Source organism: Pantherophis guttatus, chromosome 18, assembly GCF_059756535.1.
Source record: "Pantherophis guttatus breed Tessera chromosome 18, ASM5975653v1, whole genome shotgun sequence".
NCBI classification, from domain to species: domain Eukaryota; kingdom Metazoa; phylum Chordata; class Lepidosauria; order Squamata; family Colubridae; genus Pantherophis; species Pantherophis guttatus.
Genome location: NC_142080.1, coordinates 13,413,045 through 13,640,702, shown reverse-complemented (window position 1 = coordinate 13,640,702; position 227,658 = coordinate 13,413,045). Strand labels below are relative to the sequence as shown.

The following is a 227,658-nucleotide window of genomic DNA, read 5'->3' as shown; positions in this document are numbered from 1 at the left end:
AGAAGATTTGGTCTTTTTTCCCATCTCCAATGAGGACTAATGAATCACGACCGTGTCATTCACTTAACAATGCATTGATTCACTTAGCAACCATGGCAAGAGGACATAAAACTCACTTAACAACAGCCTGGATTAGCAACAGACATTCTGGAGCCAACTGTGGTCGTAAATCCAGGACTACCTGGAGGGTGAGACTTTCTTTCAGGAGAGCCCGCAAAGGAGCTGCTTCTCCGCTGTGAATTGCGGCCCAAAGGAAGCTGCAGCCCAGCAGCTACACTGGCCTGAAGCAGTGCCACGGCTGCTGCTGCATGGCTCTGTGGAGCGGGAGGGTTTTTGGGAAAACTGCAGGGGGCACGTTGAAGGGGGCTGCAGCTGAGGGGAGAGAACTTGTAACCATCAGGGTGACTCACCCTGGCAGAGTCTGGGAGAGGCATGCTGCTGGTCGAAGGCTCTGGGTGTGCGCATGTGTGTCTGTCTGTGTTTGCATGTGCGTATGTGTTGCCAGGGCCACCGAGTGAGTCACTCCTCTGGTGCTGGGAAACTACTCCTGGCTTTTTTCTCCATAAAGTTGTGAGGATGTTTGGTCTCCTGGAGAACCAGGCTGGCCTATCCCAGCCAGAGAAGGAGCAGGAGACACAGCCAGGGAGGAGGGGCCCCATTGCATCCCCTCCCACAGGATTTTGGAAAAAAGTTTCTGGCAAGTAAAAAGACAGAGGACAGAAGGAATCCAAGCCGACTGGCAGCTCTGCCTGCAACTCTTTTAATCTTGCCAAAAGTGGTTTATTTATTACTCATGTGTGCATTTATTAAATTTATTTGCAACTCATCTCATTTCAAAACAAAGCAATGAAATGGATGGAAACTACTCAAGGAGAAAACCAACTTAGAACTAAGGAGGAATTTCCTGACAGTGAGAAAAATTAGCCAGTGGAACAGCTTGCCACCAGAAGTTGTGAGTGCTCCAACACTGGAGGCTTTTAAGAAGAAAGCAGACAGCCACTTGTCTGTAATGTTAGGGTCTCCTGCTTGAGCAGAGGGTTGGACTAGATCTCCAAAGTCCCTTCCAAGTCTGTTGTTCTGGGTGGCTTATAGCATGAATCAGTTCGGTATTTTAATGGAATATCTGTGCATGCCTGTGTAAACACATAGGATATTAGTTTTAAATGTTCATTGTTTAAAGAGGCAGCCTCTTCACCTGCTTGCTCTGCAGGGCTTTGCATCCTGAAGTCTCTCAGTCCTCACACTTTGTGCCAGTATCAAACCACTGTTTCCAGGATTATACTGCACAAGGATTACATACTGCAGTCCTCCCCCGCCCCCCAACACCTGTGATTTGCACTGCTAAATTTGTCTCGGGGGGTTGGTGGTGTTCCAATGGTGGGTTTCAAAATTTTTTACTGCCAGTCTGTGGGTATGGCTTGGAGGGTGTGGCAGGGGAAGGATACTGTAAAATCTCCATTCCCACCCCACTCCAGGGGAAGGTTACTGCAAAATCCCCATTTCCTCCCGATCAGCTGGGACTCGGGAGACAGAGACTAGAAGGGGGCGGGGCCAGTCAGAGGTGGTATTTACCGGTTCTGCGAACTACTCAAAATTTCCGCTACCAGTTCTCCAGAACTGGTCAGAACCTGCTGGAGTGTTCCATGATTGCCTGTTGCAGCCCAAACTCTCAAGGGCCTTACAACCTTGAGCACAATCCCACCACCAGTTTACATCAAATCAAACCAATTGAATATTTATTATGGTCATAGACCAGCATAACCAGCCCATATCACTGCACTGCAAGGTATTTATTGATTGATTACATTTCTATGCTACCCCTCTCTCCTACAAGGTGACTCTGGGCAGCTTACAGCTCTAGTAAACAAGTAAAAAATAATTAAAAAATTAAACCATTAAAGCTGTACAGATTAAAACATTAAAAGCTGCACTAAAACCAGACCTATAAGAGCCAAGGGACAGGCGGGATGGAGATCAGGTCTTCTTACCCCACCAGCCCCCTCCTGGGGTGAGCACCCCGCTCGGGGCCCAGGTCAAGCCAGCAAAACCAGAAGGCCAAAGGGGAGGGGGCAGTTCTCCCCTTCAGTGGCAGAGTGTTCCACAGCAGAAAGCCTCTCCTTGATCTCCTCTGCTCTACTTCCTTAGCAGACAGGATCCTCAGCAGGCCTCCTCTTCTGTTGGCATGAGTGGGGTTGGCTTGTCCCCTCAGGGAGAGACACGTCTCCTCAGAGACCCTCAGACATTCTCAGCAGCCCCGTCTCTGACTAGGATGAGGCAAAGTGCTGGAAAGACACGGATCTCCACCCACCTCAGCCCAAAGCGCAAAGGATGCGCTTTGAGCTGCAAAAGGAGCTGCATCTCTGGGGAGGCTCATGTAGTTGCTTTAAACAGGTGCCCCGGGAGTGCCAACAGGCAGAGCGGCTGGGCACAAGGTGGGCATGGAGAACCTTCAAAGTAGCCACAATTCACTCTGGAGTCACCTCTCTTCTTTTCTCTCCCCTGCTTGAGAAGGGGGTTGGGCTAGAAGACCTCATAAGGCCCTTTGTACCCTGTCATTCTGTGTGAAGGTGGGCATCAATGGGTCCTGGTTGTGTGTTGTAAAGGCCTCCAATGAACAGTGGTAACGGAAGAACCAGAGATAAGTTTGGGGGAAATTGTCCACCCCTCTGAATGAATCTAATCCGGGAGAAATGGATCGAGAATAAGTGGATGAGGATTACAATAGAGGAAGGAAAAAGTAACACTGACATTTGGAGAGCTAAGAATGAGACGCTGCCTGCTAGATGGAATCTGAAGCAGCTCTGCCCTTTTCAAACAGGAGCTTTAACAATTTGGTTCATTTATTTTTATCCTACATTTATTATTTTATAAGTAACTCAAGGCAGCAAGCATACATAAATACTCCTTCCTATTTTCCTCAGAAAAACCATCCTGTGAGGTGGACCGGCCCGAGACAGAGGGCCCCAGCTGGCTTTCATACCAGGAGTGGGATTAGAACTCACCATCTCCTGGTGATCCGCCCAATGTCACCCAGCTGGCTTTTACGGCCAAGGCAGAACTAGAACACTGCCCCTTGGTTTCTCACCTGATGCCATCGCCACTACACCTTGTTCTTATGGCAAGGAGTGAGTGGGACTCAAGTGCAGGATTGGCCTGCTTGGTTCTAGTAATAGAAAGAATTAGAGAAGGGCGGGAGGAGATTTGAAACTGGGAAGGCTATTTTGTGATAGAGTCACAAAGGAATCGTGGGAAAAACTAGATATGGAAGGAAAGGAATGAAATTTGAATACTGCAGGGAGAAAAAGTAGGAGTTTGAAATTAAAATGTATTATAATATAAATTATTTTAGTTGTTACTGCAATTTGCTTCCCAGCCACTTCTCTAAAGCGTCTAGTCTCCCAACAGAGTTTGTGTGGAAAGTGGGTGTAAGGTCTTGCCTCTCCAAGCGTCCCTCCCTGTGGAAATATCTGGGACCTGACAGTGGGCCTTTGGGAAGAAAAGGGGGGGGCAGGGAAGCTGCTTGGGACAGAATGAAAAGAACAAGGGTGCAGAATGGATGAAAAACAAAGTGTGGGAGGGGGGTGAAGGGAAAGACCCCATAGATGAGAAAAAAGGGCATAGAATGGAATGAACAAGGCAAAGAAGGGAAATGAATGATATAGATCTTACAGAAAGAGGAAAAGAGCTGCAAAGAATGCAGGACATTGGAAAAATGCAAAGAAACAAAGAAAATCCAGGGTGATTTTCCACCAAAATTTGTAGCAAGTCATGGAACAAGACACGTTCAGCAAAGTGAAAAGGGGTAAAGAAAATGAACCCGATGAAATGATGTGGGCTGAAACCGAAGTGAGGCAAAGGCTGATGGTTGGAAGGAAGGAAGGGAGGGAGGAAGGGAGGAAGGAACGGAGGGAGCTCCTGCTGTTCCTGGGGGAAGCTCCGTCAAAAGGGACGGGGGAATGGGCTTGTGAAATGTGCCTCTAGACTCCTTGGGTGCAATTTTGGTTGAAAGGGTGGGAAAGATGTTAATTTGGACAGTGTGGTGGGGCTTTAAGTTAGGAAGATTGATACTTTTGAAATTGATATTTATTTATTGAACATTTATAAACATATATTTATGAGTAGTTTGTCCTTGAGTTATGACCACAGTTGGGACTGGTACTTCTGTTAAGCAGGTTGATCATTAAATGAGTTATGACATTTTTGCCACACTTGTTAAGCAAATCACTGTGGTCCTTAAATCAAACAGTCATTAAGTGAACCTGGATTCCCTCATTGACTGTCAGAAGCTGGCTGGGAAGGATGCAAATGGCAGCCTTGTAATTCCAGAATGTTGCAAGATCCCAAGTTCAGGCTATTCGTGACCAAATGCCCCAAATGAGCCCTTTGATGGCTGATGTCCAGCAGGGCCTGCATTCCGCAAAACCCCAAATATGCAGTGAGTGTGTGACCCCCAGATGGCCTGCCTGTCACCCCTCAGGACCCCTTGATGCACTCCTGGTAGCAAAGGAGGGAAGCTCAACTGTGACTGGCAGGCATCACTCTGAAGGGCTGTCACTCATTAGCTCCCCAGGCAGGAGAAAAGGGAGGCTGGGCAAAGACTGGGTGGCCCCAGTTCCCGTTTCCCCCTTCAAAGGGGGGGGTCTAATAGGTAAAATAGCAACCCAGCTGAGCCTTCAGGGTCCCTGGGTGCCCCAGAAGTCCCTCTACTCACCCCCCCCCAGGATCCCACCCAAGAGGGGGGGGGTCTCTGTCTTGCAGAAGAGAATTCAGGGCAACAAAGCCCCTTGATGGCACAGGAAGGGGGCTTCTCCCGGGTACGGGCAAAAAAGTCAAAATGGCAGCCAGGCAGTTGCAACTGAAGCTCGGCTGCGATAGCCTGAAAAAAGCCAGGTAGCGCTTGAAGCGCGTCTTCCCGGCCACCGGGCGATCCTCTCGCCCCGCCCGCAGACCCCCCCGGAGAAGCCAACGGTGCTTGAACCATAAACCATGGCTTATGCCGCACGGGAAGCCCGGCCTTGGGAAAGCGAAAGGGCGGCGGGCTGGGCTGCCTCGCCCCGAAAGAGCCGGGGGGGGCGGGGGGACTCGTCCTCTGGGAAAGGAGCCCGCCCAACTCAGCCTCTCAGAGCCGACCCGGCAGGCGCCGCGCAGGCAACGAAAACTCCCAGCACTCCCCTCCCTCCGCCTCTCCCGGGCCGCCCCGCTGCTCTTCCGTCGGCGGGCCGGAGCTTCGGGGGCTCGGCGGCGCCCGGTTGGGCAGCGTCCTTGGGAGGGGCGGAGCCGTCGCCGCCCAGCCCGCCCCGCGCTCCTCTCGGGGGTATTTGAGGCGGCGGCCAGGCCGGGAGTGACTCAGACGCGCCGCCGTCAGCCGGAGAGCTGCGCCAGCCCCGCCTCGCCCACCGCCGCCATGGAGACCCCCGCCGGGCAGAAGCGCGGCCCCCGCAGCGGGGCCACCTCGACGCCGCTCTCGCCCGCGCGCATCACCCGCCTGCAGGAGAAGGAGGACCTGCAGGAGCTGAACGACCGGCTGGCCGTCTACATCGACAAGGTGCGCTCGCTGGAGTCGGAGAACGCGGGGCTGCGGCTGCGCATCACCGAGTCGGAGGAGGAGGTCAGCCGCGAGGTGGTCGGCATCAAGGCGGCCTACGAGGCCGAGCTGGGCGACGCGCGCAAGACGCTCGACTCGGTGGCCAAGGAGCGCGCGCGGCTCCAGCTGGAGCTCACCAAGGTCCGCGAGGAGTTCAAGGAGCTCAAGGCCAGGTGAGACCCCCGCCCCGCCCCGCCCGCCCGCTTCCGTGGCGCAGGGCCGGCCGGCCGGCCAAGCGGCCGTAAAATGGCAGCCGCAGCGCCCGGCGCTCCTCGGCCCGAAGGCCCTTGAGGCGGCGGCCTTTGGCGGGGAGCCTTTGGGCGCGATCCTCCTTCGCGGAGGCAGCCCCGGACAGCCCCCCCCGCTCCCTGGCCGGCCGGTCCCGCGTGGGCTCCCCTCTCCGGTCGGGCGTGGCGCTGAACGTGTGTAACTCCTAGGCCGTCCGACCCCAAAGCCTGCCCACCGGGCACTGGGGGCCAGTTGCACCGCGCCCAGGATGGGGCTGCGGGTCGCTGCATTTGGGGGCGGCCGCGCGGGGGTGGCATCCCCCTCCGGCCAAGGCGGGGCCTCCCGGGACAGAGGGCGAGCCTTAAAGCGGGCTTTGGGTCCTCGGAAGGCGAGAAAAGGGGCCCCTGAAGGCCGCCAGGGCCTCTCTTGAGCGCGCTTCTGACTAACGGATTCCTTGGCTCGGAAAAGTCCAAAAGGCGCGACTGTAGTTGGTGACAGCAGCGGAAAAATTGTAGGAATGTGTGTGTGTGGTAGACGACTTAGTAGTTTAAAACTTTGGGGGGGGGGCTGTTTTTTGCAGGGGATGGGAAAATAATATTATAATGTATTAATCAGTACTTAGCTAGGTGGGTTAATGTGTGTGTTAGTTTTTTTAAATGCAATCTGTAATGTTTGTTTTGTGTTTGTTTTATTTTTGGGGGGGGTTAGGATTTTAACTGTTGGGAGAACACAACACCCTCAGACTATAATGGCGCCACACCAGCTGCCTTCTTGTGGGCCATCCCAGATTTGGTTGTGGTCTTCCTGGCATAGTGAGAGGAGGGAGTTGGGGGAGGTCTCATGTTCAGTGTGCCAAGTGGGCCCCTTAGTGCCAAGATTGGGTGGGGTAGAGCTCTTCCTTTGCACCCTCTTCATGAGGCACCGTGGGCAGGGGCTGCATCAGAACCCCCAAGGGCCTCCTGGAAAAGGGGCTTCGGAGGATGAGTGTCCTAGGTGGGCTGCCCCATCAGCAACACGCCTGATCTTGTTTAGAGGAGAGGGGCCTCCGTGGGTTGCCTGCAGAGTTCTTCCTGATGGGGTCTGATGCTTTTCAGTGGTGGAGCTACAGGGGGTGGGCAATTATGGCCTCTTTACGACCTGTGGACTTCAACTCCCAGAATCCCATAGCTGGCTCAGGAATTCTGGGAGCTGAAGTCCACAGGTTGTAAAGGGGCCAGAGCTGCCCACTCCTGAGCTGCACCAATGTGGGTCAGGAGGATGCAGCTAAATAACCCCAAATTGCTGTGTAGAACACAGAACCCCCCCAAAATGTGGAACATCCAGTTGACGACATGTGCATAAGAGATAAAATTAGATTCCAGTTTAGATTCTAACATTCCTGACCTTAAATAACCTCATGATTTGGGCTTCCCATTTGCCAATCTGATTCTTAGCAGGTTTGGCAGCTCTAGTTTTGTCTGCTTACTCACAACCGAGCTGTGACGGTTGATGTGCAGATTACTCCTGCACATGCTGTGTGTTCAGCTGAACCTTCCTGGCTTCTGCATTGATCATTTTCACATTTCTTGCAAAGGTCCCTGAGAAATGAGTGTGAAGGTCCTACAAGGACGTTGTTAGTGATAAGTGGACTAATGGGAAGTGTGCAAATAAATCCACCCCAGGAGGCAACTCTCCTTCTGCTACTCCTGGTGTTACCTGGATCTCTCTGGTGCTGGGTGTGGCTGTGTTCATTTGGCACCTGTAATTAATCATTCTGAAATGTTATAGGTGTGCCAGTACCCTGTTCCCTCCTGGCTGGGCGATGATGCATGGGCTTTGGTATGCTTCTGCCAAGGCTGACTTTGCTTTGACTCGACTACAGCTCTCACCTGGATGGCTAGAGTTCAAGGCTCAGTTAAATTTCCTTGCTGTCTGCTAAAATGGATGAATGCCTCATGTGCTCTTGTAATTTTCCATTGGGGGAAATGACTGATTTTTATTCATACAAGTAATACTCAATTTACAACTGATGGGTTAGAATCAGAATAACAGAGTTGGAAGGGACCTCGGAGGTCTTCTAGTCCAACCCCCTGCTCAGGCAGGAGTCCCAAAGTTATAATGCCTCAGAAAGGTACTTGATGGCGTGTAAAACAATTCCAGCTGTTGTAAAATGTTGATTTGCCCCTCCCCTGTGGTCACAGGACCACATTTTGGGTGCTTTGCATTTACAATCATGGTCACATGACCATGCTTTCTGCTTGGGAAAATGGTTTTGGAATTGTAGCCCTTAATTTGCTTCATGGCTGCATGGTTCACTTAATGGCCTTGTGATTTGCTTAATGACTGCTATAAAAATGGGTAAAAACCCCCCAGGTCCGGTCACGCGGTGCCTCAACAGCAATGACTTTTGACCGATCCCAAGTATGGTTGGAAGTCGAGGACTCCTGAGTTGCCTCCTGAATGAGCAGTGGCAAATACGTTTAGGGGAAAGGTCACATCCAGGTGGGGGAGGGGTCTTTCCTCAGCCATCCTGGCTTGTGCGTGTGCCAGAAGGACCTGAGCTTTGCAGGGCAGACCCAGGTTGTGGCTTTCCAGAGAGCCTGTTTGTGCTGTGTCTCCCTCTCCCCTCTGCCCATCCATGCACCCTGAGTAGATCAGCTACTGTTTCTTCTTGTTGGGTGAGTTACATTTGTGTCTTTACCTAGAGAGAGAAACTTTGAGGAATGGATTTCCCAGAACAATAAATAAATATTGCTGGGCTGCTTTCAGGAAATCCTCAGCGCAGAACTAAAAGCGCAAGTGTTTTGTGAGTTCAACAGACTAACACATTTCATTAAAAGACATGAAGTTTGGTAAGCTGAAGCTCGCTCTAAGCAATGCAAAAAAAGCTTCTTGCCTCTTAATCAAATTGGCTCGTTTGGAAAGATGCAGCCGGGGTTAGAGTTAAGTTGCCTGATTTTTGGTCATTGCACAGCTTTCCTCCTGCGAAAGATTTGCCCATGAGTCAGTAAGCGCAGTAGTAACTCCTTGACTTCAGACACGCCTGGAGGGAGAGAGAAAGGATTCCATGTCTTCATTTGGGCTGTTTATATGGGTAGAAACTCAGCTTCTCCTAAGCTTTGGGGCCGATTGGTGAATCTGAAGGACTCTTGTGACCCTCTTTCCTTTTTGGTCATCGTGGTCTTCAAAGAGCCAACCTAGAAGTGAGGAGAAATTTCCTGACCGTGAGAAACAATTCACCAGTGGAAGAGTTTCCCTCCAGAAGTTGTGGCTGCTCCATCGCTGGAGGCTTTCAAGGAGAGGGGGGGGGGCAGCCACTTGTCTGGGATGGGATAGGGCAGGGGTGTCAAACTCACATTGTCCAGGTCACGTGATGTATCACGACTCCCCCCCCTTTGCTAAACCGGGCGTGGGCAGCTCGTGATGCCTCTGGCCTTTGGCAGCCCTGGTATAGAGTCTCCTGCTTGAGCAGAAGGGCTGGACTAGAAGACCTCCAAGTTCCCTTCCAACTCTGGTATTCTGTATTCTGTGGAGCTGCTGGAGGTGCCAAATGTTTGGCCCAGAGCTGTGTCAGAGTCTCCGGATGAGAGCCTTGGCCTGGATAAGACTTCAGGGATCCTTGCTGGCTTCCCAGCGGCATTTCATTCATCTTGCTGCCTAGTGACTTTTATCTCGGTTCCCCGGACTGGGTCCAGAGACCTACAGAGTGATAATCTGGCCCAGTGGCAGCTTCCTTCTTTTGTGACACCCGCTCCCTTCTTTGGAGGTCTTCAAATACTGAAGTCCAGAAAAAGAAGACGGCTGCTCTGATGCGCTCCTCAGAAGCCAGCAGGTTTGGCTGAGGCTGGAGCATGTGCTGTGTTTCTAGTCCTTAGTGTTTGTTTTTGTGATCCATAGGCATTAGGGGCATATTCCATAATCTGGAATAATTAATCAAGTTAGGGTATAAATCAGTCTTTTTGGACCTTGACCACTGTAAGATGCGTCAACTTAAGCTCCCAGAATCCCTAGCCAGCTTTGCTGACAGGAATTCTGGGAATTGAAGTCCACACAACTTCAAGATTTAACAAGACTGGCATAAATACAACTTTGCTGTGAGAAATTTAAATCCCAAATTCTTGATCTGTTATTCCAAGTCAGTGGGAGGAAAAGCTAGCTTCTTGCAAGTGTCTTTTCAGCTTGGTGCCTCTCTCTGTCTCTGATAGTTTTCCTCCCGCTTCCTGCCATTTGCTCTTTCTTAAATCCATCCCCTGCAACCGTTAAAAACTGCTCTGTCCCCGACTGAGTGGCTGCCACCTCGCTCTCCATGTTTTCTGAGTGAGTTTCTTCCTTGGCCACTTTTAGAAGTGACAGCTGCAGGCCGAGGCTTTGGGGAGGAGCTGCCGGAGAGGGTTGCTCCCCTTTTATCTTCCTAAGCCATTTGTGGCTGGCATCCTGGATTGCCTCTGCTAGGTCACAGGCCCAGCATTCATGCAGACGGAAGAAAAGAGGGCTGGGCAGTGCCTGACAGGAGCCGTGTAGGACAAAAGTGGAGCTTGATGGAGAGGTATTGGTTTGGGTGGTGAGAAGCCAGAAACATTGAGCAGAGCAACGATTGGACTAGAAGATCTCTGAGGTGCCTTCCAGCCCTATGATTCCATGTTCTATCAACACTCTTCCAAGTCGGGGGACTCTGCATTCCTCAGTGAGGAGAGAACTTGCTTTGCTTAGGCCCCAAAAATAGTCTTTCTAAGCTTACGTATTGCTGCTCAAAAGAGAGTCTGAGCTTGCATCAATGGCTATAACCGTCCGCTTCATTCTTGAGTCCTTTCCAGAATTGCTTCCAGCCCAGTGCCCTGTTTCTGGGGGTCACTAAGAAGATGCTTCCCAAAGCCATTAGCAGGGCAGGAAGGGATCCCATTCCACGACTAGGAGTCAAACGTGACCTGGGTGTTGTGTTTTGGGATGATTCAAATGTTCAAAGGTCCTTAATTTTCCACATGCGTTCAAACAGCCTTCAACCTCTAGAAAGTGCCCTCTCAGCTGCAGCTCCCCGCTTCTCTACTCTTGGGGGAACCCTAGAAAGATTCCTGAAGTTGCTGCTTGGCCCTCCCTTTGTGCCAACTGTGCCAAGGCAGGAGCTGGCCTCTGAGAGCGGGGCAGGCTGTGAGTAGCAAGGCTCGCCCACGTGCCAGGCGAGCTTTGGGTTGCCAACTTGGCAGAGGCACTCTGGGCCTCCTCCATGTTGAAATGGAGGACCTTCCTCGGTCCCACCTCCCCTTGAACAGGCCAATTGGCAGCGGCGGGCTGCTCTGCATAGTCCGGATTGGCTGTCCCCATGGAAACCAGCCGTTAGTTTGGATTTGAACAGCAGAGGAAGCGCCAGGCAGGACCGTTTCTGACTCATGGCGGCCACTCCTGCAGGAGCAATTATTCCTATGATTCATGGGCCGCTGGTTCTTTCCAAGCATGGGGAGCTGCCAAGTGGGAAGGGGAAGAGCCGAGATGGGCAAGGTGCCCACTTGGAGGGAGGAGGCAGGAAGGAGGCCTCCCCAAATGCTGGGGAAGTCCCCTCTCTGCCTGCCGGAGCTGCCTGCTATTTTTTTTTTTATATATATTTGCTACTTTTAGCTGTGCTTTCCCAAAGGATCCACGCTTTCCAAGTTGTCATTTGCTTGGGCACGAAGCAGGATCCTGTAAATTTCCATGACGGGCATCCCAGGAGGATCCAGGGTGAGCTTAACATGGGCAAAATCAGTTTCCAGTCCCACTCATCTGAAAACTGATTTTCCCCACTGTAGTTCCCTCCCCTGGCTGCCCCCCCCCCAGCACTTCATGAAAGGAAAGCTTTGCATGCTGGTGGCTGCAGAACCTCCTGGTACCATCCCTGTCTACCTCCCTACGGAGACAGCAGCTGCAGTAACAGGCAGCTCTCCTGCTCTGGAAGTTTTGAAGATCATGGTGTGGTCACAGAAGTTTGCTTCACACCTATTGAGCTTTTATTCTTTTAATTATGTTTTTTTAAAGTTTTATATATATTTTAATTGTTTTTTAATATTTGTATTTCATGTTCTTAATTCTGGCTGTACACCGCCCTGAGTCCTCAGGGAGAAGGGCGGTATATAAATTGGAAATAAAATAAAATAAAAATAAATAAATACATTAAAAGAAAAAATATAAGTTTGCAATAGTGGTGAATATCTGTAGCTTGGATGTAGAATGAGGATGAAGCTTCTGGTTGATTTCTGAACATTTTGCTGCCAGGCTAGGAGTTTAGGTGGTGTCAGGGTTCCTCTGTTTTGTTGTTGTTGTTAGTTGCGAAGTTGTGTCCGACCCATCATAACCCCCTGGTTCCTCCAGGCCTTCCTGTCCTCTACCATCCTCTGGAGTCCATCTAAGCTCATGCCTACTGCTTCAGTGACTCCATCCAGCCACCTCATTCTTCTTCTTTTTTTAAAAATTTGATTTATATGCCGTCCTTCTCCGGAGACTCAGGGCGGCTTACAATGTGCTCAGCAATAGCCTTCATCCTTTTATATATTTATACAAAGTCAGCTTATTGCCCCCACAAACTGGGTCCTCAATTTACCTACCTTAGAAAGGATGGAAGGCTGAGTCAACCTTGAGCCTTGGTGAGATTCGAACCTGCAGTAATTGCAGGCAGCTGGTCTTAATAACCAGCTTAACAGGGTGCCTTAGACCACTCTACTACCAAGGCTCTTTTGCCCTCAATCTTTCCCAGCATGAGGCTCTTCTCCAGGGAGTCCTTCCTTTTCATTAGGTGGCCAAAGAATCTGAGTTTCCTTTTCAGGATCTGGCCTTCTAAAGAGCAGTCAGGGTTGATCTCCTCTAGGATTGACCGGTTGGATCGCCTTGTAGTCCAAGGGACTCGCAGGAGTCTTCTCCAGCCCCAGAGTTCAAAGGCCTCCATTCTTTGGCGCTCAGCCTTCCTTATGGTCCAACTTTCACAGCCGTCCATTGCAACTGAGAAAACCAAAGCCTTGACTATATGCACTTTTGTTGGCAGGGTGATGTCTCTGCTTATCCACCCTCAAAAATATAAATTAAAGTGCATTAAAAAAAGAACAAAAGAGAAACTTCTCCCTTCATCCAAAGCAGATATAATCAACATTAACAATTTATCACAATCTCTTAAAATGAAACCAGACTTCTTTTTATTTGCTGTCCCCTCCCAATTTCTCATTTCTAGGGTCTAGGGAGATTCTCAGTCCTCCAGGTCATGGCTGCCCCACAGGTGCTTTTCCAAAAGGCAGCTGGACTTTCTTGGGGTTTTCCTTGAAAATGTTTCATTTCCCATCCAAGAAGCTGCTTCATTTTTAACCAAGAAGTCAGAACTGAAGAGAAGCAAAATATTTTCAAGAAAAAAAAAAAAAACCCAAGAAAGTTCAGTTGCCTTTTGGAAAAGCATCTTCAGGACTGATGCCTCACCTCCCTGTTAAACAGCAGAATTCCAGGGTAAATTTTATGAGCTTTAGCTGATTTTTTGAGGTGCAAATCACAGCTGCTCCTTGCTTTAAAATGTGTGAAATGTGCACCAATAATGCAATGTGGGCTTTATCTTCTAAGAAGAACTCCTAAGTGATGGGTTTCTAATCCTCTGCTCTTCTTCCCTTCACCTTTTAAGGACGTACCTGGGATCAGGCCAGTGGTGGGTTGCTACTGGTTTGCCCCAGATTGGGCGAACTGGTAGCGGCGGTGGCAGGAGGCTCCGCCCACCTGCCCGGTCACTTCTGCACATGCCCACGAGCGAACTGGTAGTGAAGAGTTTTGAAACCTGCCCCTGGATCAGGCAGGTGCAAACGCAGCTATGGTGGGACGGAGGCAGCCTCCCTCACAAATACCTGGGACCCTGTCCTGGCAGGCTACCTTCTCCGGCAGCTGCAGCTTTGATGATAAAGCCACCGCTTTAGTGTATACGTCCTTGCCATCAAACAAATGCATACATTCGCAAAATAACAGAGGGCCTTAAAAACAAACAAACAGGAAGAAGCACTCTATGGAAATGCCAGGTCTTAAGAGCTTTCCTGGAGTCTGGGGGGGGGGGTTGCTTCAGGGAAAGAGGGGTCCAAGCTCTGGGGACAAACCCCTATAATAGTGTTTTTCAACCTTGACAACTTCAAGATGCATGGACTTCATGCTGGCCGGGGACTTCTGGGAATTGAAGTCCACCCGTCTTCAAGTAGCCAAGATTAAGAAATACTACCCTAAAGGGAACATGGATCCCAACCCACACAAATGAAATGTGTGCAAGAAAACAATTTGAAGGTGTTCACCAATCTTTGAATTGGGCCCAGAAACAAATCAATGGTCTGGGCAACTTCAGACTTCACATTCAGCAGGAAGTTGGGACAATTGTGCGAATGGGTCAGTGCCAGGGAAAGAGGGGTGCCTCAGTCCCTGCTCAGGAGGTTCCTGGTTAGCTTTGGGTGGGCTCTTTCCTTTAATTGACTCCTCCTGCCGTTTCTCCTTGGATCCCAAACCACAAGGGGGAACAACTCATTCTTTGCCAGGGTTACATTGCAACGAGAGAGAGAGAGACAGAGAGAGAGACAGAGAGAGACAGAGAGAGAGAGAGAGAGAGAGAGAGAGAGAGAGAGAGAGAGAGAGAGGGAGGGAGGGAGGGAGGGAGGGAGGGAGGGGAGGAGGAGGAGGAGGGGGTTCTGTGCTCTGCCTTGTCAGCATGCTTGTTTTAGAGTGGAAACTTCTGTCGAGGGTGGCAATGTGTTTTTGTGTGATTTGGCCTTGAATGGCCTTGAATTTAGCCCACATATGTCTTTAATTCCTTAGTTCCAGAGCCTTCATGGCAATTATCTCCCCAATCACACAACAACAACATAGATCCAGCTTTGTGTGGTTCTTCAGCGCTTCTAAAAAAATCCCCCTCTTACATTTTTGTCTTCCTCCTTGATCTTCCTTTTTTCTATATTGCTGTCCAGGAAGTTTTTCAGGCTTGGGAAACGTCTTTGTTTGTTTGTGTCTGTGTGTACATGCGCAGGCACAAACTGTATAAGCTCCTCAGAATAAAGTTTTCCCAGGTGGCATACAAAACACGTTAGAACCGCTATTAAAAACAGACTAAAAGGAGCCATTAAATTTAAGGAATGCATAAGCAAGACAAACCAGAGAGCCTGGGTTTCATTCAGAAGAGGCTTTGGAACAACAGTTGTCCGTAGCAATTGTGCTATTTTTTCAGGGCAGAGCAGCTGCCACCGCCATCCAGGATGTCTGCATGGTGCTGGCTGGGGAGGTGGTCTCTTTGATGAGTTGCAAATGGAGTGGGGGGTCTTGCTCCTTTCTTCTCACCTGAGTCCACTCTGAAGTGCTTAGCAAAAGTGCCGTTCCTGAGCTCCACTGGGGTGAGATCCCTTCATTTTGGGCAACAGGGCTGGACCTCTGGAAGCTGTGAGAAGGGCAGCCGGCACGCCCCCAATCCTGGGCAGTGTTTCTCCAGGGTTTTTAATGTTTTTAATTTTTAAATGTTTTTTATAATGATTTTAAATGCATTGTGAGGCGCCCTGAGTCTTCGGAGAGGGGCGGCATACAAATTGAATTAATAAATAATAATAATAAATAAATAAATGGTACCAATAAAGGATAATATTAGTAGCTCAGAGTTGAACTGTGGGATCCTTGGTGCTCTCTGAGTTTGGTTGTTTCCTTGCAGATGTTTTGTGACCCAACTATGTAACGTCATCAGTGCCAGACCTATAATATTTCTGCTAATCGTGCTGAGGGTGAGTGGGCTGGCTGGGAAGCAAATCCTCCTCAGCCCCCTCTTGAGCCCAGGAGGAGGAAGAGGCTTGCTTTCCTGTCTTGGAAATGAACCTCTCTGTTTTGCAAGCTGCTTTCCCTTCCCGTTACCCTGGGATTAAGGAAGAGAGCAGCTGGCCCTCCTGCTCCTTCTCCAGCTGAGCTCATCACTTCTGAATGATGTGGCTTAACCTGATTAGTGCGACCAGGCGCTTCCTCCTTGGCGCTTCCCAACTCCCCCCTTCATGAAGAGGAATGGGCTCTGCCTGCCCTTCGCTTAGGTGTCTTGGGTAGGTGTGGAGCTGACGGGCAGACCCGGAAGACCCCAGATGGGAATTGGAGGAAGAAGGCGGAGGAAGGGATGGTTCGACTCCTAAGCAAGTTACATTGCTTGTCAGTGTCTGTTCACATGAGACACTAAGCCCTACACCTGGGTAGTGGACACGGCGGCTTTTTTGTCAGGATGCGCCTGGCCTGAACCAGTCGGCCACAGGAAGGTCTTCCGGCACTTTTGCTCCTGGAGACTCTTCATCCCAGGGGCTGTTTGGGGACCAGGGGAGAAACCTGCTTGGGCCTGACAGAAACAAGCTTCCTTCTCGACTTGGGTCAGCTTGTCTGAAAGCACAGACTCTGAGCCCTTGTGTGTGTGTTTCAGTGCTGTGTTCTTCACAGCAGCTTTGCTGGGTGGGAAATTCTGGGAGTTGAAGTTAAAGTGGCTTAAAGGTTGACCAAGGCCCAAACTGCTCTGTACTGTCCATTCAAACAGCAGTTGGAGCAACACACTCTTTGTTGGGGGAGGGTGAGTGGGGGTTGGGGTGCCAGGTGGAGGTGGACGGTCCCTTTTGAAGCAATCGGAATGCTCACTGGGGGGATTCAAATAATTAAACAACCGGTTCTCTGCCCTAATGACCGGCTGGATGGGTGTGGCCATTGTGGGCGTGGCCATGGGGTATGACAGGCAGTACTCTGCCTCCTGCACCCCCCTGGGAGTAAAAATTGGCTGCTGGGGGCGGGGCATCATTCCCCCCATGCCCCATTTTGGGCCTAGGAGGCCTCCCTGCAGCGTCCCGGGAGCCAAAATGGGGTGCGTGGGGACTCCTGGAAGGGGTGGGGTGGGGCCAGCCAGCAATTGAACTACTGGTTCACTTGAACCGGCCCAAACTGGCTGAATCCCACCACTGGCCCCCTCCCCAGTGTGGCGGGGAGGGCGTCAGGCATCCTCCACAGACTTGGCACGAAGGAGGGAGCAGGACGGAGAGAGCAGAGAGGAGGTTGGGGATCAGAGGCCCCCTTGGAAAGCCCTGCAGTGGCTTGGACCCAGTGGAGGCCGTTGGAGAGAAGAGGCTGCCCGCTGGCCTCACAAGGAAGCTGGGCTGAGGCCGGGGAAGAGGGTTCTGATGTACACCCACACACCCTTCCTGGGTGCTGACAGAGGGACTTGGGTTCAGTTTCTGCTTCAGGGTGCCCCCGCCCAGCTGGTGGCACCCAGCGAGTGTGTCTGCAGCTCCCCAAAGTCTGGGCCAGGTAAAGAAATCCAACTTGTTTGTGTGGCCTGGATCACCTCATGTTTGGTGACCATCTGTGGCTGAAACAGGTTTTTCAAGCATTGGGAGACAAAATGCACCGAGCTGAGAATTTGATCAGCACAGGAAGGATAAAAAGGAGCAGGCAAACGGTGTGTTTTTCTTGCTAAATAGTTTGCAGGCCTTGTAAACACGCCCCAATACTGTGGGAGGAGAGCTGACGTTAGTCTGTGTCGCCCACCCTGGGAACCTGACAGAGTCTTTTCTGACTTAGATTTTATTATGAGGCTTTTGTGAGGGGCAACGTTTTCATCCCCTTCCTCAACTGACCCGTTGGCCTTCCTAACTGCCGCTCCAGCCCTTCCCTGCCTGCCAGCTCCTGTCTCCTGGGCTCCATTCAGGATGCGGAGGGGAGGCCGGACTGCCAACCTGAGCCTATTGACCAAGGCCTTTGGGGGGATGGGGGTCACTTCTCCATCGCTGGTGTCTGATCAACAGGATATGAGTCAAAAGAGCAAATTGTCCTCCTTGCCTGGAAGGAAGGGTGGGCGCCATTCAGCAAACTCCGGCTTATAGCATGGGAGCTCAGGGGCAAAGAAATGGGTGGCCTGAGCCGATGCCAGGGACTTAGGCTCCGTTGCGGAGGCAATATGAGATCCCCGATGCCCACCTTTGCCATCAATGCTGGAAGTTGGGTAACTGTCACTTCTTGAACAAGTTGGTTTCTGTTTGCATCCGAGGGATGTAATGCCAGTGCCCTCCATTCGATACAGTAATTCATTGAAGCCCTGAAGGCATGAAATGTCTCCATACATCAGAGAAGAGCAGGCAGAACCAGGGCCGGAGTGAAGCGAGTCAGCAACCTAGAGTCCTTACATTCCCACAAATGTCTCAGTTCAACCCTCTGGAATTCCATTGACTCTTATCTGGTACCAATTTAGCTCTGATCCTTACTAGATTAGATCCTTGAGCAATAAATCTTCTGAATTGCAATTTAACATATAGTCCTGGTGCTTACTAGTGGTAGAAGGATATTTCTCCTTTGAGTGTTTCTGGCCTATGGAAGCCAATGGCCTTTCTCCATCTGGATGGACTGACCTGGGTTTTGGGGATGGGGAGGCAACATTACCAGCATCCTATGATTGGCAGCTTGGCCCTTATCTGATATAACCCCTGGCCTATTCAGAAACCTGGCATTTGACGTTGGGTTTGCTTTATTTTATTATTCCTCCATGGAAGAAAATCTGAATGAAATGAGAAGAAGCAGAGGAGGAGGAGGAGAAGGAGAAATCCGCCAATGGGGTGGGAGCTGTAGTGGGGCCAAAGAAGAAGGAGGTTTTAAACACGTGAATCTCAAATTAGGAGGACCACCCCATCCCAAAGGCACTCCTCTAACCTACTTTCTTGTTCCCGCTCTTTTTTTGTTTTAAATAAGTATCCTGGTTCAAGATGTTGTCATCTCTTCCCTGCAACCAGGTCAGTCTGGAGCTGCAGGCCCTGGGGAAGCAGCCCACCTGTCAGCACAAGCGCTTGCTCCCCTCGGCGTATTCAGGGGGTTGCATTGTCTGGAGGGGAGCAACTGGTGCTTTGCAGTCCTTCCGTGGAGGCTGAGATGGAAGGAAACATGAAACCAAGTCTGACTTTGCCCCTGCTTGGTTCTTCAGTCGGGGCCGCTCTGGGTGGTTCCTGCAGCCCTCGTGCTAAATGGGGGCGGGGGGGGGAAGAGGGCCACCTGTTCTTCTGGGACCTTCCCTCCCTAGGTTCAGGGACAGCTGTTGTGGGTCTCCAGGATCCATCTCGGATTGTCCCCTGAAAATGGACATGGGACATGTTAGGGAAGGACAGTCCACCTGCCATTTTGCGGGCTTTGCACAGAGAGGTGTGGAGCCATTAATCTGATCAACAACCAGACTGTGGCGAAGTTAATGAAACACTCTTCTAAATTAGAGGCTTAATAGACAAAATAAGGACTAAAATGGAAATCTGGGGGATGGTGGAGTCATCCCGTGTAAATTACATGCTCTCCCACCCTTCCAAGTACAGTTGCGTGCATCTTCTGTGCTAAGTAGAAAAAAAGTAAACGGGTTTTATAGCTAAGGTGGCTAAAAAGAATTTAAAACTGGATCAAATTATTTTCCATGGAAATAATCCAAAGCCAGCAGCAAAAATTTTTTTTCTAGAGCATTGTTTCTCAACCATGGCTGCTTGAAGATGGGTGGATTTCAGCTCCCAGATTTCCCCAAACTCAGAGAACACCAAGGACCCCACAGTTCCTTATCTGTTCGTAACCTGTGGCTTGAACCTCTGGCTATTCCTTGTGCTGATTTACTCCTAGGCCAAGTAATTGTGGCTGGATAAATCCTTCCCCAAGGTTTGCCTGGACCATCAGACTCTCTTATCCTCCAAGCCACACGAGGATCTGGCTTTGTAAATCTGAGCTAACAAAATGTTTTTTTTTGTTTGTTTCCATGTTATCTAATGGTCTAGTCACTATAACTGGCAGGATTCTAGGCTGCCTTGATATTTAACAGACTAAGAGAGTGGGAAGAGATTTTGGAGGTCATCTAGTCCAATCCTTTGCTCAACAGCAGGACTGCTCTCTTCTTAAAAGCACCCACAACTTCCACTAGTTAACTAGTTCTACTGGTGAATTGTCCTCACCGCCAGGAAATTTCTCCTTAGTTTCGATTGCTTCTCTCCTTGATTAGTTTCCATCCGTTGTTTCTGGTGCTTTGGAAGATAGATTGACTCCTCCTCTTCTTTGCGGCAGCCCCTCAAATACTGGGATCCTGCTATCCTGTCTCCCCTAATCCTTCTCTCACTATACTTACCCACTTCCTACAAGTATGGTTTAGCCTCCAGACTCTTAATTAACTTTGTTGCTCTTCTCTGCACTCTTTCCAGAGTTTGAACATCTGCATTCTGGTCTGTGCAGAGGTAGCCGGGTTCTTTTAAAACCTTGTGAGATGGTAGAAGGTGAAATACGTTTGCCCTTTTCAGAAGCTGTGCAAAGCACGCAAAAGAGGCGTGTTGGCCTCTGAGTGTTAAACCGCCATCTCAGAGCCCCGTGGTGGCTTCAGGGCTGCTCTCGGCTGCCTGGCTGATCCCGTGCAGGCAACCTTGCGCCAGTCCCAGCATGTGCAGACAGCCAGGCGGAGCTTTTGAAGGAGCCGAGGGGGCTTGGCAGCAGATAGCAGCTGCCTTGGACACGGGGAGGGAGGGAGGGAGGGAGGGAGCTGCTTGCTGGAGCCAGGGCCTGGGGAGAGTTTTCCCAAGTACTTTGCACCTTCTAATAATTGACCTGTTGCTCTTTCAAGTTGGGAAAAGAATTGAGAGATTATGTTTGTTTGTAATGCTGAATAAACGGTAGTTTATTAGATGGAGCGCTTGGGTGTGACTGTTTACCCTGCAAACAGTTTTTTAACAAATAATTGGAAGATTTAATCTTTCTGCTTGAGGTGCACGACTAGGAACTCAAAATATTTAAATGGACTGTTCTTCAAAATCAGGGTTACCCAACCCTTGCAACTGTGAGACACTGCAACTCCCAGAATTCCCCACCCGGTATGAAGTCCATGCATCTTAAAGTTGCCATGCTTGGGAAACACTGTTCTAAGTGAACAGCTACTGATTGAAACAAATGAAGTGTCCATGTTTTTCTTCAGTAACAGGTGAATTTTGAATGTTGGCAATGAATTCACTTATTCGCCTTTAATGGGTTTGCCTGGCAAGGAAGCAGCTGGCTGTTTGCTGGATCTGGCTCGGTTCTTAAGCCCTTGCAAGCAACAGGCTCGGAAATGGATGATGTAAATTGGGGGGGGGGAGAGAAAGGAGCCCCTGGAGGACCTCACAGGCACCCTGTCTGGCTTGGAGGGCCAACCGAAGCCTCATGAAGAGCCAGGCCCAAAGCAGAGCAGCAGCTGCCGGCCTCCCATACCCACCCAACCGGATCTGTTTCTCCCGCCCCTTCGGCACAGGGTAGCCCTTGACGTCAGCCACGGCTGGGAAGAAAACCCTGCTTTGTTTACCATCTTCGGCAGGAGCTCTGCCCTGAATTCTTGCATGGTGGCACGATGCCCGCCATGCTCTGGCCCCTTTCCCACCCACCCAGAGAAGCGGTGTTGCATCACACACACTGCAGGGACAGAAAGCTGGGTGGGGGTCTCCCTGGGAAGTGGGGAAGGCAAGGAGAACGTGACCTTTCTCTCTTGGGAGAGAGCTGGGCTGCTGTTGGAGAACAAGGCATCGGAATCGCCTGGTGGGTTTTGGGCCGCCTCCGAGCTTTAGAAGCTGGCACGAGGTCAGTCCACGCCCAGCTTCCCTGCCAAGATTGGGGGCTGAGTCACTGGACAAAAACTGTCCAGAGGGAACACTCTCTACCTCCAACTTAGAAAGCGGACAAACCGACAAATCCTTCCTCTCTTTGTTTCTTTAAGCCTGGAAGCGCCTGGAGGATGCTCATCACGTTTTCAGAAAAGGGAGAGGAGTATAGCAGTATAACAGAGTTGGAAGGGATCTTGGAGGTCCTCTAGTCCAACCCCTGTTCAAGCAGGAACCCCCCTCTCATTCCAGCCAAAGGGCTGCCCAATCTCCTCAACCCTCCGCTTGAGACAAATCAAGCGTGCTACCCTGAACCTTCAGGTAAGATGCCCAGAGTCGCCCAAGAGTGAGTCAGGCAGCCATATAAATTTTCTTAACATAAATAAAAAAACCTCCTCTATTTTATCAGCTAAATTCCTATGACACAGGTTTTTGCATCAAGGCACTTTTTATGCTTGCCTTTTATTTTTGTTTATTTTTTTGCAGGTCTAATAGTTACAATATCCCCCTAAGATACATTATTTGGCATCTTTTCCTAGTGATGTTGCTATTTCCCCAGATAAAGGGAAGATGAATCCTGACACTGTAGCTTTTATGTTACCCTTAAAAAAAAAGGATTTCCTGGATTGGATTGAACTCTTGGGTGGAGCAGATCCTTGGTGACTCCCCCCCCTTCCCTGATCTGTATCTTTGGGATTTGGAATTCAAAGGTAGACTGCTTTAGAGTAGGAAGGTTCTGTTTTCATGCCTTAAGCCTGCATTGTTGCACTTTTAGGGTCCCAGCTTTGGAAACGGGGTCTTTAAAACATGCAGCTGCACCTTTTGATAACTTGCCATCAGATGTTCTGGGCCTTTCTGCATTCTTATTTCTGTACAGCTGGCAGTCTTGGCAGTGGGTCCTCCCTATCTCCTCCTCCCCCCCACTTCAGCTCCCACCCCGTTGGCGAATTTCTTTTTTTCTTCTTCTTCTGCTTCTTTTTCTTCTTCTTCCTCCTCCTCTTCCTCTTCTTCCTCCTCCGCCGCCACAAAAAACCAGCTGTTTCTGTCAAAAAAAATTCTCCTGGGTTTTTGTCAGTGAGCTGAAATACAGTGAGGAAAGTTCATGTGAGTTGTGAGTGATCTGTTTAAACAACAGTTCTCGCTTCTGTCTTGGAGCCAAACAGGCTTCAGCTGCGAAAGGAGTCAGTTGCAAAGCTGCTCCCAAGTGATAGACAGCAGCTGCTGCTTCCTCCCAGCTGAACGGAAGGAGCCCTGGCCCTGAGGAACACCTGGCCCAGAGCCTGGGCCTTTCCCAACACCAGGGGCTCAGGTACTTCCAGGTGGAGGGCCTGGAGGTTCTCCAGCCTGCCTGCATCGGAGACTATGGTTGTAGGCAAGGCAGACTGTGCCATGGGTCTCCTGCGTGGATCTTTTTATGGGCAGAGACCCTCGCAAGTCCACCCCAAGCCTTGAAAAGTGGGGAAAGGATGCTGGTGCCTTAGAGAGGGTCAAAAGGTTTAGGAGGAAGATGAACTCGGTGCCTGGAGAAGGTGGAATTGGGGAAAGGAACATTACCAGCTTGCCTTCCTCCACTTTCCTACATTGTTGTGACTTACTAAAGCCATGTTGTAAAAAGGCCCGTTTTGTCCGTCTGCACTGCACTCTCAATCACAAAGAGAACAGGAGTGAAAAGGCCCATTTTGGGAATGAGGGAGCTGCTTGCTGTCCGAGATTATAGGGAAATTATTTTTTTTATTAACTTTAAATGCTGCCCATCTCTCTATCAAGCAACTCTGGGTGGCTTGCAATGTCATAAATACTGTAGCCGTAGATAACAAAGTGATTTTGAAAATCACAAAACTGCTTCTCACTTATTTTGGCCATGTCCTGCAAGGGAATTCACCGGACAAACAAAATCATTATTATGGTTAGCAGTGAAAGGAAACCAGGCTGCTGAAGAACACGGTGGCTGGACACCAGCCAGAGCAGAGAAGGATTCGAAGAGGGGGAGAGTCCTGGCCCAGAGAATCGCCCGTTGAATGGAATCAGTTGAATGGATGACATTGTCATCAGCAAAACAATGTGAAGGTTAAAAACCTTAGAACACTGGGCATTAACGATTACAATTAAGTATTTTACCCAAAAGAAGCCCTCTGCTGGATCCCATTCCAGCCATCTGAAGCGGCCATGCCCCAGTGGGCTGGCTGGGGGGGGGGACAAGAAAGCTTTGCCCGCCCACTTTGGAAAGGGAGCCACTGTGTGCCCCGCTTGTTGTGGCTTCTGAGCACTGAGATTTGAACCCCAGTCCCCAGGTCTGTGCAGGGCGGGGTTTGCCACTGCAGCCCCCACCTGCTTTCCAGCAGAGACTCCCCTACCCGAGCTTTCTGCCTTCTCTTGGCTGCTTCAGCCCTGCAGTGCTTCCCATCAGCTGGAGCAGCGTCTGCCTCTCTCTCCTTGGTCATGCCACTACCTTTTGCGCCCTAGGTGGAGAAGTTGTTCGTCTCCCTGGACACTCTTGGGGGTGGGTGGGTGGGTGCAGGCAGAGCCTCTGGGAGGATGCCAGGCTTTTCCTCAGCCCAGAGGAATGCCAGTTTTGAGTTGCCTGCCAGGTGAGCAGCTTCAGGATCTCCTCCTAGCGGGGTGGGGCATCTGCAACCACCCACAGGTACGAAGGTTTTTCTTCCTAGGAGCCACCAGTGCACAAGGGATGTGTGTGTTCCCACATGCCTGTCAAATTGTCCCCGATCCTCAGCCCTTTTTCACTTCCCCAAAGTGCCACTCCATGGAGTGATGCTTAACAATTTATGACCTATAGCACGGAATCCTAGTGCAGGAAGGGACCTTGGAGATCTTCTAGTCCAGGGGTGTCAAACTCAATTTCATTGAGGGCTGCATCAGGGTTGTGGTTGACCTCCATGTGTGTGTGTGAGAGAGAGTTGGGTGGGTGTGGCCAGCTTGGCGCCACTCCCCAAACTGCTGGCATGTTTCCTCTTTGCACTGGGTAGAGCAGGCCGGCACCGTGTGGGTCAGCCCCTTCCATTTTTCAGAACGGCCCTGCGGGCCTTGTGTTCGAAACCCCTGTTCCAGTCCAACCCCCTGCTCAAGGCAAGGAGACCTTATACCTGTGGTGGCGAACCTATGGCGTGCATGCCGGAAGTGGCACACAGAGCCATCTCTCTAGGCATGCTGTTGCCTGTTGCTCTTCCGGGTTCCAGCGCATGTGCAGAAGCTCCGGAAACCGGAAGAGTAGCTCCGTGGCGGCATTCATGCACCAGGAAGCTAAGCTTCTGGTTTCCCGCACGCACGTGCGCACTGGCCAGCTGGTGTTTGCACACGCATGCGTGCCAGAAACCAGAAGACCAGGTGACTGGTCCACATGTGCACGCCGAAAACCAGAAGCTCAGTTTCCTGGCGCGCGCATGCGAAAAGGTTCGCCAACATTGCCTTATACCCTTCTGACAAATAGCTGCCCAACCTTTTCTTGAAAACGATGGAGCACCCATAAGCCCTCCAGGCAAGCTGTTCCACTGACCAGTTTTCCTGTGGGTTTGTTATTTTATGCAGTTCAAGCCAAGATAAGCAATTTCCTTGTATCCACCTTTAGAGAAATAGGAGGCAGCTTTTGAATTTTGAATATTTTTGCCTAAGTATGACCTGAAAGGGGATGTAATTCTCACACAGGTCTTAAAACTAGACAAGGAGAACCGAAATGAGTCAAAAACACTATCCTTGTTCCCAAAAACCTCCAGTGATGGAGCCCGCACAACTTCTGGAGGGAAGCTGTTCCACTGGCTAATTGTCCTGACTGTCAGGAAATTTCTCCTTAGTTCTGGGTTGGTTCTTAATGGACTTCCTTCCACCCGTTACTTCCTGCCCTGCCCTCAGGGGCTTTGGAAAATAAGTCTCAATGACAGCCCCTCAAATATTGGAGGACTGCTACCATGTCACCCTTAGTCCTTCTCTGGATTAGAATAGAATGAGCTGGAAGGGATCTTAGAGGTCTTCTAGTCCAGCCCCCTGCTCAAGCAGGAGAACCTAGACTATTTCAGACCACTGACTTGTCTAGTCTCTTCTTAAAAACCTCCAGTGATGGAACACCCATGATTTGTGGTGGCAAGCTGTTCCACTGGTTAATTGCAACCATTCATCATATGTTACCACGACAGGGACTGGCCAATGCATTGTTAAGCAGTGCAGTTGTTAAGGGAGACAGCACGTGATTACACACAGTTTTATGACTTTTGCAAAGATCGTTGAGCAAATTACCCACAGCCATTAAGACATCACTTGACTGACTTGTGACCTTTCCTACCAACTTCCCCATGGATTGTCAGAAGCTGCCTGGGAGGGTCACAAATGGCAAGCAGAGGACTGCGGGACACGGTAACCGCCATAAGTGCGAGCCAATTGCCAAGCACCTGGATCACAATCACAAGACAAGGTTGCTGCGAGGTTGTGAGTGCCAGAACTGGCTGTAAGTCCCTTTTTTCAGCACTGCCATAACTTTGAACAGTTATAAACAGATGGTCATAAGTTGAGGACTGCCAATACAGGCCCACACATTCTCAGCAGCAGCATCAAAACTCTCTATGCATAAATGCATTTTTATGTCTGTGACTAATTTTCCAGCTGACCAGATGCAGGAAACAAGATATTCAATACTGCATTAACAAGGAACAGAAACTAAAACGCAGGCCGTATCCCGCCTGACCTTCCCTCCCCATCACTGCCTCCTGATGTGCTCAAAACCCAGGCAGAGAGGCAGCTCTGGACATTTCCTCCAAGGAATAAGTGAACAAGGATAGTGTTTTTGACTCATTTCGGTTCTCCTTGTCTAGTTTTAAGACCTGTGTGAGAATTAGATCCCCTTTCAGGTCATACTTAGGCAAAAACATCCAAAATTCAAAAGCTGCCTCCTATTTCTCTAAAGGTGGATACAAGGAAATTGCTTATCTCGGCTTGAACTGCATAAAATAACAAACCCACAGGAAAACTGGTCAGTGGAACAGCTTGCCTGGAAGGCTTATGGGTGCTCCATCGTTTTCAAGAAAAGTTGGGCAGCTATTTGTCAGAAGGGTATAAGGCAATGTTGGCGAACCTTTTTGCATGCGTGCGCCAGGAAACTGAGCTTCTGGTTTTTAGCGTGTGCATGTGTGCCAGTCACCTGGTCTTCCGGTTTCTGGCATGCATGCGTGCGCAAAGACCAGTTGGTCAGTGTGCATGTGCATGCCGGAAACTGGAAGCTCAGCTTCCTGGCGCGTGCATGCGTGCCACAGAACTCTTCCGGTTTCCGGCGCTCCCGTGCATGCAAAGGCCAGCTCGCAAAGACCAGCTGGAACCCAGAAGAGCAACAGGCTGGTGTGCCCAGAGAGATGGCTCTGTATGCCACTTCTGGCACGCGTGCTATAGGTTTGCCATCAGGGGTATAAGGTATCCTGCTTTAAGGACGACTTCCAACACAGTTAATACTGTTATTCTGTCAGTTGGGGACTACCTGTAACCTGAAAGGGTAGTAAAGTTGCGTTTTGAGTACAACAATCAAGTTGGAAGCAAAAAAGCACCAGGAGGGCTGCTCAAATAGCCAGTCAGTAGTGGCCCCAACAAAGTTAATGACCAGGTGTTACTATTAACATTCAACAAATGCATAATGGTTCCCGTTCTATCTATCTCACAGGCTTTGGAAAAGCATAACTCCTTTTCGTTAACAGCAACACTGGAGTTGGCTCAACGAGGCCCAGATTGCGCATACTCGTATATGGGCTAGAACCGTGATGGTGAACCTATGGCACACGTGCCAGAGGGGGCACGTGTGCCATTGCCCCAGCTCAGCCAGCTGGTCATCAGGTTTCCGAGGCACACATGGGCACTGTCCAGCTAGTTGTTGGGTTTCTGGTGCTCTGGCATGCGTGTGCCTTCCAGTTTGGGCACATCACTGGGCTAATGCTTGAAGTTGAACAATTTGTTACCCGTTACTAAGTTTATTCAGGCTTACTTTATGGAATAAATGCTGGGCACAGTTTGTGTGTGTGTGTAAAGACCAGGTTGCATTTTGCAACTCTGAAGTTAGACAGGGCTGTTGGGTTGTGCGTGCACCCCATGTGCCACATCCATGATTTCTTGGATAGTCCCCCTTTCTGTGGGAGGATCCGGGTGGGGCCCTCAGTGCCCACAAAACTCTGTTCTGGCACTCAGGAAAAACTCTCCCTGGAAACGGAAGCCTGGCGTTTTGCTCCGACTTGCAAGGGATGGTGGGGGCAATGGGCAGGTTTTCCCCACGTTTCTTCCTGACTTTTGGGTGTGGAGCAGATGAGTCAGAGGGTGACATGCAGTGGAGCTCCCTTTCTCTTCCAGAGAACTTTGGTTTTGCTGCCGGTCCAGAAAGAGTGCAGAGAAGAGCAACAGAGATGATTAAGGGGCTGGAGGCTAAAACATATGCGGGACGGTTGCAGGAACTGGGCATGGCTAGTTTAGTGAAGAGAAGGACCAGGGGAGACAGGAGAGCAGTCTTCCAATATTTGAAGGGCTGCCCCAAAGTAGAGGGGGTCCACCTATTCCCCAAAGCACCTGAGGGCAGGGCAAGAAACAATGGATGGAAATTTAACACGGAGAGAAGCAACCTGGAATTAAGGAGAAATTTCCTGACAGAACAATTAACCACCCGGAGGCTCCAACTGGTCCAGAATGCGGCTGCGCGGGTGATTATGGGAGCGTCATGGCGCTCCCATGTAACACCTTTCCTGCGTGAGCTGCACTGGCTCCCGGTGGTCTTCTGGGTGCGATTCAAGATGTTGGTTACCATCTTTAGAGCGCTCCATGGCTTAGGACCTGGGTACTTACGGGATCGCCTCCTGCTACCGATAGCCTCCCACCGGCCAGTATGTTCCCACAGAGAGGGACTCCTCGGGATGCCGTCGGTCAAACTATGTCGACTGGCGACTCCCAGGGGAAGAGCCTTCTCTGTGGGGGCACCTGCCCTCTGGAACGAATTGCCCTGGGATTTACGGATGATCCCTGACCTACGCACCTTTCGTCGTGCCCTCAAGACGCTGTTGTTTCAACAAGCTGTGCTGGCCTGAATACCAAGATCAATTTTAAGTTATATGGATTGTCTTTGTCTTAATTGAAATGGGCCAAATTATTTAATTATTTAAATAAAAGGAATTATTTAATTCCTTTTAAACTGTTTGCCAGCCTTTTATATGTGTTTGTTTTTTATTTTTGGCTGTGCACTGCCCTGAGTCCTTCGGGAGAAGGGCGGTATAAAAATAAAATAAATAAATAAACCAGTGGAAGAAGTTGTGGGGGCTCCATCGCTGGAGGTTTTCAAGAATTGATTGGAGAGCGATTTATCTGGAATGGTCTAGGATGGTCTCCTTGTGCAGGGGTTGGACTAGAAAACCTCCAGGGTCCCTTCCAATTCTGATATTCTGGCAGTCCCAAGGCGGCCTTGTAGCAGCTCTTTCCTATAGCAGTCTTGGGGTTGTGAGAACAGGGCTTTCCTTCTGATTGTCGGCGATCAGCCCCGCCATGCTGGTTCTGTGCCAGCTTTGCAAACTCGGCAGGAAAGGAAGTTTTCCAAACCCAGAATAGAAAGTCGTTTTCCCCACCTTCTTTGAAAAGCCTCGTGACATAAAAATGAATGATTCTGAGATTCCACTTCCTGGGGGGGGAGGGGGAAATCCCAATTCTGGCCGAGGGGAACCATGGCTGTGATGTGTTGCTGTGATGTTGTTTTTGAGAAACAGCCCAAAGTCTCCTGGGCAACCTCTTTGTTGGCATCTCGAGGCAAGCAAAGAAGCTCTGTGTGAGGAGAATAAGAATAAGAATAATTTTATTTCTATACCGCCCTTCTCCCGAAGGACTCAGGGCGGTGTACAGCCTATTAAAAACACAAGACAACATCAGTTAAAATAGTTTAAAATTATTAAATAAATTCGGCTCGATTTAAAACCCCAGAAATTTAAAACCCAATTTAAAATTATTATGTTGATAGCCCTGCCTGATGGAACAACAGGGTCTTCAGTGCGCAGTGGAACACCCGGAGGTCGGAGATCTTACGTATTTCCGGGGGCAGTTCGTTCCACAGGGCTGGGGCTCCCACAGAGAAGGCCCTCCCCCTGGGTGTCGCCAGCCAACATAACTTGGCCGATGGCACCCTGAAGAGACCCTCTCTGTGGGAGCGGACTGGCCGGTGGGAGGCTATTGGTGGCAAAAGATGGTCTCGAAGGTACCCGGGTCCTATGCCATGGAGCGCTTTGAAGGTGGTAACCAACACCTTGAATCGCACCCGGAAGACCACTGGGAGCCAGTGCAGCTCGCGCAGGAGGGGTGTCACGTGGGCACAACGAGTTGCGCCCATAGCCACCCCCACGGCCGCGTTCTGGACCAGTTGGAGCCTCCGAGTACTCTTCAAGGGGAGCCCCATGTAGAGAGCATTACAATAGTCCAGGCGGGAGGTAACTAGGGCGTGAGTGACTGTGCGCAAGGCGTCCCGATCCAGAAAGGGCTGCAACTGGCGGATCAGGCGAACCTGATAAAAGGCCCCCCTGGCCACGGCCGTCATATGTTCTTCTAAAGACAGCCGTGCATCCAGGAGGACACCCAGATTGCGAGCCCTCTCTGGGGGGGGGGGCAAAGATTCACCCCCAATAGTCAGCGATGGCACCTGCTGACTATATCGGGACTCCGGCAACCACAGCCACTCGGTCTTGGAAGGGTTGAGTCTGAGCCTGTTCCTCCCCATCCAGACCCGCACGGCCTCCAGGCAGCGAGACATCACATCAAGGGCATCGTTGGGGTGGTCTGGGGTGGAGATGTACAGCTGAGTATCATCAGCGTACAGGTGACACTTCACCCCAAAACCACGGATGATCTCGCCCAGTGGCTTCACATAAATGTTGAACAGAAGGGGCGAGAGGACCGACCCCTGTGGCACTCCCCATGCGAGACGCCTCGAGGTCGACCTCTGCCCCCCTGCCAACATGAACTGCGAGCGGTTGGAGAGGAAGGAGGAGAACCACTGCAGAACAGTGCCCCCTATTCCTAACCCCCTCAACCGCTGCAGCATGATACCATGGTCGATGGTATCAAAAGCCGCTGAGAGATCTAATAGGATCAGGACAGAGGAGCAACCCCTGTCCCGGGCCCTCCAGAGATCATCCACCAACGCGACTAATGCTGTTTCTGTGCTGTACCCCTGCCTGAAGCCCGACTGGCACGGGTCCAGATAGATAGCTTCATCCAGGTGTCGGGGAAGCTGTCGTGCCACCACGCTCTCAACAACCTTCGCCACAAAACGAAGGTTGGAGACTGGACGGTAGTTGGCTAATTCAGCCGGGTCCAGGGAAGGCTTCTTGAGGAGGGGCCTCTTTCAAGGCAGCGGGAAAGGCACCCTCACTCAGAGAAGCACTTATAATCCCCTGGAGCCAGCCTCGTGTAACCTCCCGGGAGGCCAGTACCAACCAGGAGGGACACGGGTCCAATAAACACGTGGCAGCACTAATCTTACCCAGAACCCTGTCCACATCCCCGGGAGCCACAGGATCAAACTCCTCCCAGATAATATTCTCAAGACCTGCCCTCGTCTCCTCCCCTGGACTCATCCAGTTGGAGTCCAAGCCTTCCTGAATCCGAGCGACTTTATCGTGCAGAAATTGCACAAAATCCTCAGCTCGACCCTGCAAGGGATCTTCCTGCACTCCCCCCCGAAGAAGGGAGTGGGTCACCCTAAAGAGGGCGGCTGGGCAGTTCTCTGCAGATGCGATAAGAGCGGAAAAATGGTTAGATTTTGCCGCTTTTATCACCACTAGGTAGGTCTTGATATAAGACCTCACCTGTATCCGGTCGGAATCGGAATGACTAGTCCTCCAAATGCTCTCTAGGCGTTTTTTCCGACACTTCATCTCTCTCTCAGCTCCTCAGAGAACCAAGGAGCCAATTGAGATCGGCATCGGGTCAGAGGCCGCAAAGGCACGACGTGGTCCAAAGCTCCGGCGGCCGCACTCTCCCAGGCGGCCACCAGCTCCTCAGTCGAGTCGTGTGCCAGAGTCTCAGGGAACGGCCCAAGCTCCGTCAGGAACCTTTCGGGGTCCATCAGGCGCCTGGGACGGAGGAGTGGTCATGAGGACTAGAAGTGCCACTTTGCTTTTGCGACCCAAGCCCAAGATTCTCAGAGTGGGCAGAATGACTGCACAGTCCTCCCTTGAAAAATAAATACCCTAAAAGTAAAAGGAAAAAGTTGAGGCTGCATGTTATTATCTTATTCTGCTGTGTGAAAGAGTCAGAAGTCAGTGCTTTTCTTTCTTTTTCCTCTTTCATCCTACAGTTTTTCCTTCCCTGCTTTCTCACTATTTTCACTTGTATTTGTAGTTTATATTTTGATAAACGAACGAAAAAATTGGTAGAAGCATAGAAAGGAAAAATAGATACCTTCAAGGATGCCTGGTGCCCCTTGTGCCCTTCAGTGCCCGTGCCAGCAGCTGTTCCTTGCAGTTGCTTGCTTGTGGAAGAAAACTCAGCCCACGGGGAATGGGTGTGTGTGTGTTGCTTTCAGAGTCATCTTTCTAGTAATTTCTTGTGGTGAGCGTAATTTGTAACACTGAGTTTCATATTCAGTTGCATCTTACAAGGCCAATATAAAATCACAAACACACGGACACTCACACCTGTTTCAACGACTGGGCATGTGCCCGCCTGCTTAAGTCGCACCCTTAACATTTCCACCTCTTGGAAAGTGACTGGCGCACCGTCCATCCTCACCTGCCAGCTGCAGCTCAGCTGTTTTCAGCCACTGATCGGTTTCCAGAACCACAAATCCGTGCATTAAGTTGTCCTACCAGCTCCCCCTTTCCAAGTGACCGAATAGCACCCCTATCCTTCCTGTACGGTCCGTGTTGCCGAAAGCTTCCCTTGGCCCATCCCTCTGGGCTCCCTGGCATCATCCTAGGAGCTGCATGGCACCAGCCCTCCTGTTGCAGACTTTGCCAAATTCAAGTCCAAACTGAGCCCGTTCGGTCAAAATCTGTGTAGCCAAAGAGGGAAACAAGAAAGTGGTTCACGTCTGCAGGGCAATCGGTGGGGATTGAAAGAGGTAAAGGAGTTTCCAAAAAGCAGAGACCGGTTGCACATAGCCAACTCTAGATAGTCCTCAATGTACGACCACAACTGAGCTCAGAATTTCTGTTGCTAAGTGAGACAGTTGTTTTGCCACATTTGATGACCTTTCTTGCCACCGTTGTTAAGCGAATCATTGCCATTGTTACGTTAGTCAGACATTTGTTTGTCAGAAGGTCGCAAAAGGGGATCATGTGACCCTGTGATTGTGATGCTGTGATAGTCATCGTTGCCAGTTGCCAAGTGTCTGAACTTTGCTCACACAACCCTCGGGATGCTGCCACGGCCACACGTGGGAAAAACTAAGCCCCTTTTTTCAGTCACTAAATGAATGGCTGTAAGTCGAGGACTCCTTGTATTCTTTCACTCCACCTCAGCTGCCAAGTTTTGAAGCTTTGAAGCGGCTGCCGTTGTCGTTTCTTGTTGCATCTTGTCTTGTCCAAGAAGAAAAGCAGCCGAGGAATGGAAACTTGGATCTGAGCTCTGATAAACATGCCGATCTTTCTTTCCCTTGTCTCTATTTATTCCCTCTCCTTCCTAAGTTAAAGCCAAATGAAAGTTTTTAAAAAATTGAGGCCCCGTTTCCCCTGCTTTGGCTCTGTTGCTGGCATCCTGCCGCTGGGTGTAATGGAGAGAGAGGGAGGGGCTACATAGGAGTCCCCACCCTCTTCCCGGCTGGGTTCACTGGACCCCCCCCTCCCTCTGAGCCATTGGTCTCCGAGCCGGGCAACTGGATGGCCTCAGCCCAGAGGAGGAAGCAGCCTTTGGCTCACGCCACGAGGTGGACATTCCCCTCTGTTGTGCTCCGTAAAACATGGCCCGGGTCTTTTTCAGAAGCCGAGCCATGCAACAAACTCCCATCCGGCTTCACAATTTTTCTAACTCTAACCCTACCAAGCGCACGACTCCTTCCTCCGGGGCTCATCCGGGGCTGAGTTTAGCATTCTGGAGCAGGGCGCTCCAACCTCCCAGAGCAAAGCTGGCTGAGGAATTCTGGGAGTCCACAAGTCTTAAAGTTGCCAAGGTTGGAGAGGCCTCTTCTGGAGGGTTGCACTCGCTGGTCTTCATTTATCGCTGCCTTTGTGTCCTGCTTGACTTTTCACAACTCCAGACAGTTGATGTGATAAGACGTTGAGTATGTTTAATGCCACTATAAATAGACTGAGGGTTCCGCCTGGTGGTGACTGTAGCTGAAAAATGCCAGACAGGACAGACACCGCTGTTCCTTGGCAACTTGTAAGATAGGCCGACTTTAACTTCAGTGAAACATCTGCAAGGAAACAAGAAGCTCAGAGAACCCTGAGCTATAAATATTCCTAGTTGGTTATCATCACCAACTGCAGAGGTAGGAAATTGGGATACGAAGCATCGCTCTGCGACTCAACCTTCCTGCTGTCTCTGCGTCCTTTGCTTGTCCCTTCCGGGAGGTATTTATCTTTTGGCCCTCCAGCCTGAAATCCTGGTCCCCAGCTGGTCCCCAGCTCTCGGTACCCAGTTTGGAAGGAATCTCTCCAGAAGCAGCTGAGAATAGAATATCATGTTTATTCTAAATCAGGTCACTGTTTTGTGATGGGTAACTAATCACACTTCCCTTCAACGTCTTAATGAGCGCTGCAGTTCTTGGATTTTGTTCTCTGAGCAAAATTTGGTGGGGAGGTAGCAACTGAGCAAAGGTTACAGGGGCCGAATTTGCAGTTTCTTCCCCTTCCTGGTGAGGGAGCCCAAATAGCCGGTCCCACAGATGAAAGGTAGGTCCTCTGGATGGGATATCGATTGCTTTAAGTGTTTGGTCCAAACTAATTTAAAGTTCCTGCTTGTTCAAGCCCACAAGATCTTAGGCAATGATCAGCACAGCCAGATGGGGGCGCCAGATTCCCAGAAAATGCAATTCTACTGTCAGGTGCGCCTGTTGTGGTTTACTTACTGATAGCTTGCTGAAATGTGTGAATGGAGTCATTCTCTTTATTCCTGGGCCTGGGTTCAAATCTGGTTAATATTCTGGTGCTCCCGAGTCTTGTTCCCATGGGGATCTTGTGGGCTGATGCCAAAGTCCATCTTGTCTTCCGGTGGGGCTGCTGGGAGCTGGGAAGCTCTTTCCTCCTGACCAATCGCTGCCTCTTTCCCTTTCAGGAACTCCAAGAAGGAAGGAGACCTGCTCGCCGCCCAGGGCCGCCTGAAGGATGTGGAGGCCCTACTCAACTCCAAAGAGGCTGCGCTCACCACCGCCTTGGGGGAGAAGCGCAACCTGGAGACTGAAGTCCGTGACCTCAGAGGCCAGCTGGCCAAGGTAAGCCAGGCACACCTGTGAAGGTCCCCAATAGTCCCTCTGCTCTGCTCTTTTGGGACCCTTGAGACAGGAGGGGGCCTGTTTCCCCTTCTGTGCCTCCATCCCGTGTCCATCTTTGGACTACCGGACTCAAAATGTGCCAGGAGGAGTGAGTGAGTAGGCTCAGGTAGACTATGTCTGTAAATGTCTCTTGTGTGGGAGGGGAGGGGTCCTTCTGCTGGGAGACCACCAGCCTTTCACGTCCTTCATGGGCAGCTCCTGCTCCTGTAGATTGCCAACCAAGGCCAATGAAGATGGCAGAGCCAGGGTTAGGCTGGCCGACGTTGTTAGGCCTCCATAAAACTGAGGGCAGGTTGGTGGTCTTTGAGTTTTTTCCCCCCTGACAATGGGTCACTGGGCGGCTGTGGTGATTTCTATTTGGCCAGGCTTTATCTTTTTGTGAATTTTGTAATTGTGAATTTAATGTGTGCTGTGTCAGAAGGAGGCCAAAACAGCAGCAAGATTTATAACAATATTTCTCAAGCTTGGCAGCCAAATGATGGGTGGACTTTAATTCCCAGAATTCCCCAGTGAACTGCCAGCTGCCAAGCTTGAGAATCCTTGGTCAGTAAGGACCAGCAGCTGTGCTCAGCTGTGGTTCTTCAAAGGTAGACTACTCCTGGCCATCGACTGTCCTGAATTTGGCCCCTTCATCTTTGAAGTTACGTTGCTCAGACACTCCCTCGCTCAAGTGACCCCAAGCTCCGTCACTAAGGGGGACAAAGCCCCTCCTTCCCTCTGCTTTTTCCACTTATCTCTGTCCGTCCTGCACCCTCTCTGGGCTGTGCTCTAGAACAGTCTGAATGTTACGATCAGCTTAATTTTACCTTCAGTGCCCCGACCCCCTCCTGCTTTGCCCCAAACTGACTGGGGGCTGGAAAAGCTCATCTCTGCAGAAACCAGGTGAGGCCAGCAGGGGGCGATGGAGTCGACCATTTGCCAAGGCAGAAAGGAGGAATGGACTGTTGGAAAGCAAACTGATCCTTCCATTCATTGACCTTTAAGAGGATCTGGTTGTGTGGACTCTTGTTCCCATCATCCGCAGCCAGGGATCTGCCTCCCTGCCCAGGGGCTTTTGTGCATAAGGCGGGACTAGAACCCCCAGTCCCCTGGTGATTGGCCCAAAGTCACCCAGGGGCTTTTGTGCATAAGGCGGGACTAGAACCCCCAGTCCCCTGGTGATTGGCCCAAAGTCACCCAGGGGCTTTTGTGCATAAGGCGGGACTAGAACCCCCAGTCCCCTGGTGATTGGCCCAAAGTCACCCAGGGGCTTTTGTGCATAAGGCAGGACTAGAACTCCCAGTCCCCTGGTGATTGGCCCAAAGTCACCCAGGGGCTTTTGTGCATAAGGCGGGATTAGAACTCCCAGTCCCCTGGTGATTGGCCCAAAGTCACCCAGGGGCTTTTGTGCATAAGGCGGGACTAGAACTCCCAGTCCCCTGGTGATTGGCCCAAAGTCACCCAGGGGCTTTTGTGCATAAGGCGGGACTAGAACTCCCAGTCCCCTGGTGATTGGCCCAAAGTCACCCAGGGGCTTTTGTGCATAAGGCGGGACTAGAACTCCCAGTCCCCTGGTGATTGGCCCAAAGTCACCCAGGGGCTTTTGTGCATAAGGCGGGACTAGAATTCCCAGTCCCCTGGTGATTGGCCCAAAGTCACCCAGGGGCTTTTGTGCATAAAGTGGACTAGAACTCCCAGTCCCCTGGTGATTGGCCCAAAGTCACCCAGGGGCTTTTGTACATAAGGTGGACTAGAACTCCCAGTCTCCTGGTCGCTAGTCTGGTACTTTCACCACCTGATGAAACTGGCTTTCCTTCTCCTTCAGGCTCTCTAAGTCCAGATGTTTTTCACTCCCTACAGCCTCTAAGAGGACGGCAGGCCTTGAGGGAGAGAAGCTAAATTGGGATTGATGGCTCTTCACTAGGGGAAGGGCACCTTAAGAGGATCGGGCTCCTTTGGAGCAAGCTGATGCTACACAGGCTTCCCCTTCCGGGCATGACGGGGTCCCTCATTTGTCCCCCTGCAGTTGGAGGTGGCCTTGGCCGACGTCAAGAAGCAGCTTCAGGACGAAATGCTGCGGCGGGTGGATGCGGAGAACAGGCTGCAGACCCTGAAGGAAGAGCTGGATTTCCAGAAGAACATCTACAGCGAGGTAGGGCCCCTTAGAGGTCATCTAGGCCAACCCTGTCTAGGGCAGGAATTGTACTCCTCAGCTTGAAAAGGGGACTCTGCTGCTTCATAGCTCCCGTAGCCAGGAATTCCTCCTTACTTTGAGTTGGGGTCTCCCTCTGTAAAAGACCCACCCATTCTAAAATAAATTTTATTATTAAGTTTCATTATAAAATAAAAATAGAGAAAAAATGAAAGTTAGGAAACGAAGAGACGGAGACGGAGAGAAAAAGTGGTGACTTCAAACTTTTTCAATACAGGAAATCCTCGCCTTACAGCAGTTCATTTAGTGACCGTTCAAAGTTACAACAGCACTGAAAAAAGGGATGTGTGGCTTGACGGTTGCAGCCGCCATGGAGTCCCCTTTTGCAACCTTCGGACAAGCAAAGTCAAAGCCAGATTCACTTAACAACCCTGTTGTTAATAACTGAAGTGATTCACTTAGCAACTGTGGCAAGGAAGATCATAAAATGGGGCAAAATTCACTTAACAAATGTTTCACTTAGCAAGAGAAATTTTGGGCTCAATTGTGGCCGTAAGTAGAGGATGATCTGTACAGTGGCAAACAACCCCCCCTTCTTTACATTTCACAATAGTTCAATATTTCAGAAATAATAACTAATAAACTGATCATCTGAACCTAAACGATGGAGAATCCTTCTCCATGGGCCGGGAGACTTGAACTCGCCAGACTGCCTTGGGGCAGGCAGTCGGCCCAGTTCCTGCAGCCTTTTCTCCCCACAGAGGAACTGGGGCTGCTGGATCGTGGGGGCTGCAGGTTGGGGCTGGGGGTGGGGAAAATGGGTCACAGTTGGGGGGGTTGTGCCTCCTTGCCTGTCCTGGGATGACCTGCTTACCCGCTGCCCCCTGCAGGAGCTCCGCGAGACCAAACGCCGTCACGAGACGCGCCTGGTGGAGATTGACAACGGGCGCCAGCGGGAGTTCGAGAGCAAACTTGCCGATGCGCTGCACGACCTCCGTGGCCAGCACGAGTCCCAGGTCAAGCTCTACAAGGAGGAACTGGAGAAGACCTACGCGGCCAAGGTAGCACACCTGGGGGGTGGACTCCCGCTCCCATCATCCCCAAGGTGGCACCCTTCTGCTGCCCCCTCCCTTTCAGATGCTCTGGAATCCTCTCCCTCACTGCAGCCTTAAGAGGAGGGAGGCCTTGGGGGGGGGGGCGCTGAGGCAGGATGGGGGCCTTGCTGAGTCTAGCTCTTAGCCTTGGGGTGGGGGAGTTCCCCAGTCCTGCCCCGCAGAGCAGCCCAGGCAGCCTTGAGGACTGGCCACTTTGAAATAAGCCAACATTGGCCACCTCCATAATGCTGTTTCTGATCTTTGCAGCTGGAAAATGCCAAGCAGTCGGCCGAGAGGAACAGCAACATGGCCGGGGCGGCTCACGAGGAGCTTCAGCAGACCCGGATTCGCATTGACAGCCTGTCCGCCCAGCTCAGCCAGCTGCAGAAGCAGGTAGGGGTCTCGCGAAGGAGGTGGGGTTCCCCTACCTTTCGGTCTCCGGAAGCAGGGAGTGCCGCCCAGGTGCTTCAATTCGCTTCTGGGTCCCCCTCTGAAGATTGGGGGGGGTACAGGTGGTCCTTGACTTACAACCCTTTGTTAATGACCGTTCAGTGTTGCAGTGGCACTGAAAAAAAAGTGACTTAAGAACAGTCCTCACACTTATGACCGTTGCGGTGTCCCTACAATCACTTGATCAAAATGGGGCACTTGGCAACCGGCACGGATTTAAGATGGTTGCAGCTTCAGGTGATCCCCCTTAGGGACCTTCTTGGCCGGTTTCCAACAAGCAGAGTCAATTCACCCAATGACTACATGATTCACTTAATGACCGTGGCCATTTGCTTAACAAAAAAGCTTGGAAAATCAGGCCATGGACAGAATGGTCGTATGTGGAGGACCGACTGCCTCTTGGGTGCAGCATCCTGTCGGCCACCTTACGGGCCCCCCTTCCTCTCTGAGGCCTCCGCTCTTCCCTCCCTGAGGGAGGACCTCACAGCCTTGAAGCTAGCAAGTGGGGGGAGGCCTGACCCTCACCCTTGCCATCTCTGGGGCAGCCCTGCCGTAGGAGGAGACCCTGCTTGCCCTCCACTGTTTTGGGTTGGGGTGAAAAGGGATTGGTGGTCTGCTCGCCCGGCCCCCTGGGCAGGCCCCCACCCCTCTCTCGCCTTCCTCCCCCCCAGCTGGCGGCCAAGGAGGCGAAGCTGCGGGACCTGGAGGACTCCCTGGCCCGAGAGCGGGATACCAGCCGCCGCATCCTGGCGGAGAAAGAGCGGGAGATGGCTGAGATGCGGGCCCGCATGCAGCAGCAGCTGGACGAGTACCAGGAGCTGCTGGACATCAAGCTGGCCCTGGACATGGAGATCAACGCCTACCGCAAACTCCTAGAGGGCGAGGAGGAGAGGTGGGAGCCGGCGGCCTGGGCACACTTTGCAAACTAGGCAGACCACCTTTGCCTGGGGGGCTTCACCAAGCTGGGCAGGGCCCCCCACCACAGGCAGTCTGGGACCTTCAGGTGTGACCCCGGAGGGTCTGCTGGAAAAAGGTTGCCTCCCTCATTGAGGTTTCAGTTCAGATTTGGAGAGATCTGGGGCTTGCCCGGCTGCCCCTCCTTTGGGGGGAGCATTTTGGGGCCCTTCTAGGACGGGTTGGGCAGAAAGGTCAGCTTGGCTTGAGCGCTTCCCCCAGCACTGAGGGTGGGCACTGCAGCCCTTCTGTTTGCTGTGGGGAGCGCAGGTGCATCCCTGGGGAAGTAGCCTCTGCTCAGCCCCCTGCCTCTCTCTCTCCCCCCCCAGGTTGCGCCTCTCTCCCAGCCCCTCCTCCCAGAAGAGCGGCTCGCGCATCCGCGTCTCTTCCTCTGCGCAAAGCTCCACCAAGAAAAGGAAGCTGGAGGACGGCGAGAGCCGCACCAGCTTCTCTCAGCATGCCCGGACCAGCGGCCGCGTGGCCGTGGAGGAGGTGGACCTGGAGGGGAAGTTTGTCCGGCTGAGGAACAAGTCCAATGAGGTGGGTGCTGGTGGCTGGGGGTCCAGAACCCCTGGGCCAAGGAGGGCTGAGGAAGCCATTTGCTCCTGGGGGGGGTGTTAGGGGGCATAAACTGATCTTCGGAGCTGCAAGAGGCAGCCGTGTCTTTGTAGGGTGGACATCCCCAAGATCCTGTTGTGCAGCCTCCGCCTCTTTTTAAGCTGGCCCCCTAAATGTGGGATGGGATGGAAAAGGGAAGCGATGTAGGAGAGTGGAGGGCAGCTGTGCTAAGAACAGCAAATTCTAATCTAGTTTAAAGTTTATTTAAATGTATTGCCCACCCAACTCCAAGAGAAATGGAAGAAAGCCCAGTTTAGCTTTTGATTGCAGAGAGTCTCTACAGCTCAGTCCTTGGTGCTCTCTGAGCTGGGCTGTTTTTTGCAGACGTTTCATGACTCAACTAGGTAACATCATCAGTGCTAGAAGAAAATGGGGTTTGGTCTCTGTTGATGAACAACAGCCTGCCCTGCCAGTGATTCTGGGGCGGGGTGGGGTGGGGTTCTCCTAGGTGGTTCGTTGATTGAAATATTGTTTTCTGTTTGTTTGTCTGGGGTTAATCCCTGCTTATCTGGGTGTTGTCTGCCAGAGGGGATGTGTTTGGTCTGATGATGTTACCTAGTTGGGTCATTAAACATCTGCAAGAAAACCACCAAGCTCAGAGAGCACTGAGGGCCCCACAAATTAAGTTTTGTTGTGGCTTCATGGCTACTTTTGAGCTGAGCCCCCCTCCCTGCCAGCCATCCAGAACCTGGGAAAGGAGATGGCTTACCTCCCTCTGAGCACATTGAGAGCTTCCTTGAGTTTGCAATGGTGAGCTGTGACGGTTGGATTCTGGCTATGGCCAAAGTACCTGGCAGACTCCAGGCTGCCTTCCCTGCTTTGTGGCTGCCACCAATGGAATCTCTCTGGCTTCTGGTCAACTGGGATGCAGAACGTTTTTATATATAACTTTATTAAACTTTTGAAGAAGCAAGATAAAAGCTAACAAGAACTAATAGAGTTAAAGAGAGAAGAAAAAAGAGGACAAGAAAAAGACAAAGCCAAGAGTGGAGAAAGAAAAGAGAAAGAAAAGATAAACTTCAGATTGTCTTTTACAAGAGTTATTAAGTACAAATGTAAATTAACCGCTCACTCTCTGGTTACAGCCCTACTTAACCTGCTTCTGCCTTCTATTTCTTTTCCAATTGTCAAAGCCAGGGATGGACAACTTGTAGGAGAAGCTGGCTGCAGCTCTTTAGGGTTGGGACCAGTCTGGAGAAAATCTCTCAACTTGACTTTAATTTTTTTGGGGGGTGGGGTGGATTTTATGATTCTTTTGATGTGTTCCTGCAATTGTTTGCAGTGTTTTTAAAGGTTAGGCCCCAAATGTAGAGCTGCAGCCACTTTTCTCCTTTTCTTTCCTTTGAAAGAAAGTTTCAGTTCTGAAACTTCTTGGATGAAAAACAAGACATAGCCCAGCCCCCCCCCCCCCCGCCTGCCTGGCATCTCTTGGGCTACCCTAAGCCCCAGTAGCTACCATGGCTCCTCGTTTGTGCCCCCTTAGGACCAGTCGCTGGGAAATTGGCAGATCAAGCGCCAGAATGGAGAAGACACCCCCATTTCCTACAGATTCCCTCCCAAATTCACCTTGAAGGCCGGCCAGCTGGTCACGGTGAGCAGCAAAGGTGGGCTTGGTGGGCAGGAAGGGTGGGGTCCCGGGATGGGAGAAGCAGGAAGGGGGACGAGGTGCCAGGTGGAGCCTCCCACCCTTCTGGTGCCTGTGCCAGCCGTGGGGAGCTGCTCTGCAAGGGTGATCAACCTCTTCTCTTCCTTCTCCTGCAAGATCTGGGCTGCTGGTGCGGGGGTGTCCCACAACCCCCCCACGGACATGGTCTGGAAGAACCAAAGCTCATGGGGCTCCGGCGACAGCTTGCGCACAGCCCTGCTCACCTCCAACGGGGAGGTAAGGCGGCTGGGAATTGGGGGGTGAGAGGGCGGAAAACCCCACGGTGTCTCGTTGTGAAGACTACTGTGTGGGTGGGCAAAGGGGTAGACCTTGCCATTGGAAAGGGGACAGAGCATTATTGAATTTATTCCATTAATTAAATTAACCTACCATGTTTCCCCGAAAATAAGACAGGGTTTTATTTTCTTTTGAACCCCGAAATAATACAGCTTGGCCTTATTATTGGGGGAGGGGTGGTCTTATTTCGGGGGTGCAGGATGCCCCGGGTGGCCTGCGCATTCAGAGCCGGAAGTCCAGCAGAGAGAGACTCCCTCCATGCGCCGCCATCAAGCCCCTCCCCTCTTGCAGGGTGTGTGTGTAGAATGCGAACAGCCCAAAAACGCCAAGACGTGTGAGTGCCTGGCCCCCCCCTCGCACGCCTCCCAGGCCTCACCATGCTGATGTGGGTGAAGCTGGTGAGCACCAGGTCCTTGAGGAGCTCATAGCCAATGCCGCCGGCGCCCACCACCAGCACCCACACGGAAGCCATAGAAATATAGGCGGAGTTATAATTACAAAAAATTAAATAGACTATTATGGCTGTATAATTGTAAAATGGCCCATCCTCCCCACAATTTTGTTGTCTAAAAATGCCCCTTCCCCTTAAATAAATTCTGGAAATCACGATGGTGCCTTTTGTGACTCTTGATTCCCGTTTCATTTTGGGATTAACAAATCCGGGGGGGGGAGGGGTATCATTGGACACATCCTGGCCCTTTCCTTGGTGCCAGCATGGGTAAATCCATCCTTCCTTCCTTCCTTCCTTCCTTCCTTCCTTCCTTCCTTCCTTCCTTCCTTCCTTCCTTCCTTCCTTCCTCCCTCCCTCCCTCCCTCCCTCCCTTCCCTCCCTCCCTCCCTCCCTCCCTCCCAAATCCTGCTGTGCTGGGGTGGACCAGAATCAACCCCCTCGTTTCTCCCTCCCTGCAGGAGGTGGCCATGCGGAAGCTGGTCCGCACAGTCGTTGTCAATGATGACGATGAAGAGGATGAGGAGGATGGCATCCACGGCCACCATCACCACGTGAGTTTTTTGGGGGGTGCCCGTGGGAGGGGGCTCTGCCCGTCTTCTGAGGGCTGGGTTCAATGTGGAACAAGCTAAGACTCAGCAGCAGTTGGGGAGGGTTTCGAAAATGCCAGCGGCTTTGGTTGTGGGGCAAGGACCCCCGTGAGAGAAATTCTTCCTCTGAAGCCGTTTGGATTTTTTTACCATGTTCTGCCGAGATTTTGTTTTGTTCATTAGTCTGCAACTGAGATTAAGTCTGCCTTCAGAGGATAAAAAAAGGCTTTTAAGAACCTTCCCTCCCCACCCCTAAATGACACTGAAAGCAAGCATACATGGGAAATACTCCTCAGTTTTAACAATTATTTTAATTATTCTCAAGTGTACAAATTGAAATATTTATATACCTAGTCTTTTGAACAAAATAGCAAAGAATTTTAATAAAGCTAGTATTTATTTATTGTTTGTTTTATTAATTAAATTGACATGCCATCCATGTCACTGACTCAGTCAACTCTGGGCGCCTGTCCCTTTGGATGGAGAGTGGGTGAAAATGATGTTAGGTGATCTCAGGAATCACAGGATGGACTCTTCCCCATCCACGGCTACTTAAAAAAATACAAAACAAACATCTCTTAATCAAAACCTGAAACCAGAAGAACAGAAGTAGAATAGGAATAGGAGTAGGGTAGGGTAGGGTAGGGTAGGGTAGAGTAGAGTAGAGTAGAAATAGAAAATAAATAGAAATAGAAATAGAATTTTTATTGGCCAAGTGTGATTGGACACATAAGGAATTTGTCTTGGTGCATATGCTCTCAGTGTACATAAAAGAAAAGATACATTTGTCAAGAATCATAAAGTACAACACTTAATGATAGTCATAGGGAAACAGTCAATATAAATCTTAAGGATACCAGCAATAAGGTTACAGTCATACAGTCATAAGTGGAAGGAGGTGGGTGGTGGGAAGAATGAGAAGATTAATAGTAGTGCAGACTTAGTAACTAGTTTGATAGTGTTGAGGGAATTATTTGTTTAGCAAAGTGATGGCATTTGGGAAAAAACTGTCCTTGTGTCTAGTCGTTCTGGTGTGCAGTGCTCTATAGCGTTGTTTTGAGGGTAGGAGTTGAGTCCAGGATGCAAGGGGTCTGTAAATATTTTCACAGCCCTCTTTTTGACTTCGTGCAGTATACAGGTCCTCAATGGAAGGCAAGTTGGTAGCCATGGTTTTTTCTGCAGTTCTAATTATCCTCTGAAGTCTGTGTCTGTCTTGTTGGGTTGCAGAGCGAAACCAAGTATTGGCTTTGTGTGCATTGGACACTTCAGACCACGTTGGAAATCAAGTTTAAGATTCAGCTAGTTAACATGTTTGCATTTAACAGGGTTGTAAATTTAACAAGCATGTTAAATAGAAAAATGCGTTTAGCCTCAATTCCAGTGTAATCTTTTATTGCTGGAATAATTAAACTTAACATATATTCTACATTGGGTTGTTTTTTTTAAAAGTCATTGTAGGCTTCAGCGCCCCAGAGCAAGCCAGAATCCTTGCAAGATATGAATCTGATTTTTAACTCAGGGTTGACCTGTGGGGTCCTTGGAGCTCTCAGGGCTTGGTGGTTTTCTTACAGATGTTTCATGACCCAATTGGCATTATATAAAGCCCTAATAAGACCACACCTAGAGTCCTGCATCCAGTTTTGGTCACCACACGATAAAAAAGATGGTGAGACTCTAGAAAGAGTGCAGAGAAGAGCAACCAGGATGATGAGGGGACTGGAGGCTAAAACATACAAAGAACGGTTGCAGGAACTGGGCCTGGCTAGTCCAGTGAAGAGAAGGACCAGGGGAGACATGATAGCAGTGCTCCAATACTTGACGAGTTGCCACAGAGAGGAGGAAGGGGGTCAAGCTGTTTTCCAAAGCACCTGAAGGCCAGACAAGGAGCAATGGATGGAAAGTGATCAAGGAGAGATTCAACCTGGAAAGGAGGAGAAATTTCCTGACAGTGAGAGCAATCAACCCATGGAACAGAAGTGTTGCCTTCGGAAGTTGTGGGAGCTTCATCACTGGAGGCTTTCAAGAAGAGACTGGGCTGCCATCTGTCAGCAGTGGTGTAGGGTCGCCTGCTTGGGTGGGGGGTTGGACTAGATGACCTACCAGGTCCCTTCCAACTCTCTTAATCTGTAAGTCTGTAAATCTGTAACATCTTCAGTGCGCTGATGAAGTTACCTAGTTTGGTAATGAAACATCTGCAATGAAACCACCAAATTCACAGAGCACCAAGGACCTCACAGATACGAATCCAGTATCTCCAGCCCCAGATGGGGTCTCAGTCCGGATGGTGCCAAGCTTTGCTCCTTACCCTCTTCCTTCCTTCTCCAGAGCCACTGCAGCGGCAGTGGAGATCCGGGCGAGTACAACCTGCGTTCTCGCACAGTGTTGTGTGGCACGTGTGGGCAACCGGCAGAAAAGGCCTCCGGGGGCACGAATGTGGGCACCAGCACCATGTCTACTGGCTCCTCCTCCTCCAGCTTGACCATCACACGCAGCTACCGCAGTGGAGGCACCAACCTCGGGGAGAGCCTCCTGCCTCGCTCCTACATCCTGGGCAGCTCCACCCCACGCCAGCAGGTCAGTCCCGGGGCACCCCAGCGGGCATGTCTGATCCTGGGCCGGAAGATCCTGGGCTCTGTGGTGGGAGCCCTCCGACTATGAGTGGTCACCCCCTCCTCCCGTTGCTGGGGAGGGCATGACACATATCACTGTGGGTCGGTGCTTTAAGATGCTTCCAGGAAGGCAGAGAGTTGGCTGTGGGCACCACAGAGCTTCCTGGCACCTTCTGTGCCACACAGGGCTCCTCAGGAGGCCAAGGCCTTTTGGAAAGCCTGGGATGGTCCCCACTGAGTAGCATGTGGCGGGTGGGCTAAAAACCCTGACAGCTGCATTCTGGCTCTGCAAAGTTCACACGAGAGCAGTCGGCTCCAGTTGGCTCTGTGCCCAGGAGTGTATGCCCTGTCTGGCATGGGATGCAAGCTCCTGCTTGAACCCCTAGGGGTTGGACTGGAAGACCTCTGAGCTCCCTTGCAGCCCTGTGTGTCTGTGAAACCCTCTTGGGGGTGGTTGGGTCAAGGGAGGTACAGTTTGGCTCTCATGTCCCACATCCGGTGGAATTGCATGGCTTGGATGGGGGTCAGGCAGCTCCCGTGTCGAGGTTCAGCCTAAAGCACGAGGACAGCCGTGGGTTCGTAGGTGTGCACGTTTGTGTGTGCAGTGGGCAGAGCCAGTCTGTACAGCCAGCACCTCGCCCACAGACCCCCGTCCCTCCCCACGGCCAAGCAAACGGACTCAGTGGCCCCTCACTGGGCCTGCTCAGTGGCTGCACTGGGGGGGGGGGGCTGCCGAAGATGCCCCTGAACTGCGGGACTTTTTAGGCAGAAAATTTTGCACTTTGGAAAATTGTTCTGCTGATGGTCTCCCCTGTTCCTCCCTGGCATTCAGGAGCTGGTGCAAATGTTGGTCGTACTGATCAGTTTGGGTGCAGAAATGGGGCTGGAGAGAGGTTGGAGCACACAAAGAGAGCCTTAGCTGGGGGAGGGAGGGCCTGTTGTTCCTTTGGGGCAGGGAAGCCAATGCCTCATAAGCATTTTGGATTGGCAGCCATGTCTGGGTCTCCCACAACTCGCTTGCTGGTATTTTGAGGGAGGCCTGATTCTGGATCAGCCCTAAATCTTGAATTAAGGAGAAATTTCCTGATTGTGAGAACAATCAGTGCTTCATCGATGGAGGCTTAAGAAGAGCTCTGTCAGCCACTTGTGTGGAATGGAAGAGCGTCTCCTGCTTGAGCAGGGGGTTGGGCTAGATGTCCTCTGAGGTCCCTCCCAACTCTGCATCCTCTCTCTCTCTCTCTCTCTCTCCCCTTAGGGTCCTTCGAACTGCAGCATCATGTAATCGTCCAATGTTCCCCGACATGCACTCAAAAGCCTGCTTTATGAAGCTCTCTGTCCTTTACATGCTGAGAAAAAGAGGAAACCATTTTTAAAAAAGTTATTTTCTATGCAAGAATTTATACTTTATTATATATCTCTATATATCTCTATATATAAATACGCTAAAGATGCTTCAGGGTTTTTTAAGGGGGTTGGGGAGGTCTTTTTTCTATCACGAAAGTTTAAAAGGAGCCCTGCCAAAGAGGTTAATGTATTATTGCCAAAAAGAAAAGAAGTCCTAGAATTTTAATATTTTACTTCTAGTAAGGGGGAGCATGCAAATGGGCATGATCTGTCTCTCTCTCTCTCTCTGTGTGTGTGTGTGTGTGTGTTTGTGTTTGTCCTTGAATACCAAAGCTTTCTTTTTGAAAAACGAAAAAAATCTTACCGTTTTTCTCCTTCTGGGTCAGTGTTTGTCAACTTCATCAACTTTAAGCTGGGTGGACTTCAACTCCCAGAATTTCCCAGCCAGCCCTCTCCCCCCCCCATCTTAAAGTTGCTGAGGTTGTGAAACACTGCTCCAGTAAATTTGTTGCACTTAACATTCTCCCTGGGAGGGGTGTTGACCTCTAACTACGGTAACTCTGGTTAACTCCTGCCTTGCTTCCCAGCAACCCATGCACTTGAGCAAAAGAATCCAACTCTTTTGGAGACGCTACAAGCCAAGAGTTGACCTTTGTTTACATTTTGAAAATGGGAGGGAGACTTTCATACCGAACCCATTGTGGGTTGCAATGATACATGGGGGGTGTCTCATATTCAACCCTGGCAAGTTTAAGATGGATGAACTTCAACTCCCAGAATTCCCCAGCTAGTATGGGGGACTGCAGCATCCTGGGAGTTGAAGTCCACCCGTTTTAAAATTGCCAAGGTTGAGAAACATGAATTTAACTTCATGTCAAGTCCCCTCCAGCCCAAATCAGGTTGTTTAATGCCTGCATTAAAACACTTTAAGAGCTAGTAATTCAGGGATTCTTGAATTAAAATCCAAATTACCCTTACTTTAGAACTTCTAAAATGTCCGACCTACATTGTCCTCTGTTCAAAAACGCCAGGTGTTTCAGGGAAGCCCTTTCTGGTTCCATTCAGGATGACTTTGTACTTTTTAAACAAAATTTGACCTAACTCCCCCCCTGCAAAAAAGCTGGTCCATTGTCCAAACCTATCCACCCGACACCCCGCTTCACAGTTTGAAGGGGGAAATTAAGTTTACAGCCATTCTTTGCTTTGAGGAAGGTTTAGTAGAAAGGCCTTGTTTTGGCCTTTCCTGTCCTCTTTGTAAGAAGAGAAACTGCCTTTAGATGCCACTTGACCTGCTTTGCTTCAGCGGCAATGCTGATCTCTCTGCCCAGCCCTTTGCCCAACCCTACGAATGGCACATGGTGCCTGAACATGTCTAGAGTGCCTTGACCAAGGTGGGGGATGCAGAAGTGGGCTCCTTGTGTCTGCCAGGGGAACCCCTGGGCTTCAGATCGCCTTCCAAGGCTCCAGAACTAGAGAAAAGTGCCTTCAACTCCCTGCTGTGGAACCAGCTGGGTTTCTAGTCAGAGCATCAAGTCAAGGGGGAGATGTGGGTCTTTGGCTTCCTGCCCTGAAGCAGAGCTGGTGCCTTTTGGCCGTGGGCTGGGGGAGGGGGAGGCGCCAGCTATGCTTTCCAAAATGGGCCCCACTCTGCTCCACCAGGACAGGTCCATGTCTTCTCCTGGGCTTGGAGCAGAGATCTGCAGACCCGTGTGATGCCTTGAGGTCCAGGTTAAGTTTGAGAAACGTAGTTCTTGTATGCGGTTTGGGACTGGAAGCCTTACCTTAAACCTACGCTGGTTGGGGAGTCCTGGGAGTTGAAGTTCACACGTCTTAAAGTTGGCCAGATGGAGAAACATTGATTTAAGGTAATGTTCTTCAACCTGATGCTCCTCAGCCTTTGATGGGTAGCTGGCCCGTGGATCTTTTCCTTGGACACTTCCTGCTCCAGAGGATCCATTGATGGGATCCCATGTAAAAGGCCAGATCCCTGTCCACCCCACCCCCCAGTCCCTTTGGATGGGCTGTTTGGGGCCCTTCCCCTTTGAGAATTTGCTGGGAAATGGTAAACCGTCTTGTGGGGAGGGACTTGGCTTCTCACCAAGGGGAGGATTGATGATTTCCCCGACTCTGCACGGCTTCCCGGAAAAGAGGAAGAGCTGCAGAGCTGCTCTAGAGGCAGCCCGTGGATGTCCTCTGCCCCCCTCCAGGCAAGTCCCATGTGCCTGGAGGGGGCCAAGCCTGAACCCCCCCAACCTGCCCTGCTCAGTTGGCCCAGAGTAGACGGTTCGCTCTGCTTCCAGCTGTGATTGGAGTAGGAAGCGGCTCTGATTCTGACTTCCGTGTCCCACGGGGTCCCCCCTGCCCCCCCTTTTCTCCTGCCGTTTATCTGTTTTGCACTTGGAGAGAGAGGCCCTTTGGAAGCTCTTTGCTCAGGAACCCTGGCAGGATGGAGCACCCACGGCTGCTGTGGGGCGCCCTGCCTCCTTCGCGGGGACAGCAAGCCTGCCTTCCAATTGGGGGTGGGAGAGGAGGAGGGGGCGCCAATTACACCAGCCAACTGCTTGTTCCTGCCTGGTGCAGATGCTTGCTGATTGAGGGGGTGTGTGTCTTCTCTGCTCCAGCTGGGTCCGAGGCCTAGTCCTCCCCTTGCCAGGCTCTTTCTCTGTCCTCGGAAAGGGCACCACCTGGAGCAGCTCTGTGGAGAAGACACTCCCTTTTTCATTGTGCTGTTAATTTGGGGTGCTGTCGGGTCTGCCAAGGGCTGCTTGCTGCTCTGATGGCAATTGTGCAGTATTTGTATTTTCTTAAACCAATATAGTTATCCAAAACTACGACTGTTGTGTTTCTTTCATCGGGAATGGGGGGGGCTCTGGGGGGGGGCTGTTGGGGTTTGCTTGGCTTGAGGTTCCCACCCCACGTTTGGCTCCCCAGGGAGGCAGGGAGGGCGCTTAAAGTCATCACACTGCCTCTGCACACAAAACCTCACCTGTTGGGATGCTGTCTGAGCCTGGAGAGGCGACCCATAGAAAAATACCTTTGGGGCAGAATGAAGCTGGCGTTGTCCTCCAGAGGCTGACACAATCAGTAGGGAAGACCCAGACCTCGGCCCCCCACCCCAGCCCCACTGCTGGCAGGGCCTGCTCTCTGGGGAGGACACATCCTCCCACGCCAGGCCAAGCGGCCGCTGAACCCATCAAGGTGATATCCGCAATGCTGTGACTCACCTGGAGGAGGGGGCACCATGCTGGGCTCCAGGTGGCCTGCCTGCTTCCATGTCCACTTCAGGGGCTTTGGCTGCAGGAAACGGCAGGAGCTCCCAGCGGCCAGCAGTGTCCTTGTGGTCTCCTCCCTGCCCTTCCCACCGCAGGCTCCTCCTCCCCTCGCAAGCACAGACCCTTCGCCCTGCCCCCCCAAAGCACCCGAGGGCAGGACCAGCAACAAAGATCATGAAAGAGAGATCCAACCTGATTGTGAAAACGATCCATTCAGTAACTTGCTTGCCAGAGTTACAGGGTCTCCATCTCTGGAGGTTTTCAAGGAGACCCATTTGTCCAGAATGGTATAGATTAGCATCTCCCGCTTGAGCAGGGGGCTGGACTAGAAGACCTCCGAGGCTCCTTCCAACTCTCCTCCCTGCTCCTCCCACCACCCCTGGCCCCTGGAAGGGGAGTGCTGGCTGGAGGTGGGTGAAGGAAGAGGCCGTGGAGGGGTGGGTTGTGATGGGGGAGGCAGCAGTTCTGAAGCAACCCCTTAAAAGAAGGAAAGGCATCAGCTGAGGAAGCAGCCCTGCAATTTTGATTTTAAGAGCAACCTTGGATCCCAGGAGTGATGTTAACCAGGTGGCCCAGAGACCTTGGTTTAAAGGAAACGGCAGCCATGGGTAATTGAACCCCCGTGGTGGACTTCAAAAACAGTTTAATCAACCCACTGATGAAGGGAGCTCCTGTTCCTGGATATTAGTGGCACAATTGCAAACCATTCCAGCAAGGATAAAATACCTTGTTTATGTCATTATTTATTTTTCAAATTTAGAATCTGCCCATCTCTCACTCAGGGATTCTGAGTGAAGTGAAATATTAAAACATAAAAACTATATAAAAATTACATAAGAGGCAAAGGTAGTTTAAACCCAGCCACCCTGGCTCCCCTAAAATCTTAGGAAAGCTCTGGAAATTAAAAAGGTAAATCCAGGCAAATATGCTGGAGCTGTTGAATTGGTGTCAGAAAGCCTGACAGTGAGCACAAATGTTCAGAATTTTTTAAAAAGATTATTTAGATGTGTTCAAAAGAAAACAAAAATAATACATAGCTGCTTAATTAAGATAGCAAAATGCTGGTAGTCAATATATAAACAAAGTTATTTTACCACCTATTTTGGTCCAGTTTTACCCACAAAAAACCACCACCAAGAAATTGAAAAATGGGATTAATCTAGAAAAGCAGCTGTGAGGATGTTTCTGTGGGCCAGTCCCTCTCTTTCTGCGCAATCCACCTCACAGGGTGGTTGTGAGGAATAGAATAGGAGAAGAAAGGTATGCTGGATATGTTCACCACTTTCAGTTATTTGTAATAATAAAGTGGGTTAGAAATAATCTTGCAATGTAGACCACTTCACAGGCGACATGAATGCATCCAAGACGCAGGAGGGTCTGGCCAACTCTCTTATGGGTTACCTCGGAGAAACTGGGGGAAGAGATGAAGCACCAGGTGAAGACAGGATAGCGTCTCAGTTTTTTGATCAGCTTTGTGGGAATGTTGGAGACGCTGATGGATGAAGTGTCATTCAGAGGTTTTCTCTCTCTCTCTCTCTCTCTCTCCCACCTGGTCTCCAGTAACTTTATCAAAGAACCCCATGAATTAGCAAGTCAGTGAAGCATGGAAGGACATGCCAAAGGCTCAAAAATTGAACTCTGTACAGGTAGTTCTCAACTTAAGATGACAATTGAGCCCAAAATGCATATTACTAAGTGAAACATTTGTTAAGTGAATTTTGCCCCATTTTACAACTTTTCTTGCCACAGTTGTTAAGTGAATCATTGCAATTATTAAGTTAGTAACATGGTTGTTAAGTGAACCTGGCTTCCCCATTGAATTTGCTTGTCAGAAGGTCGCAAAAGGGGATCACGTGACTTCAGGACACCGCAACCCTCATAAATATGAACCAGTTACCAAGCATCTGAATTTTGATCATGTGACCACGGGATGCTGCAATGGTCATAGATGTGGAAAAATCCTTTGAATGGTCACTAACTGAATTGTAAGTCCAGGACTTATCAGAGGTTCCAGATGGGACGGGAGAGTCAGGGAGCATTGTGTAAAAGCAATTCAGTTCTTGGCTCTTTTCAACAACTTTAACGACTTCTGACTTTCTTTGGTGCAGTAGATTACGCAAAAAAGCCTCCCAACCTTTTGCTTTACATTTGACAACATTTCAAGCCGTTTCCATACTTACAAAATCATTCTAATTATCAAAAATAAAATCAAAGTTTCATATTTTTTTCCAACTTTGAGCAAAAAGTCCAGCGGCGATTTCCAACTTGCAGCAAAATTAGATAAATTCTTTAGTCAATTATGCCATTTCCAGAACATCACTGGACACACAACGATCAACACAAATGCATGCGATTAAGATATTGTACAAAATGTATTACGTATCAAATCAACGTTTGGATAAACGGTACAAAACGCCAGCTACTAATACGGAAACCCCAAAACCCCGGCACGTTGGAAGGCAAACTTTGGGTCAGGCAAAATGGGGCTCTATGGAAGGGCAAAAACACGCTGCTGCCCCCCCCCCGCCCATTTCAAGGGAGCCTGAATGTTCCAAGGGTCTTTTCCACAGGTGGCCACTAGAGGTCAGGAGCTGCCCGTTCTGGAATCGGAGGCTCTCCTGGAAAAAGCTGCTTTAAAGAGCGAGAAAAAAGGGGAAAGGCGCGTTGAGGCCCCCAACTCTTGAAGCTGCTGCCGGGGGAATTCTGGGAGTTGAAGTCTGAAAGGGGCGAAGGGCAGGCCAGACCCTCTCAGGGGGGCCGCTCTGACAGATGAGCAGAGTGGGAAGGGACCTTGTGGGTCATCTAGTCCAACCCCCCCCCCCGCCCAGGCCATTTGCGCTTCTCTCCCCTCCCGAGCGAGCAGCCTCGGAGCCCCCCGGGGTCCGGCCAGGGCGGGGCAGGCAGCCCCGACTCGCCCCTTCGCAAGACCACCAGGCTCCCGTCCCGCAGCGCTGCCAGAGCGCCGTCGGGGCCGGCGAGGGTCGCCTCGGGGCCGGCCGGACCTCCAGCCGGTTTTTGGGGGGGGGCAGCGCCTCCAGGGCCGCGTTCTCCGCAGGCCGCCCCCTCCCCTTCCCTCCTCCCCCCCTGGCCGGAGCGGTCACGTGGCGGCGGCGCGCGGGCTGCTGACCGACCCAGCGCCCGTCCGGAGGCGGCCAGAGCGGCGGGGCTGCCCCGGAGGGTCTCCCGGCCGGGAAGGGGCGCCAGGAGAAGGCGGGGCCGCCGCAGGGCCAACTGCAGCCGGCAACGGGGCGCGAAGGAGCGGCCGCCCAGCGGAGCCCGGAGCCGGGAGCGTCCCCAGGTCGGTGTGGCGGCGGGAGGTTGCGCGGGGCTCGAGGCGGCTGCAACGGACGCGGCGGCGGCGGCAGCAGCAGCAGCTCCCCCGGGCTGGGAGGTGGCCGGAGCGCCGCTTCCTAACTTCAGCAGGGAGCTCCCGAAAAGGCTGCCCGGCGGGCGAGCTCCGCGCCTAAAAGCCCCGCGTCCCCGGGGGAAGGGCGGCTCAGCGAAGCCTCCCGAGGCCCTTTCTTGAACCAGAAGTGCAGTTTTGGGGTGAGTTTTCCCAGAAAAGCCTCTGAAGTCAGCCCTTCTCAATTCTGGCAACCTTAACAGGGGCTGGACTTCCACTCCCAGAATCGGGGGTGTGACAAATGGTCATAAGTCTCATAACTTCGTCACTAACCGAACGGTTGGTTATAAGTCAAGGACTACCTGTATTTATTTGACCCCCCCCTTTATTATTTTATAACTAACTTAAGGTGGCAAACCTACCTGTTGCTCCTTCCTCCTCCTGTTTTGCCCATCACAACAGCCCTGTGAGGTGGGCTGGGCCGAGGGAGAGAGAGATCCAAGGTCAGCCAGCTGCCTTTCAGGGCTCACGCAGGACTAGAACTCACCACCTCCTGGTTTCTAGGCCTGCGCCTTAAGCAGCGCCAGGCAGCATCCCTTGGGCTGTTGTGTTCTTGTGGATGGTTCTCAGGAGGCTTTCTACTGTTTTGGTCTGGCCCTGACCTGACTCTGCCACCGTCCTTGTCCCAAGAAGTCGGCCCTTGTTTCTCTCCATTTGCTGGCAGAGGAAAAAAATGAGTTGGCAGAATTCTGATCCCTTCCAAGATTTGAGCAACAGCTCCCCTGCCCTCTTGCTATCATCATCATCATCATCTTTTAACGACCCCATAATCCCTGCATGGAGCTAGCAGAGTGTTTACTGGCCAGATGCCCTTCCTGTCGCCAGTGCGGGGGTCTTGTTGACAGATATATTCTCAGTGTGCCCAGAGAGAGAAATATCTGCCTCTACCTAGGATTGAACTCACAGCCTCCTGATTGTGAGGTGAGAGCTCCATCTCTAGGCACCACACCAGCCTGCCCTCTTGCTATGCTTGAGAGAAATCCAGAGTGTTAATTATGTGTAGAATTTATCTACTGCTCAGTCCTTATGGTCCCTGGGGAGTCTGTGCTGCACTCTGATTTTTAATACGGTGAAAGGGAAACATGCAGAGGAGTTATTAATTACGATTCATTAATTCAAGTTAAGTTCACATACTGAATGAATATAAGCGGTGCCCCTTGGGATCAGACCCTCAGTCCAGCTGCCTGGTTCTCATAACCAGCTGCCCACAGAAGCCCACCGCTTTCCCAGCAGTGGGGGCTCTTCCGGTGACAGTCCTGCCACCCAAGGCCAAGCCATGGATCTCCACAAAGCCATCAGGTCCGTTTTTGAAGCCATCTAGGCTTGCAGTAGCCACCATTTCCTCTCGTGCTAACAAATTCCAACATCGAATTACTTCGATATTTCCTTTTTTGTCTCCCCTGATTCTTCCAGGATTCTGTTTCATTGGGTGACCTCTGATTCTAGCATTTTGGGAAGTGGGGAATAGCTTCTCCTTGTCCCATTTGTCTATACTAAGGATAATTTTACACACCTCTCATTCCTGTCCTTTGTGGACTAAAAAGCCCCAAAGCCACAGACTTTCCTCCAAAGAAAAATGCTGAAGCTCTTGGATCATCTTAGTGAATGAAAGAAAAACTGTTTTTATCTTGAGTGGCCTAGTTCTCCACTCTAAAACTCTCATCTTGGAGCGCCCCTCCCTCCCGGAGGCTTTCTTTACCCTCAAATCAGAAGCATAGGAGTGGCCTTGGGGCAGCAAGCTGAGACTGGTCTAACCCAGAATCCTCCTTGCAATGGCGGGATAGCCGGATGCCATGATCTCGATGTCCAGAGATAGACTGCTGCTTCACTGGAAGGTTCTGCTTACATCCCCTGGCTAATAATGGCTAATAGATTGTTCTCATCAGCAGTTGCAAACCATCTTGTGGCAGGGAGTTCCATAGGTTCAATACACAGAAGAATAGCTTCTTATTAGTCCAGAGGCCATTCATCAAGGACAGCTTTGCAGTTAGCTCCAGGTTCTTCACCTTGAGCATTGCCTGGCCCTTTGCAGACCAAGAAAGTTGATCAACTGGCGGACAAGAAGAAGCAGGGATCCCCCTTCACCCCTCCAGCTCACTGGCAACCTGCTCCTTGGCCAAGGGTACTTAATGCATACGATGTATCCCTACTCACTGGATCTGAACCAAGGCCCCGGGGAGGTTCTAAATTCCCAGGTCTTGCTGCCATCAAAGCCCCAGGTGGACAGTTGCAAAGCCCTCATCTTGCAATACATAAAGTCTGGACTTACAACCAATTGCTTAGCAACCATTCAAAGTTATGACGGACCTCCCCCAAGTGTTTATGACCTGGTTCTGAAGTTCTGACAGCCATCCCCTGGGTCCCGTGTCTCAGAGAAGTTGAGCCCCCTCTTTGCCCAAATGCTGACCTACCCATCGTCCTCAACCAGGGGGCATTTCATGGTTTGCAGAAATTCTGGGGCCAAAGTGGAATCCACTTCTGGGAAGGAAGAGCTTGTGGGGGAAGTTGTAAAACACGGAGCAGAGACATCTGGGCCATGGTTCTTGCCTGGCCTGGGTTCTTGGCGGCAGCAGCCGGGTTTTCCCTCCTCCCGCTGCTTCCCCCACAACGCCCCATCTCCACATCTGCTCCCCTCTGCCCCTTCCCTCCCTCCCTCTCTCTTTTCCTCAAATAGAGCTTCAAAGCCTGCAGTCCTCCAGAGGAGGAAGGCAGAGAACATGCCCCTCCCCAGGATTCCTGCACCCCAAGGGGGCCCTGAAGGATTTGGGGTGGGGGGGGGGGCTGAAGCCTTCCATTCTTGGACTTTCCAGGAAATGGCACTTGGCAAGAAGTGACAGATTTTGCAATGTTTTCCCCTAAGCTTTGCCTATTAAATTTCAGGGATGAGTAGGAAGCAACCATTAAAATGGAAGAGGAAACAACTAAATAGTTCAGAACTGGGGGAAAAAAATTCCTGGCGTGGCATGTTATCTGCTGATTTATTTGATATAATACTGTATGCACAATGAATAATCAGAAATGTTGGACTAGAAGAAGTAGAAATTGGAATTAAAGTTGCTGGGAAATGCATCAACCATCTTGGATGTGGGAATGGTCCTGGAAATGAGGAAGTACAGAATAATAGAGTCGGAAGGGACCTTGGAGGTCCTCTAGTCTAGTCCAACCCCCTCCTCAAGCAGGAGACTGTATATCATTTCCGACAAATGGCAGTCCAGCTTCTTGAAAATCTCCAGTATTGGAGCACCCGTGATTTGTGGAGGCAAGCTGTTCCACTGCTTTTAATTGTTCTAACTGTCAGGAAATTTCTCCTTAGTTCTAGGTTGCTTCTCTCTTTGATTAGTTTCCATCAGTTACTGCTACTTCTGCCCTCAGATGCACTTAAGGAAGTCTTAAGGAAACTGGTTGAAGGTAAAAGAACTGAGATAGATACATAGATAGATAGATAGATAGAGGCAGAGCAACAGGCAATGCCAACTCAGTGCAAATAGATGGAAAGTTTGAAGCTGTTTCAGCCTAGATGGGGCCGAAGGGTGGAAGGAAGCCATATTTGCTCCTTGGGAGAAGATCTAAACTGACTGCCAGAGCAGAGACCTCACTCTGCCCTGGAGGTGCATGTAAGTTCTTCCACTTGCAATCTGTGGCTTGAAGGTTGGGCTGCAAGAAAGGCTGAAGGAAGAAGAGCAAGGAGGCTTCCAAATTGTGATGCTGAAGAACGTGGCTGAGAGGAGCCTGGGTCTCAAGAAGGGGAACTCCTCCAATAGCAGACGGAGGAGAACCAGCTGCTCTCTAGAAGTCCCAGAAGGAAGCTCTGGCTTGGGGGTTCTGGGGAGGGAGGCCAAGGCTGGAGAGGCGTGTAGAGGGCAAAGGGGCTGGACCTTCACCCAGGACGTGCCAGGAGCTCTCAGGAACTCAGGCAGTGGGACTGAGGGACCATCCAGAAAGGGATCCCCTCCAACAGGTCACAGAGAGTTGGAAAAGACCAATTTGTTTCCCATGTGCAATTAATTTGCTTGCGCAAGAGAATTAATCCATCACAGGAACCTGCCATTCAGCCCAAAGTGATGTAACTGAGACGCAGGCTAATGTTCTCCAGAATCAGCTGGGCCTAAGAATGGACAGTTCCTTTCTTTGGAATTTCTTCCTCCTTTCAGTTCAGACTCCCTCCCCCTTTCCTGCGTTTGCTCCCCAACTTCTCTGGAGGGAAAGAGAGAGAGAGAGAAAGCAGGTGGCTTCTCAGCAAAGCCAGATGGGGGTTCAGAGGCAAAGTGGAAGGCTGGACTGAACCTTCTAGGCTGAGATGCTCTTGGCAAAGAAGAAGGGCTTATGGAGGAAGCTCATCCCTGCCCCATTCTTGGGGAGGGGAGGGCGGGGAACACCCTCCTTCCTTCCAGATGGGGTAAAAGCTGCCTCTGAAGTGAAGAACCTGCCTTTGCGCATAGGAGCCAGCCAGGATGGGGAGTGTGTGTGTTTGCAGCATGGCCTCGCCCCAGAGACACCCTTGGCTTTCTCTTTGCAAAGAATCTTATTGAAGCCTTTCTTTCCTTGCTCAAGAAACGGGTGAGAAGCATGGCTTCCTTCTTTCCCTGCCCTTGGGGTCTGCCCCCAGAAAGGAGAAGCAAGAAATAAACAGACCCAGTGGGATTCTTACTTGACTCAAGCAGTTGATGTGGCTCTACTCTTTGTGCACAAAGATGTGGCTGGTGTGACATGTTGCTGAGTGAATATTTTTGGCTCAAATGCAGGTGCTCTGCAGGTTGAAGCGATAGCCTCTTCCTGCGGTTGGGGGGAATTGACCCACCGTGACTGAATTGAAAGGATTTGGCTCCACTCTTGCCCGGGGTTGTGCTTGTGGGCATTTTCCTATCTGCCATGTGAATTCAGGCCTCAGAGTTTACTAATTTGGCTTTCATCTGGCTACAACCACGCCCACATTTACCTAGATAATTGGGTTGATTATCCTTGCCCTGAAGGTTTCTGCTTTTCTCTGTTATTCACAGTTTGCTAATGAATCTCTTGTGCTGCTGTTGGGGTAGCTTTTTCCTTGTGGAAATTAGGAAATGTTTGCACAAATGTTTCCTTTTCTGTTTTTGATCTGGGGCCTGTGCTTTCTTTGCATTTCTGTTTTCTGTTCCTGTCTGAGCTCTGTGTCAGGTAGCTTTCCAGAAAGAAAGGGAAGCATATAGTGAAGATATAAGGATGCGAGAACAGCCCACAGGAGTTTGTGGTGTCCGGAGGAGCCCCCAGGATTGAAGGGAAGGCTTATTGTGCACAATGGAGACAGGTGTTTGCATGTGCACTAAACACCTCAGTTGCCTCCTCACTAGAGGCCACCCATGGAAATGTCTCTGAAATTCTCTTCTCCTTGGAAAGCCACTTTGAAAGTTTTCAAAATAATTCTTGAAAATTATTTCAAAAATAGACCGGATGCCTTCTGATTGGTATGGTATATTGTCTTGAGCAGGGGGTTGGACTAGAAGACCTCTGAGATCCCTTCCAGCCTTATGATTTTGTGTTCTAAACTAAAGTGTTCACTTTCACCAGACCAAATGAAGGTGTTAGGAAAAAAAACAATATTTTTTTCTTGTGGCACTTAATTTTGTGAAGTAATCACCAATTAGAGCTAGCCAGCACTCCATACTGTACTGCCAAGGATCACAGATTGTGATGCCATAGGGCAGTATTTCTCAAACTTGGCCACTTTAAGGTGGGCTTCAATTCCCAGAATTCCCTAGTCAGCTCCCTAATTCTCCATGCTTGCTGGGGAATTCTGGGAGTTGAAGTCCACACAACTTAAAGTGTCTGAGATTGAGAAACACTGTATTAGGGTTTGTCTAACTATGGTTAATTAAATGGTGATTAGCTGAGAGCAGAGGCTTCTTCCTGACCTCCCTGCTCTGTTCCTCCCTGATTGGCCAATCAGGCCACACTGAGTGGGCTACTTCAACCAATCACAGTTTGGGAAGCTGTCCTCTGATGTTCCCTTCATTCACTCTCTTTCTCTTCATCTCTTTTTCTTGGAGGACTGTAGAGGCAAAAAACAAAACAAAAAAAAAACCATATTTGTCCCAGGGAGCTAAATGGCTCCATTTTAACATTTTGGTCTGTTGTGGGGTTGCATTTAAGCCCTCATTCATTCTCTTGACATATGAACGTCTTCGTTGCCCCGAATTTCTTGGGGATGTAGCCTTGCTTGGGCTCTGAGCCAGGAGAGAGCTTCCTGACGCTCCAGTGGATACTGGGTATTGTAGTCCAAGGGGTCTGTTTGGAAGAAGAGATTATCCAGATTCTCATTGCAGTAATGAGACATACAGGTAATCTTCAACGTAAAACCATTCATTTGGCGACTGTTTGTAATTATATTGCTGAAATAAGTGGCTTACAACCAGTCCTCGCACTTATGACCGTTGCAGTATTCCCCGCGGTCACATGATCAAAATGTAGGCGCTCGTGACGGCCGTTTAGGACCTTCACACAAGCAACATCAATGGGGGGAGGGGCGGGAAACTGGATTTACTTAACAACCATGTGATTCACTTAACAACTGCAGTAATTTGCTTCACAACCAAGGCAAAAAAGGTTGTAAACTCAGGCACAACTCACTATGCAACCGTCTTGCTTAGCAACAGTCATTTTGGCCCTGATCGTGGTCATAATTCGAGGACTACCTATACCAGGCTTGCATTACTCTGTTCTATGAAGAATCGGGGAGCTATTTTCACCAAAAACATGGCAGAATATTAGCACGTGGGAGGGAAGCCGAGATCAGCCCTGAGACGGTTTCCTTTGCCTAAGAAAACCTGACGTTGTTTTCTGCCTTGTTCATCTCCCTCGTACAGCCCAGACTCGGGTGGAGGGAGGGCCTAGGATTCAAGGAAGATCAGTCTGGTTAGCTAAGAAACTAACATGCTTTTATCCGGGATTGATAGAAGAAACCATCGTGCCCGGATCGTGATGTGTTTGGTTCTGCTGGACCTGCAGCGTACCTAGATGGCTGGTCAGTCCCTGATTTCAGCTACGTTTCTTTTATTCCTATTTTGATGTTACTGACTTTTAAAAGGCAGATGAAATGTATTACCAAGAGGCAAAATGGGTAATTGGAATGATGGTTGCACACCCAGAATTTGAGGGTCCCTTTGTCTCTCCTCCAGATGCAAACGGTCTGTTTCGGGGGGGGGGTCCTTGTGCTCTCTGAGCTGGGTTGTTTTTCTTGTTTTCATTACCTAAACTAGGCAACATCATCGGTGCAAAACATCCCAGCTCAGAGGGCACTAAGGACCCCTCCTTTCTCTCCTGAGCTGCAAATCTCTTTATGGATCTTTATTTGATTTTAGGATCCAAAGTGGGCACATTTCCTTCCATATCAAACACAGAAAATCCCCCCCCCCCGGTCACCTTTTCCCAGGGAGCAGGGCAGGAGGTCCTTGTATCATGCCCAGCCCTGCGCGGTGGGGGCTGGAGTTTCTTCCGGGAGACACTGCCTAGAAGAACATCTGGCAGCCAGCCGATGTGGCGTGAGGCGGGCAAAGAATTAATGAGGTGCCTGCCGTGTCTTCCCAGGGGTGAGTGGCGAGGAGGCCCCTCGTGTGGAGGAGGAGAGCCCCTCTCTGTCCTTCTGCTGGATGCCACATCTGGACAGGAGCCAGGTGATCCCCAGCCGCCCGACGGATGCCTGGGATGATCTGGGAGGCAGAGGCTGGACCGCTGCTGGAGGTAAAGCGTCGCCATGGCAACCCCATGATGTTCCCTCGGCATAACTAGCAGGCGGCGGTGACAGGGATGGGCTCCTCGGACAACGGAGGGAGTTTCCTTCGCAGGGCTGTCGAGCCGGCTGGCTTCCCTGTCGCCCCGGGGAAGCGGTTGTGGCCGCCGGCCAGAAGCCTTTGCCACCCCCGCTGTCTCGTCCCCCCACCCCACCCCATCATCCCGGATCTGCATCCCTCCCAACTGCCAGGTACAGCTTCTGTCTCTGCTTTTTAAATAGTTGCAATGAACAATGGGAGGAATTTGGCTGGTTGTGTTTTTCCAGCTGCACTGGAGGCAGGCAGAAATTTATTTGGCTGCTGCTGCTGCTGTTCTGAAGGGTTTCCCCAGCCATGAGAGGTATCTTAATGTATGCGGGCTTTTTTGTTTTGCTGGGCATCTCTGGAGCTTTAGAAACGGGTTACAAAAGCCGATGAGCAGGAATTTAGACGCACGTGTTTCTCTCCCGCATCAGGGAGTTTCCCCACACATTAGTTTTAATTAAGGCTCTCGTGTCCTTTGGGGGTGGATCCTCTGTGGGGAAGCCAGAGCTGAATCTGGAGTTGGGGGGTAAAGGAAGAGGTGAGGAGCCACTAAATTTGATATAAAAATCCATGGGGTGGGGTAGGTCATTGTATGTGTGTGTGTGTGGCAGGACAGAGATGGTTAATGAAATGCAGCGATGCAACAGGCGCCTCTCCCTAAATTCAGTGACAGGTAGTTTTTTGTTTTTGTTTTTTGTTTTTGATTTATATGCCGCCCTTCTCCGGAGACTCAGGGCGGCTTACAAGTTGGTCTTCTGTCTGATCTCAGCAGCCCCCTCCTCTCTGAGAGCCGGAGGGGGGAGGGTTGTGGGGAAGGGGCATGTCCTGGCTCAGCCAGAAGCTTTGTCCGGTTGGGAATGGAGGAATCCAGCTGGGGGGGGGAGAGGGGGGAGCAGGCAGGGAAGGGCTACCTTGATGTATTGAGAAGCCACTGTGTTTTAGGTGGGAGAGGGGTCAAGGAGGCAGGGGAGGGGGCTGGCCTAGAGGCAGGCTGAAGTGGCCAATAAGATGGGGTCTGGGGTCAAGTGGTCAATATCTTCAGCCCAAGTAGTCAGATGATTAAGGGAAGGAGGAAGAAAGGAGAAATAGAAGGAAGGTAGGAAGGAAGGAGAAAGGAAGGAAGGAAAGAAGAGGAAAGAAGGGAAGAGAGGAAGGAAGGAGAAGGAGGAAGAAAGGAAGAATGGAAAGGAGAGAGGGAAGGACAAAAGGAAGGAAGGAAGGAGAAAGAGAAGGAAGGGATGAGGGAATAAGGAGGAAAGGAGGGAGGAAGGGATGAAGGAAGGAAGGAGGGAGAGAGAGAGAGAGAAAAGTGTCCGTGAGGGTCACTTGCATCCATCCTTCATGGAGCTACTGCTGGTCCCCCTTTGGCTGCCTCTGATTAGGGACTGCCCGGTGCTGCTCCATGCATTGACATGGGAGGGCTGGAGAAATGAAGTCGGTCAGCAGCCCCTCCCCCCCCCGCCCCAGGCTTCCCCTTTCCTCTGCTGTTGTGTGTGCCAGAAGGGGCAACAGCCTTTGCTTCCTCAATTTCATTTTGCAGCCCTGACTGAATTCTTCTCTGTCTCTTGTGCTGGGATCTCCTCCCTTCGCACTCTCTCGACATGCATCTATCATGAGATTTTCTTTCTACTACGATGGCCATATATTATATATAATTTATGTGTGTTACAAACAGCACATATGTCAAAATGTCAGAGACACAAGGCTCTCCACGATAGCAGCCTTTCCCAGCCAGGCATGTCCTAGAAGGGCTGGACTACAAATCCCATCACAGAATGTCAGCAGTTGTGAGTCTGCAAAATGTCACTCAGCGCTTTGCTATTTTCACTGCAATACTCAGAGTTTTCAAATAACCTTTGCAGATTTGGCTTAAATGCCAGACATATTTATTCTTGTTCCACACAATTTTGTCCTTTGCTCTCTTTCTAAATCAGTTTTGCTAGGATTGGCCCCTGCTAGTTAAAACTCTGCTGTTCAAAGTTACAGTAGTACTGGAAAAGGTGACTTATGACCAGTCCTCAGACTTACAACCACTGCAGCGTCCTCACAGTCACGTGATCAAAATTCACAATATTTATGATGGTTGCAGCGTCCTGCAGCCATGGGATCGCCATTTGTGACCTGCCCACCTGGGAATGTTGCAATCTGGTATTGCTTAACATCCAAACGATTCACTTAACGGTGGCAATAACTCATAAAATCAGGCCTGACTCACTTAACAACCACCTTACTTACCAACAGAAATTCTGGCCCCAACTTCCTCACCTGTTCAGGATGGCTTCAGCCTGTCTCCTTCAGGGGCTGAGATGGGAGGCAGCAGTGGCCTGGGGGCTGGGGGGCGGCTGGCCGGTGGGGGGTGGGAAGACACGTATTTGTGCTGCAGCTGGGAAGAAATGGGGGCACGGCTCTGGAGGAAGAGCTCTCAAAGGCCCGGCTGGGTTACCTTTTTGCAGACGCTGCTATTTTATTCGATGAATGCTTCTTTGAAAAAAATAAAAGGCTAAGTTATTTTGGGGTTTAAACTATAATTAGCAGCCCTAAATAGAAGTGAGGTTTAGAGGGGGTGTATTTCCCAGCATGCTGGCTGGGGGAATTCTGGGAGTTGAAGTCCCCACGGCTTAGAGAGGCCAAGGCTGAGAAGCTCTGCTAAAATGGGTTTGGGTTATTTGAGGTCTTGCATGAACCGTTAAGACCCTAAATCGGAAAAGGTGTGATGTCTTGGCAGGCAGCGAGGAATGTGAATATGAGGATTGTGTTTCACTAACTTGGCTTGGGGGTCTTAATGCAAGACAGTGACTTTCATTAAACCAGGTTTGGGGTCTTAATGTGAATACAACTACAGGTAGTCCTTGACTTACGGCCACAGTTGAGGCCCAATTGCTAAGCGGGACAGGTGTTAAGTGAGTTTTGCCCCATTTTACAACCTTTCTTGCCACACTTGTTAAATGAATCACCACTGCAGTTGTTAAGTTAGTAATACGGTTGTGTTGAGCAAATGTGGCTCCCCCATTGATTTTGCTTGTCAGGAGGTTCCAAAAGGAGATCACATGAAAAAAGTGTGAAAAACAATCACAAGTCACTTTTTTCAGTACTGCTGTAACTTGGAACAATCACTAAATGAACGGTTGTAAATTGAGGACTGCCTGTTTCAGTAAAGCCAGGTTTTGGAGACCAGCATGTTGTGTGAATCCAGGTCCTGTCAGCCAAGTTGCCTGGAGGGCTGGTGTTTGCAAAACATCTCCAGGATCCTGGAAAGCCGGAAGGCCGAAGCTTTGAAGAAGGGATGGTGTTCGCTAGCCAGAGAGGTAACGGGGGCTTTAATTCCCTCTGTGGTGGCAACGTTCCAAGAGGCAACAATGGCTGCCTTTGTGCAGACACCGTTTCTCAGCCAACGGCAAACAGCAGACTGTGAAATCTGCCTGGGATAACCTAGTTTCCCTGCACCGCTACAAGGAACTTTCTGTCTCTGTTCTGGGGCTCCTCAAAGCCCCCCCTGCAGGGCATGGTGTTCCCTCTTGGGACAATGCGCTCAGCCAGCCACATCCGTGCGGACGAAAGCCGAGAGAGGCTGAGCGGATGGATCCACGCCAGGGCAGAATTTCTGCTTTCCTTTTTCCCCTTTCCCCTTGTTTCTTTCCCTCTTTTTTTCTTGGATGACCGGAATCTTTCCTATAACTTTAATTATTTTTTCCCCCAAAAGGAAGATTAAAAACTAAGACCAACTAACATAAAGTAAGAAAAAGAAATGGAAAGAAATCAAAGAGAAAACTAAAAATGCAACAAACGAAAAAATACCAAGAAATAGTTTCCAATCTTCTTCACTGCAGTTATAATTACAATGAAATATTTACCACTTACTCTATGGTTATAACATACCTCTTTTCTAATTTAGCCTGTCTAGTCATCAGAACCATAAAATCATAATTTCATTTTTTTCTGTTTCTTGCTAATCAGCAATAAACATAAATATTGTCTTTTCTCTGATAAAAGAAGTCAATTTAGCCATCTCGGCAAGTCCCATAGTCTTCCTCAACCATCCCTTCATTGTGGGTCATGCTGCATCTTTCCATTTTTGTGCAAACAATAATCTTGTTTACTGTGTACAGAAACAATCTTCCACAAATCTTTTCTAGCTGACTATCCATAACTCCCAAGAACAACAAAAATCCAGGGATTGTAAATTTGAATAGAAGACTGTCCTCAACGTACGGCTATTCTTTAACAGTGGAGTTACAATGGTGACCTATCCTCAAAGTTATGACTGTCACATCACTTTCTTGGTGACACAATTTGGATGTTCGATAGTTAACTTGCCTAAGACTTTGATACTGAATTTATGCCCCAAATAAGAACAAAATATTGTTTTATAAATGTCTTATGTTTAATGGGTTTTGCTCACGAAAATTGGCATTTGATGGAGTGGAGTGATCTCCCCACAACTGAACAGAACTTCTGAGAAAAATATTAAAATCACCCAAGGCAGTTTTTTAAAAAAAGTCTTTGATTTGGTGGGCAATTTAGAACCGGTTGATACATGGAGATAAAAAAATGGCAATTCAAAAAAATATACCTCCTTTTCTGAAAGACAGAGGTCCCTTTCAAAAACAGACCTGATTTGAATTTCAAAGGCCTTGGCTACTAAGCTTTCTAAGGTAGATATATTATCCAAGATGATTTTGGATCATAGTCTTGTAACTTTGGTTCATAAAAGGAAATCTGATTCATTTAGATGGAAACTAAAAGTTGCTAGAAAAAGAGACAATAGTGTATTGTAATTTTTGAAGATAAATAAGGTAAAGGCACATTTAAGAATGGTTTGGGATGTAAGAAAAGCTTTTGTTAGATATTATTATACAACATAATAGTGAACTTAGAAGAGTCAAGAAAAGACACAAAGCAATTTTGAGAGATCAAGAGAAAAGAAGAAAAATTAAAGATGCTTCCAGAGAAGATAAATATTTCTTAACAAATTAACTTTTAACTTTTAAGAGAAATGGAAATAATCAATTATGTAAAACAAAAAAGTTTGATTTTGTAAATAAACCAGGGAAGTGGCTAGCATATAAATTACAATAAAATAAAATAAAATAATAATGAAGTTACAAGAGGGAGATACTATATTATACTAATGGCATGTTAGGCGCAAACAACCAGTTTCACGTGTGTAGAGTTCAAACTAGCTACTTTATTGTTCTATGCCTATTTCACAGGAATCTTCCCAGATTGGTAGTTTGCATCTGGGCCAGACTAGATAAGGTGCAAGATACTCAGAGAGGGTGGGACTTGCTCTCTTGCGCCTTCGTAATGATTCCAAGCTAATTCCCCACTTGACTTCTTCCCCTGGCTTAGCCAGTCTCTCCAGCAAAATGCAGACATAGAAAAAACATTTTATTGATATTCCAATTTGTATAAAGGAAATGACCTCTGTCTAGAGAAAAACAGATGAATATCTAAGAAAACAAATATTGCTGAGAATTACAGAGGAACTGAGACAGTTTATGTGGAGTAAATTTATAATAAGTTAAGGACTTCTGCAGATGACAGTGCTGGGTTTGGAAAATCCTGTTCTGGCTGGGGAATTCTGGGAATTGAAGTTTACACATCTTCAAGGGGCCAAGGCTGGGATATTCTGCTTTAAAGGGAATTGAAAGATTAATGGGCAAATCAGAAGAATAGCAGGTTTCAAGGTTAATAATCAGCAGACAAAGGTGTTAACAAAAAATATAAAATTAGAAGATCCAACAGCATTGATGAAGGACACCAGACTTAATGCTCTGCTTGAATCTTGAGCCTGAAATTTTTGTCATCGGATTTCCCCTGGAATTCTAGCAGCTTTCACTCTTCCTGCTACAGTTTTCTCTTCCGTGCAAAGGAATGGAAAGCGGCAGCAAAGCACTCTTGCCTTTAAATCTGGAATTAATTTGAGAAACCTTCTGAGTCAGATCAAGACCCTGGAATGTGGAGGGGGAGGAACAGTTGGGAAATCTGGCTGACCCCCAAGCCAGCATCACGTTCGTTCCTCCCTCTCTCCCGTTCCTCCCTTTAATGTGCATGGCACTAAGAATTGCAAGTAAACAATACCGTAATAATTTATTAAAAGTGTGTGCACACACAAATGGCTATTCCCAGATGGTGTGTATGGCAGGAGAAGGTCCAAGTCGTGCATGGACTTTCCTGAGGATCATCTGTGGTGCCAGCAGGTTTGAAAGAAATGACTTTCTCGCTTCCTGGAACTCTCTATTTACCTCCCGACCTTCCTTTGCAGTTTATTTCTTATGAGGCCTTTTTATTAGCACTTTGGAGCCTTTTTATAGAAAATAGAAATAGAATGTGCAGTTAAATTAATGGGTTGCATCTTCCCAGGGATCTCAGGTCTGTAGTTCTTGGGTAGGCAAGAAACTATGATTTCCTGCAGAAGCTCCAGAGCTGAATCCAAATTTCTTTCCGAATTCCATGCCAGGATAAAAGAAAGGGAAAAAAGTTTCCTGAGTGCTCTGGCCCAAACAGGCTGGATGTAATATGGGTGCTCAATCACTGAAGGTTTTCAATAGGAGACTGGCCAGCCCTTTGTCTGGAATGGCATTGAGCAGGAGAGGGTTGGACTAGAAGACCTCCAAACCCTCCTCAACCCTTTCAATTCTCCTCTGCCATTTCGGAATTGGTGCTGGGATCCCTGGGGCTCTCTGAGCTTGGTGGTTTTCTTTCATTACTCAAACTGGGTAACATCCTCAGTACTGGTTCATCTTCAGCACTGATGATGTTACCTTGTCAGGTCATGAAACGTCTGCAAGAAAGCCACCAAGCTCAGAGAGCACCAAGGATGCCTCATTTCAGCCCTGAGCTACAAATCATCTCCTTTGTTAGAATTGGGGTTGCTGGGTTTCCTCCCGAGGCCTCCTGCCTTTCCCCCAATGGATGAAGGGTTGCAGGCCCTACATTCGCAGAGAGAGCATGCTCTTCTGGGCCTGGCAGGGGGGGGGGGAGCTCTTTCTGGGCATGGCGAAGCAGTGGGGGTGGGGGGGATGGGGAGCTCCGATGTGCCTTGAGGCCAGCAGCTGTTACATGTTGGGGCAACGGAGAAAAGGGCCTGGAAGCTCTCAGAGTGGAGAGTGGCCTCCCTCCCTCCCTCCCTCCTCTTTTTCTTCCTTTCCAGCCGTTTTTATTTAATTTACTTATCCGCTGGGCACCAACAAAGGAGCGGCTTGCAGCGCCAGCGGCCTCAGAAACTCCCAATTGTTTGCAAAGGGAGGGGAGCTTAAGAAGCAGGAGAGGCAGAAAGGAAAGTCGCGTGACAAAAAGAATTCCAACTTTGACAAATCCCAAGACATCTGCAAGGATTGCCAGAGCTGAATTGCCACAGTGGGTGGAGGGTGTGAGTTTCAGGGTTTTTTATGCTCTCTTTATTTCCCAAAAAAATGCCCCTAGGTTGTTCCCCCCCCCAAACTTCAGTCCCAACTTAGTCTGGAAAAGTTATTTTGTGCCCCCTCCCTGAAAAGACAAGAAGAAGCTGGAAGGGCCAGCAGCACCACAAGGAAGCAGTCCCACCCGTGGTGCCCGGATAGCCCCACCAGGGCAGCTTCTCTGGAAATGGCAAGGCTGCCTGCTGGGCCTTGCTTACATGCCTGATGCCATGTAAATTTGACAGGTAGGTAGGTAGATAGAGGTAGATAGATAAATAAATAAATGAGATAGACAGACAGCTAGACAGACAGACAGACAGAGAGAGGAGAATATTTGTAGCTCCAGATTGAAATAAGGGGTCCTCAGTGCTGAGCTTGGTTGTTTTCCTGCAGATGTTTCATGACCCAACTAGGTAACATCATCAGTGCTAGGTGATGTTACCTAGTTTTAGTGGTGGGTTGCCCCCGGTTCAGACCAGTTCGCAAGAACCGGTAGTAAAACCGGTGGAAGGCTCCACCCACCGACCCCCACATGATTAGGAAGTTCCTGTGCATGCGCAGAAGCGCCAACACACGTGCGGTCCCGTTGTGAACCGGTAGTAAAGGTAAGTAGAACCCACTCCTGCCTAGTTTGGATAATGAAACATCTGCAAGAAAACAACCAAGCTCAGAGAGCACCGAGGACCCCTCATAAGCGGGGAGAGAGGATGGAAAGGACAGATCCAGATGGACAGATGGAAGATGGATGGATGGATGAGTAAAACAATAGTTGGATGGATGGACAGACAGACAGACAGGTGAGTATGGATAAGTAAATAGAAGATAGGTGGACAGACAGATGCAGGAAGATCCAGGGTGCCAAAGGAGCTTGGAATCTGTTTGGAGACCTCAGCCTTTGGCTGCTTGGCTCCCAAGCATCAGCTGCTTAGAAACAAAACCAATGTAAGAAATTTGGATTGGATTTTCACCCCTTTCTCCCCTTTGGCGACAGGCCACGTTTCCCGTAGCCCTGATCAGGGGTTCTCCTGCTTCTTTACCTTCCCTTGAGAGACGGCTTTGCCAAGCAGGAAGTCATTCTTCCCCCTCGCAGGTCCTCTCCCCATCGGCTGCAGGAGTGTGGCTGGGTCTCTGATTTCAAGCTGAGCTCCAGAAGGACAGTAATGGCTGCCTGGATGGTGTGGCTGCTGGTGGCTGGATCCAGAGCTGGGCTGCTCTTTTTGAACATCTGGAGAAGGTCTGCAGCAAACTTGGGGGGGGGGCCCTCTGTGCCTGCCGCGTTTCCTCCAGGTCTCCCTTCTGCAAGCTCTGCTGGGAAAGCGGGGTGCACATGATACACCCTGGTTGTCATACCAGACACCATCCGTGCTTGTGACCTGGCGTGGCATGCTGTGGTCTGTGGGCAATTTTCTGCATCCTCCATGTTTGAAAAACCACAAGCGGGGTGATCTTTATGATCAAGAAGTACAAGGAAAAGCGGAAGACTCTGTAAATAGTAACCAAACACGTGACAGGTTTGAATGTGTGAAATGGCAATTTTTTGTCACGGATGGTGTTTCCCTGCATTGGTACCTGAGGATTGGAGACTGGTTCCTCATCTCCAACCCAATTTATAGAAACAGAATTCTAGGACTGGAAGGGACCCTAGAGGTCTTCTAGCCCAACCCCCTGCCTGAGGCAAAAGATCTTATACTATGCTGGACAAATGGCTGTCCAGTCTCTTCTTGAAAACCTCCAGTGATGGAGCAGCCATAACTTTGAGAGGCAACCCCAAAGTTAATTAACAGTTAATTAACTCTTCTCACAGTGGGGAAATTTCTCCTGAAATTTGAAATTGTCTTGAAATTTAAAATTCTCCTGAAGTCTGAAAACAGTAAAAAGCATCCTTGTGCGAAGCTCCTTGTTGGTAGAAGCAGAAAAACGTGTAATGCGTCCAGTGTTACTGGCTGGTGGGCAGTGCCTCTCCTATTGAAGTTGACCTTCTGGGTAGCAGAGTATGGAGGGCACCTCTGTATCGTAGGGCCCCTAAGACTTGAGCCAAGGAAAGGGACTGAGAAGCAGATGCGCCTGCTGCCCCTTGAGGAACTCGTGAGGTTGGCCTGGGCCTCTCTTGTCCTGGCCAGATCCTGGGTCACCTCACCCACTAAGGAGGCTGTGTAGGAGAGGACCAGGCTGAGCTGAAGAGAGGGGGGGAGGCAGAGGTCAAGCGAGTCACCAGTCTCGAGTCCCTTGGCGCCCACAAGAGATCTAAGTCCAGCCCACCTTGAGTTCCGTTGACTCTTATCTGCCGCCAGTTTGCTTTGACCGTTAGTTGGCCAGATTCTTGTCGAGAGCTTGAACTAGAAATCAACCTTACACCCATTTGCACCGCCTGGATCTTCTGATTTCCTGCCCTGGACAGATTGCTTTCAATCCCGGGCAGCCGAGCCTGGCCTTAAACTGCCTGAGGTGCATCTCAGGCAGGAGAAGAAAGCAGCAGCACCAGGAGGGCACTTTTGGGGCACAGCTTGGGGGACGACTTCTCTGAAAACCAGGCTCCCTTCCTTTGCTCCTGCTGCTGGTGGCGGGTGCTGATGTCACAGATGAGGTGGCTTAGTAACCTGGGCAGGGCTGGGCGGCGGGGGGGGCATCCAGGGAGTCCTTCAGGACAGAGCAGAGTAATTTCTGCCTTTGGGGCTGGCCTGATCCCAACCCAGCTCCCTCCAACTGTGGGGGGACTGCATGTCTCCAGCCTCCGTGGATAGAAGATTTGGGGAGACCCTACGGCCATTGGGGCCTGGGGCTTTCTAAAGATTGGCCTCTGCATCTGCCTGGATTCCTTCCCGGTCCCCAGATCTGCCTGGTTGGTTGGCTTGAAAGTACTTATGGTTGATTTGGGGATCTGGGTAGAGTCTCCCTCTGAGAACCAGGGAAAAAGGGCACCCCAGAAATTGATGGATGGCGTGGGGAGGGTAGTCTCCCTGCAGGGGGTGGGGGCTCCTGTCTCCCTGCCCCTTTCTCTGACACCGCCCCATGCCCCGGGTTTCCCCCAAGAGGCGAGGGATAAGGGAAACCTCTGGGCATAAAGGGCATCTCAGGAACAGATGGTTATTTCTTTATTTTTTTTTATTTCTTTATTAAATTTATTTGCTGTCCATCCCATTTCAAAGCAACTCTGTTGCTACGTGTTAGAGGTAGTCCTAAACTTATGGCCACAAGGGGAACCAGAATTTCTGTCGCTAAGCAAAGCAGGGTGAATTTTATGACCTTTTTTGCGATGCCCTTCCCTCCTTGGCCTTAGTTGTTGGAAGCCCCCTGGGATGTTGGAAGGTGGCGATCACGAGACCCCAGGAGGCTGCACCTGTCCTAAACACCGGCCCAAATTCTGATCACGTGACCACCGGGGGGGGGGAAGCTGTGACGGTCGTAACTTGGAGGATCTATCATAAACCACTTTTTCCAGTGCAGTGGTAACTTTGGACAGTCACTAAATGAACGGTTGAAAATCGGGGACTGTATCTGTATAAGGTTACAGATGGGCCTGTTGATTGCGTACCTGGCTCCCTGCCACGTATCAGCAGCCCTGCCTGAGCTCCTCAACGTAATAGCCGAGGTGGCAGTTGAGACTCCTAAGCTACTGATTATGGGAGATTTCAACCTGCCATCCATTGGTGAAACGTCTGAAGGGGCTCGGGAGTTTATGGCTTCCATGACGGCCATGGACCTGACCCAATTAGTTCATGGCCCTACTCACATGGGGGGACACGCTCTGGATTTGATCTATCTCTGACCAATGGCTGAATGGTCTAGATATAGGGGATATGGTCATCGAACCCTTGTCATGGTCAGACCATTCTCTCCTTAAGCTTGACCTTCTGACCACTACAACCCACCGCAGGGAAGTAGAATCAATTAAATGGTTCCGCCCCAGGTGCCTGATGGATCCTGATAGGTTCCGGATGGAGCTTGGGCCATTTCCTGAGACCTTGGCTCATGACTCGGCTGAAGACCTAGTGGCGTCCTGGGATAGGATGGCCGCAGGTGCTTTAGACCGGGTCGTGCCTTTGCGGCCTTTGACCCGGCGTCAAACCTACCCAGCTCCTTAGTTCTCTGATGAGCTGAGGGGGATGAAACGCCGGAAAAGACGCCTAGAGAGCGGTTGGAGGGCCAGCCGTTCCGAATCCGACCGAACACTAGTGAGATCTTATATTAAGACCTACTTAGTGGTGATAAAAGCGGCAAAATGTAACTATTTTTCTGCTCTTATTGCATTGGCAGATAATCGCCCCGCCGCCTTGTTTAGGGTTACCCGCTCTCTACTCCAGGTGAGAGCCCGGGAAGACCCTCTGCAAGGACGAGCTGAGGATTTTGCACAATATCTGCATGATAAAATCGCTCAGATTCGGGAAGGCTTGGACTCTTAACTGGGTTAATTCGGATGAAATGACGAGGGCAGATCTTGAGGACATTATCTGGGATGAGTTTGATACTGTGACTCCTGAGGACGTGGACAGGTTACTGGGGAAGCTGAATGCGACCACATGTTTATTGGACCCGTGCCCATCCTGGCTAGTGCTGGCTACCCGGGAGGTTACACGTAGCTGGCTCCAGAGAATTATTAACGCTTCTCTGAGCGAGGGATTCTTACCTCCCACCTTGAAAGAGACGGTGGTGAGACCCCTCCTTAAGAAGCCCTCTCTGGATCCGGCTGTTTTAACTACCGTCCAGTCTCCAACCTTCGCTTTTTAGCGAAGGTTGTCGAAAGTGTGGTGGCACGACAGCTCCCGGAGTACCTGGATGAAGCTGTCTATCTAGACTCGTTCCAGTCCGGCTTCAGGCCTGGATACAGCAAAGAAACAGCATTGGTCGCGTTGGTTGATGATCTCTGGAGGGCTCAGAATAGGGGATGTTCCTCTATCCTGGTCCTATTAGATCTCTTAGCGGCTTTTGATACCATTGATCATGGTATCATGCTGCACCGGTTGGAGGGGCTGGGAGTGGGAGGCACTGTATTACGGTGGTTCTCATCCTACCTCTCTGACAGGTCGCAGTCAGTGTTGATAGGTGGACAGAGATCGACCTCAAGGCTCCTTACTTGCGGGGTGCCACAGGGGTCAGTCCTCTCGCCTCTCCTGTTCAACATTTATGTGAAGCCGTTGGGTGAGATCATCTGTGGTTTTGGGGTGCGATGTCATCTGTATGCTGATGACACTCAGTTGTACATCTCCACCACAAACCACCCCAATGATGCCCTTGAAGTGATGTCCCGGTGCCTTGAGGCCGTACAGGTCTGGATGGGGAGAAACAGGCTTCGACTCAACCCTTCCAAGACTGAGTGGCTGTGGCTGTCGGCGTCCCGGTACAGCCAGTTAGTCCCATCACTAACTATTGGGGATGAATCATTGACTCCCGCAGAGAAAGCTCGCAATTTAGGCATCCTCCTGGATGCACGACTGTCTTTAGAAGATCATATAACAGCTGTGGCCAGAGGAGCTTTCTATCAGGTTCACCTGAATCGCCAATTGCGTCCCTTTCTAGACCAGGACTCATTACGCACAGTCACTCAAGCCCTCGTCATTTCCCAACTTGACTACTGCAATGCTCTCTACATGGGGCTCCCCTTGAAGTGCATCCGGGAGCTCCAACTAGTCCAGAATGCGGCCGCGCGAGTAATTATGGGAGCAACATGGCGCTCACATGTAACACCTCTTCTACGCGAGCTGCACTGGCTTCCGATGGCCTTCCGAGTGCGCTTCAAGGTGTTGGTTCTTACCTTTAAAGTGCTCCATGGTTTAGGACCTGAGTACTTACAAGACCACCTGCTGCAACCGATAACCTCCCACCAACCAATACGCTCTCACAGAGTAGGCCTACTCATAGTACCATCATTAAAACAATGTCGTCTAGTAGTTCCAAGGGAGAGACCCTTCTCTGTGGGGGCACCTACTCTTTGGAACAAAATACCCCCTGGAATACGAATAATCCCAGATCTTCGCACTTTCCGACGTGCCCTGAAGACCTTTCTGTTTCAACAAGCAGGGCTAGCATAAACATCTAAATTCTATGCCAAGGTCTTAGCAGATACACCAAGTTGACTCAATTTATTATTTACTGTTTATAGATATTCAATAAATAAATAAATAAATAAATAAAATTTCTCTTTTTATAAGCGGTGGGACTTTTGACCAAAGCAAAACCGTGAAAATGGCGACTGCAAAGAAGCTTCTTTCTCTCGCAGATCCCACTGAGACGTCTGAGTGCTCCCTTGCCTGGTCTTGTCCTCCCAGGGGTCCCATGTGGTCGCTGACCTGCATGAACTGGCTTTAAGAGGTAAATAAAATAGGGGGCGGGAAGGGGGGGAGAGGGGAGGGAGACATGGATTTGAGGGGGGGTCCTTGTCTTCACATTTGGCTGCAAAAGAACTAAAGCAGGGGTCTCCAACCTTGGCAGCTTTAAGCCTGGCGGACTTCAACTCCCAGAATTCCCCAGCCAGCAAAGCTTGAATTAAGTCACAAATAAATCCAAAAGTAAAGCTGGCTGGGGAATTCTGGGAGTTGAAGTCCACCAGCCTTAAAACTGCCAAGATTGGAGACCCCTGAACTAAAGGATAATCCACACTTCCATTTTCCCTTCTAAGGGTCGGGGGGACGACACAGTAAGTCATTCTCAACTCACGACCACAATTGAGCCCAACATTTCTGTTGCTAAGCGAGACAGTTGTTAAGTGAATTTTGCCGTGTTTTGCAACCTTCCTTGCAGAGTTGTGAAGTGGAAGCACTGCAGTTGTGACATTAGTAGCCCAGATGTTAAGTGAATCCGACTTCCCCATCGACTTTGCTTGTCAGAAGGTCTCAAAATGGGGTCACGTGACCCTGGGACACTGCGACCGTCATAAGTATGAGTTAGCTGCCTTTTGATCACCTGACTCTGGAGATGCTCCAACGGTTGTAAGTGTGAAAAGTGGTCATAAGTCCGTTTTTTCACTGCTGGTGTGACTTCGGTCACTAAATAAATGATTTTAAATTGGAGTCTACCTATATATAACATATGTACAGTGTATGTGTGTATATATATATATATATATATATATATATATATATATATATATATATACACACACACACATACACATACACATATATATACACATAATATATATAATGTTTTCTGAGGTTTTCGCGGGTGTTTGTATGTAGGTCTTTGGTTCTTCGGGTTTTCTCCCACGTAGAATTGGAAGTCTCTTGGTGACGTTTCGACGAAGTCTCATTCGTCATCTTTAGGCTGGTGTTTTCGGCTCTGAAAACACCAGCCTGAAGATGATGAATGAGACTTCGTTGAAACGCTCTGGTGTGCATGTGTGCACCAGCCAGCTGATTTTTGGGCCTTCTGGGCCCACCAGAAGTAGAGAAACAGGCTGTTACCTGCCTCTGGAGGACCTTGGCAGGGTGGTTGGGAAGGGCCGTTTTTCTCTCTCCCCAGACTCCTAGAAAGGCTCTGGAGGCTGGGGAGACCAAAAAATGGGCCTAGCATGCCAGGAGCATGGGGGGGGGGGTGTCGCGTGCGCATGCATGGGGGCAGGGCACATAGAATTATGGGTGTGGGCACACGCGCCCCCCCCTGCTCCTGGCATGCGAAAGCAAAAAGGTTAGCCATCACTGGTATAGTTCTTAAAATTTGCCCTGACGAAGCGGATGTGAAGCACGATGCTTGTATGAGCCAGGATTACTCAGTCCTTCAAAGATGAAACGAGCTTCCTGTGCTGGATCTTTTATCATCCCTTTCGCTCCGTCCACCCAAACTGGAGCATCAACGGGTGCTCCAGTCTCCCTGGCAGGGCCCTGGACATTCCGAGGGGACCCAGGCGGTCTGGGTGGGCTCCTTCTCCCACGAGGCTCTAGGGGAGGGGCGCCTAGGAGAGCCGTGGGGCTGCCTGGCCCTCCCTCCCCAGTGGGGTGCGGAGACAAGAGGCTGCTCAAGACAGCCTGGATGTGTCTGTACTCGCCGCCTGCCTCGCTTCACCTGGGCGAGAGCGGCAGGGAGGCTGGGTGGACTTTCAGGTTTTCTGTGCAGCGAGTGGCAGCCTGCTCTCTTTGGCAGGGCCTCTGCCAGCCAGGCGGCTTCGGGGCCCAGAGCCCAAGAAGCTGGGCTGCGGTGGGCTGCAGGGCCGGGGGGGGCCTGGCTCCCACCCTCCCCTCTGCTCACTCAGAAAGATGCCCCCGATGGAAGAAAGGTAATGCTTCCTCCTGCGGGCACCGGATGGGCAGCTGGGGGAGGAATGGTGGCACAGTCTTTTGAAGGGGGGCTTCAAGCAAGGAAGGGAAAATGCGCCCGTGGGACCTGATCCCTGGCTCAGGGGGGAGTCTGTGTCCTCCCTCTCCCTGTCCCACTTTTCTGAGTCTTTCACGCTCACCGGATAATTGTTTTGCACGGAAGCTGTGTGTATTTTTGTACCCACCACTTTATCTAACTTTGTCTAACCTGCGTAGGTTTTGCGGAGTGTGTCTCCCGTTGGAGTGCATTTTGGATGTTGCTTTGACGTGTTTTTGAGTACAGTTTTTCTCTTGACATGTATTATTTATTATGGCGAACTGCACGACAACAACTAGAGGACTGCAGTGGAGGTGAGGGAGGTTGAGGAGGCGGCTAAAAGGGACCCTTTTAACTAGGGACAGGGCATTTGTGTGGTGATTGTAGCCCCTCACTGACTCACTGCAGGAAATGGAAAAAAGGGTCTTATATGACTGGAATAAAATAATAGATTATAGGGGAAATGTAAATAATGCTGTAACCATGGAGTAAATCTTTATTTTATATTTATACTTATAACTGCTGTAAAAGTTGTTTCTTGTTTTCTTTTTTTCTTTGATTCTGCACAATTGTTTTTGCTCCTTCCTTCCTTCCTTCCTTCCTTCCTTCCTTCCTTCCTTCCTTCTTTTCTTTCTTTTCTTTTTCCTCTTTCCTCTTTTGTTGTCTCTTTTTCCTTTTGCTTCTTTCCTTTCCTTTCTCCATTCTAAATAATAGAATAGTAGAATTTTGATCATGTCATCACAGGGGTCCTGTGATGGTTGTAAGTGCATGGACTGATCATAAGTCACTTCTTTCAGCACTTTGAAAATAACTTTGAACCGTGAGTAAATGAATAGTCATATGTCTAATTCTTTTGTTTTGCCCCTCCCTCCAACCTACTGAGATTGTTTTGAATTTTACTTCTATCTTCCAGTTGACTAACTTCCTCCTTTTAGTCATCTGCAAATTTGATAAGCATTTCCCTACCTCTTCGTCCAAATCCTTGATAAAAATATTGCTGAGTTGGGGGTCTGAGACGGGGCTGCTTGGGGTCTGACTGAGTGCTTCTGACCCTGCCTGGCGTGGCACCATTGATTGACTCCCTTTGAGCACAATTTTTATGGCAGCTGTGTATTTACCCAATTATTGGTTCAGCCCACACTTGAATAGCTTATTACTCAGAATGTCATGGGATATTTTGTTGAAATCATTTCTCTAGCAAAACAGAAAGCAAGCTATGTCTGAAGCAGTTCAGCTATCAATAAAGGAAACTGCCCAACGAAAAGCAAAATCAGGTTAAATTGATTTTTGACTTCTTCAAAAGTCCAGCTGACTTCTGGTCATCACTGCATCACTTTCAAGTTATGGCCTGATCTAAAAATTTCTCGGGTATCCGGGGAAGACCGAGTGGTTTGCAAACATGGGCAGCTGCAAACTGGACAACCATTTGTCTGAAATGATCTAGGGTTTCCTGCTTGAGCAGGGGGTTGGACTAGAAGACCTCCGAGGTCCCTTCCAACCCTGTTATTCTATTCTGCTCTCCAGGGAACTGAGGAGGTTTGGTAGCCCCACTCTAGGGCAACTCTGAGGGTTCCTCCACGCAACTCCACTGAAGTGGAGACTGCCATGGCTGCCCATACGACATTCTTGTACTTTATCTTGGTGAGAGATGGATTGGGAGAATGCAGGAAGACTGGAGAAACTGCTGAATGGAACCAGGGCAAGAGAAGAGGAGAGAAAAAGAACGAAACCCACTCTTCCCTCATGTAGGCCTCCCTGGGTGGGATGGGGGTCCCCACCTCAGCTAATTGAAGGCGAAAGCAGGTAGACCATCCCATCTCCATTTCAGAGGCTAAAAAAGTCAACATCAAGGCACTCCCAAAGCTATAAATAATCACCCACCCCCTGAAGACAGTCAGTCTCTGGGTGTGAAGTCTTCTTGAGTGGGGAGGGTAAAAAAGAAAGGGGGGGTCTACTTTCTCCTCTGGGAATATAGGAGTAGACTAGGTGATCTTCAAGTCCCCACGATGGAGTCCTTCTGACCTGGAGATTTAAATTCATTTCTTGGCCATGTTGCTCTCCATTGTAAACTTCTGTTAGGTCCTTCATCCTACTTTTCACAATCTGCTGGTGGAATTACTTTTGTTGGAGAAGTTGAACCCAAAGGAGCCTCGTCTCTTAATTCTATTTCTCTGTTCCCTGTCAGCATTTTGCCGCCTTCTCTGACCAGCCAGAAATGCCCGTCCTCTTCCTTTTGAGCAGAGATGAGAAGAGATCCTCCTGGCATCCCTGGGTGGCCTCATCCCTTCTGCAGCTCCATCCGACCTTGGCCCGTCTCCCAGCCTCTGTTTTTTCTCACTTGTCTGCTGTTCCCTTTTTAGCAAGTCCTTCTTTGTCAACTCCCGTTGGTCTTGAATTCCTTTCCCTTCCCCTGCCTCCTCATTGTTGCTTCTCCGAGTTGAGTAAACCTGTTTGTTGAAATCCAAGGTAGGCAAGGAAGTTCAGTTTCAGCTTCTCTTAAAATCAAGACCTGCTGCATGCCAGAATCATCTTACTCCTCTCACCTCTTCCTGTTCAGATTAGCCTCGTGTGCCTTTTTCTGAAGGAGATCAAGAATCTGAGTAATTAAAGTCACTGTGACTTCGAAGCTTCATTGGAAGGTTTGCAAGAAGACCTTAGGAAGACATCAACCACGTCTTCTTCTGGGCCGGGTGGGTGAGAAGAGACGCTGTGGTGTCCCTCCATTTATTTTAATCCAGATGGTGTCCATCACACACCTTCATTTTGGATTTCTGGGAAAAAATGAGTATTTACACCAGATATTTGAACTCCTGCCTTTCTGATAGCCTCCAAGATCCTTTCTAACTCCCTTATTCTATTGCATCTGTTCCCTTTGAGCAACTGGGTCCCTCAGTTGTTATATTCGCATCCTGGGAGTGGTCCCACCAGACCTCTTTTACCTTTGAAGTCCTACCTGCCTTTTTCTGCTAAGCGTGGAGCTCCTCTGGTGAGCATTGCTACGTAGACAATGATGTCAGTAACATGAATTAATTGTCCAGTTCTGAGTATAAGATTTTGTTCTGTCTTGAGATTTTTGTGACTACTCCCCAAACTTTTAGGGGTGTTGTTTCTCCTCCTTGGAGGCCAAAACACCCAGATCCCATTTGGTCTCCTTCGCCAGATCCCCATGGCTGAGGACAGTGAATTAATCACAGCAACTGATTTAATTCATATTGTATAAACCTGGCCGGCTCCTTTCACCCTTGACATGAGGTCTGCGGTGGGCCACATAGTGATCAAAGGCAGCCCTCTGCCCCCCCACCTCAAATAGTCTGTTGATGGCTTGATGGTACTGTGCAAAAAAAGAAGTAGGACCCAGATAGTCCTCGATGTACAACCAACAATTGGGATCAGCGAGGTGGTCATTAAGTGAGTTGCGCTCAATTTCATGACTTTTTTGCAATGGTTGTGAAACAAATCACTATGGTTGCTAAGTGCTAAGCAAATCCAGCTTCCCCCATTAACTTGGCTTACCAGGAGCTGCCTCCCCGGGGGGGGGTGTCACAAGGGTCAGTTATATGATCCAGGATGCTGCGACTGTCGTAAATGCAGACTATCGTTCCCCAGTGCACAAAGGATGCGGCGATGGTCATGGCATGAGGGGCCATGAGTCCCTTTTTTCATTATTATTCTTCATTATATCTTCAGAGAGTTGCTGAAAGAATGGTCGTAAGTCGAGGACTACTTGTATTGATAACATATCATAAAAAGGAGATCTCTCGGTGAGGCAGATGCAGTCTTTAAAGCTTTGTCCTCAGTTTCCCTGGCTTCCGGCCTTTTCTGCTCCTTCCTGCGCAGAGCGAGGGACACTTCAGGAGCCGATAGAAGCAATTCTAAAGTGAATTTGCTCAGAAATGGGCTTTGTTGTGATTCCTGCAAAAACAGTTGCAGTCAGGCCGATTTTTTCCCTTTTCTGAAGGATGCAATTGGAACCATGAGCAGACCTGGAACATTTAACGGATCCCAGATTCCTGGGGAATGCAGGTGCGATCTTCTGCATCAGGGATCTGTTTCTTCGACTTCTCTTCCCAGCCATCTGCCAACCACAAACCTAGTTTGCAGCCCTCCCTCCCGCTTCCCTATGAGCCTTTCATAGGCTCATTCTGCCATCGTGGCCCATCTGTGTGGTGGTTTGCTAAACAGACAGCGGGAAAATATGGGGAAATTGGCTTCCACCTGTCTCCATGCTTAGCTCTCACCATGTGGCTGCTCCAGAGATGCCAAATCAGACACAAACACACACCTGCTGTGCTGTCTGTTCTTGGAAAAGGCTGTGGGGATTTTGTGCATGGGTTTTTCTCCCCTTCAAATAAAAATTTGGGGTACCTTAAAAACCTCAGTTTTGTCCCTGTTCAGTGTCTTTAAACAGACATCCCGATGCCTTTAAAGCAATGTTTTTCAATTTCAGCCATTTTCAGATGGGTGGACTTCAATTCCCAGAATTCCCCAGCCAGCTGGCTCGGGAATTCTGGGAGTTGAAGTCCACATCTGAAAATGGCCAAAATTGAGAATCAATCCTCTAAAGATCATAGATGCCAACTACCATAAGCCCTAGGCATCATAGAAATATAGCTCAGTGTTGTGGGAGTTGCAGTATACCAAACTACAGAAAGCACCCGTTTTTTCTGGATTTTTCCACTTCGAGCAGCTTTTTTCTTCTGCTTCCTCCTGACTGTTGTTCTGTTTTCTGCCTCTCGCCTCTGCCTGTTCTGGATCTGCTGCTGGGGTGAACTTTGAGCTGCAATAAAGTGGAGATCACAAGATGAATTTCTGAGCGGGCGGAAGCAGCCGGACTGCCATGCTCTCTCTGCAAAAAACTCTCTTTCTTGGCTAATGAGGAGGGTTTTTGAGCAGGGTCACAAGGGTGGAGGCCAAGGAAACATGCCCGGGAAAGGAATCAGCCAGGGAGGGGCTGGGGAGACTCCTTCTGGCTCATGGACAGGTACGCTCGTCCCTGCAGCGGAGGCCAAAGCGATTTCTTCTTCAGTCAACTCATCACCGACTCACGGGGTTGGAAGTCAGCAGTGCAGCCCAAAGTGACTTTGAGAATGACGAGGTCTCTGGGTTGGAAAGCCTTTGCTAAAGGCCGGTGGTGGGGAGAGGAGGACCCCCAGGAATCAGGAGATGGGTCATGGGAAGTGGGCGTTTGAATAGAGAATGTGGAATAACAGAGTTGGAAGGGGCCTTGGAGGTCTTCTACTCCAGGAGACTCTATACCAGGGGTGCCAAACTCAATTTCATTGAGGGCCGCCTTAGGGTTATCTTTGACCTCAGGGTTCTGGGGTGGGCGTGGCCAGGGTGGGCGTGGCCAGCTCAACATCACTGGTGTCGGGCGCGCCTGTGGTGGCCCAAGTGCTCTGCCAGCAAAAACGGGCGCCTGAGCTCTGTTTTGGCTGTGATGGGCTCCTCCAAGCCTCTGCCAGCAAAAACAGAGCCTGGGAGGCCCACGCGTTTTCTCTGGCAGAGGCTTCTCAGGCCAGTCCTTGGCTGTTTCCAGGGCATCCCTGCGGGCCAGATCTTGAGTTTGATATCCCTGCTCTATACCATTCCAGATAAGTGGCTGTCCAGGCTCTTCTTAAAACGCCTCCTGTGATGAAGCCCCCACAACTTCTTGAGGGAAGCTGGTTAATTGTTCTCACTATCAGGAAATGTCTCCTTAGTTCCAGGTTGCTTCTCTCCTTGATAAGTTTCTATCCGTTACTTCTTCTCCTGCTTTCTGGTGCTTTGGAGAACAGGTAGACCCCCCTCTTCCTTGTGGCAGCCCCTTAGATAGCGGAAGGCTGATATCACGTCACCCCTAGTCCTTCTCCTTGCTAGACTAGAGATACCCGGTTCCCACCACCATTCATCATACTCTTTAGTTTCCAGACCCCTTTGTTTGAAATGGATTTGGTACCTGGAGCTCTCCAAGGAAGCAGGATCAATCCAGATCAGTGTTCCTCAACCTTGGCTGCTTTAAAATGCATGAACTTCAACTCCCTGATTTCCCCAGCCACTTTGAACTGTCATTATACAAAGGGTTGTAAGTCAAGGACCACCTGTCACTAAAGTCACAAAATACAGAATAGCAACAGCACTTAGACTTATACACTGCTTCATGGTGCTTTACAGCCCTCTCTGAGCGGTCTACACAATCAGCATGTTGCCGCCAACAATCTGGGTCCTCATTTTACCGACCTTGGAAGGATGGAAGGCTGAGTCAACCTTAAATTGGTTAGGATCAAATTGCCCAACTGCTGGCAGTCGGCAGTCAACAGAAGTAGCCTGCAGTACTGCATTCTAACCACTGCGCCACCTTGAAATATTTGCTTGATGGAGAGACCCGTCTGCAGATTCAGAAGCCGTAGAATTTTCTGCTCTGGAACTTTTGAATTGTCTTCCAACTTGACAGTTGATGACGGTCACAAAAGACGTGTGGCCGTTGCAGGCATGTTGTGAATTGCTTTGCATGTGTGGACAAACTTTGGCAAGAGAAAGCAGCGCAGCGAGTGTCCTTGCAAACATTTGTGCCTCTTTGGAAATCAGCCCGAGCAATTAGAGCCCCCCTTGGTCTGCAGGGGGGTTCATCGCCAGCTGCCAACTTTTCAGCGGGGTTTCTGTGGTCGTTTCCACGCCTGCTGACGTGTCAGCCAGGCCAGGAAGTGGAGATGACCGCCTTACCGCCCGTCATGTGCTCTGTGCGCCTGAGGTCAGTGTTAGCAGCAAGCGGGCCGGGAGGGAACGGATGCCTGGCTTGGCCTGTGGTACAGCAAAGCGCTGGAAAAGAGGCCGATGCTTAGCAAAACTTGGCCATTTCTGGAGTTTGGTTTGTGGTTCTGTGTCTTTCTTGTTCTGCGGCAGGAAAAAAAGGGGCCGTTGCAAGAATTAAAGCAAACCCAGGGCAAAGAGGAAACAAGAAAGTGTCAACCGAAATACTTCTGAGACTTATAATGGGGGTGCTTTTATGCCCAAAACTTTCAGACCGGCAGTCAGACTGAGATGAAGCTGTGTGGCTCAACAGAGGACAGGCTTTATAAAAGAGCAATCAGTTATGGCAGTGTTGGTCCATGAGGGGGTCGGGGGGGGGAGGAAATCCAAAATTAAATCATTCCTTTAGAGCAAGGTGGACAACTTGACATAGTTGTTTCTATAACAGCAAACTATATTGTAAAGAGTTTTCTTGTTTTTTTCTCTCTCAAGCACAAAGTCCAGAAGCGGTTTCCAAGTAGAAACAGAAGGGAATCTATTCCTTTCTCTAACTGACACAGTCAATGTGGCCGTCTCTGCTAGCGCCATCATTTTCCCCATCTGTTCTTCCGAGGTAGGGATTGACGTCTCTTTCCATTTCTGCCCCTGCTCAGAGAGATCTAGCATGGCGTACTTCATGTACTGGCTCTGGGTCTTCAACCCACTGTGTATCACTGGTGGCACCTCGCTCCTTCTTAGCAAGGAGGAGGCTTGGTCAACCTTCTCAAATGCCTTTCTGAAGTCCAAGCTCACGATCTTCACCACAGGCCTTCATCTTGCAAAGGAAGCAACAAGATTAATGTGGCACATGTTATTTTTAACAACCCCATGCCGGCTCTGGGTAATCACCTTCCTTTCTAAGTGCTTCCAGGCCGACTGATTGAACATCTTCTCCCCGGATTTTCCTAGGCACCGGCGTCACTTGTGCCAGTCTGGAGTTTCCTGGGTTCCCTTTAGAAAGATAGGAAGTTGCTTGTCTGCAGTCTTCTGTGACTTCCATTGAACTCAATTGAGTTCCCCAAAATTACGGCTGCTGGCTCCCAGCACTCTTTAGTTCTCTGTGATGTGACCTTCTTTGGCCAGACTAACTTGAATTAAGGCAGTGCAGCCGGACAGATGCAGCTCTGCCTTCTCCTGCGGGCTGCCACCATTTTGCCCTCTTCTGCTGCTAGTAGACTGGGGTTTCCTTGACTTTCCTTTTGTTCAACACATACTGTCTCCTCCTGAAGCCTCCTCTGCTGTTGTTTGTGTGTGTTTGTGTTTGTGTTTGTGTTTATTGCGAGCCACAACTCAAGTTAAGCCTTAGCCTTCCTGACCCCATCCTGGACTATTTCCACATATCTGTTAGTGCTTCCCCCCCCCTCACCAGTGGTGGGTTGCCCCCGGTTCGGACCGGTTCACAAGTACCGGTAGTAAAACAGGCGTGAGGCTCTGCCCACCAAGCCCAATGTCATTCTCCCCTTCTACCACACAGAGGCATTCAAGGGATTGCGGGCAGGGGTGACTGAGCTCCTTTTTACTGTATTTTTTTCTAAAGCGGTTTGCAATCCTCACCTTGTTTTGCACTGTTGCTTCAACAAGACCTCGCCTCGTCTCGCCTCTCCTTTTTTTTTTTTTTTTGGGTGTAAAAAGTCAGTTGGTTGCGATAAGGTTTGTTCCAAGGATGTTCAGAGACTTGAAAAGGAGAGACAGGTGTCACCAGCAATTTGGCCAAAAAAGGGTGGAGTTAAACACTGTTGAAACAATGCAGTGATTCTTGTACAGATGTTTTCCACCTGGCAAGGCAGAGAAGGTTTTGCAAAGCCCCGTGGACTCTGCAGATGTAGCCCCCTCCCCGAACGCCCCTCAGGAAGAGCTCGCAACCCCCTGGGGCTGGCTCAGAGCTCTCCCACCCCAGAGAAAGGTGCCATCACCCCTTGCAGGCGGGCTTCAGAGTGCGGAGACGCCTTCCGGCAGATGTTGCCTCATGCCACCTTCCCCTGCTCAAGCGTCTGCCCTCAACTTGAACCAACATCTTCTCCTTCCTCATTTCCCCGAAGAATCTCATGAGAAGCCATAAGGAGGGACCAGCCAGCATAGCCCAACGTTTCAAGCTCTCAGCCGCTTCTGCTCTGGACAAGTGGGAGGCCCTGGATTGCCAAAAGTGGGCACTTCTAACATCCGTTTTCTCCTCCTCTTCCTCCTCCTCCATTTCTTAACAGCTGCCGAGTCAGGACCGGCCCCTTTCCGTCTCCTTCAGCCTTCTTGGTGACGGCCAGCTGCTAACCAGCCATGAAACCTGGCCGGTTCCCCTGCCTCCTGGGATGCTTTCTGATGGCTGCAGCCACCCTGGGCAGCAAGGTGGTGCCCAGAATGACCTTTCAGAGAGGTAAGAAGCCACAGCGCAGGACGGTGCCCAGGGAAGTCATCCCTCGGAGGGCCAGGAAGGGGGACGGAGGGCCCCGGGCAGGAAACGGGTGCTGAGAGAGGCACTTCTCACCCTCAGGTTGCACAGTTCAAAGTATGTTACGCCGCATCACCTTAAAGGCAACAAAGCTGTTTGCAGAACTGGTGCAGAGGCCAGGCTGTTTGTTTGTTTATGATTGATTCCATTTATATGCCACCCATTTCACTCTCAAGGGACTCTGGGTGACACTAAAACTTTATTAAAATGAACAGAGATTGAATAAGATATATTTGATTAAACTATTAAATAAGGATCAGAATTGGGACCCAGAATTTCTGATGCTAAGGAAGGCAGTGGCAAAGGGAGTCCCACCCGATTTTATGATCTTGTTGTTAAGTGAATCATTGCGGTTGTTAAGTGAATCTGGCTTCTCAATTGACTTTTCTTGTCAGAAGGTTGAATAAGTTGCATTTAATTATGACAGTTAAATAAGGGCCAGAATTGGGACCAAGATTTCTGTTTTTAAGAAAGGCGGTTGCAGAGAGTTTGCCATGGTTGTTAGGCAAACCACTGCAGTTATTAAGTGAATCATGGGGTCATTAAGTGAATCCAGCTTCCCCCAGTGACTTTGCTTGTCAGAATTTGAGAGGGATGGTCTCAAATAGAGATCACATGACCCTGGCATGCTGGTTGCCAAGTGCTCAAATTTAGATCTTGTTAATGTAGGTCAGGGCCCTCCAACCCCCCGGCCTTCAGCCTTTCAGAACCGGGCTGTGGAAGTGGTGGGCCAGCGTGTGCATATGTGCAGGCGTCCCCACTCGCACAAGTAGCATGCAAGCGTGTGTGTGCGCACTCTATTTGTGCAAAGCCAGCCCTTCCCCCCATCTGCGAAGCCAAAAAGGTTGGGGAACTCTGCCGTAGAATATGCTGCAATGGTCATAAATGTGAGGATTGGTCATAAGTCACTTTTTCCATAGTCGTCATCACTTTGAACAGCCACTAAACGAATGGTTATAAGTCGAGGATGTAATGTCTATACAGCTAGGGAAAAGGAGGGGGCCAGGAGCCTCTCCAGCCCCCCCTGGAATTTGGGCAGGTTCTCCCCTCTTTAAATCATTTCCAATTGAATCGCTTTCTCTGTTTTATTCATTTTTCATTATCACTGTTATAATTTATCCCTGTAGTGTTGTGACTTTGATTAGCTATGGGTTGTTTTTATTTACTGATGTTTTTCTTTACGGATGTGTATGTTTGTTGTTGTTGTGTAAACTGTAGCAAGCCTCTGTTAATCCAGGCGCATCTAATTGGAATGAATCAATACAGAATATGCCAAAAATCAGCAATATTGAATGAAAGGCACCTGGGCTCCAGTTAGCACTTGCTGTTTCTCTCAGGAAACCTGGAACCATATTTCAGGCTAGTAGGATATTTAGGCCCCTTTCAAGCATGCGAAACCTCCTGAACAGCATCTCTTGCAGCATGTTAGTTTGATTGTAAATGACAAAGCTTTCCTTTTCTGGAGATGCACTGGAAAACTCACATCGAAGTGATTGAAGTTGGGGTGGCCAGCCGACACCATCACGTCTCCCACAATTTCCTTCTTCAGGGGAAGCATCAGAGCTTCACAGGGTTTGTTATAGGAGCCCCACCGTCCTCCCTGCCAACTCTTGGGTCAGAGACCCAATTTTTCAATAGCTGTTGCTGTATTTGCAGCATTTATGTAGCATTTCTACATGCTGATTGTCCCCCTCAAAGCCCTTTGTGGCTCAAGTCCCGGTTACTTGAAGGACCATCTTTTCCCATTATATCCACCCAACCCACCAGAGCAAGGAGGTAGAGGGTCTCCTCTCTTAAGGAGGTCCACCTGGAGGGACCCAGAAGAAGGGCCTTCTCGGTGGTGGCTCTCTCTCTGTGGAACATCATCCCTGCGGAGACAAAATTGGTCCCACCTTGACGCTCTTTCAAAAGGCCCTGAAGGTACGGTTTTGCCAACATGTCAGGGGACCCCAGAGGGTTATGCAGCCCCTGCTTTGTAGGGCTCTGTCAGCCTTGTCAAGTAGACTGGAATCACGACCAGAGGAGCTAATTCTACCCCATTGTATGGCAACATGAGCAGAATCTTGCAAGTCTGAAAGGACAAATCTCCCACCGTCTCATTTACAGCCTGAGTTCTTTTATGGGGTGTGTGTCCTTTTGTTAGCCTTTTTCTCCGCCCATTTTGCAGCTGTGGGCTCAGCTGTCTCTTATCTGATACTCCCTTGGCAGCATCTCTTCACCTGTCTCCTAAGCTTGTTCCTACATGCCGCTCCTCTCTCTAAAGCAGGGGTCTCCAACCTTGGCAACTTTAAGACTTCAACTGCCAGAGTTCGTCAACCAGCTTTGCTGACTGAGGGACTCTGGGAGTTGAAGTCCACAAGTCTTAAAGTTGCCAAGGTTGGAGACTCTTGCTCTGAAGGATCGCTGCCAGCCCTAGGGCTCCTAAGTGTGGGGCAGACATGGCTTAGAAGCCCTTATCCCATTTCCCTCATCCAGCCCATGAGGGAGGACCTTTCCCTAGTGCCATGGAGAAGTGCCTTCCGTCTGCTGAAAACTTTTCTGGCAGGGATGCATGGATCCCTCCTCCTGACCCCCTCCCCAGTCCATGCACATCGTGGTGCCCCTCCAAGATAATGGAGAAAGGCCCGTAAAGGGGGAGGCTCTGAGTCACCTCTCTTTGCCACTGGCTTCACCACTGCTTAAGCTCAAAATCCAGGCAATGTTTGCAGAAATTAAAACTCATGAGAAGAATCGGCCTCGCTTGCTGATGGTTGGCAGCACAACACCACTTTCCCCCCAGTCATGGATTCCTTGTGTTAAAATGGAAATTAATTAATCCAGCCACTTGCAGGAGATTTGAAATCCAGCTCCTTTTGGTGCCACCCCAAGGTTGGCCCTGCTGCCTGCCAGCTTTGGCACCACCCAAGGTCCCTGAGTAGGTGAGGGGAAGGAGGGAAGGGGCGTCCTGGGCCACCTCTCTGGGTTAATTGTCGGCATCTTCCCTGAAGCTTGCAAAGGGCGGGCAGGCGATAAAAGCAAGGAATTTAGGCTGAGTTGCCGTTGAGAGGCAGCCTGTTAATTATAGGAGCTGCTCTCTGGCTTTAAAAGGACCTGTCAAGTCAACCCTGCTTCCTTCCTGGGCTGGAGCTGTTAAGGGGCGAGTCCTCCTCATTTTCTTCTCCTTGGCTTCCTGCCCTTCAAGACAAGATGCAGGCAGGGTCCCTTCTGCTCTGTCCTCTAAGCAGAGGGTGACAGGCAGGAGGTGGCGAGTGACCGAGCTCTCCTTCGCTCGGCTCCTTCATTTGCTGCCCAGGAAAAAAAGAACAAAGCCGGTAAATCCAGTGGGAAAAATTCTCTGCCTCGATTCTGAAGTGCAGGTAGTTCTCCAGTTATGGAATGGAGCCCAAAATTGGTCTTGCTATAAGTGAGATGTTGTAAAGTGAGTTTTGTCCCATTTTACAACCTTTCTCGCCACAATTGTTAACTGGATCACTGCAGCTGTTAAGTGACGAACACGGTTGTTAAGTGAATCTGGCTTCTTCCCCATTAATTCTGCTTGGCAGAAGATTGAAAAAGGGGATCACATGACCCCCCCCGGATGCTGCGACCGTCATAAAGATGAGTCAGTTAGTTGCTAAGCGCCTGAATTTTGATCAGATGACCATGGGGATGCTGCCAGGGTCGTAAGTGTGAAAAGCGGTCATAAGTCACTTTTTTCAATGCTGTTGCAACTTTGAACGGTCACTAAATGAACTGTTGTAAGTGGAACACTGTATTTTACAGCCTTTTTTTGTGGCAGTCATTAAGTGAATGTGACAGTCAAAATAATGGTGTCGTCCGTTCAGCTGAGTCCGGCTCATGGCGATTCTCTGGGCCGGGACCCTCCCCCGCTTCTGATCTTGCGCTGCTCCTCCCAGTCCTTCTCTGCTCTGGCCAGGTCAGCTTTGAGGGTGTCCAGTCACAGTGTTCTTTGGCGGCCGGTTTTCCTTTCACCACTAACCATAGTAATAATTTCTTTCTCCAGTGAATTTCCCCACATGACATGGCCAAAATAAGTGAGACTTTAAAATAATAATAATAATAATATCAATCGTAATAATAGATGCCTTGGGTGCAATCCCAAAACATCTGGGGCACCACCTGAGCACCATCGGCATTGACAAAATCCCCATCAGTCAATTGCAGAAGTCAGCTTCATTCGGAACAGCTGAGGTGCTGTGTAGAGACCTTTAACACCATCTAACGCCAATATTTGTCTGGAATAGTAGAGGGTCTCTTGCTTGAGCAGAGGGTCAGACTAGAAGATCTCCAAGATCCCTTCCAATTCTATTTGGTATTCTATATCTGCCTATCCCAGGTCTTGGGAAAGACTTGACAGTGGGTAAAAATACCAATTCCAGTTTGAACATCTGGCTGACGGTGTGATGAATACCCCTCCTACTAGGGGTGAGAGGTTAAACCCACCCTGGGGCCTGATTGTTTTGTTTCCTGATGGAAGAAGAAAGGGGTTTTTGGCATGGTTTGTATATTGAGTTGATCAGTCTGTTTGTTTAATTGTTAAATTTATTTGCTTCCCATCTTGTCATGGGACTCTTCCGGGTGGCAGAGCCGGCTGGGGAATTCTGGGAGCTGAAGTCCTAAAGTCCTAAAGTTCCCAGGATTGGACACCCTGGTCTCAATGCTGTGATGGAAGAGAATCCTTCACACAACAGGTTGAAGTCCCTGGGAGGAAGGGCATCTCTGGGTCATCAGCGCCGGCTGGGGAATTCTGGGAATTTTAGCCATCTCAAAGTGTCCAGGCTTGACTTTACGAGAGAGAAACTCAGGAAATATCCCTCTTTGTTATTCTGGTTGGGGGACTTTTTCTTTCTTTGGAGCAAGTGCTTGGTTGCGTCTTACACACACACACACACACTTTTCTTAGCCTTTGTTTGGGGGTCATTTTCTTCATTCCTCTCTTTTGGCTGCTTGCAGCTTTCTAAGCCTGGGATTCCACTTTTTCACCTTGAGAGCCTCCGGTCTGCCACCCACTCATGGCTGGTTGAGATTCCTGATGTTTTTCTTGTAAAGCTGCTGGGAAATCTGGCAGCTGTTTAACATCTGGCTGAGCAAGACACCAGGTGCCATATAAAGGGGGGGCACCCCAAAATGGGGGAACCAAGAGCCCCGGATTTTGTAAGAGAAGAAACAGGCTCCCGGGTCTTGCTCAAAATGTCCTGAACCGGCCAAGTTGCACAAAGCAGGCTGCCTCCCGGGGGGGGGAGGGTTGATGGCCCCCACATTTGCCCGCCTGCTCCAAGGATGCCTTCCCCCACACTATAAAAAAGAGGTTGAGGCTCTAGAAAAAGTGCAGATGAGAGCAAGCAGGATGATGAGGGGACTGGAGGCTAAAACACAGGAAGAACGGTTGCTGGAACTGGGCCTGGCTAGTCTAGTGAAGAGAAGGACCAGGGGAGACAGGAGAGCATCTTCCAGTATTTGAGGGGCTGCCCCAGAGAGGAGGAAGGGGGCCAAGCTATTTTCCAAAGTACCCGAAGGCCAGACAAGGAAGAATGGATGGAAACTGACCAAGGAGAGATTCAAGCTAGAAATGAGGAGGACAGGGCCGGATTTTCCTATAGGCTAACTAGGCTTCAGCCTAGGGCCTCAAGATCAAGAGGGGCCTACATTCAAATTGTTAGCAAAATTAAAATTACACTTTCACTATAGGTGAAAGGGCCTCATAAGTGGAATAGCCTAGGGCCTCTTTTCATCTAAATCCGGCCCTGGAGGAGGAATTTCCTGACAGTGAGAATAATCAACCCATGGAACAGAATTTGTCTTCAAAAGTTGTGGGAGCTTCATCACTGGAGGCTTTCAACAAGAGACTGGGCTGCCATTTGTCAGAAATGGTGTAGGGCCTCCTGCTTGGGTGGGGGGTTGGACTAGATGACCTATAAAGGCTCTGTTAATCTGTTAATAATGCTTGTGGGAGCTTCATCACTGGAAGTTTTCAAGAAGAGACTGGGCTGCCATCTGTCAGAAATAGTGTAGGGCAGTGATGGCGAACCTTTTCGGCACCGAGTGCCAAAAAGGTTGTGTGAAAACATCAGGCGTGCATGCACGTGCTTGGAAAAGCTGAACTTCTGGGTACTAGCGTGCACGTGCGCCTGACAATCAGCTGGCTGGCACACATGTGCAGGCTGGGTTTCGGCACTCCTGCATGCATGAAGGGATCGTGTTCTGGAAAAGTTGAACTTCCGGGTTCTGGTCCGCATGCACACCCGACAATCAGCTGGCCGGCACGCATGCACACACCGGTTTTCAGCACTGCTCAATGCGCAAAGGACAGTTGATTGTCATGCACGCATGTGCGCCAGAAACCCAGAAGACAAACAGGCTGCGCATGCTGGGTGACATGGTTTCACGTGCCACTTTGGGCACGCGTGCCATAGGCTTGCCATCACGGGTGTAGGGTCTCCTGCTTGGGCGGGGGGTTGGACTAGATGACCAGCAAGGTCCCTTCCAGCTCTGTTAATCTGTATACATGTATTCCTTTCTCCTCCAGGGGACCCCAGCCGTGAGGTCGGCACCTTCAGCCAGGAGGGGATCCTCAGCTATGACACTTTCCTCCTCAGTGCAGACGGTGCAACTCTCTTCGTGGGAGGGAGGGACGCCATCCTCGCCCTCAATATCAGCAGCTCCCCCATCAGGCTGAAGGGGAAGGTGAGTGGAAGCGGGGGATTTGGGGAGGGGGAGACCAGGGGGGCACGAGAGCTGGGGGGAGACTCCCTCTTCTGCTTGAAAAGGGTCGGTTCCCACTTTGGAGGAGGGGAGATCCTGACCTAGTGGTTAAGCCACCAGACTTGAAACCGGGAGATTGGGAGTTCTAGTCCGGCTTTAGGCATGAAAGCCGGTTGGATGACCTTGAGCCAGCCCATCTCTCTCTCTCAGCCCAGCCCACCTCATAGGGTTGCTTTTGTGGAGAAAATACGAGGGAAGAGTATTAGATACGTTTGCCACTATGAATTATTTATAAAAACAGGTAAAGGCGGGATCCAAATACACACATAAATAAGCCTTGTTTCTCCTTAATTCCTCCCTTCCCAGCCAGGGATTCAAAGACCCAAATGAGGCCTTTCAGGAGCTGCTGTTCCAACATCTGGATGGAGGAAGACAGTCCTCAACAGTCCTATTTATTCCTTATTAATTAAATGTATTGGCCACCCGTTTTACCATGGGGTAACGCTGGGCAGTATTAAAATGCTCTATCAAGTGGCAGAGCCTCCCCCTCCTCCTCCAGGATCCTCACCCCAAGGCTTCTGAGCTGGTTTTTCTTTCATTCTGTTAGAAACGGAAATGTGGGCTCTGCTACCTTGGGGTTTTTCTTTGCTTCAAAGTGGAGCTGCTAAGGGTGGCTGACATCCTGTTTTGGAAAGTGGCTAAGAGCTGACAAGTCTGTAAATATAACTTGGTACCAGGGGTGAAATGCTCCCGGTTTGGACCGGATCGCCTGATCCGGTAGCGATGGTGGCGGGTGGTTCGGAGAACCGGTAGCAAAAATCCCTGCCCGCCCCCCCGCCATGCCCAGCTGAGCTGCACAATCATCAGAGGCTTTTTTTTTTTTTTTACTTTTAAAAGCATTTTTTCTACAACCTCTTCGGCCGAAAAAATGCTTTTAAAAGTTAAAAAAAAAAAAAAAAGTTGGCCATGCCCACCCAGTCACATTATCCCCCCCCCCACCAAGCCACGCCCACAGAACCCATAGTGAGACGTTTTAGATTTCACCCCTGCTTGGTAGAGAAAAGTATGTGTCCAGGATCTGCTTGAAAATGTGTGGACTTCAACTCCCAGAATAGCTGGCTGGGGAATTGTGGGGATTGAAGTCCCAAGTATAAGGTATTTGTTGCAGGGGTTGAGAAACAGTGGTGCATCAAAGGGCTTTCTTTCTAAAAAAAAAAAAAACCTTTTAACAGAATAAAAGTTGGAAGGGGTCTTGGAGGTCATCTAGTCCAACCCCCTGCTCAAGCAGGAGCCCCAAGGCTTAGACCGTTCCAGACAAATGGATGTCCAGCCTCTTCTTGAAAACCTCCAGTGTTGGAACACCCACAACTTCAGAAGGCAGGCTCCAAATCTTTTGGGGAGATCAGGCATGAAGAAGCTGTGAACACTCGCTATTCTGTGTCTCTTTTCCGGCCAGTTTCTCTGGGAAATCACCCCGTTTTTCCTGCAGCAGGCGCCTCGTTGAAGGGAAAGGAGGATCTCTGCTGACTTCTATGTCAGCCCCATCGATAATGTCATCATGGCATCCTTTCTGAAGAAAAGGGGCGTGGGATGCATTTCAGAAGGGACCCTCCCTACACTTCCGGGAGACTTCAAAGGCAGAGATTAAGACTTTTCCTTTCTTTCTGAGCAGCGGGTTAGACTAGAAGACCTCCAAGGTCCCTTCCAACTCTCTTATCCCATTAAATGCTTTCAGTCTTGCAAGGTTCTGCTAATGTAACCTGAAATGAAGCTGGAGCTTCTTGTGCTTCTTGTCTGGACTAACAGCCCCCCAAGACTAGCGTTCACCCTCCCATATCCAGCACCCTCTGAGACCAAGCTCTCTCGTTTATTTATTTAGCATATGGCATATCATACACGGGTTTGCAATATATATATATATATTAACATTTCGCCTAGATCAGGGGTGTCAAACTGGATTACTTTGAGGGCCGGTTCAGCATTGTAGTTCTCCTCCGTGGGCTGGCGGGGCGGCAGGGGGGGAGACAGGACAGACAGACGCCTCCTGCACCACTTTACTGGCCAAAACGGGCCAAGGGGGCGGCATGTGCCCCCCCCCGCACCTCGTTTTAATCCTCCCTGGCCTCCAGCAGCACTCTGCCGGCCAAAAACGGGCCGCATGGAGGACCCCCCTGTTTTTGGCCGGCAAAGTGCTACAGGAGGCCAGGGAGGATTAAAACGGGCTGTGGGGGGGGGGCGCATGCAGCCTGTTTTGCCTGGCAGAGGCACCGCGGGCCGGATTTAAGCACCCCACGGGCCTTGAGTTTGACACCCCTGGCCTAGATTAAAACAAAACACGCAATAAAATAGGAATGTTAAAAACTATGTTCAAATACCAACGTCTAGGCCATCTAACCATTGAAGTGCAGCCTTGTTTATATTAAAAACCCCCCTCAGCTTACAGCTCTCTCATAATTACGTTGCTTTGCTGATGAGGAAGTCAAAGCCTGGCCAGCTTTTGCTTTCTGCTTCCTTCCCTTTTTCTCATGCTCTGCTTCTTCTCCTCTCCCGCCCCCCCAGATCCCCTGGAGCCCCAGCCCGGAGAAAAGGAGGGAGTGCGTCTTCAAGAAGAAAAGCAACGAGGTGAGGGCAGTCGCGGCTCCTCCACCTTCCCCCGGGGCCTGAAATAACCTGATTATTCACCTGGTAGATTGAGTTGTAAACTTAGAAGCACGGGTAAACCTCAAGTTATGACCCTGCCCGTTATAGTCGTACAGGTGACCTACAGGGTGACTAGGTGGCTCAGTGGTTATGACGCTGAGCTTGTCGATCAGAAAGGTCGGCAGTTTGGGGGTTCGAATCCCTAGTATAGGTCTCCTGCTTGAACAGGGGGTTGGACTAGATGACCTCCAAGGTCCCTTCCAACTCTGTCACTGTTACCTGTCATGAGTCTAGGTAGTCTTCAACATAGGACCACAATAGAGCCAACATTTGCATTGCTAAGTGAGACAGTTGTTAAGTGAGTTTTGCCCTGTTTTATAACCTTCCTTGCTGCAGTTCTTAAGTAACATGGTTGTTAAGTGAATCTGGCTTCCCCCTTATCTTTGCTTGTTGGAAAGTCTCAAAAAGTGATCACGTGACCCCGGGACACTGCAACCGTCATAACTATGAGTCAACAGCCAAGACGGACGGGTGGGTGCCTGGCCCTCAGAATTTCAGATCTATAGTAGATAGTAAATCCCCTTTTTAAGGTAGGCTGTAATTTTGAACAATTGCCAAGCAACCAGCTGTAAGTTGAGGACTAGTTTTAGACTGGTTTGCAAACCTCCCCCCCTCCCCAAAAAAGCATTTAACGTAGTACATCTCCCCTCCCCTCCCCTGAATTGCTACCTAAGGTTGGGGATTTCAGGTCCCCCAGAGATGCTTAGAAAGAAGCTTTCAGGCTGCAGACTGCCAAGAAAAGTATTCAATAAATAAAGGGAAGGTAAATTCAGGAAATGATCAAACTGAGAAGTGAAATGGAAAATCTGATTCCCCTCCCCCCCCCCCATTTCCTACCCTCCGGCTCAGTTCTGCTTCTTAAGTACCGTTTCGTGTGTGTGTGTGTGTTTAGCAAAATTTAAGCGGGAACTGACTTGCCCTCCCCTCCCAATTCTCCTTCCGCAGACGGAATGCTTCAACTTCATCCGCATCCTGGTTCAGCTGAACGAGACCCACCTTTACACCTGTGGCACCTACGCCTTCAGCCCCACCTGTGCCTATATTGTGAGTCTCCGGGAAGCAGCGGAATGGATCTTGCAGAGTGGTCCCTAAATTACTCACAAAGCACTTTATGATTATTATTTCTCCCACATATAAATACCTAACACACCCTGAGTGGAAGGCAGAGGGATTGTTTTGGTGGAGGAGGGTCTTCTCTCTTACCCCACACAGGGAGACCCTTGAAGTGCAAAAAAATGATGATCGGGTGGTGGTTTTGTTGCTTGGCCGAGTCGCATTCCTTCCAGGGTTACTAATTATGAGCACAAATCCGTTGCATTCTTGGCAGAGAGCAAGGCTTGAAAACAGGGTTACTTCTAGGCCAGGAATGCACACTTCTGTGGCAGACTTCTGGCCTTTTATTCAGTTTTATTTATTAGGTTTTTATCCTGCCTTTATTAGCTTATAAATAACTTGAGGCAGCAAGCATACCTAATATCTCTTCCTCCTCCTGTTTTCCCCACCACAACCACCCTGCGAGGTGGATTGGACCGAGAGAGGGACTGGCCCAAAGTTACCCAGCCGGCTTTCATCTCTAAAGCGGGACTAGAACTGACCGGCACCCGGTTTCTAGGTCAGCATTTCCCCCTCTACAGTCGACTGGCATGCCAAGGGTTTTGCTGCAGGGTGAAAGTGTGGGGGAGCCTTGGGTTTGCCCATTGGCGGCCATGGATTTCACGGTTTCCCTTCTCTCCCACTTGGGATGACAATGTGATAGCAACCTCTGGAGGCACATTGACAGGACTTGGGATTGTGGGGGAACTTGGATTTTGCACCCAGGGCCGAGACGCTGAGCTGCCAGCCCAGCAATTCTCTGCAGAGGCTTCCCTGCCCAGGAGGAAGCGAGAGTCCTCCTGCCTCTCAGCCTCCATCTCCGGATTAGTCATTTCAGTCAGTGGGTTCTTACAGCACTTTGTCACCAGATCCGTGGGGTTGAAGTGATCCCTGGATCAGGAGATCCGAGTTTCAAGAGGGTCCCAGTGGGTGATTTCGAGGGACTCCCCTTCCTCGCCCCCTCCCCCCGTTTTTAGGCTGCCTTATTTATTTATTTATTTATTTATTTATTTATTTATTTATTTATTTATTTATTTATTTATTTATTTATTTATTGAATTTCTATACCGCCCTTCTCCCAAGGGACTCAGGGCGGTGAACAGATTAAGATTTCATATACATATAATATATATATATATTTATAAACAATAAACAATAAATTGAGTCAACTTGGTGTATCTGCTAAGACCTTGGCATAGAATTTAGATGTTTATGCTAGCCCTGCTTATTGAAACAGAAAGGTCTTCAGGGCACATCGGAAAGTGCCCGGAAAGTGGCCTTGCAAGTTAATTGTGAAAAAAAATAAAATAACAAAATAAAATACATGCAGTCCTTGTCTTATGATGACAGTGGAGCCCAAAATTTCTGTTGGTTGTTAACTGAATTTTACACCACCCTGTGATCTTTCCTTTGCCACAATTGTTAAATGAATCACTGCCGTTGTTAAGTGAGTGACAATGGCACTCAACGGTGGTTGAGTGGATCTGGCTCCCCCATTGACTTTGCTTGTCAGAGGGTCACAAAAGGGGATCACGTGACCCTGGGAGACACCACGGCCGTCATAAATAGGAGCCTGTCGCTAAGCAGCCAAATTTTGATCATGTGACTATGGAGATGCTGCCACAGTCATTAAGTGTGAAAACTGGCCACTTTTTTCAGGGCTGTTATAATTTCGAATGGTCCCGAAACAAATGATGGTTAAATCAAGGACTCTGTAAGCATGGATGAGGAGGGGGCCTGTCCTTTGGGGGAGATTTCCCTTCACTTCCCCATCTTTTCTTGTCTTGCCAGGACGTGGAGAATTTCACTCTGGTGGCCGATGCCAAAGGGCAGCCCCTCCTGCAGGAAGGCAAAGGGCTCTGCCCCTTCGACCCGCGGCACCAGAACACGGCGCTCATTGTCGGTGAGCAGAGCTGGGCACCTGGGGGGGAGCCAGGGTGCGTGTGTCCTGGGGAGATCACATTACAAAAAAGACATTGAGACTTTGGAAAAAGTGCAGAGAAGAGCAACTAAGATGATTAAAGGCCTGGAGACTAAAACATAGGAAGAAAGGTTGGAGGGTTTATGCTTGGTTAGTCTAGAGAAAAGAAGAATTAGGGGTGACATGATAGCAGCCTTCCAGTATTTGAGGGGCTGCCACCAAGGAGAGGAGGTCAATTTATTCTCCAAAGCCCCTGAAGGCAGGACAAAAAACAAGGCATGGAAACTAACTAAGGAGAGAAGCAACCTGGAATTAAGGAGAAACTTCCTAACAGTGAGGACAATTAACCAGCTTGCCACCAGAAGTTGTGGGAGTTCCCTCACTGGAGGTTTTTAAGAAGGGACTGGACGGTCACTTGTCTGAAATGTTGTAGGGCAGTGATGGTGAACCTTTCCAGCACCGAGTGGCCAAACTGGAACGTGTGCGCTTGCGGCGGAGCACCGGAAACCCAAAGATCAACTTGCCAGCTCGCGTGCACGTGCCGGAAACCAGAAGAGCAGCTGGCGATGGCTCTGCATGCCACCTCTGACACGCGTGCCATAGGTTCGCCATCATGGGTATAGGGTCTTCTGCTTGAGCAGGGGGCTGGACTAGAAGACCTCCAAGGTCCCTTCCAGCTCTATTCGGATTCTCACTTCTCACACTTCTGCCTAGGAAGACCACCAGCGGAAGCAGGGAAGCATTTAAGCCGCAGCCTGGTTTTTATGAAGGTTGCACGGATCCTTTCGAACAGCTTCCCTGACCCCTTGCCCTGCATCGGTCCTTGACCCCTCAGATCCCAAGGCTACAGTGCTGAGGATTCTAGGTTGTGTAGTCCACTATCATTTCAGAAGCCGACTTGGCCGGGGGGTCTGTAGATCCACACAGGGGTCTGTGCCGTAGAGAAGAGGCCTTGTCTTCACCTGGCCTCTTCCGTGGTTGAGCCTTTCCTTGCGAGGTTGCCTTGGGGAAGGGGAAGGGGGAGCCCAAATCTCAGATTTCCAGACCAAGCAGGTTCCCATTAGAAGCATCAGCAGCGGAGTTGCTTTATTTATTATTTTGACTTTATTTCTTAAATTTATTGGCTGCCCATCTTACCACAGGGCAACTCTGGGTGTCTTACAATATTGAAAGGATAAGACTTGTTTGCAGGTTTTGGAGTCAGCGATGGGCCCTAAATAGGGTGGGGGTGCCAAAGAGGAGGAGACAAAAAATGGAGCTCCTGCCATCAGGTTCAGGGTCCTCAGATGGAGCCTGCTCCCTTGGTTTGGAGACCCTCCCTCTATTCATGCCCCACGTGTTTATAGAATAATTGAATAACAGAGTTGGAAGGGACCTTGGGGGTCTTCTAGTCCAACCCCCTACTCAAGCAGGAGACCTTGTTGCATCCCGGATAAATGGCTGTCCACTCTCTTTAAAAACCTCCCGAGATGGAGCACCCACAGCTTCTGAAGAAAAGCCTTTCCACTGATCAATTGTTCTCATCGTCAGGAAATTTCTCCTTAGTTCTAGGTTGCTTCTCTCCTTGATTTGTTTCCATTCGTTGCTTCTTGTCCTACCCTCAGGCGCTTTGGAGAACAGGTTGACACCCCCCCCCCCCGCTCTTCTTTGTGGCAGCCCTTCAAATCCTGGAAGGCTGCTACCATGTCCCCCCTGGTCCTTCTCTTTGTTAGGCTAGACATTCCCAGTCCCTGCAACCGTTCTTTCTTCCTCTGTTTTAGTCTCCGATCCCCTCGTCCCCTGTTGGAATAGCTTCTTTTATCAGCTGCTACTCTTTTGTTTTTTCTTACTGTTATTTATGATTCTTTATTGTCTCTACTTACTCTTTCTCTCAGGAACCTAGTAATGGGCTTCATTTGCCAGTTTTGTCATTATTTTATTTCTTCATTTACTAAATTTATATGCCCCAACATCTCACTTTCGAGCGGCCCCGGGGAGTTTATCCTTTACGAAACAGGGTTTTGTTTTCGAAAGCCGCCCTGCTTGCATTCAGATGAATGCCTTCCATGAAGATTTGCGGGGATGAAAAACAGGCAAAAGGTCTGCAGGGCCCCCCATCTCATGTTCTGCTCATCCCCACCCCAGATGGAGACCTCTACACGGGCACCATGAATAACTTCCAGGGGAACGAGCCGGTCATCTCTCGAACCCTGGGCAGCCGGACCGTTCTGAAGACTGACAGCTTTCTCTCCTGGCTTCACGGTGAGGGCAGAGGCAGGGGGGGGGGGAAGGGTCTTAGCCCCTCCCACGGTTGCCTCTATCGTTTGGGGACTGGCTGTCGTCTTGGCAACCAAGGCCCGGTGGGTAGCAGGAGAAATGCATCTCCTAAGCAACGGATGCTCCTGGTGGGGGCCCAAGGCCCCCCCCCCGTGTGTGTGTGTGTGTGTGTGTGTGTGGATTCTCCATCATCCAGGTCCTGGTTATCCCAAAGGTGCTTTTTCCAAAAGGCAACTGGACTTTCTTGGTTTTCTTGCTTCTCAAAAACATTTCACTTCTTATCCGAGAAGCTGCTTCAGTTTTGAAGAACTGAAAAAACCAAGAAAAACCAAGGAAGTCCAGTTGCCTTTTGGAAGAACACCTGTGTGTGTGTGTGTGTGTGTGTGTGTGTGTGTGTGTGTGTGTGCGTGCGTGTATGGGTCTGTGTGTGTGTGTGTGTGAGGGGATGGAGGAAACATGACTCCCTGTTTTTTGCACAGACGATGCTGTGTTCGTGGCCTCGTTCAACGTCCCAGGACCCCCGGATGACGAAAAGATCTATTTCTTCTTTGAAGAGACAGCAAAGGAATTTGATTTCTTTGAGAAGCTGACCGTGTCCCGGGTCGCCCGGGTCTGCAAGGTGAGAGGCTTCCCCCGTGCCCAGTTGGAGCCGAGGCTCAGCCGTGTGTCTGTGCAGAGAAGGTTGAGGTTGAAGACCAAGGTTTGATAGGCACTGTCCGCAAATGCAAAAGCATCTTTAGGTCAAACATGGCAGCCGGGGGAATTCTGGGAGTTGAAGTCCTCCCATTTTCAAGTGGCCAAGGTTGAGAAACAGCATCATCCTGCGGACGAAGCTCCGGGCTTAACCATCGTATCTTCTGCTCAAACCAGTCAAGTCGAGTTTTGGCTTAAGAGGGTGGCTTCCAGAAAGTGCTAAGAGGAGATCACGAGTCCCACCAGACCCTGAACCCCAAACAGACCATCTTATTCCTGCCATGGACCCAGCCGAGGCTGGTTCCTGAGTGGGTCTTTTCTGCTCCCTCTGTCTCCGCAGAATGATGTTGGGGGCGATAAGGTTCTCCAGAAGAAATGGACCACCTTCCTCAAAGCTCAGCTCTCTTGCAGCCAGACAGGGCTCTTCCCCCACACCGTCCTCCAGCACGTCTTCGCTCTCCCGCAGCCGAGGGGCGGCACCCTGTTTTATGGGATCTTCGCTTCTCAGTGGTAAGAGGTGGGGCAGGTTTGCACAGAGACGGCCCCATAAAGCAGGGGTCGGTCTCCAACTGGGGCAAGTTTACGGCTTGCCAGCTGAGGAATTCCAGGAGTTGAGGTCCACAAGTTGTCAAGTTGCCATGCTTGGAGAACCCTGAGATAAGGGCCCCGAGCATGTGCAGAGGGTTTCGGATGGCTGAGGTGCAGCTGGCCTGTCCATTCCCCGCAGGCAGACCAGGAGCTCCAGCAGCTCAGCCGTCTGTGCCTTCAGCCTGGACGCCATCCAGAAGGCCTTTGACGGGAAGTACAAGGAGCTGAACAAGGACTGCTCCCGGTGGATGACCTACAGTGGCCCCCCCATGGACCCCCGGCCGGGCAGCGTGAGTGTTGTCATCTCCCTTCCCCCCCTTGCAACGCTGCTGGCAAATGGAGGCCCAGCCAAGGTTTGGACCATCTCTGGAGGGGAGGAACGTGGGGACCTGGTCCAGACCTTCCAGAAACTTCCAGCAAAATTGAGATAGGGGTCTCCTTCTTTCCTTCAGTGTTCGGTGGGCCCCTCTTCCGATAAAGCCCTGACCTTCATGAAGGACCATTTCTTGATGGATGAGAAGGTGGCTCCCATCCACAACCAGCCTCTGCTGGTGAAAGAGGACGTGAAGTACACCCGCATCGCAGTGGACCAAGCACAGAAGGCCTGTGGGGCTGCCTGCACCGTCCTGTTCTTGGGCACAGGTAGGGCTCCCTCCACCCAGGACAACAGAGTTGGAGGGGAACTTAGAGGTCTTCTAGAGCAACCCCCTGCTCAAGCAGGAGACCCATCCCACGATGGACAAGTCTCTTCTTAGAGACCTCCAGGGATGGAGCGCCCACAACTTCTTTCTCACTGTTAGGTTGCTTCTCTCCTTCATTAATTTCCACCCATTGCTTCTTCTCCTGCCTTCTGGTGCTTTGGAAAACAGGCTGATTCCCCCCCACCCGACTTCTTTGTGGCAGCCCCTCAAATACTGGAAGACTGCTGTCAGTCATGTCCTGCCCTGGTCCAATGGTGGAGCATGGTTTGAATCATGGCCCTTGGGGGACAAGAGCTGGGGGCTGGGATTTTTTGCACCTTTTAAAAAAAATAATCAACTAAAAATTCAAAATAAGGAAAAGAACAAACAAAATTGTAAAAGCAGGAAAAGGAAAGCTAAAGTAAGAAACAAATATCTCTCCCATGGGTAGGGGGGTTGGACTAGGTCGTAAAATGAGCCAAAACTCACTTAAGAACTGTTTTGTTTATCAACAGAAATTTGGAGCTCAATTATGGTCATAAGTCGACTACCTGAATTGTTCTCCAACTAATGTTTGGCAAACTGTTGTTGGAAAATACTGTTCAGTTAACTCTTCTTTGCTTGGCATTCAGCCACGGCTTGTTTTTGGAAGTTCATCCCTTCCCCGTGTTACTTTCAAAATCTGACCCAAATCATTGGGTTGGGGGGAGGCCGAGTAGGAGCCCCCCCTCCTCAGATGGGCGGCTCCAACTTCTGCTTGTCCCTTGCAGACAGAGGCTCCCTACACAAGGCGGTGGTGGTTGGCCACAAAGCCCACATCATTGAAGAGATCCAGCTGTTCGAGAAGCCGGAACCCGTCCAGAACCTGCTGCTTGTTCCCGAGAAGGTGGGCCTTGGGTGGGCGCTCATCATCAGCTGCGGAGGGGGCTGTTTTAATTGGGGGCGAGAGGGAGCTCTGCCGGGACCGCCTTTTCTGGCCCAACTCTCCCTCCAAGGGCTTTTGGTCAGAAAAAATGTCAGAAGAGCACATTTTTCTGCTGCGTAATGGGAGATAAATGGAAGCTGGTTGATAATCCTGACTGTGGTTGTGGGAACGTCCCGCAAACTCAACATCATATTGCGACAGAATTCAAAAGATTTCCTGGATCCCTGCATGAAATATATCGTCTGGAGGGCAGTGCTGTCCAGTGGCTAAATGATCTGGGCATCTGGCCCCAGCTTTAGTCCCTTCAGTCCCTGCTCGTCTGTAACTCAAGTCTATACATGCTTTTATTCATCACTCGTGCTGTGTGTTTTTAAAAGAATTCACTGCTCTGATGTTTTATATTTTGATAGACATTTTATGTGCTGTTTCGATGAATTTTTTAATGGATTAATGCTGTATTCTATTAGCATGTGAGATGGCATTGCTGACAGCTGTGTGTGAAAAGACACACACACACACACTTATTACATGATCGAATTTGGGTGCTTGTAATTACAGCTGTTTGCAGGATCCTGCAATCACATGAACTTTATTTTATTTTATTTTTTTGCTGGAAACCACTTTTAATTTCTCATTTCTGGCAACAAGACCAAATGCGCATTGTGGACAATGAGTTCTCTTAATGACTCTGGCGTTTGCTTAATCTGTCGGAAAAAAGGTTATAAAATCTGGAGCTGTCGCATTATGACCTGCTTTGCAATCGGCACAACTATGACCAACCATAATCCCAGGCTCAGTTGCGGTTGTAAGTCGAGGACTCCTTGTATTTCTTCCGGAATACCACATCTGGAATAGTGGAAACCGCCTCCGGTTTGGGTGATTTAGTTGCAGGAATGACGGCCTGGCACACAGCACGGTCCAGAGGGGAGACGGAACATTTTGGATTTCTCTGCAATGTGTCTCTGAAGGCTCAGCCATCCAGGCCAAAGGTCGATTCATGTCAACTGGACCAAACTTTGTTCATCTGAGACATTTCGTTGCTCATCCAAGCAACTTCATCAGCCGGAGCAAAATTAGAGTCTTGGAATGTGCCAAGTCTTGCCATACCAACTTCGGGGGTTTCTCCCCAAAATGGGTTGAAAATCACCCAGGCCAAAGGTGTCTACTTTTGCTCGGATGAGCCACGAAACGTCTCAGGTGAGCAAAGATTGGTCCAGTTGCCAGGAATCGACTTTGAGGCCCATTTCTCTGCAAGGTTTCCCTAAATGGGTCTCTGATCTCCAGCTTCCATCTCGTTTCGTTCCTATTGCTCCGTCACTCTTTCCCAGAGGAACGGGGGCTTTTTCGGCTCAGCCACAAGCGGGAGAGAGGATTTTTAAAAACTTTTTCAACTGCCCCTCTTTGGCCTTTGGAGATCTGGGCCAAGTGGCTGCGCCCCAATTCCTTCCCTTCCCTTCCCTTCTCCTTGGAGACTCCAACTTCCTCTACTCGTTCCGAGCTCTGGCTTTCCCCACACTGGCATTGCTTGTGGGGATTGTTTCTTCGGCTTCCGAGGGGAAACTGCAGGAAGCCTCCCACCAAAGTTTCAGCCACGAGAGGGCCGGGCTGGCTTGGAGGCTTCCTAGCTGCTTCCCCTCCCACCCCAGCTCCGACGGAGACGTGCAGAGGGGCGGCCCACACAGGCAGCCTCACAGCAGCTGTTGACGTGAAGCTCCTCTGTGCCAAAGCAGCCTGGAAACAAAGCCACCGACACAGAACAAAATGGTGCTTTTCTCCAAAAAGGGGACAGTTAAAAATAGCTGGTGTTTTGTATCCATTCTCTTTCGTTTTGTTTTTCTTATTTATTTCTTCTTATTATTTCTTTATTCTTTATTTCTTCTATCCAAGAAGCCTTCAGACTGAGGTCTGCATAATACAGGTAACCCTCAACAAGAGTTTGTTTCATGATCGTTTGAAGTTACGAACGGCACTGAAAGAAGTGACCTACGACCGTTTTTCACACTTGTGACCGTTGCACCAACCCCATGGTCACATGGCCAGATTTTAGACGCTTGGTAACTGACTCACATTTATGACGGGTTCCAGTGTCCCGGGATTATGTGATCCCCTTTTGCGACCTTCTGACAAGCCAAGTCAATGGGGAAGAATCACTTAACAACTCTGTTATTAACCGTCATAACAATTGCAGAGATTCACTTAACAACTTCACTGGTGGCAAGGAAGGTCGAAAAATGGGGCAAATTCACTTAACAGCTGCCTTACTTAGCAACAGAAATTTTGGGCTCAATTGTGGTAAGTCAAGGACTACCTGTATGAAAGTTCATTTAAATGTACCTGAATTCATGAGATAAAATGGTGGCGAATTTTCTCTCTTCTATAAAGAGCGGATTGAAGCGGATAATTATAATGAGTGATATAAAGAAATGAATTTAAGTTACCGATTTCCTAAACTAAGGAACATTCCATTTTTGCCAGAATGGATTTTCCTTTTCCTGAAGAATGCGGTGCCAAGCACCTCTTCCTCTTTTCCTAGGGCATCCTCTATGTGGGCTATTCCGAAGGGATTTTAGAAGTCCTGGTGGCCAACTGCAGTGTGTATGCCACCTGTGCCAGCTGCCTCTTGGCACGCGATCCGTACTGTGCCTGGGACGGCCACTTGTGTCGAGCAGTTTGGGAGGACACCAGAAACAGGTGAGCAAGGGTGGGAGGGAAGCACCACCTACGAGAGAGCAGAAGAGGTGTGTGTGTGTGTCCATGGAGACACGGAGTCTCCAACCATGGCAAGCTTACGACTTGTGGACTTCAACTCCCAGAATTCCTCAGCCAGCATGGTTGGAGATCCCTATTCTACAGGATTCCCAAGGTTTGTGTTGATTTGGATCCACTAGATTCCCCTGACCTTGAACCAACTGGGCAGTGGAGATCATTACTGGAGAATGTCCCTTTTTAAGTGGGATTTTGCATTCTTTATTTTATATGTTTACCTAATTTAGCAACCGCCCATCTGCCTGGTAGAGAGACTCTGGCTGGGGTTCAGATGCAGGCTGGCTGCTGAGGGCCCAAAAGACAATCGTGCAACCAGCCTGCATATAGTGTCACGTGACCGCAATTTATAATGCTCCCCCCCCCCCAAGAAACTAGCATTTATTTCCGGTTTCAGGCAAAAAAAAAACCCAGACAATGAACTCCACAAAAAGTCAAAAAATTGTGTGTAATCATGTGGTGACCTGCTTAATGGCTGTAATTGTGGGCTCAGTTACAGTTGTAAGTGGAGGACTTGCCTCTGGAGGTTGTGGATGCTCCACTGCGGGAGTTTTCCAAAAAGAGACTGGACAACCATTTGTCTGAAATGATATAGGGTTTCCTGCTTGAGCGTGGGGTTGGACTAGATGCCCTCCACAGTCCCTTCCATTCTGTATTCAATATTCTATCCTATATGTACTTTGTGGGGATAACAGACAATTGTGTGGGCGCAATCTGAAAATGGCTTGGAGGTGATCTCCGTGCCAGGATATGGGGCAAGCTATAGGGCAGGTTGTCCATTGAGAGGCTCGCTGTGTGACTGCCCAAGTGTTGCTTGCTCACACTTAGCGGTTGTGCGGAGACGGCCTTGCTATGACTCAGAAGTTCCTTTCTTCCTTTCCCTTCCCTTCCCGTTCCTTCTTTTCTTCTTTCCTTCTAGGACTGACTGGCTGCAGGACGTTGAGCAGGGGAAGGCTGAGGCCGTGTGCCAGCGCCACAGCGGGAAGGGGCGAGCCATGCCAAGGTCGAGGAACGACTCTGATGGAATCTCACTGAAAGGTGGAGTACCGTCAGCAGCAGCAGCTGAGGAATGGCCTTCAGCTCAGGCGGGTCCAATCGGCCTTCTGCATCAAGGCTGCCCGGAGGGTGCCACCTCCCTTGGGTGTGCCAGGGCCTCGTGGGAGGGAGGTTGGGCCAGGGAGGAGGGTTTGGCCCCAAGGTCAGAGTGGCCCTTGTTCTCTTTTACCCTCAAAAGGGAAGGGTGTGTCTGACTCTCTTTGTGCAAGTTGGCTTTGAGGGTCAATCTCGCAGGCCTTAAGAGCCACAAAGCGTTTTTTAAAGTTGAAAGCTTTCACACCACCCCCTGGAAGGGGTCCATGGGGCAAGGAGCTGTTTTTGTCCCTCGGGAGCAGAATTACACCTTCCTTCTTGCTTTCCTTCCTTGCAGTGCTGACCGGCCCGTTCAACTCCCTGCTGCGGCTGCCCTGCCCGCAGGTCTCTGCCCTGGCCAACTACTCCTGGACTTACCCGGAGGGCATCTTCCCATCACAGGAGGGGCTGGCCGTCCGAGACCACACTGGCCTGCTTGTGTTTGTGCACAGCCGCACGTTGGGCGAATACACGTGCTGGGCCAGCGAGAACGGCTACCAGCACCGGGTGGCCTGGTACGACCTGCGCAGCGACCTCCCTATGGACGGCGCCAGCGGCTCCAAGGGCAGCCCAGAGCACCAGGCAGTGCCCGTGGGGGAATGGCGCTCTTACTGGGTCCAGTTTGTGACCGTGACGGTACTGCTCTCCATGACCTTGGCGGTGGCCATGGCGCTGGGCTTCTTCTCCTACCACGACAAGCTGAAGGCCAAAACCAAAGTGCAGGGGTGCAGCGTTCCCGAGTCCACCAGGACTCCGGTGCAGGAGAAGGCCCCCCTCAACGGCAGCCAGAGCCCGCCAGGAGACAGGGACTACCAGTCGCAGGATGCCACTGACGGGACCAAATCCTGCTGCGTCCAGGTGGAAGGTGGGAGCCGAGACGTGGATACAGACAACAATCGCCTGAACTGCCCCTTGATGAATGGGGAGGACGCCCGAGCCGTGGAAGCCATTTAAGTCGGTTTTGACCAGAGAATTTTGTGGACTCTCAGATGAGCACAAAACGCCTTGCACGATTGTAGTATGACTCCCAAACACGGCTAGGTTACCTCTGGGGTCCATTTTTAAACGTTGTTTGTTCTCGGTTGTGTTTTGTACGACACCACACCAACTGCAAAACTGATACTGGGGATCCGGACGGGTTTCTTTCTTTCCCACCTCCTTCGTTTCTGTCTTCTCCTGCCCATCAGCAGCAGCAGCAGCTCCACCTGCTTCCTCACAGCCCAATCTGCAAATATTTGCAGGAACCGGAGGAAAAACAAAGCTGGCGTTGGGAGTGTTTTCGTTTGAGGAGCTCCGAGGGGACGAGGGAGGGGTGGGGTGGGTGTCTTCTTAGAAAGACAGTTGGCCGCTCAGGTGGATGACTGAGCCCTCTGCCCATCTCCAGAAACTGTGATGCATTTGTTTTTCTGGAGCAGCGTTGCTCAAATTTGTCGATTTGAAGATGGGTGGTCTTCCACTCCCAGAATTCCCCAGCCAATTCTGGGAGTTGAAGTCCACCCATCTTCCGGTTGCTGAGGTTGAGAACTCGGGGGTAATTTTAGCCACTCCACGCATTGTGAGAGCCACTAGAAGTCTATGTTGACTGCAGCAAGAATAGCACATTTGTCAGTGTCTTCGCCCGGCTGCTTCAGTTTAGTCCTCCTCCATCTTGCTGCCACATTCTGCCTTTTGTTCATGGTTTTGGGGCCAAAGAAGCAGCTATGCAAGGTCCTAAGCAAGCCTCCTTGTTCACCCCCCTCCCTCCAGCTTCCCTTGCCCTAGAAGTGCCCCCTCTGGCCTCTCACGCTGCATTCACACATGACCTTGGCAGCCGCCAAATCAGAGCCTTGACGTTTCCAAGATGAAAGCTGGTTTTTCCCGAAGGCGGAGCGCTCTGCAATGTTGCTGTGTTCCACTGTCCCTCTGCAAGCCCCCCACCCGTTTTTATTCTTTTAAGAATTCAGTTTTTAAAAGGCTTCCTTTGCACCGGTTGTGCCAGTGAAGATTAGGCTTCCCTCCTGCTTGGCAATGCCGCCTCCTGCCCCCTTTTAATCTGTGCTTTGCCCAGTGCTTTAGGGGAGTGGGCACCGGGGGTGGGGGTGGTTTGATTTTTGACAGGCAGGCACACTCCTTGCTTGTTGCCTCACTGAATTCACTCGTGGAGAAGCAGAGAAGCCATTGGCCGCAAGAAAACCTGTTTTGAACCAAGGGGGCTTTAGTGGATCCATCCAGCCTCATTTACAAGGTTGCTTGCAGCCTCCCTATTTTTCTTCCGTTTCTTTTCATTGTGCAGCTTCTCCAAAATATCAGCTCGGCTGGGGAGATGACACAGTTGCATGCGACATTTTTGAGGTCATTACTCTGGGAGCTGGGATTAATCTGTGCCTAGATCAGCTTTTTTCAACCTCTGCAATTTCATAAGATGGATGGACTTCAACTCCCAGAATTCCCTAGCCAGCTGGCTGGGGAATTATGGGAGTTGAAGTCCTCTCATCTTAAAGTCACAGAGGTTGAGAAACACCAGTTTCTATTTCTAATGGTTGCAGCTGCTGCCCTCTGGTGAATAAAATGACAGTTGCACCTGAGCAGGTATTTGGTCCCTGCCCAGCACTGGAGAATTTTACTGTTTGGTCCCCACCGAGGGCACGCAGAATGTATTATTTCTAATGTTTATAATCCACACCATTGTTGTTGGTTTCACTTAAGCGTTAGTTGAATGGAAGACTCTTGGGAGCACCTTCAAGGTTGCAGAATGGGTGGGAGGGAAGGGGTCTGGGGAAGACCCCCTCATCCCTGAAAGCTGTTTCAGACAATATTCTGCCAAAAACCTGGGTCTGCCATTCAGTGCCATGCAAGGATGATTGCAAAAAAATACAAAACCGGTTTGTATCTTGTCTGCTTAAAGAGCTACCCTTAAAAATGTGAGGTGTGAAGAGGACCTGGGTTGCAAAAGCAAAAGGCCAGGTAGATAGGCTACCCCGGATCCTTATTAAACACTTGGTGTATGCATGCGTGTGTGTGTGTGTGTGTTTCTCCTGTCTCGGTGTGCAAGAGAGTGGTGTGTTTAATTGTGGTATTGGAGCAGCATGTCTCTTCTGAAGAATAAAGTCGGTACTCAGATTCAGTTAAAGAAATTATCTGTATTATCACCGGCCCGTTTGCCACCCATTTTGAGGAGAAAGAAGGAAAAATGGAAGGAAAGGGACTTTTAAAAAGGGGTCAGATTGTACAGAGAAGGGAAGGGGCAGCAAGCTTCTCCTTTACCCCAATCTGCCAAGGGCGGGCAGCCTGAGAACAGTTACGAAACTGAGAAGGGAGTCATCTGGTGGCAGAGAGATGTTGCATTTCAACCGGCAGATGTAAAACTAAAAAAATGTTTAAAACTAGAAGGTGGCTGGTTCTTCTGCCTCTCAAATGTTTGGGTGCAAGAAGTTGGAAGATATCTCGCTGGCCCTTTCTCGGCTGGAGAAGGAAAAAGATGTTGCAAGGAGCTGAAAATAGTTTGCTTGGATATTTGACGTACAAACACCTCTGTGTCTCTCTTTGTCGGAGAAGGACGGAGAGCAGTTGCACTGTGGCCGAGCTCCTTGGTCAAAGTATCTGCAGGGTTTTTAAAAAGTGCCCATTTTCAGCTCAATTCCATAGAAAGAAGGGCATTCATTCATTCATTCATGACTGGCTGTTTGTTGCAATGTTGTTCCTAACTTTGTTTTTTTCTTTTCCTAAAAGAAAAAAAAAGATGTAAATCATTGTGTTTATACAAACTATTTTTATTAAAAAGTGTTTGTGCGGTTGTCCAATGGCTACTTGTGGCATGATGGTCTCTGAAGCGCAAGTACTTTGGCGCTCAGCTGGCACAAGATGCTCTCCGCAAGGCGACTAGAAGAGATTTTCCTGCGGAATTGCCAATCAGAACCAGGATGGCCTCCCAAGATGGTGCTTCATAGTGGGATGGGGAGAAAATTCATTTCTTATTTATTAAATCTATTTACTGCTCACCTCACTGTTACAGCAACTGGGCAGTTTACAGTGTGATGAGAAGATAATACAAAACAATTAAAAATTAAGAAAGACTAAGAAGCTAGAAATTGGCCACAAATCACCCTAATGTATGTTTGTGCACAGCAAGCCCTGACCCTGGAACTCAGTGGGCGGGGCTTCTGCAATTGAGAGAGGGGCGTTTTACAGGCTTTAGGCACCAACGTTCTCTCTGTGTGGTCTCCTTTTCTTTCTTGCCCAAGCAGTAGGGAAGGATGTTGATTTCTTAGAAGGATGCTAGTTATCCAGTCCTGCCATGAAATATTTTTCCATTTACAGGCAGTAAAAGAACTTACAACAACTGAGGCCAAAACGTCTATTGCTAAGTGAGACAGTTTTACAGCCTTTCTTGCCACCGTTAAGTGGCAACTTAACTGCACTTAAGTTACTAATATGGTTGTTAAATGAATCCGGTTTCCCCATTGACATTGCTTGTTAGAAGGTTGCAAAAGGGGATCACGTGACCCCAGGACACTGCAACCGTCATAAATATGAGTCAGTTGCTAAGCGTCTTCAGTTTTGATCATGTGACTGTAGGAATGCCATAACAGTCGTAAATGTGAAAAATGGCCATCACTCACTTTTTTTAGTGGTGTAACTTCAAATGGTCATTAAACGAATGGTTGTAAGTCAAGGACTACCTGTACTTCTATCACACTTTTTGCTGAACTGAAAACAACTCGTCTCCTGTTTTCCCCTCAACCTCTTAAGCAGGTGAGCTGGGCTGAAAAATGCTGGCCGAGGCACCCAGCTGGCTTCCTTGCCTTTGGACAGCCACTTAGCAGAAAATCAAGGTTTTCCCACCTTTCCTGTTATGTTGGGGGGAGGATTTACTTGGGGCTGGATTATTTCACGGGTGTCCCTTGGCCGGGCCTGCCAGTGGGCTGTGGTGTGCGCGTGTGCAGTGTCCCCACTGCCTCTGCAGCGGCCATGTTTCTCCAGGGCAAAGAGTTGGGTAACCTGGTCCTGTTAAAATGTAGATCGTATCAGAATGGAGCAGGAAGGGACCATGAGGGTCTTCTAGTCCAGCCCCCTGCTCAAGCAGGAGACCCTCTGCCACTTCAGACAAGTGGCTGTCCAGACTCTTCTTAGGAACCTCCAGTGATGAAGCACCCACAATTTCTGGTGGCAAGCAGTTCCATTGGTCAATTGTCCTCTTTTGTTAGGAAGTTTCTCCTTAATTCCAGGTTGCTTCTGTCCTTGGTTAGTTTCCATCCGTTGTTCCTTGTCTGGCCTTCAGGTGCTTTGGAGAATAGCTGGGCCCCCTTCCTCCTCTCTGCGGCGGCCCCTCAAATACTGGGGAACTGCTCTCATGGCTCTCCTGGTCCTTCTCTTCTCTAGACCAGCCGGGCCCAAATCCTGCAGCTGTTTTTCGTACCTCTTGGTCTCCAGGCCTTCGAGCCTCTTAGTTGCTCTTCTCTAAACTTTCCCCAAAGTCTCGACCGCCTCTTTGTAACGTGGGGACCGAAAGCGGCTGCAGGATGTCCAGGCGGGGCCTTCAGAAAGCGGCCCTGGTCCTCCACCCGCTTCTCTTTGGATGAGCACGGAATATGGAAACGAGGTGAAGTATTAACAGCGCTTTATAACACACACACAGACCGGGGAGACTTCCAAGCCCATATTGCTGGCGGGGCTGATGGGAGCGGTAGTCCGGCGAGAGGAGCAAGAACCTCCTTCGCTGCCGGCCCGTTTCCCGCCGGCCTCCAGTGACGCCACACGCGCGCCGGAAGCGCCGCTCTCCTTCCGCCGGCCATCTTTGTCCAGGGCAGCCGAGCAGGAAGCCGGGCGGGAGCGCGGTTGCCCCGCTCTAAAGTGGCGGCGGCGGCGGCGAGGAGGAGGAAGGAGAGGAGGGCGGTGGTGGCGGCGGCGGCTGTCGAGGCCCCGCAGGGCGTGCTGAGCCGGAGCTCTGGCCGGCCCGGAAAGAGAGCGCGGCCTCCGGGAAGGTGAGTGGCCGTGGCCGCCAAGGCGGGGAGGGCGGAGGGGGGGTCGCTCTGCGGAGGGGGCGGGGGGAGTCCCGAGACCCTCAACACGGAGGGCGACGCGTGTCTCCGCTGTCACGTGGGAACCCCCCCCGCATGGCCGGTTGGAGCGGCGCTTCCTCCGCGGGAATCGCCCGCCTTGCGCCGCCCCTTTGCCGTGGGGGGGAGGGGGAGGGGGAGGGGGGCCCAAAGCCTCGGAGGGGCCCCGGACGGAGCCCGGAAGCGGCTGCGGCTCCTTCGGCCTCTGTCGGTGCGGTGCGGTGCGGAGCGGAGCGGGCTCTCCCTGCCTGCCGTGGCTCCTCGGCCAAAGAAGCGCCTCCCTGGGCGAAGGCGGAGGGGTCCTTTCCTGCACGCCCCGCCGCCCACCGCGGATACGCAGACCCCGTTTAAGCAAAGCGCCGGCGGAGGGACTTCCAACCGCAACGGAGCCCGGGATTTCTGTTGCTGGAGGAAACGGCCGTTAAGTGAACGTTGCCCCATTTTACAACCTCTCTTGCCGCAGTTGTTAAGTGAATCCCTGGCTTCCCCGTTGACTTTGCCGGTCAGGAGAGCTCAAACGGGGACCACGTGACCCCGGGACACTGCGACCGTCATAAATACGAGTCAGCTGCCAAGCGCCTGAATTTTGATCACGTGACCATGAAGCGGCTGCAACGGGCCCAGAGTCCCTCCTTTCAGTGCCATGGCAACTTTGAATGTCACTAAATGAACTGCTGTAAATCGAGTAGGTGATACCACTTGCAAATGCGCTCCCCCCTCCCCCCATAATCCACAAAAGGGAATAGGAGTGTGCTAATATAATGGTTTAAAATCTGATACTTATATAAACCAAATAGATGGCGAAAAGATTTCTCTGCTAATGTCACAAGGATGGCTCAGTATGGTTGCTGGAGGGTGTGATGGGCAGCATATTAATCCAATTTAATAATAATAAACGGAGGAGAGGAGAGTCAAACAGGCCAAAGAGAACCTCTAAGCAGTGTATGTGTTTAACATCTATATGAAGCCGCTGGGGGAGATCATCCGTGGTTTTGGGGTGGGGTATCATCAATATGCTGATGATACCCAACTTTTTATATCCACCCCGAACCAGCCCAGTGATGCCCTCGACGTGATGTCCCGATGCCTGGAGGTGGTGCAGCTCTGGATGGGGAGGAACAGGCTCCAACTCAACCTTGCCAAGACGGAGTGGCTGTGGGTACCGGCGTCTCGGTTGCAAGGGAATATTCCATCTTTGGTCATAGGGGGAGAGGTGTTGCCCCCTGTGGATAGGGCACGCAACTTAGGCGTCCTCCAGGATGCACGGTTGACTTTAGAAGACCATGCATCCAGGATGCCCCCCTGACCATGTGATCAGGGTGGCATTTGCCCAGATTCGTCTGGTGCGCCAGTTGCGCCCCTACCTGGACCGAGATGCCCTACGCATGGTCACCCATGCACTCGTCACCTCCCGGATCGACTATGCAACGCTCTCTACATGGGGCTGCCCTTGAAAACCACTCGGAGGCTTCAGCTGGTGCAGAATGCGACCGCGCGGGTAGTGATGGGAGTGTCCCGATGCTCCCATGTCACACCCCTCCTGCGTGACCTGCATTGGTTACCGGTTGCCCACCGGGTGAGGTTCAAGGTGCTGGTGATTACCTATAAAGCCCTACATGGCTTAGGCCCGGGGTATTTGACGGATCACTTGCGGCCAGCAACAGCTCCCCATTGCCCGGTGCACTCACATAGAGAGGGCCTACTTGGGGTCCTGTCGGCCAAACAATGTCGGCTGACGGCCCCTAGGGAGCGAGCCTTCTCTGTGGGCGCATCTACCCTCTGGAATCAGCTCCCCTTGGAGCTCTGGGTAGCCCCCGACCTTCGCTCCTTCCACCGTGACCTTAAAACATGGCTGTTTCGCCAAGCTGGCCTGGACTGAATGGGGTTTTAATGGGAATTTTAGCTTTATTGTTGAATTTTAATTGGACTTGTTATTGTTTATTGCTGTGAGCCGCCCTGAGTCCTTGTGGAGAAAGGGCGGCATATAAGTCCGATAATAAATACATACATACATACATACATACATACATACATACATACATACATACTGTTTATTTGTTTGTTTATTTGTGGGTTCCTAAACTCCCGAACTTAGGTTGATGCTAAACCAAGGAGAGCCCAATCTTGGCAACTAAGACTTGTGAGCTGGGTGGGGAATTCTGGGAGTTGAAGTCCACAGTCTTAAAGTTGCCATAATTGGACACCCTGGGCTAAGCATTATACAAAAGCAAAAAGTGCAATAATAATAATATACAGAGAGAGAAATGCAATGTATAGTTTTCAATAAGAAAGTGTAAATAAATAATGCAGCACTCAGATCCCAAAGAGGAACACCTGACTTTTACAGCCTCAAGATGTGTGGGAACTCCCGTTGCCAGGGGAAACAAGCTGTTCCAGTGGGGAGGGCAGCCCCCCTCTATGAATGCTCATTTTGGGCCATTTCTCTTCCCTCTTTGTTCGTTTATTCAATTTCTATAGCTGCCATCTCGGTCATTTACTCTGGGCAGCTCTGGTTTGTCCTCTAAGACCTCTTAGTATGGTCAAGAATATTTTCAGTTCATCAGGCCTGAATTAGCCCATCAGAGTTGCCTTATCCTCCTCGTGGAGCTTGGTGGGGCCAGTCATCCCTATTGCCATGAGGAAATGATCATCCCCAGTGAGGCACTGATGGAAATGTCCCTGCAACACATCACATTTCATCTGACCCAGGGTATAAAACAGTGGATCACTTCCATGAAGATCCCTCCTCCCCCCCCCCACTTAAGGGGCTTGTCCCTTTTGACCTTACAAATGCACCCAGCTGCCTGCAGAAGTATTGACTTCCAACTAAAGCACCACTTTCTTGCATGGTGGTCTGTCTCTATATATGTCTGTCTGTCTATCCATCTATCTATCTATCCATGTATATCATCTTTATCTGTTATATCTATCTGTCTCTAGCTATCTAGCTATCTATCTGTTCATCTATTTAATCTTTCAATCCAATCTAATCTCTAACCTATCAAATCTATCTAATCTTTCTATCTAATCTATCTAATCCATCCTAAATCTAAACTAAACTAATCTAATCTATCTGATAGGACCGCCTGGGGCACTTCCTTGCATGGTGTTTGTTTGTTTGTTTCCTGTATCATTTTTACAAATAACTCTGGGCAGCAAGTGTACCCAACATACCTTCCTCCTCCTATCTCCTCCACAACAGCAGTCCCGTGAGGTGGGTTGGGCTGAGGAGGAAAGACTGGCCCAAAGTCTCCCAGCTGGATTTCATGGCTGAGGCGGGACTAGAATTCACCACCTCCCACTTTCTAGCCAGGTGCCTTCACCACTAGACCAAACGGGCTCACACTAGAACCTGCCAGAACGTGTGGACAATTAATCGAGGGTCTCTTTTCCCCTTTCTTGAACCTTCATCTTTCTCTTCTGGTCCCTTTGAGGAGGGCTTTAGTTTGGTGGGTATCTTTTGCCTTCTTGCCTTAGCCACTATATTCATTTTTTTTCCCTAAACACATTTTATTTTCCTTAGGAGAATGTTGTTGCAGAGCAGAGTATTTCATGCATGCAAAATTGCTGGCATCTCTTGGGTGGAAGAGCTGATAGTGACCCATAATGTCAGATTAATTATCAAGCCTTAGGTTGACTGCGGTGAGCTTGGGAGGTGGTTGGGGGGGAGATCAGGGACCAGAGGAGCCTTGCAGATGAAGAGGTTCACATCAGCCCCAACATTTCTCATGAAAGAAGCCTGAGGAGGTTCATGGAGAATTGACCCTTGACAGAGCCGGACTGGCTACCAGTTCAACCCCCTAAAAAGCTTGTATGGTGCCTGCTCTTTCGTGAGTTAAGACCCAAAAGGAGAAAGGAAAAGAAGCAGCCGAAGTTTCCTTCTCCCCCTCACAGAGCATCCCATTTGCCCTTCAGGTTGTTTTTAAGCCTTGGACGGAAATCTCTGGGTGGGAAGGACCTTGATCTGGTCAGTTGAGCAGGTGTCAGAAATACCCAGACATGGTATGAAATCCGCACAGCAAGATTCCTTTTGCAGATATCTGGAGATTTCCCTTAAAAGCCAAAATTACTCATCCTCCAGAATTTAAACATTACAAGTTATGCACAAGTGTTCCTTACGCCATTCTCTGTTAGAGTAAGCGGTGTTGTGCAGAGCGTATAAAGAGTACTACTCGGCAACAATAGAGCCCAAAATTTCTGTGGCTACACAGTTGTTAAGTGAGTTCTCCCTCCCTTCCTTGCCACAGCTGTTATGTGAATCATTGCAATTATTAAATTAGCAATATGGTTGTTAAGTGAATTTGGCTTCCCCATTGACTGAGGTCGCAAAAGAGGATCACGTGACCCCAGGACACCGCAACCATCATAAATACGAACCAGTTGCCAAGCAGCTGAATTTTGATCATGTGACCATGGGGATGCTGCAACGGTCATAAGTGAAAAGGTCATAAGTGTTGTAAGTCTAGTGTATTTAGTAATGATGAACTGTTGTAAGTCTAGTGTATTTAGTAATGATATACCGGTAGCTAGGCAAGGTTAGACTATGAAGCAGGATGAGACTTTGAGGAACATGTTCCCGCTAACACTTGAAATACAATCTACACCCTTATTTTGCAGGAAGGCGATGCCTTGAAGGGAAGGATCTACAAGGTTGACAAGGACTCGGAAGCCAGCATGAGGAGGATCAATTGGATCCACAACATATCCCCAGATCTTCTTCCACCACATGTTCACTGAAGGTACTGCTTCAGTTTTGGGAGTGCTTAATCTGAGATCGATGGCTTCAGGGGTTCTGTTTATTCCTGCCTAACCATGGCTTGCCAAGCTCTCTCTGACTGATCAACAGTTTTTCACGTCTTTATCTTTAGCTGAGGGTCTAATGCATCTTCTGCCATGTGCCCGTAGCTGCTGCCTAGAGCGCAGGCTTTCTCAACCGTGGCAACTTTCAGATATGTGGATTTCAGCTCCCAGAATTCCCCAGCCAGTAAGCACATTTGTGGTCACGTAATTTCCCACTTAGCAATTGCTTTTCTTAAGCGGCAGAGTTGCCAGTCCTAAATACGGTGGTTAAGCAAGGACTACCTATCATTGAAATGGACGGTCCCATCGGATAGAGGGGAATATTTGCAGCTCAGGGTTGAGAAGTCCTTGGGGCTCTTGGGAGCGTGATGGTTTTGCACTGATGACGTCATGTACTTTGGGTAATAAAATGTCTGCAAGAAAACAACCAAATTCAGGGAGCCCCAAGAGCCCCTCCCTTCTCTGAGAGCCTGGGAATCCACGATCTGGATTGTGGCCTTTTAGCCACTGGGGCCTCTGCTTGAGCAGTCTGTGAGGCCAGGTGAGTAGTTTCCTTTATTGTTCCTCACCTGTAGACGGAATCTTGCAAAACTAAAGCAAGCATTTGTGTCACTCAAGATCATGGGGGTCAAATTTGCGGCCTCGCATCGTTACATGACATATCGTGATGTTTTTCCCCTTTGCGGAGCTGGGGTGGGCGTGGCCTGTGCGTGATGCATCTGCCCCGGGGGCCACCAGTTGGATGCCCCTGCTAGATCAGGGGTCTGGGGAATTCTGGGAGTTGAAGTCCATGAGTCTTAAAGTTGCCACGTTTGGAGACCCCTGCCCTAAATATACTCTGGGAATCACTAGGGGGGAGCCATCTTAACTTTCTTCCTGCCTACCAGGCATTCTCAGCTCTGCTGCCTCTGTCCTCTGGGGTGCAGCCCCCTCCCCCCTCTAGGAACCCAGGCTACCTTCCACCATCCAGGCCTCGATCTGGGAGACCCCAGGTAAGTTGAGAAGCTCACCCCCCGCTTGCTCCTCTGCAGGGCGCCCCCCCAGCCATGGAGAACAAGCGCAACATCCAGATCATCGAGTGGGAACACCTGGACAAAAAGAAGTTCTACGTCTTCGGGGTGTGCATGACGATGATAATCCGCATCAGCGTCTACCCTTTCACCCTCATAAGGACACGGCTCCAGGTCCAGAGGGGGAAGAGCCTCTACAACGGGACCTTTGACGCCTTTGTCAAGATCCTGCGGGCCGAAGGGGCGGCCGGGCTGTACCGGGGCTTCCTGGTCAACACCTTCACTCTCATCTCCGGCCAGTGCTACGTGACCACCTACGAACTCACCCGCAAGTATGTCTCGCAGTACAGCAGCAGCAACACCATCAAGTCGCTGGTGGCCGGAGGCTCGGCCTCCCTGGTGGCCCAGAGCATCACGGTGCCCATCGACGTGGTCTCCCAGCACCTGATGATGCAGCGCCTGGGCGACAGCATGGGCCGCTTCCGCGCGCAGCCCCACCAGGGCAAACGGTTCCCTGTCTTCGGCCAAACCCGGAACATCATGGCCCAGATCTTCAAGGCCGACGGGCTGAGGGGCTTCTACAGGGGCTACGTGGCCTCCCTCCTTACGTACATTCCCAACAGCGCCGCCTGGTGGCCCTTCTACCACTTCTACGCAGGTAGGTGGGTTTTCTGCAGGCGTTTCTCAGTGCTAGAAGGGAGCAGGGTTTGTAGATTGGAGGAGGAAGAGGTGACTGTGGGTTGCTCTCTGAGCGTGGTTGTTTTCTTGTGGACATTGCATGAGCCAACTAGGGAACCTCATCAGTGGTAGAGGGGAAGGGTTGTGTGAGGAGGAGGAGGAAGAGGGCTGTGGGGTGCTTGGTGTCCTCTGAGCTTGGCTGTTTTCTTGCGGACATTGCATGAGCCAAACTAGATAACATCATCAGTTCTAGAAGGAAGCAGGGTGTGCCAGGAGGAGGAAGAGGTGAGAGAGAGGCCTCCTGCCTTAGGCATGAAAGCCAGCGGGATTACTGAGATCAATCACTGTCCAGGGCAGAAAATCCAGGCAGTTCAAATGAGCATAAAGATTTATTGCAAGCTCAAGCTCTCTACAAGAATCTGAACTTTGAATGGTCACAGCAAACTGGCGGTAGATACAAGTTAACAGAACTCAAGGTGGGCCAGACTCTGATCTCTTGTGGGGGCGAAGGGATTCGAGACTGATGACGTGTTTGACCCTTCCCTCTTTCTGGCTCAGCCTGGTCATCTCCTACAGTCACTCAGCCCTAAGGAGCAAGTGGCCTTGTTATAGGCTATCTGGGATCCCACTAGCTGAAAGGCAGAGCATGAGGATTGAACGAATAATATCACAGTAAAAACTTTGGACGGGGCGTGGAGGCACCCCCTCCTACAAACTTAAGGCCGCCCTTTCAAATGCCTCCAGCTTGCAATGGGCAAACTCATCCTTGAGAGGAGGACACCAATACAAGAAGAGCAGGAGGAGGCTGTGCCCAGAAGACCCTCCTTCCCCCACAAGCCCAGCCTGGCAGAGATTATGGGCTGGGGACGGGGCCCACCGCCATTCTATGACTTTTCTTGCCACACAGTGAATCACTGTGGACTTCCTGTATAGTGGAGTATAGTGGGGGAAACTGGTTTAGTGTGGTGTATGAACTTCATCTATTTAGTTAATTTATAAATGTAATGCAGGATTTTTTTAAATTACGAAGATTTCTTTTAGTGACAGGTAGTCCTTGACTTACAACCACAATTGAGCCCAGCATTTCTGCCACAAGATAAGACCGTCGTTAAGTGAATTTTGCCGCATTTTCCAATCTTTCTTGCCACAGTTGTTAAGCAACATGGTTGTTAAGTGAATCTGGCTTCCCCTCTCACTGTGCTTGTCAGAAGGTCACAAAAGCGGGTTCAAGGGACCCCAGGACACTGCAGACGTCATAAATGAGAGTCAGTTGCCAAGTGCCTGAATTTTGATCAGGTGACCATGGAGAGGCTGTCATGTGTAAATATGAAAACTGACTGTAAGTCACTTTTTTCAGTTCTGTTGTAATTTTGAATGGTGACTAAATGAACTGTTGTAAGTCGAGGACCAGCTGTATTGGTTCATATCCCCCAAATGGAAGAAATTTCAGGAACTAGGAAGTTCTGGCATTTATTTTGGAGCCGCTAATGTCTTGCTGTCTGTGGAAACATCTCTGTGCAATCCCATGAAGTCCCACCATATCTGGGAGGGAGGTCCAGATTGGGGGAAAACCCTCCTGGATTTTCCCAGGAGCCCAGAGCCTTTTAAGACTGGATCCCCAGCAGCTCCCTATCGGGATAATTCCAGTGTGCCCCCCCCGCCCAAAGCATGGCTCCCCAGCAGCTTTTCAGCCCCTGACCTGGTTTCCCTGCCTGTTTGCAGAACAGCTCTCCAGCCTGACCCCCAAGGACTGCCCCCACCTGCTCCTCCAAGCCATCTCTGGCCCCATGGCGGCTGCGACTGCTTCCACCCTCACTAACCCCATGGACGTCATCCGGGCCCGTGTGCAGGTAAGTGCCTCTTTTGCCTGAACCTGCTACCTGCGAGGAGAGCCAGCAGCTACTATGGCCCTGCAGGGAGGTCTGGAGCCTGTCCTGCTCCACTGATTGGGGGAGGTGATGCCTCTGAGTGGCTTCTGGACTCCGCAGGCAGGCCTTGCATGCCTCCCTCTCCCCCAGCCTCCTATCGCCTGCGGGCAAAGTGATGGTTTTGGTCTTGGGGTCAGAAGCCACTAAGACACTTGGCAGAGGGGGGAGGGGCTCCCTGTTAATCTCATACCTTTCTCCAACCTGTTGGACTACTTGGAGATGGTGGACTTCCAGAATTCTGAATCTTCAAGTGAAAAGCACCAGCCCAGAGATACAGGTGGTCCTCAGCTTACAATCACAATTGAGCCCCAAATTTCCATTGCTAAGCGAGACGGTTGTTAAGTGAGTTTGGCCCCATTTTACCACCTTTCTTGCCACAGTTGTTACATGAGCCACACGGTGGTTAACCTGGCTTCTCCATTGACTGTCAGGAGGCGGCCAAGGGGGATCTGATGACTCAGGGACACTGCGATGGTCATAAATAGGGGCCGGTTGCCTGGCGCCCAAATTTTGATCACGTGACCACGGGGAATGCCGCAATGGTCATATCTGTGAAAAACAGTCCTAGGTCACTTTTTTCCGTTGTAAGTCAAAGACTGTCTCTACCGGGATTTCTGAACCTCAAAAGGGGGGCCTGTCCTTTCTCCCTGCAGGTGGGGGGCAAGAGCTCCATCATCCTGACCTTCAAGCAGCTGATGGCTGAGGAGGGTCCCTGGGGGCTCACCAAGGGCCTTTCCGCTCGCATCATCTCGGCCACGCCCTCCACCATCGTCATCGTGGTGGGCTACGAGACCCTGAAGAAGCTCAGCCTGCGTCCGGAGCTGGTGGACTCCCGGCACTGGTAGGGTGCCAGGACGAAGAGAGACCTTGGTTTCTGAAAGCCCTTGGACGGTTGAGAAAAACCACCGAAAAGCAGGACACGACTGGACGCTCCAACACCCACCGTCCTGGCCCAGGGTTAGCCTGGTCCAGCCAGGGGATTTCCGCATGTCCTGGAAAAAGTGTAAGACTTCCGGGCGAGTAAACCTGGCCTGTCTGCTTAGTGCCCCTTTCTAATTTTTTTTAAAAAAGATGTCGGTTGAAGCAAAGCTGTTTTTTCTTCCCCAGGGGGATTTGGATTTTTTTGTATTTTGCCAGAATTTCTGCATTATTGGAAGAGTCACTTGTCCTCACTTTCCCTGCTGCTTGGAAAGGACCCGTCGGGCACAGCCACACGACACACACACACACCGCGTTGGAAAGCAGTAACGCGGCTTTCCAGAAAATCCTCCTCCTCCTGATGCTTCTGAAAAGGGTTTTTTTTTTTTAAACTGAACATTTGGGGAGGAGGGGATGCACCAAATACCCAGAATTATTTTTCTAGCCTTTCTTCCAGAACTTGATGCGATCTGTACATAGAGATTTCTTCTTATTTTGTATAAACTTGGAAGCTGTCTTTCTGATCTTCCGTCTCCGAAGAGTAGGATTTTTGTTTATATGTTTCCAATTGTGACAACGGTGATTGAAGGGAAGCTCCCTTCTTGTCTGTACAGTCGTGGTGCCCAACTGCATTTGTGTGTGTGTGTGTGTGAGAGAGAGAGACCTTCCAGGCAGGGGGATTAAAACCCACCCAGGGAGGGATGTGCACTTTATTCTCCAGGGTTTCACCCATGTGAGCGTAGACAAAATAATAATAATCATCAGATCCCTCTTGTATTAGTCTCCTCCTTACCCTGTGCACACAGAGAAATGCGATGGTTGTTTATTTAGGGGGCTTCATTTGAAAGGCAAGGCTGAAAAAAATCGAGGATAATGCTGTTTTTGATCTTCGTATAAGTGGGACTGTCTGAATCACTGGATGAATATTTCATTAACGTGTAGGACGGGGTAGGGAAGGAAGGACGGGATCGGTTTTTCTTGGGAAGAGGAGTCCTTTGAAGCCTAATTCTGATGCAAGAGCTGGTTCTCCCTTGGACTAAGCCAACTGGGCTCCTAAATCCAGCCTAAAACCGTGTAGCCGATGGCAAAGGAGGCCCCCAGCAGGCAGCCTTTTCCCAGGCCCAGCAGCATTGATTGACTCCGTCCTGCCACCTCGCCACCATTTTTCTACTGTGACTCTGGTGCTGATTTGGGGCATTCTTTCCTGAGCTGCTGCTCTTCGCCCCAAATGCAGGTACAAAAACCTTAGAAGGCAGGGAGAGGCTGCAGTTGCTAGGCTGTAAGTAAACTCCTGTGCTTTAAAATTAAGTATTGTGGGGAGGGGGGATAGGAGGGATTAGAAGTAATGCCAGTGTGAGGTGTTTTTCTCTGCACTTTGGAGAGGCTTCCTTCAAGCAAGCAGCTTTTAACGTCAAACAGGGTTTATTTCTGCCCTAATCATGGGCTGCATAGGGACCTCTAAACCCTTAAATGCGGGGAACTTTAAGCTGCCTGGGCAACGCTGGGAGTTGAAGTCTGCATATTTTAAAGTGGCCCCAGTTGAACGGTCCTTCTAGGTCAGGGGTCTGCAGACTTGGCAATTTAAGACTTGCAGACTTCAACTCCCAGAATTCTTCAGCCAACTGTTCTAGGTAGGACCCCTGTCCGAGGAAGACAAAATGTATGTTGTGGAGCACATGGTCAGCATGCCAAAGCTACCTGCCGGCCACTCCACCAGACTTTCTTATGGAAATGACCCCCTCCCCAAATTCAAGCAAGTGTTGGGCTCTCTTTCACCTTAAAGCAGTGTTTCTCAACCTCCGTAACCTTAAGACGGGTGGGCTTCAACCCCCCGCTGGCTGAGGAATTCTGGCAGTCAAAGTTGCTGAGGTTGAGAAATACTGGGAAAGGATGATGGGAGGTGAGTCCTTGAGCGAGAGAGAGACTGTTGGTAATTTCAGTAGGGCTAGAAATTTGGCGGTGGGTGGGGAAAATGTTCCCTGAAGTATACCTCTCATGGGCCCCAAATCAGCCCTCAGGGGAAGCAAACCTGGGCCTGCACAATTTTTAGTCCTTCCTAGCTTTGCCCAGCTTAGTTTCTTTTGGGTGTCCTAAGATTTCTCGGTGTTCATTTATTTTCTTCAGATGTGCCACATCTGTGGCTTGAATGTGTGCTTCAAGCTCAGCCTCGACGAAGGTATCCGGGGTTGCTGATGGCCTTTGGTGGAAGTGGATTGTTGGGGTCCCGGGTGGCCAGAGGAGACCTGCTCCCTCTCCACAAAGGACCTCACAACTCTACCACAAGTGCAGTTGTGCCATTGCCAAGAAAAATAGGGTAAATTTGGTTGACTGTAAAGTGAATCCACTCCCCCCCCAAACGCCCCCCCTCCCTCCTTTGAGCTTTTGAAAAAGAATATGTAAATCTGTTTTGGGCTGAGCTTTTTCCCGTTTTGCTGTAAATACCAGATTGTGAGGATGGGCTAGCCCTAGTGTTGACATACAAGGCTCTCTGCAAAACGAAATGGCTTGTGAGAACTGGAGCAGGGGCTGGAGGAGATGGGTTACTTGCCGCCCCCCTCCTCTTGCAGCCAAATCGTGAAAAATGCTTGTCACCTCAGCAAGAGAAATGGTGGAACACCACCTGTCCTGCCTCCTGGTGAGATTGTCTGTAACGGATGTGCTTTTCCTGGTGAGCTTACTGGACATTTAGCGCTATTCCAAGCATCACTACTGAACTGAGATTTCATTCCATTCTTTAGCCAGACCAGTAATTTCTCAGGCATGGCGAGTTTCAGCTGGGTGGACTTCAGCTCCCAGACAGAGAGACTGGGTGGGGATTCTGGGAATTGAAGTCCGCCCAGCTTAAGCAAGCTTGAGAAACCCTGTTTTGGACATCTTTCTTTTATGTAATGGTACTCTGAATTAATATGTTTCTGATTCAAATTATCGAGAATCTGTAGGGAGCACTGCTGTGAACTTCTCAGGAAGCTGCTCTCCAAACTTGGCAATTTTAAAACTTGCAGAGTTAAACTCCCAGAATTCCCCATCTGATTACGCAGGCTGGGGAATTCTGGGAGTTGAAGTCCACAAGTCTTAAAGTTGCCAAGTTTGGAGACTCCTGTCCTAAACAATGCCACATAGACTTTTTATGTGAGTGGGGAAGGGGTTGGATGGGGGGGGGAATAAGGCTGAGCGGAAACCACATAAGGCAACCTAAAATAAGGGTTATTTTATTTTCCAGCTGACACTTAATTCCGAGGGTCTCTAATATTGGTGCCTGCCTTTTCAATATGAAGTTTGAATGTATTTGGTACAGTACATTAAAGCTGGTTTCAATTTTGCACTGTAAAAAGTCTTTAAAAGTATAATTAAAGTTTTTTATTATTTATTTGGTGGAGGGATTTTATTTGTGTGGTTAAGGCGAAGAGCAGGCATTGTCCTAGGATGCCCCAGGATTTTCCACCCAGAGACCACCTGAGACGGTGAGATTCACAGACGCCATTCACAAAATGGTATCAGGAGTGAGGGGAACCATCATTCAGGAGAACGAATGGACACAGATTTTAAGAAAAGAAAAAGGCATTGTTTTACTATTTGGAACATATCTGGAAAGAAACCAGAGCAGATGATTCCGCAACTACAGATACAAATAATTTAAAAGTAGGCTTTGTTGCACACACAGCCTTTATCCTTTTGTCTAAATGTCCTTTTTTTGTCCTTTTGGTTATCAAAAAGGAAATGTGCGGGGTTTTATTATCTGATGGATTTTTAGCTTTTTGTAAGCCGCCTGGAGTTACCTATGTGTGAGTTGGGCAGCTATATAAATTTGTTTAATGAATAAAATAAAATGCTCAGGTGTGACACATGGATGAGTCTCAACCCGCGTATACTTGAAGAGAATTCCTGAATAGAATTTAGCAGTTTATCATATTGTGTGGCCTGCTTCTCGCTCACAATCACTATTTACAAAACACAATGATCCCTCTTGCACATTCTGTGGTGGCCATATTAGCAATTTCTCTTCCCGTTGATGAAATTCACGTTGATTCCAAGGTTTTAATCCTAAATAATACAGATGCACTGTTTCAAATGATTGACCGTTAAATCCATTCATTTTCTGGGCCAAATAGTATAGAAGGGGAAGCACCTTCGAAATGATTGTTGAGTTCTCGGCAGCCAGCCCAAATCCAGCCTGGCCACCTCCATATCTTGTATTACCGTATCCATCATCCCCAATCATAAGCAGTGGTTGTGCTGCTGGGAGTGATTAAGCTAACCTTTATTGTCGTTTTTTATTGTGAGCACACTGGTACACATTAAAAATGAAATTCTGTTGCCTGCTCTGAAAAAAAGTATATATAACACTGTCCATTTTGAACATATAGCGGAAAGAAGAAATTAAGAGTTCACGAGATTGATATTAAACTGTGACTGAGTCTAGATGTTCTGCTTCGGAGATCACAAAGCCTCCTCCCAGAAGGTAACAAGGAGAACAGGTCATAAAGAGGATGAGTAGCATCCTGGACAATACCGTGGACAAGTATCGCTTACATGCCATGTCCTGGATAGAAGGAAGTGAACTCCCAGTGATCTTTTTTGCCATCCTCGCTACTCTGCACAGCCTTCTTGCCCAAAGAAGTAATGCTTCCGATCCAGACAGTATATGTGGGTATATGCATACTTCTGTATTTATTTATTTTATCAAGTTTATGTGGTGTATATTGGAGGTAGTGACCCTTTGAGAGCTGTATGCAATGAAATTTCATTTTAATGTATGGCGATTTGCGTACATCCAAAGTGACAAAGTTATTCTAAGTTCTAAGTAATGCTCTTTAGAAAGTGGTAAAGGCAGGGGAAGGCAGATACACTTTTCTCATATAGAATAGAATAACCAAGTTGGAAGGGACCTTGGAGGTCTTCTAGTCCAACCTTGTTTAGGCAGGAAACCCTACCCCACTTCAGACAAATGTTATCCAATCTCTTCTTAAAAACTTCCAGTGTTGGAGTGTTTACAACTTCTGGAGCCAAGTTATTCCCCTGGTTAATTGTTCTATGTGACGCAGAAAATGCAAGTGCTACTGTGCCCACTTCATCGCTGTCTCACTGTTGAGTTATCCAGAACATCTGGAGAACAAAATGTTCTCACAGCACCAGCAACAACTATTTCCACACATGAGGCAGTTCTGATCATGTTGTTATAGCTGATGAGGAAAACTTGATTTTGCAAAGCATGTTTTAGAGTAATCTCTATTCCAGATCAGATATTCTCCAAATACGGTAGTACCGGGACCCCCAATACAAAAAATGATGTTTTGAGTTGAACTGAATATTTTATTTGGCCAAGTAGGATGAGACACACAAGGAATTTGTCCCATAAAATGCAAAGCAAGAAAAAGAATAATATCTATAAAAAGGGGAAGTAAAGAAGATATTACAGTGATCAGTAATAATACTACTGCAACCCTCTTGTTAATAAAGGAAATGAGAAAACCTAAGAGCGGCAGTGCACTGCATTAACTCCCAGCTGGCCAACATTGGGCATGGCATGTTGGCTTGCAAGGTATCCTAGTTTGCATCCCAGTCATGGCCGCTTGAAGACGGTGGACTGCAACTCCCACAATTCCTCAGCAGTCAAACGCGGCGCCCTGTCTACTTTTCGTGAGGGGCGGGGCCTTCCCGAGCCACGTGATCGCCGCACGCGGGCGAGCCGGGCGGCGGACACCAATCAAGGTCCGCGTGACCGCGACTGGGCGGGGCCTCGCCAGGTTTGGATCCGTTGCTTTTGGCGGGAAGAAGATGGCGGCGGCGGCGCCGCCAAAGGAGGAGAAAGAGAAAGGAAGTCGCGCTCCTGCCGCGGCTCCTCAGGGTAAAATCGGCCGCGAGGAGGTCCTGGACTACGTGGTCAATCAGTTCCTGCAGGCGCTGGACGCCGGCGGGTGAGAGGGGCGAGCCGGGCGGAGATGATGGGCTTGGACCGGCGGTGGCAAAGCTGGCTCAGGAATTCTGGGAGTTGCAGTCCACAGGTCCTCAAGTTGCCATAGTTACCCTCCCCTGCTCTAAAGGAGTGACGTACCTGTGTGGGATTATTTCTCCCCCCCCCCCGCTTGAAGCCGCGTGGACTTCAACTCCCAGAATTCCCCATTCAGCTCAGTCTAGCCAGGGGTCCCTATCGCCCCCCAAGCGCCAGAGGGAGCGTCCAAGGGGTGGGGGTGGGGGTCAGTGAATGAGGGACGGTTGATGGGCATCACCTTTTGGGGTCTGGTCCTCGTCCTGAGAGAGATGGTCAGGGGGCCCAGGGGTGGGTGGTCAGCAGCCAGCAAAAGCCGCCCGCAGATGGTGGAGTTGAGTTAATATTACTGCAGCTTGAGTTTATTAATGAATTATTATTAGCCTGTGAGTCTGTAGAGATTCTCGGTCATCATCCAGGTCCTGGTTATCCCAAAGGTGCTTTTTCAGGAGGCAACTGGACTTGCTTGTTTTTTCTTGGAGGAGAAGCGGAACGTTTTCAAAGAAAAAACTAGAAAGTCCAGTTGCTTCCTGAAAAAGCACCTTTGGGACAACCAGGACCTGGATGATGACCGAGAATCTACAGACTTTTAGCTATACAATTTGGGATGGGGTGGGAGTAGGAATGGATTTCCAGAGGAAAAATTACAGACTACAGGAAACAGGAGCATCATTCAGGTGACCCTGAGGACACAGACAAACCTCCCAGGGGCCTCAACAACTCTCTAAAAGGATGCAAATGACCAGCTGTCTGCAAGGAGTGTAAATCATTCCACTCCCCTCCATCCTAGTCAGAGCTGAAGAAACTTCTTGGATGAGAAGCGAAACGTCTTCAAAGAAAAAACAATGTCCAGTTGCCTCCTGAAAAAGCACCTTTGGGATATTAGATTGAGTTTTGTTATTCTTAGGGGTTGGTTGTACAGTTGGCCAGATGTTTAGAACGGATTTGGCCTGGATTTGACCAGTGAGCTGAAGAATTTGCCGATCTTTGGCTCATCTGCTTCAGATATCAGATGGTTATCAGCAGCTCACAAAAAAACTACACCTTTGACTCATTTGGAAAAGGTGCCACCAGAGTAGATATTGGTGAGCCCCAAACAAGTTTTGTTCTTCAGGAGGTTTTCAACTATGAGTTGGCTCTGCATATGAGAAAGGTAGAGGGGATGTTGGCCACCAACTTCATCCAGCAAATGAGGTTTAGCATTATAGGAGTCCTTCTGAAAAAGAATATTTTGTATTTGTTTTATAACCTGATTGGCAGCTTCCCTTTTTTGTCCCTAGATGTCGCCTTTTCTCCAAGTGCTACAGCTGCCTCTACAAAGCTCATCCTGAATTCACAAAATGTATTTATAATCAGTTCATATCCCATCTGCAAAATTCTGTACGGGTAAGTCCCAGAACATGGACAGTTTCCTTTTTTCTTTTTTTCAGGGCACCCAGCAGTTGTTAGTTAGAAGCAAAGATTCTCAATTTGCAAAAAATGATTAGGGGACTGAAGACTAAAACATATGAAGAATGGTTGGAGGAATTGGGTATACCTAGTTTAATGAAAAGAAGGACCAGGGGTGAATAATAGTGTTCCAATATTTGAGGGGCTTCTTCAAAGAAGGGTTGGTGGGTGTCAACCTATTCTCCAAAGCAAGAAGCAATGAGTGAAGGCTTATCAAAGAGAGAATCAGCCTAGTATTAAGGAGAAATTTCTGACAGTGAGAACTATTAACGAGTGGAATGACTTGCCTCCAGAGGTTGTGGGTGCTGTAATACTGGAGGTCTTCAAGAAGAGATTGGACAGCCACTTGTCTGAAATGGTATATAGTGTTTTCTGCCTGAGCAGGGGGTTCAGGTAGGTTCCTTCCAACTCTGGTATTCTGTTATTTTGTTAAAAACTACTGTTCTACTGTGAACTGCATTATTTTGGTGATTATACTCCCTGTTCCCAAAGCAATTGGCAATAAACAGCATCATAAAAATGGGAAGAAGTAATCTAATTGAACCGCTGCAAAATAAGAGATTTATCTAAAACATTTCAAACCTCCAGTGAAGAGGAACATGTCCCTTCATGAGGCAATCTGTTCCGCTGGTTGACAGCTCTTCCTATCCAGATGTTCCTCTTAATATCTAACCTGAATCTTTGCCAACAATTTCAACCTATCATTTCTTCCGTTGCCCTCCAGGACAACCAAGGAGAGGTCAGTTCCTTCCTCCATTACAGACAAATGTGTTTTAGAAAGGAAGATTCTGAATTTTTTGCATATGTTTTGGGAAATGTTTTATTAAAATGTTTTTTTTTTTTACAAACAGGCTAGTTTGGAAAGCTATTTTAGTTACCCAGTTAAATAATGACATTCTTAGGTACAGAGTTTACCAGGACTAATTTAGGGTTTCCACCTTTGCCAGCAGTAAAATGTAGTTCGGCCCTACTAAGTGAGAAATGTAATTTGATGAATACTTAAATGTAGAATAACTCTACTCTTAAAATTGAGGGTAAAACTTTTGTCTGGAAAGAATGGGTGCAAAAGGATGTAATTACACTTGCTCCATTGTTGCTTAATTATAACTTTAAAAGTTCTTAGCAAGTACAGCCCTTTAAACCATCAATCCAGTTAAAATGTGTTTTGAAAATTTAATATGGGGCCAATGTTTTAGCACCTTCTAAAGTATCTGATTATTAATGCAAAACACTTCAATTTTAGAATCTAAACCTATTTGCACATTTTGTGAAAAGTTGAAGTGTTCAAAACATCAAAAACAAATATACAAGAATTTTGGAATCAAGAACTGGAATTTCCAGTCCTTCCAAACCAACAGACTCAAATCTTGAAGAATATTAAGTTTAGATCCTGTGATTTAAAGTTGAAATTAATCTTCCAAAAGATTGTTTTTCATATTTATAGGATACCATCTAGAAAATTTTTGGAAAGGATGGGTTGATAATTATTTGTGTTGGCATTGGAAGAAAATTGAGGGAACTTCAATTCATATTGTCAATGTTCCTTTTGGAGCAATGCTATATCATATGCTAACAGACGTATCGGGAAAACTTTGGTTTTGAAACACATGTGTATTGTATTAAATTATATATCAGCTACTTGGAACTTACCATGTTCAGAATAAATATATTTTTATACCCTAGGAATACCACAAATTATTTGAGAAAATTGCATATTCTGTCAATTGGAAAAATCAACATTCTCTTTCCCTTTGGAAAAAAATATTGGACAGTTTGGGGTATATTGAAAGCTTATTTTTCTGAGGTGAAGGAGCTGGAAGCTGCTTCTGCTTTGCTGTGCCTGCCCTTCTCTGTGAGAAATAGTAGGCCTTCCCTTTAGTAGCATTTCCTAAATGGCTCAGAACTGAGTTACTCAGAAAAGCATTTGAGTTTTGATCCCTTTTATTCATGTATTTATTGGTTTTATTTTTTATACTTTTGTGGCGCTTATTATATTTTGTTCTGTGTGCTTTGTTTCTAATTACTAATATTTTTTTGTATGCTTTTTTGTGTACTGGATGGCCTTATGAGCACCCAGGAGTTGTTTGATTGCAGTGGATAAATGCTTTCATTTGAAGCAGGCTGTTTCTCCCGGGAAAACGGTCTGTGTGCTTGCAGTTCCAACCCAGCAGCTTTCTTCACGTGGCCCATTTCACTGATTTGATCCATGCCTCACAAAGCGTTTACACCACTCCCATTGGCTGCATTATATAACTATACTCTGATTTTAAATTTTATTTATTTACTCGTATGCTGCCTTTATTATGTTTACAAACAATTCCTTCCTCCTCTGTTTCTCACCACAACCTTCTGTTTGGCTGAAGGAGAGGAACTGGCCCAAAATCCCCCAGCTGGCTTTCACACCTAAGGCAGAACTAGAACTCCGTCTCCCACTTTCTATCCTGGTGCCGTTCTCTGGCTGTTGACATTTTGCAAGCCAACCCAGGCGGTCCTTCTTCCACACATCACTAGACTGTCTCTGTCTCCGCAGGAAGAGATCCAGGCCCTCAAGGAGGAAGGGAACCTGCCGTTGCTCCTGGAGTCCCTGGATAAGCTTGAGAAAGAAGCGAAGGACAAGGAAGGCCCTGCCTGGTGAGGCTTCTTTGCATGCAGCTGCATTCTCGGGATTCAGCCCAATGACTCTGCGGCCTGCTGTTTCTCTTCACGACCCCTTCTTGCTGCCCTCTGTTTCTGAGCTTTGGAGCAGTTGGTATTATGCCTCTGAAGGCAGCAATGTTGTGTGTTAACGGCAGAGGTGTGGCCCTACTGCAAAATGCTGGGTGGGAGCTTTTATGGTGTCCTCCTGCCAGGAGAGCTGATGCCTCCAGGTCGCTCCTGATGTGCGCCTTCTCTCTGAATCCAGGCGCCCGAGTGGCATCCCCGAGGAAGATGTCCGTGGGGTGGTCCTGCCCTACCTTCTGAAGCAGCGCAAATTCCTCCAAAAATTCCTGAAGGAAAAGCAGGAGAGCAACTCGCAGCTGGCTGCCGCTGTAGTGGCCGGTCGGCAGAGGATTGCAGAGCTGCAGGAGCAGATCTGCCGGCAGAAGGAAGAGTGGCAGGTGGGTGCCGCCTTGACGAGCAGTTGGGACCAGGAAATTCACAGGGATCTCAACATCTTTTTTATAGTGTGGTGACCAAAACTGAATGCAGTACTCTAGGTGTGGTCTTACTAGGGCTTTATAGAGTGCTATTAGTATCTCCCCTTGATCTTGATTGTATCCCTCTGTTAATGCAATTTAGGATTGTGTTGGCTTTTTTGGCTGCATCTGCACACTGCTGGCTCCTATTTAGCTGGTTGTCCACTAAGACTCCAAGATCCCTCTCAAAGTTCCTGCTCTTAAGCCTGGTTTCACCTAGTCTATATGTGCACTTTTGGTTTTTCTTGCCTAAATATAGGACTTTACTTTTCTCTACATTGAATTTCATTTTATTAGATAGGGCCCAGGGTTCAAGTCTGTCAGGATCCATCTGGGTCTTGAGCCTATCTTCTTGGCTGTTGGCTCTTCCTGCCAGTTTAGTATCATCCGCAAATTTGGTAAGTTCCCCATCCATTCTCTCATCTAAGTCATTTATGAAGATATTGAAGAGTCCTGGGTCTAAGACGGAACCTTGTGGTACCCCACTGCTTACTTCCCTCCATGTAGACGTAGTACCATTAAGGACTACTCGTTGAGTACGGTTTGTCAGCCAGTTACAAATCCATCTGATGGTGAAGCTACCAAGAAGTAGGTTGTGGTCTACTTTGTTGAATACCTTGCTGGAGTCTAAGTCTATTAGGTCCACAGTGTTTCTGAGGTATATATGAGGGAGACTGTTTCTTCTTACTTAAAGGCTGTTCTGGCAACGGACTTACCTCTCTGTCTCGCCTTGTAGGGAATTGCTATCGAAGGCCGGAAGATGATGGAGACCTTTGATGATCTCTCCTGAGAAGACCTGGCTGCTTTTTGGAGGCGAGAATGTGAGGGAGACCTTAGAGTGAACCTGTGGATTTTCTGCCAGATTTCCAGAGCAGCCAATCTGCGGAAGAGGGCTGCTCCCTCTTGGCTTGACTATGGGGTGGGAGGCTGAGGGTGGGATGCATGTGACTATGTACTTATTTTTATTAAAATATTACAGCTCATGCTTTGTATTTCTTTCACTCAGAATATTAATTCTGCAAGTTCTCTTGTTTGACATCCATGGACTAGTACAAATACAGCCGTAGAACAGCCAAAGAATGCAGTCAGATAACGAGTGATTGTTTTGGGTATACATTTGGAGACTGCATCTAGATTCATGCTTGCTGGGGAATTCTGGGAGTTGCAGTCCGGACCTCTTAAAGTTGTCAGTTGTTGAAAAAATACTGGACAAGATGGTCTCCAAGCTCCCTTTCATTCTTCAGCATCTTTTCTGATATCTGAAGAGCTTCCTCTCGCCCATCTTTCTCTCAAGGTTCAACCAGCTTTTTCAACACCTTGATGAGCTTTTATTTTTAGACTCCTGGTCATCTTTCTCGCTTTTTTCAAACTCTTCCCATGTCTCTGAAAACGGAGGCCTGACTTTCACTGACACTTTTTTGGCCTGGGAAGCATGGAAGAGATTTTGCTAGGAGAAGACTTTAGAATTCTTGAGAAGAGAAGAGAATAGAGAATAGAATGTAAAAAATTTAGAGTAGAGTAGAATAGAATAGAATAGAATAGAATAGAATAGAATAGAATAGAATAGAATAGAATAGAATAGAGTTGGAAGGGACCTTGGAGGTCTTCTAGTCCAGCCCCCTGCTCAAGCAGGAGAACCTGTACTATGTCAGATAAGTGGCTGTCTAGTTTCTTCTTAAAAAAAGATGCTTGTCTCTTCTGCAGAGTTCTTCATGAAGCTCTTCAGGGTTATTTATTTTATTATCTATCAAATGTATGTGCTGTCTGGCTCACATCGGGTGACACCGAGTGGCTTGTTATAATAATGGGAGAGGATCACCCCCAACCCCCCAGACCCAGAGACAAAGCTCCCAAGAGCTTCTGGATCTGGATCTGAAATACGTCCCCCATTTTACTTTGATGCGCAGAGCTCTTGGAGCCAGGAAGGGACCCCAACAATGTCCCTCACGGAAACTGGCGCTCTGCTGCCCTCCAGACATCTGCTTTTGATAAGAAGCCGGTTTGGGAGGGAGGCTGACCCAGCTCAGGACTCCGTAAACAAAGCCTTGAGGTCATGATGAATGTAACAGGAGATGCCAAGGCAGAATCACTGGTTGGCCCACGCTGGGCTTCCTGGGGCCGGTGGGAGATGCCAAAAAAGCCTTCGCTGCCTCCGTCTTTCTGGCTGGGCTTCTACCGGTCGGCGAGCTGTTGAGGTCTCGCTGAGAAAGCGAGTTGGTGCTGCTTCTCCTGAAGGAAGGCCTTCTACAGCAGATGGAAGTTCCTCACCAACACAACCACGTGTTGCATTGCTCACCTCTTCCAGTTTAGTCTGAGACCCCATGTTTAGCAATACGTTACGTAACCTGGAGATTTCTCAAGCTCTCCTAGTTCACATTTTGCATCTCCCTCTCCTCCAGTTTCCTCACGAACCTGTATTCTGGTGTCAGATCCCCACATTTGAGAACTACCAAATCAATACTGTTCTTACAATAAACTGGCTTCACACACCTGCTAAGCCCTAAAAAGGTAAACTGCAGTTAATGCAACCAACACGTCTGCACGTAGCTGCTGAATGTTGAACTTGAATCCCAAAGTCCAGCAGCCACAGCTCTATAAAATGCAAAGAATTGTCTCCTTCCTTGGGAAATCTCCATGGCTATAAGTTGCAGCCACCTATATTTTGTTTAAATGTAATGAACAACCAGCAGATGGTAAACCTATCTATACAAGAGGGGAACAGTCTGCCTGTCCTGAAGGCAGAAGAAGCAGCAGTGGTTGGAAACAAGGAGAGAAGCAACCTAGAACTAAGGAGAAACTTTCTGACAGTGAGGACACTCCAGAAGTTGTGGGTGCTCCATCACTGGTGGCTTTCAAGAAGAAACTGGGCAGCCATTTGTTTGTGATGGTAGAGGGTTTCCTGCCTGAGCAGGGGGTTGGACTAGAGGACCACCAAGGTCCCTTCCAACTAACTCTCTTATTCTATATTCTGGGGTCAAGCCTGGCCAGTTGAGCCTTCAGCAGCGGATAAACCGTTTAGGATTCTTTCCGGCTTCTTCAGTTGCATGTTGGAGCCTCTCCTGTGTTGGCTTGACTATTTGATTACACTTTGTTTAAATCGCTACCTTTTGCTTCCAATAATTCAGAACGGTTTACATTTCGGTTCCCAGGCTGAGAAGGCGGCACCTTCATTAGGACAGCTGAACTTGTACCAAATTGTTGTTTTTGAGTTTTGAGAATCCTCCTTTCATGCTGGGAGGGGAACAGTGGCTGGTCTCAGTGCCACGTCTGTCTCGAGAGACGGAGGCGCAGCCCGGGCATTGTATTAGGCTGGTTTGGCCCCGCTTGCTAGGCTAGGATAAAGCGGGGCCAGGAAATTCATAGTTTTACATCTCGGGGAGTGTTTTGCCTCTTGCAACTTGGCCAGAGCCCTGGGGTGAATGGGAGGCCCTCCAAAGAAGCCCTGTACTTGGGGAACCAGTAACTTCCAGCTGTCAAAGCCCAGCCTGTCATTATTCTTTGTATCTCGGGCACCGCCCAGATTCGAAGCAGAGGAAAACAGGCACACGTGGCATTCAGGGCAGCAGAGCGTCTCGGGCATCAGCTGGGGCTGGGTGTCTGATGCGAAGAAGGCCCACGGAGTTTCCTCTCCCCGGATCTGGAAGCCTTCCCAGGGCTCGAGTTCAGCAGTGCGGCTGCCCCAGACAGGATGCCTGGCGGGGAAAGGACGGAGGAAGCGGGGACTTAAATCACAGGCTTTCCCCACTTTGGCCCAGCTTATCTGCACAGGCAGGGAAAACCATGCGGATGGCTGGTAATTACAGCCCTGGGGCCTTGCGCCTCCTGGCCTCAGTCTTGCCCAGTCTCTTGGCCAAGGACCAGCCCCCCTTTCCCTGGGGACCCCGTCCCATGAAAACCTCTGCCACAGCGAGACGAGCGAAGAGCAGGGGCTGCTGGTAAACTGCAGTTGCTTCCAAGTGTGAGGAAAATACGTTTTGGAGGCGTGAGAGATGGAAACATGGAAACATGCCAGTTTTAAGAGTTTGGATAAAGGGGGCTGAGAACTGAGTACCAGCAGTCCTGGACCTTAATGGAGCCCAAAAAGTCTGTTGCTAAGCGAGACATTTCTTAAGTGAAGAATTTTACGACCTTTCTTGCCACAGTTATTAAGTGAATCACTGCAGCTGTTAAGATAGTAACAGGTTGTTAAGTGAATCTGGCTTTCTCATTGACTTTGCTTGTCAGAAGGTCGCAAAACAGGATCACACGACCCCGGGAGACACTGCGACCGTCATAAATATGAGTCAGTTGTCAAGGGGCTGAATTTTGATCACACGACCACGGGGCTGCTGCAACGGTCATAAGTGTGAAAAATGGTCAAGTCACTTTTTCAGTGCCGTTGTAACTCTGAACAGTCACTAAATGAAAGGTTGTAAGTCAAGGATAGCCTGTACTTCAAGGTTGCCTCAATGATCGCCCTTCCCTTCTAGGTTTCTGTCTGGTTAACAGGCTCCACATTCTGCCGTCGGAGGAGGGAAATACTGCCTGTCTCTTCGTTTTGGTTCTAGTACAGTTTTTAAATAATACTTTAATCTGTGTGATTTTAAGGTGTTAATGCTTTAATTATTTTTATTTCTTTTATAATAAGCCACCCATAGTCACTTTGCAGTGGCACAAAATTTTAAGGGAGGAAGGAAGGATGGAAGGAAAGAGAGAGAGAAAGAAAAGAAAAGAAAAGAAAAAGAGAGAGAAAGTAAGTAAGTTTGAATGGCCATTTGAGATGCCATTACAGGAATGATGGGTGCCCAAAGGACCAGGATGGGCAAAATCTTTTGGATAGCACATAATCAATCAATCAATCAATCAATCAATCAATCAAGATGCGTGATAAAATAAAAGCAATTTAGAAGGAAATTTGGTTTGTTTCCTGAGACCAATTCTTTAAAAAAAGATGATACCAAACAACTAAAAGGGCACAGAATTATGTAATTATAGCAATGCCTAAATCCACACAGTAAAACAATAAAATGTTGATCAATAAGGCCATAATTGACATTAGAAAGTTTCCAATTTAGTGCCCTAAAAGTCAGCCTGCCAATCCAGCCTGAGGGAAGTTCGAACCCTTCAACTTTCTTGGGTTTCTGTGGAAATCCCTGCTTGAAAGAAGTGGCCCTTGGAGTCCGGCCTCTGCCCCTGGCAAGGCCGGGTGGCGGGAGAGTGCCAGTCCTTGGAGAGGCAGAGCGCAGGGCAATCCGAGGCAGCCTCTGATCTTTTGGGAGGAAAGCGATGGAGCTGAAGGGGGAACGTGGGCCTTGCAAGGCAGATGGGGACGCAAGGAAACTGGACTGCCGCAGATCATCGGCCAGCTTCCAAGCCCAGGGTACCCACAGGATGCAGTCAAGAATTGAAGCTCCGTCACAGCACATATTTTATGGAGGCTTCGGTCGCACCTGGGCACCTCTTGGGGAATGCTCTGGTCTGGGGGTCTCCAACCTTGGCAACCTTAAGACTTGGGGACATGCTGGCTGGGGAATTCTGGGAGTTGAGGTCCCCAAGTCTTAAAGTTGCAAGTTTCTCAACTTTGGCAAATTGGAGATGGCTGAATTTCTGGGAGTCAAAGTCCAGACAACTTAAAAGCTGCTAAGATTGGGAAAGGCCTGCACGGAGCAGGGGCTGGACTAGATGACCTCTGAATTCCCCTCCAAATATGCTGCAATGAAAAGTACCTGAAATTTACATCTCCCCTTACACCCCACCTTGAAAGGGGCTCCACTCGCGGCCCCCCCCAAAGTGCTCGGAGCTCCGCCAGACCCCCGAAGCGTCTGCCGAAACGCGCTTGGCGGAGCCTCCCCTGGCCCGGAACCTGGCAGCTTTCCCGCACCGCCCCCGGCAGCCGGCGGCGGAGGCGGTGGTGACGCGCCCCTTCGGCTGCCAAGGCCGGCTCGGGCCAGTATAAAGGGGGCGCCGGGCATCCCAGGGCGAGAGAGCCGCCCGGAGCATCCCAGCCTCGCCATGAACGCCCTTCTGCTGGCCGCTCTCTGCGCCCTGGCCGCGCTCGGCCTCGCCCACACAGGTAAGGGGCGGTGGGCAGCGGAGGGTCTCCCGGTGCCCCGGCCCTGGGAAGAGGAGCTGGGCCCAAGAGAGGGGCTTCTCCAGCGGGAGGGAAGCGTGCTGCGGGGTGTCTGCAGCCTCCAGCCTGCCCTCGCTCCCCGCTCCCCCTCGGGCTCCCTTCCCCAAACCCAGGACGAGGCTGGCAGAGGAAGCCCCTCGCTGAGGCGCCCGCCCGCTCCTCTTTTGCAGAGGCTGCTCACTCCCGGAGTGTCGACGGGCCGCCCAAGTCGGAAGGTGAGTGAAGCGCCTTCTATTGTGTCCCCCCCCCGGCCCTCTCACCGCCCCCAGCCCAGGAGAGGAGCAGCCTTGAGGCGCCTCTGAGGTTCCTGGCATCTTCACCCTTCGCAGATTTCGTACGCCCTTCTGGCGCTGCCCCCTTGAAGCGGCCCTCTCCGCTGGAGCCATGCCAAAGGGGGCTGCAGAGGCGATGGAGACCCCGGTCCCTGCCCTGCAAGTCGGGATGGCGCCCTTTGGCCCTCGCTTGGAATTAGAGTGGCAGAAAAGCGGCGGTTATGCCCACCTCGCTTGGGCCAACTCTCAGCTCAGGCCTGGGTGCCTTTGCAGGAAGGCTTTGGAAGTGGCCACCTCTTCTTTCTGTTCAAAGCACGAGGACTAGAATCATACAATATACTTCCAATCGGAAACAGAGCTTCCCAGTTGCCCTTCCTCGGCCCCTGTCCTAAACACACCCTCCTTTCCTGCAGCTTTTGTCTCCAAGCGTGTGGGGGCTGAAATCGTGAAGCGACAGAAGAGGAACTACAACAGGTACAGGGAAAGTGGGCGCTCACCATGGCTGGATGACCCATCCCATCCCTGAATTTCCCAGACACCCCCCCCCCCACAATTGGACTCCATGAACACTTGGCAACTTCAATTCTGGGAGTTCAAGTCCACACTTCTTAAAGTGTCCAAACTTGAGGGACTCTGCTCTTAGGAGGCATATCACAGACCCCGTAAGCAGGGGAAGCAGCTGGGGTGGTGTGTGACCCAAAGGGGCTGCAGAGGAGAGGTCCTCTCCCATCAATAGGCCCCAAGCCCTCCATGTCCCCTGGGGACCCACCCACTCGCTTCCTCGCCTCCCTGTCTTCCACCGCAGCGTGACCAAGCCTTGTCCCAGCGAAGCCGCCCAAGGCCTCCCCCAATCACCCTCTCCTGTTGCTTCCTTCACAGTGGCTACGATGCTGCTGGGGCTGCCCCCCAAGTGGCCGTGAACCCCCTCGAGGCCCAGCGGGAGGTCTGCGAGCTTAGCCCCGCCTGCGACGAGTTGGCCGACCACATCGGTTTCCAAGAAGCTTATCGGCAGTTCTACGGACCCGTCTAGCCCACCAAGCGTTTCTGCAAACCCCAGAGGACCCCTCCCCTTCCTTTCCCCCCAGTTGAAGCTGCTTGTAACTTTGCTTTGTAAAGAAGCTTGGGAAATTGGTAGTTTTATGTTCTAGAAAAAAAATAAAGGGAAAAACCCCAGGAAGTGGTGCTGCAGGTTATTTCACTGGATGGAGCAGATGGGCTTTTCTGTGGCGGAGAGGGGGTGTCGCCTAATGGCTCCCCATGAGTGGGGGTCCTTTCTGCCCCTTACAGCCACCCCAAATGAGGAAAGCATGAGACCTACAAGCCTAAATGCCCCACCCCCCAAGAAATCTCAAATGCCTCCTTCTTTCAACCACTGTCATTCGTCGTCATCCATTCGGCCGAGTCCGACCTGCAGCCACTCTATGGATCAGCCCTCTTCCTGCCCCTCTGACCCACACCGCCTCCTTCAGACACACCAGGGTCGTCACAGTGCTATCCTTTATAGTGTCCAGCTAGTGGGTACTGTGGGGGGGGGCTTCTCCTTTTTCCACTGGTCACTCCTGGCATGATTGACTTTTCAAGGGAGTTGGCTTGCATGACGTGGCCAAAGCAGGACAGCCCCTGTTGAGAGATCTTGGCCTCCAGTGATATTTTGGGTGCCGTTTGGTCTTTCTTGGTGATTTTCGCAGTCCATGGGATGTGTAAGAGCGCCTCCAGCATCGCAATTCCAAGGCATCCACCCTTCTCCTTTTGGCCCTTTTCAGAGTCCAAGTTTCCCAGCCATAAGTAGCAATTGGAAAAATTATAGTGTTAACTGCATTTGGTTGTGAAGCTGATGCCTTTACTCTTCCAGATGTTATTCATGCCGGACATTGCAGTGTTTAACCATGATAGAATGGCAGAGTTGGAAAGGACCTTGGAGGTCTTCTAGTCTAACCCCCTGCTCAAACAAGAGACCGTAGACCAGGGATGGCGAACCTTTTTGGCAAAGAGTGCCCAAACCGGAGCGCCAGAAACCGAAACAGGCTGGCCGGTGCGCCTGTGCATGCTGGAAACCAGAAGAGCAGCTGGTGATGGCGCACGCATGAGCACCAGCCAGCTGGTCTTCGGTTTCTGGTGCGCGCAAAGACCTGAAGACCAGCTGGTGGTGCCTGGTGGAGAGGGCTCTGCGTGCCACCTCTGGCACACGTGTCATAGGTTCACCATCACGGCCCTCGGCCTAGACCATTCTAGACCAATCTCTTCTTAAAAGCCCTCTAATGATGGAGCACTTACAGCTTCTGAAGGGAAGTCGTTCAGCTGTTGTCATTGATGGGAAATTCCTTCTTAGTTCTAGATCTCCTTCTGATGAATTTCCATCGGCTGCTTCTTCCAAGCGCTGTAGGCCGCCTGATCTTAGGGCTGCAGACACCCTGTAGGCAGGCGGTATTTGGGGTCCTCAGGTTCTATCCCCTCTGCCCACAAAAAAAGCTTGGCATCTGGAGGACTTTCCTACCACACCCAGGGGGCTGCTGGGGGTGTCTGGTGGGCACAGAGCTAAGGAACGCATGGAGTCCCAAGTCATCTAATACAGGTAGTCCTTGGGGGGGGGTTGGACTAGATGACCTACAAGGTCCCTTCCAACTCTGTTATCCTGTTCTGTTCTGACTTCCAACCAATTGTGGAAGTGATTGTTCAAAGTTGCCTCTCCTGGGCTACTTAGGACCTGGATTTCAAATTCCAATGCCCCCTCCCCCATGGTCATGTGATGACATTTTGGGCACTGGCAACTGGTCCCCATTTATGACCATTTACAGTGTCCTCTGATCCTGTGATGGTAATTTACAACATTTGTTCCTGGAAACTGGCTTTCACTTCTCGCTTCTGGCAAAAAAATGCCTACTGCAGACAATGGATTCACTTAATGACTGCCACATTCACTTAATGACCATGGCGATTTACTTAATAACCGCTTCAAAAAGTCGTAAAATTAGGCGCTGTCAGGTGGTGACCCGCTTAGTGACCAGCATGACTTACAACAAAATTCCAGGCTGAATTACAGTTGTACTTCGCGCGGGTAGTTACGGGGACGTCTAGATACTCCCGTGTAACATCTCTCCTGCGTGAGCTGCACTGGCTGCCGGTGGCGCTCTGGATGCATTTCAAGGTGCTGGTGCTCACCTATGAAGCCCTTCATGGCTTAGGCCCGGGGTACTTGCAGGACCATCTCCAGCCGCTCTCCCACCGTCCTGTGCGCTCTCACAGAGTCGGCCTCCTCAGGGTGCCGTCGGCCAAACAATGTCGGCTGACGGCCCCCAGGAGGAAAGCGTTCTCTGTGGGAGACCCGACCCTCTGGAATGGATTGCCCACCGAGCTCAGGACAGCCCCCGACTTCTTTCCTTCCATCGCGAGCTGAAGACGTGGCTCTTTCGTGAACTCAACTGATCCGTTTGGGGGTACACTGCCATAATTTTAAACTGTTTTTAATAGGGTCACTGATTTTAATTTTATTTCATTCTGATTTGTATTGGAATTTGTCATTTTGTAAGCCGCCTTGAGTCCCCAGGGAGAAAGGCGGCATATAAATCGCAATAATAAATAAATAAATAAATCAAGAACTACTTGTAATGTGCTAAAACTGACGCAGAAGAGCCAGTTAGGCGAAGTTATTGTGCAAAAATAGGGATTTTGATGGCTGAGATTCCCCGCTAGCTAAAGGGCGGAAGAATCCACCGGCAAAGCTTCCCTTCCTCAAGATAATAATCCCATCTGTAAGGATGCAGACTGTAAGACAAAAAGCACCTTCCACTGACTCCTCTGAACTTTTCCACCGAGGGGAGAGGGAACTCCTGAACACTGCAGGGGCAGCTCCTTTCTATTGCTGCTCACCTTGACTGCAAACGCTGCAAGTCAGCTTTAACTGAGATTAGGCAGCTGACCTTCTATCGTGGCTTCCGAAATGGTTGGAGACTTATTTATTATTTATTTTATTTTTGAATTTGTATACCGCCCTTCCCCCTGAGGACTCAGGGCGGTGAACAGCCAAATAAAAATATCAAATACAAATATTAAAATACAGTTAAAAAATATATATAAATTTGGCCCCATTAATTAAAACAATAAACAAAACAATTAAAAACACTTAAAAAGAATTAGGCCAGCCCGGCTTGTTGGAAAAGAAAGGTTTTAAGGGCACGGTGGAAGGCACTGAGGTCATGGATTCTCCTTATCTCTGGGGGCAACTGATTCCAGAGGGTGGGAGCCCCCACAGAGAAGGCCCTCCCCCTGGGGGTCACCAGCCTGCATTGTTTGGCTGATGGCCCCCCAAGGAGGCCCTCTCTGTGGGAGCACACGGGTCGATGGGAGGTCGTCGGTGGCAGCAGGCGGTCTCGGAGATAGCTAGGCCCTATGCCATGGAGCGCTTTAAAGGTGATAACCAACACCTTGAAGCGCACCCGGAAGACCACTGGGAGCCAGTGCAGCTCGCGCAGGAGCGGTGTTACATGGGAGCGCCATGCTGCTCCCGTCACTACCCGCGCTGCTGCGTTCTGGACCAGTTGGAGCCTCCGGGTGCTCTTCAAGGGGAGCCCCATGTAGAGAGCGTTGCAGTAATCAAGGCGAGAGGTCACGAGGGCATGAGTGACTGTGCACAGGGAATCCCGATCAAGAAAGGGCCGCAACTGGCGGATCAGGCGAACCTGATAAAAGGTCCCCCTGGTTACAGCCGTCAGATGTTCCTCCAAGGACAGCTGCGTATCCAGGAGGACTCCCAGATTGCGAGCCCTCTCTGTGGGGGCCAAAGACTCGCCCCCAATAGTCAGTGATGGAGTCAACTGACTATATCGGGATGCCGGGAACCACAGCCACTCAGTCTTGGAAGGGTTAAGCCTGAGCCTGTTCCTCCCCATCCAGATCCGTACAGCCTCCAGGCACTGGGACATCACTTCAAGGGCATCATTGGGGTGGCCTGGGGTGGAGATGTACAGCTGAGTATCATCAGCGTACTGATGGTATCTCACCCCAAAGCCATGGATGATCTCGCCCAGCGGCTTCACATAAATGTTGAACAGGAGGGGCGAGAGGACCGACCCCTGAGGCACTCCACATATAAGAGGCCTCGAGGTCGACCTCTGGCCCCTGCCAACACGAACTGCGACCGGTCGGAGAGAAAGGAGGAGAACCACCGTAACACGGTGCCCCCCATCCCCAACTCTTCCAACCGGTGCAGCATGATACCATGGTCGATGGTATCAAAAGCCGCTGAGAGGTCTAACAGGACCAGAACAGAGGAGCAACCCCTGTCCCGAGCCCTCCAGAGATCATCAACCAACGCGACCAATGCCGTTTCCGTGCTGTGCCCAGGCCTGAAACCAGACTGGAACGGATCCAGATAGGATGTTTCCTCCAGGAATTGCGGAAACTGTCGCGTGACCACACTCTCAACAACCTTCGCCAGAAAGCGAAGGTTGGAGACAGGACGATAGTTAGCCAATATTGCCGGATCCAGGGATGGCTTCTTGAGGAGAGGCCTCACCACCGCCTCTTTCAAGGCCGCGGGGAAGTGACCCTCACTCAATGAAGCGTTGATAACACCCTGGAGCCAGCCTCGTGTAACCTCCCGGGAGGCCAGTACCAACCAGGAGGGACACGGGTCCAGTAAACAAGTGGCCGCACTAAGTCTCCCCAAAATCCTGTCCACATCATCGGGAGTCACAGCATCAAACTCCACCCAGATAACATTCTCAAGACTATTCCTCGTCACCCTGCCCTGATCTACCCAGTCAGAGTCCAAGTCCCCCCGGATCTGAGCGATTTTGTCATACAGGTATTGTCCGAAATCCTCCGCCCTGCCTTCCAAGGGATCCTCTCGCGCTCCCAGATGGAGCAGGGAGCGGGTTACCCTGAACAGGGCTGCCGGACGATTCCCTGATGACGCAATAGAGGAGGAAAAGTAATTAAACTTTGCCGTCTTTATCGCCACTAGGTAGGTCTTAATATGCGACCTTACCAGTGTTCGGTCAGATTCAGCGCGACTGGCCCTCCAACCGCTCTCTAGGCGTCTTTTCTGGCGTTTCATCTCCCTCAACTCCTCGGTGAACCAAGGAGCCGCGAGGGATCGACAGCGGGTCAGAGGCCGCAAAGGCACGACTCGATCCAAGGCCCCACCAGCCGCCCGATCCCAGGCAGCTACCAGGTCCTCGGCCGAGTCGTGTGCCAGATCATCAGGAATTGGCCCAAGCTCTGTCTGGAACCTATCAGGATCCATCAGGCGCCTGGGGCGGACCCATCTAATTGGGTCCGCCTCCATGCGGCGGGGTGTAGCGGTACGAAGGTCCAGACGAAGGAGTGAGTGATCTGACCATGACAAGGGTTCCATGTCTATATCCCCTATAACAAGATCACTCAACCACTGGCCAGAGACAAAAATCAAGTCTAGAGTGTGTCCCCCCCCCCCCGTGAGTGGGGCCATGAACTAACTGGGTCAGGTCCATGGCCGTCATGGAAGCCATGAACTCCCGAGCCATCCCAGACGTTTCACCAATGGATGGCAAGTTGAAATCACCCATGACCATAAGCCTGGGTGTATCAACTGCCACCGTGGCTATCACGTCGAGTAGCTCAGGCAGGGCTGCTGCCACGCAACAGGGAGCCAGGTACGCAAGCAGCAAGCCCATCTGAACCCCATGACCCCATCTCACGAAGAGGGACTCACATCCGGCAGTCTGAGGCACAGTGGTCTCCCTTGGACCAAGACCTTCTTTAATAATAACCGCCACCCCCCCGCCCCTCCCCTGGGCTCTCGGCTGATGGAATGCTCTGAAACCTGGTGGGCACATCTCGACCAGAGGGACTCCTCCCTCCGGTCCCAACCAGGTCTCCGTAATACCAGCCAGGTCCGCTCCCCCCTCCTGGATAAGATCGTGAATGAGGGGGGCCTTATTTCCCACAGACCTAGCGTTGCACAGCATCAGCCGCAGGCCCAGGTCCTGAGTATCTAAGCCACCTAGTATCCGAGGGGAGCTTTGGGGGCCGGGGCACGCAATTGCTCTCAAACAGCAAGTGCGCGTCCCCAACACATGATGTGGCCCCCTGCTCCCGCCATATCTGCCCCTCCCAACCACCGTGCTGATGGTATTTCCCTCATTGGGATAGCCCTCCGCCCCCTCCCCATTCCCTCGTCCAGTGTCCTCCAAACCGTTACCCCATGCCGGGCTCGGCTCTGACCTTGGTGGATTACCCCCCCATCCCCTTTGGCCGTCCTCCCGGTTCCCCTTAAAAAATTATTAAAAACCCTAATTAAAAAACCCCTTAATCCCCGCTTTGAAACTTGCTGTTTTTCTGCTGCAGCAGGAAATTGGGCAGGGAGGACCCTCTATCAGACCACTAACGTTTTTAAACAGGAGGAACTCAGAAATCCAAGATAAGAGAACAGAATAGAACAGAATTGGAACGGACCTTGGAGGTCTTCTAATCCAACCCCCTGCTCAATCAGGAGACCCTGTACCATGTCAGACAAATGGTTGCCTAATCTCTTCTTAAAAGAGTGTTGGAGCACCTACGACGTCTGGAGGGAAGGTGTCCCAGTTCTCACTGTCAGGAATTTTCTCCTTAGTTCTAAGGTTGCTTCTCTCCTTGATTGGTCTCCATTCATGGTTTCTTCTCCTGCCTTCAGGTGCTTTGGAGAATAGGCTGACCCCCCCACCTCTTCTTTGGGGCAGCTCTGATCTGATGCTGACTATAGATTTTGCTTTGTATCCCAAGTTCCAGAACTGAGACTTGCTGTTTTTCTAAAAGAAGAGGGAGGGGCAGGGGGAGGAGTGGACGTGGCAGTGCCTGGAGACAGCAGAATAGAAGAGGAAGAACTGGAGAAGATAACAAAATACAAAGACCTACAAATAGAAATAGAACAACTGTGGCAAAGGCAAGCAAGGGTAGTACCAATAGTCATAGGCATTTTGGGTGCAATCCCAAAACAACTGGAGCACCACTTGAACAACATCATTGGCATTGACAAATTCACCATCAGTCAATTGCAGAAGGCAGCTTTACTTGGAACAGCTTCTGTCCTGTGATGATATATGTAACACCGTCAAACATCCAGATCTGCCTATCCCAGGTCCTTGGTAAACTTGATAGGTGGACAAAAGTGCCAAACCCAGGCTGAACATCTGTCTGACTCTGCGATGATTAATAATAATAATAATAATAATAATAATAATAATAATAATAATAATAATAATAGAATTGATGATGATGGATGATGAAACAGATGATGCTACTGTTGCTGCTTATAGCAAGAACAGGCCGGTCTGTATTTCAGAAAAGGAAAACCGAGATTAGGACACCAGGGGAGGTGGGGATCCTTGGAAGAATCTATGTGAATGTTTATTACTTTGTCCACATGGGAAGCCCCCTCCTCACAGTTCTTTGGGCTCATCTCTCTCATCCAGGTGGCTGTGGTGGCGGAGGAAGAGGGTTTTCTGGGTCCATCTGGGCTTCTTCGGCAGTCCTGGCAAAAGTGGTGCATGGAAACCACGGACGCCTGGAGTGGCATGGGATCAGCCATACAGTGAACGCAACAACGATGCCAGAAAACATAGAAAGACCTGCAACAATGAATCTGGCCACCACAGTCTTTTTGCTCACGTATCTCTTATGCTCTGGGGAAAAAAGCAGAAGGTGTATTAATCATTCTTGCACGAACAGGATAATTGTGGGAAAACTTTCATTTCTTTATTCAAATGATTTCCTAGAGTACAACTCTATTGTGGCTTGCCACAATAATATAACCACAAACCTCAAAAACAAGAAAGTCTGCAGAGAAGAGCAACAAAGATGATTAAGCTAAACTATATGATGAAAGATTGAGGGAACTGGGTATTTGAGGGGTCGACTGATTCTCCAAAGCCCCTGAAGGCAGGACAAGAAGCAACGGATGGAAACTCATCAAAGAGAGAAGCAACCTGGAATTAAGGAGAAACTTCCTCACAGTGAAGACCAACCAGTGGAACAGCTTGCCTCCAGACGTTGTGGGGGCTCCAACACTGGAAATTTTCAAGTTTTTCAAGTGGACAGCCACTTGTCTGGAATGCTTGAGTAGGGGGTTGGACTAGGAGACTTCCAAGGTCCCTTCCAATGCTATTTTTCTATGTTCTATGTTTTAGAAGTCTTTGGGATGCCCCATTGCATCCAGCCATTCACAGGATCCCACCCCCTCCCCCAAGACCCGGTGAAGGGCCAAATCTTGACGGAGATTCCAGAAAGCCAAAAGAGAGGGGGTCCTGCTTGGGCAGAGGGTGAGGCGGCCACAGAAAAGGCACGCTTCCAGGGCCCCACTATATGGTGGCATTTCACCTGGAGTGGGCCTCCTCCGTCAGCTCTGGTGGGATGGGCAGATGTGATCTGAGGGAGGGAAAACTCCTGCCCATATCTTCTGGAGGAGGCTGCAAGGCCCCTGATGGACAGGAAGCAGGCCTGAACCATCCCCTGTTATTCTGCAGGCATTTATGAAGATGGTAGGTTGCTGTTGCTTTCAGGGCGGGGGTGGGGGTGGGGTGGAGGAGCAAAGAAGCTGGGAAGAAGTATCTCCTACCTCAGTTTTTTTCCTTGTGCCATTACTCTGCTGAACACTTACTCATACTCCAAGTATACCCATGTAGTATGGCTGTATTATTATTATTATTATTATTATTATTATTATTATTATTATTATTATCATCATCATTATTATTATTATTCTCTTTTATTCATTAAAAATGAAACTCAGTCAACTGGACATTTAAAAATGGGTCACAAATACCATTGACTGGTGCTAATGGTTGATACGGGTTGCTGCCAGCGTCTTAGGGATCAACCAAGTACCTTCTTAAAATGTATGATGTTCCAAGTAGCACAGTTCCACTGGTGTTATTGCAGGAAGCTGCAATTTCTTGAAGTGTTTTGTGAAATTCTTGGACATGATACCAAGTGCCCCGATGACAATGGGTATCACTATGACATGTTTCATCCATAGCCGTGTAGTTTCGATGGCTAGGTCGTGAAATTTCATTTATTTTATTTATTTATTTTATTTTATTTGTATACCGCCCTACTCCCGAAGGACTCAGGGCGGTGAACTGGCACAGGATAAAACACATAGAATACAAAAATTTAAGAGCAGAAGTAAAATGGAATTAAATCAATTTAGCCCAAGATAAATTTAAAATCCCAGGTTAAGAACAAATTAAAATTTACATTAAAAAGAGAATGGGAGAGGTTAGGCCAGACCAGCCTGGTGAAATAAAAAGGTCTTGAGAGCGCGGCGGAAGGTGCGTAGATCCGGGATCCTCCGTATCTCGTTCCAGAGCTCGTTCCAGATAGTAGGTGCCCCCACAGAGAAGGCTGTCGACATTGTTTGGCCGACGGCACCCAGAGGAGTCCCTCTCTGTGAGAGCGTACCGGCCGGTGGGAGGCCGTTTGCGGCAGCAGGCGGTCCCGTAAATAACCAGGCCCTAAGCCATGGAGCGCTTTAAAGGTGGTAACCAAAACCACCTTTCATGATTTTTTCCAGTTCTTTTTCTTCGACTCTGGCGTCTCCTGGTACCGTGATGTCAATAAATTGTATGTTTCGGTTTTCAACAACTCTGATATCTGGCGTGTTGTGTTCCAAGTGACGATCTATCTGTATTCGAAAGTCCCACAAGATCTTCATCTTCTCATTTTCTATAACTTTCCACTTTATGTTCCCATGACTTTTTGGATACAGGTAAGTCGTATTTTTTACATAATGATCAGTGGATTAATTTAGCAACTCGGTCGTGTTTAGCTTTGTAATCAGTTTGTGCGATTTTGTTACAATCACATATTAAATGTGAAACAGTTTTGACTTTGTTGTCAAAAAGTTGGCAGTTTGGATTGTCAGTAGATTTTTGTATCTTCGCTTTCATGGCATTAGTTTATAGTGCTTGTTCTTGAGCAGCCAGAATTAAATCTTCCGTTTCTTTCTTTCTTTTTTTCTTTTCTTAAGCCATGCCCATGTAAAGTTGTCATCACATTTTCTTTCAATGTTTTTCAAGTGCTGTCCATGCAAAGCTTTGGTTTTCCATCTATTTAATCTGTCATATTGTTGTTGTTGTTGTTGTTATTATTATTATCTGTTTTATTTATTAAACATGAAACTCGGTCAACTGATCATTTAAAAATGTGTCACAAATACCATTGACTGGTGCTAATGGTTGATACAGGTTGCTGCCAGCATCCTAGGTATCTTCTTAAAATATATGATGTTCCGAGTAGTGCAGTTTTTATCCTTCTCACCGTAACCCCTCTTATTGGTATTACTATTATTGTGTTTATTATTATTTTTATTACTTTGTTGCTTTGCATGTACACTGAGCGCTCTCCTCTCCTTGGCAGACTCCCCTGATTTTCTGCCTGGCGCCCATGGATTCCTCCCGGGATTCAGTGCTGACATTCACCTCGACCCAGACCAGGATGGCAAAACTTTTATTTATTTATTTTTTTAAACAAATTTTATTGGTTTTTTTCTTTTCTCCTCTCCCACCTTCACCCACATCTTTCTTTTTTTTTTTTTGAACAGAGTGTTGGTCGTTTCTTATCTTATACAATTAGTCAAGTTCAAATATATTTTACTGGCAAAGCTTTTAGAAGGAAGGAAACCCATTGTATCCCCCGCTCCACCTCCCCTTCCAGAAACTGCCCCCTGCATCTCTCTGTGGAGAGTCTCAGTGATTCTGAGATGGCTCTCCCAAAGGTCTTCCTACAGGTTGTTCCTGAAGAAGCTTCTTGGATGAGAACTTTTTCAAGGAAAAAAATACCAAGGAAATCCAGGTGCCTTTTGGAAAAGCCTCTTTGGGACGGCTTCCTCCATAACTGATGACTTGAGTAGAAGGAAATGTTGCATTGCTACGGGGATGTGATTTGTTGGCCAACTGCAACTGTTGTATTCCACAGTCATTGTGGAGAGCTGCTCCTTCCTCAAACCTCATCCAAGGCTAACCCTTTTCAGGTTTCTCCCTGAAACCTGCCCCCGTAAAGACCTGAAACCAGCCCCCGTAAAGACACCTTAAGAAGATGTACTTACTTGAACATGCTTCTTTGAGCGTCATGGTTTTGGATACCTTGCTAACGGGGTTTTCTACCTTGCAGCTGACCTCCTGGTCAAAGATTTGTCTGCTGGTGTAATTGATGGTAAGCAAATTCTCATGGGTGACCCGAGAGATGATCCCCTCTGCCACATCCCATTGCACATCCAGCTTGTCATTCCATCGCTCCACAGAGCAGTTCAACTGCAATGATTTTGTCTGACCCCTATTGATTGTGCAGTTGATGGACAGGTCCTCACTCTGCAAATGTTCTGAGCAGGAGATAGAAAGGACAGGAGGGGTGAAGGACAGGAAGTGGAAGGATGGAGAGATGGAAGAAAGATTTAAAATGAAGGAAAATCCTCCCACCAAGAGTGACTTAAGGGAGATTGTTCTTAGGGCCTTTGAGGCCTCGAAACCCAGAGGAAGGAAGCCATAGCAGCTTTTTCCTCTGCCTTAACCCCACCCTACTGTGCTTCTTGTAGACTGTGGACAAGTCAGCCTGGTCAATCTAAACAAAACAACAGAATAACAGAGCTGGAAGGGATCTTAGAGGTCTTCTAGTCCAACCCACTGCTCAAGTAGAAGACCCTATACCATTCTGGATAAATGGCTGTCCTTAAAAGCCTCCAGTGATGGGGCACCCAGAACATCTGGAGGGAAGCTCTTCCACTGTGTTAGGTCCCCATGGGTCCCCACTGGGATGCTGCCATTCTGGCAGGGAAGGTGGCGGGTGGGGGTGGGGGAGAACCAGGACACCATGTATCATTTGCTCTGCCCTTTTGTCTTTCTCTGCTCTGTTCCTTTGATGTACCTGCTTGGGAATGGGGGGGGGAGGGAGGAGCCCGGGGCCCTCTGTTTTGTCTCCACTCCACCTTCTCAGCTCAAAGGTCTCACAACTTACACCTTGGGTTTGGCCAGCACCACACCGGACAGTTGGGAGGGGTTGCAAAGTCCAATGTTTATGCATGGGAAATTCAGATTCTGCCCAGCTTCTCTGCTCTCACCATCTCTCAATAAAAGTTCCTTTTGAAAGGCTCCCGGCTTCAAGACTTCTGCTTTCTTGAAGGGATAGTTGAGGCAAGACCTTACCTACTGATTCTCATTCTTAGGAAATTTCTCCTTGATGAATTTCCATCCATTGTTTCTTATCCTGCCCTTAGGTGCTTTGGGCCCTAAATCCAAATAGGTGGATCCCTCTTTTTTGTGGCATCCCCTTAGATGTTGGAAGACTGTCATGTCACCCCCCCCCAGTCATTCTTTTCACTAGACTAGACATGCCCAATTCCTGCAATCATTTTTCAGCCTCCAGACCCCTGATCCTCTTGGTTTCTCTTCTCTGCACTCGTGTGTCTGCAACACTTACTGTAAACTTTCAGGTCAAAGTGCTCGTTGATTTTTTCTGAAGTTGTTAAAGCGATGTTTGCCGTATATCTGTTCATGTCCTCTTGGCTTAGATGGCTGAGATGCAGATTCCGGCAGTCCTTGGTGGAGCTGACCCGCTCCTTAAATGCCTGGAGGGGGATGAGAAGTTTGCAGGGCTTCTTGGGGGCCACCAGGGCAAGGGTACTGAATTTGCTATTTTTCTCAATCCTGAACCAGGAAATGGTTGCAAATGGTTTTGATTCATTGATCTGGAAAGTGATGGAATTCCCCAGAACGCCATTCAGTTGCACGGGTGAGGTTTCTGTGAGAGCCAAGAGGAGACAAAAGGCTTTAGAAGCAAAAAGCAACTTGGTTTATGGGTTTTTTTATTGGACACTTCAAAAAAAATGCACAAACAAATACAAAGGTCAACATGAAAAAAAGAATAAAAGCAATAGCACTTAGATTTATATACTGCTTCACAGTGCTCTAAGTCAGGGGTGGGCAACTGTGGTGCTTTTACAACCTGTGGACTTCAACTCCCAGAACTGAGCGCCACAATTGCCTACCCCTGCTCTAAGTGGTTTATAGAGTCAGCCTCTTGCCCCCAACAATCTGGGTCCTCATTTTATCGGAATGGGACTGTTCGTCTCGTACATTTGGCCACCCCTCATTCTCCTCCGGCGTTCCTCCCTTGGGCGATTCTCCGCTGACTATATTCCTTGGCTGACGTGTCCCCACCGATCCACCCTGGCCAGTGGCCATGGCCACTCTCTCCCGGGCGCTTCTCCACAGCCCATACACAGAAGGAGGTTTCGTCCTGGGGTTTTCGACACCTGGGACAGTTAGGGCCCAACAAATCAGCTAGAGGGGGAAGGAAGGAAGGAAGGAAGGAAGGAAGGAAGGAAGGAAGAGCCTTGGTGAAATGGAGGGAGAAGGCAGGAAAAGGGGGGGAACTTCCACCTCTGGCCTTTTTTTGGGGAGAAGGAAGAACCCTTTTCAGGCCAGATACCCAAATTGATAATTAATGACAACGAATAATTTATGGCATTGATTCCCACCCCCCCAAAAAGGGGAGAGATGTTGGCAAACATCCCATTCAAGATTTAGAAAGGAAGAAAAGGAAATTGTAAAAGCGCTCCGGTCCCAGCCCTGCCTGTTCGCCCAGTTCAAAGGGAAGCACTCCTGGTTTTTTTTGGTTTTTTTTTTAATTTTTAGCAAGGGGAAGACTTAGTTGCAATTAATTTCTTGACCAAAAGCAACAGATAGAAGTGCTTCGGTTTATTTGTTTGTTCTTTTCCTCCCGAGACATTTGTGCAGTTTTCAGGAGGGGTTGGGGATGGTGTGTGTGTGTTACAACTTGGCACACCAACCATCATCTAGCCCACTAAAAGATTTGTAAGAATCGGTGGGAATTCTTACACGCTAAGAAAACCCATTAAAGCATTTATTTATTTATTTATTTATTTATTTATTTATTTATTTATTTATCAAATTTCATAAACTTTCACTGCCCAGACATGGGTGGATTAATTAACTGGTGCTTTAGTTGATTCTTCAGCAGACAAAACTGAGAATCTGTGGATGCAAGTTAAGATTTAATTTTAACCCTGTTGCTTCCCTCTGTATAGGAATGGGAGGAGAAATGAGGATAAAGCAGAGGTGAAATGCTCCCGGTTCGGACTGGATCGCCCGATCCAGTAGTGATTGAGGCAGAGAGGCGGAGAACCGGTAGCAAAAATCACTGCCCACCCCGTGACCAGCTGAGCCGTGCAATCATCAGAGGCTTTTTATTTTTATTTTTAAAAGCATTTTTTCTACAGCCTCTTCAGCAGAGTAAAAAAGTAAAAAAAAAAAAAGCCTCTGATGATCCCGCGGCTCAGCTGGGATCGTTAGAGGCTTTTAAAAGCATTTTTCTACAACCTCGTGGGCCGAAGAGGTTGTAGAAAAAAATGCTTTTAAAAGCCTCTGACGATCCCAGCTGAGTTGCCTAATCAGCAGAGGCTTTTTTTCTTTTAAATGCCTCTGACAATCCAAGCTGAGTTGCCTGATCTGAGTTGCTTTTAAAAGAAAAAAAGCCTCTGCCAATCAGGCAACTCAGCTGGGATCGTCAGAGGCTTTTAAAAGCATTTTTTACAACCTCTTCAGAAGTTGTAGAAAAAATGTTTTTTAAAAGTTAAAAAAAAAGTTGGCCACGCCCACCCAGTCACATTACCCCCCCCCCAAGCCACACCCACAGAACCAGTAGTAACAATGTTTACATTTCACCACTGGGATAAAGATATGGGTATGTATGTATGTATGTATGTATGTTATGCTGCTGTAAAAGTATTTTCCTTTTAAGCATTTAATTGTTAAGCATTTATAACATATATGCCTCTGAAAAAACATATACCTCCAATCAATTGCATCCTTCCTGCATTAAGATCTAAATCCTTCATAAATCCTTTTCCTTCCACCCTATTTCCTCCAGGAATTGGCAGGTAACTATCTCAAACTACCAGAGCAATCCACACACCTTTTGTGCTGTTAATAGGGGACCAATTAGGTGGCCAATTAGGAAGACAAAAGGAGGGAAAATATAACAAAAAATAAACACTGCCAAGAAAGGACTCTGTCTGTTGCAGGAAGATGTAAAATCTAAATTAGGGTATATGACTGAGTTTTACAATGTCGTTAGATTATACGACTAGAGTAATTAGAATACTAAGAAGTAAGACTTTAGTCAGGTATAAGAAAGGACGCAGAATCATCTCATGCTTTGTAGAACTTGCACAAGGTGGGATTGGCCAGTCTGGGGCTGGAGGTCTGAATCTGCTCAGGAGCACATACACACGCACACACACGCACACACATATGCTTGAATCTTGAATCTCTATATCTAGAGGGCACTCTGAGGCATTTGCTATCTCTCATATATTTATTATCTAGAAATATGATAATTACTTTTTTCTATCCTCTCATTCTAGACAGTTATAAATATTTTGAACAACAGAGGATCTAACCACTTGACACTTTCCCTCAACACAACATACAGTCATCCTTTGTGTCTATCAGATCTTTGATAGCTGCCTTATCTGAAAGGGATTTTTCCTAAACATGAATCTCTCCAAGTTCTCTTTAGGAAGCGCTTCTATCTGTTGCTTTTGGTCAAGAAATTAATTGCAAAAAATAAAAAATAAAAAACCCCAGGAGTGCTTCCCTTTGAACTGGGCGAACGGGCAGGGGTGGGAATGGAGAGCTTTTACAATTTCCTTTTCTTCCTTTCTAAATCTTGAATGGGATGTTTGCCAACATCTCCCCCCTTTTTTGGAGGGGGGGAATCAATGCCATAAATTATTCGTTGTCATTAATTATCGATTTGGATATCTGGCCTGAAAAGGGTTCTTCCTTCTCTCTCTCAAAAAAAAAAAGCCAGAGGTGGAAGTTCCCCCCCTTTTCCTGCCTTCTCCCTCCCATTTCACCAAGGCTCTTCCTTCCTTCCTTCCTTCCTTCCTTCCTTCCTTCCTTCCTTCCTTCCTTCCTTCCTTCCTTCCCCCTCTAGCTGATTGGTTGGGCCCTAACTGTCCCAGGTGTCGAAAACCCCAGGACGAAACCTCCTTCTGTGTATGGGATGCGGAGAAGCGCCCGGGAGGGAGTGGCCGTGGCCGATGTGCCGGGGCGAAAGCCTGGGGTGGGGGGCAGCCGAGGAGAAAAGTTTGTGGCTAATAACACAGAGGCGAAAACCTTGAGGAGAAACAGGCAAGGCAAAGGGTTCGAGCTGAAAAGTCCTAGACCCCATTTTACCTACCTCAGAAGGATGGAAGGCTGAGCCAACCTTGAGTCTAGTGAGATTTGAACTGCTGAACTGCAGCCAGCAGAAATAGCCTGCAGTTGGGCTGAGAGAGAGTGGCTGGCCCAAAGCCACCCAGCCCCTTTCATATGTAAGGCAGGACTTGAACTCACCATCTCCTGGTTTCTAATCTGGTTCCTTCACCACTAGACTAAACTGACTCTTGTAAAATTAAAATGTAGGTTCTATGCACATATAACCCCAAATTTTGGGTGCGGTACCAGTTAGGTACTATGTCAAAGAATATTATAGTTTAAGAAGTGTCCAGTTGACTTTTAAGGCAGGACATTCTTGGGAACATAGGAGCATTTTCCAACAATTCATTCATAGAAGGGATTAAGTGCTGTTTTAATAAAAGGCAATATAGTATCCTTCCAACAATTAGCACGTATAAAGATAATTCTGCATACTCTGGGGAGATAAACGGTTTGGTAAAACTGCTTATCCTAGGTTGACATTGGAATCCAACTTTTCAGACTTGTTTCATTCAAGTCGGAACTATTTTCCACAATTGTTGAGCTGTACAGCATTGCCCCCAAGTATGGAATCCTGCTTGCTCCAGTTCTGAGCCTTGACTGGGAGGGAACGTAGAAGGGCCAAACTCCCCCCCAACCGAAACCATCGCAGAAGTTACCGGCTTGGAAGTAAAAAAGTAGGAGTGTCACCCAGAAAACATTCTGGGGTTGCATGCCAGGAATTTTCCTGCCTGGATTCAAGCAAGGCAAAGACGTGGTCCCTGCCACTGGTGGCTCCCACTGCCCCCTCTTGGCTGAGACCTCACAATCAGGTGACTCAGTCTGCATCGTATGCAAATTACTTACCTGGAGGGTGAAAAGGTTAAGCTTCCCTGCCCCAAATTTGCTCCTGGGAGCTTTAGCTTCTTTCGAAAGTTTGTGCCAACCCTGAAGTGAACCTGGCTGAGGCCATCTTGGAGGCTTCATGGTTGCTACCAGGCAGAAGAGGGGACGGGGGTGGGGGTGGGGGGGAATAGACAAAACAGACAGCAAACCAAGCTGGGAACCAAGGACATTCCAGCACTTGGTTGGGGAGAGGAGGAATGGAGTAACCAAGCAACCGGCCAGCACCTCTATTGGACAATGTGACTGATGACCTGGGGGGAAAGGGGGGAACTTTCACTTTTTAATTAGGTGAAAACCGCGGGAACTTTCAGAGTCGGTTTTCACCAGCTGTGCTGATATGATGTATCCAATAAAGCTGTTCTTTGAGGAATCTACCTGCCTTGGAGTTCTGCTTTCAGGGCTGCATTACTCGGAACGCTGACAGTTTGAATGTATTTTCAAGGCGGACCCTCAGCCCTTGCTTGTTCAGGAAGGGCTGGCCGGCACTGCCTCCCTCTGGCAATTTCTTTCTTCATCTGGTACAAAACTTCCCAGATGGAATATCTGGATTGGAACGGTTGTCACAAAGGTGCTTTTTCAAAAGGCAACTGGACTTCCTTTATTTTTTCTTGAAGACGTTTCACTTCTCATCCAAGAAACTTCTTCAGTTCTTCTTCTTCTTTTTTTTTTTTTGGCAAAAAGTTTTTTTTATTTTTTTCCAAACATACAAATTACATCCTTTCGGAACAGAGCTTTGATCCGGTCATCACTTTGTTCAATTTTTAACAAAATCTTTAACAAAATTTTATCTATACTATTTTGCCATAGTACTTATTTCTAAATCTTATATCACATATTCAACTAATACCATCTTAAAAAAATTAATACATATTTACTTAATCATAACAATTACCCTTCTATTAATTCTTAATTCTTAGTTCAATTAATAATTCATAATACAACAATTCTTACTCTAAATCCTCACTATTAACAATACAATTCAAATATATTTATATATCATTATGCTCATTAAATCTTTATTTCATTATTACTTTGTCAAATTTAAATCTTATCTTTTTAATTTTAGAAATATAGCAATTTAACATTTAAACATAGTTCTTAGTTCAAATAATGCTTTTTAACACAATTTCCCAATTATCCTATATTTATCAAACCATACCATTTATATAACACCAATTAAGTAATTTTTGTTTATAAATCATAATCATATATTGTTTCAGTTTTCTTTTCTTTTTCACTTAGGTGATTAATGCTCAAATTATCACAATTGTTATACTTAAACAATATCTCAATTATTATAGCAATCAATTTTCTAATTTAACCTTTTCTTTTATCCTTCCATATCCCAATATACAAAATACATCTTTATTCCACTGTTAATCCCAGCGTAATCATCTTTATTTTTCTCACTATTAATCTCAGTGTAATCATCTTTATTCACTGTTAATCCCAGTGTAATCATCTTTATTCCACTGTTAATCCCAGTGTAATCATCTTTATTTTTCTCACTGTTTATTTATTTATTTTAAATTTATATACCGCCCTTCTCCCTGAGGACTCAGGGCGGTGTACAGCCAGAATTAAAAAACATAAAATACAAATATTAAAAAACAATTAATATATATATAAATTTGGCCCAAAATTAAAATACAAACCAATTAAAACATTTAAAATTTCTTCTTAAGCCAGCCCGGCTTGCTGGAAAAAGTGGGTTTTAAGGGCACGGCGGAAGGCACTAAGGTCTTGGATTCTCCTTATCTCTGGGGGCAACTGATTCCAGAGGGTAGGTGCCCCCACAGAGAAGGCCCTCCCCCTGGGGGTCACCAACCTACATTGATTGGCTGATGGCACCCTGAGGAGGCCCTCTCTGTGGGAGTGCACGGGACGATGGGAGGTCATCGGTAGCAGCAGGCGGTCTCGAAGATAGCTAGGCCTGTTAATTCCAGTGTAATCATTTTAGTGATTACACCCTATGACTATCATTAAGTGTTGTACCTTATGATTGAATGTATCTTTTCTTTTATGTACACTGAGAGAGTATGCACCAAAGACAAATTCCTTGTGTGTCCAATCACACTTGGAGGATAGAGCCGAGGACTTTGTACAATATCTGTATGACAAAATCGCTCAGATTCGGGAAAATTTGGACTCTGACTGGGTAGATTCGGGAGGGAGGATGGAGGCAAGTCTTGAGAATATTACCTGGAAAGAGTTTGATTCTGTGACTCCGGAAAACGTGGACAAGATACTGGGCAGACTAAGCGCAGCCACATGTTTATTGGACCCGTGTCCCTCCTGGCTGGTGCTGGCCTCTCGGGAGGTTACACGAGGTTGGCTCCAGGGGATTATAAATGCTTCCTTGAGAGAGGGTGTCTTCCCTGCCGCCTTGAAGGAGGCGGTGGTGAGGCCTCTCCTCAAGAAGCCTTCTCTGGACCCAGCAGTGTTGGCTAATTACCGTCCAGTCTCCAACCTTCGCTTCATTGCGAAGGTTGTTGAGAGTGTGGTAGCGCGACAGCTTCCTCAGTACTTGGATGAATCGGCTTATCTAGATCCGTTCCAGTCGGGCTTCAGGCCTGGATACAGCACGGAAACGGCATTGGTCGCATTGGTAGATGATCTCTGGAGGGCCCGGGACAGGGGTTGCTCCTCTATCCTGGTCCTATTAGACCTCTCAGCAGCTTTTGATACCATCGACCATGATATCATGCTGCACCGGTTGGAAGAGTTAGGGGTGGGGGGCACCGTGTTACGGTGGTTCTCCTCCTTTCTCTCTGATCGGTCGCAGTCTGTGTTGACAGGGGGGCAGAGGTCGACCCTGAGGCCCCTCATATGTGGGGTGCCACAGGGGTCGGTTCTCTCACCCCTTCTGTTCAACATTTATGTGAAGCCGCTGGGTGAGATCATCCGTGGTTTTGGGGTGAAGTATCATCAGTATGCTGATGATACTCAGCTATACATCTCCACCCCGGACCACCCCAATGATGCCCTTGAAGTGATGTCTCAGTGCCTGGAGGCTGTACGGATCTGGATGGGGAGGAACAGACTCAGGCTCAACCCATCCAAGACCGAGTGGCTGTGGTTTCCGACGTCCCGATACAGTCAATTGGTGCCATCACTGACTATTGGGGATGAGTCATTGCCCCCCAGGGAGAGGGTTCGCAACTTAGGCGTCCTCTTGGACTCACGGCTGTCTTTAGAAGAACACTTGACGGCTGTGGCCGGGAGGTCTTTTTATCAGGTTCGCCTGATTCGCCAGTTGCGTCCCTTTCTGGATTGGGACTCATTAAAAACGGTCACTCATGCCCTCGTCACTTCACGCCTGGACTACTGTAATGCTCTCTACATGGGGCTCCCCTTGAGGAGCACCCGGAGGCTCCAGCTGGTCCAGAATGCGGCCGCGCGGGTAGTTCTGGGAGCAGCATGGCGCTCCCATGTGGCTCCCCTCCTGCGCGAGCTGCACTGGCTCCCGGTGGTCTTCCGGGTGCGCTTCAAGGTCTTAGTTACCACCTTTAGAGCGCTCCATGGCTTAGGACCGGGGTACTTACGAGACCGCCTTCTGCCACCAATAGCCTCTCACTGCCCAGTACGCTCCCATAGAGAGGGGCTTCTCAGGGTGCCGTCAGCCAAACAATGTCGACTGGCGGCCCCCAGGGGGAGAGCCTTTTCTGTGAGGGCACTCACAATCTGGAACGAGCTCCCCCCAGAGATACAGAGGATCCCGGATCTGCGCACTTTCCGCCGTGCCCTCAAAACATTCCTGTTTCAGCAGGCCGGCCTGGCCTAACTTTCCCTTTATATTGATTTTTGATTTTATTTTAAACTGGGATGTCTTGAATTATCTAGGACCAGAATGTTTAGTATATTTTAATTGGTTTTTTATTATTAACGTTTGTATTACATGTATTTTTATCGTTTGCTGTTCACCGCCCTGAGTCCCTTAGGAGTAGGGCGGTATATAAATTTAATAAATAAATAAATAAATAAATAAATAAATAAATAAATAAATAAATAAAGACTTCTATTCTATCTATCTATTCTATTCTTAGATTAGGGAAGGGAAAATACATCTCACCCATTTCTGTCAGAAATAACAGCCCCACAACAACCCTCCTCCTCTCTCCTCCTCTCACCTGTGACACTCATTATGAAGGGAGAGGCCCACCATGGGAGAGGAAGGCAGGAACCCCTGACCCTCTGCCCTCCACCAAACCAAACTTTTTATACCAAACCATGGATTGAAGAGCCATGGTGGCGCAGTGGTTAGAATGCAGTACTGCAGGCTACCTCTGCTGACTGCTGGCTGCCAGCACTTTGGCAGTTTGAATCTCAGCAGGCTCAAGGTTGACTCAGCCTTCTGTCCTTCCGAGGTTGGTAAAATGAGGACCCAGATAGTTGGGGGCAAATAGAGAGGGCTGGAAAGCACTATGAAGTGATATATAAGTCTAAGGGCTATTGCTATTGAGAACAGGATGATGAGTCTCCATGGTCATCCTCTCAAGGACCCCTTGACTCTTCCTCAAAGAGTTTGTGGGCCCCAAGGTTGGGACCGGAAGTTGGCATCGTAGTGAGACGAGCGGGGTTTTTGGTGCTCCAGAAACTCCATCGAAAACTCCGCTACTGGACGGTCCAAATTGGACCCCACAGTCTCGTTTTGACTGTGGCAGTGGAGGGCATGTCCTGAGGATCCCAGGGACATCGCTAAGTCCCTGGTTGATCCAGGAAAGCCCTTTTTCCAGTAGCGGAGCAGCAGCCATAGGCTGTGGAGGCTGTGACAACTTCAGGAAGACAGAACGGAATGAAGTGAACAGATCGGTGAGAGACTTTCACTTTTTAAATAATACTAAGAGCACCCTAATTGAGGAATGAGATAGTGATGGTGAATGAATAAAGACAAGCGGCGAACCTAAGGTGGATTAATTTTATTTTACCCAAGTATGTGCTTTAAAGGACTTGAAATTGCTTAATTGTTTTTACTTTCACTTTGGATAACCGGACTGGATTGAAAGAAGGGGAAAAAAACAGTATTGGGACGCTTTTGAAAGTTGTTGGCACTAGACTGTTCGATTGTTTGATTGGAACAGTTGGAATGGGGTTTCAGCTTATTTTTGACAAGGCAACTTTTTGATTAATTTTTAAAAGAAAGAAAGAATTTTTTTTCTCTTTAAAGAACGGGAGGAGAGTTAGGGGAGTGAGCAGCACTGCCACCTACTGGAAGAGAAACTCTGCTTCTATGCTTACTTAAGTAGCAGAAGAAAGAAATACTGTAGCCAAAACAAATACACAGAATCTGGTTGGATTGATAAAATTGAAGAGCTACTGAATGTTGTTTACACAGATGCTCTTCCCTTTAAATTGACAAAGCCTTGGAATATACTGGAAGGCTTTGATTCTTTTTGATTAATTATTATATGCCCAGTGAGACGTTTGGCCTGGAAAGAGGCAAAAGGAAAAGTCACTCCCTGTAGGCTCTCCGGATATAAAAGGACTTGAAGGACTATTTAATTTTTTCCTTTTCCTTTCTTTTTTTTCTTCTTTTCTTCTCTTTTTTAATTTCCTTATCCTTATTGCCTTTTCCTATTTTTGATTCGGGACCCCCATGCATTCATATTGGATTAAGGCACCCAAGAGCCTGAAGATTTATTGCCTAATATTTCTTTTTTCTTTCTTTCTTTTTTTTTTTTTGGAAGAGGATATTAAATTTTTGTCTCTTCCTATTTTTTTTGTCTTATCCCGTTGGATTAGGGTTCCAGAAGAACCTGAAGAACTTGAGGAACTTCTTTTATTTTCTTTCTCCTTTTCTTTTTTCCCTTTCCCCCCTTTTTTTTCTTTTTCCTTTTTCTCTCCCCCCTTTGTCTAGCTGGATCTTCTAAATTCCTCCCTGTCCTGAGTTTGGCTAAAGATTGAATAAAATGAGTATAAAAGTAGCGATGGTGGGAGCTGCAGCGACTACACCATCTTCATCACCATCTGGAGGCCAACGTTCCATCCAGTCAATGTTACAACAAGAGAAAGAGAAAGAATCAGTGACACGAACGATTCTACAAACACTTCAAAGAATGGAACAGCAACAACAAAGGATGGAACAGCAATTATTGCAAACAGATGAAAAGGTGGTCAATATACAACAAACAATGTCAAAATATTTTTCATTTTCATTTCATTTTATTTCATTTCATTTTATTAAATTTGTATACCGCCCTACTCCTGAAGGATTCAGGGCGGTGAACAGGCACAAAATAAAACACATAAATACAAAAGTTAAAACATGATTAAAACCCAATTAAATAATTTTTGCCCGAGACAATTTAAAACTCCCAATAATTTAAAACGAATTAAAATTTCAATTTAAAAATTTAAAAGAAGGGGAGAAAATTAGGCCAGGCCGGCCTGCTGGAATAGGAGTGTCTTCAAAGCACAGCGGAAAGTGCGCAGATCCGGGATCCTCCGTATTTCCGGGGGGAGCTCGTTCCAGATAGTAGGTGCCCCCACAGAGAAGGCTCTCCCCCTAGGGGCCGACATCCGACATTGTTTGGCCGACGGCACCTGGAGGAGCCCCTCTCTGTGGGAGCGTACTGGTCGGTGGGAGGCTATTGATGGTAGTAGGCAGTCCCGTAAATAACCAGGTCCTAAGCCATGGAGCGCTCTAAAGGTGGTAACCAAAACCTTGAAGCGCACCCGGAAGACCACCGGGAGCCAGTGCAGCGCGCGCAGGAGAGGTGTCACACGGGAGCGCCATGTTGCTCCCATAACCACCCGCGCGGCCACACTCTGCGCCAGTTGGAGCCTCCGAGTGCTCCTCAAGGGGAGCCCCATGTAGAGAGCGTTACAATAGTCCAGGCGGGAGGTGACGAGGGCATGAGTGACTATGTGTAGGGAATCCCGATCCAGAAAGGGACGCAACTGGCGAATCAGGCGAACCTGATTAAAGATCCTCCCGGTCACGGCCGTCAAGTGCTCTTCTAAAGACAGCCGTGAGTCCAGGAGCACGCCCAAGTTGCGAGCCCTCTTCGTGGGGGCCAGCGATTCACCCCCAATAGTCAGCAATGGCGTCAACTGACTATATCGGGACATCGGAAACCACAGCCACTCGGTCTTGGATGGGTTGAGCCTGAGCCTGTTCCTCCCCATCCAGATCCGCATGGCCTCCAGACACTGAGACATCACTTCAAGGGCATCGTTGGGGTGGTCCAGGGTGGAGATGTACTGCTGGGTGTCATCAGCATACTGGTGGTACTTCACCCCAAAACCACGGATGATCTCGCCCAGCGGCTTTACATAAATGTTGAACAAAAGGGGCGAGAGGACCGACCCTTGTGGCACCCCACATATGAGGGGCCTCGGGGTCGACCTCTGCCCCCCTGCCAACACAGACTGCAACCGGCCAGAGAGAAAGGAGGAGAACCACCGTAGTACAGTGCCTCCCACCCCTAACTCTTCCAACCGGTGCAGCATGATACCATGGTCGATGGTATCAAAAGCTGCTGAGAGATCTAACAGGACCAGGACAGAGGAGCACCCCCTGTCCCGAGCCCTCCAAAGATCATCAACCAATGCGACCAATGCCGTTTCCGTGCTGTACCCGGGCCTGAAGCCCAACTGGAACGGATCCAGATACGTCGTTTCATCCAGGTGCTGGGGGAGCTGTTGCACAACCACATTCTTGACAACCTTCGCCACAAAACGAAGGTTGGAGACCGGACGATAATTAACCAACATTGCCGGGTCCAGGGAAGGCTTCTTGAGGAGAGGCCTCACCACCGCCTCTTTCAAGGTGGCGGGGAAGTCACCCTCACCCAATGAAGCATTTATAATCCCCTGGAGCCAGCCTCGCGTCACCTCCCGGGAAGCCAGCACTAACCAGGAGGGACACGGGTCCAATAAACAAGTGGTCGCGTTCAGTCTGCCCAGAATCCTGTCCACGTCCTCAGGGGTCACAGGATCAAACTCATCCCAGATAACATTCTCAAGACCTGCCCCAGTCCCTCCCCCTGAGACTACCCAGTCGGAGTCCACATCTTCCCGGATCTGAGTCTGTCATACAGACTCTGAACAAAATCTTTGGCTCTACCCTCCAAGGGGTCCTCCCGTGCTTCCTGGTGGAGCAGGGAGCGGGTCACCCTAAACAGGGTGGCTGGGTGGTTATCTGATGACGCAATAAGAGCAGCAAAATAACTACATTTCGCTGCTTTTATCGCCACTAGGTAATTCCTAATATGGGATCTTACCAGTGTCTGGTCCGATTCAGAGAGACTGGCCCTCCAACTACTCTCTAGGCATCTTTTCCAGCGCTTCAACTCCCTCAGCTCCTCAGTGAACCAAGGAGCCAAATGAGATCGGCGCCGGGTCAGAGGCTGCAAAGGCACGACCCGATCCAGAGCTCCAGCAGCCGCCCTATCCCAGGCGGCCACTAGGTCTCCAGTCAAGGCGTGTACCAGAGCCTCGGGAAATGGCCCAAGCTCCAGGTTCCATCAGGTGCCTGAGGCGGAACCATCTTACTGGCTCCGCCTCCCTGTGGTGGGGTGCAGCGGTTTGAAGGTCGAGACGAAGGAGAGAGTGATCTGACCATGACAAGGGCTCGGTAACTATATCCCCTATCTCAAGATCACTCAGCCACTGTCCAGAGACAAAAACCAGATCCAGCATGTTTCCCCCCATGTGGGTAGGGCCATGAATCAACTAGGTCAGGTCCATAGCTGTCATGGAAGCCATGAACTCCGGAGCCACCTCAGATGCCTCACCCACGGACGGCAGGTTGAAATCCCCCATGACCATAAGCCTGGGGGTATCAACCACCACTGCGGCAATGATGTTGAGTAGCTCGGGCAGGGCTGTTGCCACATGGCAGGGAGCCAGGTACGTGATCAGCAAACCCATCTGAACCCCATGACCCCACTTCACGAGGAGGGACCACAGCCGGCCGTCTGAGGAACAGTGGCCTCCCTCGGTCTCAGACCTTCTTTAATAATAACCGCTACTCCCCCGCCCCTGCCCTGTAACCTCGGCCGATGGAATGCAAGGAAACCTGGTGGGCACATCTCAACGAGGGGGACCCCCCCTCCTGGCCCAACCAGGTCTCTGTAATACCCGCCAGGTCCGCTCCCCCCTTACAAATAAGATCACAAATGAGGGGGGCTTTATTTACTATGGACCTGGCATTGCACAGCATCAGCCGAAGGGTCGGGTCCTGAGGGTCTGTGCAACCTGGGGAATGGGTGGAGCCTTGGGGGCCGGAGCATGTCACCACTTGTAAACAGTGGGTACGTGCTCCCTTGACTCGATATGGCCCCCTGCTTCCGCCATACCTACCCTTCCCACTCACGGTAATGATATTCAGAGCACTATCTGGACAAACTATGACTCCCCCCTCAACCCAGAGATCCCCACCTCTCACGCCATGCTTCCTTGCCAGGCCCGCCCCTCCCCTTTGTGGGCTATCCCCCATTCCCATGACCCGCATTCCAATCAAACCCTCCCCCTCCCTAGAACCCCTTAAAAAATTTACAAAAATTTTTGATATAAAACCCCTCAACCCTCTAGTTTTCGCATGCCACCTCTCGGGGTTCCAAAGCCCGTCATCGAGGTGGGCCCTCGATAAAGTGGAGGGCCAAACTTGCGAGAGGGGGGAGTCTCGCAATGCTAGCAGGTCGGCTTTCTTGTACGTCATTGTACGTCCGAGTCCAAGGTGGAAAAGAGGCCAGTCCAGGGTTCATAGTCCAGAGAGACCCTTCAGGGTACAGATGAATTTCATAGAATTTCATAGAGCTGGGCTCCACTGTCCTCTCACGACAGGGAGAAGGTCCAATGTCCTTTCCACTCCAATGGGGCAATGATCAAGCCACCCTCTCACGCTGGCTGGTCTCACTGGACATAGTCATACCAGGGGTGTTACTACAGCTCCTTCGCTGGAGTAGAAATGGATCCCTGAGCTCCCACATAGTCTCTCTATCTGGCTAAGGCGTAGGTGAAATGAAGAATAAGGGGGAGGTCCCGCATGATTGTTCTGGAAGCAGTCCTGTGGGGGGGAGGTGGGGGGGAGGGGGAGAGCAATATCCCCAGAGGAGGATAACAACATCACCTTCTCCGCCATGTAGTTAATCTTGGCCACCATCATGCTGTCATATCTCGGCTACGGTCATCCACTGCTACTGCCTCGAATCTGCCGCCTCCAGTGGTGGTGGGGGGCATCATCCAACATCCCAGCCACCCACCTCCTGGCTCCATCGTCTCTATCACTCCGTCACTCCTTCTCCTTCACATGGGAGAGGCCTCCACAGCCCGAATGTCAGGGGGAGCAGCCCGAATATCAGGGGGAGCAGTTTCAAACAAACTAAACTCCCCGACTGCTGCCATCCTCGCCACCATTCTCCCTCGCACGGCGCTCTCCACGCGCCTCTCCAACGCCGGCCGCCAGCAACAACTGCGATGTTCCGGGGGGCGTAAAAACCCTCCCCAGGCTGGGCAGGAGCTCTTCTCGCCGGGGGCTGGGGCCGCAGATGTTTTACCGGCCCTTAAACCCCTTGGCGTGGTCGACTGCCGCCATCTCCTTCACACGGCGCTTCCACGCACCTCTCCAAACGCCGGCTCCCGCTCCAGCCGTGATGTTCCGGAGGACATAAAAGCCCTCCCCAGGCTGGACAGGAGCTCTTCTCGCCGGGGCTAGGGTCATGGATGTTTTTAAAAGACCCTTAGACCCCTCGGCATGGCCCCAAACCACCCCGTCTCTCCCGGGAGCTACCTGGTCGCCACCATCTTCGCGCATGCGTCAGCAAAGCATATGAAGAAAGATTGGTTAAATTGGAGGAAAGAGATGACAAAAAAGAAGAAAAAATGAAGGAAATTAAGAACCGTTTGGGAGAGGTCGAACAAGGAACATCTGGCTTAATTGGATGGGAAATGGATAAAGCAGAATTCTACTTAAGATTTCAAAATGTTGAGGAAGAAAAAGGGGAGAATCTAGCCGAGATCATGAACACGATTCTAGCGGAGGCATTAGAAGTCATCAAAGAGAAGATGATGGAAGGAATTGATGAAATTTATCGAGTGTATACTGGATATGCAATGCGTAATAAGCTTTCAAGAGAAGTACATATAAGATTTACTAAGAAATCAATTAAGACATAAATTCTTCAGGCTGTTCGTGACAAGGCTTTGAAATACAAAGGGAAAGAAGTGACAGTTCTGAGACAAATTCCAAGGAAAGTGAGAGACTTAAGAAAAGGATATCAATTTTTGACCAAAGTTTTGTTGCAAAAAGGGATTAACTACAGATGGCTGTTCCCAGAAGGAGTAGGCCTAACATGGCAATTCCAAAGATACAGGTTAAATACAATCGGCAAAGCGAGAGCCTTCTATGAGGAAGTCCTTAAAGAGAAAGAAGTAGATATGGAAGTTGAAACTCAAGCAATATTAGTTCCAATAAAATCCACTGAAGAAGAAGTGTTAATGCTGGAAACAACAGAAGGAGCGGTTGGCGGAGTTATGGAATATAAGGAACAACGTGAAGCTAGATCGACTAGAGCAACAAAACCTATTTATAAAGTATGAATATGGAAGAAAGGAAATTAATTTCAATAAATGTAAATGGACTTAATTCGGCCAGTAAAAGAAGAATAGTATTTTACAAACTAGAAAAATTAAAATTTGATATAATTTGTTTACAGGAAGTGCATATTAAAAAACAACATGAACAACTATTGATTCAACCAACTTGGCAAAACTTTTTTATCATTGTCACAAAGTAAAAAAAGAGGATATGCTTTGTATATCAGAAGTGTACTAATGGCAGAGCAGAAATACGCCGATCCAGAAGGTAGAATTTTGATGGTGGAAATAATTGACAACAATACAAAATTACTTTTAGTAGCAATTTACGCTCCTAACAATAATCAAGGTGACTTTTATAGAAAACTACATAATAAAATAATTGAAATGGAGTATGAAAATGTCTGTATGATGGGAGATTTTAATGGAATTGTGGATGAAAAATTGGACTATAAAACACACAAAACAACAAAACATAATAGAAAGGTATTGCCGAGAACTTTCTTTAAAATGATAGAGGAAATAAATTTGAAAGACATATGGAGGGAGAGAAATGGAAAAAATAGACAATATACTTTCTACTCTGATAGACATTTATCTTGGTCCAGATTAGATATGATATGGACAACAATGGAATTGATTTTAAATTTTGAACAAGTGAAAATAGATACTAACCTATGGGCGGCGGACCATAACCTGGTGATTGCTATTTGGAAAGGGCGAAAAGGTAGATCTAGATGGACATTAAACAATACAAAATTTAAAAGAGAAAGACTTCATACAGAAAAAGGAACTAAAGTACAGGGGTATTTTAGAAGACATCAGATACGTGAAGCCTTGTTTTTGAACTGGGAGAGGATTAAAAAATATCATTATTTGAAGATTCCAGTCTACAATTGAAGCTTTTTCATATCCAGTGATATTCAAAGGGGAACAAATTGTTAGATATAATGAATTATTGGATGAAAAGGGTGAACTTAAATTAAAACAAGACTTAGAAGATCAGGGATTTAAGATGGATTGGTTTTCATATATGCAAATATTTTCTAGACATTGAGAAGATCTCAAACAAGAAGGCTTTTATAATGCTTTGGCTATTTTAGATAAGATATTAATGGGTTCTGATGACCATGTAATTAAAAAGTTATATGGATATTTGCTAGAGGTAAGATTGGAAGAAGAACAAGTTAAAGAATCAATGATAGCATGGGGGAAAAATTTTGGTTATGATATTGATTTAGAGAAATGGCAAAAATTGTGGTCACATAATTATAAAATGACAATGTCTACAGCATATAAGGAGAATTTGTATAAGATGTTTTACAGGTGGCATTTACCCCCAACGAGGATAGCCAGAATGTTCAAGAACAAATCGGAGAAGTGTTGAAAGTGTCATCAGACCCCAGGATCTTATTACCATATGTGGTGGACATGCGTAGAAGCAAGGAGATTTTCGACTAAGATACACACGTGGTTGGAAAAAATGACAAAGAGACATATTAACTTTAAACCAGAGACATTTTTATTAGGGATCTTACCAGAGACATTTAATAAAGAATTGCAATATTTAATTGTGAATATTTTAACAGCGGCTAGAATTGTATTTGCAAAAAATTGGAAAGGAGAGAAGATAATTACTGATGAAGAAATTATTAAGAAAATGTTGGATTGTGCTGTGTTATGTCCTTATAAGGACATCCGCCCTGATTGGCTGCTAGCCATTGGGCGGGAGATTTGAATCCCTGTCAAGGGGCGGTGCGTCTGCCAGGAGCGAATATAAGGAGAGCTCCGGCAGCGCGCCAGCAGTCTTGTCTTGTTACTTTTGTAGCTAATAAAGTTACTTAATGTATCGAGCTGGTCACGTCTTCATTCCCTGCACCTGATCTAACACTGGCGACGAAGGACTAGAGAAGAGAACCTGAACAAGACTCGTGGCACGATCGCCCACCGAGCTGAAGTCACTAAACCACAGCGACTTCCAGAATGGCAACCCCGCAAGCTCCGATTGCCGCACTGAACCCATTCGATCCATCCCGGGAGAAGTGGAGGTCGTACATGATCCGATTCCGGCAGTTCCTGCGAGGCAATGGCTACCAGAACCTCGACGATGAGCGGAAAAGAGCCCTTTTCCTGGCTCACTGCGGATCGGACGTCCTGGAGATGGCGATTGACCTCGTGGCACCCAGGGACATTGAAGAGATGTCCTGGAACGACTTGCAAGAAGCCCTGCAGGAGCACTACGCACCCACAGGCACCCCAATCGCAAACAGGTTCACCTTCCAGCAGAGAAACCAGCGGGAAGGTGAATCCATCAAGGAATTCGTGGCAGCGCTTCGCCAAATCGCTGCCAACTGCGAGTTCGACAATGTGGACAATGCCATCCGTGACCGCGTTGTTTTTGGAATGCGAGATGTGGGGCTGCAGAAGAAGTTCCTCAGCCGAAAGAGGATACCACTCAAAGACGTCCTCGACGAAGCAACAGCGGCTGAAACATCTGAGAAAGCAGCCGCCGCGATGGTTAAAGCAAGAGGGATCCACAAGATCCACAAGTCGGGCCTGAGCTCCTCAGATGACTCAACCACACAAACAGAGTCTGAGGAGGAAATGGCCGTCTACAAGGTTTCCTGCCCCCCCAGGCGGGAAAACCCACAGCATGGCGACCGGGGAGAACGATGCGGCAGTTGCAAAGGCGACCACCCCAGGGCGACCTGAAGATGGAGGGACGCGACCTGCCGCCGATGCCTGAAGAGGGGGCACATCGCCGAGGCCTGCAGAGCAGCAGATCCAGCCCCGGAACCACCCAGAGCACGATTCCGCGAGAATCGCAAAGATAACCAGAGGACATCCAAACGGTCCTCGATCCAGTCCCGGCGCGGGGAGGAGGAATATCCTCGCAACAGAACGGTGCACCAGACCACCATCGCTCACACAAGCGACGAGGGAACCACCAAGTTCCACGTGACACTGCTGGCAGAGGGGTCACCGTGCAAGATGGAGGTAGACTCCGGATCCGCCTACTCCATCATGGACTGGCAGCACCTACAGCAGCTGAAGCCATCCTGCAAGAAGACCCAGCTGAAAACCCCGAAGTCGAGGCTTGTGGACTTCAACGGAAACCCCATTGGGATCCTGGGCAGAACCACCATCCACATCAAATACAAGGACTTTAACGGAGAGCTGCCCATCACCATCGTGGAGAACAGCCGACCGAACCTGTTAGGAGTGGAGTGGTTTAAGCCGCTGGGGCTTTCCATTGAGGGCATCCACGAAATCCATAGGGACGAACTTGACACCATCCTCGAAGAGTTCAAAGAAGTCTTCGATGGTAAGCTGGGGAAATTTGTGGGGAGGCCAATTTCCTTTAATCTGGACAAGGGAATCACCCCAATCAGGCTTAAGCCCCGCCGAGTTCCGTTTGCCCTGCGGCTGAAAGTAGACGAACAGCTGGATAAGCTGATCGCCCAGGGCATTCTGGAACCGATCGATCATGCCTCATGGGAGACCCCCATTGTGACCCCACTGAAGCATGATGGGTCTGTGCGCATCTGTGCTGACTACCGTTGTACCATCAACAAGGCGTTGGCACAGAGCGCATACCCAGTCCCAGTCGTGCAACATCTGTTGCATTCCCTGGGAACGGGCTCAATTTTCGTGAAACTGGACCTGGCCCAGGCTTACCAGCAACTGCCAGTGGATGAAAAAACGGCGGAGGCACAAACAATTGTCACGCACAGGGGGGCATTCAAATGTAACCGCCTCCAATTTGGAGTCAGCGCTGCCCCAGGCATTTTCCAATCCATGATGGAACGCCTTCTCCAAGGCGTTCCAGGGGTGGTGCCTTACTTCGACGATGTGCTTGTCTCAGGTGACTCAAGAGCTCAACTCCTTGAATGGCTCAGGCTTGTCCTGCAGCCAAGGGCTTGAGGCCAAGGCTTGAGGGTCAGGCGGGACAAGTGCACCATAGGAGTACAGGAAGTCGAGTTCCTGGGCTATCTCATTGATAGCACTGGCATCCACCCCACCAAATCAAAAGTGGAAGCAATCCATGAAGCTCCAAGCCCAAAAAACAAAACGGAGCTTCAGGCTTTCCTTGGGTTGCTCAACTTCTACGCCATTTTCTTAAAACAGAAAGCCACAGTTTCTGAGCCACTCCACCGCCTGCTGGGGAAAGCGGCTTCCTGGAAGTGGGGCCAGGAAGAGGAAGCAGCATTCCGGGCCATCAAAGGACTATTGACGTCCAAGAGCGTTCTCATCCAATACAGCGAGACGCTCCCCATCAAGCTGACTTGTGATGCGTCACCTTACGGGGTGGGGGCAGTTCTCAGCCACGAACTGCCCAATGGCTCGGAAGCCCCGATCACTTACTTCTCGAAGATGTCCGGCGCAGAACGGAACTACAGCCAGCTGGACAAAGAAGCCCTGGCCATCGTGGCAGGAGTGAAGCGCTTCCACGAATACCTCTACGGAAGACGCTTCACCGTAGTCACCGACCACAAGCCACTCCTGGGACTCCTCGCAGGCGACCAACCCACCTCGACCTTCATGTCCCCGCGGATGACGAGATGGGCCATCTTCCTAGCCGGCTACTCCTATAGGCTCGTGCACCAGCCAGGCACAGCCATAGGAAATGCCAACGCACTCAGCAGATGCCCATTGAAGAATCCAGTCGAAGACCCAGCCCCCACGCTCCACCTATTCCACATAGACGACGACGACAGCTGTCCAGTCTCATCCGCAGATGTGGCCGTTCACACCCAAAAGGACCCCACACTCCGCCAAGTGAAGTCCTGGATCCTCAGAGGGTGGCCATCGGAAAAGACAGAGGAGAGGTTCAGCCCGTTCGCCAGGAAACAGAAGGAGCTGTCCACCATCAAGGGCTGTCTGCTATGGGGAGACAGGGTGCTGATTCCAAGCACTCTGCAACGGCGAACATTAGAGACTCTGCACAAAGGGCATCCGGGCATCGTCCGCATGAAGGCCCTGGCACGGAGTTACGTCTGGTGGCCCTCCATGGACAGAGACATTGAGCAATGGGTCTCCAGATGTGACCCGTGCCAAGAAGTTCGCCCAGCGCCGCCGCAATCCGAAGTCGCGAAGTGGGAGACCCCCAGCAACCCCTGGTTGAGGATCCACATCGACTTCGCGGGTCCGATGCAGGGGCGACACCTCCTCATCGTGGTAGATGCCTTCTCCAAGTGGCTCGAGGTGGTACCCATGGCATCTACCACAACAGAAGCGATGATCTGAGCCCTGCGCCGTCTGTTCGCCACACATGGACTACCGGACGTGCTGGTCTCGGACAACGGCCCCCAGCTCACATCCCTGGCCATGGAGTCCTTCCTGGCAGGACGGGGCATCCGCCACGCCCTGTCCGCCCCGTACAGGCCGGCCGGAAACGGACAAGCTGAACGCATGGTCAGACTCACCAAAGAAGCCCTCACCAAGATGGGCCCGGGAGACTGGCAAGAACGCATAGATAACTTCCTCCTCACCCAGCACATCACGCCACATGCCACCACCCACAAGAGCCCGGCCGAACTACTAATGGGCAGAAGGTTGAGGTCATCCTTGGACCGGCTGCATCCCCAATACAGCCCGGATGTGACCGCAACCGCCAGCCGGCCACTTCGCGCCTTCAGCAAGGGAGATTCAGTTTTCGCGCTGAATTTCAACGGCTCTCCTAAGTGGCTGAAGGGGAAGATTGCCAGCACAACCGGCCCCAAATCCTACACAGTCGAGTTGGAAGATGGACAGGTCTGTAGACGTCACATCGACCAACTCTGGAAAAGGTGGGGGGGAGCACACGAAAACCAGCCTGACGAGGGAGGCCTACAACACCCAGACGAGGTAGGCCTCCAACACCCCGGCGAGGTAGACCTACCACACCCAGACGAGGTAGGCCTACAACACCCCGGCGAGGTAGACACCCCGATGAGGTAGGCCTACCACACCCCTGCGAGGCAGAGTGACGCCATCCTGACAAGGTCGGCCCGGCACACTACCAGGTACTGTCACGTCGGCAGTCCAGCGAGGTAGACCGGGGCCAACCGCACGGGAGATGGCAACACCAACCCAGCCAGGTGGGCACCCGGCACAACAGGGCCAGGGACCACCAACCCAGCCCGCAAGTAGACCGGGACCTGCCCAGAGGAGGAGCAGCGCACCCCACCAGTGATGACAGCCTACGCCAGCCCAGCCTGGGAGACCGCAGTTCCAGGCGAGTAGACCGGGACCCAGCCAAGACGGGCACCCCACTACCCATGGACGAGGGTGGCACACGACTCCCCGGTGAGAGGGACCCCCGCCCATCTCAGAGGACAGCCAGCGAACAACAACCCGACCCGGATGACCCCAGGCACCACCCGACGGTAGACCAGGGACTAGGGGGAAGGGAAAGCCGACAACAACCTGGCCAGGGAGACCTACACCACCCCGGCAGGGGAGACCTCCGCCGCCCCGCAGAGGTAGTCCCGCAACAACATCCCAACCAGGTCGACCACCACCAACCAGACGGGGTAGACCAACGCCAGCCCAACCGAGGGGACCAACGCCACCCCTGCGAGGTCGGACAGCACAATGCAAGCCAGCACCACCCGTGGCCGGCGGACCGGACCCGAGGGCACCGAGGGCACCGAGCGGAACCACCACCCAACCGGCAGCAGGCCAAACCGCGCCCGAACCGCAACGCCAGGGAGACCAGGGAGGAGCAAGTGACAGACTTACCGAGACTCAGACGCTCTTCCCGGGTCGGAACCGAGCAACCGAGACGAGGCGATAGATCCACAGGCCAGGAGGAAGACCAACAGAACCAGCCATCCAAGGTCTGTGGTCCGGCCGGAGGCGCTGGGGGTGACCCCGCTCACCCGACAGCCGAACCGAGCCCGGTTCCGGAGAGGGAACCAGGAGACGAAGGAGCCCCGTCCATCCAGGCCGGAGACGGAGAAGAAGTGAGACTGCGCAGGTCAGCTAGGGTGCCGAGGCGTCCTACGTACCTGCGCGATTACGTGACTTTTGTGGACGAGATTTGACAGTTCGGACTAAGGGGGGAGGAGTGTTATGTCCTTATAAGGACATCCGCCCTGATTGGCTGCTAGCCATCGGGCGGGAGATTTGAATCCCTGTCAAGGGGCGGTGCGTCTGCCAGGAGCGAATATAAGGAGAGCTCCGGCAGCGCGCCAGCAGTCTTGTCTTGTTACTTTTGTAGCTAATAAAGTTACTTAATGTATTGAGCTGGTCACGTCTTCATTCCCTGCGCCTGATCTAACATGCTGAAATGAGTAGATTGACATTTGAAATAAGAGAACAGGAAGACAAACAATATTATTTTATATGGGAGCTATTTTATCAATGGATAGAAAATAAAGCATGGAGATGAAATATTATATATGAAATGAAATTTGGATAAAATGTTTAAACACTTGTTTTTTGTTAGAGGAAAGAACATTTGTCATATAATGAGATTTTGAAAATTTTGAGAGCACGAAATGATTTTAACCGATCGAAATACTGTCTGTAATTGTTTGGAAGGATGATGTTTTTATGTTGTTTTTGTTTAAAAAATAAAAAACTTTTTGCAAAAAAAAAAAGAGTTTGTGAGCCTCACCAGATCCACAGAGAAGAAACGGTTCCTCTGGAGATTCCAGCTTCGAAGCAAACCTGCCTCTCTTTTCCTGCTACCCATCTGGGAACCCCCTTTTGGCCTGGCCCAGTCCAGCTTGTGCCCCACAAAGGGGGAAGTCTGGAAGGAGCTGCAATGGATCCCCACAGGCCCCCTTCCAAGGGCGAATGTGTGCAGGACACAACTCCATTTCTAACCCATATTAGAAATGCATGTCCTGAGCTGTGCCAAAACTCCTGGTGTGGAAGACAGTGGACAGGGTAGAACAGGGAGGAAAATGGTGGTATTTGGGGGATGGAGGTGTAAGGTGCCAAAATACACTTGAGTCACCAGAATGCCAAAGAGAGAGACTCAAGACGAGGCTTGCAAAAAAAAAAAAAAAAACAGATTTTATTTATGGCCAAAAACATAATACTGGGTGGAACTATATCCAGAACATACAGATACAATGCATGCGAGGAGATAGCCACACCTTGGGGAAGATATGGCGTCCTTTTATACCCTCAGAGACGTCAGCTTAGTACCCAACTCTGTCCTCCCAATCCAGGCCCGTGCATTCCTTGTTGCCCTGCAAGGGGGAATAGAAACTTCCCAATTAGTCATCTTGAGCATTTCTTTGTTTACTCAATTGGCCACTTTGGCCCCCTGGCCCTGGAAAGCAGGAGTTTATCCAGATCAAACATAAATTAGGGCTGAGGTGTAAATTATCCCTTGGAGATACATACCATGTTCTTAGATGGCACAAGAAAAAACAGGGAGAAGATCGATATGGGTTCAGGTCAAATGGCAGGGACATATGTTTGACAAATACCAGATACATTACAGAGGCCTAATAACAGAATATGTTTGTTACAGGAGATACAAATATAAAGGCATATATGTATTACAGGAACCTAATGGTTACAGAATCTAATATACCAGTATATCATATTCTAGTATTATTTATTATATCCTTATTATTGTTTCCCTTCAGAGGGAATGCAACTATAGCCAGAGCTAGGTCAGATCAGAATCAATTGTGCTATTGCTGCATCTCACCTATCCAAGCTTCATGAGCTGACAGCTGGACACTAGCATGGGAGGGGAAGGGAGGATTGGAGTGTGAAGAAAGTGGTGGAGGGTGGAAGTCCATCTGAGGGGGGTGAGAAACTCCAGCCTGCCAAGGTCAGCTAACAATATGCAGTGCTGGGAACCGAGCACCTGTTTCCTGAACAATATACGAGCACCTGATTGGACCTTTGAAGACAACCAGGAAGTGGCCAGTGGGGTGGGGGAAGGGGAAAAGAGGGAACTTTCCAGTGGTGGGATTCAGCCAGTTCGCACCACTTTGGGAAAACCGGTTGTTAACTTTCTGAGCAGTTTGGTGAAATGGTTGTTGGAAGAAATCATTAGGGCAGAGAACTGGTTGTTAAATTATTTGAATCCCACCACTGGAACTTTCCATTGTGTTGTTAGATTCAGCTTATGCTATTTCTGTAACCATTTCAGCTTCAGTAAAGTATTTTCTTGGCAAAAGAAATGGTTCTTTGCTAGATGACTGAGGGGGACAGTTGACTGCTGAAATGCACAAAACTCTACCCAAAACTCAGATGGGCAGAGCATGCTGGGACAGAGGCCAAAAAGTAGGGAGCAGCAGCTGAGAAGCTCTGGGTTCCATCTAGAAATCTCGTCACAAACTGAGCACCCAAAGACCCTTTTCCCAGCAGAAAAGCCCCCCTATATCACCAGGGCAAAAGGCGGGGGGGAGGAATTGGCTGCCATGGCTGGGATACTTACTACGAAGTACCAGATCGACAGCCTCCACCATCGTCATTCTGGATCCTGCAGTGTCTATAGGTTGACTCAGCCTTCCATCCTTCCGAGGTAGGTAAAATGAGGACCCTGATTGTGGGGGCAATAAGCTGACTTTGTATAAAAAAGAACACTGCTTGGGGGGGGGGCGAAAGCCCTACTAAGCAGGTATATACAAAAGTATGAAGGTTATTGCTTAACGCATTGTAAGCCGCCCTGAGTCTCTGGAGAAGGGCGGCATATAAATCGAACCAATCAATCAATCAATCAATCAATCAATCAATCAATCAATAGTACGATCGTCCTCTTCCCCTAGAGGGCTGTGATTTAATTCTCTATGGACTTTGGAGACACTTGATCCCTTTTCAAAGGCTGGGAGGGGGACCTGGACGCTGTAGGGATTCTCTAAGTTCACCACAGCACTGTTTTCAGACTTGCTGCTGACAATTTTATTCCAGGAAATTGTTTCAAATGGTGAAGAGGTCTTCACTTGGAAAGTTGCAGACTCCCTCTGAACGCTGTTCAGTTCTTCTGTTTCAGAAGGTTCTGCCATATCCTCAGATTTTCATCTTTTTTAAGTATTGGTATCATTTGAAAAAGAAACAAAAACTTAGGGAAAACATTCATTTTTACTGCTACTATTCTTCCTAACAAGGATAACTGTAATTTTTTCCAACTTTCCATCTCTCTCTGTATTTTTTGCCACAACGGATCATAGTTATGCGTGAATAGTTTCACATTTGCTGTCATAATATAAACCCCCAAATACTTAACTTTTTTAACTATTTCAAATCCTGTTAATCTTTCTAATTCCTCTCTTTGATTTGTAGTCATTTTTTTTTAAAAATTTGATTTATATGCCGCCCTTCTCCGGCGACTCAGGGCGGCTTACAATGCGCTAAGCAATAGCCTTCATCCTTTTGTATATTTATACAAAGTCAGCTTATTGCCCCCACAAACTGGGTCCTCAATTTACCTACCTTAGAAAGGATGGAAGGCTGAGTCAACCTTGAGCCTTGGCGAGATTCGAACCTGCAGTAATTGCAGGCAGCTGTTCTTAATAACAGGGTGCATTAGACCACTGTACTATCAAGGCTCTTGTTTTTAGTTATTATCTTCGTTTTTCCTGCATTTATTTTAAATCCAGATACTTTCCCATATTGCTTAATTATATCCATTAAACCTACAACTGACTGTAATGGTTGGGTTAAAGTAACAACCAAATCATCTGCAAATGCTCGTACTCTGTAATCATGCTGTCTAATTTTAATTCCATTTATTTTGTCCGACCCACGTATCTTGCTCAACAAAAATTCCAAAGTCAAGATAAACAATAATGGAGACAAAGGACATCCTTGTCTTGTTCCTTTTTCTATATTAAAAGTATCTGTTAAACTACCATTAATTATTATTTGCGCTGTTTGTTTCTGATATATTGCCTTAATAGATTGTTTAAAATATTCTCCAAACTGCATCTTTTCTATTATTTTCAATAAGAAATGCCAATTCAATCGATCAAATGCTTTCTCCGCATCGAGCAAAATTAGCGCCGCAGGGATTTGGTTGTTCTTCCCCAGATACTCCAATAAATTAACCACTTGCCTTACATTACTCTTCATTTGTCTACCATTTATAAAACCAGTTTGATCATTATGAATCATTTGTTGCATGACTATCATTAACCTATTTGCTAGTATTTTAGCAAAAATCTTGTAATCTATATTTAAAAGTGATATAGGCCTATAATTTTTTGGCTGAGTGTGGTCTTGCTCTTCCTTTGGAATCAAAGAGATAAAAGCTGTCCTCCAGGATGGGGGTACGTCTCCTCCAGAATGTATGTTGGTAAATGTTGCGTATTTTTGAGGATCAGACTCAATAAATGATTCAGGAACAAAGTATATAAACAAAGCACTATTTATTTACATTAGGCATTCTATATTCTCTGAATGATCGTAGATAGAAGCAAGGAGGGAGGTGCATACATCCCCTTTTATATCAATAAGGTGGAGTAAAGGATGGGAGTGGTTACATATGAATATATTAAGGAAGGAAGAATAAATTAACCCCTGATACCCTGTGTATGTACATTTTCCCCATTTGAGAATAAGGCATTTACTTGTGACAGTAAATAAATCTTTAAGTGGTCCCACCATTTCTAGCTCTAAGTGTTTATAATAAGCAGCTGTCAAACCATCCGTCCCAGGAGCTTTACCCACTTTCAACTGCTTAATTGCATAATCTCTTCAGAGGTTATTGGTTGATTTAAACCCTCCCTTTGCTCTCTTGTTATTATAGGAATATTCTCTTTCTGTAAGTATCTATCTACATCTATACTTTGAATTTTATCACTAGTATACAACCTCGTGTAAAATTCTAAAAATGCTTTTTTAATCATGTTTTACTGATAAACCTCTTTACCTTTATATTCTATTTTCTCTATGGTCCAAGACTTTTATTTTTTCCTTAACAGATATGCTAACCATCTCCCTGGTTTATTAGCATTGCAAAAAGTATTATGTTTAGTATATTGCAAATTAGTTGCGACCTGATCTGCCATTAGCAAATCTGAAGATATGGCAGAAGGGTATTAATAATTTTGTCTGGGCAGGGAAGAGACCGAGAATAAAACAAAAAATAATGTAGAATATACGTGAAAGAGGAGGTCTCAAAATGCCCAACTTAAGACTATATTATGAGGCAGCTGCCCTATCAGCAATGAGTGATTGGATAAACTCAACAGAAGAAAGAATATTGAATATCGAGGGATATGATTTGGTTTATGGGTGGCATGCTTATTTACTATATGATAAGAAAGTGGAAAAGACTTTTAATAATTACAGATTGTACTGTTATAGAGACTAAGTTGATTTTAAATTTAATAACAGCAGCCAGACTCTTGATGGCGCAGTACTGGAAGAAGGAAGACTTGCCTATTATTGAAGAATGGACACTAAAAGTAGTGAGTAGTGGGTTTTTTGTGGCTGTGTGAGGTTCCTGCTTGTTGCAGGGGCCATTTTGGGTCTAGCACAGCTGCTTTTACATTGTGGGTGAGCCAGTTGTGTTGTGTTGTGTTGTGTTGTGTGTGTGTAAAGTGTGAAAGTTGGTTTTTTGGTTTTTTTGTGGCTGTGTGAGGTTCCTGCTTGTTGCAGGGGCGATTTTGGGTCTAGCACAACTGCTTTTATATTGTGGGTGAGCCAGTTGTGTTGTGTTGTGTTTTGTAGGTTAAAAAAGGCAAAGAAGTGACATTGACTTGGCCACGCCCACCTGACCACCAAGCCACGCCCACTAATTAAGCCTCGCCCACAGAACTGGTAGCAAAAAAAATTAGATTTCACCCCTGGGTTGGACTGGATGGTCCTTGTGGTGTTTTCCAACTCTACAATTTTATGTTCCTAGAAGGTCCAGCATCCGGGCCTTGTTCTTTCCTTCCTTCCTTCCAGCCCAAGGAATTTTTTGAGGCTTAAAGTTTATTAAGACTGCAATTACACAGATAGTTGTTGGGCTTGGGATGAGGGTTAGGATTCAAAGAGGCCAAGCGATGTGAACCAAGGAACAATAGAAAGGACCAACAAAGGTGTCCATTTTATTGTTGTTACAGTCCAACCCCTTTCCATTTCCCATGGTTCTCCTGCACAAATAACTCTGGGAAGTTCTATCTTCTCCGGGACCTTTTTGGTCCCAGTTCAGTGTCAGCTCCTCCCCTGCACCCTCATCCTGGCTGATTTGCTGAGGATACTTTTCCCTGGCCAATTCGCAGTGCAGGACAAGGCAGCCAATCTGCACACTGAAGGTTGGGCCCTTCCCTTCCCATTAGACATCGTCCCACTGGCTCAGGTTCCTGACGTGGAAACTGGAAAGGTTGGGGGGGGGCAGGGCCGGATTTTCCTATAGGCTAACTAGGCTTCAGTCTAGGGCCTCAAGATCAAGAGGGGCCTACACAGTGGTGGGATTCTGGGGGTTCTAGGGGGTTCGGCCGAACCCTTTGTTAAATTGCTGGCCTGCCCCGCCCCTCACCTCCCACCCGCGCGGCGCCAGCCTACCGTAGCCATGGGTGGGCAATTGTGGCTCTTTTACAACCTGTGGACTTCAACTTCCAGAATTCCTGAGACAGCTGTCTCAGGAATTCTGGAAGTTGAAGTCCACAGGTTGTAAAAGAGCCACAATTGCCCACCCCTTCCCTAGCCTGAGTTCCGCTGCCTGGGATCCACGTGGGCTGCCACGTGGTTCCCCACCGGCTCCGGACGCAAGAGAGCAGGATGGAGAAAGCAGCTTCCACGCCTTCGCTCACCCTCACTCTCTGCTCTGTTGGATCGCTGGCCGTTCGCTTACCCTGCCCACTCCCCATCTATTGCTGCCTCCGATGGCTAGAGGAAAAAAAAACTTCAAATTCTTGCCGCGGGGCTTCAAAGGGCCACCCTAGAGCCAGTGGTGCAGCCGAACCCTTTGTTAAATTGCTGCCTTGCCCCGCCCCTCCGCACCACTATTTATTGCCAATAAATAGTGGTGGGTGAGGGGCGGGGGAGCCAGCAATTTAACAAAGGGTTCGGTGTTTTTTTTGTAATTTTATTGGCCCACGGAGCTTCAGCATAGGCTAATTGGCCTCCCGGCTCTCAGCTGATTTGTCTCAGCTGTTTTGCTCAGGGCTCTTCTGCTTCCTTGCAAAGAGTGCTGATTTTTTCCCCCCTAGCTATGCTGAGAAACGAAACTGAAATTGCTTTGCTGTTGCTGCAAGGTTGGAAAATTAGGCAGGCAGAATTCTTTTCTTTTTCCTCACCAAAAAAGGTAGGTGCAAATAATGGGAAATTTAGGGAAAAAGAGGAGAGTTCAGGATTTTAAAACACAAAAGAAGAAAAGCTCTATTTAACTAGGGAATTGTAATAATTGAGATACTATTATTGGAGGAGTGCTGGCAGAGGGCCAGCTGAGGATGAACACCCATGGGGGGGAGGGATTGTCAGCTGCAGCGGGGGCGGGGGGGGCTGAAGTGAAGTGGGTGCAGCCATGTCACTGCAGCTAATTGTCCCATTCCACCTGAGAGACCACCAAACCTCAGTGTCAGGCCTGGCCTGACTTGGTCTTTCAGCAAAGAAACACCCTCGACTCCATTTGTAATGAAAAGGTTACTTTTACCAAAAGCCAAGCAGTTACAGTTATGCAAAGATAGAACTAAGAGTTTGTGCACAAAGATTCCCTAGTTAACTTTCCCTTTGGTATTCCACCCCCGTTATCCCTCCATTGTCCAGTCACATTCGAAGAAGATGTTTTCGTGACTGTCCCTCTGATGGTTGGAGAGCTGGATGGGTGTTGCTTGCATTCCCAGGACCACAACCTTGTGATGTCTCGGGACGGCATGAAGATTGCTTTTGGTTTCCCCTTCCCCTGTCTTCCCCCTTAGGTCCCTGCCCCCATAGTTTATGAAAGACTGGCATCTAGCAAAGCATAGTTGCAAGGGAAGGAGGAAACCACATGGAGTACTGTATTTAGCCTCTCTCTGCCACCAGGTTGGTTCCTTCAACTGGGACCCCAGGTGTTGCCCCTGTTATCTGCTGCCACTAATTTAATGCAATAAAACTGTTTCTCCTGCATCTTGCAGAGGGTTGGCCTTGGTGATGATTGTGGCTCTTTCCAACTCTACAATTTTATGCTCCTACAAAGTCCAGCATCTGGAGAAGCCCAGGCCTTGTTCCTGGATTCCAGTTTTCCAACAAATAAGTACGAAAGTGGTTTTTAGAGTTCAAGAGTTTATGTAGCGTTTATAAAGACCAGAATGACACAGTTTTGGCAGTTTATTTATTCAGTTATTACAGCTGCTCATCTCATATTCTGGGCATCTTAGAACATAGAATCATAGGAATTTCGAAGGTCTTCTAGTACCATCCCCTACTCAAGGCAGGAGACGTCATCGCGTTCCAGTCAAATGGTTCTCTATTTTGAAAATCTCCAGTGACGAAGCAACCACAACTCCAGGGGACAACTATTCCACTGATTAATTATTCTCACAATCTGACAATTTCTCCTGTCTTCTACATTGGATCTCTCTTTTGACAATCTGCCACCCATTACTTCTCGTCCTGCCCTCCAGTACCTTAGAGTCAATCCCCTTTTTTCAGTGACAGCCCCTCAAGTACTGGAAAACAGTTATCATGTCTCCCCCAATCTTTATCACCTTTGATAGGCTAGACCAGGGGTCTGCAACCTTAAATACTCAAAGAGCCATTTGGACCCGTTTCCCACAGAAAAGAAAACATCGGGAGCCACAAAACCTGGGTGGGCATGACCAATTCGATGTCACTCACTTCCACCAGTCACATGACCCCTCCTAACCACGCCTACCCAGCCGGTCATTAGGGCAGAGAACCAGTTGTTAAAAAACACCGGGAACCACAAAATCCTTTTGACACATCTCTCTCTCCCCTCCCCCTCCCTCTCTCTGTATCTCCTTGTCTCTGCCCTGGCCGCTTCTCCATCCCCCACTGTTGCCCTTACCTTCTCAGGCCAGGTGAGGAGTGACTGGGAGGGGAGGGTGAGGGGTGGGGCCAGCCAGTGGTGGGATCACCTGACAGAGAGCCACAGTAAAGGGCCCAAAGAGCCACATGCGGCTCCGGAGCCGCAGGTTGCTGACCCCTGGGCTAGACAGAGCTATCTCTCTCAACTGTTCATTCTACAATTTAGCTTCTAGCTAAAGCCTCTGGCCTCTTTTTTGTTGCTCTTCTCTGCACTCTTTCTAGAGTCTCAACATTTTGGGGGGGCATTGTGGTGACCAAAACTGGATGCAATATTCCAAGTGTGGTCTTATTTTTTTTTTAATCGTGCAATTCCCATTATTTTATATAAAATTTCCATATCCACAATGGCAGTGTACTGTCTGGGTACAATCTCTTTTAAATACAAATAACAAACCTTATACACACAAGTGTGGCCTTACCAAGGCCTTATAAAGTGGTATTAACTCTTCACGTGATCTTAAATCTATCCCTCTGTTAATGCAGCCTAGGACTGTGTTGGCTTTTTTGGCAGCTGCAGCACACGGCTGGCTCCTATCTAAATGGTTGTCCCCTGGGTCTCCAAGGTCCCTCTTACTACTCTTGTACCTACTTCCAATTCTTTACCTGCCTAAGTTCAGGACCTTACTCTTCTCATGATTGAATATTGTTGGATTCATCACTCCTGGAATTTGCTCTTTTCCCCCCCCAATAAAGGAATTGCTCACTCAAAGTAGCTAACAGTAAACAACAGGCGAATCAAGGAACCACCATGAAGAAAACCACACTCCGACCAACACTGACAGGGCAAGTCACTTTTATATAGACAGAGAGTAAACCCACTCCCTTCGACACTGATGAGGTTACCTAGTTGGATACAAGATGTCTACAAGAATGTACAAATGTCTACAAGAAAACAACCAAGCTCAGAGAGCAGCAAGGGCTCCATAGGATGTAATATTTTATTTAATATCTTGCGTGTATATGATTTCAGGCCTGTAATAAACAAATCTGAATTTCCCATCATTTGTTTTAAGATTTAAACGCATTTCATTACCCCGATTCTGTCCAAATTCAAAATAAAAAATGCAGAGCTCTCTGGATTTCTGCGACTGGGCGACTTGCTCCCTTGGGCATTGGAGCTCAGAAGTTGGCATCTAGCCACCGCAAAGCCTGTTTTCTACACAGCAGGCCCAGAAAGGATGAACCAGCCTTGCTGAGGTGGGTTGAGGGCGACTCAGCCAGGAACCCACAATAACAAAGTAAACAAATCAAAAATATGTAAGCAAATTGCTTAAAACAATCTTCTGAAAATTTGCTAAGTCTGAACATAAAACAGTTTAAAAACAGCCATGAAAACAGCTGACTAGTATTGGGGGAGGGGTCATTTGCGGGGGGGGGGAGGAGGGGGCTCAGGTTTTGGTTTGCAGAAAGGAAAAGATATTTTTGAAAGGAAAATAAATGTTTCTTTATTGAAAGAATACACACTATGGAAGGAAACTGACAAATGTTAGTTGAATATGAAATTCTCAAATAACTACAAAATTTATAATTAAAATGTCAAAGCATTAAAATTGTTATACAGTAAAACATCTTTTCCCATCATCTTCCCAATTTTCCCTTACGCACTTGTGCAAAGTCCATCAGAAACCCTATGACAAATTTATAGATAAGATAAACTTTGAAAAGTTTACAAACTTCCAGAAAGCAATAAATCTTCAGGCCGGCTTGGGACCAGCGGTGTCCAGTGTTCAGTTGTCCTGCAAGAGGTCCGAACTTTCAAGAATCAAGAAAGGGGGAGATCAGCAAGTGCCGCTCCCCCACCCAGAAACCCTTTGGAGGGTTTGCTTTGGTTCTAACTGCAAAATGGGCAGCTTTCTTGAATGAATGAATGAATCAAGCAATGAATGAATGAATGATGGACTGAATCAATCAATCAATCAATCAATCAATCAATCAATGTATCATTTAATTGAGCACAATAAATTTTTCCCTTCAGTTTCTTTCAAACTTCCCATTTTATTCTACTTGAGCAATTATCCCATGTGGATTAAGGATGGGTTAGGATGCTATTTTGTGGCTGAACCTCTGTTGTTCATGGTCGTTTTCTCAATCTCGCCCTTCAATACCTGAATATTAGGTACAGGTAGTCCTCGACTTACAACCACAACAGAGCCCAAAATTTCTGTTGCTAAGCAAGATAGTGAGTGTGTTTGCCCCATTTTATGACTTTTCTTGCCACAGTTGTTAAGTGAATCACTATGGCTGTTAAGTGAATCTGGCTTCCCAATTGAATTTGCTTGCCAGAAAGTGCCAGAAAAGATCTCCTGATCCTGAGATACAGGGACCCTCATGAATATAGCCCAATTGTCCAGTGTTTGAATTTTGATCACATGACCTCGGGGTGGTGGGAGTGCTGCAACAGTCGTAAGAGTGAAAAATGGCCATATGTCCCTTTTTTCAGTGCCGCTGTAACTTGAAGCGGTCACTAAATGAGCTGTTGTAAGTTGAGGACTATTTGTAAGGAAGCAACCGTGGGGCTGTTGGGGAGGGTCTTTGGGGGCCAGGCAAGGCAGCAGTGAAAGCAACACGGACCACCCTCGGAGCCCCTCCTTCTAGCCCAAGTGGGGATAGAGCTCACTGGGTTGTGCCCTTGTGGAATGGAAGCGACCTTGTCCCAAAGAACCTTCTCAAATGCCGCTGAGGAAGACCATGGCTGTCTGGAAGTGGAGCGGTAGGAGGGAGGCGTCCATCAGGGTCCAACGTGGAGCTCGGATGGTCGCAAGCTCTGGCCCACGGAGGTGGTGGTGGTTGGCTCCTCAGGAAGGCTGACAGGAATTGGGCCAGCAGACGCCGTCCTCCATCTGCTGGGAAGAAAAGCAAGGCCACGGTTGAGCTTTAGGAGACAAAAGGTGCCAGAGGACAGAGGTCCAAGGGGCCAGCAGGGGAAAAAGGAGAAGGAGCACTCATGAATTAAATAATTCTTTGTATTTCTGCTCCCTTGAAGGAGGTAGGTTCAAAGTTGAAACCCACGTTGATCCTATGGGATCACTTTGTGTCAATCTCTCTCCGTGCCCCCCTGTTCTCCGGGCTTCAAAGTTTCTACCAGGATCTGAGCCCATGGACCTCTGCACTTAGACCTCAGATGACTATATAGGGACCATTAGGTTTAGGAGGTGTCCATGTCCTGATGGTCAGTGGTTGTGCAGCACCCTGTTCCTCTGGGCAACCCATGGACTCTTCTGGGGCAGAAGGCGCAAGAAAAGAGAAGGGAAGGGTTGGTTTTTTTCCACAGAGCATCCTTAAGAGGGTACCTTTTCTGGATTTCTTCCTCAAAATGAGCCCCAAACAGCCAAGGAGGAGAAGGCTTCCCACTTTGCTAAGGAACAGCACGGCCCAGAGAGACAATCCGGAGCAACTCTGGTCTGAAAAAGAGCAGCAACCCCCGTTAATCCTTTCCATAAGCCACTTCCTAATCTTTAATGCTTGATGTGAAGCCCCTGCTGAGGGAATCTAAAGGTCAACATGAGATTCTAATGGTTTTATCAGCATGAGTTACAAGATAGATTCTAAGAACGTTCTCAGTTTTTAGAATCTATCTTAGAATCTAAGAGCTTAATTGTTAAGTTGGGTGAATGAGGACACAGCAAGCCAGGCAGTGAGTGACAACAGCTCTTTATTGTAGGGTGAGAACCCAGCGACTGACCCAGGGAAACAGCTCCCTTTATATAACCTTGCAGCTGTGGTGGTCAGCCAATCAGCTGACAGTCAGTTAATTCAAACTGCCTGCCCAAATCTACATACATAACACTCCTCCCCTCCCAGAAGTCACTTAGGGTGGACATTAGCATACGTAGTCCCTCAGGTGACCAGGGCGTGTCCGCACCCTAGTTGACCTGCGCAGTTCAGTCGGAGGTGTGGCGTCGAGCAGGTCGGAGGAACTCCCTGTTTCTCCCTGCTCCGCCAATGGAACCTCCGAGAATTCGTTGTGGGCAGCGACTTCTTTGGCTGGCCGATCTTCCGCGATGGGGCGGCACTGGATCTCGAGCCCAAAAGCTAAGTCCTCCGCTTGACTCAGGTCTGGAGTTTGGTTGGTTGTTAGGGAGCGGTTTGTCGAAGATGTCTTCTGTGTCAGTGGGTACATGCTTCCGTAACTGATCAATGTGCTGGCGCCAAATCCTCCCATCTCCCATGTCTACCCTATAAGACTTGGGCCCAGTTACTTCTGTGATTGACCCTGTTTCCCAGAGGGGCCGGTTCCCGTAATTTCTTGCAAACACTGGCATCCCTACTGTGAACTCTCTAAGCCTTTTCTCTGCCCCTCTGAAGTTGTCAGGGAAATAACTGGGGTGTAGCCTGTCTAGGACCCCTCGGAGCTTTCTCCCCATTAGAAGTTCTGCCGGGCTCCTTCCTGTGGTGGTGCATGGTGTGGCGTGTTGGGCCGTTAAGAATTTGTCTATCCGTTCCTGCCAGTCCTCACGGGGCCTAGGCGTGAGATGGCTTCCTTAGCTATTCTCACAAATCTCTCCACCAATCCATTGCTAGCCGGATGAAACAGGGCGGAGAGTACGTGCCTGATTCCCAACTTTGCTAGGTACCCCTCAAACTGCATGGCCGTGAACTGGGGCCCATTGTCTGAGACTAAGGTGTCTGGTAGGCCATGGGTGGCGAACAACTGCCTTAGATCCCTAATGACTGCGTTGGTGGTAGTGGTCTTCATGAGTCTAATCTCCAACACTTTGAGAAAGCATCCACAATGACCATAAATACCTGCCCATGGAATGGGCCAGTGAAATCTATATGGATCCTGGACCAGGGACCCTGGGGCCATTCCTATTCCCTTACCAATGCTGTGGGGGGGGTCTGGCCTAGACTCCTGGCAGGGCTGGCACTTCCCCACCCACTCAGTGATGTCCTTATCCATTAGGGGCCACCAAACGTAACTCCTAGCTAACCCCTTCATCCTCACAATCCTGGGGTACCCCTCATGCAACAGATTCAAAACTTTTTCCCTTAGGCACAAGGGAACAATGACCCGATCGCCCCACAATAGACAACCCCCTTGCATTGTCAGCTCACCCTTTTTGTTAGTGAACTGTTTGAATTCCCCACCCTTGGTCTTTTCCGGCCACTCCCTCGTGACCCAACTCGTGACTTTCCTAAGGTCTTTGGTTGAAGCCCTCGCGACCTCTGCTGAAGTGATGGGCCCCGAGTCCAAGACGTCAATCAGCAGGACTGGAACTCCGGGTGTGGGGTCCTCTATCCTGTCCAGTAACGGGCAATGGCTGAGGGCGTTGGCATTGCCCATGCTTGCCCCTGGTCAATGTACCAGGTGATAGAAGTATGCTGCCAGGAAGATGACCCAGGAAGTCATCCTGGGAGACAGGGCTGCCGGGGTGGGTCGGTCCCCTGCTATGATACCCAGAAGGGGACGATGGTCTGTGATGAGTTTGAAGTCTCTGCTGAACAAGTATTCGTGGAACTTCTTGACTCCTGAGACAGCTGCCAGGGCCTCCTTGTCAAGTTGACTGTATTTCCATTTGGCGCTTGAAAGAGTCCAGGAGTAGTAGGCGATGGGTGCCTCTAGACCGTTTGGTAGTCTATGGCTCAGGATGGCCTCCATGCCGAAGGGGGACTAGCACTAGGGGAAGCGTAGAGTTGTACTGAATTAGAAAACTCTCAGCCGACAGGAGTTTCTTTACTGCAGCAAACGCGGTAGGCTCAGCCTTCCCCCAAACCCATGTGGACTTTTTGGCCAACAGTCTGTGCAGGGGCTCCGCTACTGTTGCCTTGTCCCTTAGAAAGATTGCGTAGAAGTTCAGCAGCCCCAGGAACGCTTGTAGTTCCGCCTTGTCTTTGGGGGTGGGGACCTCTTGGATCGCCCTAATCTTGCTCTTGGTGGTCCCGTCTACCTGATACCCCAAGAATTCTACAGAAGAGACTGCGATCATGCACTTGTTGCGTTTGAACCTGAGTCCCGCACTTCTGAACTTCCCTAGGACTTATCTCAGCCTTTCACCTACCTGCTGTTTGTCTTCTGCAGTGACGAGCACATCATCAAAATACGGGACCACCCCGGGGATCCCCTGTAACAGTCAGTCCATGGTGCTCTGGAACAGTCCGGGAGCTATGCTGACTCCGAATTGGAGTCTGGTACACTTGAAGGCACCTCTATGCGTCACTATAGTCTGTGCCTCTGCAGTAGCACCATCTACTGGCAACTGCTGATACGCCTGCGCAAGATCGAGTTTAGCGAACATCTTGCCGGGCCCTAGGGAATGCAGCAGATGGTGTACGATCGGAACCGGGTAAGAGTTCTGTTGGAGAGCCTTATTGATCGTACACTTATAGTCCACGCAGATGCGCACAGACCCGTCAGGCTTAACTGGGGTCACAATTGGGATCTCCCATCAGGCATGATCGACTGGCACTAACACCCCCTGCTTGATCAATTTGTCCAGTTCCACATCGATCTTGGGCTTTAGGGTGAAAGGTACCCTCCTGGGTTTCAGCCAGATGGGGGCAATATTGGGGTCAAGGTTGAATGAGATAGGGGTCCCCACATACTTGCCAAGCCGCTCATTGAACACGTCCTGGAACTCCTGCATCAGGTCGTCCTTCAGGGTGCTTCGCATGTTCCGGACTCCGGTGAATCCCATGCCCAGGCCTCTGAACCAGTCCATGCCCAGGAGGCTTGGGAGCTTTCCGCTGACCACGGTGAGGGGAAGCTTCTCCCGGAATTCCCTGTACTCCACCTGGAACTCGCCAATTCCTTCCATGGGGATGCAGTTCCCCTGGTAATCACGCAGTCACAGTAGCTGGTGCCGTAGTTGCCATCTCTGGATGCTGGGAACGGCCTTCTTTAGCTTGTCCCAGGACATGATGGTAATTGGGGATCCGGTGTCGATCTCCATTACGCACTCATGCCCCTCGATGTCGACCGTCGTGTAGGTCTTCTCCCCGGGGGATGTGCAGGTCCAGCCGATTCGAATGGTGCAGGCTTCGAGGTCCTCGGATTTTGCGCTCTTCCTGTAGCCGCCCTTCAGATTGGTTCTTGTCTGCTGCGCCATCTCTGATTGGCTAGCCTTGTAATGGGGGTTCTGCTTGGATCTGCAGACCCTAGCGATGTGCCCCTTCCGCTCGCATTGCCAGCAAATGGCATCTTGGAACTTGAAGGTCTGGCACGGATGGGATCTCCCACAACTCACACCGGCATCTCGGTGGCCTCGCCAGTCCTGCCGGTACTGTTCGGTCTGGCAAACCTCCTCGTCCAACTCTTCCTCGCTCCCCATGCCTACGGTTTCCTGGTGAACCGGGGCTGACTTCTGTGCTGTTCTGCTCTGCGTCGTCCCCTGTAGTCTCTCAGCTACCCTGGAGGAGGACTCATGAGCCCTCGCCTCGTCCAGTGCGATGTGTAGTGTGAGATTTGTCTTTGCGAGCAACCTTCTCTGCAAATGAATATCTCTTACTCCGCAGATTAATTGCTCTAGCAGCATCTCATCAAGGTCTCGGTACTCACACTAGTTTGCGGCCTTTCGCAGGGCAGCGACGTACTCGCTGATCAATTCTCCCTCATGCTGCAGCCATTGCCAGAAGTCGTACCGCTGGACGTACTTTGATGGCATTGGGGCATAGTGGTCCTTCAGCAGTGTCTGAAGTATTTGCCACAAGATGGTGTGGACCGAGTTCGGTTCCAACAGGGCCTTGGCCATATCGAACACCTTGGGTCCACAATGGCTCAGGAACAGGGCTTTCTTTCGTACGTCGGGTAGCCCCTGTAGGTCGCTGGCCACCAGGAAGCATTCGAAGTGGGACATGTAGGAACCCCACTTCTCTTCCGATGGGTTGAAAGGCGCTGGCGGTACATAGGCAGACATCATCGGTAGATTCTCCAAGTACTCCGCTCGCTCACCTGGCTGGATTCGGGTTTGCAGCTCTCTCGTTGGCTCGTGGCTTCAGCTCTTTCTGTGGCTTCTGGCCTCAAAATCCCACCTTTGTCGCCAATGTTAAGTTGGGTGAATGAGGACACAGCAAGCCAGGCAGTGAGTGACAACAACCCTTTATTGTAGGGTGAGAACCCAGCGACTGACCCGGGGAAACAGCTCCCTTTATATAACCTTGCAGCTGTGGTGGTCAGCCAATCATCTGACGGTCAGTTGATTTGGGCCCGCCCAAATCTACATACATAACATTAATGACCATAATTCATATCTTTTCTGCCATTCCTGTGTTCGTATGCCTTTCCCTGAGTGGGTCACCCCATCCCATCAGATCCAGCAGAATAGGCCTGCTTGGAGCCCCTCAATTCGGGAACATGATCTGGTGGGCCAGCAACTGTTTCCGTTCTTCCCCCTGAGACAAATCACTGCCATGCTTGGCCATCCAGAAGGGGTTTGGGTCTTGGGTAGGTGAGATGGTTGTGTTAATGGCTGTCACTGCAGCTGTTGTTGTTTTACCTTGGCTGCTGGTTTTGTGTACTTTAGTTTTGGTATTCCTTTTGTTTTTCAATCATTCATGCCTTCAGAACAGAGCTGGAAGGTCTTGTAGTCCAACCCCCTGCTCAAGCAGGAGACCCTGGCCCATTTCAGATTAATAGGGTTGGAAGGGATCTTGTTGGTCATCTAGTCCAACCCCCACCTCCACCCAAGCAGGAGACCCTATACCATCTCTGACAAATAGCAGCCCAATCTCTTCTTAAAAGTTTCCAGTGATGAAGCTCCCACAATTTTAATTGCTGTCAGCTGTCCAGAATCACCACAACAGGATGGGCAGTTCTCCAGGCCTCTTTCAAAGAGAGGAAACTTACCTGAGAAAAAAATTCCTGGAAGATGGAGACCAGGAGCGGACACATCCTGCATGGATCCTGAAGGCTGTTGGAGAGTTTGCCTGCCTGCTCCCAATCCAGCGATTCCCCAGCCAAGAAGCTTTGCCAGTAAATCATTAAGCAATGGTAAGAAGCTGAAGGATCTCCCCGCCCAGTGGTGAAATGTAAATTTTTTTCCTACCGGCTCTGTGGGTGTGGCTTGGGGGTGTGTGGCTTGGGGGGGGTCCATGTGGCTGGGTGGGCATGGCCAATTTTTTTTTTTTTTTTTTACTTTTAAAGCATTTTTTACTACCTATTCGCCTGAACCGGTAGTAAAAAAATACTTTAAAAAAGTAAAAAAAAAAAAAAAGTTCATATTATCACAGCTGTGCTGCATGATTGTTGGGACCTTTTTTTTTTTTTAACTTTTTAAAGCATTTTTTTACTACCAGTTTGCCCGAACTGGTAGTTTTTATCACTACCGGTTTGCCTGAACCGGAGCGAACTGGTAGCATTTCACCCCTGTCCCCGCCCCACTTAAATGCCAGTAAATGGAAGGATCTTCCATGCCGCTGTTCCCCCTTAAGGTCTGGTGAACTTTCTATCCCCTGCTGTTCCTGAATGTTGCCCCACAACCTGCTGCTTTCCCCCCTAAGGCGCCTGCTAATTTTCTTAAGAAAGGAGAGGGAGGAGAAGGAGAAGACAGACAAGGAGGAGGAGCAGAAAAGAGACAAGGAGGAGATGAAGAAGAGGATGGAGGAGGATCAAAGAGTGGTGAGGTGCATGGCTCTCTGCCACTTTTCCTCAAGCAGTGACTGCTAAAGAGAAGAAAGGAGAGAGTAAGAAAGCAAGAGCAGCAGAAGGAGAATCTTTTTTTGAAGGCTATAAATCCATGATTACCCTTTTGTGAATAATCCTTCCTTCCTTCCTCCCTCCCTCCCTCTCTTTCTTTCTCTATTCTGCCATATTCCAGCCAGAAGTTTATAGTTACACTTACTGTTATATCAACATTAACCACAAGAGGGAGCAAGTGCCAAATCTATCAGATTTTTAAAAACATCTCTTTCCCTTTTGGCCCTGATTTCACCATTGCTTAAATGCTCTTATCAGCCCACTTCTTGTAAAGTATAAGAGCTGTCTGTGCCTTTCTATAGTTCATGATTTTCTTTTTATACGTTTTCTACCTTTGATAAAGATTCTGTTCTACTTATTTATTGGTTCAATTTATTTATTGGTTCGATTTATATGCTGCCCTTCTCCGGAGACTCAGGGCGGCTTACAATGCGTTAAGCAATAGCCTTCATATTTTTGTATATACTGCTTAGTAGGCGGTGTTCTTTTTTATACAAAGTTAGCTTATTGCCCCCACAAACCGGGTCCTCATTTTACTTACCTTGGAAGGATGGAAGGCTGAGTCAACCTTGAGCCTGGTGAGATTTGAACTCACAGTAATTGCAGGCAGCTGGTGCTACTTAACAGCACTTTAGTCCACTGCACCACCAAGACTCTTCTTGAAGAGTTATAACCACCAACCTAGAACTAAGGAGAAACTTCCTGACGGTGGAACGGCTTCCCTCCAGAGGTTGTGGGGGCTGCGTCCCTGGAGGCTTTTACGAAGAGACTTGGGCAGCCACTTGTCTGGAATGGTGGAGGTTTCCTGCCTTGAGCAGGGAGATAGATGGGAAGACCTTTGAGGTCCCTTCCAGCCCTAGGATTCTGTCTTCTATGATCTACCTGCACAAGCATACTTTAAGGTGACCATCCTGGATGGCTGCCTAACCGGGTTTCCTGCTGGTTGACATTAAGATCAAGATCTTAGGAGATGACTTGGATCATAGAACCCTCAGAGGAGCGATAAGGGGGGTGGGCGGCTGAGGCCCAGCTGAATTCCACCTCATTTTCCCAGCCCCATTTTTACAAGCATCGTGAGCGCAATTCAGTCTCAGCTGAGAGTCCTGCAAACAACCTGAGCAGGAGATGGAGAAGCGCCATTTGAGAAAGACCACAAAAAGCACAGGAAGGCCAAAGAGGAAGGAAAAGCAGCAACAGACGAGGCTCAATGAATGGCTGAGAGCAGGGAAAACAACATGTTCTGCATTTCGGTCACAAATAACAATCCCACCTCACCTGTGAAGGGAGTGAAGGGAGAGGCCCACCATGGTAGAGAACAGTAGGACCCCTCACCCTCTGCCTTCCTCCATTTTATACCAAACCATGAATTGAGGGCAAGAGGCTGACCCTCCAGGCTCACCCCTCAAGGACCCCTCGACTCTTCCCCAAAGAGTTTGTGGGTCCAGCCACTCCCATCAGATCCACAGAGGGGATCCCAAAGTGCCTCTCTGGAGATCCCGGCCTCAAAGCAAACCCGCCTGTCTCTCTTCCTGCCCCCCATCTGGGAAGCCCCTTTTGGCCTGGCCAAATGGAGAGGGGAGGCTAAAGAGAGCTGGGATAGGCCCCCACCTGCCCCCTTCCAAGGTTTCACAAGACTCGGCTTGAGCTCCACTTCTAACCCCTCAGAGAAATGCAAGTCTTGAGCTGTGCCAAAGCTCCTGGCAGAGAAGATGGTGGGGAGGGTAGAACCCAGAGGAAAATGGTGGCATTTGTGGTGTGTGTGTGGGGGCAAATGCAAGCCAGGCTAGACCTGATCATAATTTTTCAAACCAATCTGCATTGCTAAAATGCCAAAACTCTGCTGAAACCTCTGATGGGCAGATCAACCTTCAGCAGACATTAAGGTGAGCAGCTCTGGGTTCCAACCAGAAAGAGGGTCTCTTCAAAAATTGGATGCCTGAAGCCCCCACAACAGAAATCCGCTCCCCCCACGCCAGCCTGGGCAAAGGAAGGAAGTCAGGAATTTGCTGGCACGGCTGGGATACTTACGAGAAACTTGCAGGTCAAAGAACTCAACCATCGTTTTTTGGTTTGGTAAAACAATTTGTGCAGAGTATCGGCTGGCGTCCTCTTGCTTTAGGTGGCTGAGATACAATTCTCTGCAGTCCTTGGAGACGTTCACTCTGTTTTGGAAGGCTGGGAGGAAGACCTGGAAGCCACATGGCTCTGCAAAGATCACCTTAACAATATCGATTGACTTGTTCCCATCCATTTTACTCCAGAAAATTTTTTCATATGGTGGAGAGGTCTTCACCTGGAAAGTGATGGATGCCCCCAGGATGCCAGTCAGTTCTTCTATTCCAGAAGCTCCTGAAAGACCCGAGAGAAGAGAGAGAGGAAGCCATCAGAGTCGGGTCACAAGGCACTTTCCAAGCATCCCATTTCTGACCTTCAGATTTCAGGAAAATATTTTCTGAGAAGGAACCAAAGGGCTCCAGGCCAGAGGACAAGTTGGGGGGCTCTCTGGGAGATTGTCTTTCTTTCTTAGAGGAGAAAGTGGGATTCAAATGCCCCACATTTGGGAGCTAAGTTCTTCACTTTGGGGCTCAAAAGGTGGATCTGCCCCATCAGAGATCCCAAAGCTCCTCCAAGCCTCAGGTTGATCAGGCCACCTGAAGGACTCACCTGGTGGAGACCTTCTCCCTAAAGCTGCACCCCTTCAACTGGGAACCCCATGGTTGCTGTTAGATCAGGCGCAGGAAAAGGAAGACTGGACCAGCTCGATACATTAATAACTTTATTAGGTACAAAGTAGCGAGTCAAGACTGCTGGCGCGCTGCCGGAGCTCTCCTTATATTCGCTCCCGGCAGACGCACCGCCCCCTGACAGGGATTCAAATTTCCCGCCCGATGGCTAGCAGCCAATCCGGGCGGATGTCCTTATAAGGACATAACACTCCTCCCCCCTTAGTCCGAACTGTCAATCTCGTCCACAAAAGTCACGTAATCGCGCAGGTACGTAGGACGCCTTGGCACCCTAGCTGACCTGCGCAGTCTCACTTCTTCTCCGTCTCTGGCCTGGATGGACGGGGCTCCTTCGTCTCCTGGTTCCCTCTCCGGAACCGGGCTCGGTTCGGCTGTCGAGTGAGCGGGGTCACCCCCAGCGCCTCCGGCCGGACCGCAGACCTTGGATGGCTGGTTCTGTTGGTCTTCCTCCTGGCCTGTGAATCTATCGCCTCGTCTCGGTTGCTCGGTTCCGACCCGGGAAGAGCGTCTGAGTCTCGGTAAGTCTGTCGCTTGCTCCTCCCTGGTCTCCCGGGCGTTGCGGTTCGGTCGCGGTCCGGCCTGCTGCCGGTTGGGTGGTGGTTCCACTCGGTGCCCTCGGGTCCGGTCTGCCGGCTGTGGGTGGTGCTGGTTGTCGTTGTGCTGTCCGACCTTGCAGGGGTGGCGTTGGTCCCCTCGGTTGGGCTGGCGTTGGTCTACCCCGTCTGGTTGGTGGTGGTCGACCTGGTCGGGACGTTGTTGCGGGACTACCTCTGCGGAGCGGCAGAGGTCTCCCCTGCCGGGGTGGTGTAGGTCTCCCTGGCCGGGTGGTGGTTGGCTTTCCCTTCCCCCTAGTCCCTGGTCTACCGTCGGGTGGTGCCTGGGGTCATCCGGGTCGGGTTGTTGTTGCCTGGCTGTCTTCTGCGATGGGCGGGGGTCCCTCTCGCCGGGGAGTCGTGTGCCACCCTCGCCCATGGGTAGTGGGTTGCCCGTCTTGGCTGGGTCCCGGTCTACTCGCCTGGAACTGCGGTCTCCCTGGCTGGGCTGGCGTCGGCTGCCATCACTGGTGGGGTGCGCTGCTCCTTCTCTGGGCAGGTCCCGGTCTACTTGCGGGCTGGGTTGGTAGTCCCTGGCCCTGTTGTGCCGGGTGCCCACCTGGCTGGTTTGGTGTTGCCATCCCCCGTGCGGTTGGCCCCGGTCTACCTCGCTGGACTGCCGACGTGACAGTACCTGGTAGTGTGCCGGGCCGACCTTGTCGGGATGGCGTTGCTCTGCCTCGCAGGGGTGTGGTAGGCCTACCTCGCCTGGGTGTTGTAGGCCTACCTCGCCTGGGTGTTGTAGGCCTACCTCGTCTGGGTGTGGTAGGTCTACCTCGCCGGGGTGTTGTAGGCCTACCTCGTCTGGGTGTTGTAGGCCTCCCTCGTCAGGCTGGTTTTCGTGTGCTCCCCCCACCTTTTCTGGAGTTGGTCGATGTGACGTCTACAGACCTGTCCATCTTCCAACTCGACGGTGTAGGATTTGGGGCCGGTTGTGCTGGCAATCTTCCCCTTCAGCCACTTAGGAGAGCCGTTGAAATTCAGCGCGAAAACTGAATCTCCGTTGCTGAAGGCGCGAAGCGGGCGGCTGGCGGTTGCAGTCACTTCCGTGCTGTATTGGGGGTGCAGCCGGTCCAAGGGTGACCTCAACCTTCTGCCCATCAGCATTTCGGCCGGGCTCTTGTGGGTGGTGGCATGTGGCGTGATGTGCTGGGTGAGGAGGAAGTTGTCTATGTGTTCTTGCCAGTCTCCCGGGCCCATCTTGGTGAGGGCTTCTTTGGTCAGTCTGACCATGCGTTCAGCTTGTCCGTTTCCGGCCGGCCTGTAAGGGGCGGACAGGGCGTGGCGGATGCCCAGTCCTGCCAGGAAGGACTCCATGGCCAGGGATGTGAGCTGGGGGCCATTGTCCGAGACCAGCACGTCCGGTAGTCCATGTGTGGCGAACAGGCGGCGCAAGGCTCGGATCGTCGCTTCTGTTGTGGTAGATGCCATGGGTACCACCTCGAGCCACTTGGAGAAGGCATCTACCACGATGAGGAGGTGTCGCCCCTGCATCGGACCCGCGAAGTCGATGTGGATCCTCGACCAGGGGTTGCTGGGGGTCTCCCACTTTGCAACTTCGGATTGCGGCGGTGCTGGGCGAACTTCTTGGCACGGGTCACATCTGGAGACCCATTGCTCAATGTCTTTGTCCATGGAGGGCCACCAGACGTAACTCCGTGCCAGGGCCTTCATGTGGACGATGCCCGGATGCCCCTTGTGCAGAGTCTCTAACGTCCGCCGTTGCAGAGTGTCTTGGGATCAGCACCCTGTCTCCCCATAGCAGACAGCCCTTTATGGTGGACAGCTCCTTCTGTTTCCTGGCAAATGGGCTGAACTTTTCCTCTGGCTTTTCCGATGGCCACCCTCTGAGGATCCAGGACTTCACTTGGCGGAGTGTGGGGTCCTTTTGGGTGTGAACGGCCACATCTGCGGATGACACCGGACAGCTGGCGTCGTCGTCAATATGGAATAGGTGGAGCGTGGGGGCTGGGTCTTCAACTGGATTTTTTGACGGACATCTGCTGAGCGCGTCGGCGTTTCCTATGGCTGTGCCTGGCTGGTGCACGAGCCGGTAGGAGTAGCCGGCTAGGAAGATGGCCCATCTCGTCATCCGTGGAGACATGAAGGTCGGGGTGGGTTGAATGGGTTCAGCGCGGTCATCGGGGCTTGCGGGGTAGCCATTCTGGAAGTCGCTGTGGTGTAGTGACTTCAGCTCGGTGGGCGATCGTGCCAAGAGTCTTGTTCAGGTTCTTCTCTCTAGTCCTTCGTCGCCAGTGTTAGATCAGGCGCAGGAAAAGGAAGACTGGACCAGCTCGATACATTAATAACTTTATTAGGTACAAAGTAGCGAGTCAAGACTGCTGGCGCGCTGCCGGAGCTCTCCTTATATTCGCTCCCGGCAGACGCACCGCCCCCTGACAGGGATTCAAATTTCCCGCCCGATGTCTAGCAGCCAATCCGGGCGGATGTCCTTATAAGGACATAACAGTTGCCCTCCTCTTTGCTGCCACCAATTTTTTAAAATTTCCCCCCTCAACCAGAATGGCAGGAGCCAGGGCAGTGAGGGTAGATGGGGGCGCTGAATGGTTTAACTCAGCAGTCGCCAACCTTTCTGGCTTGGCAGACTGGAGGCCGTGTGGGGGGAGGAACAGGGGATGGTTTCGTGTGAGTGGCACGTGAGCATGTGCAGCTCCATTTGCACAAGTGGAGCTGTGTGTACCCACTGCTCCCACAAGTGGAGCTGCGTGCATGCACACATGTGTGCACTCGCCCACCCCTTGTGCAGACTGGGTTCTGAATGGGCCACAGCCCAGGGGTTGGTGCACATTGGTTTATGTGGTTTAAACCCTGGTTTAACTGGGTTTTGTGCACATTGCTGAGGCTTGGTCCGGATGATCCTTCTGGTTCTTTCAGTGCATGGGTGGATGTCAGCTCCCCTCATTTCCCAGGCATTGTGCTAGCTGGGGAATTCTGGGAATTGGTTCACACATCTTCAACTGGCTAAGATTGAGAAACGGTTTAGAGAAGTGGTGGGTTGCTCCCGGTTTGCACTGGTTCACAAGAACCGGTAGTAAAAATTTGTAGTAGTTCGGAGAACCGGTAATAACATTGGCTGGCCACGCCCCCAAACTGGTCCTTGGCCCAGTCGCCGCTCGCTTACCCTCTTAAGGTTGTAGAAAAAATGCTTTTAAAAGTAAAAAAAAAAAAAAAAAGTTGGCCACTCACTTTTTGTCACATTCCCCCCCCACCAAGCCACACCCACAAAATAAGCCACGCCCACAGAATCGGTAGTAAAAATTTTTAGAACCCACCCCTGGTTTAGAGCTTTCCTCCATCCATGACCCTAACTTTTCAGATAGGGTTGTATTTTAATAGCATATTAATCATACTAATTGTTTTAGTCTTTAAATGATGGCTTTATAGTTGCCTAGTTTCTTATGTTTGTAAAGAAAAATGAGGAAAATATTTTCTATTTCTTCTGCTAGAGTTTGTCATTTCAATCTTATCTGCCTTTTTCTTGAGGTTCTTCTTCTCTTTTGGGTGGGAAGAAAGTTCCTCCAGAGTTTTATATCTATTCCAGTAAAGATCCTGCCTGGACTCAAGGAAACAAACCATGATTTGAGCCCCCAATTACAGTCCTGGTTTGAAACTCCATCTAAAGCTGGAAATACAGTAAGAAAAACAACTTACCAGCTCCTAAGAGAAGAAGCCACAAGCTGAGAATAATCTTGTGCGACATGTCAGCAGTTGGCATTTCAATAAGAAGTGAGGAGCAGCTTAGGGCAACTTCTGCAAACATACAAGGACTGCCTCTTTGCTATGAGAGAGATTCAGCTGCAAAATTGTGCAGCTGTCTTAGTACTATGTGAAACAATATGTGCATTTTTTTGCAATTTTTATTTGCTTGATATAGGGCCGTGATGGCGAACCGATGGCATGCGTGCCACAGCTGGCAGCTGTCACCCAGATCACGTCCACTGTGCATGTGTGCGCGCGCCTCCCACCGGCCAGCTGATTTTTGGGATGCGCAGGGGGTGGGGCGCATGAGGGAGATGCGTGCGCATCAGTGGTGGGTTGCCCCTGGTTCGCACTGGTTCTATAGAACCGGTAGTAAAACCGGCAGGAGGCTCCGCCCACCAATGTCATCAAAATGCTTCTGCCCATGTGCAGAAGAGCGTGCTTGCACGAGTGAAGCAAGTGTGCGAACACGGCCCCATTGCAAATCGGTAGTAAAGGTAAGTAGAATCCACCCCTGGTGTGCATGTGTGTGGGGTCATGTGGGGGTTTGGGGAGAGTGTGGAGGGAGCAGTGAACATGTTCTGGAAGTGTGGAAACAACCCTGTTTCCAGCCTCCGGAGGGCCTCCGGAGCCTGGGGGTGGCTGTTTTCCCCTTCCCGGAGTCTCAGGGAAAGCCTCTGGAGCCTGGGGAGGGCGAAAAACAGGTCTACCAGAAGTACTGGAAGTCCAGAAACAGGCCCATTTCCAGCCTCTGGAGGGCCTCTGGAGCCCGAGGGAGGCCGTTTTCGCCCTCCCAGAGGCTTGGGGAAAGCCTCCAGAGTCAGGGGAGATTGAAAATGCCTGCTCCCACCCTGGTGCAGATTGCTAAAATTTTTGAATCCCACTCCTCACATGCGTGAGGGGTGGGGGTCACAGGGGGGATTGCATGTGCATGTGCGGGATGTGGGGGAGGGGAAGTGTGCGTGCATGCATGGGGTGCACACATTGCATTATGGGTGCTAGCATGTGCGTGTGCTGTTGCATGTGTGCGCACAGACTTTTGGCAGCCAAAGAAAGGAAGGTTAGCCATCCCTGATCTAGGGCAATATTGAGCTTGTCATCTCAGCAGCAAACAAAATTAGGATGTAAGCAATACCTTTTACAACTTCTGGTCCCTTTGGTGGTCTTTGGGGTGGTCTATCTGGGCTGAAGTGCCCCCGAATGAGCAACTGGGATGGGAGGAAGACAGAATGAGAGGGCCCTGGAGGTCTTCTAGTCCAAGCCAGACAAATGGCTATTCAATCTCTTCTTGAAAGCCTCCAGTGATGGAGCCCCCACAACTTCTGAAGGGAAGCCGTTCCTCTGATTAATTGTTCTCAGGAAATTTCTCCTTAGTTCTAGGTTGCTTCTCTCCTTTGCTATATTTCCATTAATTGCTTCTTGTCCTGCCCTCTCACGCTGTGGAGAATAGGTTAGTCTTGTCTTCTCTGTGACAGCTCCTCAAACGTTCCCTCATCTAACTCATTTATGAAGATTTACCTAAGAGAGAACTTTGAGGTACCCCATTGCATGCTTCCCTCCATGTAAAAGTAGTTCCATTAAGGGCTACACATTGACTGTGGTTTATCAGCCAGTTATAAAGCCATCTGGTGGTGATGCTGTCTATCCCACATTGTTCTGTCTTATCAAGAAGTGGTCTACTTTAACAGATTTAACAGAGTCGGAAGGGACCTTGTAGGTCATCTAGTCCAGCCCCCCGCCCAAGCAGGAGACCCTACACCCGTGTTGTCGAACCTATGGCACACCTGCCGGAAGTGGCACGCAGAGCCATTTTTCCGGGCATGCGAGCCATCACCAAGCTCACCTGAAACTGCGCATGTGTGCGCCTCTGGCACGCATGCACGCAATTCAGGGGATCCAGCTGGTCTTCGGAGCTCTCCTGCGCATGCGTGTGTGTTTGTGCATGTGTGCGAGATTGTGCGTGTATGCGCAGATAGCGTTTGTGCATGCACATTGCGGGCACGAAAGCTGTGTGCATGTGCAGATGGTGTGGTTGCATGTGGGGAGTTACTGCAGATGGCACCTGAGCATGCGCAGGGCGTGAAGCACGTTCCTGTTCCCACTCGGTAAGTAAAAGGTTCGCCATCCCTGCCCTGCACCATTTCTGTCAGAGGGCAGTCCAGTCTTTTCTCGAAAGCCTCCAGGGATGAAGCTCCCACAACTTCTGTTCCATGGGTTGATTGTTCTCCCTGTCAGGAAATTCCTCCTCATTTCTAGCTTGAATCTCTCCTTGATCAGTTTCCATCCATTATTCCTTGTCCGGCCTTCGGGGGCTTTGGAAAACAGCTTGAAGTTGACCCCCTTCCTCCTCTGTGGCAGCCCCTCAAATATTGGAAGATGCTCTCCTGTCTCCCCTGGTCCTTCTCTTCACTGGACTAGCCAGGCCCAGTTCCTGCAACCGTTCATCGTATGTTTTAGCCTCCAGTCCCCTCATCATCCTGGTTGCTCTTCTCTGCACTCTTTCTAGAGTCTCAACCTCTTTTTTATAGTGTGGTGACTGCAACTGGATGCAGGACTCTAGGTGTGGTCTTACTAAGGCTTTGTAGAGTGGTAAGAAGACCTCCCTTGTTCTTGACTCTATTTATCAAATACTTTATTAAAAGTATTACTGAAGTCCAAGTATACTGGTAAGTTCACAGCATTTTGCAGGACCATAATTTACTGTAGTCACTTTGTCAAATAAGGCAATAAGGTTTGTTTGGCTTTGTCTGTTTTTGACACTGGATGAACCACAGTGCCTCAGATCTTTGGAGTCAAGATTTAGCTTGACTGGGTATGGGACTGAAACTGTACTGGTGATGATGATCTTTGGTGGATCCAGGATGGATAGAGATCAATTATCCTGATTCTCCTGAATCTCTGGGCATCTTCAGCTCCATTGACCAGGCTGTCCTCCTGGTTGACCAGGAGTGTTGATGGGAGCATAAGTGGGGCAGCATCTCTGAGTAATGTTTTCAGTAACTAAGAATTCTTAGATTGATGTTTTTACTTCCTTGAAGCAACAAAGCAAGTTCTCCATGCAGAATGTAGAGTTGGATAAGAACTGGTTCAAATATGCCAAGGACAAATTGCAGATAGATTTGAAATTTAGTAACTCACAAACTCATAGTAATGCGAGAAAAACATCTCTTGAATATGAGGATGAGCATTAACAAGTTCATTCAAAAATATTATGGGATGCTATGAAATGTTACATGTTATAAAAAAGAAACACACACAGCATTTTTTAAAGGAAAACGATTTCCCCTTTATTGAAAGAATATATGCTATAGAAGAAAATAAGAAAGGTTTGTTGACTATCAAGCTCTCAAAAAACTGGAAAGTTTATAAACATTAAAATCTCAAAAGCATTAAAAGGTAAAAACAAATTAATCAGATTGGGCAGATTCGTAGATTGGACTAAATTCCCCCCATTTACACATTAGAAACTCTATGACAAATTTACAGATAAGAGTCACCCCAGATTTGAAAATTCTAGAAAGCAATGAGACAATTTTTCCTTCATTTTCTTTCAAATTTCCCACTTTATCCTATTTATGCAATTATCCCCCATGGACTGAAGATGGCCACAGTCATGCCCTCGTTTTTTCATAGCCCAATCTTCTCCATGTCTCATGTCCATCTTCTCAATCTCACCCTTCAACTTCTGAATATAGAATTCTTTATTGAAGATAGAATTTTTTATTGACCAAATGTGATTGGATACCCAAGGAATTTTTCTCTGGTGTATAAGCTCTCAATGTACACACATACAACAACAACAATAAAATGATAGATCATATATCATAAAATCATAGTTACACTCATTAATCATTAGATACCACAAGAAGTGATAAACCATAGATACCAATAGGAGACTGTAGTAGGAAAGATGAGAAGATGAGAAAGAAGAAAAGAGAAGAAAATGAGAAGATGAGAAGGTTAATAGCAATGCAGCCTACTACATGGGTACATTTTTAGGCCTGAGACAGTGCTGTGGCAATTAGGTGTTTGGCAGAGGGATGGTGCTGGTGGTCTAATTGTTTTGGCATGCAATGCCCTATAGTGGCATCCAGAGGGAAGAAATTGAAATAGTTTGTATCCAGGGATACAAAGTTTGTGAGGGATCTGCAGATATTTTCTCAGCCGTCTTTCTCGTTGGTGCAGTGTACAGATCCTCAATGGAAGGCAGTGTCATGGATCCATCCCTGGACCCCACTCCAGATGTGAGTTTGGAGGAGGAGGGTGAGTTTGAGTGGGAAGCAAGCCACAGCTGCTGCAAGTTATCCAGGAGTTACAGCAGATGGGAGCAACTGCTGCCCGCTAGCAATGAGGAGGAAGGGGAACGTACTGAATTTGCAGATGATACTAAACTGGCAGGAATAGCCAACACCCTAGATGATAGGCTCAAGATCCAAATGGATCTTGACAGACTGGGCCCTATCTAACAAAATGAAATTCAATGTAGAGAAAAGTAAAGTCTTACACTTAGGCAAGAAAAACCAAAAGTACACATATAGACTGGGTGAAACCAGGCTTAATAGCAGTGACTGTGAGAGGGATCTTGGATGTTGAGACTCTGGAAAAAGTGCAAAGAAGAGCAACCAGGATGATGAGGGGGCTGGAGGCTCAAACATACGATGGACGGTTGCAGGAACTGGGCCTGGCTATTCTGGAGAAGAGAAGGACCAGGGGAGACAGGAGAGCATCTTCCAATATTTGAGGGGCTGCCACAGAGAGGAGGAAGGGGGCCAAGCTATTCTCCAAAGCACCTAAAGGCCAGACAAGGAATAATGGATGTAAACTTAATGGATGTAAACTGAAGAAGGAGAGATTCAACCTGGAAATAAGGATAAATTTTTTGACAGTGAGAGCAATCAACTGATGGAACACAAGTTGCCTTCAGAAGTTGTGGGAGCTTCATCCCTGGAAGCTTTCAAGGGGAGACTGGACTGCCACCTGTCAGAAATGGTGTAGGGTTTCCTGCTTGGGTGTGGGGTTGGACTAGATAGCCTATAAGGTCCCTTCCAACTTTTTTAATCTGTTAAAATCATAATGGATGTGTGGAGTCCACACCTCCACCTGACCCAAGGACACCTAGAGCAGAGAGGAGTCAGGCAGGATGCTGGTCAACTAGATCACTCATGAGGAGGCAACCTCATATCTCATAAAAGGCTGTGCCAGGATTGCCTACTTAACCTCGCCCTGAGGGCCTGATGTTGCTGGAGCAAATACCCAGTTCTGGCCTTGTGTGCTGATGCCTTATATCCTGGCCTGTCTGACTCCTAGACTGCTTCCCTGGATTTTGTGTGTGCCCATTGGACTCGGTTACGCAGTGACTCTCGCTGCACTGAGCTTGGAATATGGACCTGTGCAACAGGGGTGCTTTCCAAGGACCTGTTTGGGGGGGGTTGAATAAACACCTGTAGAAATCTTGCCATATATGTATGTGTGTGTGTGTGTGTGGGGGGTTAGAGTGGGGAAGCACAGGCAGGCTGGTGGCAATGGTTTTTTCTCCAGTTCTAAATATCCTTTGAGGTCGGTGTCTGTCTTGTGTGGTTACAGTGCCAAACCAGACAGTTATTGTGGTACAAATAACTCTGTAAAACGGTATCAGCAGATCTCTGGGCAGTCTGAGCTTTCTGAATCAACGCAGGAAGAACGTTCTTTGTTGTGCCTTTTTAATGATGGCTCTAATGTTTTAACCCTAACTCCCGAATATTAAATAGCGAAGCAAATGTGGGGGTGGGGTACTTTGGGGCCAGGCAAGGCAGAAGTGAACGCAGTTACAGAGAAGCAACATGGACCAGAGACCGTCCCATTAGCTAAATTGGTAATCAACTTCATTGGGTGCCCACGGAGGCACCCTTGTCCCAAAGAAACTTCTTAAAAGCCACCAAGGAAGGCTATAGTCATCTGGAAGTGATGGGCCAGAGGAAGACTAATTTCAGGCATCCGTCAGTGAGGTCTAATGTGGTCTTCAGATGGTTGCCTCCTCCAGGAGGCAGTCAGGAATCGGGCCAGAGCATTTTCTCCTCCACCTGCAGGGAATAAATCAACTGAGCTTTAGGAGACAGAAGGTGCCAGAAGGCAGAGGTCCAGGGGGGCAAGCTGGGGTGGGGGCAAAAAGAGAAGCCTGTGGTACTGCATTCTAACCACGATCTCCTGCAGGGCAGGAGAAGCAAGAAAAGAGAAGGGAAGGGTTGGTTTCCTCAGAGATCATCCATACCTCTTCTCAGTTTTATCATGAGAATGAACCCTGCAGAGCCAGGAAGGAGAAGACTTCCCATTATGCTAAGGAACACCTTGGCCCAGTGAGGCAGCTCAGAGAGGTCATCGGTTTCTCCTGAAAAAAGAGCAGCGGCCCTTGTTAATCCTTTCAGGAGGCCCCAGGGAATATGTAGCAATAGCTCTTAGACTTATATACCACTTTACGTTTTACAGCCCTCTCTAAGTGGTTGACAGAGTCAGCCTCTTGCCCCCAACAATCTGGATCCTCATTTTGCCGACCTCGGAAGGATGGAAGGCTGAGTCAACCTTGAACCTGGTGAGATTCGAACTGCCAAATTGCAGGCAGCTGGCAGAAGTAGCCTGCAGTACTGCATTCTAACCACTGTGCCAGTGTGCCTGGCCCCATCGCTGCAGCAGAGCCACCAGCCCCAGGCAGAGGACAGAACCTGGAAACCAACCCAGAGTCTATCCAGCAACCAAAGCAGGTGTCAGCAGGTGTCACCAGGGTGAACCAAGCTGTGCTCACAAGTGAAGGGCCCTCATTGCTCTCTGAGCTTGGTGGTTTTCTTGAGACATTTCATTACCAAACTAAGTAACGAAATCAGTGCACCAGTGATGTTACCTAGTTTGGGTAATGAGATGTTTACAAGAAAACCACCAAGCTCAGAGAGCAACGAGGGCCCATCATCCAGCCCTGAGCTATAAATATTCTCCTTTATTAGCGTGACCCAATTGTTTCTGCTGACGCTCAGTGGACCAGCTGAAGCTCCAGAGGCTGGTCCCAACATAAGGCGGTTCAGCATGTGTGACTGTGGTAGGGAAGAGTCTGATTGTCACACAAGGTGGATGTGGATGTGGAGCTTCTTCTGTCACTGACACAAGATGTGCCATGAGTGCTGAGTTGGTTTCGGATTCAGCCACTTCCTAACCATTCATGCTGGACGTGAACCCCCTGCTGTGGGAATCCAGAGATCAACATGAGATTCTATTTTTTTTTTTTTACAACATGAGACTAAGTAGACTCTAAGAATATTGTCAGTAATTCTGGATAGTAGAGCTTAATGTCCCTAATTCATATCTTTTCTGCCAGTTGTGTTCCTGTGCCTCTCCCTGACTGTGTGTGGATCCCACTAATCTGCTTGGAGCCCTGTCAATTTGGGAATGTGATCCGGTGGGACCAGGAGGTGAAACAGATCCGTTGGGTCCTTGGGAACATCATTGCCACAGACCGGTGCTCGGTTGTGTCCTGGGAACACAAGATGGTTGTTTTACCATTCTTGTTTTACTTTAACTACTGATTGTGTTTTGTTTTGTGCTGTTTTTGTTTTTATTGCTGTTAGCCAACCATCACAATATGATGTAACTATAACTTGAATTAAATAAATGAAGAAATTGTATTCTTCCGTATTTTGCTTGCAGCCCAGATTCTTTAGAACTCCCATGATCCTTCTGCACAAATAGCCACAGGAAGCGCCACCTTCCCTAGGACCTTTATTTTCCCAACAAAATGTCAGCTTCATGCAGAACAAAATGGAAGGTCTTCTAGTCCAACTCCCTGCCCAAGCAGGAGGTTCCAGACCATTCTGGACAAACGACTGTCCAAACTCTTTTTAAAAACCTCCGAATATTGAAGCACCCACAGCTTCTCTAGGGAAGCCATTCCACTGATCAATTATTCTCACTGTCACAAAATTTTCCTTAGTTCTAGATTGGAACTCAACTCTCCTTGCTAAATTTCCATCTGTAAGTAATAACTTTGGTTCCATTGTCTCTTTCAAGGAAAAAAAAACTTACCAGCACAAACTTGCTTTAAGGAGACTGTCTTGGATGCCCAGCTAACCCGGTTTCTTGCTGTGCAGGTGACATTGAGATCACCATCTCGGTAGATGAGCTTGGTCACAGAATTCCCGAGGGTGGGATCCATGTTCTGGGTGGCTGAGGTCCAGCTCAATTCAGTCCCCTCTTCCCAGGTCTCCGTAGAGCAATGCAGCTGCCAAGTTTCACTTCCAGCCCCATCAGGCACGCAGGTCACTCTCAGCTGAGAGCCCAGCAAACGTCCTGAGGAGGAGATGCAGAGGCGCCATTTGTGAAAGACCAGAAAATCTCAGGGTGGCCAAAGAGGAAGGACAAGCAGCTGAGGCTGAATGAATGGCTTTGCTTAGATGACAGCAGAGAAAATAGGGGTCATCCATTTCTGTCCCAACAATTCTACAACTATCCCCTCTCTCAAGTATGACACTCATTGTGAAGGGAGAGGCCCACCGTGGTAGAAGACAGCAGGCATTCCTCATCCTTTGCCTTCCACTAAGACCTTCTAACTCATTGTAGAAAGACAAGTCCTGAGCTGTGCCAAAACATCTGGTGTGGAAAATGGTGGTTGGGCTTGAACAGGGAGAGAAATGGTGGCATTTGGTGGTATTTGGTGTCTGTGTGCGTGTGTGAGTGCATGCATGCATATGATCAGAACATCTTGAACCAATTTGCATTGCTAACATGGACAAAACTCTGCACAAACATCTAATGGGCAGAGCACGCTGGGACCGAAGTCCAAGCTGTGGGCTCCATCCAGAAGCTGAGTCGCTTCAGAAAATGTACATTCAGAAGAGCCCCCTCCCCCAAAGAGCCCCCCCCTCCACATCATTTTGGGCAAAGGAGGCGGGCCAGGAATTTCCTGACATGGCTGGGATACTTACTGTAAACATGGAGTTCAAAGGACACATCCTCCACCTTATTGTTTTGTGAAATTATTTTTGCACTGTACCGACCAGCGTCATCTTTCTTTAGATGCCTGAGAAGTAATTTGCTGCAGTCCTTGGAGATGTTCACTCGTTTCTGAAAGTCTTGGAGGGGAACCAGGAGGCCACATGGCTTCCCAAAGGTCACCACAGAAATATTTCTAGACTCTCCGCCAACAATTTTAGTCCAGAAAATAATTTCAAATGGTGTGGAGATCTTCACTTGGAATGTGACAGACTCCCCCAGAACACCATTTTCTGCTCCAGAAGCTCCTGTAAGGCCAGAGAAAGGAGCCTTTCAAAATTGGGTTACAAGAGACCCTCCCAAACATCCCATTTTTGCACCTCAGATTCCCAGAAAACTTTTTATGAAGAAAGACTAAATTGCTCCGAGGTAAGTACTTTCTGGTCTTTCCTTCTTAGGGAAGCATCAGGGGTTCAAATGTCCTACGTGGGAGCTAAGACCTTCCCTTGTAGTTTGAAAAGAGGATCTGCCCCACCAGGGAGACCACCAAGCCTCAGCTCACCTGAAGGACTCACCTGGAGGACACTCATTTGATGTACTGGTATTTCTGGTGTTCTGCCACCAGGCTGGTCTCCTTCAACTGGGAACCCTCTGTGATGCCCCTGTTATTTTTGCTGCTTTTAATCTATTTTTTCCCCCTCAACCAGGATGATAGGAACAAGGCCAATGGGGAAAGATGGGGATACTTGAATGGTTTAACTGATTTTCCTGCACAATGCAGAAGGTTGGACTAGACAATCTTGTAGTCCTTTCCCGCTCTACAATTGTATGCTCCTAGATGCTGGACTCAGATGCTCCTAGATGCTGGACTCAGATGCTGGACTCAGCACCTGGAGAAATCTAACACTTGTCCCTGGATTCCAGTTCCAAAGACACAAATATGCACCAAAGTGGTTTTTATGAAGCACTCAAGAAGAATTGGAAACCACAATCGGAGTAGGCGGTTGTGTGACATGTCAGCGACTGGCATTTCAACAAGATATAAAGTGAAGCAAAGTCTGATTTCTGCAAAATATAGTCAGGCTAATTTGCATAATATTCTAATGAGGATTTTTATTGTGCTCCAAGAACTACAGGCTCTCTTTCTTCAATACTTTTCGTGTGGTGAAATCCAGGACTGCCTCTTCAGTGGAAGAGAGATTGCAACTGCACAATTGCAGGAAAAAAGCTCTTGTAACATTGATTGATGACTGACTGACTGACTGACTGACTGATTGCAAAATTGATTTGCTTGATTGGGTAGCTTCCATAAATAATACCAAAAGAAAGAACAAAATTTAAAATAACCACACAAGCATGAAACAACACTTAAACAACACTGATCTTGGTAGAGGGGATTTAGACATTAAACCCTTGTCATGGACAGATCATTCTCTTCTTCGCTTGGACTTTCCTGCCGTTTCCCCCCGCCGCAGGGAGACGGAACCAATTAAATGGTTCCGTCCCAGGCGCCTGATGGATCCCGAAAGGTTCCTGATGGAGCTTGGGCCATTTCCTGAGACCCTGGCACATGGCTTGAATGAAGACCTGGTGGCCGCCTGGGAGAGGGTGACCGCTGGGGCTTTGGACCACATTGTGCCTTTGCGGCCTCTGACCCGATGCCGATCTCAATTGGCTCCTTGGTTTTCTGAGGAGCTGAGAGAGAGATGAAGCGTCGGAAAAGACGCCTAGAGAGCATTTGGAGGACTAGTCAATCCAATTCCGACCGAACACTGGTGAGGTCTTATATCAAGTCCTACCTAGTGGCAATAAAAGCAGCAAAATCTAACCATTTTTCCGCTCTTATCGCATCTGCAGAGAACCGCCCAGCCGCCCTGTTTAGGGTGACCCACTCCCTTCTTCGGGGGAGAGTGCGGGAAGATCCCTTGCAGGGTCGAGCTGAGGATTTTGTGCAATTTCTGCACGATAAAGTTGCTCGGATTTGGGAAGGCTTGGACTCCGACTGGATGAGTCCAGGGGAGGAGACAAGGGCAGGTCTTGAGAATATTATCTGGGAGGAGTTTGATCCTGTGGCTCCCGAGGATGTGGACAGGGTTCTGGGTAGGATTAGTGCCGCCACATTTTTATTGGACCCGTGTCCCTCCTGGTTGGTACCGGCCTCCCGGGAGGTTACACGAGGCTGGCTCCAGGGAATTATAAGTGCTTCTATGAGTGAGGGTGCCTTTCCCGCTGCCTTGAAAGAGGCCCCTCCTCAAGAAGCCTTCCCTGGACCCGGCTGAATTAGCCAACTACTGTCCGGTCTCCAACCTTTGTTTTGTGGCGAAGGTTGTTGAGAGTGTGGTGGCACGACAACTGCCCAGGCACCTGGATGAAGCTATCTATCTGGACCCATACCAGTCGGGCTTCAGGCAGGGGCACAGCACAGAAACAGCATTGGTCGCATTGGTGGATGATCTCTGGAGGGCTCGGGACAGGGGTTGTTCCTCTGTCCTGGTCCTGTTAGATCTCTCAGCGGCTTTTGATACCATCGACCATGGTATCATGCTGCAGCGGTTGAGGGGGTTAGGAATAGGGGGCACCGTTCTGCATTGGTTCTCCTCCTTCCTCTCCGACCGCTCACAGTTCGTGTTGGCAGGGGGGCAGAGGTTGACTTCGAGGCGCCTCGCATGGGGAGTGCCGCAGGGGTTGGTCCTCTTGCCCCTTCTGTTCAACATTTATGTGAAGCCTCTGGGTAAGATCATCAGTGGTTTTGGGGTGAGAGTCCATCTGTACGCTGATGATATTCAGCTGTACATCTCCACCCCAGACCACCCCAACGATGCCCTTGATGTGATGTCTCGCTGCCTGGAGGCTGTGCGGGTCTGGATGGGGAGAAATAGGCTCAGACTCAACCCCTCCAAGACCGAGTGGCTGGGGTTTCCGGCACCGTGATATAGTCAGCTGGTGCCATTGCTGACTATTGGGGGTGAGTCTTTACCCCCGACAGAGAGGGCCCGCAATCTGGGCGTTCTCCTGGACGCATGGCTGTCTTTAGAAGAACATATGTCGGCCCTGGCCAGGGGGGCTTTTTATCAGGTTCGCCTGATCCATCAGTTGCGGCCCTTTCTGGACCGCGACGCCTTGCGCACAGTCACTCACACCCTTGTCACCTCTCGACTGGACTATTGTAATGCTCTCTACATGGGGCTCCCCTTGAAAAGCACCCGGAGGCTCCAACTGGTCCAGAATGCGGCCGCGCGGGTGGTTATGGGCGCAACTCGTTGTGCCCACTCGTTGTACCCCTCCTCCGTGAGCTGCACTGGCTCCCAGTGGTCTTCTGGGTGCGATTCAAGGTGTTGGTTACCACCTTTAAAGCGCTCTATGGCATTGGACCTGGGTACCTTCAAGACCGTCTTCTGCCACCAGTAGCCTCCCACTGGCCAGTTCGCTCCCACAGAGAGGGTCTCCTCAGGGTGCCATCAGCCAAATTATGTCAGCTGGTGACACCCAGGGGGACGGCCTTCTCTGTGGGAACCCCTGCCCTTTGGAATGAACTCCCCCCAGAAATTCGTAAAATCTCTGATCTCCGTGTATTTCGCTGTGCCCTCAAAACCATGTTGTTCTGCCAGGCTGGGCTATCAATATAAAGATTTTAATTTGGTTTTAAATGGGATTTTAAATTTGGGGTTTTATAAATTGGGCCTATTATTTAATAATTTTAATTATTTTTAAATATTGTCTGTCTTTGTGTTTTTAATTAGGCTGTACACCGCCCTGAGTCCTTCGGGAGAAGGGCGGTATAGAAATAAAATAAATAAATAAATAAATAAATAATAATAATAAATAAACAAACATTTTTTTAAAAAAAACATAGAATAGAAAAATCTAAAAAAGAAGATAGCAAAATGCAGTGTGGGGCATGTTCCTCTCAGAGAGAAGTGGCTGCACCTGCAGGAGAATTTTCCCAGGTGACTTTTGAACCAGAGACCAGGAGACAGATAGAGGGAAGCATATATTGGTTTATTGACAACATTAGATGCAAAGTTGGACCTCAAGAATCTAAAAAATCAACAGTTACCTCTCTGTTGGCCCAGCCCATCCTTCAGAATGATCCAGGCAAGGTTGTCCTTGTCAATCACATCATTAATGAACCAACTGTGAGTTGCAGCTGTCCCAAGGCCAAAATTACCTTCCTGTGTATTAACTGAGCTCTAGAAGGTCATTGTTCCTTTCTTCTCACCTCTGCTCTGGTCAGACCCTGTTTGGGGTCCAGTTCTGGGCACAGCAGTTCCAAAAGGAAAACAACCAATTGGAGCAGGTTGTGAGGAAGCCAAGATGGTGAAGGCTCAAGAAATAAAGCTCTGAAGGACCTGAGTATTTACGGAAAAGATGACCAAGAGGAGATAATGAGAGCAACCTTCCAATAAGGAGCCTGAGTGGCGCAGCAGACTAATGCTACTGTTAAAGGTAGTATTTAGCTTCCAGCTGCCTGCAATTACTGCAAGTTCAATTCTCACCAGGCTCAAGGTTGACTCAGCCTTCCATCCTTTCTAAGGTAGGTGAAATGAGGACCCAGTTTGTGGGGGCAATAAGCTGACTTTGTATAAAAATATACAAAAGTATGAAGGCTATTGCTTAACGCCTTGTAAGCCGCCCTGAGTCCCTGGCGAAGGGCGGCATATAAATCAAAATAATATATCTATATCTATATCTATATCTATATCTATATCTATATCTATATCTATATCTATATCTATCTGAAGAGCTGAAGAAAAACTGTGGACTTATTCTTTGTTGCCCAGGATTAGGAAGAGATGGGCCAGACCTACAAGAAAGAAGATTAAAGATGGACCTTAGAAGAAATTGACTGACCAGACAAATTGTGTGTCAGTGGAACAGACTGTCAAGGAAGCCCTGAGTTCTCCTTCATTGAAGATCTTCACACAGAGCATGGACCTCTGTTGGGAATAGTTGAAACAGCTCCTACGTGGATCAGGCGGCTAGACTAGGTCAGTAGTTTATTTATTTAATTTATTTATTAGTCACATTTCTATGCTGCCCAACTCCCTAGGGACTCTGGGTGGTTTACAGCAGAAAAAACAATGTGAACAATAGCCCGTAAAATTTTTTTAAAAGAAAACATTAAAAACCCATACACTCCATTTCATGGCCGGGTCTCGCAAGATTGCCGTAGCAAAATCAATGGCCCCAGGCCTGCCGGAAAAGCCAGGTCTTCACCGCTTTCCGGAAGGCCAATAGGGTGGGTGCGGTCTGGACCTCAGGAAGTAATTGGCTCCAGAGAGCCGGGGCAGCCACAGAGAAGGCCCTCCCCTGCGGGCCCACCAACTGACATTGTTTAGCTGACAGGACCCGGAGGAGACCAACTCTGTGGGATCTTATCGGTCGCTGGGAGCTATACGGTAGAAGGCGGTCTCGGAGGTTGCCTGGCCCTGAGCCATGTAGGGCTTTAAAGGTAATAACCAACACCTTGAATTGCATCCGGAGACCAAAAGGGAGCCAGTGTAGCTCAGGGAGAATTGGTGTAATGTGGGTGTATCTAGATGCACCCACAATAGCTTGTGCGGCTACATTCTGGACCAACTGAAGTCTCCGAACACTTTTCAAGAGTAGCCCCATGTAGAGCGTGTTACAATAATCCAACCATGAGGTGATAAGGGCATGAGTGACTGTGAGGAGAGGCTCCTGATCCAAGTAGGGTTGCAATTGGTGCACTAGGTGAACCTGTGCAAAGGTCCCCCTAGCCACAGCTGTCAGATGTTGTTCCAATCTTATCTGTGAGTCTAGGAGGACACCCAAATTGCGAGCCCATTCTGAGGGGGACAGTTTCTCCCCCCCCCAGGACCAAGGATGGACAATCGACATAGTCTTTAGGAGGCAATACCCACAGCCATTCAGTCTTGTCTGGGTTAAGTCTGAGCCTGTTGACTCCCATCCAGGCCCTCACAGCCTCCAGGCACCGGCCCATCACATCCACCGCATCACTGAACTGACGCAGGGTGGAGATATACAGCTGGGTATCATCAGCATATTGCTGATATCCCACCCCATGTCGTTGGATGATTGCACCCAGCGGTTTCATGTAGATGTTAAATAGAAGGGGAGAGAGGACCGAGCCCTGAGGCACCCCGCAAATGAGGGGCCTAGGGGTCGACCTCTGTCCTCCTACCAACACTGACTGTGACTGACCAGTGAGATAGGAGGAGAACCACCGTAATACGGTGCCACCCACTCCCAACTCCCTTAGTCGTCCCAGAAGGATACCATGGTCAATGGTATTGAAAGCTGCTGAGAGTTCAAGTAGCACCAAGATAGAGGAATGACCCCCATCTTGGGCTCACCAGAAATCATTCATCAGCATGACCAAGGCAGTTTCTGTGCTGTAGCCAGGCCTGAAGCCAGACTGAAAAGGGTCTAGATAATCTGTTTCATCCAATGACCACAGGAGCTGAAGTGCCACCACTTTCTCTACAACCTTTCCCACAAAGGGTAGGTTGGAGACTGGCCAAAAGTTCTTTAATTCTGCTGGGTCCAGGGAAGGCTTCTTGAGGAGGGGCCTTACAACTGCTTCCTTTAATTTCACCAAGCTGGGCTGGTGTAACCCCCCACCCCTTAGATATTTTAGTTGTAACGGATTTTAGTTGGGATGTTTTAAATCTGGCCCAAAATTTCTTTAATTCTTTTAATAATTTTAAATTTTGTATTGGATGTTTTTTATTCTTGGCTGTTCACCGCCCTGAGTCCAGCAGAAGAAGGACGGTATAAAAATTTAATAAAATAAATAAATAAATAAATAATGGTTGCGGGAAGGACCCCTCCCTCAAAGATGCATTAACTAAAGCCTGGAGCCAGCCTCATGTCACCTCCCTGCTGGCTGAAACCAGCCAGGAGGGGCACGGGTCCAACAAACAAGTGGAGGAACTCATCGCACCTACAGCCTTGTCCACTTCCTCAGGAGTCACTGGCTCAAACTCCTCCCACACAATAGGACTAAGACCCGCCCCCGTCATCTTGGTTGGTATTGCCCAATCAGAGTCCAGGTCCATCCGAATCTGAGCGACTTTATCCGACAGAAACTGCACAAACTCCTCAGCTCTACCCTGCAAGGGCTCCTCCGCTCCCCCTGTATTAAGGAGGGAGCGAGTCACCTTAAATAGGGCGGCTGGGAGAGAATCAGCAGATGCAATAAGTGCGGAAAAATGTGAGCACTTTGCTGCCCGTATCACCACTAAATAAGTCCTAATAAAGGCTCTCAAGAGTGTTTGGATTTACTGGTCCTCCAGCGTCGCTCTAGACGTCTCTTCTGGCGCTTCATCTCCCGGAGCTCCTCAGTAAACCAGGGAGCTTTCCTGGATCCACTGCCATTGAGAGGCCCCAAAGGCGCAATCCGGTCCAATGCCCCAGATGCCGTCCTATTCCAGGCAGCCACTAGGGTCTCGGCCGGACTATGGACAAGGGAGTCGGGTATCTCCCCAAGCTCCTTCTGAAACCCTTCCGGGTCCATTAGGCGTCTGGGGTGGAACCACTTAATCGGCTCCGCCTCCCTGCGATGGAGAAGTGGCGTCTTAAAGTCCAACCTCAACAGGAAATGATCTGACCACGACAAGGGAAAACCCTCTATACCCCTTAATTCCAGATCCTGTCTCCACTGCCCAGAGAGGAACACCAGGTCGAGCGTGTATCCCCCCTCATGGGTCGGACCCTGAACTACTTGGGTCAGGTCCATGGTTGTCATGGAAGCCATGAACTCCTGAGCCACATCTGAGGATTTGCCAAGTGACGGCAGGTTGAAGTCCCCCAGTACCATAAGCCTGGGGAACTCCACCGCCAACCCGGCTGTTGCCTCTAGCAGCACAGGCAGGGCTGTTGTCACGCAGCTGGGAGGCAGTACGTCAACAACAAGCCCAACTGAACCCTTGAGTCCATCCTCAAGAGGAGAGACTCACACCCAACAATCTCCGGGGCAGGGATCCTGCGAGGACAAAGACTCTTCCGGACAATAGCTGCCACTCCTCCACCCCTTCCCTGGAATCGTGGCTGATGCAATATCTGAAACCCATCTGGCAGGCAAGGCATCCCATTCATACCGAACCAGGGGTCATATCTAAGCCTCCATCTGCTTCTGCTTGCACACTCAGCAGAGGGGACTCCATTCCCTGCCCCTGGCTCCCTCATTCTCCCTAATTCCAGCCACTCCAAACCCACTCCTTCCATAATAATTTGAATTTCAATCTATCCCAAACCCACTCACACATACAGACACACGCACCCTCCTAAATTCTCCCAGGTTCTCAAACCTGGCAACTTTGAGATGTGAGGATACACACTGCTGGCTGGGGAATTCTGGGGGTTGAAGACTACAAGTTGCCAATGTTGAGAACTATTGATTAGATTCAAGCTCCCCAGATTCTATGAACAGCCTTCCTTACTCCGTTGCATAGTTAAAACAACTTCCTCACAAGCAAACTTCAATTGTTTTTGTCTGGTGAACTTAGTTCCTGGCATGTTGGCTCTCTATTTTGGCTGCTTTGTCCAGTCCTGCTAGACAGCTGCTGCCATGCCAGGGTAGCTTGTGGTTGAAGGCAGCATCAGATATGCTCCTCCCAACAGCAACGTGTTGTGTTACGTGTTTTCTGTGTGCCAGATGAGGAAGGATGATGGACTGACTCCCTTCTACGGAAAGGAAGTCGCCTCTTGGGAAAAAGTATTGTGGTTGTACAAGGGGGAAGACTCCTTGTTTTACTCCATGGGAAAGGCCCAGGATTGGGCCTGAGTGACCACTAGAGCACTAACTGGTAGAGCAACTCTGTGGTAATGCTCAGGATTTGAGAGCCAGGCCCGTCTCACCACAACTTCCACCTGTAAATTCAGGACTTGTATGGAAGGAGCCCTCCAAGGCTGTACACCTGTGTTTTGGGGTGCACAATTCTACTTCAAAACAGATGAATCTCAGTCCCTGAGTCCAGTTCCCTTCTGACCCACAGGAGCACACATTCATCTGATCTCTTGTAACCCTTCCTCTCCAATCTCTCCACTCTGCAGTGGGGAAGAGAAAAAAATGGGTCAGGCACAGGAGAGATTGACTAAAGAGATGACTCCCCCCCCCTTTTTTGCCTCTCCTTGCTTGTTTAAGCAATCTCTCCAGTCTTGGGTGGGGGGGACAGACAGATGATTTCTATAGGTAATCTCTCTGTGTATGAGCAAACAGAACAGCAACAAAACAGGGAACACACTGAGGCATTTCTGTAGTGTACTGGGGGATGCTGAAGCTACCACATGAATCTATTTATTTAGTATTTATTTATTTAGTATTTATTTATTTATGTATTTATTTATTTAAATTTACATGCTTTTGATGTGTATTTTGTGCCTGTTTATTCTCCTGTAATCCTCTCCTCTCCAATTTCTCTGCTGTGCAAGGGGGAGCAGGGAAAGGAAAATTCAGATCAGGCACAAGGCAGTGCATACTAAGTATAATGGCAATCATTCATGTAGGACACTGAGAAGTAATTGGTATTTTCTCTTTCATTGTGGATTGTATGGTTTTGTATTGCATGGCTTGCCTCTTCTGGATTTGGACAGCAGGACCGCCAAAGGTTGATTTTTCCTTTTCCTTTGTCTTTTGGGGCCTTGTGGCCAGAGGGTGCTTCCTACATGGAGCAGCAGGAGAGGGAAACTAGACAGAACTGGACTGAGCCCTCTTTCAAGGTGGATGGGGGGGAAGTTAACAAGACTTGAGATCTTTTTCTATCCCATCGTAGAAATGCAAATCCTCAGCTGTGCCAAAGCTCCTGGCATGGAAGATGGTGGGCAGGGTAGAAAAGGAGGAAAATTGTGATATTTTGTAGTGATCACACTCCATCTCTCTGGAGATCCAGCCTCAAAGCACACCTGCCTCTCTTTCCCTGCTGTTCCATCTGGGAACCCACTTGGTCCAGCGCAGCCTGTTTCCCATGAAAAGTGAAACCCGGAGAGAGCTGGGCTGGGCTGGGCCTCCATTATGTAGCATAATTCCTGGCATGGTAGTTCTCTGTTTTGGCTCCTTTGTCCAGTCCTGCTGTCCAGCTGCCATGCCAGGACAGCAGGAGCTTGAAGCAGTGGTGGGATTCAAGTAATTTAACAACCGGTTCTCTTCCCTAATGATTTCTCTCAACAACCACTTTGCCAAACTGCTCAGAATGTTAACAACCGGTTCTCCCGAAGTGGTGCGAACCGGCTGAATCCCACCACTGGCTTGAAGACAGCGTCAGATAGCTCCCCTCCCACAGTGGCTTGTGTGCACCAGATGAGGAAGTACAATGGATCCCCTTCTGCAGAAAGGAAGTTTCTGCTTGGCAAATGGTCTTGAGGTTGTATAAGGAGGAAGAGGTGAATCCCATGGAAATACCCACCAAGCACTCACAGCCAGAGCAAATCTGTGGCAATATCCTGGAGACAAAACACAAGACCTATCTGACTACAACTCCCACCTGCAAATTCAGGACTTCTAAGAAAGGAGCCCTCGATGGAAGCACACCAGAGGTGGGTTTTAGCAGGTTCTGACCAGTTCTGGAGAACCGGTAGTTGAAATTTTGAATAGTTCAGAGATCCGGTAGTAAAAATTCTGACTGGCCCTGCCTCCATCTATTCTCTGCCTCCCAAACCCCAGCTGATCGGGAGGAAATGGGGATTTTGCAGTAACTTTCCCCTGGATTGGGGTGGGAATGGAGATTTTACAGTATCCTTCCCCTGGGGTAGGGTGGGAATGGAGATTTTACAGTATCCTTCCCCTGCCATGCTCACCAAGCCACACCCACAGTGTCAACTTGCAAAGCTTTCAAGTTGCCATGAGCAGGAGGGAGGGAGAACTGAAGTGAATTCCATACATTTTTTCTGACTGCAATCAGAAGGAGGGTGTTAGGTTTCACAGCCAGCCAAAGTGGTTAATTGGAGAATGTGATTTATGACATGGCCAGAGAGGAGGGGAGAGACAGGGTCATAGGGGAATGTAAATCTACGTGGGATCAGTCCTAACTGCATCCGAGTATTGCCGGAATGTTGCTCCTAATAAATGACTATATTTCCTTTGAAGTTTGGATCAAGGCTCATGAATTAATTAGGGCCTCTTTTGGAAACTTGACACACAGAACCGGTAGTAAAAAATGTTGAAACCCACCACTGAGGCACCCCAGTGTTTTTGGGGTGCACAACTCCACTCCAAAACAGATGAATATCCAAGTTGAGTTTCCTTCTGACCACAGGAGTAGACATCGGACTGGCTTCAAACTTGATCCTCATCACACTTAATATTCAAGGCTTGTTTTAATTGTGTTTAATATAAAAAGAGGAAAAGAGAACAAAAGGCATTGAAACATCATGGAAAACAAACAAATGAAGTAAGAAATTAAGAAAAAGGGAGAAAAATACCTAGATAATATAAATATTCAAATTGTAAACATACAAACAGGGAAAAATCAGCATGTTAAACTTTGACTTTACTGAAAAATAATAGTTTATTAGTATTTTTTCTTCTGTCAAGCCCTCTGGCTACCTGCACACCTTTGGATAGTGGTAGCTTCAGAAGGTACGTGCCACTGTTGATCTTGCAGCTGGGATGGATGGCGCACAATAGAAGATAGAATTATAGAGTTGGAAGGGACCTAACCCTAACCCTAGACCATTTCAGACAGATGGTTGTCCAATCTCTTCTTAAAAGCCTCCAGTGATGGAGTACCCACAACTTCTGAAGGCAAGTCATTCCACTGATTCATTGTTCTAACTGCCAGAACATTTTTTCCATAGTACTTAATTGCTTCTCTCCATCCATTGTTTCTTGTCTTGCTTTCTGGTCCTTTGGTAAATAGGTTGGCCTCCTCTTCTTTATGGCAGCCCCTCAAATACTGGAACTCTGTTATCATGTCTTCCGTAGTCCTTCTTTTCACTAGATTAGACATTCTCAGTTCCTGTAATGGTTGGCTTTGCTGAATTCATCAGCTGCTGTTAGATTCCTGATGACTCTGTGGTGGTGGAGGAAGGAATGCAGTGGACAAAGACCATGCCTAGACTGTAGATCAGTGGTCCCCAACCTTTTTATCGCCGCGGACCAATCAGCCTTTGATAATTTTACCGTGGCCTGCTGAGCGCGCGCAGGGGTGGGAGGCGTTGTTCGCGACGATACATTGATTGTTTATATATCAGATTGTTTTGATTAAACAACTTTTATTTTATTGTATTTAAACATCCATATTTCAAGTAGGACTCATTGTATTGTCTGTTAAAAGTTTTATGTTTCTTTGATGCTGAAGGCTCTTCTTCTGTCTCTTCACTGGGCCTTTTCTTTTTCCCAAGGAAACTTTCTGACGATATCTGTTTCGTACTCATCTTTGCTAATTTGTGGGTTAAATTTGAGCGAGGCGTTTTCTGTAGAGCCGCAGGGAGACTGGGGAGACGTCTGCAGGGTCGCAGGTACACGTCAGCTTTGGGCCACACGTGCGTACCTGCGCGGGGCTCTCTTCCCTGGAGCCTTTGCGCACGGCCCAGGAGCCTTTGCGCTGCAGCGTTCATGTCCCCCGGCCGCTGCAGCGATCATGTCCCCCGGCCGCTGCAGCGATCATGTCCCCCGGCCGCTGCAGCGATCATGTCCCCCGGCCGCTGCAGCGATCATGGCCCCCGGCCGCTGCGCGGCCCGGTGCCAGGTACTCCACGGCCCGGCACCGGTCCGCGGACCGGGGGTTGGGGACCACTGCTGTAGATAGTCCCCATTGCTACTGGGATTGATAGCTGGGATCAGCCGGCATCTTCGTGGTTTGGTGGGGAGGAAGCACAGGGTATCTTGGAAGGGAAGCATGAAGGAGGTGAAGAGGCCTGGCCTCAGGGAGGCCAGCTTGGGTTATTTGACATTTTCAAGGGCACCTGTCCAGGAATTGGAATGTGGGAAGGAGGACTGGTGCACCTGAACCAGAGGCTTTCCTAAAACATCTCTCTGGCCAATAATTGAACTCTGGTTGCCTAGCTACTGAGGGGTTTGCTTCACTTTGTTACTTCGCTCAAAATTTCTTCAGATCTTACCTGACCTTGCTATATTCAACATGTTCGTAGTAAAAGTACCTTTTCTCTGATTTGTGGAGTCAAGGGTTTTTCTTTCCTAGGGATTGAGTGGAGATAGCCCTGACAGTAGCTCTGTCATTAAGCTGGTCACTAAATGGGAAATCACATGATTGCAAGTAAAGTCTACTGTTGCCCTTTGAATGCTTATCTGAAGGCTGGTGTAATTGTCAAAAAGAAAATGAATTGTGTCCACATTCATTGGAGAGAAAGGGATTAAAAGGAATATAGGGAATACTCATTGAAAGAAATGCAATAAAGCCAGTTGTACAGCCTGTACAGTATTCCCCATTGTGTGCCTGCTTACTCTCTTGTAATCCCTTCCTCTGCTTATTGTATGTATGTAATCCCTCCCCATACATCCCAGCCCATTAGACATTGGGTGATACCTTTATAGAAAAGAGTCACCCAGATTTGAAAACTCTGGAAAACAATAAAACAACTTTCCATTTGATTTCTTCCAAACTTCCCACCCTATCCTACTTGTGCAATTCTCAAGTAGGACAGTCACAATCACACCTCTCCTCTTTTGTGATCAAAACTTCTCCATTTTTCAAGCTCGTCATCTCAATCGTCCTTGTTAGCCCTGCAAGGTAGTCCAGACAAGAGGCTCAACCAGGAGTACAAGATCTGTTTTTATTGCAATTAAGAAATCTTGCAAGTCCCAAAGTACATTTTTCTCCTCCTGTCTCTCCCAAGGCCCTCCACACCACCTTTGGTTAATCTTCTCAAGATGAATTGGGAGGAAGTGGGGACCTTGGGAGGGCTCAGCTACACCATAATATTCTTATAATGACTTGGATAGAAAGGTAGGGTCTGATTCATATCATATTATATCATAGATCATAGATTATAGATCATATCGTATCAATCACAAAGATGATTAGAGTAGGGACTAGAAGCTAAAACATATGATATATGGTTGCAGGAACTGGGCATGGCTGGTCTTCCCAAACCGCATAAAATTCCGAATCATCTTTTTCTTTTAGTTCTAGGGTAAGTTTATCCATTTCGGCACATTCATGAATGTTTTGTAGACTTTCAAGTTGTTTGACAAAATTTGACAAAAAATTGTCATCTTCTGAGTCTTCCGGTTTGCTGCTTGTCGCCGCCAGACGATCTCTCGGGATCGCCAGCCCCATTGCCTGTAAAGAGCTGCCTTCACAACGGAATGGCGGCTCGAAAAAACTCCGTTTCCATGAGGAAATGGAGATAGAGCCGGCTAGGGTGGGTAGAGCTCTCTGCGTAGCCCCAAAAGTTTTTTTTTTACTTTTGGGGACGGAGCAGATGAGACTCCCCATTTCCCTAGCCGCTGCTCTGGGCTTTGGGAGACCTCTGCTTATGCAGAGCTAGGCGACAAGATCAAGCCTACAAATTTAACAGATTAATTAAAGAGGACGTGAGTTGGACCTGTGATCCTGAATTGCAAGTATTTCATTTACTTTATAAAAGTTATTCAAGAAGGGAAGAAGGAAAAAAGAATTTTTAAAAATGGCGACTGCCGAGGCTTGAGAAGGGGCTGAAAGGGAAAATCCTTCCGTTTTCTATTACTACAAAGTAGCGGAATAAATACTCTTGGCTACAATTGAAGGTAAAACTTCACTTTTGTGTTTTTTTTTTTCTCCTGGAGATTTGATATTGATCTTGGTTGGAAAGAAGCTTTTTTCTCTCTGCTTTTCTTTTCTTTTCTAAAAAAAAAGTTTGTCTGGGCGGAAACATGGCATTGAGACTTATAAAGCCGGACAAACAAGCAGTGGAGGGGGGGGGATTCCCCCATTAACAAACTACATGAACAAGTTCTAAATCTCCAGTCTGATTTTAACATAATAGAATTTCTCTTGGAGGAGATTGAGATTGTGAGAAGGGATGAGATTGTGAATCAGAACTTTGAAAAATTTAAGCAGGAAATAAAAGAATTGGTGCAATCAAAGTTTGATATTTTGGAACGAAAGATTATAAAAATGGCTAATGGTTTTACAGAATTTATGATCCAGTTGGATGCAAATATTAATTTATTAGAGTCTAAAATGGAAGAAATTGAGGACAATTTGGACAATAGAATACAAAAAATTGAAAATGACTTGACAAATACTTAAGATAATAGCTTAGAAGAAAAATCTAAAATGGAGGCTGATCAAAAGACTTGTAATGCAGAAAATTTATAATAACGGATTGAAAGAGAAGTTTTAATGATGCAATACAATTTCACTGAATATGTGATTAGACTGAGAGGGCTGCAGGAAAATAACAGAGATGATTTAAGGAAAATATCTTCTGAAATTCTGGCTGGGATTTTAAAGGTTCAATCTGAGGAAGTATTTTGTAGGATCGATAGAGTTTATAGAATAAATTCCTGGACTGCAAAGCAAAGGCAATTGCCTAGAGATGTGGTGATTTATTTTACAGATAAGGAGATAAGAAATAATATTGTGCAAAATTCTTACAACTCTACTTTGCAATGGTTTGGAAGAAAGATTTGGATATACAAAGAGCTCCCGCCCAAGATGTTATTGGAAAGAAAGAAATTTGGTTTTCTGGTGACTGAACTTAAAAAAAGAAATATTCTATTCAGGTGGGATGCTCCAGTTGGTATTATATTGAGATATCAAGGAGAAAGATATCAATTAAATACTGTTGAAAAAGCGGAAGAATTTTATCAAAAATTTTTGAAAATGAATTCAACATCTTTATGCACAATACAGGATAAGCAGAAGGAATTGGAAATAAAGGGAAAACATCGAATTATAGAGGCTTCTGTAGACAAATTGCCTTCGGATTCTTTAGACACCTCAGATGGATTATCTACAAATAAAAGAAAAGTGGCATCGGATTCTAATGTGATCATGATTCATCAAGTCACAGACGAGCATGGAAATCAATTAGCTGATATACAATTGATAGAAAAGAAACATGAATTACAAAAGCAAAACCAACAAGATCAAGTCATAAAGCAGAATGAAAATCGATCAGTCGATATACAACTTGCAGAAAGGAAATTAGGATGGAGATCAAACCCACAAAAGGAAAAGAAAAAAAGGAATAGGTCTCACAAAAATAAAAATTTCTAAATTAAGCAACAGTGAAGCCAGTCTTTTTTTTAAAAAAAATGAATGAATATATGAAAAGTCAGCTGAGGCGGAGTATTGGTTAACATTATCCTGAGGAGAGTGACAGACCTCTGCAATGCCGTAATTTTGGGATGTGA

General features: G+C 48.9%; 7 protein-coding genes and 1 long non-coding RNA gene across 22 annotated transcripts; 5 read left to right on the top strand and 3 right to left on the bottom strand.

Moving 5' to 3' along the window:
* Window positions 1-5,119: 5,119 nt before the first annotated feature.
* On the top strand, window positions 5,120-49,833 carry LMNA (lamin A/C). The gene is made up of 12 exons (XM_060682605.2): window positions 5,120-5,757; window positions 34,606-34,762; window positions 36,828-36,953; window positions 37,844-38,014; window positions 38,315-38,440; window positions 39,169-39,389; window positions 39,781-39,991; window positions 41,553-41,660; window positions 41,832-41,951; window positions 42,921-43,013; window positions 45,375-45,623; window positions 46,914-49,833. Exons 1-12 carry the CDS (start codon window positions 5,405-5,407, stop codon window positions 46,938-46,940), a joined length of 1,962 nt encoding a protein of 653 aa, XP_060538588.2. The 5' UTR covers window positions 5,120-5,404; the 3' UTR covers window positions 46,941-49,833.
* Window positions 49,834-53,230: 3,397 nt separating this feature from the next.
* SEMA4A (semaphorin 4A) lies at window positions 53,231-111,581 on the top strand. Of its 15 annotated transcripts, none has more exons than XM_034427038.3 (17): window positions 53,370-53,572; window positions 75,076-75,167; window positions 84,363-84,483; window positions 86,111-86,277; window positions 92,879-93,036; window positions 95,614-95,676; window positions 96,700-96,798; window positions 98,638-98,749; window positions 100,892-101,008; window positions 101,503-101,642; window positions 102,057-102,226; window positions 102,444-102,594; window positions 102,757-102,946; window positions 103,755-103,870; window positions 106,443-106,600; window positions 107,592-107,710; window positions 108,099-111,581. In XM_034427038.3, the coding sequence occupies exons 4-17, from the start codon at window positions 86,181-86,183 to the stop codon at window positions 108,752-108,754; spliced, it is 2,346 nt and encodes a 781-aa protein (XP_034282929.2). In that variant the 5' UTR covers window positions 53,370-53,572; window positions 75,076-75,167; window positions 84,363-84,483; window positions 86,111-86,180; the 3' UTR covers window positions 108,755-111,581. The 15 variants fall into 15 exon arrangements, with proteins under 15 accessions (XP_034282923.2, XP_034282929.2, XP_087736963.1 ...); XM_087880834.1 differs by having other exon boundaries at window positions 53,429-53,820; XM_087880830.1 differs by lacking the exon at window positions 53,370-53,572 and adding an exon at window positions 71,453-71,700.
* On the bottom strand, window positions 110,900-113,626 carry LOC117671215 (uncharacterized). Its single transcript, XR_004592796.3, has 2 exons — window positions 112,622-113,626; window positions 110,900-111,501 (listed from the first exon to the last, which is right to left on the bottom strand). It is a non-coding gene; the product is annotated as an uncharacterized LOC117671215 (long non-coding RNA).
* Window positions 113,601-126,536, top strand: SLC25A44 (solute carrier family 25 member 44). Its single transcript, XM_034427040.3, has 5 exons — window positions 113,601-113,760; window positions 118,453-118,574; window positions 119,667-120,303; window positions 122,046-122,173; window positions 122,905-126,536. The coding sequence occupies exons 3-5, from the start codon at window positions 119,682-119,684 to the stop codon at window positions 123,094-123,096; spliced, it is 942 nt and encodes a 313-aa protein (XP_034282931.1). The 5' UTR covers window positions 113,601-113,760; window positions 118,453-118,574; window positions 119,667-119,681; the 3' UTR covers window positions 123,097-126,536.
* A 2,340-nt stretch (window positions 126,537-128,876) lies between these two features.
* Window positions 128,877-134,763, top strand: PMF1 (polyamine modulated factor 1). Its single transcript, XM_034427041.3, has 5 exons — window positions 128,877-129,084; window positions 130,436-130,541; window positions 133,135-133,235; window positions 133,507-133,702; window positions 134,517-134,763. Exons 1-5 carry the CDS (start codon window positions 128,945-128,947, stop codon window positions 134,568-134,570), a joined length of 597 nt encoding a protein of 198 aa, XP_034282932.1. The 5' UTR covers window positions 128,877-128,944; the 3' UTR covers window positions 134,571-134,763.
* A 4,825-nt stretch (window positions 134,764-139,588) lies between these two features.
* On the top strand, window positions 139,589-141,334 carry BGLAP (bone gamma-carboxyglutamate protein). Its single transcript, XM_034426989.3, has 4 exons — window positions 139,589-139,832; window positions 140,060-140,104; window positions 140,575-140,635; window positions 141,041-141,334. Exons 1-4 carry the CDS (start codon window positions 139,772-139,774, stop codon window positions 141,189-141,191), a joined length of 318 nt encoding a protein of 105 aa, XP_034282880.1. The 5' UTR covers window positions 139,589-139,771; the 3' UTR covers window positions 141,192-141,334.
* A 7,099-nt stretch (window positions 141,335-148,433) lies between these two features.
* On the bottom strand, window positions 148,434-158,199 carry LOC117671186 (SLAM family member 6-like). The gene is made up of 4 exons (XM_034426990.3): window positions 158,055-158,199; window positions 153,590-153,910; window positions 152,223-152,495; window positions 148,434-148,800 (listed from the first exon to the last, which is right to left on the bottom strand). Exons 1-4 carry the CDS (start codon window positions 158,107-158,109, stop codon window positions 148,583-148,585), a joined length of 867 nt encoding a protein of 288 aa, XP_034282881.2. The 5' UTR covers window positions 158,110-158,199; the 3' UTR covers window positions 148,434-148,582.
* A 28,956-nt stretch (window positions 158,200-187,155) lies between these two features.
* LOC117671219 (T-lymphocyte surface antigen Ly-9-like) lies at window positions 187,156-224,439 on the bottom strand. Its single transcript, XM_087881186.1, has 6 exons — window positions 224,418-224,439; window positions 211,367-211,681; window positions 210,468-210,776; window positions 197,396-197,716; window positions 189,027-189,137; window positions 187,156-188,579 (listed from the first exon to the last, which is right to left on the bottom strand). Exons 1-6 carry the CDS (start codon window positions 224,437-224,439, stop codon window positions 188,350-188,352), a joined length of 1,308 nt encoding a protein of 435 aa, XP_087737312.1. The 3' UTR covers window positions 187,156-188,349.
* Window positions 224,440-227,658: the final 3,219 nt, after the last annotated feature.

Bases quoted from the DNA above. Each gene is read 5' to 3' on its own strand.
- LMNA (XM_060682605.2), top strand. From the start codon at position 5,405: ATGGAGACCCCCGCCGGGCAGAAGCGCGGCCCCCGCAGCGGGGCCACC. The intron at 36,954-37,843 runs GTAGGGCCCCTT...TGCCCCCTGCAG, and splicing joins AGAAGAACATCTACAGCGAG to GAGCTCCGCGAGACCAAACG. The intron at 38,441-39,168 runs GTAGGGGTCTCG...CCTCCCCCCCAG, and splicing joins TCAGCCAGCTGCAGAAGCAG to CTGGCGGCCAAGGAGGCGAA.
- SEMA4A (XM_034427032.3), top strand. From the start codon at position 86,181: ATGAAACCTGGCCGGTTCCCCTGCCTCCTGGGATGCTTTCTGATGGCT. The intron at 86,278-92,878 runs GTAAGAAGCCAC...TTTCTCCTCCAG, and splicing joins CAGAATGACCTTTCAGAGAG to GGGACCCCAGCCGTGAGGTC. The intron at 95,677-96,699 runs GTGAGGGCAGTC...CTCCTTCCGCAG, and splicing joins TCAAGAAGAAAAGCAACGAG to ACGGAATGCTTCAACTTCAT.
- SLC25A44 (XM_034427040.3), top strand. From the start codon at position 119,682: ATGGAGAACAAGCGCAACATCCAGATCATCGAGTGGGAACACCTGGAC. The intron at 120,304-122,045 runs GTAGGTGGGTTT...GCCTGTTTGCAG, and splicing joins CTTCTACCACTTCTACGCAG to AACAGCTCTCCAGCCTGACC. The intron at 122,174-122,904 runs GTAAGTGCCTCT...TTCTCCCTGCAG, and splicing joins TCATCCGGGCCCGTGTGCAG to GTGGGGGGCAAGAGCTCCAT.
- PMF1 (XM_034427041.3), top strand. From the start codon at position 128,945: ATGGCGGCGGCGGCGCCGCCAAAGGAGGAGAAAGAGAAAGGAAGTCGC. The intron at 130,542-133,134 runs GTAAGTCCCAGA...CTGTCTCCGCAG, and splicing joins ATCTGCAAAATTCTGTACGG to GAAGAGATCCAGGCCCTCAA. The intron at 133,236-133,506 runs GTGAGGCTTCTT...CTCTGAATCCAG, and splicing joins GACAAGGAAGGCCCTGCCTG to GCGCCCGAGTGGCATCCCCG.
- BGLAP (XM_034426989.3), top strand. From the start codon at position 139,772: ATGAACGCCCTTCTGCTGGCCGCTCTCTGCGCCCTGGCCGCGCTCGGC. The intron at 140,105-140,574 runs GTGAGTGAAGCG...CCTTTCCTGCAG, and splicing joins CGGGCCGCCCAAGTCGGAAG to CTTTTGTCTCCAAGCGTGTG. The intron at 140,636-141,040 runs GTACAGGGAAAG...CTTCCTTCACAG, and splicing joins CAGAAGAGGAACTACAACAG to TGGCTACGATGCTGCTGGGG.
- LOC117671186 (XM_034426990.3), bottom strand. From the start codon at position 158,109: ATGCAACCCCAGAATGTTTTCTGGGTGACACTCCTACTTTTTTACTTC. The intron at 153,911-158,054 runs GTAACTTCTGCG...TGGCTCTCACAG, and splicing joins ACTTTTTTACTTCCAAGCCG to AAACCTCACCCGTGCAACTG. The intron at 148,801-152,222 runs GTAAGTACATCT...TTTTTTCCCCAG, and splicing joins GCTCAAAGAAGCATGTTCAA to AGCATAAGAGATACGTGAGC.
- LOC117671219 (XM_087881186.1), bottom strand. From the start codon at position 224,439: ATGTTGAATATAGCAAGGTCAG. The intron at 197,717-210,467 runs GTAAGTTTTTTT...CGGGTCTTTCAG, and splicing joins CTTAAAGCAAGTTTGTGCTG to GAGCTTCTGGAATAGAAGAA. The intron at 188,580-189,026 runs GTACCCTCTTAA...TTTTCTTCCCAG, and splicing joins GAGGAAGAAATCCAGAAAAG to CAGATGGAGGACGGCGTCTG.